The sequence below is a fragment of the Mixophyes fleayi genome, chromosome 7, assembly GCF_038048845.1.
Source record: "Mixophyes fleayi isolate aMixFle1 chromosome 7, aMixFle1.hap1, whole genome shotgun sequence".
NCBI classification, from domain to species: domain Eukaryota; kingdom Metazoa; phylum Chordata; class Amphibia; order Anura; family Limnodynastidae; genus Mixophyes; species Mixophyes fleayi.
The window spans coordinates 114,854,118-115,097,910 of NC_134408.1; the positions used below are offsets into that span (position 1 = coordinate 114,854,118).

A 243,793-nucleotide genomic window follows, 5' to 3' on the forward strand; every position below is an offset into this window, starting at 1 on the left:
CTATGTTAATTGCGTAAGCGCTAAATACAGTAATATGTGATTTCTCCACTAGCGTGGGAAAATGCCATAATATAGTACTTAGCTCTTACGCAAACAGCGTAAGAGCATTGCAGAACTGACCTCCTACTAGGTAGGAGGTGTTTGCGGCGGCTCCTGGTTTTTTGGTTTTTTTTAACTTCAATCAAGACTAAAGATTCGGGATATTACAAATATGTGCCCCTTCTGGGTGAAGTGTTCCAGTTGGCAAAGATTCGTTTATGGAGGTACAAATGGCTGGGACTGGGGCAAGCCGGCAAGATGGATGTACAAATAATAAGGGACTGAGGCAAGCCAGGAACATTGGATCAAGAAAGAAGACATCATTGGTAAGTATTTGGGTTTTATTATTTTTATTAAATAGTTGTGGTTAAAAAGAGGGTGGTTAGTGTCTTTATTGTGGGGTTTTTATTTTTAATAAATATGTGTGGTTTGTATGAGGGTGTTGTTGTTTTGTAAACTTTTTTCTTTGTGGAACTACAGGGCCCAGCAAGCCAGGAATGTCAGGGCATGTTGGCACTTGTGGTTCTCCAAGTGCCAACATGCCCTGGCTGCCGTGGGTATGCTGGTGCTTGTAGTTATACAAGCACCAGCATGGCAACAGTTTTTAGGGCTGGCTGGCTGGGACTTGTAGTTCCACAAACAAAATTGGTGTCAGTTTATTTTTTTTCTACTATTTACCGCCGTATTACCCTACTACCCACAGCCCAGGGGTAGTAGGAAGAGCCCTAGTGCTATCAGCACTGGGCTGGTTCTTTCTAGGGGGGGGCCCGCTCGTTTTTTTCAGCGGACCCCACTCCCTAGGGAATCCAGCCCAGCGCTGAACAGTCTAGGGTTGGTTAGTCATTATGGCAGGGGGACCCCTGCCGCACGTCCCCCTGCTATAGTGCCGCCAACCCTGGCTGGTTTGCCTAGTGCTGGTAAAGGGAAAATCGGGGGAACCCCACGCAAAATTTTTCCCCGATTTTCACGGGACCAGCACTAGGGTTAAGCATAAATAACAGGGGGACCCCACGCTTTTTTTTTTTTTAACTTTGATCTGTTCTTTCACTTTTTAACACTGCCAGGGCAGTGTAACAGTGATGTGTTGATACAACACGCTGCTATCAAGCAGCGTGTTGTATCTGGCGTGTTTAGAAGCAAACTCTCCTGAGTTTGCTAACTCGCAGCTTCATATATTGGAGACTTGTATAGCTGCAGTGGCAAACAGTGGTGAGTTTGATCTCTGGCGATTCTGCAAGTAGCGATTTTGACAGAAGCAGAACTCTGGCGATTTTGTATGAAAACTCAGCTTCATACATCGGCGAGTTTCAACTCTCCCGAGAAAATCGCTGGAGTTGCAAAATCGGAGCTTGATACATTTACCCCTAGGTGTGAATTAGAGAGAGAGACATATGCCTAGGTGAGAATCTTGCAGCCAAGGAAAGCATGTGAAGACCTATTCAAGTATATAGAAATATGAACTACAAAGAAGATGTATTCAGATTTCATATTTTGGGAAATCTGTGTGGCACTCCATACTGCGGAGAAGAAATCACACCAGGGTTGTGAATGACAGTTACGGGTGGTATCCGGGAACAGCTAGAATCACATATCTTTGGAAAAGGTATGTCAAATTGTCAAAATTTCATCATGTTTGGTATCAAAAGATGGACAGAGTCATAGGGGATTTATTAATGATAAAAGTGGATCGATGTGACGAGCTACAGAAAAGTTAGATCACATAGTAGAATTGGTTAGTAAATCAGGCAACATGCAAATGGTGATTGAAAAAAGTGTCACAGGCCACAACCCCCTGGCGGCAGGGACAGGTCTTTAAAATGCGAAGACGAGACACAGAAAATTGTCAGACCTTTTGGGAAATCAATTCACATTGATAAGCTGTCCATCTTTCAAGCCAAATTTCACTTGGCCAGAATGCAATTCATGTAGGTGCTAATCTGAATGTAACCCCTTTTATTTTAAACTGTTTTGCTTGTGTATGTCAATCTATTAATTGTTTATTCATTATTTTTTATAGCTGTATGCCCTGTACTTTTGTATATTAAATCTATAATTTAATATGTTGCGTCCTTGATACTCTAAAGAATCCATTAGCCTATTAAGAAGAAATAGCTGGACCAAGTTAACCCAGTGTGTGATTTGCTGATACATTTGATTAACAAGCTGTGTCTGCTTGCATTTTCATTTGTGTAACAGTCTGGAGGTGTGAAGAGATAAGCCTGTGCTTGCTGGTGTGGGTCTTGCTAGTCTGTGGATAGCTAGAAGCCTTGTGTGCCAGTGTGGGACAGTATATTGCCTGTATTTAATAGGTGGTGGCAAACCTGAAGTGTCTGGGGATGTGAGCGCTGTTTGGGGGTGATTCAGTAGGTCTATAACCTGTGTGATAGGTGGAGAGAGACTGCCGCCTGGAATCGTCTGCAACCTCATACAGCAAACACCCCAAAGTCATGGCAGCTGGGAGCGTGTTCTTGACAATGACTGTATATTACTAATGAATTCCCTAATACCATCAGCATTAAACAGTAAAGCTGAGCTGTTTGCAATTAAAGAACTTTTTTTTTTTTTTATAAAATCCAAATGTTATAAATATACTAAGCTTATACTGATCTTCCTCTCTTGCTGCTCCATATCTGCTGCGTCACTTTGCAAATTTCTACACTTTCTGGCCGTGTCCTGTGGAATCCAAATCAAATTACTCACCTTTACCTACAAAGCCTTCACCACCCCTTCTAAAATCCCAATCTCCTCTCAAAATAATTGCTGTCTTAGATCTACCTCTGACCTGTGCCTTCTTTCTGGTAACTTCCTCTCACTCCCAAGATTTATCAGACTCTTATACAACCTTAAAATCTTTAAACTCTCTCTGAAAACCCATCGCTTTATTAGAACCTTTCCCAAATTGCTATTGTTGTCTCTGTTTATTACTGTAGTGCTGCAGATTACTCTATTTGTTTTATATTAATTTAGGGTATGGCAACACCCATTTTTTTGCAAGCTACTTTTTTGTACGCTGAGAATAAGAAAAATCTGCTATTTTTTACTTGCATAAGTTTATGAATGAAATTGCTTGATCCAGTGATTGCACCAGAGACATGTTTGTATATAGACCTATTTTTTTTTTTAGGTCAAAGTCCCCCATCCAAAAAAGGTTACTTAGCCCAGACCCTAGGTATCTGATGAGGCCCCTGTACATCTTGTGATTGCTTACTGGGTCAGTAGGAATAGGAAGAATGCCGCAATATCTGCTACACTCTCATGGCTCTTGTTGAGCTGGCCTGTCTTTCTGAATTTTCAGTTTTAAAAGCAACTAATCTTTAATGAGTCAACTCTTATGGCTTTTTGTATCTGCTGACCTTATTACAACAACAATTGACAGTGCTCCTGTGGAAGTGTCGATGAAAGTTACCCAGGACAAGTGAATCTGGTCATTTCACAACTTTTTCCACAGTTCTATACTACAACGAGAAGGCCTAAAGGGAAGTTTGCTTAACTAATTTACTAGAACCAAACAAACTGAGGACATAAATTTTTTTGGATAAAACACATTTATTTGTTACAAATACATAGTAAATAGTTTATATAAAATGTATAAAGTTACAGAGGAGGTGACCTGTTGGTATTTGCATGTGCAAGGAATTGTGAGCAGGAATCCCCAGTTGCCCCCACACAATGCCACAAAGTGGCTTTTGACTACTGCACTCCGCCCTGCTACTAGAGTGAGGTGAGCAGCATATACGAGGTGAGTACAGCATTGTTTTGCATATAGAGACAGAACATCTGTAAAGAGAGGGGTGCAAGAGAAACAATTTAGTCTCCATTTAAAAGGCTGTAAGAAGAAGGAACACAGAACATTTTACAAGTAGTACAGGTAGAACCAATGGGTAGTACAGTAACTTAGCAGAGCGGCTGTCTAATCTTTATTGCTGTTGTAGCGCTTGTGTCTGCATGAATGGCTTCGACTTATAGCATAAATGCTAATATTGACCAATGGGCGTTACTGTGTTTACACAGAACTGTATCAAACAAAAAAGGTTGGTTCAGCTTGATCAATCTGCTATGGGTCTTTTGAGTTAAGCACGCATGTTAAGTGAAAGTAGGCAAATGAACATCCCAAAAAAAAAAAAAATCAGTAAGAGACAGAGCAGTCTAATCAGCCAAGCAGTTGTCTGTTCATAGCATTAGTAAAAGAAAAGGATGATGGTCTGTACTAGAAGAGGCCGAGTAACAGGAGAGATTGGTGATATTGAAGAAGGATGGTAACTATGAGTTCTTGTCGCCTCTGGTTCACCGTGTGTCACATTATCTCATAGGGAGGAGTTTTCGCTACGGGGCTCATGTTGTCTCTTGTTGGTGGTGCTGTTCATAGTCCGCTCTGGAGGATTCACTCGATGATTAGGCTCTCACAATTCAGTGTGTAGGAGAATTCTAGCTTTCTTCATATTTGTAACCACTGTGGGGGTAAATAAATGCACAGGAAATTATTACTATGTAACCTTGAATAAGGACATAGGACTTCCATACTTAAGCCCAATCATGAGACCTAGTGGTATATTTACTAAACTGCAGGTTTGTAAAAGTGGAGATGTTGCCTATAGCAACCAATCAGATTCTAGTTATCATTTATTTAGTACATTCTACAAAATGACAGCTAGAATCTGATTGGTTGCTATAGGCAACATCTCCACTTTTTCAAACCCGCAGTTTAGTAAATATACCCTCTAGAGGTCTCCAATCGTGGACCTAAGGCCCCATTTTTCCCCCTATGGAGGGTCATTAGCTGACATAACAGGCAATCTGTGGTTCTCCACCTGTTGTAGAATTGAAATCCAGCAACAAGTGGAGATTAACAGATTGTCAAATTCTGACTGAGCAATAATTAATTCATATTCCTAAATTATGCCCTGTGTCAAGATGACGTGTTTGGCCGCCGCCATGCCTCCTCCCACCACACCTCCTCCCACCACACCCCTCTCCCGGAAAGAACTTGCCCAAAGTGGGCAAGTATGCTATAGAAGCTATATTATGGTCTGTGCCTCTGTCTTACTCACACTCTGGGATATCTCCAGCTTCATAAGCATACAGTCTGTTTGAATATCTTCCGGCAAGGTCTGTCCGAACAGTCATTGATGGATCTGTAATACAGAGAGCATGTTGGTCAAGATATAGAAGAAACACAGACACGTGATAATATTGGGCCACATGAAGGGTTAGTTCAGATAGAACGTGACGAGAGCAGACAATGCTAATATAAAGCAATCATTGCAATTCTGGAACCAGGTTTGGGGCTGACAGACAGTTTTGTGGTGCTGACACCATTATCAGCAACTCCAGATGTCTGCACAATTTTTAAAGAGCTTTTATTGTGTTGCATTCTTTGTAGGATGCAGCATGAGAAAACTGAGAAATAATATCAAAGTAAATTAACTATCATATTCTAGAATGTACATGATAGGTGGAATCTGATTGGTTGTTTTGGGCATCACATCCATTTTTCATTTCTACAAGGTTTAGTAAATTTACCCCTTTGTATCATATTCCACATAAACCAAAATGATCTGATCTGTCTGATGATAGAGGCACATGGCTGAATAGTAGAGTAGTAAACAAGCAGACATGTATTGAGATGACGCTAGTAGAGGACATGTATATAAACCATAACAAAATCATCTAGAAGTGGACAACCTCTATACAATGACTGATAGTAAGAAAGGGACTCACCCACAAACATGACTCTTGGTACATAATATCCATCTGGAGACTGGTTCTCATCTGCCACAGGGTGCTGTAAAGATAGAGATCTACATAAGCAATTGGGCGGAGGTGTTATTTATTTTTATGGGAATGTCACTGAGTGAAAGTCCTTTCCTACACTGCACAATTGTAATTGTGCCTCCTTACATTATTTAATATTATCTACAGTTCAGGCAACTCTGTTTTACATAGCAATATCAGTAAACTCACCACTACATTCAACATTACAAAATCTTCCTGAGCCAGTTTCTGTGCAAGAGGGTCAACGGAAAAAGCTTTCTTCAGTTCTGTGCATGGGAAATAGAGAGAGGGTTTTTTATATTGTATTAATGCAGTATACTGGTTTGTAACGGCCTATTAATAATCTGCCACTAACGGGTACATACACACGTTATTCTGTCCTGCGTTCATAGGTAGGTAAATGCTAATTAAACATTTGTAAAACTAGTGACCTATAGATTTTGATGACAATTGTTACTTCTGTACCCAACAAACGTGGAACAGACCATGGATGCAACAAGTGGAGTCCATGGTTCATCCAGCATTTGCCTTCATTGTTGTAACAGCTATTGTCTTTTGTGAGATATATAGAACATTTCTTCTATGTAACAAACTGTACATCTCATTTTATCTCTTAAAATTCTGACGAAATACACACATTTTATTTATATATATATATATATATATATATATATATATATATACACACACATAGTATATTTCAAAATAATGCTGCTAGGCAGACTTTTCAAATGAATATTCTGGCTGATGCCTGGTGTCTGGTTTACCTTGGCTGAAGGGGCAGTCTTCCAAGTGATGAATCACCATAAGAGGCTTCTTTCTGCAAAGGGACATTGACAATGAATTATGGGAAAAAGTACAATCATTTAGAGGTCAGCTGAGGTAATGGAACAGGTATGGTCAAGACGTGATATGTGGCACAGTGATAATACTCCTGAGAATGAGTTGGGCAGTATTGCTTCATTACAGGTCCACCATGCTGAGGAGGATCAATGATTGGCATGTTCAGTGTAAAGTGATGCGATTAGCAAAAGACCAGCAGAATTTACTCCCTTGACTTGCAGCCGATGTGTAGACATCTAGCGTTTCTGCTATGTATAAAATGGGTTTTGTTTGTTTTTACAGTTGGAAAACCAATTCTGTTTTGTATAACTCTTTATGCACAGTATAACAGGATTAATTGTGTTTCTGTGTGCTGTACATTATTATTATTATTACCATTTATTTATATAGCGCCACTAATTCCACAGCGCTGTACAGAGAACTCACATCAGTCCCTGCACCATTGGGGCTTACAGTCTAAATTCCCTAACATACACATACACATACACACAGACACACAGACACACAGACAGGGATAGATGGACAGACAGACAGAAACAGCTAGTCACACAGACTAGGGTCAATTTGATAGCAGTCAATTAACCTACGAGTATGTTTTTTGGAGTGTGGGAGAAAACCAGAGCACCCGGAGGAAACCCATGCAAACACGGGGAGAACACACAAACTCCTCATAGATAAGGCAATAGTCGGGAATTGAACTCATGACCCCAGTACTGTAAGGTAGAAGTGCTAACCACTTAGCAACATTACTATTATTTTAAGATGATTTGACTACTGGGTAACCGTCCTATTGGATAATACATTTTATCTTGGTAAAGTAAGGAATAAGACACGGATATGTGTTTGTTGCAAATTCCTGCTTCCCCATCCACATACTTCTATCTACACAACTGCCCTTTAATACTGCAGATAGAAGTACTTTACTTTTGACATTTTGTTTCCCAACTCCAGCCCTCAAATACCCCGATAGGTCAGGTGTCCATGATTTCTACTTGTGAGCACAGGTGGGAAAATTAGGCAAATACATTACCTCACCTCTCCATGATTAACAAACGGCTCACTCGAGGGCTGGAGTTGGGAAACATTGGTTTAGAGGAGAGGAGGATGGGAGGAATAAAACGGGGAGGCAGAAGAAGATACCACTGTGGCCAGTCAATGCTGTCTGCTATGTGTAAATAAACTCACTTGGGCTCATTTTCGAACATTGTATTTGGGTGCAAAATTGGTGCTAAACCACAGCAACCAATCAGCAAGTCTCTTTTATATGTCTAATGCAAGTTACACAATGAAAGCAAGTGTCTGGTTGGTGGCTATGTCCCTAGTGCCACCCACAGAAATTTTTGTACCGAAAGATGGAACATAAAAATATTAATAAAAATGAATATTATTTAATAGGAGTAGGTGTGATGACAAGTAGGTTCCTATTTTTTGTTTTGTTTTGTAGTAGAACTCCTGATGTAGCTTTTTTCTGTTATTATAAGATATGTGATCTAACAATCATATAATGTTACCACTTGTCAGTAAATTTACTGACAGTAGAAAAATAAGTCACTTGTGGCCATCAGTAAAAAATAAAATAAAAAATGTAGCCATAAGTAAACGTTTGCCATCCTACTGGAATTACTGAATGAATCATAATGTACCACAATACTGGTTTTCGCATAGTTACATAGTAATGTTGATAAAACACATGTCAATCAAGTACAGCCTTCCATAATTTATAATTGTGTTGCTCCAGAGGAAGCTGATATTTGCTAATGTAGCGTCACAGGGGAGTGGGGAGAAATTCACACTGACCCCATAAATTCCGTTAAACTAAGTCCATAACGTCATCAACTAATTAAAGCTACAGTTCTTTATGTAAGGAAGGCATCCAATCCATTTTTCAATTTAGTTAATGAGTTTGTCAGTTAATGAGGTAATGTGATTTATAGCAAGTCTGTATTTCTTTCATGTTGCTCTTATAGTAATCGGAATTGTTCAGTCGCTATAGTAAGTGACGCAAGTCTCACATTCGGAATAATGACTACCACTAGTTTGTCATCCCCACTTCATATGGTAAGGAATTGCTCATCTTACCCTCCCTTACATGACAAAAAAGCTCCTTCCTATGTTGGATGGCAACAATATATGTATTACAATATATATATATATATATATATATATATATATATATATATATATATATATAAATGTTTAGTGGTGTCTGTCTGTCTGTGTGTGTGTGGAAAAAAAACAACCAAATTGCAGCACCACCTGCTGGGCGGAGTTATACACTGACCTACTAAATTCTTAGTGTGTGTGGGAAAAAAAAATTCAAAAAGGGCTGAAATTTGGTAGGGCTCAAACTTATTTTCGTGAGGTAATTTTACCTCATGAACACATATGTGTAGAGGCGTGCGTTAGTGTGTGTGTGTGTGTGGAAAAAACTATTTTCTCAGAAAGGGCTCATCCAATTGACCTGAAATTTGGTATACTGACATTATTTGACAAAAAAATTTGAATAGTCAAGTCAGTTAACTTCCATCATCCCCCCTTCTCCCCGTGGGAGGGGTAGTAAAGGCTAAATTTACGAGTTGAGGGGGTCAAACTCATTTTCGTGAGGTAATTTTATCTCATGAACACACATTAAAAAGGCCGCTTGCGTCGGGAAGTAACGCTCTTCCCCTGAGGAGGCCTGGGCTAGGCCCAAATGCATGACAAGAACCTTTTTAAGACCTTAAGTAGCTTGATTTGACTAGAATGCATGAGTATCATGCACGGGTTAATATATATATATATATATATATATATATATATATATATATATATATATATATATATATATATATATATATACACACACACACACACATCATTATTTCAATACTGTTAGTTTGATTCAATGTTGCATGTACATACGTTTCCCTAGACTTAGCCAGAGCCTCTTCATAGGTCTGAATCCATTCAATGCTGTCACCCCAGCCTGCAGAGAAGAGAGATAATCAGATATGTAGACATTTTTCATTTGTTTGGTTATGAAAACTAGTGACAGGATCTATGCTGAAGGTCACCAAGTTAAAAGAAAAAAATGTCTCCATGTCACATATAAAAGAATCCTCTATCGAAAGCTTTGTAACCCGCTTTGATTTCACCATATAGGTTACTCCTCCTGGAAACTACAATACAAACCAACCATGACAATCTGTGCTATTAGCTAAGGACTGCCTCCTGTACAAACATAAGACACTTGCCTCTGGACAGAGTTTTGGGTTGAGTGACTGGCGCCTCTGTTGGTTCGGCATCAGGTTTAGCTGTGCTATTAACTGGCTGCTTCTTTGGTTTTCTCATGGCAGCCTCTCCCAGTACGGAGCACAGGAGGAGGAGACAACAAATGGTCAGGCTGGACTGCATGGTGACTGAAAGGGAGACAGAATATTACTCAATATGCAATAATCTAATTTGGTTACTTATAATGAGATTATCCATAGCATTTACTCTGTCAATGACACAGTCATGTATAAATGTTCAAACAAAGTGCAATAAAATAGCAAAGGCTATATAAAAAAAAACAAAAAACTATACATCATATCTGTTTCTCTTCTGGACTCACTTGTCCCCCTTTACTGATTATTCATTCTCTGGATCAGCATAGGTAAATGGAGGTAAGGATGACGAGTGTCTGGACCAGGCTGCTTAAAATATGAAGAAAGAGCTGGTACCTACTCCGTTTTGCAAGGCAGTGTGATTTCTAAACCTTTCCATAGCATAAAATAAAGTGTGCTGTGCATTCTTTATGTAGTATTTGTAGAGAGTATTTGTACAGTACTTAGTACAGGAATAGTTGCAGAAAAGCAAAGTTGGAATATGTCCCGTCATCTTTATGCATTTTACAGAATAAAACTTCCTTAATTCTGAAAAATCTGCTAACCCCAAATGCTTCTGATTGGCTATCTGAGATATAGGTTTTTAAATAAGAAAAACATATTTAAATGGTGGTGTAAGATGACTTGTACAACAACAAAAAACCCAACAATAAAAAAAACACCATTTAGCATTAGTTTTGTCTAACATAACAATCTGTAATGAACAGTATAATCCTTTATGTTTACTGAACAATAAACCTATTATAACTTGCTCTCCAATAGAGAACCTGTGTCACAGTTTATTAATTGCTAAGCTGATTGGAGTGAGGGACATTGTCTTGTCTATCTCTCTGGGGCTTACTGGAACTCATTCTCTCTACTACATCTAGCAGTTTACATTTGGTACCCAGTTGCAGATAAATGTTATTTGTCTGATTTAGCCCTGCAGATATTTGCTATGTTCATGTTGATAAAGCAGAAGTGTACACAGCACTTTCCAGGGGAAGTAAGACAGTAAATGCAATATGACCACATAGAGCTCAGTGGTTGCAGAGCATCAGAGAACCATTCTACCTGTCTATCATTGTGTATCTTGCAGTCACTCACCTTGTAGCTGGCTGCTGTCTCTGGTAGTGTCAGGAGAGCACCTAGATGATCAGTATTACAGCTGGCTGCTGATTGCCTATTTATACCCAGTGCTGCCAGAGATCAACGTCAGCTTTAAAACCAGGATGTCCTGATCCCGGCAGTCTGACTGACCCAACCCAGAGATCAGCTCAAGCAAAGAACTGCCCCCATCACACCTTTCTCTTTCTTTAGGTTTCTTTTGTTTGCTTAGTTGAGATAGGAAAGGGACACACCCGGGTCTGACTTTGTGTTCTTGATGTGTCCTAAACTTATTGGCTGATTGCAGTGATTGTGAGACTCCTAAGATCTGAGGAGATACAGTATATTGGTCTGACAGGATGAATATTACCTGCATGACTGTATTTCTGTTCTCATCTGTTATAAAGACACATATTCCTATTTCTCATAATAGTTTTATTAAGAGATATCTCTGTATATACCCAGCTTCCAACATGTGCCATCAGGTACTATCCTCACGGACCTTGGTGCACCACAATCCCTATCATGACACACTTGACTAAACTTCCATATTGTTTTATTTATTTGCATTTCAACTATTCTTTATCAATAAACATCATTAAGGTACACAGAATAAAAATAGTGAGCACTGCATTCAGTACATAGCATGTGAGGAATTGTACTATGCATCTGGTCTGTAAGGAAAAATAGGGACATTTCCAGTGACAAAAATATTCAGGGATGAATCTTTAGGGCTGATTTAATTACATGTGAATTATTTTACCTCATGGAATGTGCCAAGATTAATTCAACTACAAGCCCTGCGGTACTGATCGTCCCCTAGTAAAAGTCCTTGTAAATTAGTGACAGTGGCAACTATGTATTTTTCGTTTGGGTTTGTGTTTCAGTACACACATTTCACAATACCAATATCTACTGGATAATATACAATATCCTGACTGTATATGATAAAGTTATTGGAAGTCACCAGAAACTATATAAAGGCATGAGGCCTTCTTCAAAAGTTTCGGAATTATTGATATATTTGGAATACAGCCCCTGTCCTCTTGGCCTATATCCAGTGCTGGTGGTGTTGCTGACCCTGAGTGTTATGTGTGCTTCTTTACTCTTGAAAAGCAGCACCAATTAACAGAATACAAAATGATCTTCAGGTGATCACTGGGAAAAATATATTTTACACTCCAAAAATGAAGAGTATTGGTCATAGTTGCCTACTCTCCCGGAATGTCCAGGAGACTCCCGAATTTTTGGGAGTTCTCCCGGATTCCTGAGAGAGCAGGCAAAAATCCAGGATCCAGCTGTCCCCGTTGTTCAAGATGGTGGGGGCAGGGCTAAATACGCCATTGTGGCCCCGCCCCCTGCTGTGATTGGCTAGAATTACATAAGATTGACAGGGGCGGAGCCTAACAGCGCACCACGTATGGTCACGCCCCCCTCTTCAGACCCCCTCCTGGACAACTGCCTTCAAAAGTAGGTAAGTATGGTATTGGTATGTCTGTTGTCCTTGTTTGATGATGTATTATAAATGTACCTACTGAACTGGCAAACAACACTAAAGATTAGAGTAAACTGATAAAAGTTTGTACAACCATACATCAGACATCCACCCATAAATGACCAGGTGGGTCTTATTTAATAATGATGCAATGAGAAATGTGTATGTCAAGAATAAGCCCCTCTCTAGCTACTCCCTGATTTAATATCTTATCATATATTCCAACAGTCATACAATATATCACCTATTTTGTCAGGAGACCGCTCCTGAACCCCTTTATCTGTCACAAACCGCCCTCTGCGCACTCGTGACTTGGAAGCTTTCCGTAAGGGAGCACACAGGATTCAAGCCCAAATCTCGCACTCACCTGGTTCTCTAAGGCTACAGATGTACTGGTACCTTTCTCAACACAGACACCCGCTTCCACACCTCTCCGCCAACTGCCACCAGCTACGTATAAGGCCCGTTGCAAACCTATGACTCAATTATCCAATTGCACACACTCGGTGCTCTGGTAGCTAAACAGTTAAGCCTTCACCATTTGTTTTCTAAAGAGTTAACCCCAGCCAAGCAATCTCTCTCTTCTAAAGAGGCAATGGATTCATTTAGAGCAATAAGAACATGAACTATTACATTTTTAGATTTAATATACAAAAAGTGCAATGCTTATAGGTTAATAAAAAAGCAATTAATAAACAATTGACATAACATACACAAGCAAAACAGTTTAAAATAAAGGGATTAAATTCAGAGTATAACTTACATCAAAGTGATATATTCTGAGCCTAGGGAAATTGGCTTGAAGATGGACAGCTTATCAATGAATGATTAATTTCCCAAAAGACTGAGAATTTGCCCCTTCACAACACAGGTTTTTTAGGCAAAATGAAATGGGACGGCCTTCACAGGGGCAGGATTGATCTAATGTGGGGGCAGGAATGTCCCCTGGGTGTCACTATAATTTGCTCACAAATATTCCAAAAGTTTTGACCTTTGGTAACTCTCCACAAATATATCTCAGAGACATAACTCCCCTGGTACTGCTAATAAGTATAATTCACAAACCGGGTGCTGTTTTTGTCCCTCAGTATGGAGTGGCACACAGGTTTCCCAAAATATGAAGTAATTTCCTTTGAAGTTCATATTTCTACATACGTGCCTAAAGAGCCTTCAGATTTTACCTGGGTCTCCAAGATTTTCACCTAGGCATATGGCTCTCTAATTTACACCTAGTGGTTCTTTTGTGTTTACAATACCTATCGAAAGGAAGTCAATTAGGAAGTGGAATACATGATCAAAACAATGAATGTCTTGGATCTGCATATCTTAAGCTGGTCTGCTCACAAAGGGTCTGCTCAATGTAATTATCTCCTACTGAGCTAATTGACCAAATGTTTTAAAAAGAAAACAAATATTTGTCTGAGCGGAAAAATTTTACCCTCAGCTCTTATCATCATCATCTATATAGCACCACTAATTCCGCAGTGCTCGCTTACATCAGTCCCTGCCCCATTGGAGCTTACAGTCTAAATTCCGTAACACAGACACACAGACTAGGTTCAATTTAATAGCAGCCAATTAATCTACCAGTATGTTTTTGAAGTGTGGGAGGAAACCCCATGCAAACACGGGGAGAACATACAAACTCCACACAGATAAGGCCATGGTTGGGAATCAAACTCATGACCCCAGTGCTCTGAGGCAGAAGTGCTAACCACTAAGCCACCGTGCTGCCCAAGCCACAAAGCTTGATAAAAACAGTGTTGTATCTGCCATGTAAAATGAGGTGGTCAAACTATATGCTAACATTGGGCAAAAGACAGGAGAAAATTATTTTCTGTTCCTCTTTATTAATATTTTTATTTCAGGTCTTTGAAGTCACATATTGATCCACCCCTAAGAACAGATGTTGTATAATTCAGCATGAGGATGTAGAATCAGTATGTAGGGAACTGTGCTATTTAGAAAGGTGCCAGTATTTTGTGGCTTGTGTTCATCTAAATTTCTTCACTAGGAGGCAGTGTGGTTTTGGCAGGACTGGCACTACCGCAAGAAAACCTAGACAGTTGGCTATCTTGCCAGAATGTTGGGATTGCCTAAACCACTGAATGAGCAACATAATGTCTATCATTCAGCGTCTTTTTTTTATGGAGGTTCTCCCTCCCGATGGGCTAACCACTGTCATGGAGAGCAACAGCCAACAGCCATGTTGGTAATGGTCTGGAAGTGCTGCTCTGGGCTATGATATCACAGCCCAGCTCTGCACTGACAAGAAGAGAAGAAGCTGCCCTGCCCCCGCTCCACAGACGTTAAATGTCAGGAATGTTGGCGCCCATGGCAGACACGCTGGTCCGTGGGTTTAGACACTAAGGGCTAGATTTACTAAACGGTGGGTTTGAAAAAGTGGAGATGTTGCCTATAGCAACCAATCAGATTCTAGCTATCATTTTGTAGAATATACTAAATAAATGACAGCTAGAATCTGATTGGTTGCTATAGGCAACATCTCCACTTTTTTTAAACCTGCCGTTTAGTAAATCTAGCCCTAAAAGTTGCATTAGTGTATTTTGAGGATTAGTGACCCCTGAATGGATATTTAGACCATCACCATGCAAACTGTCAGTCTGCTAAGAAAGATCTGTAGACATCCTAGGCAACCTAATCATATATAAGTGTTGGGGGAATGCACCGCAGTAGATTAGACATTATCAAATTGTTGTTACATTATCACTTTTTGGGTAGGTTTTCAATACCTGGAGATAGATTTCTAGGGTATTACAAACTATGTTCAGAAACAATTACATTTTATTTTACTTGATCGTTGAATTTGAATTGCAAACTGACAGACATGACATGGGCAGAGAATCTGCAATGGTTTGTCAGCTTTAGTGAAACCAGATTGGTCTGCATTTGTCCTGGTTCATTTGTATGTTCAATATTATTAGGCCTGAAATTGATAATCTGAGATGTATTTTATTTTAATTAATGAAAATGTTACATTTGCTTTGTGGCCTGTTATACTGTATACTCATTCTCTTCACATTTTATCCAGCCTGTTAATGTATGACAACTTTTCTTTTAAACCCTAACATGCTCCCACTTATCACAGGTGTACTGTGGGGCGGAGTACACGTCTCCATTTGGCTGAGCTGTAAATACACTCATTTTAGGCTCAGGGACCAGGATGCAGATAAAGTTAACTGATAAAAGTGTTCTCATAGTGAACTGGGAGAGGCCTAATCAGGAGCTATTGGAAGAGTTGTGATAATGAGGATTGTGGTCATAACTGATTGTTAGGAATTTAATTGGGATTGAGTGAATACAAAATGTAACATTTAATATATTTCAAACTGAATCCTTCAGGCATATAGCTGTACTGTACCATACACATTATAAAATTAAGACATGTGGATAAAAGGTTAACGTTTTCACTTGTAATCAGTTTCCTGAACAATGCATGTAGAATTGTAAAAGTAGAATTGACTATCGTAATTATCATGTAGGTTATCCCATACGAAATAGTAATCCCTATTTTGTGGCAACTAGTCCATAAAGACACAAAAAGACCCTTTGTACATAAAGTGGTGTAAAAGTGATGCCTGGGAAATTCATTGTAAGTGTTTAGGACAACCTAGGGGTAAACGTATTAAAGTCCGTTTTTTTCAACTTGCTGGGAATCGCCGAGTTGACAGCTAAAATTTAAAGCGGCGCTGGCTTGTAAAGGCAGCGCTTGCCTTTACAAGCCAGTCGCGTGACCGATGCTAGACAGTGGCCGGTGTCTAGGGAGCTGGTCTCTGTTACTTAAGCATTAGGGTCGCAAGAAAGTGTGTGCAACTTTATATTTTTAATGACTTTTCCATCCTGACAATAAAAGCAAAGTATAATATTATTCTTGTATGGCTAGTATTATGCTTCTTGTATGTCCAGTATTGTGCTTCTTGTATGTCCAGTATTGTGCTTCTTGTATGGCCAGTATTATGCTTCTTGGATGGCCAGTATTATGCTTCTTGTATGTCTAGAATTATTATTCTTGTATGGCTAGTATTATGCTTCTTGTATTGCCAGTATTGTGCTTCTTGTATGACCAGTATTGTGCTTCTTGTATGTCCAGTATTGTGCTTCTTGTATGGCCAGTATTGTGCTTATTGTATGGCCAGTATTATGCATCTTGTATGGCTAGTATTATACTTCTTGTATGTCTAGAATTATTATTCTTGTATGGCTAGTATTATGCTTCTTGTATGACCAGTATTGTGCTTCTTGTATGTCCAGTATTGTGCTTCTTGTATGTCCAGTATTATGCTTCTTGTATGGCCAGTATTATGCTTCTTGTATGTGTAGAATTATTATTCTTGTATGGCTAGTATTATGCTTCTTGTATGGCCAGTATTGTGCTTCTTGTATGACCAGTATTGTGCTTCTTGTATGTCCAGTATTGTGCTTCTTGTATGGCCAGTATTATGCTTCTTGTATGTCTAGAATTATTATTCTTGTATGGCTAGAATTATGCTTCTTGTATGGCCAGTATTGTGCTTCTTGTATGACCAGTATTGTGCTTCTTGTATGTCCAGTATTGTGCTTCTTGTATGTCCAGTATTGTGCTTCTTGTATGGCCAGTATTATGCTTCTTGTATGGCCAGTATTGTGCTTCTTGTATGACCAGTATTGTGCTTCTTGTATGTCCAGTATTGTGCTTCTTGTATAGCCAGTATTATGCTTCTTGTATGGCCAGTATTGTGCTTCTTGTATGACCAGTATTGTGCTTCTTGTATGTCCAGTATTGTGCTTCTTGTATGACTAGTATTATGCTTCTTGTATGACCAGTATTGTGCTTCTTGTATGTCCAGTATTGTGCTTCTTGTATGGCCAGTATTATGCTTCTTGGATGGCCAGTATTATGCTTCTTGTATGTCTAGAATTATTATTCTTGTATGGCTAGTATTATGCTTCTTGTATGACCAGTATTGTGCTTCTTGTATGACCAGTATTGTGCTTCTTGTATGTCCAGTATTGTGCTTCTTGTATGTCCAGTATTATGCTTCTTGTATGGCCAGTATTATGCTTCTTGTATGGCCAGTATTGTGCTTCTTGTATGACCAGTATTGTGCTTCTTGTATGTCCAGTATTGTGCTTCTTGTATGGCCAGTATTATGCTTCTTGTATGTCTAGAATTATTATTCTTGTATGGCCAGTATTGTGCTTCTTGTATGACCAGTATTGTGCTTCTTGTATGTCCAGTATTGTGCTTCTTGTATGTCCAGTATTGTGCTTCTTGTATGGCCAGTATTATGCTTCTTGTATGGCCAGTATTGTGCTTCTTGTATGACCAGTATTGTGCTTCTTGTATGTCCAGTATTGTGCTTCTTGTATAGCCAGTATTATGCTTCTTGTATGGCCAGTATTGTGCTTCTTGTATGACCAGTATTGTGCTTCTTGTATGTCCAGTATTGTGCTTCTTGTATGACTAGTATTATGCTTCTTGTATGACTAGTATTGTGCTTCTTGTATGTCCAGTATTGTGCTTCTTGTATGGCTAATATTATGCTTCTTGTATGTCTAGAATGATTATTCTTGTATGGCTAGTATTATGCTTCTTGTATGGCCAGTATTGTGCTTCTTGTATGACCAGTATTATGCATCTTGTATGGCCAGTATTATGCTTCTTGTATGTCTAGAATTATTATTCTTGTATGGCCAGTATTGTGCTTCTTGTATGACCAGTATTGTGCTTCTTGTATGTCCAGTATTGTGCTTCTTGTATGACCAGTATTGTGCTTCTTGTATGTCCAGTATTATGCTTCTTGTATATCCAGTATTATGCTTCTTGTATGACCAGTATTGTGCTTCTTGTATGTCCAGTATTATGCTTCTTGTATGTCCAGTATTATGCTTCTTGTATGTCTAGAATTATTATTCTTGTATGGCTAGTATTATGCTTCTTGTATGGTCAGTATTATGCTTCTTGTATGGCCAGTATTGTGCTTCTTGTATGGCCAGTATTGTGCTTCTGGTATGGCCAGTATTGTGCTTCTTGTATGGCCAGTATTGTGCTTCTTGTATGTCCAGTATTGTGCTTCTTGTATGTCCAGTATTATGCTTCTTGTATGACCAGTATTATGCTTCTTGTATGTCCAGTATTATGCTTCTTGTATGTCTAGAATTATTATTCTTGCATGGCTAGTATTATGCTTCTTGTATGGTTAGTATTGTGCTTCATTTATGGCCAGTATTGTGCTTCTTGTATGGCCAGTATTGTGCTTCTTGTATGGCCAGTATTGTGCATCTTGTATGGCCAGTTTTGTGCTTCTTGTATGGTCAGTATTGTGCTTCTTGTATGGTCAGTATTGTGCTTTTTGTATGGCCAGTATTGTGTTTTTTGTATGCCTAGCACTTTGCTTGTGGGTGCTCTACATCTATGTTATATGCTCTTCCACACCGTACGGCGATGCAGAGTTTTGTGGCGCCTTATAAATAGATGATCATAATAAATAATGTTAATACAGCATTTTCACTCATATCAGTTCACAGTTTAGAAGCAATTATGTTAAAGGAGGGTGACTGGCTTAGGAGAGGTGTAAAATGAGCAGACTTGTTAAAGCTCTATATACAGGCTTTGGAGAAGTGTGAAAAGCTTTTTAAATATTGACAAAAACACACAGCTGTGTAAGTCAGTTGCAATCAAAAATGCTAAAAGCATCTTATAGCCGGGTACATGCTGGCTTTTGAACAATGGAATAATCAAATGCCTCAGACACCACATGTCATGTCATGTCATGTCATGTCATGGACGTAAACCAGGGCCGGACTGGGACTAAAAATCAGCCCTGGCATTTATAGTCCACAGGCCCACCTCAGTTCCAGCAGGAAAGAAATCGAGGTGGGCCTGCGCGGCGGCACCGAAAAATGAAATAGCATTTACGTTTAATAAATATACCTATTTCCTGCAACCATCACTGCCATTAAATAATTCATATTCACATTTTTTTCCCACAAACAGCCCCACTTTCAATAAATAGCCCCCAAACCACTCCATCATTAAATTAAAGGTCCAATCGCCCTATCTTAAATTGCTAGGCCCTAATATAAGATTAACCCACATCACCCCACAAATAAAATAGCACTAATTAAATAATTAGCCCCCACCTAAACGTCACCATAAAATTAATAGCCTACCTCCCACATTATATTAACATTCTCCTCTTTCCCTCATGCCTGAGTACATGCCCCCAATTGATATTTTACCACGCAGAAGTGCCCCAAAATCATATTTTACCACACAGTAGTGCCCCCGATTGATATTATACCACACAGAAGTGCCCCAAAATCATATTTTACCACACAATACTGCCCCAAAATCATATTTTACCACACAGTAGTGGCCCAAAATCAAATTATGCCACACAGTAGTGCCCCAAAATCATATTATGCCACAATAGTGCCCCCAGTTGATATTATGCCACAATAGTGCCCCCAGTTGATATTATGCCACAATAGTGCCCCCAGTTGAAATTATGGCACACAATAGTGGCCCAAACCATATTATCCCGTTTTTTGTCTGGCACCTCTTCCCCCCCCCCCCCCCTGTTTTTTGTCTGGCACCTTTTATGTTCTCCCCCTCCCCTGTTATTGTCTGGCACCTTTTATGTTCTCCCCCCCATGTTATTGTCTGGCACCTTTTATGTTCTCCCCCCCCCCCTGTTATTGTCTGGCACCTTTTATGTTCTCCCCCCCCTGTTATTGTCTGGCATCTTTTATGTTCTCCCCCCCCCCCCCTGTTATTGTCTGGCATCTTTTATGTTCTCCCCCCCCCCTGTTATTGTCTGGCATCTTTTATGTTCTCCCCCCCCCATGTTATTGTCTGGCACCTTTTATGTTCTCCCCCCCCCCCTGTTATTGTCTGGCACCTTTTATGTTCTCCCCCCCTGTTATTGTCTGGCACCTTTTATGTTCTCCCCCCCCCCCCTGTTATTGTCTGGCATCTTTTATGTTCTCCCCCCCCTGTTATTGTCTGGCACCTTTTATGTTCTCCCCCCTGTTATTGTCTGGCACCTTTTATGTTCTCCCCCCCCCCCCCGCCTGTTATTGTCTGGCACCTTTTATGTTCTCCCCCCCCCGGTTTTGTCTACTTACCTTCTTCTCAGCTCTCTCCTGTCCGCTCTTCAGCTGCCTTCCAGGACCTGTACTGATCACATGTGCCGCACGCAGCATGTGACCAGGAAGTGCACTGACTGACTGCTCGAACCGACCCTACTGACCATCGGCCCTTCTGGCATTTGCCAGATGGCCAGTCCGGCCCTGCCGGACATATTCCAGTATGATGTTTAACAGACTCTAAGCCAAGTATTTAAACTGAATTCTAGTACAGTTTGCTTGAAGTGAAGAGTAGTTGAAACTCATAGACACATGGTATGTGGATCTAGGGATCAATATTTCTTTTGTATTGTGGTCTTCTTACTGTTTGTTCTGAATGACATTAACATATCTGTACATATTTCAATCATATTCTCTGCATAATGCATAGTTGCCTACTATCCCATAATGTCCGGTAGACTCCTAAGTTTTTGGGAGCTCTCCTGGACTCCCGAGAGAGCAGGGCAACCTCACGCATCCTGCCTCGTTCGTTGGTGAAGTGGGTGGGGTAAACGCATCTTCCGGGCCCCACGGCCCCTGCTGTGAGAGACCGAAATTGTCAACGGTTGACAGGGGGCAGGGCCTAATGACACAACTGAGCCCCCTACCGGACAGCTTGATGCCAATGTTGACAAGTATGTAGCTAATGTTTCCTGCCTTTTTCTTCTAGTAGTCTAGTAGCAGATAAATGCAATCCTCCTGTTGTTCCTGTGCACAGGACAAAACAATTTTACACAGAACATCGCTAAAATGTTATCAAAAGACAAGACAAACCTGTCACGGAATGATGCCCTATTAAAAGAATAATCATAAAAATAGTAGAATATGTGCTTAGCATGCAACATTTTGTTTAAGAAAAGTGCCTCTAGATTTCCTGACCTCTTTGTTTATTTCACCAAGAACACTGTTTCTTTATTTTTTATTTTAAATAGGTCATATTTCAGTTTAATGAAAGTAGTCCTGTCTACAACTCAGTTATTTTATTTACACTGAGCAGGTTGCCTGAACTTTTTACTTCTCGGCTTCCAGATGAGATATGAGAAAAGGGCACTGAGTTTTTAGAAAAGTAACAGGACCTCATTCACCAAGCACACTGGATGGTTGAGCGCAAAATGTTTTTCGCCTCTGCACTTAGTTGATCCACTCTGCGCAGAGGCGGAACTACCATTGGGGCAGCAGGTACGGTACACTGGGGTCCATGGAGATAATGGGGCCTGCTGCATGGGAAACTAGCTCCCCACTTCCCTGCACCTGGGCCCACAGCTCGCTAGTTCCGCCTCTGACTCTGCGCACAATAAGGTGCATGCCTATGCCGCTTTCAGGAGACACCTCTATAAACTAGAAACGTGCTTAGGCATGCAGAGAGATGGAAAACTCTGAGAAGGCAAGCTGTGTGAAAGTGTAAACAAAAGCTCAATCTTCTTCCATTTTGGAACCACCCCATACATGAAATGTAAACTTTTCAATTTTTCTCCTAAATTACTGCACAGTTTAGCCTTATTTATGGCTTAGTCTTGAGCAGGATGGGTCACCGGGACTGACTTTATTACATGTTGTACACTGTGTTTGAGCATTTGTTTTACATTCCGTAAGATGCACTGTGGCAGCCGGTATAACCCCATTCAGGTGGGCGGTGTATGGTGATGTTATCATATGGTACACAAAGTACGTGTCGCCTCTTCATAACCCCATCCCTGTGAGCGGTTATTTGTATAGCTGCTCCGAGCGGGAAATTCTGAAAGAAGAGGACATTAGAGAGCTAAGAAGACCCCTGAGAAGGAAGAAGTGGATCCCCCAGCAGCTACGCAAACAGAAGAGCAGAAGGCCTGGTCACCTGGGAGAGCAGCATCTGTGGGACCCACAGTGAACCAGCAGGACTGTTGGTTTGCCTGCCCTAGCCTTCCCCTGTGCAAGCATCACTGTCACAAGTCAACCAGGTTCCAGTCAGCCTCCTGATCCAAACCCTGCCCTAGGTGACATCCCAGGCCTTAGTCCCAGGGAAACATTCCAGGCCCCAACAGCCACAGACCTAGTCAACCCCTAGGACCAATCAGCCCAAAGGCACAGTCCAAGGCTCCAGGCTTCAGCTATCCCCAGGCCCTAGACCTCAGTCACCCCCGGGCCCTAGGCCTCTGTCAGCCTCAGGCACTAGGTCAAAGAAGAGAGAAGACAGAAGAAAGAAGCAGAGAAAAGAAGAGGAAGAAAAGGTAAGCACAGTAATGAAGAAAAAATAGGGGTAGAGGAGGAGAGGATGCCACAGAAATCAGGGGGAGGAGAGGATGCAACAGAAAATGGGGGAGGAGAGAGGATCCCACAGACATCGGGGGAAAGAGGGGTGAAACAGAAAATGGCAGGGGGGAGGGGATGCCACAGAAATCGGAGGGAGGAGAGGATGCAACAGAAAATGGAAAATGGGGGTAAGAGGGGGTGCAACAGAAAACGGGGGGGGGGAGAGGATGCTACAGATATCGAGGGGAAGAGGGGATGCCACAGAAATCGGGGGAGGAGAAGATGCAACAGATAATGGGGGTAAGAGGGTATGCCACAGAATACGGGGGAGGGGGTCATTAGTAGCAAACATCAAAACTATCATTCCCTGGGGAATTCATAGATTTAGTATAATAACAGATTTTAACATCGTTCTGGCTCTTGAAATGCCATGTTGGTTTTAATTTTAATCAGTGCCTTATTAAGAAAAAACAAGAAACCATAGTAAGAGTATAGTTAGCCATATTTATGCCCAGGAAACCTAAAATACAAATATGTCTGTAAACCTTTTGGTAATTTGTAGGAACTAAATATTGTTGAGATACAGTTGTGATCACAGGGAAATTTTCTTTCTCCCTATGGGTGGCAGACATGACTAGAGCTTCCTTGTGCCCTAGAACAGTTCTTTCTTTTTCCTAGACCCGTCCCAACTGTATTCTATATGTGAGGGGCTTACCTGGATGCAGCTCATCCAGGGAGTCCCTCGGCATTCAAGCGGAGTGTAAGGCGGCGTCTGTGGGGATGATCGGGCCGGGGATCCAATCAGCGCTCCCTGCTCGATCATTTAAACTTTGGCGCCGCAGCGAGCCAATTCGGGCTCACAGTGGCATCACGCAGAGACGCGCTGACATCATTGGGCGTCTCCGCATCGGCATCTATTTCAGGCGCCTGCGTCTGCACCATTTTGTGCAGTCGCTGGAGGAGAGAGACAAGAGAGGACGCCGTGGAAGCTGCGAAGACGGACAGCAGCTGCAGACCAGCCGCGGAGACAGAGAGCCCTTGTTAAGTCTAGGAGCGACTCTGCCACCTGAAGACCAGGCGAGTGCAAGCACAGAAGACGGCGGCAGCTCAGTGAGGACGGCGGCAGAGCAGCGGTGGCTCAGTGAGGACAGTGTAAGGAAGAAGACTTATACAGAGGTGGAAGGAGGCATTCTTGGAGCAGGTAAGGGCTTGCAAGGCATCCCCTCTCCCGGGCCCACGCCGGCACCTGGCATATACTCTGTTAATAAAGTCTTTTCTTCTGCCATCGGGCATTAGGCCCGTTCTGCATACCAGGTGCTAGGCCTGAGTTTCTGGTTAGGTGTCCCTTTAGGAAACACTGGCCTATCATAGGGCACAAGGCTATTCGGAAGGTGGTTGCCGGGCACTAGGCCCCATAGCTAGGAAGTGGCGAAGTCCCTTATGTATCAGGGCACAAGTACCTTAGGTAGTGTTTATCAGGCCATTAGGCCCCATAGTTAGACAGGGTGAAGTCCCTTATGTACCAGAGCACAAGGCCCTTAGGCAAGGTTTAACAGGGCATTAGGCCCCATTTTGAGGAAGAGGTGTGACCCCTGGTGCACCAGGTACACGATCCACAGGACACTTTGGTGGTACTCCTTCTAGGTCAGGCAGCAGGCTCTGTGTAAGTGTAGGACGGGTTGGGTACTATTTTACGCTGCTGTTACTCCCGACAAGAGTTACAGCGACATTTTTACCCCGAATGCTTATTTTACCTACAAAGTATGAATTCTGATAGTTTAAAAAACTTACTTGTAGTAAACTCAATTGATTAAACAGCCCGACAGCACAGATTGTCGCGCATGTGTACGCCGATAGTAATATTAGTACAGTTAAGGGGGAAGTTAAAAAAAGTTGCAGTCTGTTCAATGTTTATTAGTAAGGCTTACATAATGTAGCCTTAAGCAATTCCATAACTTCACCCTTAACTGTACTAGTATTACTGTCAGCGTACACAGGCACATCAATCTGTGCTGTCGGGCGGTTTAAGCAATCGAGTTTACTACAAGTAAGTTTTTGTAAACTATCGGAATTCATACTTTGTAGGCAGTGCCGGACTGGGACTAAAAATCAGCCCTGGCATTTAAAGTACACAGGCCCACCTCCGTTCTACCAGGAAAGAAAATATGCGCCACCACTCAGCAGCGGCACCGAACAGGGCATGACCTCATTGTGTTGTGGGTGTGGCCAATATGGTGCATTAATACATACATTATAATAATACATTACATTTATCAGGCTCTCCCAGCCACATCACGCCATCCCCCAGGCACATTATGACACCCCAAGCACATTGTATTTATCTATGCTTCTGGTGCTGCTGACATCCATAAGGGTGGGAACTTCCTGTAGAATGAGCAGGGAAGCTCTTTGTCTCACGAGATTACCAAATCTTGTGATACTTAGAGCTCCTCGGCTTCCTCTGCAGTCTGTGTCCTGTCCAGGAACTGGGAGCAGCTAGAAGTTCTCTTCCCCTAACCAGAGCTGGATTAAGGCTCAGGGTATTTAAGACATCAGACATTATGTAACATGGTTATCATTTTAGACAAATACACAGGCACTACTGTTAGAAGCACACATCTTTTCTTTCACAAACAGTCATGTGAAAGGACCTTTAGGGTGCTCAGCATAAGTGGTAATAATGATATGTGAAGGAGTTAAAAATGTTGGTATTGCCTTATAATTACATTCAGCATAATCACCAGCTCCAGCCTTGAACTATCTCAAAGACCCCGGATGAAGGCCTAGGACAGGGGATAACGGATGATGACATTGGGAGTAATGGCGCCAGTGAAAGTTGATAAGAAGAAACCGTAAAAGTGACATGAAGAGAACTATCTAGCTTTGTCAGAAAACAGAAGATTTATATTTACTCAGGAAAATATCAATCATGTGCTTCTATCCTATAAACAGATCAAAAGCTTTTTCATGTATAAATGTAGCCCACTAATAAACTAGCACAGCTCAGTATCCATCTTGACATTGCCATGTCTGTGTCTTGATTACTGATCTCCTGGTTAACCAGCATCTTATCTCACTGATATCTGAAGGGACTTGATAAAGAAGAGGTCAATTACCCTAACAGTTGTGAAGTGGGACATACCTCCCAACTGTCCTTGCAGTCGGACCAAATCCTGACATCCTGACTAAGGGAGACAGTCACCCAAATTCAGGACTGCACCACCAGATTCAGGACAGTTGGCAGACTGCCCTGCTCTCTCCTACCTGTCTTGGTCACTTTCACCACTTGTAGCAGCTGGTTTCTTTAGCTCAGTTTATTCTTGTCTTGATCCTGGAATATTGGATGCCCTATTTTGAAAAAAAAAATGGGTTCATGAGATTTAGAAAACTCCAACCAGCCCCGGTGTTAAAACAATAGCACTCACATTTTATAATTTGGCCTCCTTCCAGTCCCCACAATAATAATATTCACATTTAATAAGTAGACCTATTTCCGTCCAACCAGCCCCAACATTAAATTGACAGTATACCCATTTACTCAAAACATATTTCCCTCCCTCCAAACAGTCCCAGCAATAAATTAAATAGCATTAAAGTTTAATAAATATAGCCATTTTCCACAACCATCTCTGAAATAAATAATTCATATTCACATTTAATAAATAGCCCTCCTCCCCAAAATCAGCCACATATTCAATTGATAGCCCTAAACCACCCCAGCATTAAATTAAAGGTTCCTTTACCTCACCTTAAATTAGCCCCCACCTACACTCCACCATTAAATAGCCTACCTCCCACACTATATTAAGATCCTCCCTTCCCTCACATATTATATTAAAATACTGCGCGCGCACACACACGCTATATTTAAAATACTGCACGCGTGAACACACACACACACTATATGAACATGGCCAAACGCACACTATAGAAACATGGGGCCACACAGGCACACTATTAGCCACACAGGCACACTATTACAGACACACAGACACTTACCTTTTTACATCCAGCAGCAGCACTCTGCGCGCTGCCCGGCAGACGGAGAATCAGTAACTGCCGCCTATGCGAGCAATCACATGGGATGGCACCAAATGACAGGTGCCGTCCCATGTGATTACTGCATAGGCGGCAGTCACTGATTCTCTGTCCGCCGAGCAGCGCGCAGAGTGCTGCTGCTCGGCGGGCATGCGGACCGGCCCATCTGGCCATCAGGCCTTTTGGCATTTGCCAGAAGAGTCAGATGGCCAGTCTGGCCCTGTTTGTAGGAGAAATAAGCATTTTTGGGTAAAGGTGTCACTGTAACTCTTGTCGGGAGTTACAGCACCGGAAATCTCAGTACCACCGTGTAGGACAAGGTACTGTGTGTTTCTGTACTGTCGTGCCTGTGTACTTTGTGTGTTGTTTGGTGTGTTTCCCTCCCAGGATCAAGACGTCAGGCCCCCATTAAAGATAGGATCATGTTTCCTTCTGTTCTCTTGTAATTTTTTGTGCCTGTGGGGACAAGGGGATCAGTTAGAGCACCACACAGCTAGCGTAGAACACACAGTAGTTTTCCTGGCCCGTAGGTCCCTGGGGTTACGCAGGGCTCCTGAGGCAGTGATTGGGCTCCCCGCTGGCAGTGCAGCACATCCCTCTTGAGTTCCAGGGGCTCATCCCGTGGTTCCAATTGGGTGTCTAATTCTGAGTTCCGGCAGGTTTCCCTGACGGTTCCAGATTAGGTGATGTTGCCACCCGGATGAACGCGACCAGCCCGAGTTCCGGTAGTGGCCGCAGACGGTTCTGGGCGGGAGCCGCCACCCCGGTGGCGCGTTGTTCCAGTGGGCCTCGGTCGGGCAGGTGGCGACTGGTCCTTGGGACTCTGAGTAACCCCATAGTGAGGAGGCAGTCTTCTCGGTAGGAACTGAGTGGGTTTAGGGTCAGCCCACGGGGTAGGAGGTGAACACCATCTGGTGTTTTCTGTAGATAGAGGGCGGAGGTCTAGGGAGTACACCACACCCAGTGCCTAGCGAAGTTGCGTTGCCTGACCATTAGCAGTTGTAGGGTCGGGCGCCTGTTGTTAGCTAGTGCCAGTTTGTGGGTGGTACTCCATAGCCTCACACGTAGACTAGTGGGAGGCTGTATATTGTGTTGTTGTCCACAGGTGTCGGAGAGGAGCAGAGAAAACTTGGAGTGGCTTCGGCAGGCGGGGCAGAGCAGGGGCGGACCTAGAAAATAATTTTCCGGGGGCGATTTAGGGGGGGCAAGTTAGTACCCATCCCCTTCTTGACAGCTAAGGCTGCCTATAGCTGCACACTATGAGCAGGTCCGTTTGGCAAAGACAGGCAGATGAGAGTGTGCTGCCCGGCCATTCTGATTGTTATTAAAACACAATCAGAGCAGCCGGGCAGCACACTCTCCCTGCCTGTCTCTGCCAAACGGACCTGCACATAGTGTGCAGCCGCCGGCGGCAAGCCCCTGCTAGGGAGGGCGATCGCCCCTCCCCTGGATGCGCCACTGGGGCAGAGTGAGTGTCTCTGCCCTTTAGCTGAGGCCTCGGACATTCCTTATTAGGAGGTCAGTGTTCTAACTGTTGTTTCTTCCTAGACGGCAGTGAAGAAGGGACACGTGGAGTGGCGGTGTGGTCCATAGAGTTCCCTCGGGATCGGGTGAGTAACGGGGCAGGAGAGGGGGACTGCAGGGGTGAAAGCTAAGTTGGTGGGCAGGGGGGCATGTGAGTAAAGCAGTATTATGAGGGTAGTATGTCTGACAACAGCTGATCGGCAAGGGGTGGCATATGTGAGAATAGCTACTGGGCAGATGGGCATGTGTAAGAAAAGTTGGTGACAGCAAGGGACATGTCAGTCAGGTGTAACATGTGTGATGTCAAGTTTTTTTTTGTGTTCTGAAATCTAACATTTGGAGCCTCCCCTCTAGATATCCTGTTTTTGCTCCTGGGCAGCAGTGAAGCCTGGGCAGTATTCTGCGTCAGACATCAGTACATCTGGACATCAGTGCATCTGGACCGCAGCTTTACCAACCAACCAGGAGGAGGTAAGAGTTACTATTTTTATTTTACAAAGGTCAAGTGTGTCTGAGGCTTTGCCTAGGGAGCCAAGCAACCTTGCACCGGCCCTGGCTGTGCACCTTTTAGCTGTGAGTTGCATGTCTAAAATAGCTATCAGGGTCTGTACGCAAGCAGTTAAGTTAGTGTAATTGCAAATATGATAGGGACAGTTAAGTAAGAATGGTGTACTCTTGTTCACAGGTATTGGTTGGTAGAAGCGAACATTGGAAGATCTGGGGCAGTTACTGATGTGAGTGAGTTCTCTGTACAGCGCTGCGGAATTAGTGGCGCTATATAAATAAATGGTGATGATGGGTGGCATGTTAGGAAGTTGTACAAGTGGGATCTGAGGGCATTTTGTAACAAGTGGGGGTCTGAGGGCTTGTGGCATGTGGGACTATTTTGGAGCAAGTGGCAGGTCTGAGTGGCATTTGGTGGAATTTTGGAGCAGATGTTCATGTTCGTGTTCATGTGGTGTGTGATATGGGGGTGCCAAAGGTGTTTTTTATTTATTTGAAATGAGGTACTGTGCAGCCCTTTCATTGAAGGGCCATACATGTGGCACTTTAAGTATATAAGGTTGCCCATCACTGGTGTAAACTGTACAGTCATCCCCGCACCCACAGACTTTTTTAAGAACATGTTCAAATTTCTACACTTTCATAGAATACCCCCAAGCTATGTCCCTGGATTTGTCATGTTATGTGTATGTAGGAAAGTGAGACAGAACATCAAGACTGCAATCTTAGGATTACATGAAAGTTAATTTGGCAGAACTATTACTGTGGAGTTTTATTAGGATTAGTTATGAATCCAAAACAAACATAGGCAAGAGCTGTACAAGTCACACAGCATCCATCCTATCCCCGCAGGTCTGAACTGTAACAACACTCTATTTATCAGGAAATTAACTTCTAGGAGTATATTTACTAAACTGCGTTGTTTGAAAAAGTGAAGAAAAAAGTGTACGTTGCCTACAACAACCAGTCAGATTCTAGTTATCATTTATTTAGTACATTCTACAAAATGACAGCTAGAATCTGATTGGTTGCTATAGGCAACATCTCCACTTTTTCAAACCCACAGTTTAGTAAATATGTCCCCTAATGTTAACATAATAAGGGTCCATTACAAACCTGTAACCATACACCCCACAGCAAAATTGTGACACCATGCAGCTACTATTGTGCAAATGCTCAGAAAGAGCATGGACCTGCACATCAAGTTGGTGTCATCTGTGGGGAATGCAAAATTTTGCATCATCTGACGCTTATGGGAGGACATAGCTAATCAGGACGTTCCAAGATAAACATTAGCTGGGCGCATGAAAGTACTTTAAATAGCACGCACATGCAAAAACAATACTTTGCTCTGCAGGCCAAAATATTTAAACAAGATTGAAGTGTTAAAAAGAGAACATTTATAGGAGTCATTCTTTATTTTCAATGGGTAGGTACTTATATCATACTTGCCAACTCTCCCGGAATATCCGGGAGACTCCCGAAATCCGGGTCAATCTCACGGACTCCCGGGAGAGCTGGCAAATCTCCCACATCCCGCTACTGGCAACCCAAAATGACGCGATTCGCAGCCAATCGCGTCATTGTGGTCCGGCCCCCAGCGTCAACACAGCATTTCCGTCGGGAGGAGCGGGGCCAAAATGGCGCGATTGTCCGCGCTCCGCCCCCTCCCGCCCTCCAGACACGCCCCTCTCCTGGAAAAAGCAAGGAAAAAGTTGGCAAGTATGACTTATATCATCCAGACACACATGACATGAGTAAGTAATCACAGAAATAGTAATATTTAATAACAGGCAGTGCATACCCCCTTATAATACACAGGTTTCCCTATGATGACATCACAATTATAACCTATGACATCAAAACGCATGTTTATATAGCTATTATTTAAAGAAGATTATACATTTATTGATTTCACTTGTGTTTTATATGCACATAAATACCTGTTGGAAAAATATTCCAACAGAGGAAATAAATACAGCCCCAACGCCCCCTCATCCTCATTACTAAGATATAAATTAGGCTACAAGAAGTATCCTTGGTGCAGACTGATAAGTATTGAGTGTGAGCATGCACCTATGTATGCATGAGGCATGATAAATATTGAGCAGATAGAAATGTAGTGCCGGGCACATGTTCGCAATTTCATAAATTACCTTTACTGCCTTTTGTTTCCAGAGAGACTAATTATTATTGCCATAACATTAATTTTGCTATAGCCACTTATATACAATTTATACAGTTTTATGTTGTACCAGCTTTAGGACAGATACACTATAAAAAAAAGAGGAATTGAACAGTATTTTTTGTTTAATCATGTTCATTAGAAGCACAGTGTGAAGAAAGAAATAAAAGAACAATAAAAAAATTGTACAACATACAAATATGAACCTTAAAGTACTGGCATATATGATATGCAGATGTTAAAAAAAAACAGAACAAATATACAAAAAGCAAATAGAATGTGTATTATATAATATATGTAATCATCAGAAAATAAAACAATCTCTTTAATAAAACTTAATAAAGATACTGTAACAGCTGTAGGTAGATGTCTCTCCTCAAACTTGTTTCACAGTCGACTTCATAGCTGGAAGCAGCAGGTAGGCAAAAGGCAACTGAACAGAATTTTAGCAATAAACTATTAGTGTCACTTGATTCCAGGCTGAAATGTATCATCAGGGCCAGTTTAATAAAGGGGACTATTGCCCTGGGTACATCATGACGTGGTTTGGGGGAGGGCAGCTTTCCTTGTAATGCACTCTAGATTGTACAGGCCTGAGCCCTAGTCCAAATCCAACCATAAACCTAAAGCTGGGAAACTATACTCGCTAGGACCTTGCTTCACATATTCTAAAATATAGTTACCATCACAGAGACTAATTTGTTTACATGTTCTGCAAAAGGGCCCCCATACAACAACTTCATGGGGCCCCCCAATAGTTGGGCATGTAAAAAAATTCTGCTTCTTCAATGGGGGGCGTGGTTATGCATCATTGGGGCGTGGCTAGCAGGTGAAATGCGCTAGCCCACCCTCCTGCAGACAAAAAGCCTGCATTGTTGTGTACACCAATGCCACAAGGGTCCAGTGCCTGCTCACCTGAGCGTGACATATGTCCCAGTACTCCTGACTTTAAGGACATCTAACACCATTGTGTGGTATATACAAAATACATACACACATACACATACATTACCACAAGCCCCCTGTGCCATCACACACACACACACACACACACACACACACACACACACACATTACCACAAGCCTGCTGTGCCATCACACACATTACCACAAGCCTCCTGTGCCATCACACACACATTACCACAAGCCTCCTGTGCCATCACACACACACACACACACACACACACACACACACACACACACACACACACACACATTACCACAAGCCTCCTGTGCCATCACACACACACACACACACACATTACCACAAGCCTCCTGTGCCATCACACACACACATTACCACAAGCTCCCCTGTGCCATCACACACACACATTACCACAAGCTCCCCTGTGCCATCACACACATTACCACAAGCCTCCTGTGCCATCACACACACATTACCACAAGCCTCCTGTGCCATCACACACACACACACACACACACACACACACACACACATTACCACAAGCCTCCTGTGCCATCACACACACACACACACACACACACACACACACACACATTACCACAAGCCTCCTGTGCCATCACACACACACATTACCACAAGCTCCCCTGTGCCATCACACACACATTACCACAAGCCCCCTGTGCCATCACACACACACCTTACCACAAGCTCCCCTGTGCCATCACACACACATTACCACAAGCCTCCTGTGCCATCACACACACATTACCACAAGCCCCCTGTGCCATCACACACACATTACCACAAGCTCCCCTGTGCCATCACACACACATTACCACAAGCTCCCCTGTGCCATCACACACATACCTTACCACAAGCCCCCTGTGCCATCACACACACATTACCACAAGCTCCCCTGTGCCATCACACACATACCTTACCACAAGCCCCCTGTGCCATCACACACACATTACCACAAGCCCCCTGTGCCATCACACACATTACCACAAGCCCCCTGTGCCATCACACACATTACCACAAGCCTCCTGTGCCATCACACACAGATTGCTCTGCCCCTTCATCATCACCACGCTGTGCCCCCTTATGATCACACTGCGCCCTCCATGTTGCTTTTCCCCCCTTCACCTGGCCGCCCTTCACACTGTGCCATGCTGCTCCCCCCTTCATCACACTGTGCCATGCTGCTCCTCCCTTCATCACACTCTGCCTCCCTCTCCTTCATCACACCCTGCCTCCCTCCCCTTCATCACACTGTGCCATGCTGCTCCTCCCTATATCACACCCTGCCCCCCTCCCCTTCATCACACCCTGCCTCCCTCACCTTCATCACACTGTGCCATGCTGCGTAATTTTGGCCAAGGCGCTCATGGCCAAGATTACACGATTTGTGACCCCCTGCTCCCTCCATACTTGTATTTAAAAAAATAAGTTGGAAAGTATGAGGAATGATCTGTTCAGTTTGGGAGAAGTTGGTGGTACTTATTTTTCTGTTAATAATATGACATTGATGACATCAGAACACATTGTTTATACATGTATTATTTATAGGCTCTTACACATATATTACCATCATGTGTATTATATGCACATAAATAGCTATGTAATAAAAATATTAAAACACACAAAGGCAACATAATAAACTGAGTATAAGTGTGCCCTCACTCTCATAATTAATTTAATTTCCTTAAATAAGAAATGCAAAGAATGGGTTTTTTGGTCTTATTTTTAGTGTGTATTTTCAGATATTCCTGATAAACAGGACAAAATAAAGCGGAGAGCAGCCCATACCATCGTCTGAACATCAGCAGATGCAACTGCTGCTGATATCCTGAAATGAATATCACTCTGAGAACTTATTTCATCTAACCTTATCCAAAAATATTTCAATAGTGTTTACATTATTTGTCCAACATCGACATGTAAATAAATGGAAAACTAATTTAGAAGTAAAATTGGTACATTTTTCTACAGGTGAGGAGTTCAACAGCAATCACCATAAATAGAAGCAGAGATGACCACATGAATACTTACCAGCAGATATGCTAACAAAATATCAGACGCACCCTCCTAGCTACATCCCAGCAGATGTGCTTATATTATACTAATAGGGTCCACGTGAATAAATACCAAAAGAAGTGGCTAGATTATATCAGCGACACCTGCATAATTAAATGCCAGCAGATGTGCATAGATTGTACTAAAAAAATAAACGTTAGATATAAGAAGTGTGCCTGCTGTACCCATAATAATACCAGCAGGAGAACTAAAATTATACCTATTGTGCCCTCATGAATAAATACCATTGGATCACCAGGTAATTAAATACCAGGTTTCCACTTTACCCATTATAGCTTCAGTGCTCTGTACCCATTCACATCCCTCTCCCCCTCTCTAACCGCAGTAGGAGGGACTCTGCTGCCACCACTATGCTCCTTCATCGGCACCTAGAACCGCATCATTCTGGGTAACTCTCGCTGCTAGTGTACCTCCTTGCTGGGCACCTGGGCAGGTACCCCTGACCTCTTTCTTCGGATCAGGGTTGCTGTGGATGGTTCCCCCTGGCCTATCACACTGGTCAGAGCTGCAGAGTAGCCAGCAGAGCATCAGTACTGGAATGCTGGATCCCAACCTCAGAAGAGCCGAATAATGGATTAGATTTGGTCTAATCTATGGTCACAGGAATTACAGCAGGTAAGTAGTCATCAAAGCAGCATCTTGAAGCAGTGATGTTTTATTAGCTCAAGTAGTCCTAATAAGGCCGTTACACTTGTTTGTGGTATTAGTGATCTTTCAAGAGTTACAGATGGACTGATGATACATTACATGGTCAAACAGTCTGCTTTTTATACAGATTTACACAGATACCTTGGCAGGGGGTAATCCAGCCTCCTGCTCCTCTAACCAATCCAGGTGCTTCATGCAAACTGCACATAAATCAGCCTGGAGGGGTTTAACACTTTTTTTACATTGCTACTAGCGGCACCACAATGTCTATGATTTTATATTGAATGTTTACTATCAGCATATAACATTTTCTCTAATCTTGATTTTAAAGCAGTTTAACTTGCAAAATTCACATTAATCTGTGATCACTTGAATCCTGAGTCTTACATAGATAGGAAGTCTACCAGCCAGTCTAATTACCCCTCCTGTGCTTTCCGGCTCAGCAGACGTGTTGGTCACTCAGTGATGAAAATGTCTAATTAATATGAGATTACCTATCTCCAGACAGTTTTAAAACACATCCTCTTCACACATATCCTTACTTGGCATTTCCTATATAGAAGATACAAAACACAAACATGACATACTGTCCCAGAAATCAATACCTCGGAAACCATTAAATTTCTAATACACAGTATAAAAAAATCAGTACATTTGCAATTTGATAAATTGGTGCACTGCACTAATAATTTAAATATATTTATAAAATAAGTTCTTTATAAGTGATCCAACCAAAGCCTGGTATATTCTGAAGGAATAATGTACGGCACCGAGCAACTTGTGAAGTCAACGTGACACCAGCCCATTGTCATTTCTTCTATACCACAACGCTGCATCACCAGCCTTCCAGTTAAGGGGGTGGACATAAATAATATCCTGTCAACAGGTGGGTTGTTTATTTCTTCTTCTTTGCCCGTACCAACACTTCCTTGGGTGAGAATGAATCCATCATCATTGTTGTTGGATAATGAAGGTTGTTAAAAATATCTATGTAAATAGAATTGTTTTATTGTATTTCTCCTTTGCAGAAATGGAAATGATTTGAAATATTTTTCCTATACCTCTTTCTGCCAGCTATAAAGCTCTGCCCTCTGTACACGCTTCACCCTGAGAAATAGTAATTTATGGTACAACCACAAATAAATTAAGATGCAGTGCAAATTTGTTCAAAACGCCATCAGCCTTCCTTTTTCCTCCTTTGGTCCTGTTTATGCAAATGTTTCAGGAAAGAGAAATAAATTTGTACCTAAGATTCAAAACATAGTACAAATATTTTTCAAGTATGTAGGACAGTTCTAAGGCACGGTGAAGGGGTCCTCGTCCAGATAGATATACTGGACCAATGCTACCATCTGATACACACCAGTCTTATTATAATAGTTTTCCTTACAGTGTTTTTTGGAAGAAATTCACCAGTTAATTTTACATTGGGATCTTAGAGAGGAACTAAATTTGAAAAACAGATTTTGTTACTTTAATATCTTTACAATATTGCTTCTCTACATTGCTTTTCCACTCTACAAATGACTAAACAACTTCCCTTACCTTTATGAGTGTTTTGATGGAGGCCTATCTCCCGGAACCTCTACCATATACTGTACTTAGCAGAATCTCAGCATTATCATATTGACCTCTGCCGATTGCCTTCAGCCCTGCTCTGGCCATAGCAGGGGAGATTGAACACAGCAGCTCTAAGGCTTTCAATTAGAGTGGCATGGTTGAAATTATATTTCTACCTGCTATTTATAAGGGTCAGCACCACTCATTCTGAGAGAGCTATTACAGCTTAAACTGGGTACAAACGTTTGCAATTATCGTGCAAATCACACGGTATGCAACCGTTTGGTCTGATATTGTAAGAGTGTGTGCACTACATGTCATCAATTTTTTCCTGCATCCAAGTGTATACAACATGAATTGTAATCGTATGTATGTATGTATGTATGTATGTACAAACACATATTCTTAATAGTATAATTTTTTTACTGATGCACTCTGTGTTAATATACTAAGTGTGTATATATATGTGTGTGTGTGTGTGTGTATGAATCTATAATATAAATGTCTAGTGGCGTGTGTTAGTCTGTCTGTGTGTGTGTGGAAAAAATAAAACCAAGCTGCAGCGCCACCTGCTGGGCGGAGTTATACACTGACCTACTAAATTCTTAGTGTGTGTGGAAAAAATTTCAGAAAGGGCTGAAATTTGGTATACTAAGATGTTTTTAATTTGTTAATTTAATTTGTTAATTGTTAAAAGTGTTTATAAAGATTTAAAAAAAATATATATATATTTCTTGAAGGAGAAGTGACAGTTGGGAGTGGTTGGTGGTTGCCGGGGGTGACAGTGGGGAGTGGTTGGTGGTTGAGGCCTGGGCTATGGCCAAAATGCATGACAAGAACCTTTTTAACACCTTAAGTAGCTTGATTTGACTAGAATGCATGAGTATCATGCACGGGTTAACTTGTATATACATATATATATACATATATAAGAGCTTCTCACAGTGTTTTTGCGTGGAAGAAATTCTGGTATAAGTCCCTGGGGTTATGAATGGATAGAGATGGGCAGGCTTCATTCATCAGGTCCATTCCAGGGCTTCCAGCTGACCAGACACTCTGCTGGTTATCAGGATTTGCACCTGTGTGGTGCTGGTAAAAAGCCGCTAGACAGTTCTCTCAGTCTGTCACTACCTGGGAGCAGGTCAGATGTTTCCTGAGACACTGAAATTTATCAGTAAGTGGTGTTATTTTGTGTGTGTGGGACATTAGGTCCTTCATTTTAGAGAGGGTGCGCCTTGGTCTATTAGTTTGAAGCCGGGCAAGCTAGGACTTTTGCTTATGTTTTGTTCATTTCTGGATCTGCTGAAGAAAAATAGCTGCAGCTACCTGAACCAATACACTGGAGTGGTGTGATATTGATGCATAAGAAGTGCAGCCATTTATCCCAGGAAACGGCACCCTTAGCCCAATCTTGCTCCTCCCTCTCTGTAATATATATATATATATATATATATATATATATATATATATATATATATATATATATATATATTTTATATGGACAAATGTATTTGGCCACACCTGTTAATTATTGAACTGAGGTATGTTAATCAGACCCAGCATGGTGGCTTAGTGGTTAACACTTCTGCCTCACAGCAATGGGGTCATGAGTTCGATTCCTGACCATGGCCTTTTCTGTGTGGAGTTTGTATGTTCTCCCCGTGTTTGCGTGGGTTTCCTCCGGGTGCTGAGGTTTCCTCCCACACTCCAAAAACATACTGGTAGGTTAATTGGCTGCTAACAAATTGACGTGTGTGTATATATATATATATATATATATATATATATATATTAGGGGTGTTCACCGGCCACTTTTGGTGTTTTGGGTTCTGATTAGCTTGAGGTTTTGGGTTCTGATTTGTTTTGCCAAAACACCCCACGAAAGGTTTTCGTTCTGATTTAGGGTTTTGGGTTCTGATTTTTTTTTTTTAAAAAAAGTGCTAAAATCCATATTTTTGGTTTTTTTTCACTCCTACACTATTAATAACATCAATAACATTAATTTCCACTTATTTCCAGTCTATTCTGAACACCTCACACCTCACGATATTGTTTTTAGTCCAAAAGGTTGCACAGAGGTAGCTGGATGTGTAAGCTAAGCAGTACTAATGTACTAATATTTTTTGACTGCAGGAACAGTGAACGTATTTTTATATATTGCAGTAGAATTTTTTTTATACTTTTTTTAGAATTTATTTATGTTTTTTTTTAATTAGTCTTATTTTTTTGTATTTTTTTTATAACTTTTATAACCCTAACCCTAACCCTAACCCCCCATGTCTACAAATTAGAATTGCAGCAACCTCTGTTTTACTGGAGAAGTACACTCAGAAGACAGTCCAATTAAAAAAAAAAAACATCCATTGATTAATTTGCTTCTCAACAAGGACTGTAAAACTTAAAGTAGAAATTCAAGGAACAATTGCAGATAGGGGATATGTGGAGTTTACAAAGCAGTGTGAAATCAGTTTTGGACCCATTGTGCACCCTAATTTTAGGCAAGTACACCTAGATTTCCAACAAGAGTTGGATGGAGTGAAGGTGTTCTTTGAATGATACAGAGTAGCTGCACCAGTGCACTTCATTTTAAAGAGCAGTGCAGAAATTAGATTTCTTTTTGCAGAGAAAGGTTATTGCGTTAAGGGGGTAGAGACTCTCCGGTGCTTGTGTTTAAGTTAAAGGCTGAAGACACATTTGCATCTAAATAAATCCACCCTCCCTTTTCCCTGATCTGAGCCCGACTGAAGATGGCGGCGGCAAGTGGGGAATTTATAAAATCCGAGTCTCGCGAGAATCCGACGGCGGGATTTGGAGCTCAGCCTCGCTTTCAGTGTTTCTCCCCGCTAGAAATACCCGAACAGTGCTCGGATCGCCATCGGATCCGCACTGTTCGGGTGGGCTCGGATTGCTCATCTCTAATATATATATATATTTATTATACCGATCAGCCACAAAATTAAAACCACCTGCCTAATATTGTATAAGCCCCCTTATGCTGCCTGACCCACCATGGCATGGACTACACAAGACCTCTGGTATCTGGCACAAAAGACATTAGCAACAGATCCTTTAACTCTTGTAAATTGGGAGAAGGAGCCTCCATGGCTCGCTCTTGTTTTTCGAGTACGCCCCACAGATGCTAATCTGAGATATGGGGAAATTGAAGGCCAAGTCAACACCTTGAACTTTTTGTCATTTTCCTCAAACCATTCCTGAACAATTTTTGCAGTGTGACAGGGTGCATTATCCTGCTGAAAGAGGCCTCTGCACAAGGGAATACCCTTTCCATGAAGGAGTGTAATTGGTCTGTAACAAAGTTTAGGTAGGTGGTACGTGTCAACGTAACATGCACATGAATACCAGGACCCATGGTTTAAAGCAGAACATTATCTAGAGCATCACACTGCCTCCGCTGGCTTGCCTTTTTCCCATAGTACATCTTGGTGCCATCTCTTCACCAGATAAATGACGCACATGCACAGGCCGTCCACAGGATGAAAAGAAAGAAAACATGATTCATCAGACCAGGCCACCTTCTTCCATTGCTCCATGGTCCAGTTCTGGAGATCACTTGCCCATTGTAGGCACTTTCGACTGTGGACAGGGATCAGCAAGGACACACTAATCAGTCTGTGGCTACGCAGCACACTGTGTGTTCTGACACCTTCTTATCATACAAGATATATAAATTCACAGCACTAGAAATTAAGCCATCACTCTCGCAGATGAATAAAAAGAGTCCATGGAATAGTGCAAAAATATACCATTCATTTAATAAAGCTAAAACACATAAAACAAAATAAACTGTCACAATAGCATATAAAATACCCGATCAGTGCACTGACCTAGATATATTCCAATATTGAATAGATAGCAAGGTTGTTTTGATCGGATAAATTGATATATGGGAGTCTCCCTAATTGTTCTCAAATCTCCTTATTAGATTGTCTCTGGGTAATACATTTACAGCACTCTATGCACATAAAAAAATCGAGGATATCTCCACAAAATTTAATCTCCAATTATACTCAGGATTGATAAGGGTATGAAACGATCCACTCACACTCTTAACACACAACGTGTTCTCACAAAAGTCAGTAGTTGATAGCAATATCAGCGTGGCTTATTAGAGGAATCAGCATGGAGAGCATAGGTAGAACATCAACACCTAACCGCATCCAGTCCTTTAGCATGTGAATCTTGAATGCATATATAGTTAATCATACTGAATCTCTGTTTTGTGAAGAGAACATCTTTCTCAAATTATGTATAAAGGGTACCGTATCATAGAAACCCGAAGGTATTGCTGCCCGTGGCTTGTCTCCTCTCTCCGATGTCTTTCTCTGTTCATCCACTGACTCTTTTGCTCCTCTTACTCACTTGAACTCACTAACGCTGTAGATTAATGATATCAATAGCCTGTTGTTTGTTAGGGGCCTATTTATCAAAGGTTTCCCCCTGTAAAATCCCCGAAAACAACAGTTTTCAGGGATTAAACACTAAATTGCTATTTATGATTGTAGCATCGCAGCAGATATCATAGATATCTGCTGCTTTGCATCTCTTATCGTTTTACTGAGCACTCCCCATTACAGTGTATGGGGAGTGCTCAGTAACGCTATTTAACAATAAATGAAATTAACTTTTCAAACATGTTAATGTACGCCAGCTCAAGCTGGCGTACATTATCATAAATGAAAAGTTTCAGTGCTGTCAGCTCTGCTCCGAAGAGGAGAGCTGAACAGCGCATGTGTGGAGGGATCACATGATCCCTCCCTGTCACTCACTCTCACTCTGCAACTATAATTGCCGAGAGAGAGCAGAGAAGTTTGTGCGCATGCCCGAGGGGTTCACTCGGCGCATGCGCACTGGAGTAAAAACAGAACCCCCGTTGACCGCATACTGCTTCGGGAACGCAGTGGTAAGTATGTTTTTCACTTCACAGGAACAGTAGTTTTTCGGAACTGCTGTTCTTTTGTTGCTTTTTTAATAAATATGAGAAATAGTTCAATGCTTATCAATGAGATAAGGATTGAAAACTATTTTTCATATTTTGCGAGTGTTGATAAATGTGCCCCTTTGTGTGATCAGCTACCAAAGTAGCAAGCACATGTACAAATCGTGTGCTACGGAATATAGAACAACCCAGAGAACTCCACTTCCTAGACAATCTCACAATCAATGTTATCTAGACAATTTTAATTATTTCTTGTTGATATAGATCTATACTAAAGTTCTAATAAGGACTCATGTATGTATTATTTGCACGTCCTTTCACAGACAGAATAAACATGCATAAGAAATAAAAAAGAGAGAAAATATAACATAAAACTAAAATGAAAATAAAAATAACAGTAAAAATAAAAATGAAAATGAAAATAAAAATGGAAATAATAATGAAAATAAAAGTGATATAGAATAGATGCCAAATTGGAATTCGACTGAAAATACATATAAGTATAAATGCGAGACAATGATAAATTTTTCTGAATGTGAACCCATCATCTCAGAAATTCCAAATACCAGAACAGATACAGTCATGGTCCCATATTTAACATCCTATGTATAGATAGTAAAAGCTCCATTACCTAGTGACCACAATACAAAACAGAGGGCATCCTAAGGACCATCATGTAACACAAAGAGCATTTTTTCTGACTGCCATGCAATGCAGAGTGCATTTTTCTGACCGCCATGTAATGATGAGTACATTCTTCTGACCACCATGCAATAGACTGCATTCTTCTAACCACTATACAATAGAGAGAGCATTCTTCTAACCGCCATACAATACAAAGAGTATTCTTCTGACCGCTATACAAAACAGAGAGCACTCTTTTGACAGCCATACAGAGAGCAACCTAGTGATCACAATAAAATACAGAGAGCATCATGTAATACAAATAGCATATTTGTTACTGCCACATATCATCATCCCCCTCATCATTAACCCCTCCTCAAAATAATTAGCTCCTTTGCCGTTATCATAACAACCCCATTCCTCTTTAGCCCCTTTATAATGATTAGTTCCCTCCTTCCCAGTATTAATTCACACATCATTTATATTCATTATCATCCTCATTATCTCCCTCAGTCTCATCAAAACAACCCCTTCATAGTAATTTAATCTTTTAAGCTCCCCCTTACAAACAAACCAAATCTTAATAAGCAACCTCCTTATTCTAAATAGTATCTAACTTCAGTTATACTCATTCCTCCCTCCACTCCCACCACCTGTTCCTCCCTCCACTCCAACTCACCTGCTCCTATTTCTCCCTTCATTCCCACTCACCCTTTCCTGATCCATTTCCTTCTAGCTGCTGACACAGAGTGCAGTGGATTGGAGGTCCAACAAGCTTGAAAGAGGGGCCACCAGAGAGGAGGTAGGGGCCGTGCACTGTAGCTATAGGCTGCACGGCCCCTACATGGGGATGGACTGTCAGCCAGTATGAAATAAGAGACCGCTGATGCAGCTTCAGACAGGTTTGTGATTCGCTGCCAGTAACGATCTCTGCAGGACCGATTCTTTTAGGTCCTGATTGTTTAGAAAGCGGAGGCGGCCCCCCGAACACCCTGCATCGCCGCCGGGGGAATGAAAATAAAATATTATAAAAAGAAAAAACAAACTAAGCGGCCTATTTTAGCCACCAGCCTACCAGGAAAGTTCCTTGTAAGGCCTTGGCCAATCCGCTGCTAGTCATGGGTGCCGAAGGCTCACTGATGTGTGGGGAGGTGAAGGTTGGCCGTCTGGTCCAGTCCCACAGAAGATTTACTGGAGCACACATCGCTAAAACGTTAATGCTGGCTATGATAGAAAGGTGTCAGAACACACAGAGCATTGCAGTTTGATGCGTTTGGGGCGATGAAGCCGCAGACTGGTCAGAGTGCCGTGCTAACCCATGTCCACTACCAAAGTGCTTACAATGGACACGTGCGTATAGCATATGCAAACACAGTATAGTTTTCAACTCTGAAACCACATTCTATTACCAATTATGGATAGCATCCAACATATAGACAAATCCATAGGTTCAGTACATCTGTACCACACTACTGTATCAACCATCTGTATCAACTGTCTAGGACTTTATTGCAGGCTTATCAAGGAACGCCACCAAATAAACCAGAATTTTCTTTCAAAATATTTTTATTTTCCAACAAAGATTTTGTTTAATTTTCTTTGAAACTTTTTCACAAAATAGAATGCAATGATTGATACATAACAAGATATACATATATGAACTGTGCACAATACAAGAAGCACAATACTGGCCATACAAGAATAATAATTCTAGACATACAAGAAGCATAATACTGGCCATACAAGAAGCATAATACTGGCCATACAAGAATAATAATTCTAGACATACAAGAAGCATAATACTGGCCATACAAGAAGCATAATACTGGACACACAAGAAGCTTATGACTAGACACACAAGAAGAAGAATAGTAGACATACAAGAAGCACAATACTGGACACACAAGAAGCATAATACTGGACACACAAGAAGCATAATCCTGGATCTACAAGAAGTATAATACTGGACACACAAGAAGCATAATCCTGGATCTACAAGAAGCATAATACTGGACATAGTAGAAGCATAAAACTGGACATACGGGAAACACAATCCTGGACACACAAGAAGCATAATACTGGAGATACAAGAACCATAATACTGGACACACATGAAGCATAATACTACTGTGCTTAAGACGTAATAGGCGAGGTATATAACAAGAACATATAAGTGCAAGGACGGATAGGTGGGCAAGGTGGGAGCAGAAAAGACAGGAATATAACATCAGTGTTGTTATTGTCATTATTAATAAGTACTAGGGGTATATTTACTAAACTGTGTGAAAAAGTGGAGGTGTTGCCTATAGCAACCAATCAGAATCTAGCTTTCATTTATTTAGTGCATTCTACAAAATGACAGCTAGAATCTGATTAGTTGCTATAGGCAACATCTCCACTTTTGCAAACCCGCAGTTTAGTAAATATACGCCCTGGAATGTTCTCTAGGTACGTTTACTCTTCTTATTCCTTTACATTAAGAACATGAGAAATTTACTAAAATGTTGGGCTATATTAAGTTGTAAAACGAGGCCTTGAAAGTAGCTCATTTTCAAAATGTACCCACTGGATGCCCAATGGGTGGCTGCAGCAGGGAACAGGAACAGCAATTTGCACTACTCCCATACTTTCAGTAGTGCACAATACCACAGCAGACAGAGAAGATTAAAATACTTTGAGTATATTTAGATTTTATGTATTTTGAACTGCACATATGTTAAGATACAATATGTAGAAGCAAGAGAGAGTGCTTGTGGTTTAGTAACCCTACTTACCATTCTACGGATAAACAGCATATAAGAAACAATTACTGGGCGTAGCACACAATGGGTCCACCTTAGACATTTCCAATAAGGATATATTCCAATTGATAGGGTATTATGAGATTATAGCATGGTGGCTAAGTGGTTAGCACTTCTGCCTCACAGCGCTGGGGTCATGAGTTCAATTCCCGAACATGACCTTATCTGTGTGGAGTTTGTATGTTCTCCTCGTGTTTGCGTGTGTTTCCTCCGGGTGCTCTGGTTTCCTCCCCACACTCCAAAAGCATACTGGTAGGTTAATTGGATGCTATTAAAGTTGACCCTGGCCTCTGTCTGTGTGTGTGTGTATGTTAGGGAATTTAGACTGTAAGCTCCAATGGGGCAGGGACTGATGTGAGTGAGTTCTCTGTACAGCGCTGCGGAATTAGTGGTGCTATATAAATAAATGGTGATGATGATGATGATAATAAAGGCTTATCTGGTATCACATCAAAATGGGATTGTACGAAGCAGTATTCATACTGGAGACTGGCTGGTAAACAGGTCTGGACCACAATGCCGACATTGGGCCTGATTCATTAAGGAAAGTAAGGCAAAGAAATTAGTAAGTTTTCTCCTGGACAAAACCATGTTTCAATGCAAGGGGTGCAAATTAGTTTATTATTTTGCACATAAGATAAATACTGGCTGTTTTTTCATGTAGCACACAGATACTTGATAGCTTTATTTGTACACTGAAGTTTAAGGTTGATCTAGAAAATGCTCTATCCCAACTAGAAATCTGTCCCCACATTTTTAATGTGCCCCCCCCCCCCCCCTCCAAAGCAACATGCTTCTGCAAAGGTGCAAAGTTACTATTTTATAATACTGTTGCTTTAATTCATTTTTCTATTACTTTAAGTGAAAATATACTTTTCATTTTTGTTGCCCACATTCACCTCACATAGAAAATACCAATCAGTAATGTCTTCATGCACTGTATTTATTGAGTTATATTTTACGAGGTAAAAGTTTAGTGGTAGTCACTATAGCTCTGACGATTCTGCGTGACACCTGCTTCTAGTGTTAGTCAGCACTCCGGTTCTAGAACATTCAGCATATCAACGTTCTTGTATTGAGTAATGCACTATCCTGCTGTAGTCAATGGAATACAAATATGTCAGTGGAAATGTACACAGAGAGAGGGGTGTGTAAAATCAGAAAGCTCAGGGCCGTACTGAAGGATCTCGTGTAACAGCAGAGTAAATGGCACAATCACTGATGTGGTTTGCTGCAAGTAGAGAGCATAGAGTGTACTTGCCAAGTTAGAGTCAGTTTTTTGCCTAGCGTGTTGCTTGCTAAAATACAGGAAACAACTAAAATAATGAAAGCACCAACATAAAAGATTTTAAAAAGGATTTAATCATCTATGCTATCACTCTCTGTGAAGTTCTGTATGGACAGGACTTTAAACCCAGACGCCTTCCTTCCTCATATGCCACCTGAGCTGCCCTCTGCCCCGCTGCTTCCCATTCCCCTTAACCATAACAATGCCTCAACTCCCCCATACATGAGCTGCTCATACAAGGCTTCTGTATTATTCTGTTGCATCTACAGTATATAGTGCTGCGGTATAGTCATCATTATCATTGCAGATCTTTACACCAGGCCTCCAATACCTGCACAGTACTGTATACACCTCCAAAGAGGCGTATCTGGCTATGCATCATCATCATCATCATCATTAACATTTATTTATATAGCGCCTGCAAATTCCGTAGCGCTTTACAATTGGGAACAAACATTGATAAGACAATACTGGGTAATACATACAGACAGAGAGGTAAGAGAACCCTGCTCGAAAGCTTACAATCTATGGGACAATGGAAGTTAGAACACAAGGGCATGTGCTACATCATATTGCACAATGGACCAGCTAGACTGCAAAGGTAAAAGTACTGAGTGGGCTGTGTGTGTTGCAATGTTGGTCAGAGGGTTGTTGTCTTGCGTTAGCAGTGTAGAGGATGGTAATAGGGTAATCTAGAGAAATTAAAATGATGGTTGAGGAATATCATAACCTTGTCTGAAGAGGTGGGTTTTCAGTGAACGCTTGAAGGTTTGAAGACTAGAGGAAAGTCTTACTGTGCGAGGGAGGGAATTCCACAAAGTGGGTGCAGCCCGGAAAAAATCCTGTAACCGAGAATGGGAGGATGTGATGAGAGTGGAGGAGAGACGAAGATCTTGTGCAGAACGGAGGTGTCGAGTAGGGAGATGTTTCGAGACAAGTGAGGAAATCTATGTCGGTGCAATTTTGTTGATGGCCTTGTATGTTAGTAGAAGAATTTTATATTAGATTAGTTAAAATAGAGGCAGCCAATGTAGAGACTGACAGAGTGGCTCAGCAGAGGAATAACGGTTTGGAAGGAAAATAAATCTAGCCGCTGCATGCAAAATAGATTGTAGGGGTTCAAGTCTGACTTTGGGAAAACCAGTAAGGAGGGAATTGCAATAGTCGATGCGGGAGATGATGAGTGCATGAATTAATGTTTTTTGCGGTGTCTTGTGTCAGATATGTGCGTATTCTGGAAATGTTCTTTAGGTGTATGAAACATGCATCCACTTCTAAATATGCTGTATCTCCAGAGAGCTGCTACTCTTACATAAACATTATACTAAACTAACGCTGGTCGCTTCCTTCAAGAACCTCATACCACCAACAATCGGTCTGCAATCAGATGTGGTACATCAACCAGATGGAGCACATCATCAGCATTCCCCGCAGCCTTCTACAAAATCAGGACCCCATGACCCTCCTATCATAACCAACTTCTACTCCGTTTCTAGCTTGGCTCTTCTCCCGTTGACAGCTCTACAATGATACGGACATCTACACCCCTAACATGTCTCTCCTCGCGTGAACCTCACCGTTACTCTCTTTCCCAACCCCTCTTCAGACCACAAACCTAATCTCTGCCTCCGCTCTATCCTCATCCACCCCTTTTGTGAGCCTTTCTCTTTTTCTCTCCCCTGCCTTCCCTCCCCCCCTTCTCTTGATATATTATAAATAGTGCATCGCTATGGATTAAACCCAGTACATTGTGTACATTTCTGTGTAAGAAAATTTCTAGGGCATAATCACGGTCGACTTTATACGCAGCTCTGTTGCGAGATACGCCCTATACTTGTTGGTATAGTTCTAAGCAAAAAAAAAAGTAGTAACTTTACACCTTGGCAATACCAAGTTGCATTGGAGGGGGAGGTAAATTTAAAATGTGGGGACAGATTTATAGTTGGTGTAGGGAATGTTCTAGATCAATTTTAAATTTCAGTGTAAAAATAAAGATGGAGCAGAAGAACAGGTATAGATACAGGAGGTATAAGGGCCCTGCTCATAAGAGCTTACAAGCTAAGGAAGGGTAAACAGACATCAGGCACAGAAGGGAGTCAGTTAAGGGGATATAGCATGGGAGGAGTGAAAAGAGTGGTTGAGAAGAGAGAAGAGATAACGGGAGGAGGTGATAAGAAAGGGTTAGGTGGATGGCTGGTAGGCTTTAAAGAACAGGTGAGTTTTAAGCGCTTGTTTGAAGGAGCACAGGTTAGGGGACATTTGTTAAGGAGAATGCATTCTTATAAGATTACATTTACTTAATGCGGGCAGAAGGGTAAGTATGCTGATGATTTGGTGAAATTCTGGGGTATTTTTTTTTGGTGCATTACTTGCCACCTAAAAACCCAGTTAACTCAAATACTTTTTTCAGCATTAACTGCATGTAGGACCAGAGGGTGACCATCATGGTTAGCAGGGCTGCCACCAGAAATTGCAGGGCCCAGTACAGATGTAACAGGCTGGGTCCCTCACCTTCCTTCTCTCACCCCACCCTCATTTGTAAATTATTCTCTAGCCAATATTTGTCTTTCCCCCCCATTATATACAGTCACCCCCCCCCCCATCCCCGGTTCCATCTAGCCCCTGCAGTAGATTGCTCTCTTCTTGCTGTCTCCTTTTGGCTCCTCTCTATTGACACCTCTGTGATGTTATTAATTACATGACATCAGTGATGCTGCAGGGACCCTCTCTGCCTTGTCGCAGCTCTCTGTCCGGGAGCTGGGCACATGGGGGACAAGGACTGGAGCAGATAACAGCAGCTGAGGGACCCCGACATCTTGGGAGCAGAGACAGATGTGTTGCCTAAAAGGGGGCCCGCTGCCGCATCCTTAATTAGTCACAGAGGTCTCTCTCCAAACCACCTCTTACATCTCAAGAGCAGCTGCTGCCTAGAAATGGTGCCTGCTACCTCCCTTTATTCGCTGCGTAGACCTCCCTCCCTTAATAAATTTGTTTGGGCCCATGGCAGGTGGGACCCACTCTGCTGTTGGGCCCCATACTGCTGTACTCCCTGTACCCCCTTGATGGCCACCCTGATGATTAGTATGCTCCACAAGGTCTAACTCTTGCTACCCTTCCTGGCATGAAGTCTGTTTGGACCAGCAAATGGAGTAAGGTTTTAATCTGTTGCCAAGACCTTAGGGAAAAGCCTGGAGGCAGGGCCGCCTTCACAAAAAATCGGGCCCAGTACGGGCCCCCCGTGCCACGCCTGCCACCCGGGCTCCCCCCCTCATGAGCGCCCCCCCCCATGAGCAACACATACTTTCATACTTACCTGGGGCCCGCCGCTGGTCCCCGCTATTCTGTCTTCAGCCTGGCTGTCACCGTGACAGCCAGGCACCACGATCCGATCGCAGGGGTGGAGGAATCATTCCCCCTGCGATCATGTGATCTGACACAGGCAGTGCACATGATCGCAGACGCCCTATACTTGTTGGTATAGTTCTAAGCAAAAAAAAAAGTAGTAACTTTACACCTTGGCAATACCAAGTTGCATTGGAGGGGGAGGTAAATTTAAAATGTGGGGACAGATTTATAGTTGGTGTAGGGAATGTTCTAGATCAATTTTAAATTTCAGTGTAAAAATAAAGATGGAGCAGAAGAACAGGTATAGATACAGGAGGTATAAGGGCCCTGCTCATAAGAGCTTACAAGCTAAGGAAGGGTAAACAGACATCAGGCACAGAAGGGAGTCAGTTAAGGGGATATAGCATGGGAGGAGTGAAAAGAGTGGTTGAGAAGAGAGAAGAGATAACGGGAGGAGGTGATAAGAAAGGGTTAGGTGGATGGCTGGTAGGCTTTAAAGAACAGGTGAGTTTTAAGCGCTTGTTTGAAGGAGCACAGGTTAGGGGACATTTGTTAAGGAGAATGCATTCTTATAAGATTACATTTACTTAATGCGGGCAGAAGGGTAAGTATGCTGATGATTTGGTGAAATTCTGGGGTATTTTTTTTTGGTGCATTACTTGCCACCTAAAAACCCAGTTAACTCAAATACTTTTTTCAGCATTAACTGCATGTAGGACCAGAGGGTGACCATCATGGTTAGCAGGGCTGCCACCAGAAATTGCAGGGCCCAGTACAGATGTAACAGGCTGGGTCCCTCACCTTCCTTCTCTCACCCCACCCTCATTTGTAAATTATTCTCTAGCCAATATTTGTCTTTCCCCCCCATTATATACAGTCACCCCCCCCCCCATCCCCGGTTCCATCTAGCCCCTGCAGTAGATTGCTCTCTTCTTGCTGTCTCCTTTTGGCTCCTCTCTATTGACACCTCTGTGATGTTATTAATTACATGACATCAGTGATGCTGCAGGGACCCTCTCTGCCTTGTCGCAGCTCTCTGTCCGGGAGCTGGGCACATGGGGGACAAGGACTGGAGCAGATAACAGCAGCTGAGGGACCCCGACATCTTGGGAGCAGAGACAGATGTGTTGCCTAAAAGGGGGCCCGCTGCCGCATCCTTAATTAGTCACAGAGGTCTCTCTCCAAACCACCTCTTACATCTCAAGAGCAGCTGCTGCCTAGAAATGGTGCCTGCTACCTCCCTTTATTCGCTGCGTAGACCTCCCTCCCTTAATAAATTTGTTTGGGCCCATGGCAGGTGGGACCCACTCTGCTGTTGGGCCCCATACTGCTGTACTCCCTGTACCCCCTTGATGGCCACCCTGATGATTAGTATGCTCCACAAGGTCTAACTCTTGCTACCCTTCCTGGCATGAAGTCTGTTTGGACCAGCAAATGGAGTAAGGTTTTAATCTGTTGCCAAGACCTTAGGGAAAAGCCTGGAGGCAGGGCCGCCTTCACAAAAAATCGGGCCCAGTACGGGCCCCCCGTGCCACGCCTGCCACCCGGGCTCCCCCCCTCATGAGCGCCCCCCCCCATGAGCAACACATACTTTCATACTTACCTGGGGCCCGCCGCTGGTCCCCGCTATTCTGTCTTCAGCCTGGCTGTCACCGTGACAGCCAGGCACCACGATCCGATCGCAGGGGTGGAGGAATCATTCCCCCTGCGATCATGTGATCTGACACAGGCAGTGCACATGATCGCAGACGGAATGAATCCTCCACCCCTGCGATCGGATTCTGGTGCCTGGCTGTCACGGTGACAGCCTGGCTGAAGACAGAATAGCGGAGACCAGCGGCGGGCCCCAGGTAAATCTGTGCTGAGCTGTTGTACTGGGCCCCCTGGTGAGCCCGGGCCCAGTACAACAGTACCCCCCTGATGGCGGCCCTGCCTGGAGGTGCATGTTTTCGCCCCATACTGTTGAGCTTCAGGTAGCATTGGGACATCCATGTGGAGATGTTGATGATAATAATCCTACAAACTGTCATGCTGAATTATATTCTTCAACTGCCACGCATCCTCTTTTAGTTACTATTTCTGTTCTCTTTGTTCCTTTCCTTCATTTTAAACCACACCAATTATACCTATCATCATAAAAAAGTAGAGGATGATCATTTATGCTGTGCTATGCTTTTTTTCAGGCAGGGCTGCACTTCTTAATAGGATTACATCATAATGCTCAAATAATTAATCCGTTCCCCAGCAGACCTTGCCTATTAATTTTGTTTCCCTTTTGTTTAACGCTCATTTCTCACTGTCTTCTTCTTTAATGTACAGACATATTCAACAGTTCCATTTTTCCCTGCATCTAACCACTACAAAATTATATATCCCACGGGCTCACGGAGGATTTGTCAGGGGGGGGGGTTTCCTCCGCCCCCGGAAATAAATAAATAAATAAATCTAGAGACCTGCCGCGCATGTGCGGCAGCGCCGTTTCGGCTGCACTGTAGTATACAGCAGCCACGGCGCTGCCAAAGAAGCGTCCGCGGCGGTGCTGTATACAATACAGCACCGCCGCGGACGCTTCTTAGACAGCACCGCGGCTGCTGTATACTACAGTAGGGCACTTTTTAGCGGAGAGGGGGGGGGGTTTCTGGAGACCCAGAAACCCCCCCCTGCGTGCGCCACTGTATCCCGCCAATCACTCTCCATCTTTCTTGATATGCAAATCATACAGTGTCACTTTGTTTCCATTTTCTTTCACATAATTTTGACATTTATCCTGTTCATTAAGCCATAAATAGACATATTTACCAGTTCAGTTTTACCTGCTTTATCATCATATTGTATCCATGGTTACCTCACTTCATTCCAATTTTGTAACAGGGTCCTCAAGCCTTCACCTTCATCCTCCTAAACAACAAGTTAAATTTCACTATCCTTCATGAACCTCTCAAATCTCTTAGTTTTGACATTTTCTATGCTGCTTTACAAACACGTCTTAAGTCTGTCCTGAAGACTGCTGCTGTTCTTGCATTCTTTAGTTTAAGGAGGTTTTATACCCATTCATGAACAGACCAATTTTATATTTTGATTTTCTGCCAGTTTCACCAGAAAGAGTTTTTTTATTCCTTAGTGTACAAAGGTAATTCTTGCACGTTTCACTCATTCAGAAAGTGTGTGTCACAAAATGCACAATGTGGTCTCATCATTGGGGAGGGCATAGCGAGCGAAGAAGGGTGCTTTTTTATACTTGTTTTACTTATTTATTTTTAATACTATACTGTTGGTAGAACCCATGCAGTGAGGGGATAGTCTGATCTCTCCTGCACACTTACATTATTAGAACTCGTTATATCTGGACCCAGTTGCCGTTTGCATTGTTTTTAGTATTAGGGGAGATCCAATGTGTACCTCCTCTACATTGCCAACGGGCTCCAACTACATGGAAAATCATGGTAACAGTATTCTGAGGAAACCAGGTTACCTGGCATTAGCATTTGATGAAGGGGGAAGTACGGTCCTTTACAGTAACCATATTTTTCTGTCTTGGAGGACAATGAAGCAGATCAGATGTGAGTCCTGTTTAATAGCTATGTGTGCATCCCATCTGCTATTTTTCCCTGTGGCATTGTGGACTTCTATGTGGAGCAGTTTTGCAACATAAAATTAGAGAAGCAGGATGTGTGGTATCTGCAGTAAAAGTGCTGAGGGTTTTACTGAACATACAGGTGTACATTACTATCATCATCATCATCATCAACATTTATTTATATAGCGCCAGCAAATTCCGTAGCGCTTTACAATTGGGAACAAACATTAATAAGACAATACTGGGTAATACATACAGACAGAGAGGTAAGAGAACCCTGCTCGAAAGTTTACAATCTATAGGACAATGGGAGTTAGAAACACAAGGGCATGTGCTACATCATATTGCACAATGGACCAGCCAGACTGCAAAGGTAAAAGTACTGAGTGGGCTGTGTGTGTTGCAATGTTATATAAATACAGTACATAATTTCCCATGGCATGTGTGCTAGCAGGAGGTTTAAGGGGGACCCAGGCACATTACCTTCTTTTTCAAAACCGGTATTCCTTCCTTTCTTTAAATAAATAAAACCAACCTAATGGCTCTGTTTCTTTTTAAACAAGGTAGTGGATGTGTATTAGCTGTTGACTGGAAGGAGCCTGCTACGCCCTTATAAAAATTTAATCTAGAAAGTTAAAGTGATCAGCGCTTATTAATACACACCAAATATTTGAAGGTAAGTCAGCTTAATATCAGTACATGGGTATTGCTTTTAAGATATGAAATAAGTCCAGGCCATAGAAAGCAGCAATTAAAGAAATACTATACTCATACTTGTCAACTTTGAAGATCTCTACTCTGCAAAAATAGTTTGTGGAGGAGGAGGGATCTTCATCAGAGCTCCCAGAGCAATCCCGGCATGGTAAATTCCAGCGGTATGTCATTATGTCCGATTTGCAGCAATGCGTATAGATTGTTACCACAGTCTGTTAATGAATAGGTCCCTCAGTAACACAATATAAAATTATGATAGATTAATATCCCTTTTAATCTGTTAGCTGTTTACTTGTGAGCCTTAATTGTCCTTCTTTTCAGGAGCAAACATCCCCAATCTCTAGAGGTATAACTAATATGGTATGAGGCTTTCTTGTTCACTTCAACAAGATGCACAGAATGTTTGTACAAAAAAACTATAACAAGCAAAAACTAGTCCCTCTCTATTTTACCAAGACAATGTAAATCAAATGGTGGTATTTAAGGAATTTATGTTTATATATAAATGCAGTGAGCTGATACTTATCACCAGTCTGTACCATGAAGAGGTCATCCATGTATCAAAAATATAAAAAAATAAAGTTAGAAAAAACTGAGTCAAAATATGTAAATTAACATATTTTCACTGTTTTTTCTAACTTTATTTTTATTCATTTTAATATAAGTTAATATACAGTGTGCTGCCCCTCTTATGCCAGTGCTCTAATGGCGCTTTACATGGCAGATTGCTGCTGGGTTGTTGTGGGCATGGCCATAGTTGTTTTGATTATTTGGCACAATTGTGGTTATTTAATTATTGTTAGTATGCACATGTTAGCGGCAGCCATTGATAAAGATGCTCTAAGAGCACATAAAAGCCAGGTACATTCATTGGATTGACTTTTGCTGACCTCTCACACCAACTTAAAACCCCAGTTAAAAACAATAGCAATGATCATGTTGATATGCAGATTGAATTCATGTTCATATTTAATGTAGGACTGGTCACAAGGGGAAGACTATGGCGTGAACTGCTCATTTATTGCAATATGAGGAACACTTTTAATACACAGAGTGCAGCTTGAAGCAGCTAGAATAGCATTAATAACGTATTTGATGAGTGCAGAGGATTCAATGTTACATATACTAATTTGCTGGAGAGCTTATAACATGTACTAGACTGCAGTGACCACATTTACTGGTGTATCCAGGTAAGAAGACGTGATGCTGCGGAAGTCTAAACAGAACAGTTACGTATTCTGCCAGCTGCCCTTGGACTTAACAATGACATCACGTGATTGACACTTAAGCAGCCTTAGACCCGCCTCCTCCTGTGTTACGGTTAGTTGCCATGGCGGCGGACGCTTGGTAACGGCGGAGGCGGTGCATGCGCAGAACGGAGAGCGCTGTGGATTGTGGGAAGGGAAGGACTGGCCGGTGCTGAACATACCGAACCACAGCCTTGGAGACCAATGTAAACAAGAAGGACCCCAGAGAGAGAACTGGCAAATACTGGAGTGCTCTCCCTTCAGCCCCCTGGTCCTCACAGGTTATATCTCCCGGTCTCCGGGATGGAGCCCGCGGTTCTCCGCCGCACACAGGAATCCCTGGGTAAAGTGATTAGGAAACCACCGCTCACCGATAAACTGCTGGGAAAGCCCCCGTTCCGGTATCTGCACGATATCCTGACAGAGGTGAGAGCAGCCTAAGGGGATAAGGCTTAAGGGCCAGCACAGGACTCATACTAGAATAGAAGCTCGCCAGCTGCTGTGGAACTACAAGTACCAGCAGGTTGTGCAACCTCTGTGCAGGATGTGCTGGGACTTGTACTTGTACAAGAGTTGCCTAGCCAGGGGCTTCCTAAGACTGGAATAGGGGGAAAGAAGATGGGTTATATGTCACCCTAATCTATCACTCTCTTACCATGCCATCCTCCTCTGTGCTATGCCCATATCCCATGACTAAGCTCCTTTAATTGTCATGTGGACATCATTAAGCTGCAGACAACCTAAGTAATATATATAAATATATATATATATATATATATATATATATATATATATATATATATATATATATATATAGCTAAATGTCTCTTTTCTACTTAACACTGTATGGTTGGTATGGTGAACATATTGTCTATAAGTAATATGTTTTTGGCTCTGTTTGTTTGCTATTTTCACAGCCAGCTTATGACACTCAGGAGTTGAAGTGCCAACACTTCATATAGCAACAACATATTATGCAATGCTTTACAATCACAGAGGGCCTGATTCATTAAGGCACTTTAAAGAGTGATTTTGTGCGTAAAATCCGCAGTTACTTTGCGCATGTCCAGAACCGGACAATACACCACAGAAGGCAACCATGTTCAATTCATCTTTGAGCGCAAAGGACACTTACTACAGTCTACGATTTCAGGGAGGGAACAGGGCGGGGAAGGGGCAGATGCACGTAGTCTAGTGTTCAGTAAGGTCGTGTCAAGCTGAAGCACTCGCTTCAGCGTCCGTTTCAAGCTCTGGTCATCTCTCAGGTACTTGTTTAAGTGCCGATTGCTAGTGATGACGGCTGTGTATTGCATGCTAGAAGTGTGTTTGCATTCAGGAGCCTCTGTAAAAATTTATTTTATGTACAATAGACAGTCATAACATCCTAATAAATGTAATTCATGGGAAAAAAAACCCTTTGTTTTATTTATTTTTAGATTTTATCATTAATGCTTATTATGAACAGGTGACATTAATTGAATAGGCTTTTTTTTTTTTTGCATTCTTTTGTGACTTTATATTATGCATACATTTTGGACTTATCCTGCAGAGTCTTGTCTAGTAGAGTGGAGCAGAGCAAACTTATACTTGTATTAATTACCACACATATCTTTAGATCCGCTTCTTGTTGAATTCAGCTTACATATACCTGATTTACGTGGATTTTAAAGCAAATGCACATTCACTCAGTATGCATCTCTTAATAAATTATGCCCTGAATGTTTATTCATTCACTTCAGTCTCTGCCCTAGTGATGCTTATTACAATCTAAATTCCCTACCACGGGGCACACAGATACACACATGCAAGTTAGGGTAGTTTTTTTTTTTTTTAGTGTTACCATAAACATCAGTTTCATGTTAATTTGCCACCAAATATTAGTGTGTAATACATTATTTGCAATCTCTTAATTTTTCAGGTCATCAGAACTACTGGGTTTTTGAAGGGTTTGTACACGGAATCAGATTTGAAATCAGATAACGTGAAGGCAAGTAGTCACTGTATTATTTTCTAATGACTTTTCCCATAATGTTTGATTGTAGGCATTCTCAAGTGTAAGTAGTTATATAGGATCTTTTTAGCATTTTTGTACTAGTAATTTACACACTTGGGTTTATTAACCTTTCCGGAGTCCTGCAGAACACTGTCATGTTACAACTACACCGTGACAGATTTATTCTGGTTAGATGTGTGTAAACTGTATAGCTACAAAATTGAATTTATTTTGTTCCATAATTTAGTGAACAAAACCCTGTTCCTACATAAATTCTTCTTGCAATTACAATATGCCCATATATGTACCCTCTAAGTTGCACTTGGATAGTTCAAAAGTTAAAAACAATTAATTGATGTTTCTTGCCAGTCGTTATTTAATGGAAATCACTTTTTTTATATGAAAAACTGAATGCTGTAGGACACTTCCCTTTACCAGAAACGATCATGTATTAATTGCTGGTAGATGCTCCCTTCATATAGAATGTAGATTGTCTCTTCCAGTAATTCTCAGCTTCCTGGTGACCATCACAAATGTAGGCTGTAAAAGGTTATACAGCTTATATTATGTTTCAAGTTTAAGAAGTCTAGAATGTCCCCTTAAATAAAATGTTATATTGTCCCGTTTGCATTTTGTATTTGCATAATATGTTTGGTTTGTGTAAGTATGTGACATCCAGTGCAGCTAATTAATTTATTTCACAGCTGAAAACATGGCACATATACATTCCTGAGCTATCCATTACATGGCAACCTCCACATAAACTGCTCTAGTGTTGCCCAGTTACAGCTGAACACAAGGGCAAGCCACAATGGCTGAATATTAGTGCGATGCAGCTAGGGTAGTACATTTATGGCAAGAATGTCATAGCTGCTCATTTGGTGTATAAATAGATTTAGTTTTTTTTTTTAACTAAATATGTTGATTTGTTTTTCATTGTTTCATGAATCTTCAAAGCTCAATGCCACATATTAAAAAAAAAATCTTGCACAGAATTGTTAAATGACTGAAGGATATACAAGGGAATTTGTGAATAAGAAGGAAGCATACTGTAGGTGACTGATATAATGCAAGATTTAAGTGGATTTCATCCAGACTGGTAATTTATCTGATTCCATTAGCATTGTTAAGGTGGTTTTGGCTAGGGTCAGAACATCTTTTTGTTATAATTTTTCATCTCTTGGTCATTGGTTGGTACCTTGGTTTCATCTGGATGTGGATAGAATAACCTGTAGCCAATCAGATCCTTGGAATGTTCACAGCAGCACCAAGTGTTTTAGGAGATTAATGCGCTGATCTTGTGGGAGGCCTGTCCGCTCATGTGATTATTTTAGTGAGGATAGGGCAGCATGTGACCCGGATAGTGTCATGATGTGAGGTGGGGAATAAAGGTAAATTGAAGCCATAGAGTTAGATAGTGGAAGAAGCGGTTTATCGCAAACGAACAGAGTAATTGTGCAATGCTCCCATTAAATTAATGCAGTGAGATTTTGTTTCAAATACACCTGTATGAAATGAAGTTCATATATCCAGCTTCTTCATGTAGCGTGTGAGAGTGGTGCAGTACAGGCAAATTATACCACTTTCATACTGCCGCCCCTGCAATATCCCGGGTTTTTGAAGCCGGGTTTTTGCAGGGTTTAGGAGCGTCCCAGCTCAGAAACACCATTCATACTGCACCTTGGACCCGGGAATTTCCCGGGTTGACCCCATTCATACTGCACAAGTCTGTGCCCTGGCAATTTGTGGGAGTCATCACCAGAGCAGTTTTCATTGGCTGAAAAATGGTGATGTCATTGAAAGGTGACTGGTTAATGCTGAAACACAGCATTTATATGTCTCATAATCTGGGGATGTGATTCACGCAATCAATATAATAATGTGTATAGTATTTGGGATCTAAGTACCTTTCTTCATCACTCAGCGACTGAACTTATCATTCGGATTCCTGCACAATATTTACAAAAAGGTATGGTAAGAAGGTGTGTACCAAGATATTGTGATTTAAAGGTGCAGGGATAATAACTATTGGTGCTTAGAATTTAATTTTACTCTATGGTAATAAAACGAGGCAGCAACTTGACATGTACATTGAGCTTTCTTCTTTGTGACCCCTCTGTGGCTGAAGAATGAGCATTATACAGCTGCAGGGACTGGCTAAATGACCTTTAATTGTTGATGACCTTTATATACTACTTATATTCCAAATTTAGTGTACTTGTAGCTCTATTCTGGTTGATGTTCTTAATTTTCTCACAATCCAAACCCAATTACTACATTTTACTCTTTCCCCTTTTAATAAAGAATAAAGAAAACTGAGAGGTCACCTTCAGTTCCAAAAAATGTATGTACACAGCACAGTAGAATCACTGTGAGATATGCTGCACACAGATCTGTACTATAAAACATACCCCTCACCATTGCCCCACAGTTCTTCATGATTCACTGACAGGCAGACAGCCAATCATCTTGTTTTCTGTGCAACCCGGGTTGAAAAACCCAGGTTTTTCCATTAATAGTGCAGGCAACCCTGGTCCGACCCGGGAATTACCCCTCGATAAATCCCGGGTTTTTAGACTTGTACCATTCATACTGCACCAAGACCCGGGTCGTTTGAGCTCGACCCGGGAAAAACCCAGGATTTTGGTGCAGTATGAATGGGGTATTATACAATATAAACTTATATTGACCAAAGTCTATTTGCTCTTCATGCTATGCATCATACATTTTTGTGTTACTTTATAGTCTGTGTCAACTATGCTTACTATTTATATTGTGAACCATAACATTTTTAAAGTTACATAGTTAACATAATAGTAAACAAAAGACATAAGTAATCAAATCCAGCTTTTACTAAATTCAAATGATGATTACAAGGAGAGCATAACAAAATCCCCAGCAAGGCAGCAACCAAAGTTAGCCTTACAGGTGTAAATATAACCTCTTTCCTGACCTGGCAATTTTACTAATTGCCTGGATCAGCCACCCAATTATGCTATTTATTAATTTAAGTAATTAAGTTACAAGTGACTTTTCTTGTAAGAATGTCATTCAATCTATTTGTAAATTTGTTTAGTAACTCTGCTGTCACCACCTCCCTAGATAGGGAATTTCATAGCCTGACCAATCGGTGTAATGCACCATTCTGTGTTGAAATGGAGGAAACCTCTTTTCTCCAGTAGAAGTGAATGTCCCCTTGTCTAAGAATCTTTGTATACCATACCAGTGATAAGGTAACTTTTTCCCAAAGTGAACAAACCCAATTTGTCTAGACTTTTTTTTTTAATTAACCGACTCGTTAACTTTATTAAAGTAGCTTTCCACTTTTTGGAAGGGATAGGGGTGGGCCTAGACATCTATACAACCTCGCCTTTTTCCATACTAGAAATCAGTAGAGGGATCTCCGCAGGGCTACTCTCGATTGTATAGTGAAGCTGTGTACCTCCGAGAGCCACAGGAGGAAGGACCCTACAGATGGCAGCAGCACTTTTTCCACCAGGAGCCAGCTGTCATTGCAGCCAGTCAATCGGATCCTTTTTCTCCTGTGGGTGTCTTATAGCACTGATGATCTCAAACAGAGGTGTTTAATACAATAAGTAAATAACGTACAGCCAGGCGTCTATATCTTGCTTATGGTGGTAATCCCAGGTAGAGAGATTAGTCTGAAAGGGGTAGGGGAGGGGGTGATGGCTGTGTAATTTTCCTATTCTCCAAAGATGGAGAAAAACTTTTAACAAGGTTAGTTGCTTCTGAAAATTCTGTAGTTTTCATTTGACTCTATGAATTCATTTTCCTTTGTTTAATACTCTTAGGATAAGGATGCCAAGATTAGCTTCTTACAGAAGGCAATAGATGTGGTAGTTCTGGTGACTGGGGAGCCTCTGGCAGTGAAGCCAGCTCGAGTTGTGGCTGGACATGAACCAGAGAAGACCAATGAGTTCCTCCAAGCCATAGGAAAATGCTGTTTGAATAAAGTAAGTGTCTGATATGACCGACATGTTCCATTTTGTTACATACATTAAGGCAGGGGTAACTGGACTTTAGTGACATGGGATCTAGTTTTTATTTACTCACTATATACTATATTTTATATACATTGATTTCCTTATATACATTAATCTTATTAGGTGGCTTTTAAAAATGAGGGTATTGTATAAACACAGTACTGCTCATTACAGCTCTTTCACATCTCTTAAATGACATGCACTGTGAATGTGCTTCAGTAATCTCTGCACATCTGCTGTTCTCCCATTTACATCTCAATGTACATTAACATTTGTTGTGCTATAATGCTTCATGCAATGTTCCCAGCCTGTTGTACACAGGGGAAGTGTGGTGACATAGAGATTAGTAATCCTGAAGCCACCTGGAGTCAGCCTTGTATAACCATATTATGCGTCCAGTCTATATCATTCTGGTTCTGACGCATGTAACTTGTTCTGATGTACTAGAATTAGTCAGTCCCCTACATTTAGTGCCACCGAGTGGAGTACTGAGTGACAGCCAAAGAGAGTGCAATTATTCTGGTAAAGACACTTCTCTCACTTCTCTGCCACATGGTAATACTGGTTTTCTCATGTTTATCTAGCTATCCAGTGAGGATGCAGTGAAGAGGGTACTGTCAGGAGAAAAAGTGGACCTCAAAGGCAAGCCGCCATTAAGTTCCAAATCTCAGGATAAAGAAAACAGAGAGGCAAAAGATGAAGAACGGAGAAGTCAAAGGGAGAAGGAGGTAAGTGTAAGTTCTGGCTACTAACTGGGCTGAACTGAACTGGTATTGTATAATGGAATGGTCTTTAAAATGGGTATAATGATTGTAAATAAAAGAAGAGTGAATACATAGGTAAGGATGTGCTATGAATAGGCTATGGTTATTAGGGTGCATAAGAGTGAGACAAAGTCGGTGTATAAGGAAATTAATTCATAGATCTTCTACCCAGTCTTAAAGTTGGATAAACATGTCTAAAATGTGTTGGCACATACAATCGGGTTTTCTTACCAAGCAAAACATGCAGAAATGAACAAACTGATATTACAATAATGTTATTATAAAGGGTGTGGCGCTGCCTGTGTCCTTCCAGTTGGGTGGTGATTTTATTTTTATTTGTATAACAGTTGTTTGTGTGTGTGTACTTAGTTGTCCTAAATATCCTCATAGCAATATATCCAGTTTAGGCACATTCAAGGTTATGGGAACCAGATGAATGTTGGTGTAAAATAATGGTACTCAGGCTACCCATCTGAAAGAGCACGGGCAGCGGCAGATCCTTAATAATATTAAAATAGCTCTCAATAAGGAGGGTGGACATCTCACCTAAAATGATGTATAGGCAGCAGCCTGACAAGACAGATCCTTTCAACTCTCTGAGTGCTCTTCCTGATGATGTTACCTTTATTAGTTACTATATTAGAATTAAGGAAAAATAATGTTAGGGGTCTTGGATATTAGCCATTTCACTAGTTATAGTGAGGGAGGTTTACTATATAATGTAGATGGACATATTCCTTTTAAAATAAATTGATTAGCTTCTTTCATACAAATCTTGTACCATGTTATGTTCCTGCAGAGATTCATCATGGTTAAATTTGTTTTCTACATTGTAGGATAGAAGAGAGACTGAAATCCGTGAAAGAAGTGGGAGCAGAGACAAAATAGACAAACAGCTGAAAGAGGAAGAGAGAAAACACTCAGAGAGAGAAAGGAAGAAGGAAAGGGAGAGAGTGGGAGAGACTGAGAGAGATGGCTTGCGGGAAGGAGAGAAAAATGAGAAGGAAAAGAACAAAGTCAGAGAGTCCCGGTCAGAGACGGATAAAAACAGAAGTAAAGAAAAATCTGAGCATGAAAGAGGCAGGGAGAAGGAAAGACGAAATGAGGGGAGCCATGGAAAGGAGAAGGACAGAACAAGAGATAAAGAAAAAGTAAGGGAGAAAGATCCAGAGAAAGAGAGAGAACCTGAAGATCGCAACCGTGAAAGAGACAGAGATCATAGAGAACGTAACAGAGATCGAGATCAAGAGAAGTCGCGAAGCCGAGACCACGATAAAGAGCGTAGAAGGGAGAAGGATGCAGAAAGAGCAAGACGAAAAGACAGAAGGGATAACGAGTATCAAAGTGGAAAAGAAGAAAAACCACTAGAGGAGGAGAGGACAGAACGCAAGGTAATGCTACATGCTAATATATCCTAGCTTTAATTTAGTACAACACTGAAATCTCAGGCAGGAATACTTTGACAACATTTTGCAGGCAGAATTCTTTGATGTTTAGTAAACAATCTGATATTATATGGCTATTGTAGTCCATTCCCTTACACACCATTACATCAGCTCAGAAACTGGTTATGTGCATGGGGCAGTTCTTGCTAACAATAGTAATAATAATATTATTAAAAATAAATGATGATGATGATTCACAGAAAACGAGGGGAGGGTGCGCGCTCACTGAGAGAGTGAGATGCTGCGATTGGATGTCACTGTTAAATCTTTAACAGCGGCATCCATTTCATGTTGGGGGAAGGGAGGGTGGAGCTGGGGGCATTGTATAGTAGCGTAGGGACTGGGCAAAATGGGGTATTAGCTAGGGCTTATTTTCGGGATCGGGCTTATTTTGGACCGTTCAGGGAAAGTAGGGGTAGGTCTTATTATCTGGGTAGGTCTTATTATCGGGGAAACACGGTACTACCTATTCTTGCACCTTTTACCTGATGCTACTGATGTTTTAAAATCAGTTGCTGCTTGTCTGGGTCCTGGAATGACATGGTTCTGTTTAGGGTAAAAGCAAGCATTCAAATTTTCCCTCAGTAAGCCCTGAAGTTAAATTATTAGCCCTCGCACATGAGATCCACGGCACAATACATGCTATATGGTGGCTGGTCACGGAGGAACCAGTCATCGGGAAGCACAAGATTGGTTGTCTTGACTCCCTTTAGGCCAAAGCCGGTCCCTATAACTCTGCACCACCTTTATTAGGGTCCTGGGTCCCCTCCCTCCTTGATTCAGGAAGACTGTATTGTTTTTTTGTTTTAATCCAGTAATTGGAGGGAGGACGACTAAAATCTAGAACAGAAGGATCTATTCCTTTAAATTATTAGCCAGCAGTTGTGGGTCTCCTGCAGTAAAAGGACTCCGTAATGGGATAAACATATTCCTGTTAGAGCTGCACCACCACCTAGGAAAATATTTTCCTGCTATGTCCGCTCCCCTAGCTGTAGCCGCAGGTGCTGCTATACGTAGACGTTTTTCCAGTGTCACTGCTGGTTCTGTAGTACAGAACTGGCTAATCAATAAATAACTACCTTTAAATGGCAGTGAAGGGGGGTGTGAGTGGGCAGACACAAACCGCATCCCTTTGTAGTAGGGAGTTGGAGGCTCTGCATTAATAACTTTTTTTACAAACTGGTAATACATCTTAAAACCTTAGAAAATATTAAGGTAGAGAAAAAAATAAAATGCACAATGAAAAAAGGGTTGATTAGGTGATCCTGTAGGTTCTTTTCTGGTGTTAAATTCCATGTTTCTATGTAAGCAATGTTTAATCCACTGTTGGAGAAGCATCGTTCAGGATGCAGCTTTGAGCACCTGTAGCACTGGATAGCTACACACATGCATATGTTAGACAATTTGATCTTTATTAACCAAATTGGCCAACCCATGCACAGTGCTTGGCCTAATCCTCAATGATCTCCATTCAACTGGACTGAATCTGACCTGGGTAAATGTATCAAGCTGAGAGTTTTTCAGTGCGTTTGAAAAGTGGAGATGTTGCCTATAGCAACCAATCAGATTCTAGCTGTCATTTTGTAGAATGTACTAAATAGATGAAAGCTAGAATCTGATTGGTTTTTCAAACCCGCTGGAAAACTCTCAGCTTGATACATTTACCCCCTGGTACGTTTTCTTCTATTTAGAAAATGAGGTTGAATAATGAGAATTGTGTTGTCATTTACTTATCCAACTTGATTGCAACGGTAGGCCAGGACATGGATCAAGTTGTATCTGTTCTTTTGCTCTGTGTATGGTGCCTACTGGTCAGCGCTCTGAAAAACGAATCTGTCTCTCAACAGCATAAAGCATCAGAGGAGACTACCAAGAAAACCCCAGAAATCTCTGCCAGGGAAAACAAAATCGTTGCAGATAAAGAGGTAAGTGTGCAGCAGCATTGTTGTATTCCACTTCTCCTTATGATTTAGCAGGCTGTGCAAGCATTGTTTACCATAAGAAAGTGACTTAATGTCATTTAAAAAAAAAAGAAGAGAGAATTGTATTCTAATTAGATGTAATCAACTACCTCAGTCGCATAAAAATTTTTGTTCTAGCATCAGTATTCAAATCTAGTTAAGGAATAGTTTAGCTGCTCTAATTTTATATGATCCTCATTAAAAATGTATTTTCTCGGGAATCCCAGAACAATGGAGCTCAATATCATCTTAATGTAACGAGAAACAACTTGGCAGTGTCAGCACACTGTTTTAACTCATTGTGGTTTTTGATCAGGGTGTAAATGTTAGGCGATTATTAGATGCTCCTTCTTCACAGCTGGACTGTATGTAAGTTTGTGTCTTCTGGCTAATGTTTATTTTATTTGTTTTCACATTGTCCATGGAGCCCTCTTGCAGCAAAGAAGAGGTATATAACTGTTAGACTGTTTTATAGCGTTTTCACAGTTTAGTTTGTCCTAAATAATCATGTATGTAAATTAGAACTATTTTGGAAATGTATTAAAATCTGCCTGTTTGTTATTATTTAGAAGCCCTCCGTTCCGTCCAAAAGTGCACGGCCGTCAGCCTCAAAGCTGCGGGAGAGGAAACCAGCCAAACTTAGCGGCGAAGGTGAGAATTAATTGCTCTGAGAATGTAAGAGGCAGAATGGGATGGTGGGAATGGGTTTGGTGTGTTTTTAATTCACTACTTCTTATTTATTTCACTGTAAAACAATAATACAACATTTCACAATGTAATATAGTAATAATAATAATAACAATAACAATTTATAATATAAATACAACACAATAGGGTAGTTTTGTTTTGTGAATATAGATGATCAGTTTGCTTTGGTAAATCATGACTAGAAAGGCTGTAATAGTGCCAATTCTATTAATTTTTGTTTAAATATCTTTTCACAAGCTATCTCTTTATTGAAGAAGTTTCTGTATGTGCAAATTATCTAAATCTAATAAGCTTGAGCATGGGCAGAAAAGAGCACTAGTTTGTGATTGTTCTATCTACCCACAGACATAGCGAGATAATTATTTTTTAGTACTGGGCAGCAAAATCTCCTAAGTTGAATGATATTTTTTAATGATTTTTTTTTTAATTAAGCTCTTTCAGTTAAGATATTTTATTTACCACACAGATGTCAATCATTGCATCATGGGAAACAGTTGTTGCGTGTGTGGGCACCTCTAAGGCAAGACATATGTGACAGTGGAGAATGGGATGGGATTAAAGGTAGAAGTAGTGACATTTGGTCAGAGAGGACAGGTTTAATTGGAAACAAGATTGTGTGGTAGCATAATGCCAAAATATAGAATGTGTTTGAGGGGAAAAAAAGGAGGAGGTTGTGTAAGACTGGCAGCTGGTGAGAACTGCTAGAAGCAATTTACCTCCCCCCATGCTCGTCTTCAAGAGTTCTGCTATTCTGCCCCTAATCTTTGAAACTCTCAAACACTATCTCACTCGACTTTCCCCCAACCTCTAGTCCTTCAAATACTCACTCAATATTCACCTTTTCAAGCTCGCCTATCCTAACACCCACTAACCATTCTATCCATCACCTCCTCTTCCTCAATTGCCATCTCCATTTCTCTCCCAGTTGGTCCTACTGTCTCTCACCACCCCTCCCTTTAAAATGTGAGCTCTCGCGGGCAGGATCCTGTCTACCTGTTGTCCCACATCTGTCTACTATCCCTCGTATGTCCCATCATGTCTATTGCTGCACTCTGTGTTAGTCCTCTTAGCATTACCCACACATCTGTGCTACTCACACTGCCGCCCTGGCAATATCCCGGGTTTATGAACTCTGGATATTGCCGGGTGACAGTGCAGGACACCCCGGCAAATTCCCGGGTAGACCGTGTTCACACTGAGCATGGGTCTGCCCTGGTCTCCCTGGCAACATCACAAAAGAAGCTTTGATTGGCTCTTCTTGTGATGGTGTGTTTTGTTTTTTTTTGTTTTTTTTTAACTTTACAATATGTTTCAGTGAGACCTGGGTTGCAAAACCTGGGTCTCACCATTCAGACTGGAGGCTACCTGGATCGGACCCAGAAATAACCCTCCAAAAGGCCTGGGTCTATTTCGCGGGTCATCCAGCCCGGGTAGATGCCCCTGGACTTGATCACACTAAGCGTCGACCTGGCACAAACCCAGGTTTTGAGGCCGAGTGAATGGGGTATTACATGTATTACCTCATCTAATGGTTACTTGCTTCTATATCTGTGGCACCTTATAAATATATAAATAAATAAAAAATGGAGGAGAAATGTGCAAGACCAGGAGAGTAAGAACTGATTGATATGTGAATGTCTTCCATCAGGGGACATTGATGGGAGCAATTAAGGAGGTTATGTGAGGCTGTGGCTGTGTTAGGTTCCCACCAAAAGGTGGGAAGACGCGTGAGATGGTAGCGTGAGGATGTTGTGAAAGGGAATATGAGAAAAGACAAGATACAGAGGGAATAAATGAGAAGAGGACAAGGGGAGCACAAGAAAACGGTTACATACTGTTTTCAGCTGTTAACGTAACATTTGATCATTTTCTTTTACAAAATCAATACTGATTATCCAAGATTGTAAGTGTGAATTACCATCCCACTCTGTCAAGGTAATAGGAAATACAGTACTCCAAACCTGTGTCTCAAAGGTCAACAATTTTTATTTTATCAGCAATAAGTCATGCAAAATATATATTTACTGTTTTAAAATATTGTATTTAAAGGATAGTAATGGAAATATTATAAAAAAGTAATAGGTTTATTATTGCAAATAATATATTTAATATATTATATATTTTTAAGATATTAATCTGTTGGGTAAAATCGTCAATACCTACAGCATAGAATGATTTAGAATTCTGACAAGTCAGTTTGTCAGAGTTTTATTCCGTTTGAGATATTAAATAATTACAGGGTTGTAGTGAGTATTGCTTTTCAGCTCCTTGAGCAATAATTTCCATAACATTATTCGCCATATCTTTAAGGTTCAGTACAGAAACATAGCAAGAGTAGACAGCAAAGCTTCAGTGAGTATATTTAACACAGGTTTTTTTATATGAAATATGTATATTGCATAATTTGAAGTTAACTTCTAAACCATTTGTATCAGAAAGAAAGGAAAGTACAAGCAAAGCCCAAACTGCAGAAAGTGTTACTGAGGCAAAGACAGCCAGGGAGTTAGACAGCGCTCCTAAAAGATTCCTAGTAAAGACAACAGTAGGTAAGCAGGCTGAGTATAATACAATCATGTCAATGAATTTATATATAAAACATGTCTTCATCTGGACATCTCATTAGCAGAGGAAAGCCCTGACAGAAAGAGGGGAGACCAGAATCATGGCAAGTAACACCAGGGGAAACTAGTAGCATCCGATTTTCGAGTAACTATTAAGTTCATTTTACATTGGATTACTGAAGACAATAGAAAAGACCTATTGAGCCTTTGTCAATTTTATAGCAGCCAATTAACCTACCAGTATGTTTTTGGATTGTGGGAGGAAGTCCAGAGCACACTCAAGATGTACTATCATCATCAGCTATTTATATACTCACATCAGTCCCTGCCCCATTGGAGCTTAGAGTCTAAATACACACACACACACACACACACACTTGATAGCAGTCTAAATTCACACACACACACACACACACACACACACACACACACACACACACACACACACACACACACACACACACACTTGATAGCAGCCAATTTACCTACCAGTACGTCTTTGGAGTGTGGGAGGAAACCGGAGCACTCAGAGGAAACCCACGTAAACACATGGAGAACATATAAGCTCCACACAGATAAGGCCATGGTCGAGAATAGAACTCATGACCCCAGTGCTGTGAGGCAGAAGTGCTAACCACTATGCCACTGCTGCCCCACCATGGATAAACACCCATTCCCCCAAATCATTAATCATTGTGATATAGTTTAAATCAGCTGGGGCATATGAGTATTAGTGGAGGGATCTTTTGATATGTGGGTAGAATAATTTGGCAGGGGTATGGAGGCAAGTCCAAACTTTACACCAAGCCTTTGGGTCTCAAGCTCTCCTCTAAAGTGTCGATCATGGTTGGGCTGACCATAAGGCAAGGTGGGTACTATGCCCACAGCAGCATTTTGTGGCAGACATTGTTTCCCATGAATATAATTAATAACTGGCCCTAATTGCCTGGCACAGTATTTGGTTTTAAAGACTAGTCACTGTAAATTTCTGTCTGATATTTTTCAGTATTCACTGACTGCACAATACAACGACCTCTTATTCTGCATATTGATTGCCTCTTGCACTATGTATACAAGTTTTCTTGATTATAGGAGCAATTATTTATTAAACAGAAATATTTAAAATGTGAATACACTGTAACCAAGTGTAATAAATATGTTATGATTGGGATTATAAGATGCAGATGACAATGTAGACCAAATCATGTGCAGCATGCTTAGATTTATCTTCTCCACAGCAAAGTGTCCCTAGAAATGATTTTAAAATGTTGGCATATTTGCATGACATGCACTGATGCTTCTTCATCCTGCTCCTTATGGCCAATACTAGAGGAAAGACTGGTTCACGACTAGTGGTGGTCTGATGAGTGAGGGAACTGCAGGAAGAGGTGGGTGGTTCTTATCTGGAATGATAAGGGAAGGGTGCTATATATTCCTGTTGCTAGTAGATGTGCTATCTTTAGAAGTAAGAACTTTGTGTTCTGATTGTGATCTGGATATGACCAATTTTTCAATGTATCTCTATTACCCTATTAGCAGAGCCGAAGACTATCCCAATGCCTTAGATACCTGTATTTTAGGAAAGCTGATAATGAATGAATAATGAAACACTTGCCTCTGCTATGTCCTAATGATTCTTCAAGTTAACAGTCTAAACTGTGTCGTGTAAGACTATTGATTCAGTTAATTGGATAATACACAGTACCTATAAAGGCACTTGCAGGGGTGAAGATGTCCCAAGCTGTTGCTGAGAAAGGAGTTAATCGAAGAACATATTTTGGATCAGCTTTATACTTTAAACATATTTTATAACCATATCTACAGAAAATATCCATTGCAGAGATTTACTATAACTATGGTTAGATAGCCGGTTAAAACTCTGCTCCGTAGAAATGTCCGTAACCGGCTCCATGCGAAATATCTAGTTATATAACAGAATTGAATCCTATTATTGGGGACGGGAGATTAATCAGTAGGAGGCAAATGTTTTGGAGGGATTGAGGGAGGGAGGCATTGTAGTATTTTGCTGACAATGCTCTGGTTGTCAGAATAATGTTTGACCGCTGAAGGAGTCGGTTCTTATCTAGAAAAATGAAATAACATTTATTCCTTCAAATACAGAAAAAAATGCCTACCTGCTGAAGTGCACTAGGTAAAGGGAAGGAGTGCATGTCATCTAGAGTAATGGAGTGTAAGGAGGATTCAGACCTTGCTCCCTTGGAAGGAAATTATACTCTTTTTTTCTTCTTTTAGAAAACTTTTTTTAAATACATAAGTGGGTGCCTCAGACAAATATTAGTTTTAGAATCTGTATTTCTGTTCTACTCACTTACTTGTAAGCTGCATTATGTGTCAGTGTATTTATGTCAGGAGATAAAGTTGTACGTCCCAACGCTGCAAGTGGTAGGAGATCAGAGAGATTAATTCCTAAGACAAAAGAGGAGCTTGGAAATAGATCTAATGCTGAGATAGGTAAGGTCAGGATGTATAGATGAAGTAGATGATTGATAGGCAATATAACATAGATTTGAGCATGATTTATAATAATTCAGCTGCAAACTTTCTTATTTTTATAGTTTGTTATTGTAGGTTTGGGCAAATTCCAGGAGCCAGATCACCAATGAGCCTAAGAAATGATCGATGGCATCTAATTTGTAGAAGTCTTTCCTACCAGCGGATGCATATCTTCTCAGGCTCTTTAAAAGATCACGCTGGCTCCTAGATTTGCCTCTCTGTCTTTTATGTGCTTGTCAAGCGAACATGATCTGTTTGCTACTACAAATGGTACTTCAGTAATGTATGGAAATAAAGTTTGCTTAAAACTGCAGCATATGAGTTTTTCTTAGTCCCTGTACTCTTTAAAAAAAAACTTGAAATCTATTGACATGAACTTTTGTGTATATAATATGTATGTAAAGGAAATTAGAAAGGACATAAACACAATGTACAGTACAAGCAATACATTAAATACCACTGATGGTTTTTCTAACATTAACATGTTTTTCTTTTGGGGGGGGGGGGGGGGCCTTGAGGTGAGCTTCAGTGTCTTAATTGTAGGTGAAATCGGCAACTGTTCCCAAAATTTCTTCATCTTTCACATATATCTTATACATATAATACATAGTATAGTTTAGCCACAATACTTGGGACTTAAGGTTTTCTTGCTAAAGTTTTTTGCTTTCAGGTTTTTAGACATGAGCCTAAACAAAAAAAATGCAGTGTTCAGTGTCAATCTGACATTTTTCTGCAGCTACATTAAAACTATTACCTCCCCACTCCACTACAGACAACTCCACCCATGTTTTTAGGACCAGCCTGAGTTCTGCAGTCATTTGAGTAATGACGTCACTGGCCTTACCCTGGGTATGAATCAACCAATTCCCGGGCTATTTTTTGCAAATCAAGTCTGCCTAGCTGTCAGTCACTGCCACTGCTTTAGTTAGAGAAGCACCTCCCTCCTAACATGGTGACTTGCTGCAGAGAAGTGAAAGAGAACATGATGGATATTTTTAGTTAAGTATAAACCATGTGTAATATCTGCTAAAGTACATTTAGAAAGGATAACGTCTGTACTATGTTTGTCAGGAGGTGAAGAGGCACGCCCCAAGACTTCAAGCGGTAAGAGAGTAGAGGAATTAGTTACCAAGGATACAGAGGAGCTTGGAAGTACATCTAGTGCCCAACAGATAGGTAAGGGGTAGAGGGCTCCCACTGCAGAATACAGTTGTATGCTTATTACTATAAATTATATATACAGTAAAGTGCCTCACAGATATCACTGGTTCATAATGAATAGATAGAATACTAGTCCATGCCATAAGATGGCAGTCTGTAGAGTGCATGACAGGTATTCCTTAATGCCTTACTCTACACCTCAGGGCACTCGGATTATAGATCCATAACAATAGATTCTGTGAACCCTTTGTTAACATTAGTATATAGTGAATTCATAGTTGGATAAACATGTTAGATTAACAGTGATTTTTAGTTGTGTGTATCAGTTCTCAGCCCAGAAGCTACAGCTAAGCAGTTAGGACCGATTCCTTCACCACAGGTTTAAGCAGTGAGTAAAGGTAGGCTGACAAGCTGCACATCATTGCAGGATGACATGGTCATCATTAGTTTACAGACTAGTTTACTACAGGGCTGAACACCTTGTCAGTGACCAGACAGCCACGGCATCGACTGGCTGTCTTCCCTGACTCCTTTGAAAGTTTGATTTGTCTGGCTGTCTCCGAAAGTCCAAATCATTTTGACCAATCTTGACTTATTAAAAACTTTAGGAAAAAAATAACTTTCTACATAATGATTATCAATCTTTGCAATGAAGAATTTACATCAGCAGGATCTGTTTAAATCCACTATGTTAGATCATATATTGATTTCATATAGAGTCTCTCTGCTGTGTCCACATGGATGCCCCAATACTACCCATAGCTCACTATGTCCAAAACAGAGCCCATCATCTTGCCTACTGCCAGTATCACCAGCTCCCATCAAATCTCCCTCACATTTAACAACACCACAACTTCCTCAGTCTCCCAACCCCTCTGCATTGATGTCAACCAAAACTCTTATCCACTTCGCACTCCAACCTATGACTTTTGCTGGACCGCTACCCACTCGTGGAATTCCCTACCACACCTAAGTGCCCCACAGGCTTCAAATGGTTAAACACTCTGTGAAAACCCATCTCTTTATAGGAGTTTATTATACTCCCATCTGTACTAACACTTGTACACCTCACAACTGTCCCCCTCACAACTGTCCCAATATGTAGTCTCAGACACACTCATTCCTTTTGTTTCAGCTGTGCCCTTTTTACCATAGAATGTAAGCTCTTTCATTAACCGGGCCTTCCCTACCCTTTGTCTTCATGTCTGCATTTATTTAATTTTTACCTCCTACGTCACTGTGTGTGTGTGTGTGTGTATATATATATATATATATATATATATATAATGTCCTGTATTCCCCAGTGTCTGGCACTGCGGATAATCTAGCTGGATGGAAAAGAGGGTGGCAGAATCATTATTGTATTCAATTTGCTACATGTATGGCTAGAATTTTTTTCACCCTGCACGTACAAGTTTCACTGTTGTGTTTTGTACATTGTGTGTTCTCAGTTAAGTTAAACATTTTGATCGGATTGGTTTTCATTTCTTATTAAATTAATTTTGCCTAATGATCACCATCAGCGTGTGTGCAAGATATACACAGGTCTTATATGCAGCCAGTTTCCATTGCAATACAATGGCATTGGTTTATTACAGTCTGATCGGATATTTGTAATTTGTCCTGCACATATGAGGCCTAAGTGTTCACTGATTTGTTTAAATTGCAGTCATCCAATCCAGTTGGAGATTTTCTGCAACACTGTGCAATATGTCTGCTCTTTGTAATCCGTGGGCAGATTTGCTGTTTAAATCCTATAGTAGTCAATCATTAGGATGAAATGAAGGAAATTGCAGTACAGAAGATGTTGTTCTCACTGATTATTGGGCATCAGTGAGAATAACAGTTACACTATTGGGCATGGTTCTAATGTTCGCTCTTTCTTACTTCACAGGAGATTCAGCCAGTGATGAAGGTAAGATCATACATTGTCTTAAGACTATTCACACACTGACCTCCTTACTGACCACATTCATCTTTTAGGGAATGTTCAATTGAAACAAAAATTATATACAGTCAAACCCGAATGTCACATTTTTCAAGGTTGCATGAAATATTTGTGTAAAATGAGGAAAAAGTCTAAAAAAAAAATCACAAAAACCAAACCAATTACAATAGCGTATTGTTTTGTTTGCCCCAGCATATAATGTGTACACACATAAAAATATCTGTGAGGAAAATATTGAACATATCCTTATCTGAACAAATTAGCCAGTACAAAATCAGAGATATGGGCACATTTTCTGGTGTAAAATGTTGTAAAAGTCGTGTCAAATGAAGAACATGTTCACGTTGAAATTTATTAGGAGAAATGTAATATTGGGGAATGTAAAATGGACGTTTGGTTGTAATTTATATTCTTTCATTTTAGCTATTTTTAAATCTAGACTTATTTTTCAAGGACCTAAATTTGACTTGCAGAAATGTTGTACATAGTGTTACCAGATTGTTGTTTTGTACTGCCTTTCTACTATGTAACACGGTGTATTTTTATTTTAGAGGGGGGGACTACAGAGATCCAGAATTCAGAAAGTAATGCGGTTTCAGATGCACAGACAAACATTTCTGCACAAAGGTAAAGCCGTTATCGCCTCACATTTTCTGGTCTTTGTAGTTTTCATTAATAGCAAAAAATTAAATCTTTAGTCATTATTTGCTGTGTCATAAACTATGTAAGTGCACTATTTGATTACACAAAGGTGCCCATTTTGGGAACTGGACTACTCTCCACAAGAATGCAGCCTCATTCGATTAGGCTCCGCCCACAAAATGGCTGCCTGCAGGTGATATCTGCACTTTTTAAGAATGCCATCATTTTCCATGTTTTCTGAATTATTAAAAAAAAATCAAAATAGTAGAACTAAAGTTTAAAATATGTTTGTTATGCTGCAGTACAAGGTGGGCTACATAGGTTTTAGATATACACTTATTTGTACAGGGATCATTATTCCCTTGTTAAACTCACACTGACATTTTTCCAAGAGCTGTGGACCTTTAATGCAGTGTGTTCTTATGTTGGTCTAGTGTCAATGTGTACTGAAGGAATGCTTAATATAGTGATGAATGGATTCCATAATAACAGCTGGTAACAATGCAGTAAAAACATCCGGTCCATTGGCTCAACAACTCTACAGTATGAGTATAAAGCCTTTGTTACTTGTTGTCTTATTGCCCTGTCCATGTTGAAAGAGTTCATCATTGTAGCATAATCTTATTATAGGACTAATGGAAATTAGTAGAACTTGCTACACATGTAATGTATTTTCAAAATGTGCAGGGAATTTAATTGGGTAGAACAGCCACCTCCAGAACACCTCCCTCAAATAAATTCTGCTGAAGCCCAAATAGATTATTTCACCTATATGAAAATCCTCAAACCAATACCTGTTTGTCTCACCTGTGTGAGAAATCCTGTGACCCAACAGGTTGAGCTATGACCCACACTTGCTTTACCTTGCAATCTACACCCCTTCATGAGGTCTCAATATGTAGAACTATTTCTATGTTAAATTCTAATAGTTAACTAGGTGAATAATAAAGTTTTTTGTTGTTGCTCAAAGATTGAACTTTTTTTTTTTTTTTTTTATAACAGTAAGTCAATAAACAGTAATTAATAAATTGCATTGTGAAGAAAAAGTCACTGTTTGCATGGGTGTATGAAGTGTTTCTATGTCCTCCTATTTAAAATACTCCATCTGCTGCAGGAGGATCCCACGGCCAGGAAGTGCACGACCAGCACCCCCGAGAGTGAAGCGTCAGGGCAGCGTGGAAGTCATTGCGCCAGAAAGGTGGGAAGGAAGATGTCCTTAACCAGCGTTATGTATATATACTGAGCATTAATGCTCTTTGTAACAGTGCTGTAGGACTTAATTCATTTTTGAATCCATCGTGACTTAGGATCAGCAGTGGAAAGGGTATATCCAGTGTGATTGTGGACAAGCAGAAAAACGATGGCGATGATGATGACAATGAGTTTGTGGTGGAGGAAGCTCCTCCTCAGCTTTCAGAGATGGCTGACATGCAGCTGGTAAGTGAGAAGGACAAGGGGCCCATTCGCTCTGATAGATTAGTCAAGTTGTGTGACTGACCAAATGTACGTGTCTTCTCTTTTCAGGAGCCAGAGTTGGATCTGGATGAGAAGCATGGTAAGAGTTATATGAAGATGTGATCGGTTCATATTCCTGCGCTACAGAGATCATAAATCGTTCATACAGAATTCTCGTACTAAAACAGACTTAGGAATTCTTTAACTAATCCCCTTGAATTCAGAAGCTTTTTCACAACAAAGCTCCATTAGAAGCTGCATACCGATCAGGGAATATAAAAACTAGAACTATTGAGTCTCCCTGATTTACTTTGTTCAGAAAGAGCTGTTGCAGGATATAGGGAGTCTGTGCTGACTCTTATGCTTTTTATATTCCTAGTTCTTGTGTATGACATTGGTGTTTAACTACTGGCTATGGCTGAGAGACCTATGACTTCCCCTGTTCCCCAGTAAAAGGCAGAGTGTAGAGACTCTTCCTATATTGAAATTTTACATTGGGATTCCTTATCTTACAGGCAGTCTTGTTAAGAAAATCCTAGAGACCAAGAAAGACTATGAGACACAAGGTGATGCGGTCAGTAAGGTAAGAGCTCAACATAGTGTTACTTCTTGCCTGGGAAAGATATATTAGAATTTATACATTCTAGTTTGGGATTCCCAAGAATTCACTATTCTAGATCGGAGACTCCTGAGGTTTTATACTAAAGTTATTCTCTGGAATCGGAGACAAACTTAACATCACACAACTTTTTTTATTTCTGAATATATAAGTAATGATTCTCGGGTATTAGTGAAAGTAGATATGTAATCAGAAGATGTCCACATAATTCTTAAATTTGGAATTCATAGGTAGACTCGGCATAATGCTATGTACGGCAGTTCTGAGCATTTTAGATCAGCCATTTTTAAATAAAATATTATAATAATAGGGTTATTGGAATGTATGAGTGATTGTCTTACATCGTGTTGCTGACAAATATTAAAGTTTTGTTTTTTGTTTTTTTTTGTTTCTTTTTATAGTATAAATTACATAATTTCCTTGCTCTCAACTTCTTTCTCTTTCCTCTCGGCTGTCAAATTTTGTGTACAATTCCTACTTCTAGCTTTTCAGAAACAAAGCACTCTTTTTGATATGCCACTTTCTATTTTCCCTACATTTTATTAGGGTGTAAACTGCTTGGGCTAGGAACCTCTCCTTTTTGTGTCTTCAGTGCCTCTCAATGCATTATATATTTTCCTATATTATAGCTCCCTGGACTGTATTCTCGAACTTTAGAAACCGCTTTGTACTGAAATAAAATATATGTACATGTGTGTGCAAGCCAAGCCTAAAAGCATTGTTCTCGCTAAAGCTGTGTCATGCTATTTGTTATTGGGCTGACTTCGGTGGGAATCTGCTTCGCCCTAATTACCAGGTCATATTTTAGACCCGTCGCATACACACAGACTGTATTGTCTTATTTCGGAAACAATCCACCTGTGCTCAATTTGTACTTCAAAATCATTAGAACTGTAGTCTAGATGGAAGTTGTGGCAATAGAAATGGTCGTTCCTCTGGCAACATAATGCATTCAGCTCATTTCAGTATATGGACCCTGAGAGATCTGCAGAACTTCAGCTGTACAAGAGAAATGATAGTTTTAATAAGCTCTCAGTTAGTGGACTCTCGTGACCATATATCTTGAGTTGTAATGCTTGGATTGTTATGTGAATATAATTCTCCTGACTCATTTTATTACTCATTAATCATTGATAAAGGCCTCGCCCGTTGAGCTACTTAGGTAGCATGCTGTGCAGTTGGGTAGTAATAATAAGCTGTGACATGCAACAAAACCTGTATACAATAGTCAGTGGATATAAAGCTGAAACACAAAGTGTAAGTGGTGATAATGTTTGTGGGGGAAAAAAATGGGTTACTGCGACTGCAGCATAAAGGTTAATCAACCTTAAATCCCTGGAAAAATGGATTTGTGTTATTGTGAAATCCTTTTCCAATCCCTCGTAGTTTGTTGTGGGCACCAGTAAGGTTAGCATTGGCCCTGTCTCATGAAGGTTGGACACTAATACCACTTCCATACTGCCGCCCCTGCAATATCCCGGGTTTTTGAAGCCAGGTTTTTGCAGGGTCTCGGAGCGTCCCAGCTCAGAAACACCATTCATACTGCACCTCGGACCCGAGAATTTCCCGGGTTGAGCCCATTCATACTGCACAAGTCTGTGCCCTGGCAATTTGTGGGAGTCATCACCAGAGCAGTTTTCATTGGCTGAAAAATGGTGATGTCATTGAAAGATGACTGGTTGATGCTGGAACACAGCATTTATATGTCTCATAATCTGGGGATGTGATGATTCACGCAATCAATATAATAATGTGTATAGTATTTGGGATCTAAGTACCTTTCTTCATCACTCAGCGACTGAACTTATCATTCGGATTCCTGCACAATATTTACAAAAAGGTATGGTGAGAAGGTGTGACCAAGATATTGTGATTTAAAGGTGCAGGGATAATAACTATTGGTGCTTAGAATTTAATTTTACTCTATGGTAATAAAACGAGGCAGCAACTTGACATGTACATTGAGCTTTCTTCTTTGTGACCCCTCTGTGGCTGAAGAATGAGCATTATACAGCTGCAGGGACTGGCTATATGACCTTTAATTGTTGATGACCTTTATATACTACTTATATTCTAAATTTAGTGTACTCGTAGCTCTATTCTGGTTGATGTTCTTAATTTTCTCACAATCCAAACCCAATTACTACATTTTACTCTTTCCCCTTTTAATAAAGAAATCTGTACTATAAAACAGATCTGTACTATAAAACATACCCCTCACCATTGCCCCACAGTTCTTCATGATTCACTGACAGGCAGACAGCCAATCATCTTGTTTTCTGTGCAACCCAGGTTGAAAAACCCGGGTTTTTCCATTCATAGTGCAGGCAACCCGGGTCCGACCCGGGAATTACCCCTCGATAAATCCCGGGTTGAAGACCCGGGTTTTTAGACCCGGGATTTTTGACTTGTACCATTCATACTGCACCAGTAAAAAAATGACCAAGGTAAAACGGTAATGAACTCCAAGAGGAAGGAGTTGCACAGCAAGTACAAAAATCCTGTTCTCTGATGTGTTACATTGAGGGACATAGGAACGATGAGGTCATCCAAAGCAGTTCATAGAACCTAAAGGGTGGGAGCAAGAGTGATGTAAAACAACACACAGGGGCAAAGGAATAGAATAATTATGTGCTGTTTATGTTGAAGTGTGAAAACCACTGTGGGGAGAAAATGTGGAACCTGTCGCAGTACCTTACCTGAAAGACACAGGGGCTCATATACCAACCTGATGGTGGTGATGGCAACATTGGATGCTAATTTCCATGTTGGCATCTCAAGATGGATTTCAAGAGGCTGTCCTATAATGGAAAAATATGTGCGGAAGTGAGTAACGGAATCAAGAGGATGCTAGGAAAGGATCACAGCCAGAGACCTGTCCTCATTTGTGCTCTTTGTATGCTCTGCAGCACTTACCTCTAATATAAACAGTATGTGAGCATGTCCGCAAATTGCTATACACTTTTCTAGCAAAGATTCAAAGTATCCTCTATCTTCAGATCATAGACACCATATTGAGTACAAACTTAAGAATTGGAACTAAGGTCAGCCCCCTAGCTTATATATTATGCCTGGAGTTTCTTCAATGTGTTTTTCAGGACAAATTGATCTTGTCTGATACTGGAAGAAAAAAGGAAAAGGATATGGTGATGAAGGAGATAGAAAAACTGAGGAGCTCCATCCAGATTGTGTGTCGCAGTGCTCTGCCACTGGGGAAGATCATGGATTACATCCAAGAGGACATGGACACAATGCAGAATGAACTGCAGACATGGAGAAGGGAAAACCGTGAACATGCAGACGTTCTACTTAAGGAGCAGAGGTATTTGTATATGTAATTATATAGCATGTAAAAACTATCACTCCTAGTGCTCTCTACATCCTTCTCGGCAGATTGCATAAATTATAGCTTTAATAAGATTTGAAATCTGACCATGAATGTAATGTTTGTTTAATTATGCGGATATACTTCTCCTGACACTTATAATCCTCGTTAATGATGAACAATGGCAGCATGTTCTGCAAAACCATGCAGGTGGCCAGTAATAACAGAATGTATAGAGGTAGCTGCATACTAGTACAATTTCTACGGTTTGGAACTGTAGGAAACAAGTGGAATGCTGAAATACCAACAAGAAAAGGCCTCCATGTGTCTTCTCTGGTGACTGCTAAGTTGTGTGTGTGTATATATATATATATATATATATATATATATATATATATATATATATATATATATATTTTAGTCCCCTGGAATACACTTATCTTCTACTATCTCCGTTCCATCTCCCTAAGCTTTATTTGTGGCCTTTATTCTTATGTCATTCTTGTTGCCCCTATATATTTTTGTATGACAGTCTCCCCCTGAAGATAGAATATTTTGTATTTGCGTTACCCTATCTTGAAGATGTAACCTACTTTCAATTTTTTTTTTATATGTTGTAATGTATTAGATATTTTCAAAGAAAAATGGGATAGAATCCAATTTCAGCAACACAAAAATGGGCTACAAAAATAATACAGCATCTAAAACGACGCATCAAACTTAATGTGTGGAGGAAACTGGGACTTTATTGAAACAAATACAGAAAGGGTTACAACAAGACATAGGAAGGGAATATTTAGCAAAATATGTTACATTATAGAACTGATAAGAAATGGCCACAAACTGGGGAGAGTAAGTATAGAAGGAATGATGTTCTATTATTCATGAATTCATTCATTCAAAGGATAAGGAAAGCTTTTGTGGACTTTAGATAATTCACATGATGAGAACCTGATGGGTTTCCTTTATCATTACCAGAACTTATCGAGTGGTTAACATACCTTAGAAATCACTCAGTTCTACGCGGTTTGCTGCTGCTGGGGCCAACTCGTGGCACTAGTGTCATCTGAACGGCTGTCTCATCCTTTCTTTTTGTTGTCTTTATTTGTTGTCAGAATTCTAAATAAATTAAGACGTAAAGCGATTTCCTCATTTGAAGCAACTGGAAGCTTGTTTAGTTTTTTTTTTCTACTTTCTCTGGATTATCAGTCAGCGCAATGTTAATTTGTTAAGTAGCAGATGGTAAACAAGGGAACTTGACAAACTTGGAGCTTCTCTTATTAAGGTTCATACAGTGAAACTGAGGGCATAGTGCATAGATTTAGTATTGCCATCTTACTAAACAGTGATGCAGGCTGTTTTAGCAAACAAAACCACTGATCTGTAGATACTGTGTAGAAGATAGCACAGGAAATGTTTAGTAAACTACGTTACTATGTAGTTACTACGCAGTATTAATCATTCCTACTGAAGTGCTGGTCCCACTGCACATTTTGTTAGCAAAAAATGTTGGGGGGTGATCAAGTGCTATTACATATTTTATTTACTGGTATATAAAGACAACATCTATACACTGTGATACCGATCTTGTTATCACTTTGCAATCTAGGTAAAGCAGTTTTATATTTGGTGATACATACTTACTACACTGTACGTTGTATGTGACCATTTAATTCTTTTATCAGCGTTACTGACACAGCCGTGGAACCTCTCAAGGCAGAACTTGCCGAGCTTGAGCAACTGATCAAAGAGCAAAGAGACAAGATCTGCACAGTCAAAGGGAACATACTACGGAATGAAGACAAAATCCAGAAGATGGCTCAGAGCATCAATGTGTCTACCAGAGAGTAAATTATGCACTGACTTATCCTCACTCCATCACCACACAAACGCTACTCGCCCAGATTCATAAATATAAATCTATTTATTCAGCTACTGTTCAGGGTGAGTGTTTTGTATTGTGTACATTCCCTGGGAGGTGTGTGTGTGTGTGTGTGTTCTGTTCCTTTGCAGGAAACAGATCTTTAGAGTACTATGCTTGTCAATGGCTTATCTCCATAATCATGTGAATACCTAATCTCCTGCACTGGAAATGACATCTCCCTGTAAATGGGCTCTATCTGCATTCATGCCAATTAAAAGAGCCTATCATCATCTTCCATGTCATAGGATAAGCACAGTGGATATTTCATAGAGGATTGAGTTCTACAAAATAGGTATAACACATAATATTTAACGTTATCCCTACTTTACACATACTTCTCTGCATTCTTCAACCAGATAAAAAAAACATAGCACTTTTTGAACTAAAATCCATTTCTGAGCATTAGTCCGTTATTTGCTGTAGGTCCCTGGAGGGCTTCCCACACCTCATTCATCTTGTGTTCATATTTCTTGGTCCTAAGTATGCAGCATCCTGTATACTTTACCTGATCAATTCCATCCAGGTACTGACTGATCTCCAATAGTGCATAATTTCATTGTCATCCATTCAGTTCCAACACAGACTGCTGCTAATATAAGTCATAACATGTTGTGTTGGACAGGAGAATGAGCAAAAATAGGACGTATGGACTGCAGATTTTATATTTTGTTGTGTACAAATTATTTATATACATATTAATCACATAAGAACATTTGTGTGAACATTTTGTAAAACTTGAACTATTACATTCTAGCAAATTATGTTTAAACTTTTTTTTTTTTATATATAAAAAAAATACATAAAAATCGACTACGTCTGTCTAATTACACAATTCTGCACATCTTGCGTATTCTTGCTGGACTAGTACTACATATTTTGCCAAGATACAACTCTGCGCGATTGTTGAGTGACTGTATAAACATGACAATGGGCTCAGATTCAGTGCCCTAGTCAATGAGAACCTGGGAGGAGATACATGGGGCTGGTTTAGAAATTGTTTTCAAATATTATTGCTTAGAATAACATTTTGAATATATATTATTTCAATGGTTGATAGAAGTGTTCCCAGACCTGGGCTACACTAACAGTTTGGGTCATATGCAACAAATGACATTTGTATTTTGGACACGGCTGTCTGTGTCAGCATGCAGTTTGTCGCTTCATGTTCTCGCGGTTTGCAGTTTTATGACAGATTACATCTACCATCAAAATCGGTGTAGACAGCACCATATGATACAGAAGATGGCAGTAATGTGTTAGTTCAGTTACTACCCCTGAATATATCTATTGGGTGAGTCCTTTTATTGGACCCTCACTCTGACATTAGAATCAATGCAGGCCTTTGCTATTGACAAGGCAAGCGAGAAGAGGTTTGCACACTGGAAGATCCTATGATGCCTGAGGGATTCAGACGTCCATATTCACATGTGCTTCCTTCATGCACAAGTTCCTCTGTTCTCTCAGACCTTGTACATAGCAGTATAGTGCCAGATCTTGGGTAATAATGGGGATCACTGCAGAAAAATGCATACCAAATTGCTACGTGGCAATTATCTATGTAAAGAGAAAGGTTATGCTATAGTGCACAACCTGTATAAGGAGATTATGGAAATGGGGGAGGGCATGTATGTTAATTGTGGTGTATTTTATTTATTTATTATGTTTTTCTTTTTTACTTACTGACATTCTCAAAACTTAATGACTAATTATAATTTTGAATCATTATTTGCAAGTGCCATGTAGCCACGACAAAACAGATTCTATAATGCTTTCTGTATTTGTTGGAATGATCATCTGTGGTAAAGATGGGATGAATTACACTATAAAGAACATAATATAAATAATAGTACTTATAATTTAACCTTTGCTACCAATGCATCATTGGTGGTTGAAAAAGGACAACACAATGCTGACACATGAGATAGATGCCCAGAAGCTGGTTATTGAATGACTAGTAGGACATGAGACGTTTCCCAAGATACGTTCTTTTATGGATACAGTAGTAAATCACTTATCAGACATAAGTGTATACTTTATGTTTTGTGTTTGGAGCAATTGCGTTCTTTCCCTACATGGGTACTTACTCCTAATTCAATTCTGAACGCTAATACATGCATTTCCTTAATTACCCTTATTAGTTCTGATGCTTCCTGACAGATAAATAATAATAAACCTTTCAGTACATTACCTCATCAACCTGCTCTATTCCATGATAACAATGACCCCTTTCTCACATCCTTTACTATGAAATAGTCTCATTATTACACATCTGCTTTTCAAAAATAAAATACACACAAATGTTATTTACAATTTCATATAAAAAATAAAAAGGTGAAAAATAAAATGAACAAATTGTACAACAAACAAATTTTAATATATATATTTTTTTTAATTAACTATATAGTTGATTATTTTTTTTTCCTTTTCAGTTTTGTGAATCAAAATGTATTGGTGCTAGAGCTGGAAAAAAATAAAAAATAACGAGTGTTTAATTGCAATACAGTATAATAAAGCGTATGATTATCATCATCATCTACTTATATATTGCCACTAATTGTTCAGCGCTGTACAGAGAACTCATTCACATCAGTCCCTGCCCCATTGCAGCTTAGAATCTAAATTCCCTAACACACACACACACACACACACACACACACACACACACACACACACACACACACACACACACACACACACACACACACACACACACACACACACACACACACACACACACCAATTTAATAGCAGTCAGTTAACCGATCAGTATGTTTTTGGAGTGTGGGAGGAAACCGGAGCACCAGGAGGCAACCCACGCAAACGCGAGGAGAACATACAAACTCCACACAGATAAGGCCATGGTCGGGAATTGAACTTATGACCCCAGTGTTGTGAGGCAGAAGTGCTAACCACTAAGCCACTGTGCTGCACATGTGATATTCTAAATGGTTTAAAAACAAAACCACCATGCTAATGTATGCAAGTACATCTAAAGAAGCATAACATTTTAATAAAAAAAACAAAAAACAGTGCTAATATATGCAAAAGCTTTTATACTCTTTAAATAAAGAGTAAACAGCAGAAAGAATACAAACATGACAATATTTTTTTTGTGCTGTTACTGTGACGCATATGTGAAAGTTTCACCTACCTCTTTTAACGGGATGAGCATGGTATCCAGTTGCTAGAAACCAAATAGCACTATAGTAGTCTCCCTCCTTTGGTCTTATATAATGTTGTATAATGAGATGAGTGATGTCAGGTGTGCAGATGTATTGGCAATCATCCCGTTAGATTGTGAGAGTGAATGCCGTGTTTGCCCATCACTGTCATAGTTACACATGTCCAGGAGTGGGTGCAAACCATACGTTCTTGGGCTAAGTTTGTTCACCCCATCCCTCCGTTCCGCCCTTCAAGTAGGCAATTGTGTCATTGGTATTGAGAGATGTATTGCAAGCAATAGCGTTAATTTGTGTAAGTTTTGGAGTATGCGCAGAGCTATTTTATACAAGATTAGGCTATAAATGTGAAGTTTGTGCTTGAAGATGATACAATTTGTCTCTTGATTGATCACACACAATTGCACAAATAAAAACTGTCACTGTAGCCGTAGCCTAGTCTAACTAAGAAGTTTTTCTGCAAGGATATTCTGCAAAGTTTACAGTGCAAAGACAAAGCCAGTTGGAAATTTGAGTTCATATTTGTTAAAAACAAATGGCAAGAATAGCTCTAAATCTATTATTTAAAATTAGAGATGCTCACTGACCCCGGTGAAGTGATTTTGGTTTTGGATCTGGATTAGCTTCTGGTTTTGGTTTTGGCAAAACCACCCTTGTGTGTTTTTGGATCTGTATTTTTTTAGATAAATTGCTAAAATCATCACATAATTTTGCTCTTTTTTTATCCTACATTATCAATAACCTCACTAACACTAATTTAAAGTGATTTGCAGTCAATTTTGACCACATCACGGGTCACAATATTATTTTCATACACTTTCAAACAAAGATTGCAGCACTTTGTGCTAGTGATAAGAAAAAAACAATTGTCATGCCTGGGCCTAAGACCAAAAATCCACCTCTGTAGTTAAATAGTGTACAAATAAGCTATCCAGTATTTGTGTGCTACATGAAAAAACAGTCAGTATTTAACTTATGTGTAAAACAGAATACTAATTTGCACCCTTTGCATTGTAACATGGTTTTGTCCAGGAGACTTAAATAAGAAGTTCCTTAAGTTAAGATCCTTAATGAATCAGGCCCGAGATTTGTATCTTTTTCCCAAAAGCTAAATAGGTGCTTAAAGGGACACATTTTGAGTCAGTTGATGCTGTAACGGCAGATATGTTGAAACAAGTGACAGAAATCGATTTGCTCCGTGCCTTCGACAAGTGGAAAACAAGACTACAGCGATGTATTAGTGCAAATAGGGAGTATATTGAAGGGGACAAACATTAAATTTGTAATACCAATAAATAAAGGTTATTAATAGACAAAGGTTATTTAATGGACATACCTCGTGTGTGTGTGTGTGTGTGTGTGTGTGTGTGTGTGTGTGTGTGTGTATATATATATATATACACACACACATACACTATATTGAAACTAAGTGACTATGGGGCGGGGGGCATACTTTTTATTTGAAACGGCTTGAATCTCTGGCTTCTCCTTGCAGAGTGCCTTCAACTAAGTGTCTGAAACGCTAATTTTATGGGTATTTCTTTATGAATAGTTATAATATGTAGTTTCTGCTCCTCTGGACGCAACCTCACAATTAAACGCATCTCACCTTTTCCTTTGTTTTCTTACCTAGAAGGTGCCATCACTCGAGTCAGTTTTCACTCTGCACATTGTGAGTCATGCAGGTTCCACTTGACTCCTCTTAAAAACCACTTGCAGGAACACACATGTACAGAACTTGGCTCATATATTAAGATAAAGGCCCTGTAATCTCTGGCCTGACACCCTATGACTCGTGGATGGTGTTTGTAAAGGACTTCTTTAATAACAATTAAGGGAAAGGGAGATGAGTGGTATAACTGTAACATGTTGTGGGTTAAGTGTAGAAAAAGCAAACACTTGGAACATGATCCAAGTTAAAGAAATGTGAAAATAAAATAAAAACGCAATACAATTGACAATTTAATGGACAATAGCATACAATAATAATGCAATAACCGACAATGTACAGATAATAATGCAGTTATAATGGTACAAATGCAATGTACTAATAGTAATTAAAAACCTTTAAGTTAAGACAAATTCTGCAGTCCTTGAGAATGTCTCTGCAAATACTATAGAAATGCAGAAAACAGTGATAACAAGGGTGAAAGTCCTTATATTAATTTGGTGAAAGGAAAGTTCCTGTTACAACAAGCAGTATGTTCAAAGTGGGGGGTAAGAGGAAATTCAGCACTCTGGAAGTCTACACAGTTCCTCTACAGATTGGGGGGGGATGTAGTAAACATGACACAGTAGTTCCTTAAATGGTAGTTACTACTTTATGTGTGGGATAGTTCATACTTGCAAAACTTTTCCTCATTGGCTTCAGGGAGATCCTGGGGGAGGTGGGTGTGTGGGGGCGGGGCTTGATGAATATTTGCGTCATTAAGCCCTGCCCTCGTGTCACTTATCTATTGTGGGGGCGAGAACCGGGAGGTTTCCTTGCTCTCCCAGGAGCCCAAGAGGTCTCCCAGAAATGTGGGAGTCTCCCGGACAAGCAGCTAATGAATCTCTAGAGATTGAAGTGTTTTTTAACATTTCTGTCTCCATTACTGAAGTCATGTTGTCTTACCTGTCAGTCTTTGATTAAATCTTGGTCTCCATGAAAATGGCCACCTCCATAGGCATCAATACATGGACATAGGACACAATTTCTGAACTGTGTAATCATGCCACAGATGGAGAAGCCAACCACATCTTGTACTGGCTCAGCATCAGGGAGAATGCCAGACTCTTCAGGGAGTGAGGGAGATCACCCCTATTTCAGTGAGTCTCCCTGACATTCAGGGAGAGTTGAGAAGTATGGGATAGTTATGCGAGGACGGAGTAGTCCCAGCAGTACAAAGGCAATGAAAGGCAGTACATCTGCCTCAGACTCAACGGACAAATAGCTCTGATTGTGGTGCAGTGCAGTGTTAGGTTACTCAAACATGCACCAGACACTGACCAACTCTGGAAAGTTGTAGGATTAATTGAACACGAATCAAAGATCTGGAATGTCCTCCAGTTACTATGCAACATATAGCAACGTGAAGGGAGCAATATCAATAGCAAGGATCTGGAGTAGCAGCAAAGAAAAAGGACAGGTAGCTGACAACTGGAATATTCCTGGACGCTCCCTGGATCTCTGGGGTGTGTATGGGATCTCTTCTTACCTTTGTGCTGGCGTCTTGCTTTCTCTTTTCATCTCTGCTGGTATATGGCTCTCTCTTCCCTTGTGCAGGACCTGACCTCCATCTGCCTCTCTTGCAGCTTGTACAGGTTGTCTATTCTTTGGCTATTTCAGACCCCCACATGGGATTTACAGTCCCCTTTGGTAGTTTTGTAGTTAGTCTGTCAATACAGGCTGCAAGACTATTAATGCTATCAGCCTTCTTCACCAAACATGCAGCTGTGTTTGCTAGTGTAGGGCTTCTGTTAAGCTGTGTACACACTACAGAAATTTCGACCAACTTTTTATGCTGAGCAACTTTACATGCGATCGATGTTCCGATCGCTCGGTCCATGGACTGCATACACACTAGCCTTGTTTAGGACGATAAAGGGAACAGCGGACGTCCCTTTAGCGACTTTTTACAGCCATGTTGTCGTGAGCAATGACTGTAATTTCATACTCACTGTTGTGGATCGGTCGGAAGTTTATACACACTACACAGTGGAAACGATATTGGAACGAAAATATTAAACGGTACGACCAACCAAATGAGACGATAATCGTCCATTTGGGCAGACTTTCGACCATCGTGTCACTGCACACACTGACCCGAGTTTTGAACGAGCGGTCGTTTGTCGGCTGTTTTAGCCGATTATTGGACGAAAACAGTGTAGTGTGTACCCAGCTTTAGTTAACATAACACCTCCCCAACACACACACACCCTCCTCCCCCTGGATCTCCTGGTGGCCAACTTGCCAAAGTTGGCAAATATGCCTTACATACTGATTGGTTAAAAAAAACTGGCTTCAATCCATACTTGACTACCCTCCTGGAAAGTCCGGGAGGCTCCTGAATTTCATGGAGTTCTCCCGGATCCTGGGATGGAGCAGGGCTTAAAGACACAAATCGTGATCGTGGCGAGGTTATGCTGTCAGCCTTCCCACATTTGCCAGCTGACCTGCCTTCCAGGATCTCCCATAAGGGAGACAGCACAAATTGGCAAATATGGTTCAATGTTACTCACAATCAATCTTCAAATAACTAATAGTTTAAAAACAAAGAAACAAATGTATAAAAATATATTTAACAAAGTTTGATAAATACTTTATTATTCTATTTAAACATTACTTGGACTAAATGCTAGTAAGGTCAAGATGAATTTGCATTTTTTGTTCAATATCACCAAACTTTATTTAAACAAAACAAATTGGCTATGAACAATATTGCTGCTGAATGTAACACATTTGCATATTGTAAGAATTATAAGAAGCAATGGATTTAAAATTAATTCTATATATGTTTAAGTGATGCAAATGTATTAGTTACTTGTTATATGCAGCAGCAATATTTTGTTCATAGCTGATTTGTTTTGTTTATATAAAGTTTGGTGAATTTAAAGGGGTTGTGGGGTGGAATTCATGTTGAATCTGCTGATTCAGTACAAGCTATTTTAAAACAATACAAAGTGTTTATCCAACATGTTAATTATATATGATTTATACATATATTTAGTGGTTGAAGTGGAAATTTAGAAGTGTGGAAATGGAAAATGTAAGTGAATAGAATTTAATAGTTGATGACAGTAGAACATACTTACCAACTTTCTGTTGGTGAAATCCGGGAGCCTGCAGAGGAGGTGGGCGTAACGGGGGGGGGGGGGGGGGGGGGCTCCAAGTGGCGTCATTTTGGACCTGCCCCCATGACGTGATGACGCAAAATGCGTCATTTGACAGCGGGGGGCGGGGCCAAACGCCGCGATTCACCGGGAATCGCGGCGTTTGGGACTTAATTCTGCCCACTTCACTAGGAAGTGGGCAGAATTATCCAGATGCGGGGGATTGCCACACTCGCCCGGGAGCCCGGGAGACTCTCGCAAAATGCGGGAGTCTCCCGGATATTTCGGGAGAGTTGGCAAGTCTGCAGTAGAAGTGGCAATATAGGACACCACTGTATACACCCCCACTTCGACCACTTTATATATTTGTATTTAAAATTAATCAATTGTATTAGTTATTTCAAAATCAATTTGCCCGCAAGATTTATCTTTGTTTTTTTAATCAATAAGCAAGTTCAATAAGCAAGTAATACTGGACCATAGAAGTGAATGAATGCTCCCACAAGCCAATGAGGAAGCACATGGTGTGACACACGTCTGCTATGGTGGGATATCATTTAGAATGCATGAAGTTACATTAATGGATCCAGTTTCTAGCCAATACCTTCAGACTGCTGTTCACCATTCACAGCATTCAATATTGGTTGCAAGAAATTAATTTATATAATGAATAGTGAGTGAAACTTAATATTTGCGTTTTAAATAGACTTTATTGTTAACTCTGGTTTCTCCTTTTTGGTTCCTTTGTACATCAGATAATCGCTCCTGTTAATTTGGACTCAACAACAGTCAACATTATTGGAGAATTAACACTGTCTATGAAAAATATTGGGTGTAAAAAAAATCTGTCCTGGGAAAGCAAGTCACATGGGAGCCCTACCACAATGGGCATTTTTCTGGTTTTAAAGGATATGGTTTGTGATCACACTACTATTTGCAAGTCCTTTACAAACATTGTGACAATTATACTTTTCAGCTTGACACCACACTGGTGAAAAACGTGATTGTTGCGCTAATTGTGCAATTCTTAACAGGACAGTGTTGAAATCACAAAACCTCAAATTTCACCACTCAATATACAGTGGAGGCAGCCATTTTGTAATGATGAGAGGCACCATTAACATTACTAGGCTTTCAGGGTGCTTTTGGACTTCTGAATAGGTTGCCTACCTGCATTCTTATTAATATTAGTTGTGGTTCAACTCACAAATGGCTATGTATATTTAATAAGGCAAAATAAGGCAAACTCCTTATGTAGCAGGATTTTGGAGGCAGCACCATTTTAGGGAATTACAAAAATGCAAATATTATTGTGACTTCTACCATGCTGGTACACGTAATGATGATTACAGTGACACTGTGCGGCAATATTATGTATTATTTATCTTGTATGTTGACTTATGCGGACAAAGGGTGCAATAGCAGGTGCTGCCTCATGAAGCAGCATAACTAAGCACACTAATCTGTAATCCCATTGATGAACACACGCTTTCACATGTTCCATGATCTAGAAGATTTCACACAAATTTTTCCATTATTGAAGTACATACAGCAGTCGGATTATATCTATATAAATTATTATTATAAACCCACCCTCACTGCCGTCACAGTCACGTGTTTGAGTGACACAACGACCCTCCAATCCGCTCTGACTGGAGGCGGGTCAGCTAGCTCAGACACGGCTGGTTCCACCAGGGATTGCTGTGGACATATATTTACCCCCGGAGGTAGTTCCTGATGGAAGAGGAGTCTGGAGGGGCAGGACGAGGCCTTGGACATGCCCCTAGGATAGGTAAGAGAACCGTGTATGATTAGCATCATCCAGTGCAGAGAACCAGACTGGGCTGACGGTGACTTACGGCCACCGCTGAGCACCAACAAGTACCACCCCTGTCATGGACCATGCAGCTTACCCACACCCTGCAAATGGCACAAACTGCAGCCATCATTCTCCTTGCAGAACAGGGACCGTGCAGCCACCTCCTCTGTACGCTGCCATCCCTGTAACTGCTGCAGGGAGGGTACAGGTAGCATACAGGGCATGTAACCATCACAGATTGTATGTGGACCACTGGGTGTCTCTTGCTGTGTATTGGTTGGTTAGGGACTGGCTTGCAGGGGGGGCCTGTCCTATACTGGGCTTCCTGCATCCCCACCCCTCCCTCTAAAAATGTTCGTAATACTTTGCTGAACCGAGCCTAAAATTTCCTAGCCCGCTCCTGTGGCTGGTGCTCTTTAACTGACCTCAATTATCTGTAGTGCATTGATTTTCAAGAACAGCCCAAATTGATAAATATTTGGCCGTGGATACTACTGTTTATTTTTTATTTAGTTAATTTTTTTGTTAGCAACTTACACTTTTTACATACACTGCATGTTTCATAGTCCTTCCCACCAGCTATGCATTGCATAGGTTCCGCTGACTATTGAATTCAGATGTTGGCATCTACTGGTTGTTGGTGTTTCAGTAGTACACATTATTATTTATTTAAATGTGAACTTTCATCCATGAATCATTAACCACAACTCCACATCATTCTTGATGAAGCCCCCTTATCGTTATATCATCAAACACTCCCCCTCGCTCACCTAGGCTGCTTACTTATATAGGTAGTGTTGCAGCCAATCCTGCTTGATCAGGGAGGAATTTAATAGCTCCCTTCTGAATAAGTTTACATTTGGCACTCCAGAATGACAGGTTGGGCACAATTCTATGGAATAACTTCAGAGCATCATACAGATGCTCTGAATCCACTAGTGACTAGAGGGGGCTCGCCACTTCAGGTAACAGGGGTTACCTGGGCCTTTACATTGGGGGCAGTATTGATTACTAAGGTGATGTTGAAAATGGAAAAGATTCTATTTCGAGTAGGCAGATGGCAACCCTTAAAAAATAGATGTTTGAGATAATGATACAAATCTTTGGATAGTCATTTAGGCAGGCATAAACACATTGCAGGATTCCTGGTGGAAGATAGTTTAACAATGGATAGGCACACTTTAAATTAAATTTAAGCTAAAGTTAGATTTTTCTAATGCATGCTTACAATCTTACAGCTTTTTGGCTACATATAGTAGATGGAGCTATTTTGTGGGTGAGCCAATATTCAGCCCATCAGATATATCTTGGACACTGCCTGAACTGGGCTGGTAACAGCTTTCTGTAGGTTCTCTATAGTAGTACACATGATGCAAACACACGGTCAGCTGTTTTGTGGCTAAACCAATCTATTAATTCACTGAGACCTAGTGACAACATGGAGGCAAAAAGCACAAAATGCCACATTGATGTAATTAGTTACAAGTAAATTATCTGCATTCACATAACTATTGGATCAGCCCACAAAATGGCTGCATGTAACGTGCAACCTGTACATCTTAAGTACTAGGACATACATCCTGTGTGTTTTTTACTGGCACTGTCATTGTACCATAGGACATTGTACCATACTATCCAGTATGCTTGATACAGCATATAGCTAATAATTTATGGAAGTCAGACAAAAGTACAATAAAAACCCAACAAAACAATGCAGGTAATAATATTCTACATTAATGGTATTTGCAAGGCAGACAAACCTGGGAGACCTATCACAAAAATAATTCCTCTTATTTATGCAGGTACCTACTATAAGGTGACTAGTTGTATAGTATTTATCTGATTTTTTTCTGTGCTCTATGTCAGAAGAATAGTTATTACAAACTCCTGTAAGATTGCTGCTCTTTCTCCATATGCAGGGCGCAACCTGAAAGCATGGCTACAAGACCAGTACTGTGACCATCATTCAGAGCAGTGCCAGGATCCACTACTGCACAATGCGGCATGTGTGGGGGACATTGATACCCTGAGGACCTTGTTACAAGAGGAGCGCTTCCTGCGGTAGGAAGGAGTGAAGAAAAAATAAAATAGGCATACATGTAGACTTCCACTTAGAAAGGCTATGTTTTTCCATTTAATACAAGCTAAACACAGTCTCTAAGTAGTATAATTGAGTAAAATAAGTAGTATTCTGGTGACACTAGGGAGATAATATACATTTTGCTTTACATATTCATCTCAGTGTAGTCTGCTTATTAGTGACAAGTGCACCTCTGTTAATTTATGGACTATAATTTATGGACTACAATAAAAAATGCCAGAACTCCTTTATGATGTGCAAACATTTCCAGAGGTGTAAAATGTACCATTTAATACCACATTTGTAGAAAGAGTTACAGAATCATAACTATGTATTGGAAACAACACAGAAGGGTTGAAACTACTCATTGGAAACAGAAGAGCTTGTAGAATCACTGACATTTGTTTTCAGCATCCATCAACTTTGCTTAGAACAATCATCATTTCTGTTGACTTTATGTGAATCTGTTTTATTTATAACATCCCTCTTCAGACTTGCTTACCTGAAAGTGCTTGTTCATCTGTATTTCCTGTTTTCCAACATGTGTTTTCCCCCCCCACCCTCTGATACCCAGACGTATAAATGAGAAGTCTGTATGGTGCAGCGGTTGGCTTCCCTGTTCGCCTCTTCGTGTCGCAGCCACTGCTGGTCATGCTGACTGTGTGGCTCTCCTGATCCATTATGGAGCAGAACTGGAACTGGTGGATGTAAAAGGCCAGACCCCTCTCTTTGTGGCAACAGAAAATGGGCACTTGGAATGTGTGCAAGTTCTTCTGAAAGCTGGAGCGAATCCTAATGGCAGCCCACATAATAGGAGCTCTCCGGTATACCATGCAGCACGTGTGGGCCGGGCTGATATACTGCAAGAGCTAATACGGTGAGAGCCTAGAGACGCAATACAATTATTGTTACCTTTGTGATAGGAGAGTGTAGGCATTGCTGGGTGAATGTATGAAAAAGAAAAGTTAATTGAGTAAGTTGGGGTGACTGAAATGTCTGTTTACATATGTGCTGAATTTGCTATTGCTTTCAGAGGGAGAGGGACTAGATGTAGTGAGTGTTTTCTGTATACAGTGGGTGCATGTGTAATGAATACACTTTACGTATACACTTGGTGGCCCCTTTATTAAGGCAAATCTAATCCGCCAATCACGTAGCAGCAACTCAATGCATAAAAGCATGCAGACATAGTCAAGAGGTTCAGTTGTTGTGCAGACCAAACACCAGAATGGGGAAGAAATGCTTTGATCGTGAAATGATTGTTGGTGCCTGTCACAACCCAGCTCTCACGTACGTGTGTGTCTGTGTGTCAAAGGGTTTATCAAAAACAACCACTTGGTCTGTTTAAAACCAATAAAAACTCTCCCTGTCTATCTCACACAATTACACCACAACAAAGGTGTTTTTTTCTGAAGAGCTAACACTCCTAGGTTCTCCCTTTAGCTAGTCTAGTCTCTCACAACTTACTGTAATCAGGGTTATCATAAACCAAATGATCTGTTTCAGCTATGTAGCATTGAATGTGTAAGAACACAGAGACCTGAACTTATTAAGTGCAATTTAATATGTAAAATAAATCCACAATACGTAAGATGAAAATGATTAACAAAAATGACATGCAAAAATATTATACAATAGTTTCTTGTAAAATAAATATGATTAAACACAGAATAGTAGTACACTCAGGAATAATCAGATTTCATCTTGCTGGGAGACAACAAATTTAATGAAACATTTCTCAATATGAAATTGACTCTACAGTGAATAAAAATGTTCGATTTACAGGACATCTTAAACATGCTTCAGCTGCTCACAGTTGTGATGTCAGATGTCAGCGCAAGAAAGTCTCCCTATTCACAATGCAATTGCATTCAAGTCAGGATTTCTTTACACTTATTTTTGTAGGACATTCTGGTGGGATTAGCTCTACACAACAAGTCATAAGTTTTCCTTAATTTAAATAGCAGACATGACTCCAGTAAGTGTGTTACTTTCCTGTGTCCTTATTTTGCTGCATTCAAACTCATCCCAGCTGCACAGTCTCCTGTGGTGAGATGTCTGTTTTTGGATATTATTGATGTAACCGTAAAAGAGAGGTTCCATGCCATAAATTGGTATTGCCACACCAAGCTAATATTATGAATTAAATCAAAAACACCTATCATCATTTATATAGCACCACTAATGTGGTAGCGCTGTACAGAGAATATTTGTCACTCACATCAGTCCCTGCCCCATTGGAGCTTACAGTCTTCCCTAACACACAAACAGACTAGGGTCAATTTGATAGCAGCCAATTAACCTACAATAATGTTTTTGGAGTATGGGAGGAAATCGGAGCACCCGGAAGAAACCCACGCAAACACGGGGAGAACATACAAACTCCACACAGATAAGGCCATGGTCAGGAATCAAACTCATGGCACTGTGAGGCAGAGGCGCTAACCACTAAGCTACCGTGCTTATCAAGTGCGTGATGCTATCATATCAACATGGACCAGAACTTCTAAGGAATGTTTCCAGTACCTTGTTGAATCCTTGGCACAAATAATTCAGGCTGTTCTGTGGGTAATGGGGATTCCTACTCCGTACTAGAAAGGTGACCCTAATGAAATGGCCACTTAGTGTATACTGGGTGAATGTGTGATGAATGTGCTTTCTATTTGAGAGAGGGGCCGAGTACAGTGGGCATTGCGAATGAATGCATCCTGAACTAGTAATCGTGTGCCCTCACATGTTCATTGCTCATCTTTTTAAAACCCTTCTTCATTTTATTTGGAGAAAATGTGATTAGGAAAGATGGAAAAAGTAATTAAAAGTGACCTAAAACAATTTCTGTGCTGCTCAAGGCAGGCATCCATATTACCATTATTGTAAATACAGGCCAGAGAGTGTGTATTATAAATAATATAATAGGGTTATAGCGTTTAGTGACTAGCTGTGGGTTAAAGCAGACAGGGAGTCTTATGTATAGACATGTGTGTGTGTTATGCCCAGAAGAGGAATAGAGACTTAATGCAGTCATCTTTTCTCACCAGATATGGGGCAGATGTGGATGTTGACCACCAGCTATCATGTGGTTCTGGTTCTTCTCCTCGATGCCTGACATCTTTGACTTGCACACCCCTGTATATAAGTGCAGTCTATGACAATCTACCTTGCTTCCGTCTCTTGCTTCAGGCTGGTGCCAATCCCGACTATAATAGCTGGGGTTTGATGTGTGAGGCAAACCTTTCACGGGCATCTCCATCCTGCCTGCTCGAGGCTGTTCTTGACCATGGCTGTGACCAACTGTTTGTTCAGCTACTCGTTGACTTCGGAGCAGATGTAAGTCTTGTGTGCATGGAAGCAGTTGCACGAGAGCACTCCAGACAGAAAGTGAATCCAGAAGCCCTGCAACTCTTCAAAGAGGCAAAATGTATGTCCTATTCACTATGGGTAGGAAGAAAAACTGGATAGGAAGCCCTTGATAGAACATATCCTTTTCGTTTTTCTAATTGAACAAAAAGAAAATAATTTGTTTAGACCAACTTATTTTAGGTTTACCCCACTTCCTCCTTCGTACTTTGTTGTAATCAGTCATTCTTGCCCTATAACGGTGTCATAATGCAGTTGGCTACCTCTGCACTTTTCCTGGTTACTTGTTGTAAACTGTTAAGATTACAGTGATCATTGTCAGGGCAGAGTGGGGCACACAAACCCTGAAAGTAATTACTCTAGAGAAAATGACTTTAGGTTGTTAATGTGTTATTCTGCTGCAATTTAATTCAGAGAGATGATGAATATTCAAGGAGTATGTTAATATTCTGATATTACTCTGGTGCTCTAAACAGTACATGTGAAAGTAATCTTAGCCCACCTCTTCTGGTTTGGCTAGACATTTACATGTGTCATGTAGATAGGAGTCATTAGCTCATTGTTTCATGCAAAAGATCCATCTTACAAATATGTATTCAATAAATGTACTGACTAGATAAGGAAAATTGAAAATAAACAATGAGGAAAGGGGAGATATATACCAATCAGCCACAACATTTAAACCACCTGCCTAATGTTGTGTAGATCCAGTGCTGCCAAAACAGCTCTGATCTGTCTGTCGAGGCACAGACTCTACAAGACCTCTGGAGGTGTCCTGTGGTATCTGGCATCAAGACATTTTCTGCAGATCCTGTAAGGTGCAAGGCCGGAAGTGTTTTTCCAGCACATCCCACAGATGCTCAATCAGATTGAGATCTAGGAAATTTGGAGGCCGAATCAACACCTTGAACTCTTTGTCATCCTCCTCAAACCATTCCTGAACAATTTTTGCAGTGTGGCAGGGCGCCTCATACTGCTGAAAGAGGCCACTGCCATCACGGAATACAGTTGCCATGAAGGGGTGTACTCAGTCTACAACAATGTTTAGTTAGGTGGTACGTGTCAAATTAACATCCACATGAATGCCAGGACTCAAGGTTTCCCAGCAGAACATTTCTCAGAGCATCACACTGTCTCTGTTTGCCATCTTTTCATAGTGCATCCTGGTGCCATCATTTCCCCAGGTAAACGATGCCCATGCATGCGGCCGTCCACATGATGTAAAAGAAAACGTGATTCTTCAGACCAGGTCACCTTCCATTGCACCATGTCCAGTTCTGGCAGTCACGTCCCCATTGTAGGCACTTTCTAAAGTGGACAAGGGTCAACATAGTCACTTTATGGGGCTGTGTAGTCGCAGACTGGCAATGTACTGTGTTCTGGCACCCTTCTATCATAGCCAGCATTCATTTTATCAGCAATTTGTGCTATACTAGCTTTTTTGTTGAATTGTACCAGACAGGCTAGCCTTCTCTCCCCACTTGCATCAATGGCCCTTGGGCATACTGGGAACACCCCACAAGACCTGTTCTGACCCGGTTCTTCTAGCCATTACAATTTGGCCCTTGTCAAAGTCACTCAGATCATTACTTGCCTATTTTTCCTGCTTCAGCAGCTAAGTGGTTAGTACTTCTGCCTTATAGGACTGGGGTCATGCGTTCAGTTCCCGACTATGGCCTTATCTGTGTGGAGTTTGTATGTTCTCCCCGTGTTTGCATCGGTTTCCTCCCACACTCCAAAAACATACTGGTAGGTTAATTGGCTGCTAACAAATTGACCCTAGTCTGTGTGTGTATGTGTGTGTGTTAGGGAATTTAGACTGTAAGCTCTAATGGGGCAGAGACTGATGTGAGTGAGTTCTCTGTACAGCGCTGCGGAATTAGTGGCGCTATATAAATAAATGGTGATGATGATGATGATGCTTCTGACACATCAGCTTGAAGAACTGACTGTTCATTTGCTGCCCAATATGTCCTACGCCCTGACAGGTGCCATTGTAACAAGATAATCAATGCTATTCACTTGTAATATATATATATAACATAAAAAATACAATACAAATTACAGTAGAACATCCATAAGAAGCAGTTGTGTAACAAATAGGTTTGAAGATAAAATATGTACAGTCCGCTTTTCTCAGAACTGCCTTTACTGCTACAAGGATTACACATGACATAGGGCACTGCAGATTATTTATTTTTTACGTAAACATCTAACATTGTCCTCTTTGTGTGCAGGCTGTCCCCGGACACTATCCAGTCTGTGTCGCATTGCTGTGAGGAGGGTGGTTGGAAAACACAGACTGTTATCAATAAGCAGCCTCCCTATCCCTCACCGTGTCATCGCGTTCCTTCTCTATGAGGTGTAATGGTAGATTCGACCATACGCAACATGCTACTCTTCTCTAAAGCTACCTGCAATGGAAATTGCTTTCCGGCAACCCACAAGAACTGCATGAGGCCTTTACTGCAGAATGGATTGCTGTCATAGTGCGAGTGCCTTACTGCATTTGTTTCCATGTGAAGCAAAGTCCAGTAGAATGTGTATATGAAATACACAAACACAGTTAGCAATATACTTTTGAACATTGTCACCTATACAGGATGTGTTCTGCGCTTACATATACATCAAGTGACACTTTACATTATCTGTCATGGCAAGTACCTGCTAACAAATGCACAGCCATATAACATGGATCCACTGCACGGCCACAATGCACCAACATTTAATACATATGTAAATATATCATTCTACATTGAGCTTACATGATGTGTACAGCTACACAAAGCAGTATGGTGGTTATTTAATTAAAATAAGTTTATAAAAGTATTTTATTGTGTAGTTTGGAAATATGCACAATAAAAAAAAAATATTGTTTATAACAGACTCATTTATTTGTTGTCGCTTTTTATTGCAAGGGTTTGGTACATGATAATCAGTTTGCTGTATATTAACATTTGCCTGTGCTATTTCAGTGGTGGTCAAAGTGAAGTTGGAGGGGTGCGGAGTGATATTCAGTTTGAAAGACCTCTTTGCTATTGGTCATATCGCACATATAAAAAGCTAGGTCATGATTGTGGTTCATCTGTGTAGAGTGGCAGTGCTAATAGTAATTTGGTCTTGCAGCAGGTTCAATGCCATCCAAGATGCTATCTATAGATGCTCCTATTTCCACCCACTGCTCTAAAATATAGAAATCAATGAACTTATTAGTTACTCAATTTGATCTAGTGTATTTTTGTGCCTATTAGAGTGAATTTTAAGTTTCACTGATAAATAATATTCTGACTGACCAGCATCGGAGATTATTTTAACTATATATAAAGTATAGTAATATAAAGAGGGGAAAAACATGGGATAGTTAAATATATGGTACTAGGGTGATATATCATAAGTTTTGTACAGGAGGGTGCAATTAGAATCTTAGAAACGATATATGGTAATTTGGGATTTTTAGCAGCTGCAGCTAAAGCATTCTTACACTGACATCAACATAAAACCATATACATTTAAACTTAATACTGCAGATCTTTGTTCTGACACCTACAGATTTTCACTTACACATTTTGGATTTTCTGATAGGAATACAGACACTGAGCAGTCCTAGTGCAGACTATTATAAAGCACACAGAAAAAAGCAAACCATCAGGTTTGATTGGAATGCACAGAAATACCTTATTGTAATTTGATATATAAAAAAGATGGTCCCATAAGGAAAGGCTGGGAAAATAGGGGAAAGGGAAAAACCGCTCCGCACTAGACAACAACCAACCTCACTCCTAAATAAACTTAACTATGTGAGGGGGTGCTGAGGTCATACATATAACATGGATATGAAGAGAGAACAGAATCTTGACCTATATAGCACTCCAGGTATAAAGTAAATAGTCAATTAATACTAATATTTTATTGATATGCATTAAAAAATATGTGTATAGGTATACAACTTGTTAAAAAAGCGAAATATTTAAAAATAGTGTTGAAAAAAATAGAATTAAAATTAGTGTAACCCTATGGTGGAGCCAATCATTAGAGTACTACCACCATAGGGTTACACTAATTTTAATTTTAAGAAAGTCAGTGTGAGCAAACACACAAAATAGACAGTCCCAACTTTATTTCCCTGCCATTGTGTTATTCTATCTTCCCTTGTGAGCCTACAGCTTCTGTGTCTCATTCATACTGACACAATGCCTTAGAGATGGTTCCGTGAGCTCAGTGTGACACAAGCCTGTTGGTGACAGCTGCCCCTGCTGTTGGCACTTAGTCAGCTGCTCCTGACATCAGCTGACCCAGGCTGGTTAACCAAATGCAGAGACAGCCCACACAACACATTGTCACAGAGAACATTTAGTAATAAAGGGACAGTAGTGTTAAAATACAAGGCTTAATACTTAGACATCTTGTAAAGGCTTTCATGTGGCACAGTTCCCATACGTTGACAGAAATAAAAATATTTAACATTTAAAGTATTTTTATTAGCACAGTCCTGGCACAAAAACCAATGCGGATATCTGACCAGTTTGGCTTCATTCTCCCGTCACCTTAGAAAGTTGTATCTGTACCAGAAATCACTGTTTGACCGGGTTGGGTAATAATTTCCAACAGTAAAAATACAGGCAGAAATGATAAAAACACGAAAATCCTGATGTTGTATATACTGGCATGGATAAAATACCCAACAGTGTAAATACAGAAATGGACAAAATCCCAACACTCTAATTACCTACATGGATTAAAACACAACACGGATAAAATACAGACAGCAAAAACGCAGACACTGCTGCCATGTGTATGCTGGTGCTTGTAGTTCTACAAGCACTAGCATGCCCAGACTGTTAATGACAGCCTGGCTGGCTGGAACTTGTAGTTGCACAAGCTACAATAGTGTTTTAAACTTTTTTTTTTTTAACACACATTATTAACCCACACTAAATGGGGTGAGAAGAGCCCTAGTGCTGTAAGCACAGGGCTGGGTATTCCTAGGGAGTGGGGGCCACACAAAAAATGAGCAGGCCCCCCATCTAGGGAGTCCAGTCCAGTGCTGACAAGCCAGGTGTTGGTTGTCATCATGGCAGGGGTCCCCCCCTGCTGTGGTTTCCTGTGCTATGGTGCTACCAGCCCTGGCTGGCTAAGCATAGGGCTGCTTGAAAGAGAATCTGGGTGACCCCGCACAGTTTACCCCTTCGAATGGTCCTCTGCCGAGCCCTAGCCTGGCAGCATTTGGGTTAATATGACAGGGGGGCAGGGGTACGTGGACTTATTTTTTTCTTCACTGTTTACTGCCTATGGGTCTGGCAGCTGTATAGACGCCAGACCTGCTCGCATTGCTGTTTTAATGCCAGCAGTGTAACTGTAAATGGTATTTTATCCATGTCAGGATGTTGTCCATGTCTGTATTTATACTGTCTATTTTCACTGTTGGAAATGACTACCACCGGTTTGACCAGTAGGAATCACTGTTGCTCTTTAAAATTATGGTGATGTAAGTGGACCAAAGCACTGCATTTTAAGTGGCTCAAATTATTTCTCTTCATAGTCTCTAAAAAGGTAGCAGTGTTACCATCCCTGCCAACATGTAAGATTACCAACCACCACTGATAAATGGAAAGAAGATAGCAGCAAGGCTGTGGTGGGAGTGATGTTGTAGTATAGCTAGCGGTGATGGGATTGAGGTGGGCATTAGGCTCAGTACCAGGTGGGGGGCATGATGCTAATCACAGGGAGGGGGGGGGGGGGGTTGATGATATTGTGGCAATGTGTGGTGTTCAGAAGGATATGTTAAATACAAGAGGTGAAAATGGTGTGCATAAGCCTATACATGAAATGGTTATGCTTGGCATAGGGCCAAATACTATATATGATGGACAGAGCATTTACTTTTCTGCTGAACAATGCAGCATATGTAACAACACACTAAAGGGGTATATTTACTAAACTGCTGGTTTGAAAAAAATGGAGATGTTGCCTATAGCAACCAATCAGATTCTAGCTGTCATTTTGTAGAATGCACTAAATAAATGAAAGCTAGAATATGATTGGTTGCTATAGGCAACATCTCCACTTTTCCAAACCCGCAGTTTAGTAAATCTAGCCCTAAGTGTTTATTCTTTTCCACGATAACATGCATGCTAAATGGGAAAGTAGGAATATTTACTTTACATACTACATAATCTTCAGCCCCGCTATGTCACACAGCATACCATCTGGCCCTCCAGACCTATGTTGGACAGCATATATTTACATGTATTAGGCACCAAAGGCAAACTATTGCTTTTCTCCTTTCACCTTATAACTGGTCAACTTTCTGCTATTTCCCTGGGACCGGTGAGGTACTATGAGTGTTCAGACAGAACATAGTCATTTCCCCTCCACTGAAACCTTTTCTGCATACCTTTTTTTCCCCCCCCCGCAACAAACCTTCACTTAAACCAATGCTGTAACTACATGGGGTCTGCAGCTGTGGTTTGGGGGCATCTCCCCTATCAAAACCCTATTTGCATGTTTTTCTCCCCTCCTCCTAGGGCAATATATGGGTCCCTTACAAAATGTTGCTACGAGATCTGCAAATGTCTTGTTATACTCCTGAATTGCACTATCCCTGCCCTCTAGATCCCCACGTATTTATTTGTTATTATGCCTTTCAAAACTACTTGAGCCTCATGCAAACAGTTCAACTCATTTCCTCACTTTTGACTCCCTACTGAACCTTCTTCGGTTTGGTTTTTGCCCAGTGCACTCTCCCCAATAGCCAACTACCTTCTATACCTCCTCATACCTAAATTGAAAGGCAAATATTCCCTCTTCCTTCCGGCTACAACTCCGTCGACCACCCTTCTTCAAATACTCCATTTTCTTGCCATAAATCATAATGCTCTCTCCTGGTTTTCATCATACTTTGCTGACATTTAGGGTTCTGTCAATGGAAGGTCACCCCCAACCTAACTACATTTGGTGTAACCCAAAGATCAATCGTCAACTCAGTATTGTTCACCATAGTTCAATAATCAAACCTGAAGTGATACCAATTTCCTTCCTTGTGTTAATACACTAATCTGTACAGGGCACCTGTTGCCAGGAAGACTACATACAAAGCACTGATGCAAAACAGAAAAGTCCCAGAGGTAAACAGCTTTTTCAACATGCAGGCATACTGTAAAGTGATTGGACAGATATCTTGTTGTAACAACTGACTTGTTCTTCAATTGATCCAAGTATAATCTTAAACTTGGTAATAAACTTGCTATAAAAATATATTACTGTCCAATGATTGTTTTACTATTGTATAAAATAAAAACAGTTGTTTGCCTGTGGTCTGGATGTGAATACAGCAAACAGTCCTCTGCCCAGCAAACGGGTTAAGCTCATCTTAGCGAGTTGACACCCTCTGCCCTAACAAGTAAAAAGTAAGCCTCACTGGCAAACACCTGCGTGAAAGCACCTTGTTCATATAAAAATACTTCACTGGGCCTTACACTTTAATTCAGCATATTAAAACAAGTGAAGTTGTTTAGAAACTCATACAATTCCCTTGTGAGCAGAGGTTGTGATCTCAATTACAGAGACACACAAGAGCCTCATATGTTCATGACAAGCTCCTCTAAATGGTTGAGGCACCCTCCTTTTACTATCCAGAACACTGCAGGTTCTTACTTACACCCCCTACCCATCTCTTAGGCACCTTGATTTTACTTTCAAAGAGAAGTCTTTAGAAAAGCAATGAGTTTCAAGCCTCTGAAAAGAAGTTTCATCTTCTAATTAGTTTAGGAAAACCAACAATGACACTGAGAGCCACTTAAGAGCCTGAGGAGTATTTAAAATTAACAGCCAGGAAATTCTCGCCAACTGGTCTTCCCCCATTCTGTATTAGACACTGCCTGTGAACGTATCACCCAATATCTAATGGAGGAAACTGGGTGGGATACAGAAACATCAACAACAGAACAGTTTTGGGGTCAGCTGAACAGCAGTTTCCAAAGTCCATCTGCACTGGATGACTACATCTTAGATTTTGATATCTCCCCAAGAAATGTATCTCCTTGGTCCACTATCCCTCAGGTCACATCTGATTTTCAGTTCCCTATTCTGGACCTTGATGTCGGGGTGAGTAATTCCTCTCAGGGACAAAGCTGGTTGGAACCTCCAGTAAAGGTGCACAGGCAAGCAGCTAACATACGGGAGAGGAGGCGGATGCTGAGTATCAATTCCGCTTTTGAAGAACTAAGGGGCAAGGTCCCAACATTCCCTTATGAGAAGCGACTATCAAAAATTGACACCTTACGGTTGGCTATCGCCTACATTGCATTGCTAAGTGACATACTGGCCTCAGGAACTGACCCCAAATCGTATGTGGATGAATTTGTACGAAATGGGGTTCCAAGTCCACACAGCACTATCTGGAACACAAGTGGTAAGTTACCTGAGATGTATCTTAGAGGTGGCATTTTTTAAAATAAAAAAAAAATTACAAACAAAAACCATAACACTAATCACGTTGCATTAATACATGTATTTTACATAGAGCTTTATAATTGTTATACCTTGTATAGTGTAATGTGAAGTCTGAGTAATATTTGTTCGTTACTTATATACCCAAACTTGCCTGCAATTATAATAAATAAATGACAGTAATCACATACATACACATATATATATATATATATATACATATACATATACACACACACACACACATGTGTATATATATATATATATATATATATATATATATATATATATATATATATATATATATATATGTGATTCTAGCTGTCTAGATTCTAGCTGTCATTTTGTAGAATGTACTAAATAAATGACGGCTAGAGTCTGATTGGTTGCTATAGGCAACATCTCTACTTTTTCAAACCCGCAGTTAAGTAAATATACCCCAAAGTCACCATTCCTGAGCAAAAAATATATACATGCACATCAGCAGTACAATTATTTTCTACTATGAAGTAAAAAGCAGGCTCCTAAAGCTAGAGGATCCCTTCCAGGGTTCTGCTCTTCACATGTTGCTTACAATTCATATCAGAATTTCAACTAGCCTTTACAGTTTGTTTTTTTGCTTTTTTTTTTTTTTTTTTTTTTTTTTTTATTTAGTAAACCGAATTTTCAGTGATGGAAGGAACTTTTGTGTGTCTAATTAGTGCAGCCTAGAAACGTGACACTTTTATTATACAAGATTATATATATGGTGCCACATGGTGTAAGCCCCCTCTCAATATTACAATATCTTCTTGGTGAGAAACCAGTACAATGAGAGGAAAGCTGTAAGGAGCATCCTGCACAGAGATCTTACAATCCAAACAGGTGATGGGATAACAGGAGGAATAAAAAGCAAGGTAACAGCTGCATTCTGTAATATGGTAAACAAGTGCTAGGCTTTCACATAGTACTGGGGTGGATTTGAAGTTGTATATGGACAGATTTTAATGTACTGGAAGAAGGATTAAATTAAGACCATTAGAGATATATCTTCCTTGGGTCTTTACCTGGATGTTCTATCTCAATCTCTATATATCTATATACATGCGACAGGATGTCTGGTGTGATTTTTAATAGACAGGTAGGTTAGTATATCTGCATAAATATGACGATTGCTGAGATACCTCATTTAGATCTCTCTTCAAAGGTATTTACAGGGTATAGTGTAATGTTCCCAAAGACACGTCCACTAACAGGTGTATCAAAGAAAAGTGTAAAATCAATAACTACTGAACTTGCACATAAACACCCCCAAACACACCTGAGTGCAAGTATACACTGAACTTAAAATGCTCAGGTGCACTGCAACAAAACTTACGCAAGTCACATTTGTACATGTGGTTCAAACTGAAACCAAATAAAATGTGATAGAGAGGTATGGTTAAACAAGTAACCCACATTTACCATCTAGGTACTATGCAACTCTTTTTTAAAATAGTAATCATAGTGCTGGTCATTTGCACATTAGCATTATGTGAATGCCAATGCCCAGCAGCATTTAGCCTAAGGACGTTATTGTTTCAACCAATCTTGGTTTTTTGAATTGTATTGTTGTGGCCATGGCTGTGCGGCTGTTTAAATGGCAAGTTAACAATTGGAAACAGTTACGTAGCATTCATTATATTGATGATGTATAATGCCATTTCAATAATTGTCAAATATTAAGCCATTTGATAAATATAAGGCTGCTAAACTCACATTGTGTGGCAGAGTCGCTGATTATTATTATTATGGCCAACTTTCCATCAGAGATCAAACTTTAATAATAACCGTAAGTGGAATTTATTCATTTCATCTATAAATTTACTAATCATTACAGGCTGTTGGGAGAAGGAAAAACTCTTCAGCCTGGCTGATGTATTTTAATACTAAAAATGATATGACTATATATCAATTACTCAGACGTAAGCTGGGTACACACCTATGCAACTATAGCAGCAGTTCCCAAAGTGTGCGGCGCTATCACAGGGGTGCCGTGGCCAGGGGAAATAAACCAAAACAAAACAAAAAAATTACCAATCCGGCTGCGCCCGGAACCCAGCATCCTCACTGAATGTCGGGCGTGATGTCATCACGTCCGACATTCAGTGAGCAGCAGCAGGAGAGGGGAGCTGGAAGAAAGTATGGTAATTAAAGAAACGGAGGGTAAATGGTGATAGGAAACAGCAATGGAGGGGCGAAAGAATGAAGGAAGGCACAGAGTGTGAGAATGAAGGAAGGCACAGAGTGTGAGAATGAAGGAAGACACAGAGTGAGGAATGAAGGAAGGCACAGAGTGAGGAATGAAGGAAGGCACAGAGTGAGGAATGAAGGAAGGCACAGAGTGAGGAATGAAGGAAGGCACCGAGTGTGAAATGAAGGAAGGCACCGAGTGTGAGAATGAAGGAGGGCACAGAGTGTGAGAATGAAGGAGGGCACAGAGTGTGAGAATGAAGGAGGGCACAGAGTGTGAGAATGAAGGAGGGCACAGAGTGTGAGAATGAAGGAGGGCACAGAGTGTGAGAATGAAGGAGGGCACAGAGTGTGAGAATGAAGGAGGGCACAGAGTGTGAGAATGAAGGAGGGCACAGGGTGCGAGAATGAAGGGGACACTGGGTGATGATTTTTGTACGTTTTATTTTGTTTGCTCTTATTCCTCTTAATATTAGCTGTAAATTATTTTTTTGACAGAAATATAATTGACAAAAATATATAAAACTATTATTTTCCCTTGGCTTTGTATATTATTTTTGCAAACAACTTGCTAAATATTTCTGTCCTGACCTAAATACTTATTACGTTATTTTTACCCAACAACTTATAAAACGGGACTGCTCAGTAATTATTTTGGAGGGGGGCCTTGAAACAATTATAGAGACTCTAAGGATGCCGCAAACTGAAAAAGTTTGGGAATCACTGAACTATAATGAAGATACGATTCACCAACGTTTGGTCAGATATTGCAAGTGTGTATGCTCATACAATCATGTTTTATCATCCCAAAACACATCACATCTCCCGATTTGGTTTTTTAAACTTTCTAAAAAAAAAAAATCAACGATACGATGATGTCAGGCAAATGTAGAAGTGTGTATGCACTCACAACCAGCAGTGTAATATCTGTAGTGTACATAGACACAATATTTTTAGCAGATTGTTACGAGAGATGAAGATCATCTGAAAGTAAATTGTGTAGGTATATACACATAAATCGTGAAGCTCATTGGGACTTTCAATCGTTAGTGAAATAGTTACAAAAGTTGCATCTGATATAAGATTGCAGAGTTCTGTATCCAGCTTTAGTCACCATAAACCAGATTGTTGCTACTTTGACCATGTTCCACATACCATTACTGTATGGCAGTGACTCTGTGGTAACTTTACATTTGTGTAATTTGAGGGGAATATGAAATCCAGAATTATGATTCAAGAAAAGTATTTTGGTGTCAATTTTTAACAGTGGGAAAAGAAAAGAAAAAATTAAAATTGCATTTAGAAAATAAAAATTCATGTGGTTGATACGAACCAAAAACAATCTTCACAGTTCTGTTTTATTTGTGATATTATAGGTTATAGTGTATAGTATGCAATGACACAATCTACAACCATTTATTGCTATGTTACACATTGCAATAGGTTTGCTGATTACAGATTGTGTTTTAGTGTCTCACTTTAAGCATTCCAGGTTAAACTGTAGAGGTGTGAGCTATTCTTAGCCTTAATGTAGGTTGAAATCCTCTTATACCTCATGAGATTATAAATTAACACAAGAGCTTCTGAAGCTTTTCTTCACAGTGTATTTTGCTTGCAAGAGATCAAGGGTTGAATGTTTTGAAAATGTTTCAAGCACTTTGTATCAGAATGGCTGACTCACACGCCGTGTACTGTTCTTTCAGATCTTACCGCCCGCCTATCTTGGATTAAATGGGACTGAAGCTGCAGTATTAGCCAGGTGCGGGGTTCCCACCATCGACAAGCCTGGGATTTGTGGCCCCTGCCATTCCCAGGGACTGCACCACTAAGAAAATGAAGTACCAGGCATCATGGGAATGCTCCAAGGACATTTGCAGAAAACAACACAATTAGCAATTTATTCAGTTTACACGTACCTGCTACAAGAGTAGAAGGAGCCTTACACTCCAAATTAAGGGAAGTGTCTGCACCCTACTGCATGACTGTGGGATGGTTTAAAAGTGAGAACATTATGATCAAGTTTTACTCTAAAGTGAATTCATAATTCTTCAGGGAAAGTTTACGGAAGCACCTTGTTAATTTGAAATGCATTCATTATCACATGTGAAGGAAGGTTAGATTTTAATCAGTTTTTCAAGCTCAGCCCCACAATCCCAGGGACTTCCTCTAATGATACTTGATGTTCTATGGAAAAAGAGTCAGGACGTTTGTTGTCTCTGAAACATGATTTCACTCAATTATTTACGAATTCTGTTAATGCTGCCTTTTTCTTGGTGATTGTGAGTTTCCTGGTATTTGTAGGTTATACTGGAGCTTCTTGCACAAGTTATGTATACAAGTCTACATCCAGGGACCAGCTCAGAATACATCATCTCTCTCTCTCTCCATTTATAGTAGTCTGACCAGAGACAACTCTAAAGTAGACCAAAAGTAACAAAAGATGGAATGAAAACAGATTAAGAAAACACATTGTACCGATTAAAAAACCCCCTGTATTAAGTAAAGACTCAGAGTGAAGACATATATTTTAGGATCTGCACATTATTTTTTCCTGATGCCTAAGGCCTCTTACACACAGGTGTTAATTTTAAGTGTTTAAAAAGTGCTTAAAGCTATTACACACCGGCTTTGACAGAGATAAACCAAAACAAATAATGTAAGCGAATAGATCTGTACACACAGTTTTGACAAATGTTTAGTTTGCACCAATTTCAAAATTGCCTTCAGCATTCAGTTTTTTCAATGCTTGGTAAAAAATACACTGACGTTCTACGGGAATGTTCGTAACCCTTAGATTGTACGCTCCTCTGAGCAGGGCCATTTCTCCCCGTTTCCACCACTTCTAACTCTGCTCTCCAGCTACTTGGCCCTCCTCCTCGAGGGCCCTGCACCCACCGTCCCCTCTCGCTCCCTCCTCCACCCTCTGGGGGGCTCCCTATCTTCCGCACCCTCCTTCTTGGGCCCAGTCGTTTGCGGATCCTCCCTCCCCCCACCCTCTCTAGCTGTGCATTGAGCTTACTGAGTTACTGTACTGTGCTGTCTCATCTTGTGTTATTCGTTTGTCCCTGTACGGCGCTACGGCCATCTTGTGGCGCCCTATAAATAACAATTAATAATAATAATAAAAACATAGTACACTATGTTGACTTGACCATTTTAAAGTGTCCCTGCTGCAAAGTACAAGATGATTTTTACCTTGCATTTTGTTAATGCCCTTGTGATTGGAAAAAAAATAAATCGGTTTTAGGCTTCTCACACTCATTTGATACACATTGGCATAACTCCCAAGCACACAAATAGATGGACTAAACAATTTTAATCTCCATCAGATAACCATCCATAGATGTAACCAACAGGTTTTACTACCGCAGCAGACATTGACAGCTTAGAAGACCAGGCTTCCATATTTTTAACATGATATACAATACAATCACAACAACATAATCATCAGGTATTTCCCTGAGTGAGGAGGAAGTTCAGGGTTTATCCATGTCAAATCTCCCCTGCTAGCCCCATTAGATCCAATGTAAATCTAGGCCATGTAAATGCTTCATATTTACATAAGATGTACATTGTGTATATCTTTACTTGTAAGAACAAGAACATTCATTTTTGGTTGCACTAACTGGGTCAAAGTAACTATGGGGAGAGATGTGTAAAAGCTTCTGTTAGACTCTTCATCAAGGCACCACAGAACTCTCCAGTGTTGTACAGTCAGAAATCACACAAATACATACAAAGCTGATGAAGAAGGTACAGATGTGAGATAGAGGGCTCTGCTCATCAGCGCTTACAGGCTAGAGAGAGAGAGAGGGAGGACTCAATACTGATACAATATGAGGTAGTGGGACAGTGGAAATAGTGACGGTAGCTGGTAGTAAACCCAGAACGTATAGTGTCATGTGGCGGAAGGCTAGGCCATATGTAGTGAAGAGGTCAGCTTTGAGAGAGCACTGGGTGGCCGTCGTTCCATAAGGAAGAAGCAGCATGGAAAAAGTATCTCTGGCAGGAGAGGTGTTGGTAAGTGCTTTGCAGTGTGAATGTGAAACTATTTTTGCCTCTATAGGGCTTTTAAAATACATTTACAGTGGCTATAATTACTAACCGTTTGGCATTTTTCATATGGAACCGATCTGGATTAGTTGGGGGAATACTTACCATTGACCAACACAAAATACACTAGTTTTCTACAAGATTGTTCTTCTATACCTTGCTTCACCCCATTTTGCCCTCTATTTTGATAAATGTTACAGTCCCTGAACCAGAGAAGCATACCTATAGCATAAAGTAACCACTTGTCATCTAAACATAGTTCCTTGTGTTGAGCCAACAAATCTCAACTCGCTATGCTTTCTGCTGTGCTTTAGGTGAAATTTTATGTGGCTCCTTTAATAAATGGTTTTCTTATTGTCACCCACCTGTAAAAAGATGTGTTAAATGTTGGTGCCGATTTTTCCTGTGTTCTTCAATTGACACTTTACAATAAACCCATTAAACTCCATGATGTAAGAAAATAAAATGTAAAAAATGCCAACCAAAAAAAAAAAAATATAGGGAAGGGGGCATAAATTAGCATTGTACAGAAAGTGTGTTAGCTTATTCTTCCACCACAAGGTAGTGGAAAATATAATACATTGAACGTCATCTGATAAATTGAAGAATATCACTCCAATGGGGCAGGGACTGATGTGAGTGTGTTCTCCGTTCAGCGATGCGGAATTAGAGGCGCTATATAAATAGCTGCTGATGATGATATGAGTTAAAGGGGAAAAAAAATGGGTAAGTGTTCCATTTTAATTGAAATTAAAAGGAATCTGTCATATTCAGAAACAAAGGATCATCCATTTCTTAACTGCTCCACTCAGGTATCTTATTTATACAATAAGTGTAGAAATATCTGCTTCCACCATTAGTTCATAAACCAAAGTCATAAATACCAGAAACTCTCCTCTTTAAAGAAGTACTCCATTATTTTGCAGAATACCTTGAAAATCGTGTAGAATGCATATTACGTTTTGGGAAATACTACAAAACTACAAAATATGGCATGATTTCTCTCAATGTATACACACAATCTTAAATAGCTATGAAACCTAAATGCAAATTGTTTTATGTAAAAGCTTTAAACAGTCATAAATATTTAAGTGCTGCTCTGTTGTCCAAAGTATACAGGGAGACAAAATAAAACAAAAACCTCATCAGACATTACACAATCTTATCTCCAATAAGTTCTTCAGACTTATATGAGAGTGTTATTGGTAGTTCTTCAGTTTAGTGGACCTTTAAGATAGATTATTAAACTCTTTAATGCAAGAAGAGCAGTGTGTAAGAGTCCCCCCTAGCCTCCACATGAATGGCATTTCCATACTACCCCCTGTTATCAATTTGACATGCTACTCTACCCATGTCAGTTACATTTTATAACGTGGCTACATGCAAAATGTTACTAACCCCAACATCAGCATTTCTAATTAAGTGTACCAAGTGGTCTGTTTTTGCTTGTATACTGCTGATCCAGCACCAGCAGCTCCTGTATACCAGTTATATGGGTACCAACTCCATTGTAATATTTAATATATTAATCCCCACCAATAGGACTTGTACTCTGAACAATAAAAGGAGGTGCGCTTGGGCAGCAGCATTAGATAAATACCCAGGGTTATAGGGGTAACATAGTAAAATAAACCAATTGTTGTCCCATTTGGTTCAACTTCAACAGGTTTAACCAACCACTGCCATTACCCTTGAGGACCAGTACATCTTATTGTATGCTGCTTTATAAGAAAAGACACAAGTAATATTAAACAATAATTGTGTGTAAGCTGCAGGTATTTGATATAGGAACAACTGTAGAGGAAGCATTTTTGTTTTCATGCAAACCAGACTTCTAAACTGACTGCAGAAAGTTTACTATAGGACATTGCTGGAAGCCAAAATCAGTCTATAAGAGAAGTGTACAGTAGAAAAACTTTACAGATCAACATCCCAGGTCTTTTCATAATCACATTTTGTTATTGATTAACCTGGGTTTTCAGCTTTAAAGAGCCACTAAATCTAAAACACAAATGGTTTATATAAGAGCTATTAATAGCATAATTTGACATGCATTCTTTCTGCAATTAAGTTCACACCGCTCCGACTGTCAAGGTATGAAAATTTGTACATAGTGTTTTGGCTAAGTAATAGCCCTTTTAGACCAAATTGGTGAGTTTGTGGGCCCATAACCAATAACCGCCTAACAAAAATTTGAATAGAAATATTTACCAGATTGATTTGCAGATATATCCTCCTAGTGCTAGTGTGTTAGGTCACTGGTCATCTGCACTAACTGAACCCTCCAGAACTCCTGCACATAATTTTATATAGATCCAGCTGGCTTTGGATGTGCCAGTCCGAGTGTGGGCAGCTTAAGCCACATTTATAGAGGAAACACTTTCAGTATCTCAAATTACAGTCAGGAATATAAAAGGAGGCACAAATGATCTAAACAAAGGCTGGTCTACTAGGTATCAGATAGCAGTGAGCAGGCAAACAGACATACGTGCCACAGTTCTAAAGAGCTTTCCATCTTTTGATATTCACTTATTGACTTGTACATGCCATCCTCAAAGTTTTATTACATACATTGACTCAAGAGGCGGCATTAAGCAGAGTTGCTTATTCTCATTGCCCTTGGATATGACACACAGCTGATCACTGCCGTTGTATCTAATGCAGAAAGTCGTGCTATATGCCCTGGCATTGAAAACAAACTCTGCCTGGTTTGAAAACATCTAAGGAATAGACAGAATAACAGTAGAAAAAAGTATAAAGTAAAAGTCCACAAATTAAAGCTATAAGAGTTTCCCCACCTTCACATAGGAGGGACTCGTTTTCAATCTACAGTCACGTTCTCCTACAGCCATTCCTTAGCAGACAAATGAGCCAGGACACAGAATAGGGAACATTTCTTTTATTTACATCACAAGAGTAACACGCTGCCATCATGTGGTAGAAAATACTGCACTGCTAAGAAAGTTCAAATCCATTGTCCTTGTCACAGAAAAAAAAAAATAAAGACAGTCAGTGGAAAAGGTAGATAAAAAATGGCAAACAATATAAAAGAAAAAAAAACAAAGAATCATAATCAAGTGTTCAGCTCCTACAGAGCAACAGAAAAGTGGCAGAAAAGGAGCCCAGCTTCCTGCAACAGTGGGCTGAAACCTGACAAAGAAAACGCAGCTGAATGCAAAGTGTCCCAAAGGATTCATAGTTATAAAACCGTCATTACAGATCCGCTTGAAGGATCCGGTAAACAATGCATCAAATCTCTACGTTTATATTTAGTTTTATATATATTTATATTATGTATATATATATATATATATATATAATTATATACAAACACACTTCTCACTGTCAGAATATGGAAAGTCATACTCCAGACACACACATGTAATCCCTTCCTCCAGGCTGTATGTAAAAGCTGGCCTGGTCAGGGCACAGCATACAAAAAAACTCTTGCTGGAGTTTTTAGTTCTTCGTTCATGTATTTTTTTTCCTTTAAAACACAGTGCATTTGCAGCGTGGGGTGTACATGTTGACACCCTTATGTAAAAAGGCAGCAATTACTCCCGTCTGCTATGTGAGGGTCACCTCTGAAGTAAACATACAATCACAGACAGGTGGCAGCTCTTATATAACATCAGGCAAGGGATACAGGCAGGCAATGTGTTCAGTAACTTGCAGATATTACGTCAGGTTAAAAGTACTAGAATAGTACAGGTCTTAGGATGCTGGGAATGGTGAAAGATAAAATAAAACAAAAAAAATTTAAAAAAAAAAAAAAAAAAAACACACACAAAAAAGGGTGCCTGCACCAATTAAACCACTAACACATTCAGTGGGAAAAAAAGGGAGCAAACACCAGACTGTCAAAACTGCATCCGCTCCCATGGCATTCTACAATCATCACTAGCATCATATAACACACAGTGATGGACACTTGATGCATACAGTGGGGGAGTCTACGTACACCCCAGAACCTCAATATACCCGCCAGACTGGAAACATGTCAATGCTACACTGCCTGTAAACCTTTACTATTACTGGAGGACACACATACAGTAACTGACAAAGCAGGTTACATCATAAACCTGGAGACTTAGAAAGGTGTATGGTATAACAGCAATATGGGAGACAGCACATGTGAAATGATACAAGGAACGAACATGTCTGACCTGCTCTCTGACTGCTGACAGAAGATACACAGTGTTTACATAGGGCTGTAGATTGTATCACACTACCCGCCCCTTAATAGTGTTTTAGTATATATATATATTCAAAAAAGGAATATTTTATGTACATACGTTGTGAGAGGCTTGACACAGCAATACTAATCAAAATCATCCCTTGCACCACGGCATCCCTGCCCCCTTTCCTGCTGTGCACAAAGCCAGTTCCTTTCCTATTGGGACTCTCTCCCAATTGGGCATAATGGAATTGCTCACTCCATTCCTCTCTGCACAGGGAAAAGTAGCACTTTCTCCATCTCGCTAAGACCCACAATCTAGTTTCCTCCTTACAGAGGCACTTCAGTTCTATGCCTTCCAAGAAAAAGGACCTTACATAGAACAGGAAAATATAGTCTTTTACTTCATGGCATGTCTGAGTATATTTGCAAACAGTGAGTTTACTAAATATATTTTGCTTTCAATAAAAAAAACAACAAACAAAAAAAAAAAAGTCTAACAATACTTTGAGATTGATCCACATAAAATAATAAAACAAGTGCCCTTTTCAATACAAGGTTCAGAAAGTGAACCACACTGTCTGACCGTTTCCTTTCTGCACAGCAACCTAACCAACTACACAGTATATATAGACTGAGCTGTGATTGGTTCATGCAACCTCAAAGTATATAGTAAAATCTAGAAAAATAGATTCATATATCTATATATATATATTTCTATATAGAATTATCTTTATATATTTTTATTTTATTTATAGGGAGGTCAATGCCCAGAAATAGGAGTGTGGCCTCTCCCTTGCACGCACAAAATTATATATGTGTAAAACATGGAATGAGTGGGAACATTTGGGGTACAAAAAACAAACAAAGGAATGAACTTCAAAGTGAAAAGAGTAATGACGAAGAAAAAATAAAATCATTCAGAGAAGCAATTCCACTTTTTAGGATGCCAACTAAACCGAAGTAACCAACACAAAGACCAATAACTCTGCCAGGATGGCAATTCAGATACACAATACCCACGATTCATGCAATAATGGTCAGCTGGTCTTATTTTGTTGCCTTAAACGGACACACTGTATGGCTATCAACTGATCGTGCTCTGAAAGGTGCATTCAGAATATGTGTAGACTACATTGGAAATCTGTTTTTTCCTTTGAAAGAGAACTGTTTAAAGTACAAAAACCCAGGGGGGGTCGGTATGCTGCTTTCAGGAATAATGGATATGAACACATTTTCTAGACCCATTTAGAATCCAGGTATTCAAGTGCACTCAGATACAGTATCAGAATAAAAGTGATATGACTTTTTCTGTATATAGTTAATATGTCACAACAGGGCACCTGTATACATCTTTCAGAGCGAATCCAGTGTATACATAAGACATACCGGAAGAGCAAGAAAACATGCAGTTTCTGAGAAGCCCCAATGTCACAGACTAAGCCAAGACCCTAAATGTGAACAAGCCCAGTACACATCAACCTGAAGCCCAAAGATGAAATAGGTGATCGTAATACAATACTTTGTACACAGATACAAGGGTAGAAGGCAGAAAAGTGGGAACATGTGATATAAAGGAGGGACTGCTAGTACCACACACAGTGTGACCAGGAAATAGAGACTGTTTGGTGCAGTGCGGTGCTGTCTTTGTGCAGTCACAGGCTGTAGTGTATAGTTACAGAACGGCCATGAAATTAATAATAAATACACACAGTAAGGGCACAATGTGAGGGTCCCAACACACTGATGGGGGCTTTCAGAACCCCCCTGGCTATTACTCCAAAACACAAGTGCTGCCAGGACAGGAAACAACAAATGTCTAGGTGCAGCCTGCAGCATAGCCACTGGTGAACCACTAAAAATAAAGCCAAATCCAAGGAGAAGGTGCAGAGGAACATGTAAAAGTGCTGCAGAGCAGCGACATGCTGTTCCCCGACAGTGAGGCGGTTCATCCCAGAAACCTGCTAAAGTCACATGCTGCTGTAAGTTCAGCCACAACTCTCAGCATGGATAATAAGTGCTATATTGAGGTTATATCCAAGACTGAGTGCCCCCTGCTCCTTCCATGCAATCCCAGGAGCAAGGCTCACATACAGTACATTGTTGGTCTCCTTAAAGAAATGAAAGTAGTAACAGCTCTCTCTGATATGGTAACAAGTGAGGTAAGAGGTACCCGTTACATAGATACAACCAGAAGAGCATTCTAATCAGTCTTTGTGATCGTCCTTTAGTTAAGATACATAATGAACATCGCTGCTGTCCCTATCCCCACACTTAGGATACATACAGGAAGTCTCGCAGGGAAGGTCAGAGGGAGTAATTTGGAATATAAAGCAATCCCCTAAAGGAACTTAAAAAACAAAACAAAAACCCAAACCTATCAATAAGAACACAAAACAAAACAAAAACAAGAAAATATTAAAATTACCACAAGAAAACATTTCTTACAAAAACAAATGTAACCCATGTATAAAGCTTGGAATTCATCATTACAACTAAAAATAAAAAATTGGAACTGGAAATATACTGCTTGCCTGCAATTAGTTTGCTCAAAGAATTTTACACAAAAAGTAAAATGAAAATAAACCATGAGCCACTGAAAAGGAATTATGCAGGCCTGTACATGCTGCCTGCGCAGTGAGAGGCTATATCCTCCATCTCCACGCGATAGAAATGCACCCACAATAAAGTTTATGCTTGGAGAAGCCAGGAGTGGAGGATACAGTCCGGTCATCGCACGTATACGACATGCAAGAGAAAATCAAAGAGTGAAAGAAAACAAAGACAACTGCTGCCAGCCATCATCATCATCACGTCAATGCATTGTATCAATGAGCGGACACAAAGGTTCGCGTGTAGAGACGGGTCACATCTTCGCTTCCTTGTGGGCGTTTATATTTTAAGGCAAATCCTTCAATTCTTTACAAACAATAAAGGAATAAACCATTCAAATGGATATAATGTATTCCAACCATGGACAAGGCACAATCCTTCCTCCTGCTTCTCTTCCAGACTAAGAGTACAAAGTTCCTCACTATGATAACAGGCTCCAGAGGATTTCTTTTGTCCACTGCATATACCCAGTAATGGAGGAGAAATGTTTGAGAAACAGGCTAAACCGAGTGGTTTAAAATAGTGTCCGCAGAGCACGGTCACCCTCCCTTCAGCGCACACAGAATCCTTGTGAATCTGCAGAATGTTAAAGCACCAAAACTGTTTGCTGGGACCCCGAAAGAGGTCACTTTTATCCTTGTTTTTCTTTGAATTAGTATTTGTTAAAAATCATGAAAGAAAAAGAAAATATTTTTGGCAAGAGCTGCCAGTGGCTCCTGAAGGAGCAGTGCCTCCTGTAACCAGGAACGGCACACTGCGGCTGTGCATTGCTCAGTGCACCGCGGTTTGTGGTTCTGTGAATGTGATGTACACAGAGTTCTTTACATCCATGTCGCTGCTCGTCTTCCTGGGGACAGAGCACAGGCGGAGAAATTGGAGGGGGCAGCCCCCAACAAAGGTACGGAATTACACAACGGACAGTCACCAGTCACTTTGCTACAGTGGGGGCTCTTCATCCATCGGCTCATCCTCGGTTCTAGAAGAGATTAAGACAAGGTATCACAAGCGGAAAATGATCATTTTGCCATTCTAAGTATCATAATTGCCCCAGGTCAGTACTACCCTTATTTATGCACTCAGACTACATCCTTAGTACAAAATCAAGCAAAGTTTGAGCTGCGCGATGATTTTCATTTTCTTGAAGAGTGCATTTGTTCTGACAAGTGCATAATTTGGCAAATATACAGTTAAACACAAAAGCATGCCGGTTTACATGTACTTCTTTCCTTTGTTGTACGTTTCTGTAAAATGGCTGCGATTTCTTTTTTTTACAAATACAGATTTTTTTTCCCTATCAATTTTAAAATATTACTTTGCAGTTGTAAGTAGTCAATCAGTACTCTAACCCTTTGCAGTACTGCACTCAATTTTCCATTAGTTCTAGTTAAATACTTTTATAGCAAGTATACACCATAAAGCTTATGCTAGTTAAACCAAGATAATTAATTCTCCAGTAAAAATGTCAACAGGAAGGAGTGTAGTTATGACATGCAGGGTAGTTTGTGACCAACACCATGAATGCCATCAGTCCCGGGTGCTCAGGTTTGACATATTGTGGTTGATCGATTGTTCAGAGGGGCTGGGGAAGACCCAGTGTTTCAAGTACACATCAGTACAAATGTCAAAATTAACTGTATATGGATGGTTCTCAAAATAATTTTAGGGAATTAGCAGGGCCTGATCAACCACTAGGCTGACCAGGCTGCAGCCTGGGGTGCTGGGTCCCGGGGGGCGGGGTGCTGGGTCCCGGGGGGGCGCGGCGCTGCGGAGGGGGGGGGGGGGGGGTGGAGGGCTCGACGATCAAAAGCATTGGTGGTCAGTGGTTAGCAACACACAGCCAATCGCCAGGCTGCCTGTTGCTGTGCAGCAGACAGGAAGCAGGACGTCTTCACTTCTTATCTGCTGATCTGAGGAGAGGAGTGACGCTGGCACAACTACAGGTAAGTGAAGGGGGGAACTGCCCTGCATATCTATAGGGGGGGGGGGGGGGGGGGACTGCCCTGCATATCTATAGGGAGGGGGGGGGGACTGCCCTGCATATCTATAGGGAGGGGGGGGGACTGCCCTGCATATCGATAGGGAGGGGGGGGGGGGGGGACTGCCCTGCATATTGATAGGGAGGGGGGGGGGAGGGAACTGCCCTGCATATTGATAGGGAGGGGGGGGGGGGGAGGGAACTGCCCTGCATATCGATAGGGAGGGGGGGGGGGGAGGGAACTGCCCTGCATATCGATAGGGAGGGGGGGGGGGGGGGGGGGAGAGCTGCCCTGCATATCGATAGGGAGGGGGGGGGGGGGGGAGAGCTGCCCTGCATATCTATAGGGAGAGGGAGAGCTGCCCTGCATATCTATAGGGAGAGGGAGAGCTGCCCTGCATATCTATAGGGAGGGGGAGAGCTGCCCTGCATATCTATAGGGAGGGGGAGAGCTGCCCTGCATATCTATAGGGAGGGGGGGGGGGGGGGACTGCCCTGCATATCTATAGGGAGGGGGGGGGGGAACTGCCCTGCATATCTATAGGGAGGGGGGGGGGGGAACTGCCCTGCATATCTATAGGGAGGGGGGGGGGGAACTGCCCTGCATATCTATAGGGAGGGGGGGGGGGGGAAACTGCCCTGCATATCTATAGGGAGGGGGGGGGGGGGAAACTGCCCTGCATATCTATAGGGAGGGGGGGGGGGGAACTGCCCTGCATATCTATAGGGAGGGGGGGGGGGAACTGCCCTGCATATCTATAGGGAGGGGGGGGGGGGAACTGCCCTGCATATCTATAGGGAGGGGGGGGGGGGGAACTGCCCTGCATATCTATAGGGAGGGGGAGGGGGAACTGCCCTGCATATCTATAGGGAGGGGGAGGGGGAACTGCCCTGCATATCTATAGGGAGGGGGAACTGCCCTGCATATCTATAGGGAGGGGGAACTGCCCTGCATATCTATAGGGAGGGGGAACTGCCCTGCATATCTATAGGGAGGGGGAACTGCCCTGCATATCTATAGGGAGGGGGAACTGCCCTGCATATCTATAGGGTGGGGGAACTGCCCTGCATATCTATAGGGAGGGGGAACTGCCCTGCATATCTATAGGGAGGGGGAACTGCCCTGCATATCTATAGGGAGGGGGAACTGCCCTGCATATCTATAGGGAGGGGGAACTGCCCTGCATATCTATAGGGAGGGGGAACTGCCCTGCATATCTATAGGGAGGGGGAACTGCCCTGCATATCTATAGGGAGGGGGAACTGCCCTGCATATCTATAGGGAGGGGGAACTGCCCTGCATATCTATAGGGAGGGGGAACTGCCCTGCATATCTATAGGGAGGGGGAACTGCCCTGCATATCTATAGGGAGGGGGAACTGCCCTGCATATCTATAGGGAGGGGGGGGGGACTGCCCTGCATATCTATAGGGAGGGGGGGGGAACTGCCCTGCATATCTATAGGGAGGGGGGGGGAACTGCCCTGCATATCTATAGGGAGGGGGGGGGGAACTGCCCTGCATATCTATAGGGAGGGGGAACTGCCCTGCATATCTATAGGGAGGGGGAACTGCCCTGCATATCTATAGGGAGGGGGAACTGCCCTGCATATCTATAGGGAGGGGGAACTGCCCTGCATATCTATAGGGAGGGGGAACTGCCCTGCATATCTATAGGGTGGGGGAACTGCCCTGCATATCTATAGGGTGGGGGAACTGCCCTGCATATCTATAGGGTGGGGGAACTGCCCTGCATATCTATAGGGTGGGGGAGCTGCCCTGCATATCTATAGGGTGGGGGAACTGCCCTGCATATCTATAGGGAGGGGGAACTGCCCTGCATATCTATAGGGAGGGGGAACTGCCCTGCATATCTATAGGGAGGGGGAACTGCCCTACATATCTATAGGGAGGGGGAACTGCCCTGCATATCTATAGGGAGGGGGAACTGCCCTGCATATCTATAGGGAGGGGGAACTGCCCTGCATATCTATAGGGAGGGGGAACTGCCCTGCATATCTATAGGGAGGGGGAACTGCCCTGCATATCTATAGGGAGGGGGAACTGCCCTGCATATCTATAGGGAGGGGGAACTGCCCTGCATATCTATAGGGAGGGGGGGGGGAACTGCCCTGCATATCTATAGGGAGGGGGGGGGGGAACTGCCCTGCATATCTATAGGGAGGGGGGGGGGGGAACTGCCCTGCATATCTATAGGGAGGGGGGGGGGGGAACTGCCCTGCATATCTATAGGGAGGGGGGGGGGGAACTGCCCTGCATATCTATAGGGAGGGGGGGGGAACTGCCCTGCATATCTATAGGGAGGGGGGGGGAACTGCCCTGCATATCTATAGGGGGGGGGGGAACTGCCCTGCATATCTATAGGGGGGGGGGGAACTGCCCTGCATATCTATAGGGAGGGGGAACTGCCCTGCATATCTATAGGGAGGGGGAACTGCCCTGCATATCTATAGGGAGGGGGAACTGCCCTGCATATCTATAGGGAGGGGGATCTGCCCTGCATATCTATAGGGAGGGGGAACTGCCCTGCATATCTATAGGGAGGGGGAACTGCCCTGCATATCTATAGGGAGGGGGAACTGCCCTGCATATCTATAGGGAGGGGGAACTGCCCTGCATATCTATAGGGAGGGGGAACTGCCCTGCATATCTATAGGGAGGGGGAACTGCCCTGCATATCTATAGGAAGAGGGGGGGTAACTACCCTGCATATCTATAGGAAGAGGGGGGGTAACTACCCTGCATATCTATAGGAAGAGGGGGGGAACTACCCTGCATATCTATAGGAAGAGGGGGGGGAACTACCCTGCATATCTATAGGAAGAGGGGGGGGGGAACTACCCTGCATATCTATAGGGAGGGGGGGGGAACTACCCTGCATATCTATAGGGAGGGGGGGGGGGAACTACCCTGCATATCTATAGGGAGGGGGGGAACTACCCTGCATATCTATAGGGAGGGGGGGAACTACCCTGCATATCTATAGGGAGGGGGGAACTACACTGCATATCTATAGGGAAGGGGGGAACTACACTGCATATCTATAGGGAGGGGGGGAACTACACTGCATATCTATAGGGAGGGGGGGAACTACACTGCATATCTATAGGGAGGGGGGGGGGGGAACTACCCTGCATATCTATAGGGAGGGGGGGGGGGGAACTACCCTGCATATCTATAGGGAGGGAGAGGGGGGACTGTCATGCAAATCTATAGGGTGGGAGGGGGGGGGGCTGCCATGAAAATCTATAGGGAGAGAGAGAGGTTGATATGTATGAAGGAGGGCAGAGGAGGGGGCCTGATATATGTGACTGGGGGAGTTTTGATGTGACGGGGGGGGGGGGGTAGCTACAAAGTGGAGGTAAGGAAAATAGCTGCAAGGGGGATGGATGCAGGATGGGAGGTAAAGAAAATGGCTGCAGCAGGGGTTGAGGAAAATGGCTGTGGGGGGGGGGGGGGGGTTGGGGTTAAGGAAAATGGCTGCAGGGGGTATTTAAAAAATAGAGCAGCTTTGGGGGGCAGAATCTCATGATTGTGTGGTGGTCACATGGGTGGTCTCAGCAATCACTAGAATACTAAATATTAGTGAGATGGGGCTGGTAGAGGTTTGTATTTGATTGACAACAAATATTCAGATGTTGCTTATATATGCCTGTCCAATGGGGTACTTTTAGCTGCCCATAATGGAGTGTTTTGTTTTAACTAAAGGGCCTAATCATTCAGGGTTTGTTAACATTTTGCATTTTAATACATTTTTGCATTTTCAAAACAGGACACCAACTCTCCAGAAGCCAGCGAGAGGATAACAAAGTTGCAAGAGAGAAGAGCAAGAACAGGTAAGAGACAATGGCACAATCTGTCTAAATTTGAATGCTGGAGAATACACCTGAACATTCATATTCAGGAGTGTTCCTATACACCTATATATTCGGAGGAGGGGGCGCTGCGGCCGTATTAGCCTAGGGCGGCCAGAACCCTTAATCAGGCCCTGGGAATTAGGCTGTAAACGTAAACAAAGCCCAAGGTAGTGTTTTCTGAAACACCACCTGTGCCAAACGCTACAGCTTTAACACAGTGAAAGCGTAGGAAGGTTAACAAATGTCCAAAGTTGGTTTAGGAAGGAAAAGTTGCATTTTATAAGAACTGGGATGATTTCTCCCACAATTAGAGTCGGGACAGTGGAGGGGGGGGGGGGGATGCAGCAGTGATGATGCAGACTGTGGTTAGAAGATACTTTAAACTAGAAACTGTGGGAAAGCTTAATCAAAGGAAATGGGGGAAAGAATGAGTCTTCCAAACAATAAGTCAACTAGAATTATTGATATTGGAAGAGAAAGATATATAGTTTGCATAGAGCTAGGAGCAAATGCATTGAGAAGGTGCAGTTATGCATCTTGCAAAAAAAAAAAAAAACACGCTGTGCTGCAGGGGTGCAAACTTAAAATTTGCAGACAGAGTTGGAACAGGGAGCAGAGCACATCCTAGCTCAACTCTGCAGTGCTAAAATAAAGAGGTCTAGCATGTGCGCGCTAAGAGCAAAAGCAACCAGGATTTACCCAGCATACGCATCACAACATGGTTTGATCCAGAGCACATTTGCCCATAACACTGAGATCCATAATGAGTAAAACTGTTTGGATTAAAGAGATGATTAAATGGCTGGGCAATGAATTTGGATGGATATAATCTGTTTAGGAAAGGGGAAGAGGGTTTGTATATACAGCAGGTCAAATAAATATTGAACACACCAAAATTTTCCTCAGTAAATATATTTAATGTGGCTATTGTAATGAAATTTACACCAAATGTCAGCAACAACCCTTGCAATCCACAAATGCAAAGAAATCAAACCATAGATGTCCATAAATTAAGTTTAATGTAATAATGTGAAATGACACAGAGAAAAAGTATTGAACACGAAGGGAGGTGCAAAAAGGCATGGATAGCCAAGACACCAGCTGAAATCCATCAATAATTAGAAAGCAATCCTGGTTCAGCCACAACTGATGGCCTATAAAAAGGTGTCTCACATCGAAGGTGTCACACAAGAAACATCTCATGATGGGTAAAAGCAAAGAGCTCTCTCAAGACCTTAGCTACCTTATTGTTGAAAACATACTGATGGTATTTGTTACAGAAAGCTCTCTAAACTGCTGAATGTTTCAGTGAGCACTGTTGGGGCCATAATCCGGAAGTGGAAAGAACATCATTTCACCATAAACCAGCCACAACAAGGTGCACCTCGCAAGATTTCTGACAGAGGCGTGAAAAAAATTATCAGATGAGTTGTCAAAGAACCAAGGACCACTTGTTGAGAGATTCAGAAAGACCTGGAATTAGCAGGTACAATTGTTTCAAAGAAAACAATAAGAAATGCACTCAACCGTCATGGCTTGTATGCACACTCACCACGCAAGACTCCTTTGCTGAAAAACGAGGATTTTTATACTTGCGATAAATCCGTTTCTCCGATTCCATCTGGGGGACACTGCTACCATGGGTTGTATGAGGGGACCGTGGAGTTGGCACTTAACTAATTAACTTGTTTAATATATCAAGCTGACCAACCCCTCCCCTCTGCAACCCCCTGTAGCTCCTCAGTTTAAATGATAAAGCTCCAAAGAAGATAGACCAAACAACCAAAGAACATACAGCAGAAGGGACGGAATGCAGTGTCCCCCAGATGGAATTAGAGAAATGGATTTATCGTATAAAAATCCTCTTCTCTTTCATCCTATCTGGGGGACACTGCTACCATGTGGATGTTCTAAAGCAACCCTCCTAATGGTGGGACCGCTCTGACAGCCCGGCACGCAGAGCACTACGGGCAAAACTGGCGTCTGTGGACGCAAAGACATGGAATTGATACTCTGCAAAGCTGGTTCGCTGAGGCCCCATTTCTCGCTGCCCAAGACGCACCCACCGAACGAGTGGAATGGGCAATAGGTCGACCTGACACAGGTCGATTAGCACTGATGTAAGCCATCTTACAATGGATTGCTTTGAGGCTGGCCATTCTCTTTTATGTGAATCAAAAAGGATAAACAGCGCCCTGACCACATCCAAACACTCCATTGAATTCTGTCCAGAAGACGATGCCCCAGCCTGAAACACCGGAACCACAATTTCTTGGTTCATGTGGAATCCCGAAACCACCTTCGGTACGAACGAAGGAATAGTCCGCAGAACTACTCTGTCCTCGTGAAAATCAAATACGCCTCATGACAAGAGAGGGCTCCTAATTCTGACACACTGTGTGCTGATGCAATCGCCAGAAGGACTACTTTCCACGTTAAGGACCTTAGATCAGCGGAATGTAACAGTTCAAAAGGAGGCCCTTTAAGCATATCGAGTACCAGGTCCCATGGTGCCGTAGGCCGAACATAAGGCGGTTGGATATGCAAGAATCCCTGTAGCAAAGTCCTCATACCCGGCATGTCCGCCAAATGAAGGTGAAAGAAAACCGAAAAGGGCTGATATTTGTACCTTTAAAGAGGCCAAATGGAGACCTGCATCCAGGCCATCCTGGAGAAAAGCCAGGAAATGGGGAAAACGAAAAGACGTATGGCAGGACCGATTTTCACACCATCTGATATGTGCGCCAGATCCGATCGTAGATACGAGCCGAAACTGACTTATGAGCTTGCAACAAAGTATTCACAACTCTAGGAGAGAATCCTCTAGACCGCTAAAGGCCGGCTTCAACAGCCAGGCCGTTAAAGTTACCCGAGGCAAATCCTGATGTCAGAATGGGCTTTGGAGAAGGAGGTCGTCTCGCAGTGGTAGACGCACTCCTTGACCTACTGCCATCGAGATAATGTCTGCGCACCATAGCACTCCGCAGCCAGGTGGGAGGTACCAGAATCACTGAGAGTCCCCCTTGCTTTACTCGTCTGAGGACGTGGTGAATCATGGGTATGGGGAGGGGGGGGGGGGGGGGCAGATATCCTAACCTCAAGTCCCAGGGCATTGTCATGACTTCGACAGCTACTGCCAGGTGGTCCCTTGCCCTTGAGCAGAATCTCGGGACCTTCCTGTTGTGCCTCAACGCTATGAGATCCAGATTCGGAAGATCGCATCTCAGGATCAGCAACTGGAAGACCTCCGGATGTAGTGACCACTCCCCTAGCATCACTGCATGATGGCTTAGATAATCTGCCTCCCAGTTCTGGATGCCTGGGATGAACACCGCTGAGATTGAGGGAACATTCTGTTCTGCCCAGGCGAAGTTTTGTGCTGCCACCGTCATTGCTGCTGCACTTCTGGTTCTGCCCTGCCTGTTTACATAAGCCACTGCTGTGGCATTGTCAGATTGCAACATGACCGAACAACCCTAAAGCATGGTCTGGGAACCCCGAAGAGCCATTAGCATGGCCTTCAACTTCAACAGAAAGTTGATTGACCTGGAAGACTCCTGAGTCGACCAAAATCCCTGTAGATGTTAGGGAAGGTCCACAGCTCCCCAGCCCCTCAAGCTCGCATCTGTGGTTACTATGATCCAGGACCATGGGGCAAAGGACCTGCCTACTGCCAGGTGATCCTGGAACAACCACCACTGAAGAGACAGCCTTGCTTGTGAAGACAAGTGGATCCTCTGGCATTCCAAATGCAGATGGGAACCTGACCACTTTGATAAGAGGTCCCACTGGAAGCAGCGGGAATGGACCCGACCGTAAGGAATTGTTTGGAAGGTCGACACCATCTTCCCTAGGAGACGCATGCATAAGTAGATGGTAGGACTGTGAGTGGCCAGGACCTGTGCTGTTGGTTCCCGTAATGACCTGGCCTTGTCCTCCGGGATAAACACCTTTTGTTCTCTGGTGTCCATGATGAGCCCCAAGATGGTCATCCTCTGGCAGGGAATCAATTGTGATTTCCTTAGATTTATTACCCATGCATGGTGCTCCAAGATTCTGATGGTAAGAGTGAGGTGCTGTTTCAACAGCTTCGCTGATGCGGCCTTGATGGGTAGGTTGTCTAAATATGGTATTATCTTGACCCCTCTGGAACGAAGACACACCACCATTACGGACATGATTTTTGTGAACACACTGAGTGCTGTAGAGAGGCCGAAGGGGAGTGCCCTGAATTGGAAATGAGCCAATCCTACCGAAAATCTGAGAAGTGACTGATGTCCCTCCCAAATGGGGATGTGAAGGTAAGCGTCCTGTATATCTATCGAAGCTAAAAACTAGTCTGCCTCCAGTACATTGATCGAAGGGATTCCATATGAAACTTGTCCATCCTTAGGTGTATATTTAACATTTTTAGATTTAAGATGGATCGGAATGATCCATCCGGCTTCGGGACCAGAAACTGGTTTGAATAGAACCTCTGTCTTTTCTGGTTGTCCGATACCGTGCAAATGACTCCTGCAGAAAGAAGGAAAGCAACACAGAGCCGCATCGCCCGTCTCCTTTCTGGATCGCGGAGTAAGCTGTTGCAAAGAAGCAACGAGGGGCTGGACCTGACAGGTCTATCATATACCCTCTCGTCATGATCCTGCAAATCCAAAAGGTCTTGAGAGGACTGTATCCACTGATCTTTGAACAGACTTAATCGCCTCTCCCCACTTCTGCTTCCACAAGAAGGGGTGGATGGCAGTCAGGATGCTGTTTATTTCGTAGCTTAGCGGACTGCTGTCTCGTAGCGAGAGAGGACCTACCTCAATAAGAGTGTCCCCTGCTACCGGTCGGTCTGCCTCTACTCGTCTAACCCCTAGCAAGAGAGACCACCCGAAAGGGCTGCCGAAAGGAGCCAAAGCCAGGTTGTTTTGTCTTAGCAACGTTTACTGGCAGAAAAGAGCTTTTACCACCCATGGCCTGGCAAATCATATTGTCCAATTCAGGGCACCTTGCACTTGCACCTGAATATGATAAAGTTTCAAGTTATTTCTTAGATTCTGTATCTGCGTCCCAGGACCTCAGCCATAGGGTCCTTCTCGCTGCCACCGACGAAGCCTGTATGGAGGAGGAAACAGAGGCTGCATTTTGAGCTACCTCATAAGTATCCAGAGGCTTCCTTTATATGCAAGGCAAGGGAAAGCAATTCTGAATCCTGCAGTCCCTCGGCCAATTGTTCTGCCCATGCTTCCATCCCTCTGGCAACCAATGCCGATGAAAACATGGGTCTGAAAGAGGCGCATGTCTCTATAAAGATAGATTTTAACTGAGCCTCGACCTTGCGATCAGTTGCATCTTGCAGGGCTGCTGTACCTGGCACCGGAAGTGTAGTGTGTCGAGCTAAACGAGCTACCGGATTGTCAACCTTTGGGATCTGTTCCCAGCAGGCCAGGTCCTCTTCCTGTAACGGGTACAGTGTAAGGAATCTTCTTGGAATCGTAAACTTCTGGTCTGGATGTTTCAAAGCTAAAATGGAAAGCGCTTCTACTCATTTTTTTTTAAAAGACCCTGATCCGAAGATTTGAGTTCATCCAAATCCATAAGGTCCAAGGCTTGCCTCACTGCTAAAACCAGATCGTCAATGCCCTGATCTTCAGAGGATTCTTCCGGGTCCATGACCTGTGCAGAATCTGAGTCAAAAATGGCCTCGCCCTCCTCTTCTGAAGACCTCTCAGAATCAGAGAGGCATAGGAGAGGATTTGTATACCAAAGCCTCTTATTTCTAGAAAGTTTAGATCTTGGAGCCTCTCGAAAACGGTTTAATCTATCCAGGCCTCTGACCAAAGATAACGACCACGCTGGTTCTCCAGAGGTAGGGCTTGGGTCTGTGACAGCAGATGATGGACCTGCCACAGCCACCTATTATGTCCCAACTGTCACTGGCATCTCTAATGCCACAGGAAGGGAAGTTTGCACTGTAATCGGCAGGAACAGCAGAAACCGCTGTTAACCCCGTAGGCTTAGTAAGTAGTTGGACCAGAGAAGTAACCTTTGAATCGGTGCTGTTCTCCCTTTACTGTGGCAGCCACTGCATGTTCTATCCTCACTAAAAAAAAAATGGATCCTGCAGCTTAAGCCAAGATTACCCTCTCCTTTCTCTGAGGGGTGCTCTATGCCTGTGAAGGCAGCACCAGTTTTCGGGAGGCTGTTAGTGTGACAGCAGCTTGATTAAGCAGCCTGTCCACACTGTTAAAACACTGCCAGCTGTGTCAGTGAGAGCCGGTCGACTCTCACAAGACAGAGTAGTGTCGCTGCCCCATTGGAGTGTGCTCTCTATCTGTGGAACACACTCCTCAGATCCAAATAAAAGGGAAAAAAAAACAAAAAAAAACTACTAGCACAAAAAGTAAGCCCAACTCCCTTGGGCACTTAATATAAACTGAGGAACTACATGGGGTTGCATAGGGAAGGGGTCGGTCAGCTTGATACATTAAACAAGTTAACTAGTTAAGTGCCAACGCCACGCTCCCCTCATACAACCCATGGTAGCAGTGCCCCCCAGATAGGATGAAAGAGAAAACATGTTTAAGCTTGTTTAAAGTTTGCTGCGCAACATTTGGAAAGGCCTGTGAAATACTGGGAGAATATAGTGTGGTCAGATGAGAGCAAAATTGAACTCTTTTGATGCCATAGTACACACCATGTTTGGAGGAGAAATGGCACGACACATCACCCCAAAACACCATACCAACAGTGAAGTTTGGAGGTGGGAACATCATGATGTGGGACTGTTTTTCTGCACACAGTACTGGCATACTGCATTGAAGGAAGGATGAATGGAAAAATGTACAGAGACATTCTTGATAAAAATCTACCAGGATGCTGAAGGTGAAACGAGGGTGGCCATTTCAACAAGACAATGATCCCAAACACAGCCAAGGACACTCTCAATTGGTTTCAGAGAAAGAAAATAAAGCAACTAGAATGGCCCAGCCAATCACCTGACTTAAATCAAATTGAAAATCTATAGAAAGAACTAAAGACTAGAGTTCATAGAAGAAGCCCACGGAACCTTCAAGATTAGAAGACTGTTTGCGTTGAAGAATGGGGTAAAAGCGCACCTGAGCAATGCATGCGACTAGTTTCTCCATACAGGAGGTGTCTTGAAGCTGTCATTACCAACAAAGGCTTTTGTACAAAAGTATTAAATACATTTCAGGAAGCTTGTTCAATACTTTTTCCCTGTGTCATTTCACAAAACTTAATTTATGGACATCTATGGTTTGATTGCTTTGCATGTGTGGATTGATAGGGTTGTTGCTGACATTTGGTGTAAATTTAATTACAATAGCGACATTAAATATATATTTACTAAGAAAAATGTTGATGTGTTCAATACTTATTTCACGTGCTGTATGTTTTAGCCCTGCCCAGCATCAAGATATCTAAAGATTAAGACTATGTAGAACCCTTATGGGTAGATATACATGAAGAAAGAGCAGTAAAAGTACCGATATGAGTTTATTATGGGGCTACCATAAAACATTGCTGCCCTTTCAATTTGTAATCATTGATACCACTTTCACACTGCCCCCCTGGCAATAACCCGGTATATTGCTGGGTGACAGTGCAGGACACCCCGGGAAATTTCCTGGTAGATCCTGTTCACACTGAACACGGGTCTTCCTGGGTCTCCCCGGCAACATCACAAGAAGAGCTTTGATTGGCCCCTCTTGTAATTTTTTGTTTCTTGAAACATTACAATAGGTATTGGCGAGACCCGAATTGAAAAACCCAGGTCTCACCGTTTAGACTGAAGGCTACCCGGGTCAGACCCGGGAATAACCTTCCAAAAGACCCGGATCTAATATTCCGGGTCAGCCAACCCGTGAATTAACAGAGGTCCTGTTCACAATGAGCCTCGACCTGGGTCATCTGGGCTTGCCACAGCAATAACCCAGGTTTTTAAGGCAGTGTGAATGGGGTATTAATTTCACTACATAGAAAATGTGATCATTGTCATGGGTGATTTTAACTATCCAGATATACATTAGGACACTAATGCATAATTAGGATAATAACAGTTCTGGCAAATTATGTCAATTTTGATCTATTTTAAAAGACAAAAGTAGTCCCTAGCAGACCTCCTTCTCTTCTTGGATCTTCTACTAACAGAACATTGCAAAGCTCATGTGCACATGAGGGACATTTACAAGACAGTCACCCCAACATGCTAAAACACTTTGTAAGGGAGCGACAAAACTGTGAATTTTATAAAAGGTAAAGTGTAATCTGCTGAGAACTATTGAAGCTCCTAGCCTGAGAGAATGTACCAAAATGTTTTATATTTAAATAGATATTTTGTTACAACAATATTTAGGACCAGTTTTTAGAAATTACCATTTAGTTTCTGTTCTATTAATAAAAGGCCACCATGGAGTTTAAATAAAGCACTGCAGGTGGAGGGGAAGACCACTGAAATTAAAACTAGAAGAGGCTTAAATTAATCAATTTTAGAAGAGTAAGAAATGTAGCAAGATATGTAAAAAGCAAATCCGGTTAACAAAGCTGAGCTGAAAACAGATAACTAAAAAAGCAAGTCTAACCAAAACATACATATAGATAGCAAAAAACAAAACTGATATTGTGCAATTAAAATGATAAAGTAGGAAAATTAAATTTAGAAGCTGATCTTTTAAAGGTTTTCTTTTTAATCTGCATTCACAAAGGAGGAAGAAATACCTGGAAATAGCCTGTGCTCCAATTAAAATGTTTCTTGTCAAACACGTGGTGAGGTGTAGTCTCCTAAATAAGACTGATAAAACACCAAGCATAGGCGGTATCCACCAACGTGTGCTACAGGAACTAAATTAAGTACTTGATGGTTCACTATAACATATTAATGACCTCAATCAGATCAGTGTCCCAATAGTTGCAAAAGGCATATCCGATACCAATTTTTAAAAAGGGAAGAAAATCAAAACCAGGAAGTTAGAGACCATGGCTCATAATTTCAATCAGGACTAAATTTACAGGGATTATGAGGGGTGAGATTTGAAAACATAATATAACAGCTCAGAATGGTTTCATGAAAGGCCGATAATACATAGCACATAGGGCTAGATTTACTAAGCTGCGGGTTTGAAAAAGTGGGGATGTTACCTATAGCAACCAATCAGATTCTAGCTTTCATTTATTTAGCACCTTCTACAAAATGATAGCTAGAATCTGATTGGTTGCTATAGGCAACATCCCCACTTTTTCAAACCCGCAGCTTAGTAAATCTAGCCCATAGTATTCGTTTCAAACTGGAAATTACAGGTGCAATTTCAATATATTTGGATTTTGTGGAAGTGCTCTATACTGTTCCATATAATAGTCACCTTCATGTCCTTTATTTTCTACCTTGATCTAGTATTGGACTGATTTAGAAAATATACACATTTTTTGGGATCACAAAGCAGTGCTCACCTTTGCTCTGGACGGACGCCCACGGACAGGGACGCCATTGCTGTGACAGTCTCGGCTTCTTCGGTCTCACATTTCTGGGCCTCAATAAGTGAGTAGGAGACAGTTGAGGAAACGAGATTCAAACATGACCAGTATTCATCTAGGGAAGATGAGCAATTCAAAGGCCAGTATGTTATCAGAGCAACAACAAATGCTGGTGTGTATATACAGAAAGTCATTTAAAAAAAGGAGATTCCATACCAATGCTCTTACCATTATACTATGCTGGACTGTTAATGACCCATGTAAATGAGGACAATACTAAGCTGCTTCCCTCCTATGCCCTTTGAGTCAGATGTTTAACCCTGTACGTTTTGCTGACTTGTTCCTATTGTAAACCCCTCCAGAAAGCAAATGACTGTGCATGATACCCTTGTATGGTTTACATGTACTTCTCACACAGGTTTTAACATAGAACTATTTTTTTTTTTTAAGTGTCCCAATTTCCTTTTGTCGATCTTAATCATGTGATAATTATCTCCCAACAAGCTTGCGGTTCAGCCTTCCAGAAAGAAGGGAGGACTTAACCCAACCACTGTGTGTGTACTGGGTTTTTAGAAGGTGTAATTCTATGGAACAGATTCATAGGGGCAGATTCAATTTGCCGCGAAGTGAAGCAATGCATCAGACTTGCTCATTTTGTCACATTTCCCATAGAATTGCACAGAAAAATAAGCAGAGCTCTCTCACCGTAATAGTAGGCAATATGCACATCTGAACATCAGGGCGATGTACACCGCCACCTCGCGCTGCAATAAATCTGCCCCATAGAGTGACTATTTGACTGCTGATGCAGAGGATTTGTTCACATCTTTGTATTAGCCGTGTCAATGTTTAGTTACAAATACCTTCAAGTGCGCTGTTGTAATGTATTTTGCTTCGGACAGTCTTTTTTCTTTTTTTTGGAGATTGCACTACAAGTCATTGCTAAAATTGGGATATACCAAAGTCAATAAAAAAAATAAATAAAAAAAAAGCGAATAAGAAAAAGAGGACTGGCCAAAACACACTCACGGAGGAGATGTCACAAACTGCAGGTGTCTGAATAACTAAACGGAAGGTGTCCAACCACACTGACATTTATGGGCTTAAGGAAAAATTATCCCTTTTCTCTAACTGCTCTACAAATCATTGCTACCAATGGGGATGTACCAAAGTCAGATAGAGAAAAGGGCTCCTTGTTTCTTAACACAAAATGGAAGAGCTGTAACCACACTGCCATTTAGTTTTTCAGGGCCCTGCAGTTTGAGATATCTACTGTCTGTGTAGAGAACCATAGGTAGGAGATAAGGAAGCAGTGGCAGGAAGGGAATAAATAACTTTATATTGTATCCTGTCCACCGTGTGGCAGCACAATGGTTAGCATTGCTGCCTCCCAGAGTTAGGGTCATGGCCTGAATTGAACCCGTTACCCAATCTGTGTGGAGTTTGTATGTTCTCCATGTGTGTGTGAGTGGGTTTCCTCAGATTCCATATAAATACTGCTAGGGTGACTACTGATAAAAGGGACTCTAGTATATGTATGTGTCTGGTAGGGAATTCAGACTGTATGCTCTAACAGGGCAGAAATGATGTGAATGATTACATATTCTCTATACAGCATTACATAAGAGGATTGGCGCTATATGAATAAGTGAAAAAATAAAGAAGAAGTTATATTCTGTCTGTTATGCCTCCAGTTGTGACAAGATGCAACACCACTAATTAGTAGCACTATGTATGGGCCTATGAGAAAAGTATTTAACAGAGTACAAAGCATATGCACTACACTTTACTAGACAATTGTTTTTTTTTGGTTTAATATATTTACAGTTTGGGAGAACTCCCTCCCTCATTTATTTATTGCCCTTTTTCAAACATTTATGGGAACCCAGGAAACTTTCACATTAACAAAAATCTATCTTGATTAAAAAAACCTTATAAAAAGTAAAATCCACATAGTGTCTCTGGTCAGTGTTTTAAGCACATTATTTCAAGGGAGAGATATAGCATATCACACAAATCCCACTGCTTAGCATGTGTGCAGGAAATGTCATACCCAGACTCTATTAGTGAGCAGCCACATTGCAGAGACCCTTTGCAGCAACAATGGATATAAAAGATACCATGACATCATAACCTGCCATTACTGATTAGTTGCCCTCTGCTTTCTCTACTGAAGGAGCAATGATGAGGAACCTTGCTGCTCTGCACCAGTTCACAGTACTATTTTATAGGCCAGTAGACAGGCAGCGTCTTTATTTAAAAGCAACAGAGTTTGGGCAAGAGACAACTGCTGTTGGCGTCTACTTATATCATGCTCAGCTCCAGAGAACAACAGCACTACTTACAGTGTCAGTGGAAGCTAGAGCAGGGGCCTGACAGGCACTTAGAGCTTAGATCCATGAACCTTGATAAAAAAAAAGATGCAGCTTGGCTGGGTGGCTAAACTGTGCAAGGATCAGGTACCTGAGTAATTGTGTTTTCTGTGACCGACTAGAGCTGTGATTGGTGTAGGACCAGACCACATCCAGGTCTGTTTCACAGTCATTGTGCTCTCCCTGGAATGCAAAGTTTGCTTTTATAGTATGATATCAGAGGGCACCTGATGAAGTCCCAGTGATGAACCGCTAAGGGTCATGGCCTAACGATCCAAATCATGCAGTAAGCTCTGTATCATATACTGATTTGCTGTGAGCAGCAGCTTAAGGAGTAACTCTGGTGCTTTCGCTGATAGATTTTAGGTTTATAAGCATTGATATTATCTTTCTCCGGTATGTACATTAACTGTTAACTTTAAGCTATTAAAGACATTGTTTTCAATGCACTATGCAACCCCTTTATGTTACTTTTACAGAATTACCTTAACCCAGTGGTTCCCAAAGTGTGCGCCACTGTCACAGGTGTGCAACGGCCAGGAAGAGAAAAAAACAAAACAAAAAAAAAAAAACCCTTACTAATATGGCGGCGCCCAGGACCAAGCATCCTCCCTCCTCCCTTATCCCTTATCACTGAATTTCGGGCATGACATCACGCCCGACAGTCCTGGTGCCGGGCGCCACCGGATTGGTAAGGTTTTTTTTTTTTGTCTCTTCCTGGCCCCCGGGATGGGGGAGGGCACAGAGTGTGCGGATGGGGGAGGGCACAGAGTGTGCGGATGAGGGAGGGCACAGAGTGTGCGGATGAGGGAGGGCACAGAGTGTGCGGATGGGGGAGGGCACAGAGTGTGCGGATGGGGGAGGGCACAGAGTGTGCGGATGGGGGAGGGCACAGAGTGTGCGGATGGGGGAGGGCACAGAGTGTGCGGATGAGGGAGGGCACAGAGTGTGCGGATGAGGGAGGGCACAGAGTGTGCGGATGGGGGAGGGCACAGAGTGTGCGGATGGGGGAGGGCACAGAGTGTGCGGATGGGGGAGGGCACAGAGTGTGCGGATGAGGGAGGGCACAGAGTGAGTTGGCTGTAAATTATTCTTTGACAGAAATATAATTTAAAAAAGTATATAAAAATATTCTTTTCCCTTGGATTTATGTGTATTATTTTTGCATACAACTAAATAAGTTTTTCTGTCCTGACCTAAATACTTATTACGTTTTTTTTTTTGACCCAACTACTTAGAAAACGGGACTGCTCGGTAATTATTTTGGAGTGGTGCCTTGAAAGAATTATGGAGACTAAGGGTGCCGCAAACTGCAAAAGTTTGGGAACCACTGCATTAACCCATGAGGATTTGGGAAAAATGTATAAAGTGTGTGTGCGCAAGCAGACTGAAGCAAAGTCTTGGTGCAAGGAAGCATTCTGGATAGTGTATGCTGAGAAGACCATTTCAGCATAGCAGCTGATTTTAGTTCTGGACAATTGAGTATATGCATGTTACTAATGACTGATAAAAATCTGTGCATGTTTTTTGAAGAGGTATACACCATACTATATTTGCTTTAATATATATTTTCTAATTAAAAACGTTAGGACCAACTAGAAAGTGTATATGGCTTGGGTATACTTTGATAAAAACATACGAGTGGCTTATTTTGCACATTCAGTTTTTAATTTAGGTTTTTAACAACCAAGACACGTTAGACACAACACATTTCCTGAACACTGCATAATCCTCATTCTTCATCGGCTGTGATAATGATGTGTTAAATCAGGAAAGGTATGATTTATAGCTGCTTAAAGCCACATACCAACTAATGTTAAAAAACATGGACTTACAAGCATTTGTAATGCTAGTGCAACATGGATCCCACGGGGTAAAAGTAGGCATAGCAACTCATGTTTTACTTGCGTTTGGATGCATTGTATTCATGTTGCAATTTTTTGAATGCTTCTTGGTCCAATGTGTTTAACGCAAGTGAAAATGCTAGTTAACCACATGTCAAAAGCAAGTCAAACACTAGTGGGTGTAATGACATTTATAATGATGTCCTGTAATTAATGCTCCAAACAATAAAACTATAAATGTAATATTTGTCACTCCAATCATATTGGATTTAAATCACTGTTGGTCCACGGTAAGAGCAGTCTCTTTCGCCTACCTGTGTCTATTGCCTCAAGGGGTCTGCATCCGTTTTACAGCGTAGCACAAATTAACAAGACCATAGAGATAAAGTGTAATGCATAAAATGAATCTACACCTCTAAATCCATTTTTAAACAATAGCAAGTTAAACACAACATTGTGTCGCTTTCAGTATCAATGTCTTGTCATACAATAGGAAGATTTTAGATCACCAATTGACAAGGTTGTTTAAAAAGCCAGAGTTAGACTTATTTAGCAAATATCACCAAATAAGACTAGACTTCTTTTTAGAATCAGTAAACATACACATAAAGCAATTCCAAATACAAATGACAATTATATGTTATTTTTGATTGATCACTGGACACCACCTTATATTAAAACCATTGATTTTCTATAGCATATTATCCATTTACAATTGAGGATGTGGAAGCTCATTTGTATGACAATACAATCACCATTTAAATCCATGCACTTAAACACATTCAAAGTATACAAAATGCACCATTCTGAGGGATTTGTGCTGGACTGGTTTCTTGTGGAAACATGAGCTGTGCCCTATTTGTATAAAGGCACCTTTATTTTCACCATTGTAGCATTAGTACATGTTTGGTCCAACTGTTCAATACCTACTGTGGATCTGAATGACTTTCTCCATGGAACTCACTGCATTGCTGTTTGGTCTCTGCTGCAGCACAGACTCGGGGAGGGGCTCTAGCTGTTAGGGAAAGAGCAAAGAAATTAGCAACTCAGGTTAATATTCTTCACACAACCCAACACATGATCAATGTATTTTACACCATTAGATGTACAGTTTCCCTATAGTCTTAAATTGCTATGCACTGGTCGCTCCTTGATGGAATGCCTTAATTAAAGTAACACATATTGCCCTCCTGCACAGAAGTGCTCACAGCGAATCTTTGCCCCAGCGAACAATTGGCAATTTTGATTTAGTTCCTGTGTCTCCTGTGTTAGGAAAGCAGAGTCTGGGCGTATGGGAGAAAAATTCAACTGCAATGGAATCAAGAGAACCAGAAAATATATTGATGCACAAGCAAGAGGTAATAGGCCAACAGCATCGATTTGAAAAATGACAATGCTGGGCGGAGTACCTCTAAAGAGCAGTGAGAGACAGTTTTACGCTTACCTCGTTACCTAGTAAAGCGGACACACAAGCTTCAGAAGCATCACAAATTGCTGTCAAATCGTGACCTCCCTCCAATGCCAGAATGACACGACCCCCAGCTAACTCCATAAGTTGCTTTGTCAGATAACCAAAACCTTAGAAAAAACAAAAAAGGAAAAACTATGGTTATGGATATTTTATTTTATTTTAAATCCACAATAAAAAAATAAATAAAATAAAAAAAATCTAATTTTAATCCATTTAAATAATGTGGATTAGTAGTATGGATTGCTAGGGGGGATGAATGTAGAAGTAAAACAGCCATTGCAGTATCTCTTCAGGAACAAAATGTCAATTTGGTCACTGGCCAGCAGAAACTTTCCAAGCTAGGTGATCTTTTATCTTAATGATTTGGTTGTCCGAAATGGAACATTAATTGTTTATAATCTACATACTCTGTGAAGCAGCAGCTCATGTTTGCCCACAAAAGCTAAAACCAGGAGAAAACCCTTCTGGCTCTTTAAGGGGACCCTGGTGGTGACACATTTAGCACAGTGTTCTATATCGACCATTCATGGAGCTAATGATTGTAAAGTTTCCAAAATCACTACAAAGGAGGCTGGAGCTGTCACTGAAAGCTCAGATAGAGTGCAGGAGGAGACACAGAAGGGACCTCCCACAGGACACACACAATGTAAAAGCCAATTCATATGAAGTCCCAGCATTGTAGAATGTGCCACTCAGGAGATAACAGATTAACAGATGCATAGGGAAATGCTTATTTAAGTTGGCTCAAGAAGCATATTTAGAATAGGAATGGATGGTAGTGTTCTTTAGCGAAAGAACATGCTGCATGTTTGTTTCGTCCACGCTTTTTTGTTTTTTTTTGCTCTCGTGATGTAATTTTCTTCAACAACTTTCTGATGTTATGACATACTTGTCACAATCGATTTTGGGGTTAAGTCTAAATCAATATAGTAAAATAAAATCTCACAAAAAAAGTAGGTGTACATTTAGAATATTAGGAAAATCTTAGAAAGACTTGCCTCAATGTAAAAATATATCATACCTTAACTTATCACACATATAAAAGTTTTACAACTTCTAGGATAATACTGTTGCAGGGGTGGGTGGCGCAGAATCCTGAGCCTGGGGGCAGGTCTAGTTCTTTAAGTCCCAGCCCCATTGGAGCTTACAATCTAAATTTCCTGACATAGCGGTCGATTTTTTGACAGAAGCCAGTTTAACCTACTCGTATATTTTTGGACTGTGGGAGGGAAAACAAAGATCCTGGAGGAAATCTCCCCATGCAAACATGGGGAGAACATACAAATGCCACATGAAGAGGGACTGGTTGGAATCAAACCCATGACCCCAACTCTGAGGCAGCAATGCTAAAGACTGTGCCAACAGGGTGACAGTGTACAGGATACAATATACCTTAAAACACTAACATTAAATTTATAAGATACTGAAATATAAAAGTTCTTTCAGTCCCCTGAATGCAGTTCCATCCTCGGTACCTGGCCAACTACGAGGACTTCAGGTTCCAGTGAATCAGACACAGTACTCACATGGAACACTGTGCACAGCACAATGTGTATGCCTGGGACACCACACTGATAAAAGGCTTTGGTGGTGTCACAATAGTGGTTTACGTGGGTGTCAGTAAAATGATTATGATTTCTTTGTGGATTTGAAAGAATCAACTAGTGTAGGTAAGAACGAGGAGAGGATATTACACACAACCATAGTAGTAGGGTAAGTCCCAATGGTGGAGTAGTTTCTTTAAATGGCGCATACATATGTCAAACAGCAAGAAACGTCCTGGTGCAGAGCTAGTTGCTGCTTGCAAAGGAGGACTATTGCTGAACATTGAAAAAAAGATTGATTAAGGCCTTTGTCCATTCCTAGCTGTAGAAAGCAGCGTATTTAAAGTATGCTACAAGCCTGCCAGAAGAGTTGGGAAGTGTGACACTATGCTAGGAAGAATTTCCATGTGAGGCGACAGGCTTTGGAGGTGGCCAGTTTTCTTTCCCGACGCAGTATGCTCAGAACAGAATCCAAAAAGCCCTTTGTTTTTCATAATTAGCACTCAGCATTCAGGTAGAGAAAACGGACATTAAGAAGCTGTGCTGGTCCTTGAGTGAGCAGGTCTGAAAAGAGAGGTGGGCTGACTAACATGTAGACAAAATCTAAGTACCATCACTTGAAATAGGTACCCCAATGAAAAGCTACACAGAATACCAGAGCATCATCAATGAATGTGGCCAGTGTCTCTCAAATTAACTAAATTAAATACTAGATTGCAGGTGTTCCGAAATGTCATGAATTCTATTTTGGGTGACCTAAGTAGTTCTCATAAAACTTCCACGTCGAGTAACCATTGTCCTCAGTATTGTGGTTGAGGTATATTTTGTGATTTTGTTATTGTGAAATGAAGACAGCCAAGATCTCGGTGATATGAATTTCTACCCCTAACATTCTAGAAACCTCCACTAATGCTTCTTTATTTGGGTGCTTCCTTGGTAGCTGATACAGGCAACTGCTGTCATACTAACTGAATTCAGACCAGACGTCTCTGAAAAGATTTGTCAAATGAACCAGGGCCACGGACACCAATTGTCACTTAAGGATATTTACTGGAAGATGGGATTCCTGCTGGGACCAGCAAACATAACATGTTAGTGGGAGCATCACCACTCCCTAACTGGAAACATACTTCTCGGTCATTAGGAGTCTGGTTTGTTGGACCTAGGATTGCCCTATTTGTAGGTGTGAAGTTTAGTAAGTTGGAGCGAATGTGGTCTTTGAGAGGAATAATCTGTAATTTTTGCTCAAGTGTTATAAAAACTTGCATTCATGGGGTCTCACGTGGACTTGGGGAAAAAAAAGATTTAGAGAAAAGACTGAGACCTAGCAAACGGCTAGAAATTGGGCAAGTTGAACAACATGGACTGCATTCAGACTACAATTTAAGGAAATGTCAGCTGAAAGACATGTCTTATACACAATGCCATAATATGTAATTTTTCTTTGGAATATGATAACTAAACAAAAACACACATGCATATAGATATTCTTACACAAAGTCTTCATTATTTCTGTAAAATTCCATTATCTCCCCTTTACCTTATTTGACATTTTAATTGCCACCTTAGACATCACTGCAATATTGTAGCAGTCATGTGGATCAAACACTAACCATGTACACTTACATTTAGCTGACACTGTGTACCCTCCCAGAGGAGATGGATGCCCTTCTACAGCATCAAATCCTGCAGACACCAAAACTACTTCTGGGGAAAACTCATTGGCTATCGGCAGCACCACAGTCCTAAAAGCAAAGCACAAAAAAGGTCATGAAAAGACTCACAAAACTTCCAACTGTACAAACATTGATACAAATGCACAGAGAAGAAAGGTAGTTAACTGCTTAACCATCTATTGCCATTTTATGGAGGCTGGATAAGGGCTATGCATACTGCCAAGTACAAAAATTGTGTTCTGCCCCTATAAAATAAAAAGAATAAAAACTATTTCTAAATTAGAGAAAATTATATATTCCATTAATTTGTATATTTAGAGGAAGAAATGTGAGAACATTTCAAGAAGGACACAACTTTCTTTGATAAGAATGAGCATTATCATAGCAAAAGTACATACACATATATACACACACACATATACACACACACACATACACACACACACACATACACACACACACCCTAAAAATTGAAGGATTCTTTAAAAATGTTACCAAGAAAGCCATATTATGGAAAGTTCTATACAAGATGCACTAATAAAGTTATTTAACTAGCACATAGCAAAAATGCTAAAACATGTTTGGTCATGAAACTAAGCAGTCACTGAGGAGCTAAAACTTGCAATTTAAAATGGCAAATAAAAAGATCTTCAAAACTCAATTATCCATTGCATGCAGAGAAATACTGTGTATTCGAAGTGGCAACTGCTTAATAACACAAACCATTGTAGCTGTTACTGGTACAGTAAAGGTAATTTAATCCCAGCAGGGTTTCATTTTACCTGAATGCAGCCAAGTACTCTGCATCACCCATAGGTGGATCCAAGCCTCCAGTAAAAGCCATGTTTACGTTGAAACCCACAGCAGCCCCGGTGCCAACCTGAACACAAACAAAGCAAATATCAATTCTCAAACACTCTTAAAAAATGCATTTTACAAAGCTCCTCTAGTGGAGGAAAAAGTGGAATATTGTGTTCAATATTAAACCAAAGTTTTTATGTAGACATCAGGGGCAGAAGACTGCACAAAAAAGTAGTGTTATAAAAGAGATAAAAGAAAAACCTCCCCTCAAGCCAAATCAGAAATCAATTTACACAGGACCCAAATAGGGATTAAAGGAATGTTCAAGACAACAACTGTTTACCAGTCAGGTCCGGAAGTGAAAGTGTTCACATGGTAATAAATGTGTGATTATTATAGATACAATCTGTGTGATATCCCAAGAAACTTACTGCTAGAGCAGAATAAGCTATAAGTTAAGGAGCAATTAAACCATAAAACTGTAAGACCAAGTGGCTGTACAGTTTTATTGCTTCTTCGCTTACGGCTTACTCCGCTATTGCAGTAAAGGAATGGAAGACGAATACACTCAACAGGTCAGAAAAGAGTGCAACGTCAGGACGATTTTCCAACTATCAATATAAATCTCCAAGCGCTCCTAGAACATGTAGGGCTGCAACCTCCGCAAATTTAAGCAATAAGAACGAATATTGAGCTCCGACACACTGACAAGGCTGCAAATAGAAACCAGTCATTCAAAAGAAGAATGAATGGTAGAATAAAAGGCTAAATAAATCTGGAGTGAATGCAGGCTAAGATTGAGTTCCCAGCAGCTGGACCAGATGTCTAAAAGTGAGACTCACAGAATAAGCATTTTAAACTACTGGAGAACATTGCAGAGGCAGAAGTGACAAATGAAGACAAAATCATGCCATATTTATTCTGCAGGGATAAGATGCTGACAATGGAAACCAGTCTCTATATCTGGATTGTAAATGACAGTCAGAACTGTATTTTTCTGTGATAATCATAATGTGACACACACACACACACTTTTCTCTACGTGCTTCATAAAAGTCAAAGTTTTGGACTCTTGGGTTCAAACTAGTTTCTCCCGGGAGCAGCACACTGCTTGCTACTCCAAGGCAGAAATGGGGATTCCTGAAGGGCCTAGCCAGTGAGATAAGAAAACCAATCACCCATCCTGACTCATGCCCATTGTTACACTGGGCCAAGTGAAAACGAAGAATATTCCATTGTGGTTGAATTTCCAACTGTACAAAGAAAATATTGAAAAGTTTTAAATAAAAGTATAAAGAGTTGCGTTAAGAACTGTGATGATCTGTTCCAGTCTCTGTTTACATTAATCTTAGAACACATCCAAATTTGAAAAATGAAGACATAGAAAGAGAAGGTCAAATACATGAAAACAAAAAACTTTGTTTGGAGAGGATTTGACATATTGGATGTTGAAAGCCAATACAAACTCCTGCTGTTGCCTTGAACAACATTGTATAGATACAGAACAAGCACCACAAACATCCAGTACAAATGAGCTGTCAATGCAGCTGCCGTTCTCCTAATCACTCGTAAATCAAACCAAACAGGAACCGATAGTAAAATGAATGAAGACAAAACATAGGCATGTGCAATAACCACCCCATATGGTGTACATTTAAACACTAGTGCCTAGAGATACAATAAATTGTCCCAGACATAGAGCTGAACAGACGTCATAGCTACATCAATAAAAGGAAAACTCTGCTTATCTATTTTTATAGTGAACACCCTTTCCACAGACTGGAGTCCAATGTCCAGGTTGATTGTTAACTGGTGCATGACCAATCACACTGACATGTTCTGGGTAACCATATGCACTGCAGAAAATCAAACTTTACAAACGTAAATTAGAACATTGTATCCGCACCATGCTACATATGCTCTGAAACAACCATGCAAACAAAGAATCTGTTTTTATTTAGTACTTGTCCATTCAGAGCACTCGTTTTGCTAGGAGGTCACTCATGTGTGATCCACAGCTAACTTAGGTAATGAATCTACAGAAAGCCCTGACATACCAGGCTACCCTAGCCTCCCAGACCTGGCAAGTCTTGAGCTCCCATTTTGGGAGAATCAGGACCATTTATTGCACAGCAAGACCAATCACAATTTTGACCTTGGAGGCAGCGGAAGAGCGACATGAACCTGTACCATGAGCGCACCACATTCATGCATAAACAGTATACAAGTTTGTGAGTGTTTAGCTTACATAATACATATTTACACTTTTCTGGTTTAAACACTTTCAGTCAAAGGCTGCTACATCTCTACTTCATTAAACCTTTTACCTAAACAACCTGCATGCCACGTCCCATTCATTAAAAATAAATACATTTCTCTAAACAGAATAAAACGTGTAAGAAAATAAACCAAAAAGGTTTTGCATAAAAAATATATATCTATTTAAATAGAAGAAATTAGTCTCCCTCAACTCCACCAGCAGGGGGCAACAATGCACAGATTATGTAAATCTATATTAAGGTAGGGAAAAAAAAAAAATAGGAAACAACATTGTGCACAGTTAGGAAAACAAATGCCACTTAAATTCTATGAACATTTGAATCCTCCTCATGTATATTCAGGTTTCCATGGAGTTCTCTTGAAATTTTTGGGAACACTGTTACCAACTCAAGTTATAAGGTGCAATTCTATAAAATTACAAAGGAAAAATAGAGTAAAAGTAACTTATCACTCTGTGAAATATTACCCTAGCTTAAAGCCATATCAACAATCTAAAAGTTTAAGCGCAGAGGAAAAACTATTTAGATTAACAAAAAGAAGTTTGCAAAAATATAAAATTACTATATTTCAGGACCAGTAGTGAGGAATCCATGCTGATGATACAAAAATTGGGGAGGTGGGGGTCTGTTAGTGGAGAAACTGTTTCTCCAACAAGATTTAACAGAAGCCCTGCACAATCACGAACATTGGGGTGGGTGAGTGGGGGCATTTATAGGAAGGGTGAATTTAAACCCATAATTTTAAAAAAATATTTCCCTTATTATGTTTCTTTCAGTTTTATAGCGTAAAGTTTACAGACAAGAAGTCTCCCCTATGGCAGGACCCAGATACATTTCTAAACCTTATGTGCATTTGTAACTCCTGTTATCAACTATTTATATAGCGCCACTAATTCCGTAGCGCTGTACAGAGAACTCCTTCACATCAGTCCATGCACTAATAAAGTTTACAGTCTAAATTCCCTAACACCCACACACGCAGACAGACAGACTAGGGTCAATTTGATAACATTCAATTAACCTATTAATATGTTTTTGGCGTGTAGGATGAAACCAGAGCACCCAGAGGAAAACCCACGCAAACACAGGGAGAACATACAAACTGCACACAGATAAGGGCAGGATCAGGAACCTTGCATTTTAGGTCCTTTAAATGAAGACAACCATTGCTATTCTTATAAGTTAGGTTCCATAGCAACAAAGAAAAAAATATTCTAATCATCAGGACAGGGGCTGGGTCACCTGCATTTTAGCCCCCCGGGCTAAAATTTGTCAGTCAGTTCCTGCATAAGGAAACATTTAGCATTCTACAAATTGTAAAAGTAGTTTATTTGAAATATCTTAAATTAAAGTTGCAGCTGTATCCATTTGGATGTTTACCTATATGTGTGCACCATTCAACAATATTTTTGTGTGTTTTAAAAACATTTTAGGACTTATTCAGAGCTGTTTTGATCACCACACGCAGGTAAAAAAAAGGATTGTAACGCATTATTAAAGAGGTATAATTACCTCATCAGGAGCCCCACTTCCTGGGAAGAAGTTTCCATCATCATAGCGATGGATTGATATGTAAAGGACACTAGGGTCAGCATAGAAGGCCTGCTGAGTGCCATTTCCATGGTGCACATCCTAGAAGAAAAAAGTGTTTCAATGTAAATTAACGTCAAGCAGTAGATGGCACATTTTACATTGAACCTGGTAAATCTGCACTTGGGATTTTCCTGTGTTCCCTCATCAACATACTCACCCAGTCCACAATCAACGTCTTCCCCACATTGAACCTCTGTTGGAGAAGTTTAGCTGTTATTGCCACGGAATTGAAGTAACAGAATCCCCTATAAAATATAAAGTAGATTGAGTTAAGCGACCTAAAATCAAGCACCACACTTCAGCGGGTTACAATGAACAAACAGGTGGATGTCTGCTCCAGTGCAGCAAGAGTGGGCACAGCACTTACATTGGTGTGCTCTCTTCTGCATGGTGACCGGGAGGACGGACAACAGCAAAGCCATTCTATGTAGAGATAAAGAATTGTAAATCAATGGCACAGAGTACAATAGGAAGCCTGGACTACACAACAGACTAAGGGGAAGAAACGTACAGAAGTAAAAAAAAAAAAAAGTAGATGTGGACTGTGTGTAAGCTATAGATCAGGGGTTTCCCAAACCCAGTCCTCAGGGCTCCCCAACAGTGCAGGTTTTCCATATCTCCTTGCTGGAGCACAGGTGTAATCATTACTGACTGACACATTGTAACAGATCCACAGGTGGTTCTAATTATGTCACATGTGATCCAGAAAACCTGCACTGTTGGGGAGCCCTGAGGACTGGGTTTTGGAAACCCTGCTATAGATCAACAAATAATTCCTGGTCCTGAGCAGCCCTCTGAGCACTCCGCTTTTGTTAAACAATAATTTTCATACCAAAGATTACATTAAGGTTGTATTGGTAAACAAGTGATTGTTTATAGCAGTGAAGTGGATTACCAAGACTTATGCCACATTGCTTAGAGCACCCCCAATATTGGTTTACACAGCCAAAATAGCTTTAAAAAAAAAAAAAAAAAAAAAAAAAAGTATTGGATTCTTCTTAACCAGACCTGTAGCGCCTCATAAGTGGATTGTTCTGCTAGTCCACTAATTAAAAGACTTTTCCAAATGCTACACCCATTCTAGAAATATAATGAGGCACTTACTTTCAACTCTCCTGCCACCACCTTGGAGGCAAGTTCCACTACACATCCCACTGCCAGACGAGCGGCCCCAGAAGAATGGACCTCATTCCAAATCGTATCACTGTCAACCTAGAAGAGAAGAGGAGACATTATGGCTGGTAAGCAAAACAAAGTTTGGATTGTAAACCAATATTATAGAAAGCTAATTTGACAGACATGGAATATTACATGTATGGATACAAACAATGAACATCTTTTCAGTATCCAAAATGTAAATGAACAGTAACAGAACTACCCTGCTGGAATATTTAATAATCCCAGAGACCTCTTTTTCATTGTACTGTTCCTAGCCTCGCCTTGAAAGATAATGCCTCCAACTCCAAGTACTAATTATTAAGATTGAATGCACTGAAAGCAGCAGCAGAAGAAACACTCACCCCAACCCCGCCACATGGTAGACGGACGAACATGGAGGTCAAAGATCCTGCATGAGGAAAGGGGAACGGTTAGTGGTGAGCGGTTAGTGGCACAGCACAAATAAGGGCCTATTACATAAAGCACAAAACAGTACTGCAAGTAAACAAAACGCACCACACCAAAAACTGTACCGAGTCTACCTCTTAAAACTTCACAAAGCATAGATACAGATGCAGTAATTTTAGGAATTACAGGTAAGAAAACAAGGTGGAAGGCAAGTAACACTATATTGCTAGCATTCATTTCAGATGAACTATCCAAGACTAGGATACAGATCAAACACACATATCTACAGTTACGCGAACTAAGGTACAAAGGAGAAAACGGTTGCATGGTTGGGATTACAGTGGATACAGAGCAACAGACAAGGCAGCAATACAGCAATTTACCCTCCAGTTTCTGTCGATTCAAAGGGTTGGTGCCATAGAGCAGAGTATGTGCCTCAGAGTGTACACTCTGCAGTTCCTCCAAGGTTGCTTTTCTGCCCCGTATACACTGCACACAAGAAGGGAGAGGAGCGAGAGAAATGAATGGACATAATTGGGCTGTAGTACTGTTTTAGAGAGGGCTTAATAACCACAAGAGAAAGGAATACAAGCATCATAGTACTAGCATAGGGGTCCATTCTCACCTCACACATGCTCCGTAGACCAGTCTCTTGCAGCCTTGACCAGATGCTTTGTATTCGGCCAGCATGCTCGGGGTGGCTGTTTGTGTTTCCACAGATGCACTGATGTTTCTGCATCAAAGTATCATACACAAGTCCTGCAAGAATGTCAAAGGTCAAAGGTCAAATTTTAAAGCACTCTTAAAAACCGTTTTATTGTTCCCTAATACACCAATGAGAGCGCCGAACCTGTTGTAAATCGGGGTTTGCTGGGTGTTTCTTGTACGGACATGGGAAAGGAGGCGGAGGCTGGGGAGGACTGCGCCCTTGAGAGGGGTCTGTGTCCACTGAAAGGTGCAACTAAACCAGCAGCTTCCATGGAGGCTTGATAGTTCCTCAGCTGATGTATGCGCTGCTGCTCCAGTAAAAGTGTTTGCTGCAGTTACAAAGAAATATAGGTCTCTGTCACATACAATATGGAATGATTAAATATTATTCAGAAACATCAAAGAAAACTAAGGGTTGCTTAACTTCTGATCTAGTACCTGTCTAAATAGAAGGTCTTGCTCAGCTTGCATTTTACTCTGTTCAAGCTCCTGTGTGTTTGTTTCATCCTCGCTCTCCTCTCTCTCCTGCTTGACACGCACAACACTTCCAAGGCTTTGCTCCTTATGCTCCGATGCATGCTCTATATAGGTCTCCTCGTGTAGAGCTTGATGCTCCCGCAGCTCCTCCTCCGTCTCTTCAGGATGGCTTTCATGCTGCCTGGAAACCTCATTTACTTTAGGAATCATCTGAAATGAAAACATGAAACCAGGATGACAGAAGTAGATGATCAGAAATCAGGAGAATGATAAGGACACAAAAAGAATCATGGGAGCAGTAAGGGAACCGAGAGCAATGGAATAGAAGACGACAGAAGGATGACTTAGATGAAAGATAGTCCTCCCTGTCACAATTAAAGGAATTACATCTGTGACACCATCAGCTTTGATAGAAACTAAAGGGTTCAAAAGCAAACAAACAATAAAAACAAACAAACAAACACACAGTAGACCTGAATGGTCAGAGGACAGAAGGAATGTATTATAAGAAGAATTAATTTTGATACCAAGATATCCTTAAAACCAATTACACCAAAAAGTGAACTGGATAGGAGAGAGATATATAGGTTTCCCTTTTCGAAATGAATCACTAATTAAATAAACTATGATGGAATATTTCCTTCACTTTCATAAAAAACTTTACACAGCGTACAGTTTGTGAATAAATGTCTGTTGATATATATATATATATACACATACACACACATATACATATATACATATACACATACATATACACATACATACACACCATACAGAAGCACTCTTGGATAATGCCCTACATGCGTGCAGAGACGTTACTGATCATTGCAATATGTGTAAATAACCCAATCTTTACTAAGCATTCCTGTAAAAGGATTACGAAACCCTAAAAATATATTTTTTTAAAATCCCTTCCCCTTCACCAGCTGAGCAGGGCTATGGTTAGAATCAATTTATCTATACACAGCCTGCTCAATTTACAGAAGCCCTGCTGGAGAAACGCAGTGGATGTTATTTAGGAAGCGCAACATGGCCAAGGAACAGCGCAAAATCCCCTTTATTGGTGCCGTGTACCTCAATTTGTGCTGGTGTGCCTAGATTCCTGCCAAAGTGCATGGGCTTTTGGAGCAAGAAGGCGGAGTTTGTGGAGGAGCAGAGGTTTTCACTAGCAGATGGGAAGAGCTGGGCGCATTGTGGGCACTTCTTGCCAAGTACAGAGTAGGCGCACTCAGAGCCGTAACTTAAAATGTTAGCGTTTGGGGCGAGAAAGAAAATTGGTCCCCCCCAGCCCTAAATTTTAACCAAATGACCCTAAAATATTCATTGACTGTGCCCTCCTAGAGCAATGCGCCCTGGGAGGTAGCCCCATCGCACAGCCCTTATCATGGCCCTGAGTGCACTGGTGCATCTAGTTTTGAGCAGTGCAGAAAGAAAAAAAAAAAAAAAAAAGAAAAAGGGAGGTGGTGTCAGGTTTCACAGTAAAATTATTTAAATGAGATAAAGAGCAGAGAGGGCTCATTTTTTTTTTATAGCCATTCATTGATGTGTGAAAGGCTATTTCCACTCCACAAAAGGACTTCAATTTTGCACAAGCTCAGAGCTAGCAAATGTTATTCTATACTTTTAGGAGTGAGAAAAAGCTTCAAAGCATAAGCAGAGACACAAGTAAAAAGGGTCCTCTTGATGTCACCTCAAACTCCTATTTAAAGTACGTCAAACAAATAAGACCACATTAAGTGATATTTTAGGGGAAGAAAAGATTTTACTTAAGATAGGTTCTAAATTGGTATGTCAGGGTTTTGGGCGACATTTATATTTTTGCTCACTGTCCCACTATAGATTTGTCCACCTCTCAAGCAATCTCAGGCACACTTCTACTTTGTGATGTAGTCTCCCGAGAGCAGAGTGTTGGCATGTACCTTGAGGTTCCCTTGGTAGGCCACCTAGGCACGCAGGTGAAAAGCAAAGAATTGTGTGGTGCACATTCAGCACACTTCATAAATTAGGTCCAGCTTCTAACAAACTGGCCTGCTCCATCTCCACCAATGGAGAAACAGTTTCTCCACACTCATTTCCTTTCTTCAATTTTACCAGAGAGACTCCTGCAATCCATCCCCTTTTTAGACAAACACTTAGAAGAAAAGCAGACTGACTCATTTGTAGTTTAGACACAGTCATTTCAGGAATATGGTTCAGTTATGCACAAACTTTCATATGGAATAACTGCAAATGCGCACACTGGTTTCCATGGCATATATTTGCCCGATGATACCTGCACTTTAATAGCCCTCATCAGATGTCTTAGGTTAGATTTCAACAGACAACAACCAGGAATGTGAGAGATCGCTCCAGGGTATGCACAAGATATTGGGAACACACCTTATTGAGGTGTAGTTGCTGTTGTTGAAACTGCTGTTTGTGCTTCTCAAGGAACTGCTGGTGCTGCTGCTGGATGACCAAGTGTTGCAAAGCATGAGAGTTTTGAGGCAGCGGTGCAGACTGTGTACGGCCCAAAGGGCGGTGCTGACGTAACTTGTGGATTGTGGGGGAGACACGATCTGAGGACACTAAGGACTGGGAGTGAAGAGGGAGTGCACCCAACCCTGAAAACAATAAAACAAGTTTGCTAAAGCTGGTGGTGCCAATTCATCTGCAGTTAATCTCAAACATCAGGATATGCAAAGTATTCTGTCCTCACCTGAAACCAATGGGCTCTGGGCATTGGGCTGTTCTAGCAGGACCATATGCTGCAGGAGGGAGTTATGGGAGGTTGCTGCATCAGAACCAAGGTAAGGAGTGAGGTGAGCAGCAGGAAACAAGGAGAGTCGTTGTTGGATTGTAGGCAAGGAGAGGCGTTCATTCTCCTGTCCTGATCCACCCTAAAATGATCATTGGGGAAAGATTGCTGAATAATTGAGAGTAATGCATACATATCTGTGCTCATAAATGCATATATTTTCACTTGCCTAACTCTCTTAAGCCCTTCACATAAATTATGCGCTAAGAAAGCCCCACTCAGCTCCTGTACAGGGCAAATGGCAAGATGGAAGACAATACCAAAGGACGCAGAATACATATCTAATCTGAGAACACTGATTTCAGTAACCTATACAGACCTACACATATAGTATGATACAAAACTGGAGGCAGGACTACTGTGTCAACGCCTATTAGATACTCCAGCTTAGAACAGGAAATACCCTATATATCTACATATACAGTATGATGCTATAATTATGAAAAAAACAATTAATGATATATCAATGTAGACACAGGAATAACCAGAGCCCATGCTTTCTGATTTTCTGCATTGAGCTTCATATCGGTTACTACACAGCAGCTTAAAATAATCTAAATCTATGTCTTTATGTATATATTATTTGTTTAGCTATTTATTTAAAAATAGATGGTTTCCACTACCCTTGTTTAACCTTGGCTTCTTGGAGCTGCTTCTTCAACAAATTTATATATATTATATATAAACATTTATGTGACTAGAGAACAATTCTATTATCAGCAGACTAGCCACATACATCACTCTTCTCTGCCAATCACGTGGCTCATCTTTCCCATACAGTCTGGTCTTGCCACTTCTCTCCTATTCTCCTCCTCACATTCCCACATGCAAATATGTCATTCAACAAGAGCATTAAACCACAAGTAAATAGCTATGTCAACTAGCTATTTTGGGCTGGCACTTGTAGTTTGTAGTTTTTTAATTAAACAATAGCTTTGTTTTCCTCAATATACTCAAAATTTACAAAAGCAGTGTGTGCACTGAGCTTGAGGGCTACACTACAGGTAGGACTGGGAGCATACAATCTTCACAGCAATTCACAAAATCAGTAGGTGTAAATACACGTCCATCAGTAAGACAGCAGGACTGAGAAAAAAATAGACCAGCTAAAAATAACCAAATAGCGTCCGTCTGATTTCTGACCCCCTGAAAAGGCATTATTTACAAAAGCCTGATCAATACACAGTACAGTTTCTATTGTTTATTCAATGCCAATTATCTGTTTTTTTCCCCCATAAACTGTATAAAGCATATTTAAGATTATGTAATATGCCAGGAAACTGCCTTATTGCCATGTCCATTATCATATGCATAGAGATGTAATGTCCTATATTTGCAAAAACTCTTGTGCAGGTTTTATTTACGCTTACCTAAACAGAAACCCGCAAACCATAACTCACATACTGACACCATACCTACATTGTAACACACATACACTACAAAGTGTAAGTCAGCCAACTCACACTGGACAACGGTCATTTTGCTAGTCTTCAGCCTAGTATGCATTGCTTGCTTATGTGGCTACATATTCATTCTTTTTCACTTAACTGTGCACTTCAGTCATCATATACCTGCACCACTTACATTGGCAGAGCCAGTAGCAGGAAGTCCCAAGGTGATGTTGGGTAAAGAGGGTGAGGTATAGAGAGGGAGCTGAGTCACAGAACCCTCTCTGTTCACCAGTCTGTGAGCCAGTGCAGCCTGGAAAAGAACAACAACTCAAAAAATTAATGAACATAGACAGAAAATAAATCTGAAGCAGACAATAGCAAAGTATCGGCAGTAATGTTGGCCACACATGGGCTGATCCTGAAACTTGACCCAAGCCTTAATGACACTTTCCAACTAGAATACATATGTTAGTGCCGAAATTGGATAGATCAGACCATTCCACGTATGGTTCACCCACCTGATCTCTTCAAGACCACATGGGGGCTGTTTCTCCCTGTGGCAGATAGCGGTTATCTGGACTAATAAGCATGATGGATGAACAGAAGTGTCAGGTCTTCTAAGGTGAAATCTTTATTTCACTTTCCACTATAATAAAATAAAATACCTCTGTTTGAAGGCCTAAAGGTCCGGCAATGCCATTCTCAGTGGTGATGTTGCTTGAGCTGTTGTTGGGAGAGCTGGGGCCTGAGCCAGGAGCACTGTTACATACAGAGTCTACAAGGATTCAAAACAGGTCTCAGTAAGGCTTTGATGTAGATTACATTGTTTCAGTAATACTGTATCAAACGTTCATGTTCTAACAGTGTATAGACCCATGATTCTTGAGATACCTCAGTGTCACACAAAACACCTTTCAGAGTCATAAATGACATTTGTTACTTGGAACCTTTTCACATCTCAAAGTGCCCTATCAGAATTGGGCGTCCAGGATAAGACCATCACTTACCAGACACATCCATTGAACGTTTTTTCAGAGTAGTGACACCAGGGCCATCTTTCCTTCTTAAGAGAGGGCTGCTCCTGCGCTCTGCCACCTTCTGCTTAAGTCTGGAGCGCAACTTTAGATTGGGCTCAGATGCTGAATAGAAGGGAAAAAATGGTTAAAACTAGTATTTTAACAAACAATGAATTGTGCTTTACAATGTACTGTAAAATTCTAAATACTATCATCCCTAATTGGCACATAGTATGGCTTTTCGCATATGTAACTTGAGCCAGCTGAGCAGTGAGAAAGGAATACAAACAACAAAAGAAAAGAAAATCATTGTGATATTTTATTGCTGTGGAATGGTTACCAGGACCTTAGCTTAAGTAAAATGATGCTTATGAGGTTTGGTATGTAGCAGACTTTCCCCATCACTGACTATGAAATACATAAATTTCAAGCTGCTCAAGGCATGTGTAGGCTGGCAGTAACCTACACTTGGTGGGGGCGTTGCTATTCAAATAGTGAACAAAAGAAAAAACTGACAGCTATAAATAGCACTCCTCATAACCAGTTTACATAAACCGAAAATAAGTACTGGGAACACAACTAATCTGTGTGCTCCTTACAAAATAGCTTTGAATTTCAAAATTGTCCCACAAGCTGCAGCAGTAGACCAAGCCACTGCAGAAGAGAGTGTGGGGGGGGGGGGTACCTCCCTAAAAGCAGGGGTCCCAGATATCGAGTCACAGCCACTTGGTAATTAGGGAAGAAGGGGTGGGGGGGATGTGAATTACAGACTGCAGAAGTGATTGCGCAGTCTGTGTGTTCACATTCCTCCTTGGCTCTGGTGGGGCCCCAAGAAGTGGACTCACTATGCCCAGAATTTACTTTTGGCGGCCCTGACATCCTTATTACTTACAGTATTCTATGGTTTTGCTTTTTAAAAGGAAAAATGTATTGCAGTATTGTGTTTCAGATATTTACTAGTCATTTTTATACAAAGACTAGTATGAACTATATTGTATAGAAATACACAAACACACTAGAATCTAGTTGCATTAAGCATTAACAATGATTTACTGACATTAATAAATACACACTGCTGTAAATCCTGGGAGTCCTCACAGATTTCTGAGTATCATCTGAGAACTTGGAAGTAGAACTGGAATTTCAACATCCACAACATTAACTTCAATCAATTACTATAATACTGGTGAAAGCTTCCGCTAGTACCTGGCTTAACCCACGGAACCAGTGCAGCCCATTGCCTGAGAAGACCACATCAAATAAATATACTATTGTTACATTAATAATTCACAAGCATTCCTGTAACTACTTGTAAAGCATGCACAGGGAAATAGGTTGGGGGCTGTGCAAAGAGGCGCACAATACAGGAAAATAATACATGTATAAACAATGAGGGATGAAAGCAGTAAGAGTCAATCAGGGTTGAACAAAGAGGAGGAGAGAACGTTATTAAACATGTAACAGTGCGTCTTACAAGTCTGCAGCTGATACACAGCAAGAACACAGGGTGTAAACAGACATGAAAAGGTAGGTGATCCAACATCTACAGTATAAATAGTTCACAAATGGTTGTTTAACAAATCCCCTAGCTCAGAAGTCTCATTATTTAATATAAGTAATTACCCTCATCACATCTCACCTGTCTTTCTTAGTGGGAAGTCGTCCTTTGAGTCATACATTCCAAGGACAGGATGGTGGTATGAGCCAGATATGCCTCCCTGAGGTGGTGGACTCTGGTCTAGGGAGCTATGTTGAGTCTTCCTGTGGATTCGGATATATGAAGGAATTAGGAATCACTGCCCTTATTTAACGATATAGAAATAGGCAGACTTATAGCAATATTCGCCTGTGCTTGAAAAGGAATACTAAAATCACTTCCCACTGCAATTTTCATTATATTTTAACCCTGATTGTCTTACATTTTAAGTACACAAGTTTTGCCCATATCTTCCAGATCATTGTCGACTAAACTTCAAATTTGCCCACTCAGGAAGTGGAGAATTCTGTACACCGGAGGTGAAATTCTGTACAACACGGGCCTGGATACACTAACGTCATTACCGCAGCCCGAGCTCCCTTCTATCAAAATTCATTAACAATGTAGTGAAATATAGGAATCATTGAGCCTCATTAGGAGGGAAAAAGAAAAAAATTATTTTACAAGAACATGTTCTAGATGCACTCTCTCATGCAGTGAACACATACCAGTGAAAGGTGTCTTGCCTGATGCAATAAAAATGCCATTGTGTCCAAGAACTAATAAAGTTAACTGCAGGTGTAAAAAAACAAACAAACAAAAAAAAAAAACGACATCACTCACCAGAAGCGAGGGTCACTAGACATACAGTGATTTAGGCTCCGGTGAGCAAGAGCTTTCTTCTTCAGGACAAATTCCTGTAACTTCATTTTAACTTCAGTGCTTGCTACAGCACCTGCAAAGAGAACCTTTTATATAGATTTGCAGAATTCCGCTTTCACGTTAAAAGAATCCACTGCGTTTTCACCAAATAGCACTAGGAAGTGGACAGCCTACGCAGGGCTAAAATGTATAGAAAACTTTTTGCTGAAAATCCACAATCAAGAGGGAATCCCTATTTGGTGGGGTAAACAAAGATTTTATAGTAAAAGGGGGAAAGGCGATTTACTGCCATTTACTTATATTATTTGCACCATGCACATGCAAACATACAGGTATTCAATGTGCCTGAAATATTATTGTTGGGGGCATATTCAATTGTCTGCATTACTCGCAAAAGTAACACGGCTTGCGCACTTTTACCGTTATTACGGTACCTTTAACGCCGGCTCCCTGAGCTGGGAGCTGAAATCCGGCTTAGAATTACCGTAATAACGGTAATATTTTCAACAGCGCGTTACTTTAGAGAGTAACCCGGACAATTGAATATGCCCCTTGGAGTCTAACTTTTGGAAGTTATAGCTATTTATGTCCATTGATGCACATTTTAGCTGGCACCTTAGAAGTTCCTGCTGGCTGCTAAATTCTATATTATTTTGTCCATCGCTGCAAGAAAAACACTAAAGTGCAGTTACACACTCAACAATTCAGAGCATAAGGGGAAAGAATCAAATGAAAGAACAGAAAAAAAATAATCTTCGGTCCCACTGGTCAAAAAAAATACTTCTATAGAAAGAAAAATCTTATACGCCCAACCTTTAAGCAAAGCAGACTCATAGTTACCAGGCAAATTAACGATGCAGCAAACAAATTAAGCTCATTTTGTTTGACACCCAAAAATTTTGCTATCGATATTCCAGAATTTACATAGTTTATTCGTATTATTGTGCTTATGGCAGGCCAGGCCTCAATTGGGATTTTGGATGTCCTATGGCAAATCTCTAAAATGACGTGCTAACATAGAATAGCCATGTGATAAACCTCTATATTTAAGTCAAAAATTAAAATAAAAGCCAGCTTCAAGAAAATCTAAAAATGGTGGAGGACTTCATTTTAACCGTAATGTTATACTCTACTTTTCTGCAAATCTTGTTAGTGTCAAGTGCTTGGTCCACTCACACACTACCATACTTCTTATCCTATATCTGTTAAGTATCTCATTTACCTCTAAAAATTAGTTTTTAATCCATTACTCACTTTCTTTTCCCTTTTCTTTATTCTTCAGTTGCAACAGTTTCTGTTCCCGCTGCTGTTTTTCCATCTCTTGCTCCTGCCTGTGTTGCTCCAATTTTCTCTGGTGCTCCAGAAGCTCCTGCTGATGTTTCATAGCTAGAAGCTCCTGTTGCTGCTGTAAGTGTGGACATAATAAAGGTGAGGGATTAATCATTATGGTCAAGCAACTATTTATGGCACTACTAGAACACCAACATCTTTAGTGAATAGCAGGCTCTAACCTTTACATGCTCATGTAGTTGGGCTTCATGTTGTCTGGACAGCTGTTCATGCTGCCTCTGAAATTCTGCTATGAGTAGCTGCCGCTGGATTTGTTGCTTCTGCTTTAGCGCCATTAGCTCTTGCTGCAGCTGCTGTTCCCTCCCAGTGGCCTCAGATCCCGAGATAGCGTACTGAGGGTCCAGTCGAATGTCCATAGAAAGAGTGCCGGAGGCCACTTGAAGTGGCAGTGCAGCACTTACATCAACTATGGGAGAAAGACAATAAAAATAGGTGGAAAATCTAAAAATGTAAAAAAAACAATCACACAACTTTCTCTAACATACTTTACACACTTAATGGTCACACCTACACATAGGATACAAATCACTGCTGAACTGGCTCCAACACATCCATGTAGAGAACTATAGTATCAAGGATGTTCAACAATTAGCTCTCATAGAGCTTAAACAATCTGAAGAACCCTTGACAGTGGCTCTGCACACACATTTTTCATACAATGCTCCAGACATTCTTAGTAGTGTAGAATTGGTTCATAATTAATAAAGTATAGCTGTAAAATGAACAAATTACTATGCAAATTGATGCACAATGTAACCCACTAAAGGGATTTCATTACAAGATTTAGCACTACACAAACAGAATATTGCAGTGTGCCTGTTCTCTATGAGATGCCAAAGCAACTGTTTGGGGCTATTGGCAGAACAAGTGTTAATGGGAGGAAATGAAGCCAATTCAGCATGTTGTCCATGTGGAAGATGAGAATAAAGCTGGCAGCTTTATTATGCCAGGGAAAGAGTTCATAAAATTATAGCTAGTATAAGGGCACAGCTGCATATATGTGACGCACAATCAGAAACCATTGTGTTCAGTTGTAGATGCGTCACTTGTGACTTTTGTTCACCAAGTACCACGAAGAGCAAACTTGGTAGAACGGGTTGACAGGAAGGCGGGGGAGGGTCAGGCATGTCAGTGAAGGGAGTTTGACACACTGAGCCCTCCTGAAAACAAAGCAAGCTTCTCTTTTTCCCATGGGGAACTCCCCCAGCCCCTAGTCTCCAAGCAGCTCCTTTGGGTTTATCTCCCGAGGCTTACGAAAGTCGTTTGAGTGGTGACGTTAACAGACACACAAAGAATGCATTCAGCACAGCGATGGAACCCTCTGCAGAGTACCATTATAAAAGAACACATCTCCCCACAATCCAAGACACAGTGGCCTCTCAAGTGTGGAGAGTGATGCATTTGGTGGTTAATGAATGAAAAACTAACAATGGGAATAAAAGAATGCAGTATTCATGTCTTATATATAAAATTAATAAACTAAAAAATAAAAATGGAAAATAAAAATGATCACTGATAACTAAACCTGCACAATTTCAATTTGGAGCTTGCAGTATAAGAAATCTACAGCATCACTCATTTAGAAAAGCGGAAAATAATTTGCAGGTCTGTACAATGTGTTGGGATCTTTTATTCTTAACATACATGAACACCAGAAATATGCAAGCTTTAGAAAAGAACTGAGTTAACTCAGGAAGTGCCATACCCATGCACACGTCTCCAATGAACACAGACAGACATGCATTTTGTTTATATTGGTGACATCAATTTAGTTTAGTTTAAATAAACTCAGGATTTAATTATCAGGAGGTGCACAGTGATCACAGAGACATTGGTGCAGGAAACTGGATGCAAAATTACACGGTTTACTTTAATTTTATAAACTATGAGATGCAGCATCTTTTATTTTCCCAGAGTTACCTGTGCACCAGTTTTCAAAATGCCACTTGTTATCTATAAATATCATTATAGTACAGCGAATAAAACTGGTCAGCAGCTAACCTATTACAACTGGACAGTGGACCATTGAAGATCTTCAGAGCACAGAATCTGCACAGTGTGATCGGATTTCTAATATTAGATAAAGCTCTGTATCCTCCTAAGGACACTTAGTCATCAGCCTGACCCTCTAGGGACATTCATGCTATTCACTATAAGAAATCCTGTTAGAGTACCAATACTATACAAAAGAATAAAAGCTATATGCATAACGTACATATTCATCAGCAGGGATATGATCACAGTACAAAGCAGACTGCGGGGTTATTTCCGTCAGAGAGAGGCTTCAAGCTCAACCTGTTGTCACCGTATTGGTGTCATCGGAAGCTCATTCATGTCCCTGAAGCAGCCGCCCACTCCAGCCTGTCTTCTGCTTCCCTCATTAGACAGGATAACGTGTTCCAAAGATGCTCCGTATGGCATAGCACGCCTCCGTCAGCAGGAAGGTGACTCACCAGAGCTCAGCAGGTGAATCACACACCCTGGAGACAGCCACAGATATGAACCTATCAAGAATCTCTCTGGTGGCAAACACAGCTTCAAAACCCACATGCAGAGTCCTTATTGGAGGACATCTCTCAGCATTGAGCACATCTGCAACATAACTAAAAGAGTCTGATCAGACGACAAACTAGTGTACAGAGTACAAAGCCATCCAAATTATATAGAGAAGCCAAAATATTATTACATCTGGATCAAGGGAGGACAGATCAACTATGGGGTTGATTTAGGAGCCAATCAGATGAATAAATAAGTGTAGTGTTCCTAGTGATAAAAATACATGTTACCTGAAAAAAGTAAGCTCCATCACCAATTGTGCAAATCTGATATGGCTCCTTGGGTTCGTCCGTATTGCATTTATTTGCAAGCCTGGATATAATGTCCGCTGCAATGTGAATGTTCTATAGTGAACCCTTTCACTGCAGTTTTAGCACCTGAGAATTCAGAATTGGTGTATGAATCGATCTATACTTATATACCTAGAGACACCAAAACTATAATGTGTTCAAGTTAAAGATATTCTAAAATAATATCATGCCAAATACATGAAACACAAACCCCAAAACGGGAAAAAATTACTATATATATATATATATATATATATATATATATATATATATATATATATTTTTTTTTTTTTGTTAAACTAAGTTTGGTTGGGTAAAAAAAAAAAAAAAAAAAGATTTCTGTATGCAGCTGAAGATTTACCCTATACACACTACCAAGACACATTTTCACTAAACATAGAGAGTCTTATTGTGCACATATGCCTCACATGCACAGGTTTACTCATTTGTAGAAGGCTCTGTGCATAATGGATGAACCTTCAAAATTGACATTTCTACTGAAAACATCACACGAAATACAGATTCCCGAAAAGTTAAGTACCACACAGAACTCCAGACTTCAAAAACAACCTGCAGCTTTACAGCACAAAACTGACTCTTGTATACTATAAATAGACATTATTCTGTAAATTAACAGGGGAAAAAAAAGAAGAGGTTAATTGTCGTCTGATGGAAGAAAAATAATTACCCACATAGTAACAAACAAAAACTACCAAACACTAAAGCCTCAAAAGGTCATACACACCACAAATGTAGGTTTATACACAACTCCATACTAAAATGAACAAAGGTTCCATTCCAAGAAACTTCATTCTCTAGTAGTTTTGAAAAAAATGCTTCCAAAAAGAAATAAAGTTCTGTTATAGAGTAGCCTCAACTTTGCACCTTCTTCAAGTAACCTTTGCCAATAACTATAGGTATTTAATTATAAAATTCCTGTACTATGGTTATTTATAAAACACTTTTAAGGAAAAAGACACAGCCAAAGTCAGGGTCTCTGTATAAGCATTGCGTCAGCTCAAAGCACCTTTTGCTTCAAAACCATCCTCCGGATGCAAACTTTGCTTTAATGGTGTATAAGGAAACCTCAAGCACAGTTGCAGTTCCCAGACTTAAAAAAAACCCTCTTCTCTTCTGAGGAGTAATTACATTAATAACTGGCACTTAGACAGCCACTAGTGGAGTGGCTGCTTCTCAGGAAAAAGCCAAGTTTCCAGCTTCAGTAGAGGAAGACCACAAAAATCTGGAATGATCACCCAACTGGCTTACTCCATTTTATTTTTGGCATTAATCACCATACTTGAACTAAAACTAAGAAACATAATTCGCCCAGATCTTTAGGCAGGGCCACCATATTAGACCACTCTTTCAACACAACTTGTCAAGCTCAAATTCATGCTCTAGCTGTCAATCATAGCAATAGAGCTCTGTCTCCGCCTCAGCACCAGTGCTCTGCTTTTTTTGCAGCCACAGTAATAATTTTGGAATCTCATCCGCCATTTCTTTATTATATCACAAGCTCTAGTGGCCTGCCATGTATACAGATAAAATAAGTTTGTCAAAGTCTGCATTGTTTGTGCCTAGAACAAAACATCCACGGTCCACTCTTGTAAAACGCTAAAATTTATAGTTGGGCAACACTGTGGCTTAGTGGTTAGCACTTCTGTCTTACAGCACTGGGAGTCATGAGTTGAATTCCAGACCATGGCATAAACTTAAACTGTGTGGAGTTTGTATGTTCTCCCCATGATTACGTGGGTTTCCTCCAGGTGCTCCGGTTTCCTCCCACACTCCAAAAAAAAAAAACATACTGGTAGGTTAATTGGCGGCTATCAAAACTGACCCTAGTGTGTGTGTGTGTGTGTGTGTGTGTGTGTGTGTGTGTGTGTGTGTGCGACAAGATGTGTATCCATTTATATCTACAGAAATTATTTTTGAAAGCTAGAGCCCAGAAGTGATGTTTTTTGGAAGTGCCTTGGCCAGCCCTGGTCTATGCTACCCATAGTAAGACATTCTGCTCTAGTAGCTATGCCTAGAGCCTGGAAGAGCACCCCATCCGCACTGCTATGAAGAGCAGTCTGAATGGTGTATGCATTGATGTGGAGGCCAAAAATTGAATGACAGTGCTCCTGGCTACATCAGAGCAAGCTTCCCAGCTCTAAGTACTTTGCTTAGTATACAATATGTTTGTGTATTGGGGCTCAAATTAAGATATTTTTCTAGTTGGGTGATTCAATAACTAGAATCAGTATGCAATTTGAGGAGCAGGACCACCTAATGGTCTGTAGGTGGCGCAATGTGCTTTGCTCTTTATGGACAGCCTTTTGTCCATGGCAATCAATATTAAGCCTGCCTACAGATTAAGTGGAACATTGAACAAGAGAGGGCTGGTAAATTTTATCCTGGGGGGGAAGGGGAGGTCCTCGACTAAGCAGCCTATAAGGAATATTTTAAAGGAAAAAAAATGCAGGAGGCCCAGTGACTCTGCCCAAGGTAGACCACCATGGGACCGGGCCAGATGCCCCCTCCTGCTGGAACATTATGACTTATTAGGCTTGGTTTCTACAAATGTGCTGAGAAGCCAGCATAACAGGACACCCCTACACATCTCTACAGCACAGTTTGCGAGAACCACTTCTAGTTATAAGGCCAACAGGTGCCATCCTGATTACGTTTATGTCATTCCCTAGCTACCTCCTGTCCACCACTGCAGCAAATCATATGTACATCGCTGTAGAATAAGGTGTGACCATGCATAACATAAAAAAACAAACAATCTTAATGTAAAATTTTAATTTCTTTGTGGATGAAGAAACCTCTTGCGTAGTTCCCGAAGATTTAAAAGCAAGAAAACCTCTCTTGCAGAGCAATGTTACAGTATTGTTACTCATTAACACTTGGCACATAAACTGGCATTAGTGGAGTGGCTGCATTACTTGGAAAAACTAATTTTCCAGTCATAGCAGAGGAAGACCACAAGAATCTGGAATGATCGCCTAGCAGACATTCCATTTAGTATTTCACATTAACCTACCGTACTTGAAGCTCCACCATTCAATAACTCATGATGGGGAATTTCAATTGTTATCTTAGGAAGGATGGAGTGAGTGGAACAGGGACAAATTGCTTATTGCTCGGAGCCATTTCATTATTTCTTGCAAGGGATGCCAACTGTTAGCTGTATTATTGTAGCATGCAGCACATAAACTTGTAAACAGGTGCATTGTCAATTCAAACTGCACTGTACAGCGCTAGTAAGCATGTGGGTGTACTCACCAGTGCTTGGCATGTGTTTGGCACGAGTCTGCGTTAAAAGCTCCACTGGTTGGTCCCGACCAGATATTCCATCTGCAAAGAGAAAGGAGATGGTGTAAATGGCCTCAGCACAGGACATACAATGAAAAGGCAACAATTATGAGAAAAATGAATGAGGACAGTGTATGGGAGTGTAACAAACCCTGTCTGATGTCTGTGCACTAAGCAGACTAACAGTATGCCTAATCTGCTGCCTGAGGTTGCCGATCTGTGAAGAGATGACCCTTAGCTTATGTCTCAAAGCACAGACCCCATCTGATGTGTGCGTTACAAGACAGAGTGATCAGTCCCTGTTTCAGGTCTTAGAGAGCACAGAAGATTGAGGGGAGCATTAAAAACCCCCGCCTGATGTTTATGTGGATTCAGTATGTGCTTTTCATGCATTCCCCGTGGAACACCTGCCTTATTCGAATTAATAAATAGGCTTCTCCGTTTTGAATTTAGAGAGGAGGACCGGTGATGAATGAGGCTCTTCTGGGAGGAGGGGGGGAAAAAAGAAGCAGAAAAGGCTATTCATTCTGGGGCAGTTAGATGACAATACGGTGCAGCTGCCGACTGGAATAAAAACCCAGGAGGCGGAGGCTATAAATAGCTCAGAAAGAGACGGCGCAGGGAGCCGACAGATTAAAATGCAGAAACACGCAGAGCAAGGAGAGCGCGCAGTTCCCAGGACTTCACAGGCAGCTCTTTAAAGAAAAGAAATCCTGTGTAAAGGAAAGGAATGAAATAAAGCTACAGGAGGAGGAGGTAGTGAAAAGTGCTGTGGGAAAAGCAGTTTTATTCAGAGCTTGTCTGGTCAGCACAAGTCAGTAGCTCATTACTCTGGCCATTTAAATGTTAATGCAGTGGATGTCAAACTTTATCAGTTTGAGGAACCCCTTAAGGTCTCGATCATTTTTTCAAGGCACCCCTAAACCAAAATAATTACCACATAGTCCCCGCTATGCTTACCACCGGCCCTGGCCGTGGCACTCCTGTGAGATCCCCATAGCACCCAGTTTTGGAACCACTGTGTTCGTGTCATGAGGTTCAGAGGATATTCAGGTGTCCTCTGGATGGAGCTGAAAAGATTGCCCTATTTATTTCTTGATACTAGTCTAAAAATATATATATATATATATATATATATATATATATATATATATATATATATATATATATATATTCATGCTTAAAACAGAGCTATAAGGGCCAGTTTATGGCTCACACAACTTTTGAAATCTAATGTACCATCAGATAGGTGAAAATATAACTTCCACCCAATAGAAGAGCCATACAACCTTGATTTATAACACAGAATGCAGCTGGATGTCAGTGCAGTGGTCAGAACAATGGAATTCTAACTGGAGGGCTGGAGACTTTGGGGCCACAATTCATTTTATAACAAGTCTCAACTTGTAGCTAAATGTGCAAGTGAAGAAAGCTGTAAAGTAGTAAAGTGTTCCCGTTTCTGCTAAATAGCATTGCCATGTATTAACCCTTCGATGGCCAAAAATATTTTATATGAGGAACAGAAGGAAAAAAATAAAAATAAAATTCAAGACTCAACCAAAGGTTACACTAGCAAAAATAGGCACATCCCATTAGCATACCTTATACTTTATATAGCCCTCCTGCTCCATGGCAGCTTTCTGTCCACTCTGAGCTTGCCTCAGGAAAACTGCATTTTTGGTTTTTACAGACTATCCTCTTCCTATAGTTTGCCTGGATCTATTACTGCCCTCACCTAGCCTGGCTGACACTAAGTGAAATGCTGTATACTATACACTAAACGTGTATGCTGCTCAGTATTGAACACTGAATATCACACAAAGCAATTCCTGGACCCCAAGATAGGACCCCCAATGGAGGTCCAGCATGAGCCAGAATGGCTGTTTACAAGGGTAGCACAGTGGCTAAGTGGTTAGCACTTCTGTCTCACAGCACTGGGGTCATGAGTTCAATTCCCGACCATAGCCTTATCTGTGTGGAATTTGTATGTTCTCCCCATGTTTGCGTGGGTTTCCTCCGGGTGCTCTGGTTTCCTCCCACACTCCAAAAACATACTAGTAGGTTAATTGGCTGCTATCTAAATTGACCCGTGTGTGTGTGTGTGTGTGTGTGTGTGTGTGTGTGTGTTAGGAAATTTAGACTGTAAGCTCCAATGGGGCAGGGACTGAAGTGAATGAGTTCTCTGTACAGTGCTGTGGAATCAGTGGTGCTATATAAATGATGATGATGTTTACAAAGGTTAATAAAAATTTAGAAAAAAGAAATGGAGTTCCCACTTGTAAGGCTGGATTTCTCAACATTTTTTAACCATATCTCTTCTTGTGATAGTCAAAGTTTAGCAAATACCCTCTATTGTATTGATTCACTTTAACAATAAAGTGTGTACATTCCAAAGTATTCCAGGATACATCTAAATGTTTGCCAAGTAAACTTTTATTTCTTTGCATTAAAAAAACCAAAACCTAATTACCTAATTTGTTGTGAATATTTTATTTATTATATTTATATACTAAACTGTTATTTTGAGATTAATTTAACTAGAAGTAGTACCTTTTGCATCTGTCTGATGTACCACTGGGGGTATATTTAGAAACCCTGATTTTAGGGCTACAGAAAAATACCTCCCATAATATATTTGATATCAAACATGTTGTGTTTAAGAGATTTGTTATTCTACAAAACAAAAAACACTGGCAACTAGAATATCAAAACATGTTCCTATATGATCTCAATGCTAAAATGCATTTCTAGGTTTAATTACCTGTGTTTCTGCCACTGTAACCCACTGGCATCCCTGCCCACTGAACTGTCCCAGTTCTATTGCTATAAAACACAATTTGCCAGAATTGTAACCTTATCTTCTGTCTAGGCCTATCAACCCAGCCTTCTATTCCTTTGTTCACTTACATACAAAATCTTTCTGTTGTTGAAAGCTGTACACACTTGAATCCACATAGATCGCAGACCTAATCTGCTATACATCAACCAGTCACCTAGACTCGACTCGATACCAACCAATATGAACACTGACTTAAAGTGAGGAAAGGCAACACTGGGCTCTTCTTTGCAAGTTCTTTTCATGTTATTACGCTCTGGTGATGGCGTGAATAACTGAAAAGTTGAAATATAATATAGGCAGAATAAAATAAAAAAAAACCAGGGTTAACAGTTCTGACTATGGATGATTTTATCATGTGGCTGTTTGGAGGGCATGATAGGCAGGTAAAGAGAGTGAGATACATAGAATCTCACATTGAGCTACATGTGCTTGAATATATACACTGTTGCCGAAAAGGAAACATATTTGTCAAAAGATTGCATCAGAAAATCAATGCTACCCGTGGTCTGTTTTTGGCATTTTTTTTATTTTTTTATTTGTTGTACTGGTCCCTTCTGTACCCATAGCATCCAGTGTGCTACTATATATGACCAAATGCAACAACGCAGCTACACTACATGCAAATAACCACATACAACAAAAAAGAATTGCATAACAGTCACACTACAGTTCAACGGTCGCATGTGTAGACGGTCCTATTGGGTACCATTTTTAGCAAGTTATATTAGCCAATGTGCAACTAAAATTACTCATAGTGACATTTTTGCCTAGAACCTTATTTCCAAACATATTTCTGAATATGAGTAGCAGATGCTATACAGTTTGCGCAGCCAAGATGAAGGTATCAGTAGCCAGATTCTAAAACATTGTGGCATGGGCAATGGAGACCACACATTAAATTGCTTACCCTGGTAAAGGTAACATAATTAGGACCACCTGTGGATCTGTTACAATGTGTCAGTCAGTAATGGAATACACCTGTGCTCCAGCAAGGAGATATGGAAAACATGCACTGTTGGGGAGCCCTGAGGACTGGGTTTGGGAAACCCTTCTATCTATACACACAAACACTTGGTGCAAGCCCATTCAGATCCCAATTGTAAAGCACTGTGGAGCGTGCCGGCACTATATAAATAATTGATAATAAAATAGGTTTGTGACACACAACACTTGCATAGTTATTTAACGTTTTGAAGACCTCGGAGAACGGAATGCTCAAACATTATTCAACAAAAAAAAAACATTTTAAAAAAAGTCATTTTTGTAATCTAGCTATGAAATGCTCTAGAATGATCTGTCTTGAATACTGAACACAATCACAGTACATAAAGAGCTACAGTGACATTGTGCTGCCTTCTTATAATAAAGCAATGGTCTCCCTTTAAAAAAAAAACAAAAAGCCTAGAAATATAAATGTTCTTACAAAACTATAAGATAATATCTGTAGCAGCACACTCAATGCAGAATACTGTAGTGACAATGAAAAACACATTTAAACACGACCACTACAAAACAGACATAATCCAAAACCACCTGTCTACTCGTGCACATCGCCCCTTGCAGACAATCTCTCACCTCGCAGAAAAAAGCAATAAACTAGTTTTGTGGAGGCAGAAATCTCTGCATTTCTCTGGCGGAAGCTCCTCCACACTGCTTCTCAGCCAGAGCTATTTATAGAGATCCCCACAGACTGGACATCACGTGCACCGTGATGGCATTTTAATACGCCTTGCATCAAAATACAACCTGCTTTGTAATGCACAAAAAGCTTTTCATATACCGGGCACAGCTGGCATCCAAAAAGATGTGTGAAGAGGACTACCTCTCATACACAGTGAAAGAAAAATATCCCAAAAATAAAAACTTCAGCTTTTCTATTTTTATCATCACAGCAGTGTGTATATAAATCTCCTGTGACTGTGCATTAGGAATTTCAGAAAGCGCACATGGGGAAGTGTTGTGCTAGAGAAAGGCAGGCTTTGTTTTGGATAGGATTTCATTTAAGCATCAGCAGATGCCACCACCTTAGGTTACCTAACAGACTAGCCTTCACATATTCACAAATGGCTGCACTGGAGACCCATCAGGCACCTTCAGCATAGCATATTGTGTTACATTAACGCACCACTCACTCCAAAAGCTTGATCTCACATGTGTATTAATGACTATGGACTAAAGACGGACCACAAAGATGTTAGTGTGCTTCTCCTTCGCCATTGTGGCCCTTGTAAGCTTACTGCACCAACAGTAGGAATTGCATCGGAGCAGAACTTGTTTTGCTAGGGAAACATGCCCTTATAAATAACGCATTTAAAGACAAACAAATATGGCTGTATAAAAAAGTTCCACAATAAAATCATCAATTTACCGATTCCAGAACTATCCCTGATGCTAGTTTAAGGTCGCCGTGTTCAAACAAGGCTCTGAGCTTTAAAGACTAGGACAAAACGCCTTGATGGTCCTTTAAATCTACCCTTACACTTTCCAACACACCCTCACAATCCACTTCTGAGTCACAGGTAATGGGGCAGGGGCTGCTGAGAGCAGGTGGGATAAGAACAAGCCTAGAAACAGACTGTCTTCTAGAATGTGTAGGAAAAGTCTAAGTGAGCGCCTCTAGTCTACAGGAACATTATTTTTAATCCTAACAGGAAATTAATTTGCAATCATTTTTACGCTTTTATAATCCAGCATGGCCAGAACAACTGGAAAAATATCCACACAGATATAGCCCATTTGGCTAGCCTCAAATACACACTTTTACATTATGCCTTTAGTCTTACTTCTTGGGACAGGTAACATGATGGGGGGGTGATGTCACAGTCAACTCCCCCATCTGTGTATAAGGCCACACCTCAATGTAGTTTAAGAGACTTTAACAGAAAGAAGTCTAAGTTTTGCATCTCAGATGGTTCCCCTCTCTCTATACACAAAGGATCTTCTACAATCGGAAAAACATGTCAAAAATGGACCGGGGACTGGGGGGTGTGGGGGTTTGAAAACTATCAGTGTAAGAAGAAAAGGACTGTCCTACTTTAAACATTGTAACTTGAACATACAGTCAGACCTAGCCAGATATAGTTAATGAGGACAGACGTAGGTCTAATAATGTAATACAACACAAGGCTTATTCATAGAATTTGATACTTATCTTCATTAGATTGCTTAATGTGCTACAAAACAAAGTAGAAGACATGTTCATAGTTCAGGTTGATTTTATTGGAGAACTTCTAGAACCAAAATGTTTATATCTTTAACAATTTTTACTTGTATTATATAACCACAGGCACGCAGAGCCATGATTAAAATAATTCTTCAGTAAGAAAAAACAAACATTCGCACATGAACTATACCGATTGAGGTATTATGTGCATTTACTTACCAGAGGGCACAAAGTATTAAAAATTATGCTAAATTGTTCATTTAAAATGAACAAATTCAAACACTGAATGTTTATACAAATGTGAGATAGATATGTAACCTGATGCACAGAGCCTGCATAAATTTCATGGTAAGAGTGCAATGCTACTCTAGAGGTGTGAACCGTAGTATGAAGAGTACAGGAAGAAATTATAAAACATTTTACCATTAGAGAAAAATTAAACTGGAAAATCATAGTGATAATGGAAGTCAAAGAAAGAGTGAAGGGGGCGAGAAGGCAATGAATGCCCTGGATCCAAAAATAAGAGTCTCAATGACGTCTGATTAATCAAAACTCATTTCAGACAGAGGTTTCAATGATGCCACCCTGAAAATATGGGACAGAAAAAAAAAAAAAAAGAAAGAAACACACCATGTTAATTACCGGCTATTCATGGCTTTTATTTAAGATAAAAGTTAAATGCTGTAATTGAGCAGCTGGGGGATATTATTGAAAGCACCACAAAGCGAATCCTGCAGCAGTTTTCGGTCTGTGCGTTACAGGAAGACAAGGAGATGGGAAAGGAAGTCTATAGTTACCTGTGGTTCCAGAAGCTTGGTTATGTCTCTGTCTGGAAACATGGGAGAAAAATAAAGGGGTGTGTGTGTGCGTGTGCATATGTGTATGTGGGGGGGGGGGGGGGGGGTTAGGTACAATAAATAAGCAAAACAAGCCTCTCTCATATTTCCTAATTGAATTATACCAGCTTTATATATTACAATATTTAGACACAGGTGTAGCATGGAAATGATGTGATAGGTGTGTAATAACATTAAAAAAAAAAAAAAAAAGTTAGAATCCACTGCAGGTAAAGGACATGAAACATCACCCCAGTAAGTTTCTGGGGGAGAGGGGGGGGGGGGGGGGGGAGGATGGCTGTAATATTTCCCAGTCTATACTAAAATAGACAACTTCAGGCTGTCATAAAAGGAAATGGGATAGAGTAGCAGATAGATTCACCATTCTGCAAGATGTAAAATAAATAAGTGGGTGGTTAGAAACTTCTGAAAGAGGGGATGGTGCTAGCATATAGTCATGTATACGAGATGGTTTATAGGTTTAGATCAATGAATAAACATTTTATGCTATGACAGACAATCCATCATCGATCACATTTTAGAAAATAAAGCAAGGTGCAACCTACACAGCATCTTAAAATGTTTTCAGAAGATTCCATTGACTTGTGCTAAAGATCTAGGCACTGCCTATTGTTATCACATGACTCATTGTCATCCATGTTAAAGTACAATTCAATGAATATCATAAGGGATACCCAGGCCCAAACTAGTTTCCTGTCTGGGGTCTTACGCATTCCCCTGATATCCTGCCCATGCCAGCCACTGCCTTGCTCGCTCCAGCAGACATACAGTAGGTGGAAATCACTGTGCATTTCTGAAAACAGACCAGGTCATCAGCAGGAATGAGAGCCAGCGGAGTCTGCACACCTCTCCTTGCACCCGCAGACCTCAACAATAAATCTCACTGCATATCTGATGTTTCAACTCCCATGGCCATGTGACATAGTTCAGAGAAAACCAACTTGTATAAAGCAAACAAGTAAAGTGCAATAAAGGGCTGAATATGGTATTAACAGGTCACAAACATGTCATAGGTTGTCCTGTAACATAACATAGTTCCATTTAACTGACTATAACAGTATTTAAACCGTTCGCACCATTTTCCGCGAGAGCTATATAATGTGCTGAAAAGATGATGTTAAACAGGAAAAAAAACTGTTACCTGCACACTATACACATATAGACAGTGAGATGTACCACACATTGATCAGATGAAAAGTGTATGGCACCAGTAACACAAAATCTGCCCTCAGCCTTTACCAACAGAGTAAGTGGATCTCCACACACTGCTAAAGGTGGATATATCACATTGTTTACACGATACTGTACCTATACCCCAGTGAGCACATTAGTCACATGCGCTGTAGGTGAGCACAAGGGCTAGTTCAAGAACCAATGCTGTAGAAAGTGATGTAATATAGCAACCTGTGGAACACCAGGAACATATTGCACTACAGCAAAACAGGAAACTGATGAATGTTCTCTAGCTGCCTATAAAACCAAACCAAAACAACAGGCTTGATAAGAAAAGAGGAAAATGTTAACAAGGGTTAGGGCCAATATATACTAATCTTACACATATTCTACAAAATAACAAACATTTTTGTTGCAAGACAAACATGTACAATAGCAACAAATCACACAAACTGAACAAGTTTGTAAAAGACTAAATACCAAAAATAAATGAAAGATTCACAGAGACCAGGATACAACAAGGTAGGGGAGAGAATATGACGACAAAGCTATCAGGTGTCTTAAACTGTATTGTAATATGTGTGGAAGGTGATTTCACCAAGACCCATAGGAATAACCTCTGTGCGTCATCCTTCTCCCCCGACACTGTGATGATCAAAGAGCAAAGCTGAAGGTTCTGCAACACAGATGTTCTTAAAGGGACTAGAACCTTAAAAATGTTCTTAGCTTAATTGTGCCTAGCACAGAGGAATGTATATGCTAGGCAGGGTTACGTTAACCCTCTGTGCAAGCTAGGAGTAAACTCAGAAGTCTTCTACCTCTCTGTCTGATCTCGGTCATATTTTCAGTCCGCTACAAACCTGACCACACACTCCCAATTATGTAATTGCCCCCCACCTCCTCAAGATTAGAATACATATCAAATTGCTGGGAGCCATGCCACCTAACTCTTGTGTTGGTTTAGGATTCTCACAGCTCAATACAAAAGTGCCCATACAAGGGACAACACATCCGTTTGATGTCTGTAGTTATGGGACTGCGCTAATAACTCCCTGTCTGATCCAGTCAGTCATCCAGCCATTACTGCGTGGTGCAAACAGTCTGATCCGACGGTGGACTACATTGTGTTACGGTCACTGTTCATCATTCCATAGATTCCAGTCAAATGCTGATCGGGATCACTTTGGTCCTATAAACGCAAACGCTAAAGCAGATTAGATCTAAACAGCCTAATTGGCCATTAAAAATCACAGCATGCATGAGCACACTATGACAGAGCTCTGGAAGGAGATGATGGGAATATAGGAGATTAATGGCAAATGTGCCCGACGGTGAGCACTGCAAGGTTAACTAGCGACATCATGTTAACTGGGATACATCCTACTACAAGACGGGGGGGTGGAGTAGGCTTAGAGCCCCATATATATTTATTTATATTCACATGTCACAGTACACATGTTGAATGTGAACAATATATCAGAAACTAAATGTACCCTGTATGCACAGCTCACGGGGATGTCCTGTGCTTGCTGATGTTACTTAGGAAAAGTGGTTGAAGGTGGTGTTTACATGCAGTGACAGGGACGATCTGAGCAGTAGGAATAGTGGTGGTATAGCATACCATCATATATCATCCCAACAATTTAGCATTACTACTTACTACAACCATTGCTGGTACAAGTTAGATATCCTTAAAACATGGACCATGATGGTTTGAGAATTGGAGACTAAATGATCCGAAACCACTGTTTAGTCATCCATAAACAAAATTTGCGTGCGCTTTAGTTGTATACTTTAATACATTGCAAATGTTCTGTCAGTCAACTGCAACAAAGGTGCGGTAAGATGACAAAATGTTCAACTAGCCAAGCATAGCATATTGATTTGTCTCTTCAAATCCACAGAAACACAATAACCAAGTTCCTGAGTGTCAATCCAAAATATGTGGACAGAGAATTCCCATTATCTAGAACAGTAATACTCAAGCTAAGCTCCATTGGGTTATTCTTGCTTCACAAGCATTCAGTATATTCTATCAGCAGGAAAAAATACATGCAATACAATAAAGGTCCACCTCTGAACTTCCCTACCGCAGTGTCTAAACATTCACTTCAAGCATTATTTCTAAATACATTGTATGTTTAAACAGTAATCATGATAATTGCTTGAAGTACTCTGTAACCCACTAACCCTTTATTGGCATTAAACAGGGGAGCTTTCAAGAAATGGGACACACAATATGCTGGACAGGATTTATTTTAGAATGTCACCAATACAAATCCATACCTAATTGTATGGTTTGTTAGATATGATATTGCACAGTGCATCAAACATTCCTGAAACTACAAAAACTATTACATCCAATTCAAAAGTGATATTGAGTCAGTTGTGGCATGGAAATTACACCTTAAGGTCACAATGTCCAGTCGTAACCTAACTAAGGGTACACACAGGCCCGGCGCTCCCATTAGGCAAGGTTAGGCACTTGCCTAGGGCGCCGGGCTCTGGAGGGCGCCACAGAATGAAAATTACTTTAAAACTGTGCGGAGACCGCTGACCATACCTGTCACGACCGCCGCACAGCATTCAGATACATTCACGGGGAGGGGGGGGGGGGGGGAGAGGCTATTGCTCACTACCGCCGCCTCTCTGCTCCATCTCCTCTCCTCCACTCACTGACTGTCGGGCCGTGACATCATCATCACAGCCCGACAGTGTCAGTGAGTGGAGGGGAGCAGACGGAGCAGAGAGGCGGCGGTGTTGAGGCAAGGTAAGTAAAGACATGGGGAGGGGGGAGCAGGGAGCCGATTTTTGCGCGGGGGGGCACGATTTTGACAAAGTGCCTAGGGCGCCATGGACCCTAGCACCGGCCCTGGGTACACACTACAGAAATTTCGACCAACTTTTTATGCCGAGCGATTTTACATGTGATCGATGTTCCGATCGCTCGGTCCATGGACTGCATACACACTAGCCTTGTTTAGGACGATAAAGGGAAGAGCGGACGTCCCTTTAGCGACTTTTTACAGCCATGTTGTCGTGAGCAATGACTGTCATTTCGTACTCACTGTTGTGGATCGGTCGAAACTTTATACACACTACACAGCGGAAACGACCAACCAAATGAGCCGATAATCATCCATTTGGGCAGACTTTCGACCATCGTGTCACTGCACACACTGACCCGACTTTTGAACGAGCGGTCATATGTCGGCCGTTTGAGCCGATTATTGGACGAAAACAGCGTAGTGTGCACCCAGCTTAACTTCTTTTCAGTAATTTTGTTTTGTACAGGTAAGAGTGAAAGTGACATCCATAGTTCCAGTTCCTCCAAGTCCATGTCTTGAAACAAATTATATCCCTACCAAAATTTTAGGTTTAAGGAGATGGACAATAATATGAAAGAAAAAAAAAAAAGAAAAAAATATCACCAAAATGCAAAAGAAACAAGAAATAAATCACTGATTCACAGTCCTTCATAAAGGGATGAAGCAGAAGAGGTTAACAGTAAATTATGAAGGCCGTTGTCACAAGTTTAAGGATTGGGGGCACCTGCTTGCTGAAAGTTTGGGAAAAAGAAACCCAAACAAAAAACACACACCCTCTCTGTAGTTTCTATATAAAAACCTACTTCACTACATCAAAACAAAACGAAAACTTCAAAAACAGAACAAGAAAGGTAAGTTTACAACTGAACACGTTTGTTTGCTTTTTCTTAGCAGCCATGTCGTTAAGTTCAGATAGTGATGAGTTTTGCTGCAAGCTTCATATTTACTTTTGGGGGCTCATTTATCCAGTAATGGTAAATACTTTACTATTCTCCAAGTGGTAGAACAGAACTCACTGAGAGAAACTAAATAGTAATTGCTGCCCCAGGATCAAATATCTGTAGGCTAAAACTTTGCATTTAAAACAGAAGTCCAGGTAAAAATGCAATACATTTAATTGTGCTAACGTCTGTTTTTTTTGTCCAGGCTTTATTTTAGAATTGCTATCAATGTGATCACCACATGCGTGTCAGCATATGGACCAGTGATCTCTATATTGCAGCATTTCTATGTGGATTCCCTCAGTGTAGACTCTGTTCCCTTGAGTATACCTACTACATATAATAAGATTACACATCCAAGAAGGTAATTTCTTGGCCACAAACGGCATTATGAATGAGATGGATAAACCGCTAATCCCGGTCAAATGACAGAAATCTAAAAAGCAAATGAACAATGACTGCACCTGACCAAGTATGTGGTCATCATCTATCTGCACGAATGATGTCCTGTTTCATCAACGTACAAGTTTGGACACATCCAACAATGAAGATATTGCTCGGTGGACCAGTGTGTGCACAGCTTTAAGGACAAGAAGCAGAGACACAATATACATAGTTGCCAACATTGGCAGCTTGTGTCCCAGGAGGTCCAGGGGGGCAGGTGTGTGTGTGGGGGCGGGGCTCAAAGAACCGTGCCGTTAGCTCTGCCCCCAAAGCTGTCACCACCTTTTCGCCCAATAAAACACAGCCCTTTAAAGTGTTTAAATATATGTAAACCTTACACAAAGAAAATGTAAAAATAGTAAATGGCACATACACATGGTTACTAGTAGATGAAAAGCAATAATACATTGAAAGGGCAATTAATACATTTACTTCACCATGTCACTTGTCCAATAAGACAGGAAGTAATAATTATATAATACTTGTTTTCTTTTATGCTGGCAGATACGCAGAGAGAGAAATTGCAGTATGATGAGCTATAATAATCTGATTTTTCAGATCATAGTTTTAGGCATCTATATGAATCCAGTAAGAAGAGGACCATGATTGGCCTGTTTGAGCAGTCATCTTTTGCACCTATACGCCTCCATGTGGTCCGGAATGGATCCGGCCAATCGGCCCGAACATTCAATGGCCATCTCTCACCTAATTTGGCCACAAGACAAACTGGACAAAGGTCCTGGTCACTAGAATCCCACCTCACTCTATAGAAAATTATAGAAATATATGTACACAATTTAACAAGCAGTGTAAAAAAGGTGTTTGTGGGAATGAGGGAGGGGGTTGAGCCATGACTAAATTCTACTGTACACATTAGGCGAAGCCTAGGTAAGACTAAGCTGCCAGACACAGTAGGCAGTCACAGTAGTTGTTTGTTTTACAGTGCGCTATGCAAGTGTCACCTATAGTGTGTCACGATGCTGCAGCATTAACGCTACCAAAAGTGAACAAGGAACAATATCTCGTGAGACTAGGAATCAAAAGAGAAAATACTGTAGTAAACCTAAATGTGAGAGAACGGGGAGAGGGTGCTCACATCTTAACACCCCCTTCCCCCTTATAAAATAAATTGCATTGTGGGGTTTTTGGCTTTAAAATTATTTATTTAAGTAGAGTGGCTTGATAACTAGTTATTATGACATTTATATGGGGGTGGGTGAGAAATGATTAGTTTTGTAACGCACATGAGGGGGAGGAGAGAGAGGAAGCAGTTACATGCCAATGATCCGTATCTCCCCACCAGACCTGGTGCTTGACTGAGCCAGGCAGACAAGAAGACAGGAAGGTTATGCTTTGCTGTGAAAACCACACACATTTCCTCCCAACTATTTATCTGAGACCACCAGAAAATTCCACAAGTGATGTGTTTGAAATGTGCACATTGAGCCACTTAATGGGGGGCCCAGCATTCCAAGCTAGGCAAAGTTTCTCTCACATGTGGGCATGAGTGACGTAAGCAAAGATAGCCTCAGAATTCATGGTTCGCATTGAAACACATGGCCATAGAGAAAATGCTCAAAGTCATCTACAACTAATGTGCATAGAATAATGTCACTATTAGTTTTTTTATAGTGCATATTTTAAAACAACACTGCACACCTAAGTTTTTCAGGCACAGCTTTCATGTCCAATCAAACTTACAGCCTAATTCTGGTACCTGGCTCCCAATATAAGAAAGGGACTTGTTAAAGGTAAAAAATTCAAACACAATGTATGTTTATAAACTGGGGTCTTAGAAAGTCTATTGCAATTACTGGTATACATCAAGGTCCTTAACCATCAAGAAATGCTAAGCGCGTATTTAAAGATATAAGGAGTGGGATCAGTTTGGTCACAGCTACATGAATAGAGTAGCCTCTCTCTAAAGACTTTGATTGCTGCCTTTACACTTCACTCATAGGGACCCTTTCAGAGTGGTGTGAGCTGGCACGTTGTCCATCTTGCATTACACTGGTGTTGCAATGTTAATTCATATACAACGTAACTTCCAACATCTGTGAAATTGGCAAATGCAAAAACACATGCAGCGGTAAACAAGCGCCAATATTTGCGTTCAGGGAGGCCAATGGAGGACCCGTCAATGGCCTCAATTAGTTCTCCTTCCGTTGAACAAAAAATAGAACAGACATCGTTTGAAATGCCACCCTGCTCCGCAACGCAATCAAAGCTACAGACTGAAAGTACGAACGCGAGTGGTATAAAGCACAGTGGAAAGGGTGATCCAATTTCAGCCACAGTGACATTACACACATTGTACTAGCTTTAAAAGAAAAAATAGCTAGTAAGTGGTATGGAGTTCTCCACTGGGTCAATGTAGGAAAAGATATACTTGTCTAACTACGATTCAGCATTAAGATATAAAACAAAAATGCAGCAGAAATTGTAACAGCAAGTTACAAAACAACAAAAATGTTTCCGTACATGCCTCTGTTGGCATTAAGGTCTATATTTTAAAAACCATAGAAATAGGCAGGTAATGCACTAAAACAAAATGGGATCACAAATCAGAACACGTTAAAATTGGACGGAAGACAACCGTCCAGAAGTCATCTTCTACAATGGGTCCCTGAACTGGTTATTTTACTTATGAAGATCCGCCTGATCACACAAGTGTATTAAACACAGGCATTTTATAAAAATAGTTTGATTAGCCAATTAAGAAGACCCCTATTCTCAGCAAAAAATATATTGCTAAGCCTTTATACTTTATTGTATAAACCTTTATATCACCCATAGCTGAGTATATATTATAATCTGGCACCCTCTTAACAGGAAACCGGCTTCTACATTTTACCAAATATGGGTGACCTTTCAATGCCATTACATTGCACTATGACTGCATTGTTTGGGGAAATATTGCGTTTTCAAGTGTCACTCAAAGATGTCTTGATTGACATCACAGTACAAAATAGACCCAGAAGCCAAAACCAAATACAGACTAATTAGCTTACTGATTGTTTGGTGCGGTCCTCTAACCTGCAAAATGGCAGCACATTACCCTTACTCTCTAATAATAAATTAAAACAAATACAATTAATCAAAGAACCATACCAGCAGGCATTTTAAACAAGAGGTACAGGTTATAACAAACAAATGTAATAATAAATCAGGAAGGAGCTGGGGACAGCAGGTGAAGGTTTGGTCGGTTGACTGCTGTAGACATAAGTAGTGCTACTACTTTATTTGCTGAAAATGAACAGTAGTACAATATGGACGCTTACCAATGGGTGATCTCACTCTCGCTAAAGTGCATTTGCCAGTGGTGTGCTCAGCCGTTATTATTGCAACTTAAAACACATGTCAAGCTAGTAACCAACTGATAACTAAACAAACGCTTCCAATGCTCACGTTCACTACTGGAGGACATTTATGAAAGCGGTTACAAAAGTAACTGCAGAAAGAGTTATTGCCCATAGCAACCAGATTCCAGCTGTCATTCTAATAACAGTTTTGAAAATGAAAACAAAATATCTGATTGGTTGGTATAGGTCACACCATCTTTTCTGCACAGCTACACGTGAAACTGTTCTAAATGACCCCACTCAGTAAACGTTAGGTGAACCATGCCTTCTGCATTTTGTATTGTTAGTGATCCCAAAATGGGAAAGAGATACATGGCCCATTGTTGGTGTACTTCATGGTGATCTATCTCCCAATCTTTCACAAGCTAAAATTCCTAGAGAAGGTCCACAAATTAAATCAAGAAATTCTAAAACAGTCAAAAACAGCCACCACAGCCACATAAAAATGGGTATGGGGTCAAAGTAATCAATATGCTTCAGTGATTTCACTGGCGTTAAACACTAGTAAAAGCATGCAATTATATGCCTTGGTGTCAAAGTGTCAGAGTAGTGTTGGCCCTTACTTTTACAGAAAGAAAAAATACCAGACAAATGTATTCATAAAAGGAAAAGGGTGCAGCTTATATTCAAAGAGTTACATATATTCTGCACAAGAAAATCAGTTCAGCCTTTAGGCATATTGCTTCCACTGCTCCAATGTATTTGTTAAGATTAAGATTTCAGCTTCATTAGTATGGTTATAAGTATAAAATACATCCTTACTAATACTGGACAGCAATAGTTACTAAAGCAATTAAATCAACAATAGCTCCTGGACAACAGAACCTAGTGAAGCCTGTGTGACAGACCAATCATTCAAGTCCTATTCCCATAACGCTTGTTCTATGAGCCAGGAGTTCTAATCAGACACCCAACAAAAGACTTGGTGTCACATCTGTGCAGTGCAGTGTGGAGGAACTTCAGGTTCTGCCTCAGTGATTTACACACAAACCACAGACACGCTGTTGTTTGACCTGAGGAAACACTGTGGTTTCTCCCTTGTAGACACTGTGGTTGTGAAAAAGCCCAAGTGTAACGCAAATCTCAAGAGACCACAGTTAACTGCTGGTCCATACTATTTCCAGGTACCATAAATGATGTGTGCAACCAACTCTTACCTACATGCTCTCATTTTAAAGATGATCAAACCCAAACAAAGCTAACCAATAGGTCCCATTGCATACAAGTCAATTTCAGTAATATATGAATGACATGTAAAACAAGAACACACCGGGTTATAAATGCAATTTCCCATTTCACATCAAAACACGATAATGAATAAAAACGTAAATTACATAGGCATGCCATTCTCATATCCCTGCCTTCCCCATTTTTTTTTACAATCATCCTACAGAAGTTGTTATTTTTGTGGTGGCTTGACGCCAAGTTCACAGTTGCTAGTTTGCATGCAATTTTCAGTTTATGTTGTTAAACTTGAAAGAGAAACGGTGTGTGTTTTATAGAATGTGTCATTCATTTAGTGTCATTTTAAATCATGATTTTACTCATTTCTGCAGAACATATATCTGTAGAGAAAGTTACCTGCATTTAACAGATATTACATGCACACTAGCATAATAATATCATCATCATCACCACCATTTATTTATATAGCGCCACTGATTCCGCAGCGCTGTACCGAGAACTCATTCACATCAGTCCCTGCCCCATTGGAGCTTACAGTCTATATTCCCTAACATACACAGATAGACAGAGAGAGACTTGGGTCAATTTTGATAGCAGCCTGTTAACCTACTAGTATGTTTTTGGAGTGTGGGAGGAAACCGGAGCACCCGGAGGAAACCCACGCAAACACAGGGAGCACATACAAACTCCACACAGATAAGGCCATGGTTAGGAATTGAACTCATGAACCCAGTGCTGTGAGGCAGAAGTGCTAACCACTAAGCCACTGTGCTGCCCTGCATATAATATCCTTTATGAAACAGGAAAGAATAGACAGATATACACACACGTGTATAACATATTTCAGAAATTACAGTTTATCAACAACTGGATGGAAATATTATATGACCGGAACAAGTTATATATGGTTGATAATAAAAAAGACAAAAAAAACAAAAAAACTGTCTGATTACAACAAATCAGCATGTTCAAAGATTTATAATAAATCACTGTTTCCAATATGATGTGATGAAATATTTATTCAAAATATGGCTATGTACAAATTTTAATCCTATTATTGCAATAATAATTATTGCATGATCAAATTGAGCACATGCTGATTAGCCTACATTATCTATTGTATCACATGGGCTTTCAGCAGATGCATAGAAGGTTAACAGTTCCACCGTTGTATTGGCTTCTCATTCACAGATAGTGCGACAGATACTATTAAAACGCCAAAGTTTAGGCACACTCAGAAGATGATCTTTCAACATGAAGTCCTTAATCGCATGGTATGGTGTTGAAATGGAGGAGGTGGGACCATAACAATTAATCACCACACAAAAGAAAAGACGCTCTAGCTGGAACCAACACATCAAACCTATTTAAACATTTATGCCTCACCATTAGCAGAAGAGCAGGGAGCAGCAAGAGGACGCTGCAAAGCTAATATTTCTGTTGATAGGAAAACGATAGGACCTTCCATCCCCGCCCTGAGCTTCCAGGAATTGCTCTTAATCCAGCACACTCCACAATAAACATGTTTTACTGCAGCACTCGACTTTTAGTATCGTCACTACATAAGATACTGTATTTAAAAAACACTCAATAATAAAGTTTTATTGAAAATATCAATAGAATGACTGTTTAAAGCAGCACAGAAAACACAGACACTTTGTTGATATTTGTTTGATAATCAATTGAATTACTTGAGAAGTGACCAGTTCCTTGGTTAAAAGACACCAAGCGATTTCATCATCTGTCAAAAGATTACTGTCAATGTCTAAGGGAGTGAGGAGCAATCTGCTAATCTCTTAGCAACATCGTGTGTGAAATAATTTTTTATTTTATTTAAAAACTGAGAGTGCTTGGCACAAGGCACAAGTGATCTCATTATCATCAGTTTATTTAAGGGATTGCATGCACCAAATGCAAAACAATATGAAATGTTCTGTGCATTAGTAAAGTATGTTTGTTAGCAGAATATTTCTGATGTGGAGGGTCTCTGTTTGCATCCAGTATTTGTACTCTGCTTATTGTCCCTGCAAAACCCAAGATACATCTTTTATATATGGTCTGCATTCTGGATAGTAGAGATTGTATATATAAAGATAAATATATTCATAAAACAAACTCTCAAAAGTGTTTTTAAGAAGCATTCTGTACTGGATCGCCAATATACCTTATATTTTTGGAGAAAAGACAAATATAGCAACATGGCTATTCTTCAGAAGGCAGATAAAATGTAATGTACACATTCATGTAACTATCTCAATACATACACATGCAGGGGAGAAGAGCACACATTGAACAAGTTGTTCGTATCTTGACTATTGGACGATCGATCCTTGGACAACAAGAGATTTCATAGTGTACAGCATAAACAGGATAAGAAAGTAAAGATCAGACTTACATACAGTTGGCATGCACTACAGATGTTCTCTTATATCCAGGCACCCAGAAAAGAGTTAAGACAAGAGCAGTGAAACCAGTACAGTAAAAAGATGTAATGTGTGCGAGGAGAATAAATCCGTGCAAGCGGAGGGCTGCCTCTCGTCTCCTGCTGTGCTGTGGAGCAGAACTGTGTGTGTGTTGCACAACGCAAAGCCGCTTCATTTGCTGGCTGAGCTAGGGGGGCTGGACACATATGCACATAGGACACTAAAGACAACTAAGCAATCGTCAGCTGGGAGACCAAACAAAGCACACTACCATGCAGGAGTATTCCCCGATCTCACAACAAGCTCTCCAGAGTGGAATGCTGGTCCGACAGCAAGTAACGGGTTAACGCCACACTTATTTGCCTTGAAAATATAAGACAATAGGGCTGTAGAGTAAATGGTTAGATACAGACGTCCATAAAAGGGATCTGTCAAAATTAACCAATGCCAAATGACCGGCTGTAAATCAGAAGATTCACTAAATCTGCTCCATACTCAAACAGCTCATAAAAGTTCAAAAGAGGTTACTAGTGCATCATTACATGTTGAACACTCTCCAGAGAATGAATAGGTAAACAGTGCTGTAGGCACATGACCTACGCCGATAGTGCCCAGAAATGAACAGGTTAAGTCACTGCAGATTGTTTTTGGCAGAATAGAATAAGCCGTACGAACAGATACTCTGCAAACAGTCAATACAGAGCAGATGTGAATATGTCCAGGAAGCCTTCCTAGTAGACCCTACAGTGCTGAAGATTAACAGCTGCTAGCTGCATTTCCCTCCAATTCAACAGCAGCTGCTCTTCTGACAGCCCCATTTTTAGAAATGAGGAGGTGGATGCTGGTAACAACTGCTATGTAATCCTGCTTTGCACTGATCAATTACCTGCAAACAGTCCATTCATTGTCTGTACCATTCACCCAATAAATAACATGACAAACATACAGCAGCTCAAGAAGAAAAGCTTGTAGGTATGAAATACACCTATGCTGGTGGTGAACCAAATTCAATGGTCCATAATCCCTGAACGGTTTATGGAAACCACGCCTTTTAAAGTGCTGTATGTGTAAATATCAAGCGAGCTGCTTCCATGTACACAGGCAAGCTCCCGGGCTGGAAGACTTTGCAGTGAAATTGAATACTATGCTGGAGATAAATCTCACTGGGGCTCTGGACCACACCCTTACCACACCAATCAATACTGCACAGGAAAAAAGAATTGTTATAAGCATTCCGAGCTGTATAGTGAGCTCCCCACTACTGTATGATCTATGCCATATCCTGTAATAACCAATACAATTCTAACCACAGGAATAAATGTGTGTGGGGTACAGGTCACATGTCTGCACATTGGAAGGCTTCCTGAAATCATTGATCTCACAAAGCTAATTACTATCAGATGTTAACAGGGCACAATAGGCATCAAAATCCCCTTGCAGTCAACATATGTAAACCAACATGTAAAAGTACATTATTGGCTTTCTATCTTTTCCATGTAGAGTGGTTGCACTTCTGCTAAATAATCTATATTTGTTCATTGGTGGGTAATTCTGCTAAATGTTGTACACTTTCAATGAAAAACCTGTCTCTATATTAAGGTTACACTTGGTCTGCAAGAACATTTAGACATTCATTGTTCATATTTTCATATATACAATGTAAACATTACAGTACTTAACAAGCATGGCCTATTTATTTTGCTGTAGAGCTCTGACAAAAGTATACAAGGTCTTTTTATTTTACTATAGATTTCCCTGTGTGTTTGTATGCACAGCCTACTATACTTATGAGGCTGGCATAGGGATCATTGCTAAACTTTGCTCCCTATTCACCGTTTAGGAAGTCAAAAAGGAGAAGGAATCCTTTTCTGGAGATCAATGACCTTCTGGTATTGAATGATAGCAGGTTGTTTGCTTCAGGTTGAAATATGAATGACAGATTGTAATCATCATCTGCTATATATATATAGCGCCAACATATTATGCATCTCACTACAGAGAATGTTTCATTATTTACATCAGTCCCTCTCAGAGTGGAACTTTATGTCAGAGAATTTAGACACTAACACTAGGGTGTATATTTACTAAACTGAGGGTTTGAAAAATGGAGATGTTGCCTATAGTAACCAGATTCTAACTAGCATTTTCATTAAATAAATGACAGCTAGAATCTGATTGGTTGCTATAGACTACATCTGCACTTTTTCAAACCCGCAGTTTAGCAAATATACCCCTAGGGGTAATTTTTTCAAAAGCCAACCAAACTTTAGGTTTTTGATCTGTGGGTAAAAAGCAGAGCACCCACTAGAAGCCCACATAGAGGACCCTGGTCGGAATAGAACCCATGTTCCCTGTGCTGCGAGGCAGTAATAACCACTATGCACTTAACAGGAATCAAGGTACAATTGGTCTTCACATTGCTGGATATAATGTGTGTTCAAGAGATGAGAAGTTACCAAAGGAATCAGTGATGCCCTTTTTATCCAATATCAATGCACATTTTTCACAGTGACCATCAGCAAGCAATTGCACATAACACAGATGAGTGCTAAGGGTATATATCTAGCAGTTCACCATCATATGCAAAATGATGACCATGGAAAGTGCACCTCCAAACCACCTGACCCATTTGATACCCTATAGAACAATGATTTCAGAACTTTATTGGAGAAGATTTCTAATGTGTGCAGAGCCTGCTTCATTACCCTATGGAGGGGCTCTATTAAAAGTCTGTTTCCAGTGTAAAGTAGAATATGCAGTATTACAGCATATCTTTTATCAACTGCAACTGTAGCACAGACCCCCATTTTAAGGAATCTAATAACTGCTTGCAGTAACCAGTAATAGTATTACTTCTAAATGTAGACCAAGAATTTGGATAACACAAAAAACTATGCAACACCCCATGATGAAAAATAATTTCATGTTTTGTTGAACTTTGAGACTTCTGCCTCCTGCCATCCTAAGTGATTAAAATGGTTTCCCTTAACTTCTTGGTTGCTCAAACTCCTGCTAAGGGCTAGATTTACTAAGCTGCGGGTTTGAAAAAGTGGGGATGTTGCCTATAGCAACCAATCAGATTCTAGCTATCATTCTGTAGAAGGTACTGAATAAATGAAAGCTAGAATCTGATTGGTTGCTATAGGCAACATCCCCACTTTTTCAAACTCGCAGCTTAGTAAATCTAGCCCCAAGACCGTGCACTCAGGTGATTTTGATTTTTCCCAACTGTCTGAATAGAAAATCACTATAAAGCTTCAAGTTAGTCATTTTTTTCCTACCATGTATTAGATAAATGTACTTTTTTGCTGAAAGTTAGCACGGCAAGACACGCTATCTGTTTTTTACAAGACAAATATATATATTTTTTTTATTTATTTTTTTCATTTTAAGATGCACAACACACTAACTAAATCAATTTATAATTTATCCCACTCCATTTACTTCTCCCCATTCCACACATTTTGCTATACAGTCTTCCACAGGAAGAGACTAATGTATGTTATTTTATTTCCACAGGCTTTTTTTTGGTTTGTAATGTATAATAGGGCATATGTTGGTGCTTTATAAATAAAGTACATAAATAAAAACAGACCATTGTTTCACTTGGAAACATATTGCACGTACATCAGGCACACTAATGTGCTTATTAGTCAATATCCTGGAGAAGTGGAATACTCATTCAAGGCCAAACCAAATTATGTCATCTAATAATCAACAGTTGCCTAAAAATAAAAAACAGACTACACATAACAGGGAAAAGTACACATTTAGGCGGCGATTTACTAAGCACATCCACTATATGGCCATGAGTATGTGGACTGCCCTTCTAATTAGTGTGTTTGGCCATTTTAGCCACACCCATTGCTAACTGTTGCACAAAATCAAGCATGCAGCCATGCAATCCCTGTAGTCAAACATTAGCAGTACAATGGGTTATAGTGAAGAGCTCAGTGACTTTAAACATGACACGGACATAAGATGCCACCATTCAGTCATCTATAAGAGCTGCAGTTGTGAAAAGAAAATGTCTAGAAGCATCAACAGCTAGGCCTCAAAGCAATAGGCCACACAAGCTCATTGAAGGAGAATGTCAAGTGCCGCCTTTCGTTGCAACACTAACTACATAGTTCCAAACTGCCTCTGAAAGCAACAGCAACACAACTTATCGGGAGCTTCACAGATCGGGTTTCCAGCTTCACACAAGCCTCATCTCACTATATGCAATGCCAAACATAGACGAAAGTAGTGTATAACACACGGCCATGGGCTCCGGAGCAGTGGAGTGACAAGTCACGCTTCACCATTAGCAGTCTGACAAACGAAACTGGGATTGGCAGATGACTGGAGAACGATTCCTACCAAAATGCGTAGTGCTAACTGTAAAGTTTGGTGGCGGGAGAATACTGGTCTGGAGCAGTTATTCACGGTTTGGCCTGGGCCCTTAGTTCAATGGAAATCTTGATGATAATGCATAAGGACATTCTAGAGAATTGCTTGCTTCCAACTTTGTGGCAACAGTCTGGGGAAGGCTAGTTTCTGCATCCCACTGAACACCTTTCACCATCTAACTGAGAATCAGGCCTTATTGCCCAAACTCACCAATGCTCTTGTGACTGAATGGATGAAAAACCCTGCAGCCATGTTGCTAAATCTAGCGGATTTTCAGATGTCCACATAATGTTGACCATGTAGTGTAGCTTTAAACAGCCTTTTTTTTTATCATTATTTTATTCCACGCCTGACAAGACATAATGGTGGAAAACTCTGCTCTAGCAAGTTGAATGTTACATGCGTTTGTAAATTGTCTCCTTATAATGAGAAAACTCAACTATGTCAATCATATAACTGGATTTTATTGCAGAGTTATTGGTGGCTGCCCGCTTCCATCAGGACTAAAATGACCGAACAGGGATATTGCTCTTATGCCCTTAAACCACAACTAGGACTTATCCTTTCCGGAATACAAAAATGTTGCTACAAAAATCAGAATGCTTTTGATAATGAAGGCATTATTCTCTGTCTACAGTATTGTAACAGTGATTTGACTCCCATGCTTAAGGGTCAAGTCACTCATTGTAGCATGAATAAGTTTTATTCAGTCAACAAATAGTTAATGAATTTTCAGAGCTGGGTAAGATAATTCTCTGGGACCTTTTAGTGAAAAACAAAAATCGACCTCCTGCTGCTGTGTTTTTCTCTGCTGTTTAACAGCTGGCAAACAGCTGCAGCAGACATCAAGCAAGTAAGGATGCTAGGCTCTGCATAGCCCAATGCTGCACACTTTCCTTCCCATATGTGTATAATATCATTAATAATTTATGGCTCATCAATGTGCATTGTTGTACATGACCATAAAATAGCATTAACAAGGGGAAAAAATATGGAGACAACACTGATAAAGCAATCCAATGAATGTATACAAATAGCAGCTTTAGCATCATAAAAGCTGCAGTATTGTCACATTGCAAACCAAACTGACAACAGAACAATGTTTTTTTTATTATGTGACATATCTCCCTGTCTGGTGAATTTTGTCATCTGTTACACAGTACGTCCCATTTCGTAAAGCACGCTTGGAGTCAGTTAAACCATTTATTAGCAAATAACCAATTAGTACAAGTAGTCTTTGTACTTTTTAATGGTTTATTGGCAGAATAAACTTATGATACACCCAAAAATATTTAAAGTATTTAACCAAAGTAACCATCAATCAACTGATGGTTTATTTATATCATACAATTTCCTAGGTTTCCTCCCTTGGAAACTGGATTCATAGGTTTCTTCCCTTGGCAACTGGATGCCCACTGGCATTTAGATGCATGTTTTCACCAGTGTTTAAACATCAGTAAAGAGTATGCACATGGATATGGGGATGGGACCTATAGGTTTCAATGACTCCCTTCCCACTTCCATTTGCGCCTGAGGCCAGGAGTGGTGGTGGCATAAGAGCATCTGTTGGACGTTGCATGGTCCATTTACTTGCATTCATTTAAGTGAATGCAGAGAGTGTGTTCCATTGTCCCCAAAACCCCAGACCGCAGGTGTAAACGCTGGTTATACAAAGAATATCAAACGCTATCACAATTGAAACGCAGAGTCAGTGGCGTTTTCTTAATACCGGTGGATAACAGGCCTTTATGTACAGAGAAAGAATACTTAATAAACAATGCCGGAAGTGTCATGGTGCCCAAAACATGTGGATGAGAACTAGCAGCGAGCTCGATAGCACCTGTTGCAGCCATAAACTCTCTTCATGATACTGGCTCTTTTACATTTTCATGTTTGCATTTTCAAAATGCCTTTCTATTGGATCAACTCATATTTTATAGTTTGTATAAAGTATTTAGCTCTTTAATAAGTTATTGCCTGTGCCTGTCTTGCCCTGGTCATAAAACATTTAAGGGGGCTTACTAGGAGAGGAACCTGGTCCCCACCATGACCATGCCACTTCTCTAAAGACAGCCTAACAGCGTTGATTGGCAAGACACGGCCTTCCAGCTGCCCACTGAGGCTTCATCTGGCACCCACAGAAGGCTGTTCAAGATCTTCTCTACTTTGTAATGAGCAGAGAATGAAGCAGACGGGGCAGCCGACTTGCACAGTGCAGGGAGGTCACGCGTCATACCCAGAAGCAGTGCTCACCCTCTTACCGCTGAGCGTTTTGTTTTTTTAAGTCAATGCCCTATGCGGCCCTCAAAGTAATCAAAAGTTGCCTATCACTGCTCTACAGAATATAAAACAGAACTTTATGCATGCATTCCAATTAAAGGTTTTCTACAGATTAGGTCCTCCTGCAGTGTTAATTGCAGAGACTGGCTTCAGATAAGCAGGGCAGACCAGCTCCTGATAGGCTACAATGTCCCAGGATAGGAACATCTATTTTCTACAGGAGGTTGGAAGAAAACAACCCCCTTCAAACAGACACATTTCACGACTACTACTACTACTTAATGGGCACCATTAAAACTTCTTTAAATAGAGTTGCTGTAACCTATAATAACCAGGCATTTTCTACGTGGTGTTAGCAAACTGCCTGCAGAAAAGGCAGTTTTGCCTGTGGCAGCTAGTTATCAGTTTTACATGACTATTTCTTGTTTAGCAATACAATCTCCCAATTGTCCAAGTCTTACCAAATTGTTTTAAAAGTATAAATCAAACAAAAAGCAATTTCTCTTGCATTTTTACTTTGGAAACACAAGCTATTTTTGTAAGAGGTAGGTGCTTATACAAAGGCACAAGTGTTGGCCTCAGCTTTTGCACACCAAGCTTTGAACTCTGCATTGCAAACACAGAGTATAAACCACTAGCAGTCCAAAACAAAGTGTAAAGTTTTCCTATTCAAAAATTCAGGGCTGTAGAATACCAGAGGTCCTATTGGGGATGATGATCATCCTTTACATATAGGGCACCACATGAGGTTTGCAGCGCCGTACAGAGGGAAACAACAAGACGGTACAATACAGTAAACAAATAACACGACAAGCATCAACAAAGCTTCTGGAGTGCAAGGAATATATTCAGTGCAAACTGAAACCTGTGCCCATTACTGTGGGCGCAACTGACAGGTTTAGAGCCACCGAAAGAGATGCAAAGACAATTGAGGAGTGGAGTCAATAGGCAGAGAGCCCAAGGAGGAGGTGCGCAGTGTAGCTGGTGAACAAAAGTTATAGGTAATGAGGACAGGAGGGTAGAGGTCCCTGCTCACTAGAACTTACAATCTAAAGGGAAAGGGGCAGACAAATGGTTGACACATGGGGGTAAGCAAACATAAGGAGATCTGAGGGCAAGAAACGAGAGGGAGAGAGGGAGAGAGGGAGGATGAAAGCGGGTGAGGTATACATGGGGAAATAGTTACGTGGAGGACTGGTAGGAATTTTTAATGACCGTGTGAAGCTATACTTGCTAGGGGATAGTCTAATAGAACACGGGAGATCGTTCCAGTGGTAGGTGGCAACACAAGAGAAATCTTTGATAAAGGGAGTGAGATGTGGTTACCAGACGGGAGGAAAGGCAACAGTCATTGGCCGACTGGAGAGGGCAGTAGGCAGTATGTATTGAAAGGAGGTACACAAAATCTTACAATCAAAAAGTGAAAAGTGATTCAATTGCTTTGGATATTAGCCACTTGTGGAACTCTTCCAACACCATCTATTTTCATCTATACCCAATCACAACATACAGACCTCCAAATCACTCACATATCAATTACTACAGACACAAACTTCACTGCAACCGCATATTCCTCCAGCCATCAAAGAGCTATCGTCCCATTTCCCGATTTCCCAACATGTAGTCTCTACTTTCTTCTCAGAGATACCCATTCTGGGGGTGTACCTATATTTGGTCTTGACGTGAGGTAGATGGCAGGCAAAGTCTGTGGCTGCCACTGGGACAGTGAAAAATACCGCACACATGTAGCCTCCACTTCTGTGGACCTCTATCAGCAAAGGCCTCAATATACACATCAGCCTCTATTCTATTTCTCACTCAGAAACATTAAACCAAGAACAAGATTAAAAAATGTAATTAAAAAATTAAACAAGAAACCAAGGGCATGGTAATAAAGTGTAACTGAGGCTTCCGATTGGTCCTCGCGTTCGCACTCCTACTGGAGCCATTTTAAAGTGGAAATCAAAGTTGCACTAACACTTAAGTAGCCAAACATTTAATAAGATAGTACACTATTCTGCAGGGAAGCTTCAACGAGATTCAATGCTCTGTTAAAGCAAGGATAAAGTAAAAGGTTTGGTCCATGTTTTTAACTAGCATTTAATATATATGCCCACATGTATGAACCCTATGTGATAAAAGGGTATGTAAAAACATGAAACCCTTCAGCATTTCCGTGGGTATGTTTGAGGAAGCCACGCAAAATAAGAAGGAATATAGCTTCCAGTTATTGCATTTCAAACACTTGAACAAATTTTCACATCATTCTATCCCATTTGGCACAAGCTGGATTTTCCTTTGCAATGACACAGCAGACATTTAATATAAGATTCAGTGGGCAGCATGAACCTTCTCACAATACAACTAAGTTGCTGGGTTTGATGAATCCAAGGAATGTAAATCCCTCCCACTACATTTCATGCAGAGGGATAGTGATAGTTTGCAGTCTGTTGCAGACTATTGAAAATGCATAAAAATTATGGAAGTGTGAATACAGCATACACCTTTCTTCATGTGAACCACTGCTGCAAAACATAGAAGCTGCTGATGACTTAAGTTAGTGGGGATTTACTGTTTAAGCTGGATGTATCCTTAAGGAACATTCAACAGTAACATTGCTTACTTAGCCATATCGCTTTACTTTTCATATAATAGTTTGATTTGTCTTTATAGCTAGCTGTCTTAATCGTTCCAGTTGTTTACAGTGCATGTAATCTGAATGTAGATGCAACCCCTCATCCACCAATCAAATGTCAGACTGACAAACGCAATGAATCACCTACAACTGTGAACCAGCACAATGTGACTGTGTGGGAGATGAGCATCTTCATTTATACAGGCCCAGAAATGTATTCTTCTGAGCTGGTTAACTCCATTGGAGTTTATAGTATTGTTAAAATGGAATAAAAAGAAAGCAGCAAAACAGAAAGTACTACATATATGGTTTAAGAGCTATATCTGACCATTTTTAATTCATAGTTAAAACTATGAAATAATGTCCAATTATATATGAAACTAACTTTGGACAAATCTCAGTTTCCATGGTGACTGAATAAAAAAAAAAAATCAGTCAACTAAAAATATTTCCTTCTAGGTGTTCCTTTTTACCCATCTTTACTCTGACACTACCAATGACAGCCTGCACCCTAGGTTCCTGGTATCCCAGGCACACCATACTATAGGCTACCCATTCAGCTGAAATCCCGATAATAGATTTGGTGTAGAAGTACAGCACAGTCCCCAGTAATAGAACACAAGACCGTGCCTGGCAGGTCACAAGATGGTGTGCAATAATACGAGGGGAGTAGGGGGGGGGGGGTTCATAATTTGGTAGAACAACATAGGATGTGAAATTTAGTGGGGATGGGGCACCAGGCATGTATATCATGTGTGTGACTGCAAGGAAGGCACATCATATTATTCTTTTGAGAGATATAAATGTATCAATATCTATATCTGCCCAAATTTAAATGCAAGTATGATCAATTATGTTGGTATGCTGTAAACTGAACATCCAAATTTGCATAGTAAAATTTTCTAATATGCATAGGCACAATGAATTTTGGGTATGCAGTTTATACATTTCTCGTTACAAAACAATTAGCTCCTAACTTTTGTAAAAATCTCTCCACACTTGATTGAAGTTTTTCTAGAATTTAAATTTGTTAGGGAAGAATAACTCAATAATGTGACCATTAACATTTGAATTTGCATGTGCCAAATCTTTTAGTGCCTAAGCATGCAAGATTTGCATGCCTCAAAAACAAATAAAAACAATAATGGTGTACACATTTAATCAATTAACTATTAAACTGTTAAACTATTAGTATCTCAATTGATATTAGTGAAAGCTCCTAAACACATGTTCCTTTCCTGTTCCACTCTTCCTGTCCCCACTTCCTTACACAACACTTTGTGTATTAATTGCAAGCTTCACAGTTATTGAAACTGCAATAAATAGATAAATGTTGGCCTCTATGAAAAAAAAATGGAGTATAGGAAGTCTGAAACAGGAAGAGGCAGAGCTAACACACCAGCTTAAGAGTCAGACATTTACTGAGCCGCCCAGTTTAAAATTTACACACTTATCTACTTTTACTTTCTCCCCTCCTGGAGATCTAGTAGCAAGTGCACAAGAGCAACATGGTAACGTGATCGAGTCACTGTGGCACAAATCCTGCTGTGCAATACTGTGAAGGGGCTTACTCTCCCCAGACATCCTGGGAGAGTAAGCAAGTATGGATCTACATAGAACAAAACAGGACGTTGCTCTGGGTCAACATCCTAGAGAATTAGGAATGTGGGCAGTAGTCATTTTATTCAGATCTTATTCATTTTTGGTGGGACAGTCACAAATCACAAACCCAGAAAGGAAGGGCTTGTGCGGAAATGATAAGTTGTTCATCCCTGTGGGTGTTTTAGGATAGAACGGGGCAGGCTTTGTGATGGTTGGGGAGAAGCTTATTGTAATCTGTTTTTGCATGTTTGAATGTTGGGAGGTTAGGTCTTGGCTACCAAATCATTGATCATAGGATTTCAAAACGGATGGTGCATGGGTTCACCTGAATTAAATCTCTGCACATCAGATCTAATAGATCCATTGAAACCAAAATGTAGTGGTAGCTAGCATGTAAATGGTTAGCATTAATGCCTTACAATACTGGAGTCATGAGTTTGATTCCAACCTGGGCCAGAGTTTTTCTCTTTGTGTGGGTTTCCTCTGGGAGTTTCATATTAAAAACTTGATTTTAAAATTTATTTTATTTTTTTTAAGAGACCACAAGAGCCTGTTAATGCAGATGACAGATTACATATGACATATAGTTGCCTATTCTCCCGGAATGTCTGGGAGACTCACAAATTTTTTGGGGAGTTCTCCCGGACTCCCGACAGAGCAGGCAAAAATCCCAGATCCAGAAGTCGCCACTGTTGTCGATTACCGCTGTAATATTCCATCCTCACCAACACAAATACATCTGTGCACAGCTCACTGCCTCTAACAAGATCAGCACACCTGATACACTATGTACTGCTGTGACCATTTCAATCATCTGATTACCTACAGCCTGTTCTGCTTCCGCACACATGAAAGCTGGGGGGTATAACAGGTGAGCAGGAGATAGAGACTACAAATAAAACACCTTTTATAGATTAGGGGAGAGGAGTCATTAATAGAATGTTGCTCTAACTTCAACCATATTATATATTGCTTGGTCGGTTTAAGTTTTGAAACCATCAGCATATGGAGCCCAGGAGAAAAGCTGTCAAGAATTAATGTAGGATATGTCTAAAATCGTGTAAACTAAAATTATTTGGGTGGCATTGCTTTTCAGTGCATTAGGCAGAACTAGGCATAGACTTTTTTGGTTTGTTTTTTTTGGAGGTTAGTGTGCCTTTAAAATAATTTTGGAAACCTCATCATGATGTTTAAGTGCCATCAGCCAAATGGTTTATTGGGAACGACAATTACCTGGATTATTTAGACACAATACGTATTTTATGATGAAAGACAAACATTATTTGTATAGGAATACAATCTATTGTGCATAAGGCATAACTGGCCTGGTCATCAGTTTGCACATAAACTCCTACACTTTAGAACCAAAAAAAAAAAACAATTGTGGAAAAAAAACAAAAACTCTAAAGCCCAAGATGTCAGGTTTCAGAATATTCAGTGTTAGGATGATATTCCACTATTTTACCAGAGCTGCAAAGGATCACCTCCCTACTCCTCTACATACAGCTAAATATGTCCCACGTCTAAGACAGGTCCTGTTGGGTACGAATGCAGATTCTGCTTTTCTGTGACTTTACTGGCCCTGCCCCAGTGTATGATCCACACGGTGCATTTCTGCACATCAACACTGCAAAGCTGTCACTCAAACTCTGCCTACCAAGTCAGTCGACCATCTCCTTTGTAAAATAGCAAGCTGATGCAGAGGGTTGAAAGAAATTACAGTGGAAATACTTAATCAAGTATAAGCACACTAGCTATGTAATATCAGCAGCATTTGAAACATGTTTCAAACAGTGGCTTTACCAGATTTTTAAAGCTGCAATCTAATGGGAAAAGAAAGTGATCTGGTATAATGTTTAGATACATGGTGGTATTCTTTTTCCGTACCTTTTTTACTGCAAGCTGCTATTAATGATTTCAAGTTTGCCAGGTGTCATGTGACTACCATGGCAGCCACAACTACATTATGTATGATGTAATGAGCAGAGGCACTTTGGAACACCCCTCTTGTCAAAATGCTTGTTAACAGCACAATCCCCCAATCCCTCCTTCCTCTGCCGTGATGTCCATTTACAACACCACGCTTTGCCAATCTGAAGCTTCCATGGTAATGCCTAGCAGTAGATGGGAAACACCATTTCACTGTCACACAAGAAGCATGTAGCATTTTGAGCGACAGAGAACCAGTGTTTCCAGGACGAAGCTAGGTGTCACCACGGGAGCCTCATAACAGATGTTCTAATGCAGCCATGTTGAGCGTTACAAGCACTGAGAGGTGAATGAGTCCTAAAAGAAGCTTAGTTCTTAAATATTGCAGGAAAAAAAAAAAAGTCATGTACTAAAAGACTAGATTTGTACTTGTTAGACAGTATAAGTCAGTAGGAAATTTAAGCAGTTACAGGGCAACATACTTCAACCCCAGGAAGTGAAGCGGTCGCTCCAGAGAATATATCTTTGTGGACACACATCTTGCTCTGTTGTGTAAACAGGGGTCTGTCAACATTTACACGGCCTCTACCACAGTCTGACGTCAATGACACAGCTACACACACGGTTCAGCGTTTCCTGGCTTATTTTTAAACAAGAGCAAATTTGAGAGGCTGCTTTTTGGAGGGGTTGTGCTGGAGCCTGACATTCCAGAAGCTCTGATGAAAAGACACATAAGGGAGAGCACTGCAAAAGCTCTCCTGCTACTTCCAGACATGAACAAGACCTCATTATTAACACGCTCTAGCAGGTTTCTATCCGAAAGAATACTGATGTAAACATCTTTTTGTGTTGACTCTGGGAAAATCGCTTTATCACTGAGCCTTGTTTTAAAATAACCACAGCATTCTTCTTTCAGTTATCCAAAGCCCTTAACAAAAGCATTCACTGTATCTCCTGCTATAATCTAAACCCAAAAGTCATGACACCATTTCAGATGTTACAGTACTTGCTGATCGGGGAGCTTTCCAGCCTACAGGAGATTAAGTGCAAAACTGCTAATATAAACCCCATATTTCAGCACACTCTACAACTAAACTGCGATCAGTTAATACTCTGTGGAAGAAACGTTACAGAACTGTACTAGCATTTTTACAAAGCAGAAATCACGTGGGAGAACAATAACAAAGGACTAATAATTCAAGTATGCAAACAGCAAGCATATCCAGGTCACAAAGGCCATGTTTTGTTTAGCAGGCCAGAGCACAATAGAATGGAATTATTGCTATTCAACTTTTCAGACTTTCCATCTCTTGGTACTGTACATTGTTCAACGTTACCCTGATATTCCACTTCAGATGTGTTAAAAAGCAAAGTATTACTTTAATACTGCATTACAGACAGCTGAAATTGTGTGTAACATGTTTAGGACAATGTTCTATAGCAGAATTCGCCAAAATCCTGTTGCCAAGATAACTAAATAAAAAGATACACCCTGGCCACTGATCTACAGCGGGTACACAATTGTTCAGGGTCCCCCCTGTAACTCTTCTGTCCCAACAGGCTTTGCATGTCCAGGACTCTCACTGCGTTTATGAAGGCCTAGGTGAAACAGTCTGGCAGCAAATTAGAATGAATCAGCTGCACTCTGATTTGCTGCCAGACTGTCACTCGCACACAGTACTATGGAGTTCTTATTCTCAGGAGAGTCATGAAGAAAGTCTCATCTTGCAACACTGAGCTTACTACCCCACTATGCTAGAACTAGCTAGCCTGTTCTTTTTAAGGATGGTCCTCTGGCCGGCCCTGGGAGTCACAGGCAGCCCAGGTGGGTCATTTTTTCTCTCAGAGCTGGCTCCTAGGTTTTGGCTGTGGCTCTTTGAGAAATCTGTCAAGCAGTTTCCAATAGGGATCTGCTAGGGAGCAAAAGAGTTGAAATTTCAGTTCGTTGTGGGGATATCACTGGCCCTGCATACTAATACAACAATCCAAACAGTACATGTACCTGTAATTAACATTCTACTGGCTCAGGTACCAAAGTACCTTCCTCTTAGCATTGGAAGTTGCTGTAAAAAAGGATGAAAGAGGATAAAAAGGATATATTTAGTTTAATATACACACACATTATATATAAATATATTATATATACACACACATACACACACATTATATAATATACACACACACATTATATATAAATTATATATACACACACACACTATATAATATACACACCTATACATACACACACATAATTTGACACACACATGAACAGTCAGCCAATCGGTGATGCATTTCATCAAAAGGTTGAATGATAATGGTTACGCACACTTCTGAGCACCTAAATTCCCTGCACTGGGCAAACATGTGTCTTTGATTAACAATCCTAACACTGGAATCTAGAATGAGGACATGAATCATAGCCACAAAAAGGTTATCCCCTGCGACCATCAGGGAAATTTCTGAAGTCTACAAATAGAAAACAGATTTTACAGAGTCACTTGCAAAAAAGATAATCGGGTAATGATCACCATCTCTTAAAGCCATAGACAAAAATAAAATAAACAGGTTTTAAATGTACCACACTTTTCAAACGCACACACGGCAGAACAAGGTCAATGTTAATAAGCAAGAAGCCACTGAGTGCATGCGACTCGCTTGACTTCTACTAGAGATGCTCTGAGGCTGGTTACTCACAGGTATTATGAACAATCAGTGACATCACATATTATAGGTTCCATCTCTGTACCTCTACTAGTGCTAAAATAGCAAAAGGGGGGGACACAAAAACATTTTATGGTGAAAGAGGGGTAGGGGACTAAGACATGTAATTCAAACTATTAAAAATTATTCATTCAGGTGTGTATTTTACCAAAATAAAAAGCATGTATTGAGCAAACCTGATCACTCTCTCTGGCCACATATACAAGTGACCCCAGAAATATTACATAACAGTTTTCTGATGCTGTAGCTTTTTAAAAGGGAAAAAGGCACATGGGAAAATGCATTCTACAATTACATGACAGCAGCGTGTGCAATGACTGTGGCACAGAACTGCTATACATGTACAATCATGCATTGCAGTATCCGCCTCTCCCTTGCATCACCACCATGATGCCTACAGCATGACAGGAGCAGCTAGTGTGTGAAGCATGCTTGCACAGAGCTAACACTGGAAGACAAGGTAAAAATGGAATTTGGAATACAATGTGGCACATCAGACAGTACTAAGGTGTCATAGCAGTCTCTGTTTTAAACAGTACAAGTCCACAGGAGGTAGGCATTGTTGCAACTTCTCTAAATTAAAGATCACCTGCAACAAAGTGGTATTGACAAAAACCAAAAACAAAAAATGTTTTGGCCTAGCCAAGGATTTCACTTTTTGTAAATGTCTAAATGTGTTCAGTGGTTTGGGATGAGGTGGGATCCAGGAAAAAAAAAATAAAAAAAACACCAGCAGCAGTATAGTTAAATTGTGAGGACATTACAGCAATGTTAAGTGTGCACTCATTTTGTAACCCTATAACCCTTATAAAAGTCTACATTTCTAATGGCATATGCCATCAGAAAAAAATGATTTAAATATATGGCAAAGTCATTAATGTTACAGTGGTAAAATTTCCTTTCATGTTTTATTGATTTGAAATCCCTTTGTCCTGTAGACTAGGGGTGTGTAATCTTAGAATCTGTCTGTGACCAGATGGGCTTACTTCGCCACCTGGTCTGGGAAGAGGGGGACACGGATGATCTTGCACAGCTTATCTGGTTTGCTTTCTCAAAGTACCCAACCTTTCCTGACCACCTGCCACCAGACACTCCCAGCCTGTGCACGCAAACTGCTCTATAGTTGTAGGAGACTAGGGCTGCCACCACGAGACTTCTTGACCAGTACCTTGAATCACTTACTTCTGGGTAGCTGGTATAGCTGCTGCAGCACATCTTTGCTGTGGACTGTCTGGTACCTCCTGACCACTTACTATGGACCAGAACTGTTGGGTAGTGGGCAGAATGTTGACAAAGTTGCTGGAGTCAACACAGAACAGCCGGAGAATGGATTAGAGTGTAAGCGCTCATCTGTTGGTCACTGGATACAGCAGGCAAAAGGCATCATGCAGAATCTTGAAGCAGTGATGTTTATTGCTCAAGGGTCCTTACAATGACCTTAAGTTAGAGGTACTAGGGATCATCCAAAAGTACAGACGTATACAACTTTACGTGATTAATACAGTTTTACAGACATAACCTGGCAGGCGGTAATCCATCCTCCTGCCACTTTAACCAATCCAGGCTGATTCATGCAGCATGCACGTGAGCCAGCCTGCAGTGGTTTCACAGTTTTAACATTGCTGCTAATGGCAGGGGGAAGTGTACATCACCCCCCTGTCCACAAACTGCCAGGGAAAGTGGTGCTCAGCCTCCTCTCCATCCCTGGTTCCAGTGAGTCAAGGGCAGAAGATTTAACTTTAAATCTCCCGCCTAAAAATGCTTCCAGAGAACTTGCCTCGGGGTCTGGCTCCCCCCTGGCTGAATTAGGCTCCAGGGAGAAAGCAGACAGATCCTGGGGCAGCAGTGTCCAGCCTGCCACTGTTGGAGCTCCTTTGAACTCCAGTACAGGACTTAGCCTGCTAGGCCCCCCAAGAGGCGCTGCGTCTCCTGGATTCATTTACATCCAGGTTACTCTGCGAGGCCAGCTTGTTGTAGTGGCCAGGGTGGATCCACCCTGTGGCGGCCTCCCTGGTCGCCCCTGGACAGCTCCTGCAGCCCCTACTAGCCTGCCAGGAAGTGGATAGACCATCCACTTCAAACCACAAGGGCTCCAGTTCCCCCAGACTGGGTGACCAGAGCTCCAAGAGACCCCAGGAAGGACTCCAAACTCCACTGGACCATCAGGAAAAAGTTAGGGACAGGTTGCATACAGATTCATTTTTAAAATATACATGTTTACAGGGGTTAACCCCTTGAATAAGCACATTTTAAATACATTTTTAATCCATTATATATATTTTAAATAATCATTTTATACATGTGGTGCCCATCGCTGTTTTAACCAGGGCACTGTGTGTGTGAAGTTTCTACGTTCTCCCCGTGTTTGTGTCAGTTTCTTCCCGCAGTTCAGACATACTTATAGGTCAAATGACTGGAAAAAAAAAAATCTGTGTGTGTGGTAGAGAATTAAGAGAGGCCAGGGACTGATGTGAACAAATCTACTTTATAAAGCATGGATTATTATGGTGGGGATATATATATATAAATAATATAATTCAGAACTGCCTCTGTAGCAGACACAAAACATTGGCAAATTTGGACTAGGGGTCCCACGCCCCATACCCAGTCCTGCCATATAATTTATATAAAAAAAAAAAAAATTTACACACACACACACACACACACACACACACACACACACACACACACACGAAGAACAGCCCTTTTAACCTGGTCAGTCTCAGCCACTCAGATGAAAATATTGACTCACTGTTGCTATGGGGCAACAATGTTACCCAGCAAGGTGCCTCACTGCCCGCCTGCACAACAGGGGTGGGAAGCAGCAGCAATAATTTGCAGCATAGGTATAAGCAACAGGATGAGACTAAAGTGTAAAAAAAAAAAGCAACAACAAAACTCTGTCAACAAGGCAATAAAACAGATGTTTAGCACAACGTTTTAACTACAAGAAATAGGCATCTACTCCTGTGCTATACATATATAAATACAACCTTTCTACATAGCCTTACCTTCCCACAGTTTGAGAGTAGATCACTGCTCATTAAGAGTCATGAGCCACCCTTCCGTGTGCCCCACATTTTTTCTCCTAAAACTGCTCTGTTTCAGGGAATCCCAGTCACAGAATGCTTAAGCAATGATGCACTTCCGTTGTGTGAGAGATATCCCCAAGACCTGGCCTGAAGCACCGACAAACACATGTTAGAACTCTGCAATGGCCAAAACACTGACGTGAAGCTGCAACTTATTGAAAACATAAATACCATCTGTCCTCCTGATTCTCAATACAAGCTGGACCTTAGTTCAAGAAGGAAAAAGTGCTAAAACAAGTTAAACTTGTTGGTTGGTTCAAAACATATGAGCTAATATTCTGAATCTATTTCCCCACCTCCAAAAACATAACAGTTAAGGTTAGTCTGGTAAAATATGCAGCCACAGGAGCAACAGGATTGTCACAAAAACTCATTAATGACACTTCACACTCCTCCAGCTCACTGGTGCAGACATAGATCTTAAGAGTAAAGATTCAGCAGCTTGATAAAACCCAAATATTACTAACCACCACTTAACAGTACTGCTACTTTAAAGCAACTCTTTCACCAACATAAAACTAAGAAAGTCACTGCATTATAATTAAACTCAATGTTGATGTAAGAAATCTGTCTTTTGCTGGTGTGCCCGAACCATGATGCCCACAATGCCATCTTGGATGTAATCACTGGGCCAGTTAATGAATATTCATAACTATTAACCACCCAGCACTTCTATCCTGCTCCCATTAATAATATGCAAAGAAGCTCCTAAAAAAGGGACACCCTGACCCAGGAAATCTCTATGTAAACATGATGCAATGGGTCACAAGCTGTGGTCACTAGCAGCTTATTTCATTAATTTGGGCAGCACATAAGTGGTACGTTAAATTATAGATTCATTAAGTTTCACATTTCATCACTGAACTGAAATTGCGCATTTTAAAGTGAGATACCATAATTTTCTCCCATTGAAAGTCCTAGGAATACCAAAGACACACATTCTCAAACAAAGCGGAGCAAAGTCGATCAACCTATTATCACAAACAAAAAACCCCTTCATTTTTAGATCTTCATAATATTATACACATTTTATCTAATTCTTTAATAGGTTGTACGGCTTTAATTTACATTACTTATGTCTTTTGATTTTCCTTTATAAATCAGAATCTTTTGTCAATGCAAACTAATTGGGGAGTGACTACTACATCAGAAACCGTACACTAAGTTGTCATTATCCAATACACATGTATTCATTTTATTCTTGCCTTTGAGATATAGAAGAATTTTATTGGTAAGACTGCATGCCCTATTGTTAACATGGTTTTTTTCCCTTTTTAATCTAAATTTTATAGTGTAATTTTTTCTTGTTGTTGCCTCAATAAATACTATTTGTTATTGTATTTTGTACTTGTGCTGCTCTTGAGTAGAGAGTGTTTCTCCCAATTTTGATTTGCTTTTTGCTAGATCATTTTTATTTCACACATTTGAATCAGCCGTCTATATATCCCAAATTTACAATATAGTGTTAAGAGCAAGTAAATCAACTATTGGACATCTACATGGAATGTGCATTACCAAGTTGTTCAATATAACTGAAATAACACAAGTGCATAGCATTCTACCTATCCCATTCCTTCGCTGACAGCTGCCATGTTGTGGCGTCAGGGCATATGTGTATAGCATTCTACCTATCCCATTCCTTCGCTGACAGTTGCCATGTTGTGGCGTCAGGGCATAGGTGTATAGCATTCTACCTATCCCATTCCTTCACTGACAGTTGCCATGTTGTGGCGTCAGGGCATATGTGTATAGCATTCTACCTATCCCATACCTTCGCTGACAGTTGCCATGTTGTGGTATCAGGGCATATCATGCATCACTCTGGAGCAGGGCAGAATTGCACATCTTAGTCTGAAACTTGAATTCTCCTAGTAACTAGACATTTCCACCTTCATTAAACTATTGAGAGATCAATTGGGTAAAACGTAATACAAAAGCGGTATCTTTAAATGTCCAACAGGTATGTGCTTCCATTAAGGTGCTACAAATTAATCTGCCCATAGTTTATATATTACTAAAGACGCCCCATACATTCTACTTCTAATTAGGTTATCGAACCAACTGGCTGCACATTGAAGTGGTATTTTGGGCCCAAAATATTCCCAATATGGATGTCACCTAAAACATTTGACACCATATGCGGTCACTGTACAGCATTAGTGTTCCCTCATTCAACCTAAGCGCTGAAGGGCTCGATATTTCCGATTGGGATACAGAACTATATGCCCAAATCTGACAGATCAGCTGATCAGTAGTGAAGACGAACATCAGAATCAGACAGGAACATAGCCAGTGATGTCACAACAAGCATACCCGACATGCTATGGTTAGCCATTTGGGTTGTTTGTACTTTGTCAGCACCCGTCCTCTGTTTAACAGCTCTTGGCTTGCACAGCACTGCTGGTACATAAATCATTCTGTGACAATATATATTATGGAAGCAAAGAAATGTTGCTAATGGTTGCTTAAAATTTGCTTTTTTTTTGCTTTTTTACAGTTGTGCTCAGAACAATACTGTTCTTATATGGATATCAGCATAAGCCAACAACTAAGCAATATGGAAACAAGGAGCCAATCTGGTTGCACTTGCATCATTTCTGGAGCACCTGATAAACAGTGGTCACAAAATCATGACAATAGCATTAATGACTGCTTGGCTTTGTGCATTCTGCACAAGCTTCAAGCTCTGGGGCCCCATACGTTGGTAGACTTTGGGATTAGCAGCCTCCAGGAGCAGCATAATTTTTCATTACGACTCTCTTCCTGGAAAGCTTGCCTCAGAGGTCAGGATGATTACAAACATTTGCTATGTATGTAGCAGAAAAGCTGGTAAGTGTTAACAGTGGCTTTTTTTTTCTCCTAAGATTTGTAAATCTGGAGCTTGCATAAACTCTCAAAAATCAAAGTAAGTAAAAAATTAAACAAGTAATACAAGAGTAGGCTGTTCAAAGAGAGCTAAATGCACGCCCACTGAGCAGTTTCCAAACTTCTAATAAACACAGCCACACTCCAAGAACTTGCTGGGACCGATCCAGAAAAGATCCAGGGATACATCTGGTGATTGGACAAAACAAAAATGGAATGATAACAAATTCCAAATGGAGTTAAATACGCAATTACTGTCTGTTGTAAACTGGTTACTGATTCAAGTTATCTAGCAGATTTCCTCTGCTCATTTCCTGCAAAATACAATTTCCAGTGAGAGTTGTTGCCATGGGAGACAATCATATACAAGAACAGATTCTGTCTTTGCCTAAATAGTGCTTGAAGCAAGATGAACTGCCAAAAGGACAAACTAGGTGACAAAGTGCACTGGGAAACAAGAAGTCTAATGACCTATTGTGTTCTTTCAAGAGACCTTGGTCTACAGCTTTGGTTTTAGACGTGAACAGGAGACACACTGGCACATTCACAGGACTATTAAGGTGGTAGAATAACTTCTAGTGCCAAGCCAAGGAGAACAGCAGCCAAGAGGCCACTCAATCTATATACCAGAACATCAAACAGGGACACTCAGGACACCAGGATTGACTGACCCTGGCATTACTGCAAGAATGTAATCCTTAAGCTAAATAAAATAGTTTGGCTAATCACATGATAGCAAAGCAATGCACAAAGAGTTTTAGACGTTATCGGATACATGCAGTACATGGTTTATTTCACAATCCAGAAGATTTGCTGAGGAAAAACTATTTCTGTGGCTGCATGCACAAGACCTTCTATATGTAACTAGGATATTCAGCACTTTCACTGCTGTCTATCTTGAGTGGGGAGAAAAGCATTAACAGGGAAAAAAATGGTTAGAATTATCTGATTCTGCAGCTTTAAAACTCTTAACAACTCTTAACAACCTCTGGCCTAAATTCAGCTGGGTTGAAGTCTGGCTCTCTGTTTATGTTTCATCCAGACAGCCAGCGGTTGATGACGATCTATTGACGCAAGAGCTACTCCACACTGCATGCCTGAAATTAATCAGGAGGTAGGAATTCTTTTCAAGCAGCTACTGGAGGCCTGCGAACCAAGCAGTGGTTTGAACAGTAAAGTGTCAACAGTAGGCATGGTCCCGGCTCATCTTCATCTAGGTATTGGCTCCTAATGAGGGATTACACGAGGTTAATCCTGAATACAGAAATAGACCCATTAACGGACAAAGTGAAACTCTTAATTTGTGTACAATTTATTACTAAATATCCTGCTTCATACCTTCACATAAACTTCTAGAAATTACACTTCTACATATCACTTTAACACTAACCTCCAGTTATAGAAATGCAGACACATTAATTACATGTCATTGTTATTATTACAGTGTACCTGTCACATGCACACAGTGGGGCTGCCATTCTGCAGATTCAACAGAAGGGAGGCTATTAATTCACTAAGGCTCAGCGGCATCACTGAGGCATGAGGCACTGTGTCTCAGGCCCCAATGTTGTCATTAATTTCTAATGACTGGCTGAACATCGGTACAGCCCAGAAAATGACTTGCACAACTGTGTGGGGGTAACAGCTATACTTTAATATTTATAGCACACAATTTTAGGTGCAGTATTATTACTGTGGTTATATTTAATGCTGAAATACTTCTGCTTTCCAGGAAGCTTTAAAATAAAAAAGTTTTGTTAAAATGAATTTCCATTTCTGGACAACCACTTGATAACCCCCCTTCACAGCTTCCATACAGCATGTACCCCCACACCCTTCTGGATGGATGGAGTCCTCCAGCTCAGAGCTCTGGAACAAGTATGTCCTCTGCTTCAGGTGGGAGGGCAGACTATTGGTTAGATTGGTGGGGGAAGGAGGGGGGGGGGGGGGGTATAAGAAGAAAGGGCATGTTAAGCAGTTATTGTCCAAAAATAGACAACACCTTAAAAGCTACACAACTAAAGCTGGTCACACTTTTGCAGATTTACTGGGTCCACCTGCTCATTTTTGTTTTCTAAATTGGCCTACCATTGTGATGTGCGACTCCCATTGTAGTGAATGGGATTTAGTCTAGCAAGGTGTAAAATCCGTTGGGCCACTTACCCCTATCAGCCATGCATTTGAGATAACTGTCAGCCATCGAAAGAGGACAAAACAAGACGCATAGTGGGCCTGGACCTGCGTTATTCGTCCACCACCATGAGGCAAGAAGAATGGCCAGATTACAGCATATATGGCTGGCTTAAAACTAGACACACGCCTCTGTTTGGCTGTGCAATATCAAACTCCTAAAAGAAAATAAATTATAGGACGTGTGGGCGACCTATTAATCCAATGCAGGGAAATCCATGTGACCATCCTGGTTGAACATATGCCTCAAACAGTTAACAACTCAATTTGACTGACAGAATCAGAAAAAACAGATACCATACTGAAATGTGTATGTGTGCGACAGGATTGTTGAGTTGACCATGGTCTTATCTGTATGGAGTTTGGATGTTCTCCCTGTGTTTCCTCCGGGTTTCCTCTCACACTCCAAAAACATACTGGTAGGTTAATTGACAGTTATGAAATTGACCCTAGTCTCTCTGTGTTTGTGTATGTGTGTGTTTTTAGGGAATTTAGACTGTAAACTCTATTGGGGGCAGGAACTGATGTGCGTTCTCTGTACAGTGCTACAGAATTAGTGGTGGTATATAAAATGATGCTGATGGTTCATTTAGCATTGTAATAATTTGACAAGAAATTAACGATTCATTTAAAATATGATTGTTCAAGCAGGCTTCAGATGTTCTTAGACCTAACTGTCCACCAATAGCAGCTTTAAAACATAGACTAGATATTTATACAGACCATGAACAATCAATGACCATTCCCTACCTGCACTTGTTAATAACATGCAATAAAGATATAGTTCTTACACACTTAGAATGAATACCTTTCACAGACTCCAATCTATCTAAACATCATTGCTAGTATGTATTTTCTAAATTTTATACTGCACAAAGGAACACCTGGTGTGATTTCAGAAACATTAAGCTGTTTTTATAAAAGTATTGTACTGGTGAGGAGTAAAATACCTGCTGACACTTGAGAGGGAAGAGGAAGGAGGGGTCTGACGCAAGCAAATGCGATGCGAGTGAGGTGGAGGAGGGAGAACTATTAATATAAACGCTGTGAATTAAGCTCATCCCACGCTGCTCGTGAGCCTGTGACATCATAATGACATATTATCATGCTTAGCACCTACTGTATGCAAAAGAAAAACATGGATATTGAGTGGAGGAGGGTCATAATATTAAGCTTCCCCCACCTGAACAGGAGATGAACGAAAAAAACAAAACTCCTCTTCCGTGCATGCAATTCTGGCATCAGAGCACATCTGAACTAACAAGCAGCTAAAGTTACAATACAGACCAAGCTGATATAGGGAAACAATAGGATTTGCTTGTTTGATTCAAAAGAAACAAAAAAGATGAAAGAGTGACCTTTCAACACAATACAGAAAGCATACAGTTTCATGGTAAATATTCATTCTGTAAAGGTGCAAGGTAAATAGCCCAGATATAAACCATTCATTTCCTGGTCAAACCCAGCACTACACCCCTATCACATACTATCATGCACAGAATAGTATACCTTAAGGACAAGACGACTTAGTAACACTAGAGTTAAAATGGGATACGGTTCCAATCTTGGAGTAGACAGGCTTGTATTGACAGTACAGGAAATCTTGGAACATTCTGCATTTCACCACAGAGACAGAATCTAGGTGTGTCCTGGTGACAACATTACCACCTCATATTCCCAATTGTCATCCAAAAATCACACTTACACATTCCACAGACTAAATGGTGCAGACGTCATACAGACATCGTACAGAGCTCAAGGTGCCACATGTTTGGATTATGGAACCACAGTAAAGGCATGGCATTTACAAAAAAAACATATGCAAGTCCATTTGCACAAAGAGCACATCTTATTTAGTTACAAAGTTACATCCTAGCATACATATAATGCAAAGCATTGACAGTCCCTTTAAAGAATCACACCTGCAGCAGCATAAGACCTGCCTTCTGCAGAGACCTTGTTGTAGTAGAAAACACAACATACTAGTTTTGATGTGAAAGACAAACCCTCAAACAACCTGTGGGGAAAAACCCAGCTGTAACTTTAACCATGGAACTTTCCACAGAGTCTGGAACGCAAACTGAGGCTCCAAAAATATCCAGATGGAGCCAGTGTCTGCGTATCTTATCCACGTCTGGAATCCCGTTTCAGGCCACAGCATAACAGTAGTGAGAGTGTCTGCACCTGCTAACACTTCCAGGTCAGCTCTGCTGTCTCACCCCATATCACACTATTAGGGGACTCAAAAAACGAGCAGAGTATAGATTAAAAAGCAACAGGTTTATTAAATAAAACATAAACGGAGTGACTGGACACTAGTCATACAATGTCATACAATGCACAAATGGATGACCAAACGGAACATCTGGTGTTCTGGTAGAATCACTTCTGACACCACTAGGGCCTGTTAGTGCAGTCAGGAAGTGACTGCACACACAGGACAATAGCTGTCATCTTCCAACGGCATTTCCCATAATTCGTGATAATGTTCTAATTGCATACAGTGATATCTGACCAATTGCCGCATATGTGGCTCTGAGACAAGCCTGCTGAATGTTATTTCCGCTGCAACAGACCTGACCATAATCAGTCATGGCGTTAAAGTCAGAGGATGTCCTCTCCCTGGCTGTGTGGGGTCACTTTCTGATAGCGCTAAAGGGTGGCAGCCAAGCTGGAAGAGATCATACTGCTCGGCCAGCAATAGGTCATCAAATAGAACACTGATCTTAAGCAGAGTGGCACATGCGTGGTCAGCATAAAACTTTGACAGAGGTCATAACATAAGGGAAATAGAGATAAAAAAAAGCAATATGACAAGCTTAACTGCGGAAGAACATCCAGAGAGAGAAATTGATCAGATGGCTTTTGTTTTATACAATTCAAAACATGAAACAAGCATTCGGTTACAACCGTCTACAATCTTCCAAGAACACTCATCTGTACCTCAGCCTATGTGAATGTATCTTGTCTCTACACATCTTAAAAGGAAATATTCATTGACAACTCTTCCCTTCTAAACCCTTGTTCTTACATAGGAAAAGGAGTGCACTGCCTCAGGCAAGCAGCATCATCCTCTTGGAAGTATATCAGTCAGTAGAATGACGTTATTACCTTGCTGTGGAGAAGTGCAAGTGAATGCATGAAATAAAACGCTTTCAATGTGGCTCTTCTATTCCTAAAATTATGCTAATAAAATAAATAAAAAGAAAAGCCTCCACCTAAAAACAACCCACACGAAGGGGCCTCATTCTGAAAACTACAGTAATCATATTGCTACAATATGCAACTTAGACAGGGACCGGAGGGTTTACATTAGTCCTGAGTTATTACAATAATTATTTATAAAAACAGTTTCAAAGCAGAAGATTAACCAAGAGGTAACTTTTCAATGCAATTCAAGACTGAAACATTTTCACTTTGAACATTACGTTTTATTATACATATATAAACAAACAAGTATTTTGACAGAAAATGTACACAAATTAATGCAGTCTAATCTATCATATATAAGGAGGGACACATCTCAGGAGCCAGGTAACTAATCCAAAATAAACAAAAATAATCCTGCTGTTTATGCAGGTACATTTAAAAGCCCCTGCTAACTCTTAGGGACATATTCAATTGTCGGCGGAAACGCCAAAAATCTTGCGCTCCGCGCACTATTACCGTTAGTGCGGTGATAGTGCACGGTAAAACCGATATTACGGTATTTCTCTCGCTGGATTTCAGCTCGCAGCTTCCTGAGCCGTGGAAACCCGCAACAATTGAATATGCCCCTTAGGGGCATATTCAATTCTTCTTTGTTCCCGTCGCGTTAAAACTACTACAGTTATTACGGTAGTAGTGAGCTGTATTTCAGTTCAGGGAGCTGCGAGCTGAAATCCAGTGAGAAAAATCCCGTAATAAAGTTTTTTTCCACGCACTATTACCGTAATAATGGTAATAGCACGCAGAGCACGAGATTTTTGGCGTTTCCGCCGACAATTGAATATGCCCCCAATTCCGATCCGCTGTAACGCGTTACCGCGGAAAATGCGCACTACTGCCGGTAATACGGTACCGCAATAACGCAGATTTTCCTATGGGCTGCGAATGAAAATCCACGTTATTGCGGTACCGCGGATTAGGTTTGCGGCCCGTTCCGGCGCAATCCCGCGGATCGGGATCGGAATTGAATATGCCCCTTAGAGTTCTCTGAATGCCACATTTTTATTACTCTTTGTCATACAATGAGTGGAAGCCACAATTTTGTAGCCCAAAGCAATGTTCATGAGAATGCAGCATCAGGTACAATTGACCTCACCGTGATATAGATCACAAAGCTCCTTAAGGTCATCACTAGGTCCTAGTAAAGCAATGGATTAAGTATTGGTTCAGAACAGAAAATGGCTGCCCCCACTACGTAAAGACATCTGGTAATCTTTGAACTCCTAAAATAGAAGATCATGACTGAAAGATCATCATCTAAGGACACGGACACACCACGCAAAAGGTGCCATTAAGTGTATAACTAAAAAAAATTAATTAGTACATACACAAAAGGAAAATGAGAACACTCTCACAGATACAGCACCAGTAAAGATACAGCTTCTCAGAATAGAAAAGAATATATAAATATATATCTATATCTATACACACACTGTATCTAACCTGTGGCTATGGGAGGCTTTTATAAAAACAGAATGAAATGCTGCATAGAGCAGACAGCCTCTCGCTGCCAGTTAGCATAAGGGAGGGACATAACAAATCTGTATGAAAACAGGACAGATACAACACAGTACAGCCAGTCCACAGGCATCTATAAATAGATCTTATTTCACTGCTCAGGATCAAAAGCCATAAAACAAGCAAAGAACAGAAGCTAGGAAAGGCATTATCACAAGTCAGCCATTAAATAAAGCATGGGATTCTCTGCTCAGTCTGAAAATACTAGCGAAGGATTTTAAAAATGCTGACCTCTTCCTAAACTGCGCACACCCCCTCAATAAACATTTTCATCACCAGATAGATTTACCATATACAATGAATGAGACCGGGAAACTGTTAGAAGAGTATGCCTACACAGGATTGTTAAGGTAGGATTAATAGGTGGTACAACTTATTAATCATTTTAAAAATGCCTTGTACAATATTAACTGAAATGCATGATGAGAGGGGAGTGTGACAATTGGATCTAGAGCTAATGAGACTTCTAGAGGTAAGCAGGGGAAAAAAAAAACATGCTTAGAAATTCAAAATACTCAATATAACTAAACAAACACATTCAGCATATTCCAGCCATCTGTTCTCTGGCTGTAGGTGGAACTGCACCTCAGGCAGAGTGTTTATTATTCTTCCAAATGACATGCTACGCAAATTTTGTATAATTCATGAACTCCCCACATCAGTGCTAAAGTCTGAAAACACAGAGTTGTAACTTCAAAACTTTCCTATATTTTCTAATCAACTGATGCATTCCTACAAAGCATGTCCACTTTCATTTCAAATTATTCAATTGAACATATGCAATGACAACATCACAAGGGAAAGCCACACAAAAAAAAAAAGAACAAAAAAAAAAAAAAAAAAACCTACCTGGGTGAGTCTGGGAGCTCATGTCAGGCCAAAAAGATTCTTCAAGGAATTAAAGCCAGATCATATAACCAGATAAAAAGCTAAGCGAAAGGACATGAAAGAACCACCTCAGGGTGAAGAAAATCCAAGATCGCCAACATGAAGCCACTAGAACGGACTTCCAAGTGTGTGGACCTGCAGAGGGAGAGCAGAGGTTACTTGGAAAAAAAAAAAAAAATGAAGTACAGGCTTGAATTACATTATCCACTCTACCCATTACACTAACCCTGCAGTTACTGTAAGTACAGTATAGTGTGATCTGTTCCAGATCTTCCTGTGAGCAGGCAGCCTGCCCCACAAACACTACCTCTCTCAGGGATCACTTGGTAATTCAACACTACTCTTGGGCAACACGAACTGGTATTCGCAATAAGAATAAATCTAAAAAAGGCCAGACATAAGCCATTTGTTGAATAAGGTTCATGCAAACTGCATTAATTTGGTTAAAGTATATATATCTCTATCCATACACACACACACACACCAGAGAAATCAAAAACTGTAAATAACTGGGTGATTTTGGGAAAGTTCACTACAAAATGAACCCATAACATAAAAAGGAGAACCTCTATTCAACAATTCAGCTTCTAAAACGCACAAAGCATCAGCACTAAACAAATAATTATGCATTGGTTGTTTCATAGTAGAAATTATATAGCTGCAGCACAAAATGTATCAGGTTTATAATTACGGGTTACAAATAATTAATGCAGCATTCTTGACAAGGTGCCATTTCGGTTGAATGGAAGAAAAAGCATTTACAGAATCTACAGCAATACATAAGCAGTGCTGCTACCTCACTAAGGCAGAAAATATTCAAACTATTGACATTGTGACAGATACTCAAGACCAATTTACAAACATTGCCTGCAGACAGAATTAGACATATTTTATTGAAGCATGACAAAAAAAAACAACACATTTTTAATTTAAAAGGTACCAATTAGAATGCAAACACTCTACCACATTCAATGCACTATAAAAGGATCTACAGATACATTTTAACATTTGCCCCCTTTGACAAAGGCATCATTCCAAAGAGGAAAAATAAAAATATATCTGCATACTCCAACAGCAAATCACAGCATGTATGCTCTCTTGTTTGCTGTGAAGATATGCTGAAAGGATGGTACAAACACCTTTTTCCGCTATGTTCTTCGCTGTTATGCGTTCACCAGAAGGTGAACATAGAGTGGAAAGCTTGTCAAGATGGTGATTAATTGGTTACTATAACAAAACAGTTACAATACACATGGCAGTTCAACAAACATACAATGGACCACTGACACACCAAGATGTGTGTTCATTGTCTGCTTTTGTTTAACTGTACTGAAAAACATATCAATAAGATCAATATTTTGACATTCCTCTCCTGTCTAATGTAAGGCTATGGACCAAAGGCAGATGTTAAAGCATCTGAAAGTATGAACCTTGGGGCCTTGTACAGAACAGGTGTTGAAAAACAGTCCAGGCTTTAAAACAGGAAAAAAAAAAAATTAACACCCATGCATAAAATGGCATACCAAAAATACTGTATCCTCAACGCTGCTGTTTGAAACTGCAGGTTTCATGAAAAGTTGTTGAAAAAGTAACAACTTTCCAATACATGAAACGAAGATCACATAAATAGGTGTCCATTCAGTAGCACATACACAAAACAAAGTGAAATAAGGCTAAACTACAAATAAATCAATACATCAGAAACTGGTGGCATAAGAAATCTGGTCTCCAAATGCTAGCTGCATCTCATTCTTCTCCATGGTCTCATGTCCCAATGGGCTGTGAATTTATGTAATAAAAAAATGAATTACCGGTATGCACCTGTAGCTTGTGACATCAATAGAACAGGGGGCAGAGGCATTAGGTAGCTTAGAGGATACTTTTCAGACCAGAGAAGATATATTGAGAATTATATTCAAGGATACTTTTTTTTTTTTTTTAATGTACCCAACTATTGCACTTCTCTGGCTCTAGAAAGTAAAACAGCTTTAACTTCTAATAAATCATGTGCCAGTTATCACCCAACCAGTTACATGACATCAAACACTACAGTACAACATTCAAAGTAGATTATTTTTCATCTGGTAACAGAGTTAAAGGATCGATTTGAGGATTAGAAGCATTCTGCATGGAAAAAGAAACTATGTTTCATTTAAGAGTTGTGAACTTTTATTATTTTCATCAGTAGTTCTCAAACAGTCAACCTGGCCAGAATTCATAACCATCCCTTTAAAAAACAAAAAACAAAAACAAAATATCAATTGGCATAGGACAAATAAGTTAAAATCAGAACTTAGATTAAAACACCCTCCTGCAAACACAGCACTTCCTATTTTTTTCTAGTGGAAGCATTTAAGTGATGCAGTGTAGACAATGTCACCAGCTCATTACATCCCTTTCACAAGTGCTGGATGATTTGTAAACCAGCCCAACTCTGCCCACTCACCATGAGAACTGTGTACCTCGTCTGTACAGAAACTTCACATGGTGCCAAATAATTATTTTGAAGGTTTAAATTGCAGCCTGTCTGGGGGAAAAACTGGATTGAAGCAAATACTTTTTGGTCACCCTGGCAACCAGTTTCAAGAGTGAAATGTAGCTCTGTGTGATTACAGCCATTACTGAGCATGAGCATCTACTGCAGAAGCTCCTTGGTCGGAAGATAAGAAAGCCGGGTCCATTTGTGGGTGCTGGAGCCTTGCATTTACATTGAGTTGACCGTGGAAGGACACAGTGCAGTCCAAGTTTAGCATAGCTTTTGGGCATTTTGCAGAGAGGAAGCATCTCAGGACCTTATAGACAGGCTACTAGGTCACAGTATATCAAGTGTTCATTCCATTTTCACCTCCAAGTTTAGGAATTGCATACACTTTGTAAAGAAATAGGTGCCATACAAAAATGTGGGTGAGGAAACCAGAAAGCCAAATTAAGAATTCTGCTCCCAATTGGTGGGTATTCAGCTGACAGAAATAAATACTGATAGAGCAGATTTAATGTGGTTAGTAAATGGGCTGTAGCATATGAAATCATAAAACATGCAATAATGACAAGGTATTGTAGTGATGCTCACAATTTCAATCTTTCAATAAAATGGGTTGTGCTTCATAAAATTAGTCAATATGTTATATAATACAATAATCAAATAATCAGAATACTATAAATAAAGGTGAAGAGGAGGAGATGAAAGGTTCATTGTCAGAGATAGCCCCCCCCCCCCCCTGGCTACTCCCTGATCTAATATCTTATCATATCCCAACAGTCGTACAATATATTACCTCTATTTTGTCAGGAGACCGCTCCTGAACCCCTTTATCTGTCACACACTGCTCTCTGCGCACTCGTGACTTGGAAGCTTACTGTAAGGAAATACACAGGATTCCAGCCCAAATCTCAGTTACCTCTTTTTCTAAGACTACAGATTTACTGGTCCCTTTCCCAACTCAGACACCCGCTTCCACACCTCTCCGCCAGCTGCCACCAGCTACGTATATGGCCCGTAGCAAACCTATGACTCAATTATCCAATTGCACACACTCTGTGCTTTGGTAGTTAAACAGTTAACCCTTTACCCTCTGGTTTCTAAAGAGTTAACCCCAGTCCAGCAATCTCTTCTAAAACAGGCAACAGGATTTGTTTAGAGCAATAAGAACTATTAAATAGTTAGATTTAATATACAAAAAGGTACAATACTTACAGATAAACAATTGGATAAAGATTTGACATATAAAAATAAAAAAAAACTTATATTAAAACAAATTGGATGAAATTACAGAGCATAACTTAAGTATAATAATATGTATGGCTGAAGGTAGGCAGAAAAGATAGAAACTCCTTCAATTAGATTGATCCCCAAGAAGCTGACAGTTTGTTGTCACTGGTCTCGGCTTTTAGAGATACCTTTACACCTTTCCCCACCTCCAGGGGGGTTTGTGGTCTGTGACACTTTTTACAATCACCATTTGCATGTTACCTGATTTACTACCCAATTCTAGTATGAAACCTAACTTTTCTGTGGAGTGTGACATAGACCCAATTTTTATTATTAATACATCCCCTATGAATTATATACCCATATACCAATTTATTTATACCAAACAGGCCTAGGTACAGGGTATCAGTTGAGTTTATACTCATTTTCTCAACTTCTCTGTGTGGCAGAATTCTTAATTTGACATATAAGCTGCCCTTCATCCTGCTGTTGAGGAATATGTGTTTGATCACTACATTAATTGATTTTAAGTGGCATATTTGAAACGGAATTATTTTTGTCTATATAAAATATTGCCAAGTCAGCACATGGTCTCCTTGAGCGTGACACCATGCTGAGTGGTTCCTAAAAGTCTATTCAAGTGTCAAAACTCCATCCTGGGCCAGGATATATCTCACCTCAGGGGAATTTGAACCTGCCACATGTGACACTGCTATCTTCTAACACTGGGATTTGCAGAGCCACTGAATACACACACACACACACACACAAAAGACTCCCTGACTTTACATTTTACACTTTAGTAGCTCAATTTATCAACAGATTCATTTAATATACCATATTTCCTCTGCAGTTATGATTTAGGCCAGGGGTGTCCAACCTTTTAGCTTCCCTGGGCCACATTGGCAGACAACTAGTTGGTTTGGGCCGCACATAAGATACACCAACAATAACGATAGCTGATCATCCAAAAACCCATAAAAAACATAGTTAACATAATTATATATATATATATATATATATATATATATATATATATATATATTTATATATTAACACAAACACACACAAGTTAAACCATGCATGATACTCATGCATTCTAGTCAAATCAAGCTACTTAAGGGGTTAAAAAGGCTCTTGTCATGCATTTGGGCCTAGCCCAGGCTTCCTCAGGGAAAGAGCGTTACTTCCCGACGCAAGCGCCCTTTTTTAACGTGGTTTTGTCCACATGTCACCACCTCATCATTTTTCTCCATCACCTCATCCTTCATCGCCACATCCTTCATCAAGCTACTTAAGGTGTTAAAAACTCCCCACTGTCACCACCGGCAACCACCAACCACTCCCAACTGTCACTTCTCCTTCAAGAAATATATAGGTCAGTGTATAACTCTGCCCAGCAGGTGGCGCTGCAGCTTGGGTTTTTTTTCACACACACGCCACTAGGCATTTATATAGTAGATATATATATATATATATATATATAATCTATCATATATCACTTTTTTTCAAAACCCCCTATACTTACCTTTCAATCGCCCTGTTCAAAAAATCCTCTAGTTATTATACTATAATCACTTTTTGTATTGTTTCAATGCTATATCATTTAAGCCAGGCATTGTATATCAGGGTGCAATGACCAGACCTGCGGTACCTGACATATACACCACTGTGACCCCAAATTGTGACCTGTTTTGCTAATTACACCACTATGTTAGTTAAGGGATAACAACTTATAATGGGCCAGGTGACTTTTATTCACTTGTCAGCGTCCCTTGAAATAATAAAAAAAATCCCCCTTAACTTACCTTTTAATCGTCTTGTTCTCCTGTCCTCTTCTCTTCTCCAATTCTGTGCTGCCGATTGTTCTTTTTTTTTTCCATTAAGAGCGCTGCCCCCTTGCCACAACCAAAACTCCTTCTGGGCCGCGGGTTGGACAACCCTGATTTAGGCCTTATTCCCCACAATTATGTGATGGGTTAACCTTTAGAACTTTAAGATCTCTATGTTCACAACACCCATTATTTGTGCTTCTTGCACAGTATTCATGAATAGGAATGTGGGGGTAATGTGGTGGTGGTGTCTGGAGATGGTAGGTCTGTAGGGGCTACCGAATAAATAATGGAATTGAATGCAATTTCAGAAACAAATAATGTATGAATTGTATATATTTTCCCCTGCAAATTACATTGATCTTTTCCTGCTTTACGTTAGCAACACAAACAGTTTATTATTCTCAGCTGTTTCTCAGGTTTGCTCCAGATAATCCTTCCCGTCATAGCACTTATGGAAAATAAAGCCGTAGAAACAGAAATTGGAAAATCTGTCTCATATACAACTCAAAATAGAGGTCATGTCAAATGCCAAGAGTAAAAATGTCTGGCAAAGGTAACCGTGTCATATTTGGAAGCGGTGCCACAAACCCCATCAGCTCTACAGAGGACTCCACATTTCTTAACCTGCCCCCCCTCCCCCCCATTTCTTTCATAATGCCAGTGGCTTACATTCGCATAGGAGAACATAGACTTATTAAAACAGATGGTCTGTCTGGTTTTAAAAAGATAAAAAATAAATTAAAAAGTGGACACCAAAATAATTTTCCCGTTTGAAGTACAATCTCTAAGGCAAAGTCTTACATGCAACTGTAAACACATCTACATCACTTTATGTACGAATGACAGGTCTGTTTTTACATATGCACTATATAGACAAAAGTATTCGGACGCTTGACACAAACAGGGACTGTATTGTATTCATATACATATACTTTAATATGGAGTTGGTCCCCCTTTTGCAGCGATAACTGCTGACACTCTTCTTGGAAGGCTTTCCACAAGATGTTGGGGAGTGTTTCTGTGGGAATTTGTGCCCATTCATTCTGAGGAGCATTTATGAGGTCAGGCACTGATGTTGACGAGAAGGCCTGGATCGCAAGCTCCATTCCTGTTCATCCTAAAGGTGTTCAATGGGGTTGAAGGTCAGGGCTCTGTGGGGGTAAGTCAAGATCTTTCACACCAAACCATGTTTTTGTAGTCCTTGCTTTGTGCACTGGGGCAGTCATGTTGGATCAGAAAAGGACCTTCCCCAAACTGTTTCCACAAAGTTAGAAGCATAGCATTGCCCAAAATGACTTGTTATGCTGAAGCATTAAGTTTGCCCTTCACTGCAGATAAGGGGCCTAGCCCAAACCCTGAAGAACAGCCCCGTACCATTCTCCCTCCTCCACCAAACTTCACAGTTGGCATAATGTAGTCAGGCAACGGTCTTCCAGCATCCGCCAAACCCAGACTTGCGCATCTGACTGCCGAACAGAGAAGCGTGATTCGTCACTCCACAGAACACGTTTCCAGTCCAGTGTCTGTGTGCTTTACACCACTCCATCCGACGCTTGGCGTTGGTCTTGGTGATGTGAGGCTTGCATGCAGCTGATCGGCCATTGAAGCCCATTCCATTAAGCTCCTGGCACAGTTCTTGTGCGTACAATAATGCCAGTGGAAGTTTGGAACTCTTCAGCTATGGAATCAGCAGAGCGTTGGCGACTTTTTGGCACCATCATCACCATTTACTTATATAGCGCCACTAAGCGCTGTACAGAGAACTCACACACATCAGTCCCTGCCCCATTGGAGCTTACAGTCTAAATTCCCTAACACACACAGACAGAGAGGGAGAGACTAGGGTCAATTTTTTGATAGCAGCCAATTAACCTACCAGTATGTTTTTGGAGTGTGGGAGGAAACCGGAGCACCCGGAGGAAACCCACGCAAACACGGGGAGAACATACAAACTCCACACAGATAAGGCCATGGTCGGGAATTGAACTCATGGCCCCAGTGCTGTAAGGCAGAAGTGCTAACCACTATGCCACCGTGCTGCCCCATGTGCCATGCACCATGTGCCTAAGCAGTCGTTTACCCCGCTCTGTGATTTTGCATGGTCTTCCGCTTCGTGGCTGAGTCGCTGCTGTTCCTAAACGCTTCCACTTTCTAATAATATCACTTACAGTTGACTGTGGAATATCCAGAATGGATGAAATTTCATGAACCATCTTATTGCAAAGGCGACATCCTATCACAGTACCACACTTGAAGTCACTGAGCTCTACAGAATGACCAATTTTGTATCACAAATGTTTGCAACTGGAGGCTGCATAGCTAGGGGCTTCATTGTATACAACTCTGCCAAGGGTTCTGAATGAAACACCTCAATTCAATAATTAACAGGTGAGGCCAAATACTTTTGCCAATATAGTGTATTTTGCATAATAGTTGTGACCACTGCTTGTACTAGATCAGGTCTTTTAGACTGCTTTTATGTACATTGTGACAGCCGAGGCAACTACCATACACAGGATAATCCAGTAATGCATATGTTAACACTGTGTAATTAATAAATAATACATTATATATATATATATATATAGATTTTTTTATTTTTTTTTAAAAAAAAAAAGGTTAATTCTTCAAACAAAATCAGCATTAATAAAGGTTTTACTCACCACCTATAATTGTAATGAGAGAGTATTGATATCTAATTGATAACAATCGCTAAAATTAGTTAGCAGAGATTTATTATTGCATATACAAAACAACTAACTTTACTTCAGACTTGTGTGGTGCTGTATTCTTTTATTACTAGTCTTTTATTACTATTTAGGAGATGGAGCACCCTATTCAATGAGTGTAAATAGCTAAACATGGGGGAAAGGAAAAAACACACAAAAAAGAATTAAAAATAAATAAGGATGATGCTAGTTCTGTTAATAAGGTTTAACAGAACTAGCATCAGCTGCTCTTTGATCCTCAACCAGCTCTCAACAGGTTTGATTATTCTGATTAAGGTGCTTTTGCCTTCTTTTTCTGAAGCATGGATAGCTGATTAAATAATTTCCTTTCTTTATCGCACTCTCCTACCTCATTAACATACAAATTAGACATTCTGTGCACTAATGAGGGAAGGTCTCTAAACGTCACATATGACATGATTGACAATAGAAATCTACTTTAACTTACATGAGATGGTAAATCTAAATTAAACTGAAATTTTAAGTGATCTCCCAGAACCAATTAGAAGCTTATACTGTAAAAGAGCAGTCTATTCTTATTACATGCGAAAGGAGAATAGAGTTAATATTGGGGAAAAAGATTGGGTTTTTTCCATTTTGTTTTTTAAAAAAAGTGATTTATAAAAGGGAAAAACACAAACAAGTTATTTTAATGCCATTTACAGCAGCAGTGTGGCTAATCCCAGGAGCCTAAGACTGTACAGCTGTGAATAAACTGAAGTTTAGTTTCTATGATCTTATTGGGTGTACCTCTTCTCTGCAGCCTTAAATTCACAATCTGACGCCTAGATTTTCCTGAGGAGCTTCTGAATTGTACATAACTTTGTCCACCCCGACAGGACTCACAACACAAAGTGAAGTGAATAACAGTTAAACAAATGCAACATCCTTCTAGATCTCAAAAAATTAATTGCATTTCTAGGTGTGGAAAGTGTTATGTACAACATTTAATGGAGCAACTGCAGTGCAAAAGCGTGGATTTACGGCAATAATATCATATGCATTTAGGGAGAAAAAGGGACAAAGGTCCAGCATTCTGCATTCACTAATATACGGAACTAATTGTGTTACCAAGTATGAGATCTAACGCCAATAAGAGAAGTAGAGCTAAATACAGTCATGCTTCTGAGCAACTTATTAATAGAGAATAATCAATACTACCTATAATTATTAAAACAGAGCCAACAGCATAAACAAAGCAAAACCATGACAATCATCTCCATTTATTTATAGAACGCCACCAGTTCTGCAGCGCTGTACAGAGAATATTTGTCATTCACATCAGTCCCTGACCCAATGGAGCTTACAGTCTAAGTTCCCTTACACACACACACACTAAAGTTAATTTTGACACACACACACACACACACACACACTAAAGTTAATTTTGACAGCAGCCAATTAACTTACTAGCAAGTTTTTGGAGTGTGGGAGGAAACCCACGAAAACACAGGGAGAACATAGAAACTTCACCCCAGCGATGTGAGGCATCATCATCATCATCATCATTTCATTTATTTATATAGCGCCAGCAAATTCCATAGCGCTTTACAATTGGGGCAGAGGTGCCAACCACTGAACCACCGTGCTGCCCATATGATACATTTGTCAGATTTCATCACATATATCGGACAGTTCATCCCTACATGACACATGGAGAAATGAGACGACATTTATTGAAACCCCACCCATACTAGTGTAGTGATAGGCTAGAACTTGTTGCTAAAATGCAACCGCAGAAGGCTTTCAAAGCTTGTAATTGTTACGTTATAATTCCCTTTTAACTCATCACAGAACCCTTGCCGTGCAGTCATTTACACCCATTAGCTATATCAGGAAAAGTATATTTAACACGTACACGTTATGAGTGAAATTAGCAACAAAAAACAAACACTTACAGCCTAACCATTAAAGATGAACGTCACTTAGTGCACAACACATCATTCTCCTCCACTGAAGCAACTGAAAATGTGGTCTGTGTGTAGATGTGTAGTACTATCTTCAATTCCATGCCAGCCACAAAATCTTCTCTATGCCACATTTTTTACCACATAATGGGCCCGATTCATTTAGGTATGCAAATGCCGATACTTGTCGTATTTTGCGTTAAACTGCACTGTGCATGACCTGAAAAGGACTATATGCCAGTGAAAGCAAGAACATCCAATTCATCTTCGAACGCAAAGGAAACTTCGAACAGGCTACAAATTCATGGAGGAACGTGGAGGGGACTGGTCATATGCACATAGTCAATGTACAGTAGGGGCGTGTCAAGCTCAAATGAAAGCAGCAACATCTGGTTCAAACTTTGGGCATCTCTAAGGTACATCAAAATGTTTTTTAATGAATTTTCATTATTGACTATATTATTAACAGGCGACAATAATTTAATACTTTTGTTGTGCACACTCTGATGGGATTTTATGTTAAGCATATGTATTGTAGGTATCCAGCAGTGTTTTGTATTTGTCTCAATACAGCAAGTGCCGTATAGACAGAGTGCATAGACCCGTATGCAACAAGAGTTGTTTCTTCAGATCCACTTATTGTTGTGGCTGGATCACTTGTAAATAACTTATTTGTGGCTGGATCATGTAGAAATAATTTATTACAAACAGAGGTTCAGGTACCAATGTATAATTGCAAAAGCACTTATCGTGTTACATTGGGGTGTGTTATGTAGGAAAATTACTTGTTTGGGGTTTTGTAACGATTCTCTGGGAATTCTCAAGTTAGCAATAGAGTGGAGGAAATGTGTATTCTGCAACTGTCTGAAGAAAGGACCCATGTTAATTAGACCTTTTCATGTGCGAGTGTCCAACACTCCTGAAGGCACAGAAAGGTTTAATTAGACTTGCTGTTAGATTTCCTCTGTGTCTAAAGCAGAATGCAGAAAATCACAGCAAGCTATAGGATATCACAGATAAGTGTAAATATTGTTAGCTTTGCATGTAAATCCATGTATGGGAAACATATATCATAACCCGATACCAAAAATAGCTCAGACGTTGCAGAACAATCTCAGATCAGGGGGCTGGCTTACCCTCCTACCAGGAGTTAAGTCAGAACTGTATAAAAAGTGAGCTGTTTGAGCATGTAATGTATCATTCTTGTACCATCTATACTTCTGGAAAGATCGTTAGTACCACAGACTGGCATGTGAACTGTCCTTCTTAGGACTACTTGAGCAAATAAACATCACTTGCTTCAAAGACCTGCTTGACAACCTTTCCATGCTGAAATTCCTGTGACCTACAGATTAAACCCAACTCTAATCCGTTCCCAGCTGTTCTGAGGTTTGGACCCAGCTTTCCGGTACCACCGCTCTGCCAGCTACCCAGCAGCTCTGGCCAGTGTGACAGGCCAGGGGGGAGGGGGGGATCTATCCACAGCAACCCTGATCCATAGTAAGAGGTCAGGGGTATACCAGCCCAGGTACACTAGCAGCGACAGTTACCCAGAAGGAACCCAGTTCTGGATGCCGGTAAAATGTTGAGTGGTGGCAGCAGCTTAAGCCCCTACCACTGCGGTTAGAGGATGCATTTGGGATAAAGAAAGGAAACGGTGACTGAGTAAGCCCAGCCGGTTCCCAACAACAACAGACAGGGAGACATAGGCGGTCCATTCTGTCACAGTTGACTACGGACATTGTCTATGCCCAAATTACATGCATTCTTAAAAAAAAATGCTCATTACTTTTGTTTTACGTAAATTAATGAATCAGACCCAATGTGCAAAAAGAACAGAGTCTTTGGCTTTTACAACCGATAAAATAGAGTTCATTGAGATTTCCATGTAGACCACAAATAGTAACTGTACATCATTTACATATAGTTAAGGAGGAAGTGATTATTGATGGAGTTATGGGTACCTGAAATGTCAATTTGTCAATGACTCTTTAGTTACGAGGATATATTTTTGGTCTCCCTTTTATATACTTTACATATCGTATCTTATCAACAGTTACACGATTTATTCTACATAGTTACATTTGTACATCAGCTTAGATATCACCAGCATGTTCAATAAAAGGATGTAAAGCAATAGAGAGCAGACATGTTTCTTTGCACGAAACACTCCAAATTTTGAAAGACTGTGGACTTTAAAGACTTGTGTGAAAAGGTTTGATTTTTTAATCGATAGCCATTTCTAATTAACTTTGCAAACTTTACATATTTACAAAACAAAATTAAAAAATAAATCACAGCTCTACCTTCGATCTACTGTCTTTGAATTGTACTTTCTAAACAAGTGTAACCAAAATAGAAATATAGTCTGATTTATCAATTTTTGTTTACTTTGCCCTTCTTGGATTTTTTTGGTATGTTTTTCATATTTTGGTTATACATCTCTTTATATGTCCATTACTCCACAATTATACTTTTAACTTGAATGTTCTAACCTTTGTGAAACCCTGAAGATATAGGGGGGTATTCAATTGTTCGGCTCGATGGTCGAAAAACTTGCGCTCTAAAACTATTACCGTTAATACGGTAATTACTTGCTGAATTTCAGCTCGCAGCTCCCTGAGCTGCGAGCTGAAATTCAGCGAGTAAATTACCGTATGAATGTTTTTTAAGCGCAATTTTACCGTATTAACGGTAATAGTTTTAGAGCGCGAGTTTTTCGACCATCAAGCCGAACAATTGAATACCCCCCATAGTGTTGTTGAACAACGTCTGCTGAAAAGGACAACTTTAGGTGGGTGCTCTAAATTGTCGGACATGATAGATGTCAGTGCTGTATTGCTCTCTGATGTAGCATGCGTCTAAAGCTGGGTACACACTACAGGGTTATTGTCCAATAATCGGCTCAACCAGTCGACATACGACGGTCGAAAGTCAGGTCAGTGTGTGTAGTGACACGATGGTCGAAAGTCTGCCCAAATGGATGGTTGTCGCTCATTTGGTTGGTCGTACCATTCAATACTTTCCGATCAATCACCTCGCAATCACGTAATGTGTACGCACTCATGCTGACGATCTCCATAGAGTTTACAGAGTCGGGCTCTTTTTCAGCCGATGCTAGCACTGAATGTCAGAGTGAGTAAATGTAGAGAGTGCTGTAGAAGGAATAATTCAATTGTTCGTTCTGAGACAGAATAATTTGGTTCAGAAGCTAACGAAATTCCTTAGGGCATGTGGATAGCTATAACAAGGCGGTTTTAATCAGTGTGACAATGTGACAGTAGTGAATGAATGAATATTGTGCTGTCATTCTCCGGACTAGAGGACCAGATAAAGGACCAGATGAAGAGCACAGATCTGAAGGTAAATAGTCAGTGTGTATGCATGAATCGTCAGACTGATCAGACCTTCAGTCGTAGGTATAATCGTTTGAGATAGAACGTCGGACGGAACAATTCTTCAGTGTGTACCTAGCTTAATAGAGAGCTCAAGATCTGCCCAGGTACCTGCACAGACACCAAACAAATTACATTTGTTTTCCTCACATTATCAATACGAATAAGAATCTGATCCTGATAACAAAACACAAGTATTTTTTTATTTTACTACATTTTATGAATAAATATTTACAGCAATATTATTAGTGCAGTACTCCCTCTTTTTACCGTCACCCTCACTTAGTCTCTGGTGCATTTTTCTGCACCTAAAAAAGAAAAAAGGGTATTAACCCCACTATGTGTCAGGCTGTTTATAATGCCCTCCTAGTTATAACAGTTTATGTCAACAATTTAAGCTGGCTATAAGGACATAGCACTGTATTAGGTACATAAATAAACTAAAGCAAAATGCAACTGCCATTTTAAGACATTGAGAAGAAAGTGTAAATAAAATGATGGTTTTAGAGCCACCTTAAGCAGCAGACAGTGAATAAAAGCCATGCTAAGCATTACAGTAGAAAATGAATCCCTTTAAATCAGGCCAGCACTTGGAATAAAGCGAGGATCTAATTGTTGTGTGGTCTGTCAGCCTGGCACTGTGATAGTGTGGAGATACCTGCTATTAAGAGCACGGTTAGCCACAAGGTGGCTGCTCCCGGTGAACACAGTGCAGTTAACATCTGGCACTGTGGCCAGAGCTTTCATTATGTATTCATTACTATAAGGGAAGATCTAGAAATGGCAAAAACAGAAGACTACAGAAAGTAGGGCACCATCACTAGCCAGATAGACCATGGAATTCAAGTTATTTGCCATAGTACCTGTATACTTATCAGAATATTAAAATCATAAAGGCATTTTGCAGACCTGGAACTTTATATTATTATATGTTTACCACATATGAATGTAAGCATACATTTTGTTCTGTGTGCGGAGAGATATTTCTCTCCTCATCACCATATTATGAGTTCTCATCTCTCCAGTTTGCCTCATGAACTGAAGTGAGCTTGAAAGGATGGAAGTGGTCCACAGAGAGGAAGAGAGCAACTTAGATTACAGCATTGAATGTTAGTAGGTGTTATTGTCCTGCCTTGTTAACATGACTAGAATGGGTAGGGGGAGCCCTGAAAAAAAAAAAAAAAAAAAAAAAAATATTCCTTTTTAATCACAAAAATAAAATGTGGAAATAAAGGGAACCTATAAATAGAGATTATGACAACAGGTAACAATAAATCTAGGTATACTGTTTTAGCTCCAGTACTTACATTTGTACATATATATATACACACTAATATATATATACACACTAATATATATATATATATATATATATATAAACAATTACAATAGATAGTACAGCGCGTAACTCTGAAAAGATAAACAAGTTCCAATTCAAATATTGTCCTTTGGAAGAAATGGATATCCTATGTTCAGGAGGCTGCCAAAGTTCCCACAAAGCCAGTTGGTGGACTGGAATAATCTAAAACAAAATAAGTAGGAAGGGGCGCCACATAGTATAATACTGTATTCAACAATACAGATAGGTGTACCGAAAGCCAGAATTTAAATCACCAAGTGGGCATAGACACTCAGGTATTAGAAGTGATTCAGTAAAGATAAAAAACACACAAAAGAGGAGGTATTTCCAAAACCACCAACACCATACCAATATGCGTACCAGATAAAAGAACTTTTAAAGCTTATCTGTAGGTATAGTTGGTCCCTCCATAGAGTAGCTTTGATTCTCCTTCAAATTGATGGAGTGTTATTCTTAACACTTACAGGAGCATGAGCAGACACTTCATATATCCTCAGTGGTAGCCACGTTTATGTAGAGGAAAAAAAGGGGGAAGACTCCCATAGTGTAATACCATATGGTTACACATTTATTGCAGAGTAAAATACAGGTGTACACTTACATTAAAAAATTAAGATATATGCTTATCTGGGTATCTTTGAGCTGGAACAGGACAGCAGGATTCAGTAACTATCACGTTACCACATTACCAAAGATCCAGATCACTGAGTCCTTAGGAAATAATCCTCAGCCAAGTTCAGCACGGAATGCACTGCCACGCTATTAGGTATAAGTCAGCAGGCTCTTAGAATTAAACCTCATGCACTGCCACGCTATTAGGTATAAGTCAGCAGGCTCTTAGAATTAAACCTCAACGCGTTTCGTCTCATTCAGGCGGAGACTTCATCAGGAGGAATCATACTATGTGACTCTCTAAGTCACAGGTATAAATAGTGTGTATCGCGCCATCTTGCGCATGCGCACAAGTGGCGTTGTCTGGCGTTATACGTGAGAACGTCCACCAGGCGTCAGATGTCAGTTTTTTCTTTTCTCTCAACCAACTTTGTTCAAAACTTTTTCACAGGACAAAAAACAAGCTTTGGATATTAAACAGCGGTTCAGTTTGTCAGAAAGTGCTAGCGTGCAAACATTATAACTAATTTGATATATACAAAAGAATAATCTAGTCAGGGTACAGGTTTGTAATATGTATACATAAGGACATTGCTTGGGAAAACCTGAACCAAGATTTCTTCAGTATTATATTTATACATATATATCTATGGAATACAATTATCATATTCAATAAGACCACTACTGGAATTATTATATATATATATCATGACATTGTCAACCCAGAGTTCTATTAGAAATATATATCAAACAATAATAATAATTATAAAAAATAAAAAATATAATAATAAAACATTAAACCAATACCTAATAAAATATTATAAAACCAAAAAACTCAATTTACATAGTACAGAAATATAGAGCCTAACAATAAGATGTCATAATATGTATATTAAGAAGTTTGTAGTAGTACGCATATTACATAAACACTCAAGGTAAAACATCATAATAACTATAGGACTACCTAACTATAAAAAAGGGGCTATTTCGTAATTGTCGTTAAACCCCTGTGGCACTAGTGTGCCCAGTGTGTAGATCCAAAACATCTCTCTCTGGGAGAGAAGTTTTTGAAGGTCACCACCTCTATCACCTAGTTCAACATGTTCTATGGCCATGAATTTTAAGTATTGAGGGTCTGAATTATGGACCTCTTTGAAATGTTTTGAGACTGAATGACTAATTACCTGTTTTTTTATATTTCTCACATGTTCCTGAATTCGGATTTTTAACTGTCTTTTGGTTTTACCGACATATTTATACCCACAAGGGCACTCTAATAGATAAATGACGGATGTAGTTAAGCAATTCATTAGTTTTTTAACTGTAAAATTCCTACTATTATTATAGCTAGAAAATTTTTTATTCATAGGGGCTGTATATTTACAGATGTTGCACTGATTACATCTTACGCTCCCTTTAATATCCAAGAAGGTAGAAGAATTCTTAGTAGGATTAATACATTTCAGATGGCTTGGAGCTAATATATCTTTTAGGTTGAGATTTTTCTTAAAGATAATTTTTGGTGATTCGGGAAGGATATCATGTAGAATAGGGTCTTTTTTTAAAATATTCCAATGCTTAGATAGAACTGATTTAATTTTGTTCTCCCCACTACAAAAGGTAGTAACAAACGAAACCTCTTCATTTTTACTATCGGTTTTGCTTTTGTTATTATTTTTGTTAGGATATGATATCAATTCTTGCCTATTCAGATGTTCTGTTTTCTCAATCGCATTATCTAATAATACTTGGGGATAACCTCTCCTACGGAATCTTTCTGAGTAGATATTAAGCTGTTCCTTACAATGAGTTGCATCGCTGCAGTTCCTCTTTATACGATAAAATTGGGAGTACGGAATATTAGTTTTCCATTTTTTAGCGTGGGAACTATTGAAGTGCAAGTAACTGTTGGTATCAACGGGTTTAATGAAATTCTTAGTGATAACTCTTCCACTTTGTGCTATAAGGATCAGATCTAAATATTCTACACTTATAGAATCACATTTCATTGTAAATTTCAAATTATAGTTATTTTCTCCAATATATTGCATAAAGTCATTCAGAGATTCAATGTCCCCTTGCCAAACGATTATAATATCGTCAATATATCTTTTAAATAGGACAATGTTATCCGAAAAAGCATTAGGACTGTAGATATATTGGTCTTCCCATACACCCATAAATAAATTTGCAAAACCCGGCGCAAAATTTGTGCCCATTGCGGTTCCGCACAATTGTAAATAAAACTCATCGAGAAATTTAAAATAATTATGAGTTAGAATAAAGTCAATCAGGTTACATATGAACATCTTGTGCATGCTGGATAGCGAATCATCTGAATCTAAATTCTTTTTAGCTGTTTCAATGCCTTTCTTGTGTTCAATAGAAGTATATAAGGACTGTACATCAATCGTTACCCAAAGAAAGTCTCTATTCCATTTAAAGTTTTCAAAGATTTTTAGTACATGTGTGGTGTCTTTTATATACGACTTTAATTCTATAACATATTTATTTAAAAATATATCTACATATTTAGAGATTTTTGAGGTCAGGGAGTCAATACCCGCTATGATAGGTCTTCCTGGTGGATTAACTAGGCTCTTATGAATTTTTGGCATATAATAAAATATTGGTATAATGGGATTGCTAACCATTAGAAATTGGAATTCATCTTTGATAATTATTTCGTCATACAGTGCTCTAGTGAGTAATTCTCTTAGAGAATCTACATAATCATGAGTAGGATCTTTTGTTAAGTGAATATATGAAACTTTATCATTCAATAGTCTCATAGCTTCAGTAATGTAATCAGAACGGTTCAGTATAACAATGCCACCTCCCTTATCTGCTTGCTTAATTATGACATCAGCATTATTCTGGAGGTCTTTCAAGGCTTTGTTTTCATGAAAACTGAGATTCCTGTGGGTATTAGAGTTATCCTCTGTATCACACAAATCTGAGGTAATTAGTTCTTGGAAAATTTCAATATGTCTACTTTTAGACTCAAGTGGGAAATATTTAGACGGTGGTTTAAGACCAGATTTGGATTGAGTGTCATAGTTTGTTAGAACCGCTTGTTCTTTTTTAGCGAAATGCCTTTTTAGGGTTAGTTTTCTAACAAATTTATTTATATCAATGTAGATCTGAAATTTATTGGGTTTTTTTATAGGGGCAAAAGACAAACCTTTACTAAGTACAGATATCTCTGATTTATTCAGTACATGATTAGACAGGTTAAAAATTCCTTCTCTTTTGAGGCTATCATGATTCGTTACATGTATCTCCTCTTTTGTGGTCTTGAGGCCTCCCCGTTTGCCTCTCCTTCGGTGTATCTGCGTTTTAAAGGGGATGCAAGTTGTACATTTTCTCTGAGGGGGCGTTTCCATCTGTCCCTTGGGGTCAGATCTGGAGATAAAAAACCGTCATTGTCACTATCAACACCTTCTAGTGTAGCGAACCTATTTGTATTAGTAATATCTCTGGGTTTGGGATATCTTCTTGTCTCATAATTTGGAGTTTGGAACGTTTTAGGTTTTTTATACGGAACAGTGTTCCAACTTGTTTTATCCTGGTATTGATATTTACTTGGTATATCTTTCTGAGATCTATTCCAATTTTTTATTATTCTATTGTTCTCATAATCGTTCTTATCTCTTAGGAACTTCCTTTGTTTAATTTTGATAACATCTGTTTCAATTCGTTCTAATTTCTTGCTAAGTACTACTTCATTTTCAGAAAAAAAGGGTTTCTCCTTTTGAGTTTCTAGAACTTTCTCTTTATCAGTAATTTCGATTTCTAGATTGTGTAGAAATTTCTTTTTTTCACATATAATCAATTTAATAAGTTTTTTAGAACACTCATGCAAAATTGCATCCCATTCCTTATTAAATTGGGAATCATCAGTAGTAAAAGTGGGAGATTTGTTAATTCTCAACCCTCTAGGTATGCGATCAGCTTTAATATAGTTTTCTAGGGTATTAACATCCCACCATACTTTTGTTTCTTTAATCAGGATCTTTTCTAGATCCCAAAAAAGGTTATCAACATCATTCTGTGGTTCAAGGGGAATGATTTTATCCTCAAAGATTTTTTGACAGTGTTCAAATCTCTGAATCACCCTGTTTCCTGTTTTCCACATATTGGGTAAACGTTAATACTGTCTAAACAGAGTATGCAGCTAGTATCTATACACCAGTTGAATAGTAGAGATAAACAATTACAATAGATAGTACAGCGCGTAACTCTGAAAAGATAAACAAGTTCCAATTCAAATATTGTCCTTTGGAAGAAATGGATATCCTATGTTCAGGAGGCTGCCAAAGTTCCCACAAAGCCAGTTGGTGGACTGGAATAATCTAAAACAAAATAAGTAGGAAGGGGCGCCACATAGTATAATACTGTATTCAACAATACAGATAGGTGTACCGAAAGCCAGAATTTAAATCACCAAGTGGGCATAGACACTCAGGTATTAGAAGTGATTCAGTAAAGATAAAAAACACACAAAAGAGGAGGTATTTCCAAAACCACCAACACCATACCAATATGCGTACCAGATAAAAGAACTTTTAAAGCTTATCTGTAGGTATAGTTGGTCCCTCCATAGAGTAGCTTTGATTCTCCTTCAAATTGATGGAGTGTTATTCTTAACACTTACAGGAGCATGAGCAGACACTTCATATATCCTCAGTGGTAGCCACGTTTATGTAGAGGAAAAAAAGGGGGAAGACTCCCATAGTGTAATACCATATGGTTACACATTTATTGCAGAGTAAAATACAGGTGTACACTTACATTAAAAAATTAAGATATATGCTTATCTGGGTATCTTTGAGCTGGAACAGGACAGCAGGATTCAGTAACTATCACGTTACCACATTACCAAAGATCCAGATCACTGAGTCCTTAGGAAATAATCCTCAGCCAAGTTCAGCACGGAATGCACTGCCACGCTATTAGGTATAAATAGTGTGTATCGCGCCATCTTGCGCATGCGCACAAGTGGCGTTGTCTGGCGTTATACGTGAGAACGTCCACCAGGAAAGTGCTAGCGTGCAAACATTATAACTAATTTGATATATACAAAAGAATAATCTAGTCAGGGTACAGGTTTGTAATATGTATACATAAGGACATTGCTTGGGAAAACCTGAACCAAGATTTCTTCAGTATTATATTTATACATATATATCTATGGAATACAATTATCATATTCAATAAGACCACTATAATGTTTGCACGCTAGCACTTTCTGACAAACTGAACCGCTGTTTAATATCCAAAGCTTGTTTTTTGTCCTGTGAAAAAGTTTTGAACAAAGTTGGTTGAGAGAAAAGAAAAAACTGACATCTGACGCCTGGTGGACGTTCTCACGTATAACGCCAGACAACGCCACTTGTGCGCATGCACAAGATGGCGCGATACACACTATTTATACCTAATAGCGTGGCAGTGCATTCCGTGCTGAACTTGGCTGAGGATTATTTCCTAAGGACTCAGTGATCTGGATCTTTGGTAATGTGGTAACGTGATAGTTACTGAATCCTGCTGTCCTGTTCCAGCTCAAAGATACCCAGATAAGCATATATCTTAATTTTTTAATGTAAGTGTACACCTGTATTTTACTCTGCAATAAATGTGTAACCATATGGTATTACACTATGGGAGTCTTCCCCCTTTTTTTCCTCTACATAAACGTGGCTACCACTGAGGATATATGAAGTGTCTGCTCATGCTCCTGTAAGTGTTAAGAATAACACTCCATCAATTTGAAGGAGAATCAAAGCTACTCTATGGAGGGACCAACTATACCTACAGATAAGCTTTAAAAGTTCTTTTATCTGGTACGCATATTGGTATGGTGTTGGTGGTTTTGGAAATACCTCCTCTTTTGTGTGTTTTTTATCTTTACTGAATCACTTCTAATACCTGAGTGTCTATGCCCACTTGGTGATTTAAATTCTGGCTTTCGGTACACCTATCTGTATTGTTGAATACAGTATTATACTATGTGGCGCCCCTTCCTACTTATTTTGTTTTATATATATATATATATATATATATATATATATATATATATATATATATATATATATATATATATATATATATATATATATATATATATATATATATTTATATTTGTTGGTCTGCCTAGAGCAGAGGTGAGCAAACCAGTCCTCAAGGGCCATCAACAGTTCATGTTTTTAGGATTTCTTTAATTATGCACAGCTGAGTTAATCTATTTGGCTGGGTCAGTAATTATTCCAGCTGTTTGTACAGACAGAAATCCTAAAAACATGAACTGTTGTTGGCCCTTGAGGACTGGTTTGCCCACCTCTGGCCTAGAGCCTCACCAACAGTTATTTTGTGCAAATAGCGCTGCCCAAACGCAGGCTGATTGTGTCGCTCACTGGTGGCCAAATTAGACAGATGAAAGCACTTACTAGTTAAAACTTTTCCGTCATCTCACTTGTTCTGTGACGCTATGCACAGCAGAGACAAGGCAACCTGCATGAATATGTGGGTGCATAGCCAGCTTTAGCAGAGGTAGAAAAATAAAGCAATTCCCTCACCACTATACTTGGTGACAGGGGAAAAAAAAAAAATCTGTCCTGTTTTTAAAGCGCATTCATCTAGACAAGCATTTCAAATTTTAAAGACTTCAGTTTAGTTTTATAAGATTATGTCATTCTGAAGGCACACAAATCCTCTGGAATGTTTCCAATACACATATTAAGAGATTAATGTATAATAATATTCATTGTTCATAGATTCTATAATGATGATACAAAGTCTGCTTGCAAAGTTTAGCTTATCTATGCTACCTTGGGAGTGTGGCTTAGGGACAACAGTGGGTTGGAAATCATGTGACTTGGACAGATACGGAACTCTGAAAATAAAGATCAGATGAAGGGGAAGAGTTAGGCACAATTTCCCTATACCTTAGTTATGCTTTTTAACTCTAATGCATTTGCTGCGCCTACCATATGGTGAACATCACTAAAACACTAGCAGTCAGGGAGCATCTATCTCCAAGGTAAATGCACCATCTATACTTACTGAAATATGGAAAACAAAAATGAAAATTCCGTTGGGGCGCTCCACTAAGGTATGCAGCTGTGTATGACAAAAGAAAATGCACCAATATATAGCCTGGACAAAGACCCTTGTTTTGGGTAGAAACGCGTTGGCTGTGGAATTTCGGCGATTGGACAGAGTAGACGGTGTTGGAGAGAAACGTTCATGCTACAGACCTTTTTCATCTGGTCGAGTTCTCTGAATGATGACATTTTCTCTGCCATTTGGTACAGGTCCTACATTACGGTTATTTTTATTTTGTACATATGATTAAAATCATTTAGTCATCAAGTTAATGAACAAGATTGCCCCTCCTTTTTGTTCTCATTTCTCTGTCATATGGATTGATGTATGGAGTGAGGAAGAAGACGTCAGATCGAAGGGAGATGATGGTTTAAAGAATCGTATGTTTTCCTGTGCTGAGTAAGCATATACCTGAAGGGGTTCTGGGGAATTAAGGATCACTGTGTTATTCTTACACAAATTGGTTATCCATGGTGGAAGATTGAAGTTATATTCCTATATGGTGGTGGACTATTTTAGATGTGACTATTGTGACATATTACACTATGTTTCGCTATCTTTTTTTTTTGGACCACCGAGCCCTTTTTAGGGTCATTGTACATTTACATACATCAGGTGAAGAGTACACCCGGAGTGTGATCATCCTACTGTACTAAGAAGGGAGCGCAAGTGTATGTATGAATCTTTTGTACATATATTACTGAAATATGGGAATCACCATAACAAGTAAATACACCATTTCAGGTGCACCCTGCATTTTAGCAATTACAGACAGCATGTTTACCATGAGCTTGGTTAAGGTTTACCGTTACTGTTCTGTACTCCACATGAGATAATGTATAATAAGGGGCTCGCCTACATGCATTTAGCCTGATAAAGCAAAATACTGTATGAGTAATCTGCACTAAATATCATAATTTAAAGTATATTGTACCATACCTAATCAGAAAGGAGGCAGTCCTGCTTAAACATTTATAATGTAACATACCCTACAGTCGAAACAGCACATTTTCAGCTTGCATTTCGTGCAAGTGCCCATTATGATTGCCTCTGCTGAAGTGGATAACGTATGCCTCTAACATCTGTGTGGGTGTAGCATGCCTGCAGCACTGGTTCACAAGTTAGGTCATTTGGTGGCCTATATGATGCATTGTCTGTGTATTCTTTGTTCAGATCTAGATTCATTCCCCATTAACAGCAGCTGTGAGCCAGGATGACATATCAAAAATATATACATATTCATTGTGTATTCATGCTTTGCAAGCGAGTGTTGGCTGCAAAGCAGCAATGCATTCCTTTTCAGCTACAGGTGTATTTGTTAGGGTGCTAAAGGCCATAAATGCTCAGTTTTCCTATAATACGGATTATGCAGGTATAAGGCTTCATGAACGTTTTGCAGAATTACTTAATTTTGACAAACATACAATTATGTGGAATCTCCAACACTTAAGACGTGCTTCCGCTCTTGTGAACAGATTACTCATCTTAGTGGTCTAGAGGATTGGCGGTGTCCCGGCAGCGTTCACTGCCTCCAGAGTACTGGGAACAGGAGAAGGCGGCATCAGGAGTCCCACATAAGCCATTTGCTGCATTCACCTGAATCCAGCAGAAGCAAGAGGGGAACCGTTTTATTCAGACTTCTCCAAACCAATTCCGCACATAGGAACCTTAGGGCAGCAGTGCTGGAGCCCCTTCAGGCCCAGAAGGAAACTAATGAATCCTGGTTATGCACCGCCCCTGAGAGTCCCCAGTCGAGCTCGAGAAGAATTTGCTGTGGCAGCTGCCCGAGATCCGGATCCATTTGAAACTAGGTCTTGGAAGTAGTGTGAGCAGGAAATCTAAAGTTCAAGGGAGGAGAGGGGGCCCCAAGTCCTTCACCACACTGGCAGTGCGTGGACAGGGGGGAGAACACACCACTGTGCAGCGGAGTATAAAGGAAAAAGATAAAGGTATCATCCTGGACAGGAGGCTGGATTACTCACTGTCAGCAACTATATATGAAGGGCACACAGCCCTTTGTATAGGGTATAACCCACTATCTTCAAATGGGTTGGGTGTGTAACATCTCAAGATATTTCTGATCAAATAAACATCACAACTATGACAACTCCTGTTCTGTTCTTGTGAGATGCCTATACCTGCTGTGTTCCTGTACATTACAGATAAGGGCTAGCTCTCTAATCTAACCCTAGGCTGTCCAGTGTTGAGCCCCGCATCTTGAGTGAATGCTCTACCACTACCCAGCAGCCCTGAACCAAAGTAAATGGTCATGAGGAACCAGCCAAGATGGAGGACTTACAAATACCTCCTAGGAGCAGGAGGTCCCAGGTACTGGTGGACAGCAGGAATGGCACTATTCCCTATAACTGTGGGTACCACGCTAGTGAGCAGTTGATGCTTACTGTGGGCAAAGCAGGTTACGGACAGAAAGCAAAACCTGTAAACCATCTAAACATGTAGGGGGGAGTCTAAGCAAGCTCATATTGGCAAAGCATTCAATAGAAGAAAGTGTCTGATACCAAAGACTAGCTTACATTAAGCTACATAAGGCATATCTATTGGTGCATTTAAACATTTTAGTAAAAAGCATGTCAAAGGAATTTGATACTAGCGTTTGGAGGTCACTGTAGGCTTGCCCAATGCATTAACCATAGGGAAGACTGAAAACAAAAAAACATGTTCTAAAAACCAGGATGAAAACTGACCGCTCCCAGAACACAAGTAAAAACTGCAGTACGTACGACAACATTAGAAACAATGGTTTCTAGTGTCGGGACCATTTACATGCATTCTACTGTCACAGACCAGCTGCTGACCGTCATATGTTGCATTTTTATGAAACTATCGGTAGAAAGCTGCAGTCACCAGTAGCCAATCCCATAGTTACAGGCAGAATAGGAGTGTGGTAAGCATCAGTGCCTACATGGACTGTCTCTAGTATAGTCCACACCTTTGAGTCTGTCAACACTACATGAATTCAGACATCAACCATATATGTTGCTTTTTCATAATACTTAACACACCAACATTAGAACAAGGCACATGCATCAAGCATTTGGAAAAGTGCAAAGTTTTGTCAATAAAGCATTTACTATTGGTATATATTATCACATTTTAAACTCTGCTATAAGCAAAGCAACACTAGGAAGCTGCCTATACAAAAATTTGATTGGTGCAATGTGTTGTGTTTTCAATGAATGTTTCATCTGGTCTCACTCAAGCAAGACATATAAAAGCCGCATAAATGTGAACCAGCCCTTTAAAATGCTCCTGTCAAACAAAACTAGGCTGGTGTTTTTAAAACATAGACTGGAGGTTTGGTCTAGAATTTAGATGACTGTTTTAGAAACAGAAAGGTACTGTTCTGACTACCCTTTCCTTCTTGTTGCACTAGAATGACACTAAATGTATCTCTCTCCATTGCATACTGGGACCACTGGAGGTCTGTGGAGAATGACAAGAAAAGTGACAGACACAAGAAACCGAGAAATTGGTTGATAGTGAGCCCTAGCCACAAAGCATAAGAAGTCAGAAAACACAGAAAAATGAATGGGACTTGAGGAGAAAACATAGCTATAGCGCTGAAGACTCCCCAGGATCTCTTGAGCAAGCTGTCAGAGAGTTTGTTTTTTTTAAACATAGTGACTATAGGCACTTAAACTTTTCATAAAAATTAGGAGTACTATTGCACGCCACAATACCACACTATTTCTTGCCTTAAATAAGACTTTGAGATAAGGATTTCACCGTTTGCAATTTTTCTCCACAGTCGCTCCACTTTAAAATAAACTATGTTATATGAAAATACTTACCGTTCCCTTTCCAGCCAAGCAGGCTCAAGTTTTAAGGGGGGTATTTAATTGTTCCTCCGGGCGCCGCCAGAACGAGTGCGTTAAAACTATTACCATTTATACGGTAAACTTGTACGTAAAAACCGTTAATACGGTAGTTTGAGCTGCGAGATGAAATTCAGCGAGTAATTACCGTATAAACGGTAATAGTTTTAACACTCTCGTTCCGGCGGCGCCCGGAGGAACAATTGAATACCCCCCTAAGAGTTTATGGGGTACATTTACTAAACTTCGAGTTTGAAAAAGTGGAGATGTTGCCTATAGCAACCAATCAGATTCTTGTTATCATTTATTTAGTACATTCTACAAAATAACAGCTAGAATCTGACTGGTTGCTATAGGCAACATAATCACTTTTTCAACCCTGCAGTTTAGTAAATATACCCCTGACAAGTCCTGTTTCACGTTCTTGAAAGTAAACACTTGAAGGGTTGTGCGCACAAAAGTGATACACGCACCACAGTTATCCATGAGCTGGAGACCCTCAAAGTATTAGCTGTGAAGGAGAGAGTCAGGACAAGGTCAAGATGCTCAATTCTGAACCCTGTCAAGTGGCAAAAGGAATGGCAGGTAAGTTACAACACAAGTATATTAAAAATGTTCAAAAGAGTGGGAATGCTACGGAGGAAAATTAAAGGAGCAGTTATCATTCTAAACATTTACAAGTGATCTTTCACACACAAAAATAAATAAAATAAAGATAACTACAAAATTAGAAGTCGACTATTAAATATGGAACAACTTGCAAATAAACAAGGGTTTATGGTACTTGTGACGTCCTAACATAGAATGACACGTGTGTAGTCAAACAGTTGGAAAGCTAGGCAATGCCTTTATATACGGTACAGTAAGCAAAGAGCTGTTTGGAGTGCCAATTTGACTTCAAACACTGACAAAACAAACCAGGTGTATAGGCGAAATCATGAATTACCACACAACAATAGAACCAAGGATGACAAGATGCAATTTTAAGTGATAAAGCCAAATTAAACACAGTAAAACAAGGTACAGACATCTAACTTTGTCTAATTATTTAATAAATATAGATTTAATAAAAAGCAAGATCATTTTTCAGTCAGTAAGTTTAGAGTCAGATACTACTACTCGCACAATTACTGCTATTCTGACATTTCAAGTCAAATGGTCCAATAAGAAAAGTGCACCAGTTGAACTCACAATGGTGTCAGCCATTTTGTAAGATGAAAATATTCATATGTCTGCTGCATATTAATTCACAAGTAACATATGAATTACTACCCATTCATTACAACCTCACAATTCATAGGAGATTTGCCTGAACTCTGTGGATTAACAGTCAGCCTGAATGCCTAGTGTGTTTCTTATGATGTTTTAACATTAGCATAATGAGGGCACAATAAGAAACACTAAATTCTTAAACATTCGTGCTACAAATTGCATAACATAAAGCACACAGTATTTTAACAGGTGTGAAAATGCACCGAGCCACCTGGCTTGTAAATACTATAAATAAATAAAAAAAAGTTACACAAGAATAGAAACAAAAATATTACACATAAAGATCAATCATTCTACAATGCAAATCACACACATCATTACATGTTCTTCACTTGGGGAATACCAACAGTTTATGTCTTAGGACACAAAATATTTTAATAGAAAACCCAGTGATTAGGTTTGATGTTCCCCCGTATTTCAAGGAATGCTATATACAAATATATTGGAAAGTTGTGAAAGAATTAGTCAGAAAATCCCCATCCCAAAACTGTGATGACAATGTGATCATAGTAGTCAAAGAAACCACACTCAACAAGTGACAGTAATAATCTGTTAAGGACTCGCTCACATTGTTGCATCTCTAAACTGTCCATAAGTCTTTAGAATTAACCTGCCAAACAAATCGATGTGCTGGCATCAGTCATTGATACAGACACACCCAGCTATATAAACCACAAGCACCAACCACTAACTCTTTTGCTATTGACATGTACCTGGCACGGTACACTAGGCCACAATCATACCATTAGACACAGCAATTTCCTTATCATAAATAATCTGCAAGGTAAAATGCTCTATGATAAATACCTACATTTTCTTGAGGGAAAAAAAATCAATCTGAAATCTGACTGTGACAACACATAAATTAGTGCTGGGGATAAAAAGGATACAAACTCAAACAATGACATCAGTAGGACACAAATCAGTGTTGACAATAAAAGTAACACATGTAAACAATGTATTCAAACTGCAAAACAAACCCTTATACTACAAAAAAAACAGACACTGGAACATGCACACAGTGCACAACTATAAGCAATCATCCACACCTACTGTACAACCACATGAAAGCACACGTGTTAAATGTAAAATAAATATATACACATAGACTGACTAATACGTGCACTGCGGGTATAAAAAAAAAACCCAGACTGTGCTCTAATCATCCAGGCGCCATTCATTTATTGAAGTGCGCATACAATTATAATTTAAACTCAGCTGGCTTTAGTAGCCTCCGTAGGATAGACAGAAGCAGTCATACACAGCAATGCATGAGACACTTCGCATCCTCCAGGTGCACATTTCCCACCCGCTCTCACCTTAGCCGAGCACTCCCAGTACTGCAGGTCCCCACGATCACCCGGACCTCGCTCTGCCTTCCCCCCCTTAGTTCCTCTTAGATCCTCCTGTTCTACCCGAGCCTCCGAACGGCCAACATCCCGCGCACCTCCTTACACTGCGCCCTACTTCTCACTGATCGTTCATTGGTCAACCAAGCTGCCATTCTGAAAGAAGGACCCGGCCTACGCCGCACCGACCAATACGAACCTAGAGAGAAACAGGATCGTTCGCTTATTGGATCCGCTAGACGTCAGTAGAAACGAAGACGGCAGGGCGCAGCTCAGTGACGCCCCCTCCCCTTCTGCGTCGCCGCCCCTTTTCCTAAACACACCAATCGCTTGAGGTTGGGTGGGAAACGAGCCCACCGAGAAGCGGTATTGGTAGAGAAAGCTGTCAGTCTGAAAACAGACCGCCTAATGTGGCCCCCGAGAGCTCCGGTCTCTGCCATTGGACAGTGTGTTTCACGTGTTCCGTATTTGTTCACCCTGGCCAATGACTATACGAGTTATTTATAGACTCGATTTGCTTTTGCTGTTAGCTTTTACTGTGACCTCCAGGCGGGGTGGAGCATGGCTGTGGCTGTACAATTACTTAGTGACATAAATGTCTTTTATTTAATACATTTCTCTTTTTCCTAAATAATCATCTGGAAATCTAAACAT

General features: G+C 40.4%; 4 protein-coding genes across 7 annotated transcripts; 2 read left to right on the plus strand and 2 right to left on the minus strand.

The window, feature by feature from the left end:
* Positions 1-3,565: 3,565 nt before the first annotated feature.
* On the minus strand, positions 3,566-11,242 carry LOC142097039 (anterior gradient protein 1-like). The gene is made up of 8 exons (XM_075178644.1): positions 11,106-11,242; positions 9,888-10,052; positions 9,556-9,619; positions 6,579-6,631; positions 6,001-6,077; positions 5,758-5,821; positions 5,088-5,171; positions 3,566-4,489 (listed from the first exon to the last, which is right to left on the minus strand). The coding sequence occupies exons 2-8, from the start codon at positions 10,045-10,047 to the stop codon at positions 4,440-4,442; spliced, it is 552 nt and encodes a 183-aa protein (XP_075034745.1). The 5' UTR covers positions 10,048-10,052; positions 11,106-11,242; the 3' UTR covers positions 3,566-4,439.
* A 43,853-nt stretch (positions 11,243-55,095) lies between these two features.
* TRAF3IP1 (TRAF3 interacting protein 1) lies at positions 55,096-82,827 on the plus strand. 3 transcript variants are annotated; one of them, XM_075180431.1, is made up of 18 exons: positions 55,096-55,419; positions 56,912-56,980; positions 60,799-60,960; positions 61,575-61,718; positions 62,591-63,145; positions 65,047-65,124; positions 65,730-65,811; positions 68,179-68,220; positions 68,304-68,414; positions 72,015-72,119; positions 73,999-74,019; positions 74,604-74,679; positions 75,809-75,892; positions 76,002-76,131; positions 76,219-76,249; positions 76,665-76,732; positions 79,867-80,090; positions 81,779-82,827. In XM_075180431.1, the coding sequence occupies exons 1-18, from the start codon at positions 55,297-55,299 to the stop codon at positions 81,942-81,944; spliced, it is 2,271 nt and encodes a 756-aa protein (XP_075036532.1). In that variant the 5' UTR covers positions 55,096-55,296; the 3' UTR covers positions 81,945-82,827. The 3 variants fall into 3 exon arrangements, with proteins under 3 accessions (XP_075036532.1, XP_075036533.1, XP_075036534.1); XM_075180432.1 differs by lacking the exon at positions 72,015-72,119 and having other exon boundaries at positions 55,097-55,419; XM_075180433.1 differs by lacking the exons at positions 68,179-68,220; positions 68,304-68,414; positions 72,015-72,119 and having other exon boundaries at positions 55,098-55,419.
* Positions 82,828-91,644: 8,817 nt separating this feature from the next.
* ASB1 (ankyrin repeat and SOCS box containing 1) lies at positions 91,645-100,150 on the plus strand. The gene is made up of 5 exons (XM_075180434.1): positions 91,645-91,800; positions 93,747-93,888; positions 94,482-94,784; positions 96,946-97,325; positions 99,502-100,150. Exons 1-5 carry the CDS (start codon positions 91,746-91,748, stop codon positions 99,630-99,632), a joined length of 1,011 nt encoding a protein of 336 aa, XP_075036535.1. The 5' UTR covers positions 91,645-91,745; the 3' UTR covers positions 99,633-100,150.
* A 14,710-nt stretch (positions 100,151-114,860) lies between these two features.
* HDAC4 (histone deacetylase 4) lies at positions 114,861-243,368 on the minus strand. 2 transcript variants are annotated; one of them, XM_075180436.1, is made up of 27 exons: positions 243,110-243,368; positions 213,993-214,166; positions 165,468-165,539; positions 159,507-159,751; positions 159,250-159,400; positions 157,957-158,068; positions 157,276-157,397; positions 155,628-155,759; positions 155,286-155,395; positions 154,814-154,930; positions 153,131-153,311; positions 152,812-153,035; positions 150,391-150,639; positions 150,095-150,281; positions 149,870-150,003; positions 149,628-149,733; positions 149,199-149,245; positions 148,783-148,890; positions 148,046-148,101; positions 147,836-147,923; positions 147,598-147,717; positions 143,788-143,885; positions 142,956-143,074; positions 139,759-139,892; positions 139,245-139,329; positions 134,075-134,213; positions 114,861-119,742 (listed from the first exon to the last, which is right to left on the minus strand). In XM_075180436.1, the coding sequence occupies exons 2-27, from the start codon at positions 214,012-214,014 to the stop codon at positions 119,703-119,705; spliced, it is 3,198 nt and encodes a 1,065-aa protein (XP_075036537.1). In that variant the 5' UTR covers positions 214,015-214,166; positions 243,110-243,368; the 3' UTR covers positions 114,861-119,702. The 2 variants fall into 2 exon arrangements, with proteins under 2 accessions (XP_075036537.1, XP_075036538.1); XM_075180437.1 differs by lacking the exon at positions 213,993-214,166.
* Between the last annotated feature and the right edge of the window lie 425 nt (positions 243,369-243,793).

Coding starts and splice junctions, on each gene's coding strand:
- LOC142097039 (XM_075178644.1), bottom strand. CDS start 10,047: ATGCAGTCCAGCCTGACCATTTGTTGTCTCCTCCTCCTGTGCTCCGTA. Junction 6,632..9,555: donor CTGGCTAAGTCTAGGGAAAC/GTATGTACATGC, acceptor GTCCCTTTGCAG/AAAGAAGCCTCTTATGGTGA. Junction 5,822..6,000: donor TTGTAATGTTGAATGTAGTG/GTGAGTTTACTG, acceptor CTATCTTTACAG/CACCCTGTGGCAGATGAGAA.
- TRAF3IP1 (XM_075180431.1), top strand. CDS start 55,297: ATGGAGCCCGCGGTTCTCCGCCGCACACAGGAATCCCTGGGTAAAGTG. Junction 65,125..65,729: donor AAATCGTTGCAGATAAAGAG/GTAAGTGTGCAG, acceptor GTTATTATTTAG/AAGCCCTCCGTTCCGTCCAA. Junction 76,250..76,664: donor GGATCTGGATGAGAAGCATG/GTAAGAGTTATA, acceptor CTTATCTTACAG/GCAGTCTTGTTAAGAAAATC.
- ASB1 (XM_075180434.1), top strand. CDS start 91,746: ATGGAAGAGGAGTCTGGAGGGGCAGGACGAGGCCTTGGACATGCCCCT. Junction 93,889..94,481: donor CAAGAGGAGCGCTTCCTGCG/GTAGGAAGGAGT, acceptor TCTGATACCCAG/ACGTATAAATGAGAAGTCTG. Junction 94,785..96,945: donor ATACTGCAAGAGCTAATACG/GTGAGAGCCTAG, acceptor TTTTCTCACCAG/ATATGGGGCAGATGTGGATG.
- HDAC4 (XM_075180436.1), bottom strand. CDS start 214,014: ATGAGCTCCCAGACTCACCCAG. Junction 153,312..154,813: donor CTGCTACTGGCTCTGCCAAT/GTAAGTGGTGCA, acceptor TGATCATTTTAG/GGTGGATCAGGACAGGAGAA. Junction 147,718..147,835: donor AGACGTTGATTGTGGACTGG/GTGAGTATGTTG, acceptor TTTTTCTTCTAG/GATGTGCACCATGGAAATGG.